At 46.7% G+C, this 288,358-nt stretch overlaps 1 protein-coding gene and 2 pseudogenes across 1 annotated transcript; all 3 read right to left on the bottom strand.

The window, feature by feature from the left end:
• Positions 1 to 68,684: 68,684 nt before the first annotated feature.
• Positions 68,685 to 218,956, bottom strand: LOC144104474 (iris-like). The gene is made up of 6 exons (XM_077637515.1): positions 218,723 to 218,956; positions 181,143 to 181,365; positions 165,351 to 165,624; positions 124,398 to 124,677; positions 81,940 to 82,114; positions 68,685 to 69,247 (listed from the first exon to the last, which is right to left on the bottom strand). Exons 1-6 carry the CDS (start codon positions 218,881 to 218,883, stop codon positions 68,918 to 68,920), a joined length of 1,443 nt encoding a protein of 480 aa, XP_077493641.1. The 5' UTR covers positions 218,884 to 218,956; the 3' UTR covers positions 68,685 to 68,917.
• On the bottom strand, positions 146,451 to 148,445 carry LOC144105057 (uncharacterized; annotated as a pseudogene).
• Positions 218,957 to 223,360: 4,404 nt separating the features above from the next.
• LOC144105187 (uncharacterized) lies at positions 223,361 to 225,352 on the bottom strand (annotated as a pseudogene).
• Between the last annotated feature and the right edge of the window lie 63,006 nt (positions 225,353 to 288,358).

The following is a 288,358-nucleotide window of genomic DNA, read 5'->3' on the forward strand; positions in this document are numbered from 1 at the left end:
TGGATTGCTTGGTACTGTGGCACTACTCCCCCTCTCTGAAGGGCAACGACTCGATGCCGAAACAATGAGAAGGAAGAAGGCAAGGGACGGCGAATGTTCTAGCGGCTGGTGTAGACACGCCTGAAGAGCTAGCGGGCGGGGTAAGGCTTCATCCGTGCGACATGGATGACTTCGGGGGTCGGCCGTCTAGAGGAGCGAACTGTTCCCAGGGGGAGAACTTCATAGTTCACCTCACTGACTTGGCGGAGTACCTCGTAGGGGCCAAAATATCGGCGCAGAAGCTTTTCGGGGCGCCCACGCATGCTGATTGGGCTCCAAACCCAGATTTGTTCGCCGGGCTGGTAGCTAACAGCTCGGTGGCGGAGGTTATAGCGGCGAAAGTCGAGGGCTTGCTGGTGTCGGATGCGTTGTCGGGCGAGTTGGCGGGCGGCCTCGGCGTGACGAACGAATTGGGCAGCGCCCATTATAGATAAGGTACTTCTAGTCGGAAGCAACATGGCGTCCAGCATGGTTGTGGCTTCGCGCCCATGCACTAAACGAAATGGAGTGAATCGTGTTGTTTCTTGTAGAGCAGTGTTGTAGGAAAATGTGACGTAAGGGAGTATGGCGTCCCAGTTGCGGTGGTCTGCGTCAACGTACATGGAAATCATATCGGCGATCGTCTAGTTCCCCCGCCGCGGTGGCTCAGTGGTTAGGGCGCTCGACTACTGATCCGGAGTTCCCGGGTTCGAACCCGACCGCGGCGGCTGCGTATTTATGGAGGAAAAACGCTAAGGCGCCCGTGTGCTGTGCGATGTCAGTGCACGTTAAAGATCCCCAGGTGGTCGAAATTATTCCGGAGCCCTCCACTACGGCACCAATTCTTCCTTTCTTTCACTCCCTCCTTTATCCCTTCCCTTACGGCGCGGTTCAGGTGTCCAAAGATATATGAGACAGATACTGCGCCATTTCCTTTCCCCCAAAACCAATTATTATTATTATTACTCATGTACGAATCATTCCACAAAAAAGTTCATGAAGTCGCCGCCGCGGTGGATAATTGGTTATGGCGCTCGGCTGCTGATCTCAAAAGACAGAGGTTTGGTCCCGGCTGCGGCGGTAGAATTTCAATGCAGGTGAAATTCTAGAGGCCCGTGTACTGTGCGGTGTCAGTGCACGTTAAGTCCGTTAAGTCCGTGTTTGAGTCCGTTCGAAGCTGTTGTTTCGCGGTGACTTTTGCCGCTCAGGCGCATAACTTCCTGCGTAAGGGCCGAGGTGAACGCCGTTCCCTTGTGAGTTATTACAACGAAGATAGGTGCACCGTGACGAAGCACAATATTTTGAACGAATAAGTTCGCAATTTCGTCAGCGGTACCACGAGAGAGAGCTTTAGTTTCAGAGTACCGGGTGAGGTAGTCGGTGGCGACCACAATGTAGCGGATACCCAGCGAGGACTCCGGAAATGGGCCGACTAAGTCCATGCCGACTTGGTGGAAGGGGGCTTGTGGCGGATCAATAGGCTGCGGTAGTCCGGCTGGCTTAGTCGGCGGCGTCGTGCGACGTTGGCACTCGCGGCAAGTTCTGACGTAACGCTGGACAATTGCAGCAATCCTGGGTCAGTAGTACTTTTGGCGTATCCGCGCAAAGTGCGGGAAAAATCCCAGGTGACCTGAAGATGGGTCATCATAGCACGCCTGCAGGACTTCGTAGCGCAAGGCCGCAGGTACGACGAGCAGATAGGCAGCTTCCGTCGGGTTGTAGTTTTTCTTATACAGAACGCCATCGCGCAAACAGAATGATGACAGTCCACGTGAGAAGATCCGCAGGGGTGACGCAGCGCTGCCTTCAAGATATTGAATGAGAGGCTGTAGTTCACTGTCGTCCCTTTGGTGTTGAGTGAGGACGGACGTGGAGATGGCGCAGAGAAAAATAGAATCGTCGTCGGGATCAGCTCGGTTATCCTCGACAGGAGCACGAGACAGACAGACGGCATCACTGTGATTCCTATCGGACTTATAAACGATGTGACATCGAACTCTTGAAGACGAAGGCTCCAGCGTGCAAGCTGTCCCGAGAGATCTTTGAGGTTCGCCAGCCAAAAAAGCGAATGGTGATCACTGATCACTCTAAAAGGGCGTCCGTATAATACGGGCGAAATTTGGTCACTGCCCACAGAATTGCCAGGCATTCTTTTTCAGTAGTGGAATAGTTCTACTCCGAGCGTGACAAGGTGCGACTTGCGTCTGCGATGACACGTTCGATACCATCCTGCCACTGCACAAGGACCGCACCGAGGCCTATGTTGCTGGCGTCGGTGTGCAGTTCAGTGTCGGCTGACTCATCGAAGTGGCCAAGGATGGGCGTACTCTGGAGACCAGTGCGGAGGTCTTCGAAGGCCTGTTGTTGCTCCTGGCCCCAGAGGAACGGTTCGGCATCTTTTGTGAGGCGGGTGAGGGGCTCAGCGATCTGGGAAATGTTCGGCGCAAAACGCCGATAATAGGCGCAGAGACCCAGAAAGCGGCGCACACTGCGCTTATCGGTTGGCACGGGAAAAGCAGCGACGGCGGCTGTCTTATCGGGGTGAGGGCTGACTCCCTTAGCGCTCACGATGTGACCGAGAAACTTCAACTCCTGGAAGGCGAAGTGACACTTTTCGGGCTTGAGGGAAAGACCGGTCGAACGAATTGCTGCGAACACAGCGCGCAGGCGCCTCAGGGGCTCTTCGAACGTGGCGGAGAAGATGACTACGTCATCTAGGTACACTAGGTACACACCCGTGTTTGTTCCCTCACCTACTCTGCCCGCTTCCGATCTCTTAACGTTACACCTATCATTTTTCTTTCCATGGCTCGGTTTTTTTTGGGAGTGGTCGGTGCCTGCACTGATGCCGGGATTTCGGACAGCGAGTGCTGTCCCGCGAATTCGCTAAGTTCTTCGAAATACGCTAAAGCTGTTTTGCCAGGCAAACACTGGGGTTCAGAACCAAAATTGGTCACTAAAAGTTCGGTTCGGCCACTGTTCAATTCAACAATTCCGCGAGCTACACAGACTTGCCGACCCAAGAGCAGTAAGATGTTGGTTTCAGCGATGCCACGAGTGCTGGGGCGGTAATTACACTCGATGGTAACAAACAAGCTGGCTCTGGACGGGATCAGTACGTGGTCGTCACAGACGCATAACTTAGCCCTGCGTGTCTCGGTATTGTCGTCGACAGGGCCTTGGGTAGAAAACGACACTATTAGCTCATGGAGGTTGATAACGGCACCGTACTCCTGAAGGAAATCCAAACCGGGTATGAGGTCTTTGGAGCACTCAAGTAACGCAGCAAAGCAGCCAGGGAAAGTAACACCACGGATCTGGATTCGCGAAGTGCATACACCGATCAAAGTTACCACGTGGCCACCAGCTGTCCGGATCTGCGGCCAAGACCAAAAGGTCAGAACCTTCTTCAAGGCCGTGGCTAACCTTTTTTTATTTATTTATTTCCTCAAGGGTCCAAAAAGGACATTACATGAGGGGTGGGCAAACAAAAGGGTTTTAAATGGATGAATACAGATGGTCTTCGATGGCGGATTTGAAGCGAACGGGATTGATGATGGTTGCCACTTCGGACGGATGGTCATTCCAGTCTTTGGCTGTTCTAAGAAAAAAAGATTGATGATATGTTTCGGTGCGGGCTTGTTCAGGGTAGACGGCATTAGGATGACTGTGACGAGAAATCCGATGGGCGCGTGCGACAGGGGGAGGTTCGTGGTGGAAAGTGTGATAAAATTTATGATATAAAGAAAGACGGGCGATTTTACGGCGACAGGCCAGAGTAGGAAGATGGAGCTGTGATTTTAGTGCTGATACGCTAGTGTGATAAGAATAGTCGGAGCAAATGAATCTGACAGTGCGGTTCTGGACCGCTTCGAGCGTGGTGATAAGGTTAGCATAGTGGGGATCATACGCGGCAGATGCGAACTCTAGTTTAGAACGTACAAATGTTAAGTAAGAAAGAAGTTTTATGGAACAGGGGGCTAAGGAAAGGTTACGACGTAAATACCCTAGAATTTGATTAGCTGAATTAGTGACATTGTGAATGTGTAGAGACCAGGTTAAATCTTTACTTAAATGGATACCAAGGTACTTGTACGAGTCAACTGACGCAACAGGAATATTGTTAATAGTATAAGTGGTACCTTGATGGTTTCGCCGGCGATGAAAAGAATGAAGGGACGTTTTAGTACTATTAAGCGACATCAGCCATGTACTGCACCATTCTTCGACGCGTACAAGATCTTCTTGAAGGGTGGTGGTGTCAGATGAATTATTTATTGGGCGGTAGATAACACAATCATCTGCAAATAGGCGGACGTTAGACATTATGTTAAGGGGTAAATCATTTATGTAAATAAGAAATAGAAGAGGGCCTAAAACAGTACCCTGGGGAACGCCAGACAAGACAGGGGAGAGAGATGATGAGTGAGAGTTAGCATGAACGAATTGACAGCGATCAGTTAGGAAAGCCCGAATCCAGCCCAGAACTAAGGAATGCAGGTTTAGTCGTGATAGCTTAAGAATTAGGCGCGCGTGATGGACTTTGTCAAATGCCTTTTCAAAATCTAGGAATATGGCATCAGTAAGAATGTTACGATCGAGGCATGCATGTATATCATGGAGAAAGAGAGTAAGTTGCGTTTCGCAGGAACGACCTTTACGGAAAGCATGCTGATTAGGATGAAAAAAGTTGTGCGATGACAAAAACTGGGCAGTGTGTGAATATATTATATGTTCCATAATTTTACAACAAACACTGGTTAATGAGATTGGCCTATAGTTACGTGGTGAAGATCGGTTACCTTTCTTGAAGACTGGAATGACCTTCCCAATCCGCCAGTCACGAGGTAATGAGCACGAAGAAAATGACTGCTGAAAGAGGAGAGATAACATGACACTACAATGTTCCTTCGTGTTTTTTTAAATTTTAGCGTTGATGCCGTCAACACCGGCAGATGAAGAATTTTTTAAAGCGTCAATGATCTTGGCAATGCCGCGCGGCTCAAAGATAATGGTATCCTTTGGTGCACGGAGAAAACAGGGGGCTTCAGGGAGGTTATTAAGTGGTTCGTGAGTAAATACAGAGCAAAATGTCTCATTTAAGATATTGGGAACATCTGATTCGGGAACGGGAACTCCAGAATGATCTGCCAGGTGAATTATGCTAGAAGTAGAGGGGCTAATAGTTTTCCAGAAGCGCTTTGGATTATCATGCAGCATGTTAGGTAATGTGCTAGAGAAGAAGTTAATTTTAGTTCTGGCTACCTGAGTGTCATAGTTAGCAGCGGTAGTGTAATATTTATTCCAGGCGAGATCCCTGTCTGTCACTTTAGCTGCACGAAATAGTCGCTTCTTTTTGTTGTTTAGTCTTTTAAGTGTTTTATTATACCATGGGGAACCAGGTCGTTCTTTTATGGTGATAGTCGGAACATGTATGCTTATTAGGCGTTGCATTTCGGACTTAAAAAGTAACCAGTTAGATTCGATGGAGCGAAACGAAAAACCAGATGTAAAGGTGTTAAGAAAAGTAGCGAGGTCGCGGTTAAGACTGATGTAGTCACCTTTATCATAAAGGGTAAGCGTTTTCTTTATCCTTTTGCTGTTTCGAAAATGACAAGAGAATGGCATGAATGGCCAAGTGATCGCTAAGTCCTTCAAGATAAGTTATCGGAGAGAAGCTATCAGGTTGTGACGTCAGTATAAGATCGAGAATATTAGCGGAATGGTGTGTTATTCTGGTTGAACGGTCAATTATTTGATCTAAGCCGAAGGTAAGGCAAGTGTGGACGAACACATTTGGAGGGTTAGTATTTGAAAGCGTAGAAGCAAGATCGGACCAAGTGATAGATAGGAAGTTGAAATCGCCGAATAATAAGATAGGTGTATTGGAATAGAGGGTTGTTAGTCTGTTAAGGGCGTCATGCAGCAAAAAATTAAAAGAGGAATCATGGTTCGGAGGGCGATAGCTGATTGCAATCAAAACGCGTGGGTAACATGTATCACAGCAGAGCCAGATCATTTCTATTGGGCTTGAAATGTTTAGACGTAAACAACGTAAGTTGAGATCAGTGGCAATGAGGACCCCCTCCCCCCCCCCCCCCCTACCCCTCCGGTCGTTACGATCGGTTCGGAATATATCAAAATTGGGAAGAGAGGGTAATATATCAGTGTCGTTAATAGCAGAGGTAAGCCAAGTTTCGGTTAATAAAACTACATTAGCATAACATGATTCGATCAGGTTACACAAGGCATCGCGTTTTGGGATCACACTGCAGATATTCGTAAATAAAAAGATAATTGGGAACGGCGAGACTGTTTTACTGCGTGCTTCTTTTGAGGTAGTTGCTAGGGTTTGAGTTCAATTACGTTATTAGTGGCGTGGTCAAAGACATATGACATATTTCCGGATACCAATCTGTCATAGCGCAATTTGAAAGTTTGTCCTTGGCTTTTTCCATAATCATAAAGGCGTTTACGTGCAAAACGGGTGTTTAGGGAATAATCCTCAGAGACGCTGTAGCCAGTATCCTTAAATTCACTGCATGACAATAGGACTTGTTGTTTGTCTTAAAAGTGGGCCAATTTGACAACAGGTCGGGTTTTTTTTGGTGAAAAAGCGCCAAGACGATGGGCGCGTTCTATGTCCCGAGGCTCGATCGATACGTCCAGATGCTGGCTGCAGTGCTCGATGACTTTTTTTTCAGAATCTTGCCATGATTCATCCTTAGAATCTTTAATTCCATAGAACACTAGATTATTTCTCCGTGCTCGGTTCTCGGCGTCGTCCAGCCGGGCAGTCAGCTTTGCGTCTCAGCCTTGCATTCGGCTGTTGTAGACTTTATACTCTCTACTTCAGATTTAATTGAAGAAAAGGAGGCGACATCTGATTAAATTTTAGAAAGACGGCTGTTCACCTCAGTGAAGGCTTTTAGTGCTCCGAGAGAGATGTTTTTATAGTTTTTAGCTCTACAAGCATGCTTAACTGCCCAGACTGGACTTCTTTGATGGCATTGAGCAGGTCAGATGCAGATGGCTGAGTGTTAGGCCCAGGGTTGGACTCAATATCACCGGCCATCAAGAGCAAGTCAGATATCACACAAGAGCAGTCATATACAATATTACATGCGTAGTGTGGGCTTGGCAGCACGAATAAAAAGCGGTTACTAGAGCGTTTTGCATACAAAGAATGGCGATTGCTCACCTGCACAAGCAAGATGGAAAAGTTTTGCGGGTAAGTGTGGCCCATCATTTCCGCGCCGCCAAGCCCACTGAAGGGCGCATTGCTGTGGGAGGGCTTTATAACGGTGAGCTGAGGTGAAGATAGCTTGGTCACGAGGCTGGTATCCCGATAACGACGCTCTATCCAGATCGACGTATCCAGGGCAAGGTACACCTGCGCAAGCTGTGCTGCGCGGTCGGCAGATGCGTTGGCTACGCGGCAGCGGGGCGCGTCCGAGAAATGCAGTGGTAGATCGCAGGGAAGGCTTTCCAAGGATGAAAAACCACCACGGCTGCAGGAGTCGACGAAGGGTGTCAGGACGAGGGAAGGCTCGCCTGAAGGAGCCTGAAGGCACAGCCCGAGGAACTGCACAAGCAAGATGGGAAAGTTTTGCGGGTAAGTGTGGCCCATCATTTCCGTGCCGCCAAGCCCACCATCTGCTCATTACAGAAAAATCGGCGCCGGTATCCACGAGTGCGGTAACTTCGTGGTTGTCGGCGGATACCGGTATTTTGGCGGAGACCAGTCGGTCGCAGCGCGTCGTCGAGGTCGTCGGTTCAGATCGTCGTCGGTCGGAGCATCGCGGCGAATCGTCGGGTGGAGGCTCTTGACCCGGTCCTGTAGCGGCAGCCCTACCCCCGGAGGACGCCGTCTACAGTTTTCCCGACGTGGGGACGTGTCTCTGAAGTGGCCAGACGATGACGGCCGGCCGGGCGAAGAGAACCGCTTTGGGGATTGCGATCGGGACCGGCGTCGCTGCGAGGTCGAAGATTGCACGTTATCAGCCAAGTACTGTTCGATATCCCGTGGTATTTCACCGTAGCGTGGTCGAGGTGCGTCAGGTGAAAACCCCTTCAAACCCATTCTGCGATAGGGGCAGTGGCGGAGGATGTGGCCGGGCTCCCCGCAGTAGTAACAGAGCGGCCGATTGTTTGGCGTACGCCAAACGTGCGTTTTGCTCACGGGTGGCCTGACGTCCTGCGGCACGGAGGGTACAGTTGAGACTGGCTCCTGCAGGTATGGCACATGAGCGACGGGGGAAAAGGCTCGCATCGCTGGCCCGGGACTTCGTAGCGCCTCGCTGTACGTCATAACGGAGGGCGCCGTGTGTGGAGCTGGGGGTGGCTGCGCAACTCGTAGGATTTCTTCGCGGACCACGTCCGTTACGGCAGCGACGCTGACCTGTGAAGCTTCAAAGCGAAGTTTCGCCAGTTCCTCGCGCACAAGGCTTCTTACAAGCTCCCGAAGATCCTCGGCGGACAGCGACGTAGGCGTGTACTGGGAAGCGGTTGCTACAGTAGCCTGACGTCCGTAGTGGGCGCCCCGTTCCTGCAGAGAGCGCTCGATACCCATTGCCTCCTTGGTGAAGTCGGACACTGTTCGTGGCGGGTCACGGACCAGTCCGGCAAATAGCTGCTCTTTTACGCCGCGCATTAAGTGGCGTACCTTCTGGGCATCGGGCATAGCAGGGTCGGCCGGATTGAACAGTCGCGTCATGTCCTCTATGAACATCGCGACGCTCTCATTCGGCTGCTGTGATCTTGAACGCAGGGCGATTTCAGCCTTCTCTTTTCTTCCGCTGCTGGTAAATGTCGCCAGCAGCTCTCGACGAAAAGCCTCCCACGTGGTAAAGGAAGCTTCGTGGTTCTTAAACCGCGTTTTGGCCGAGTTCTGCAGCGCAAAGTAGACGTTGCGCAGCTTGCGCTGGCCGTCCCACTGATTGAAACCCGCCACTCGGTCAAAGCTGGCCAACCAGTCTTCTACGTCCTCAAACCTCTCACCGTGGAATGATGGGGGCGACCGAGGCGTGTGGAGGACGAACGGCAGGGCATTCCCGGATTGCTGACTTGTCTGGCTAGCCGTAGCAGACGTCATGGCCCTTGCTGGTCTTGCGAGTTGGCCGAACTCTGGCTGTAGGCCTCGCAGGCGGCGGCTCGCCTTGTGGATTGGTGTTGTAGCCCCGCGTTGAGAACTGACGTCAAGAGTGTCCTCGAGGTCAGCGTGCATGGACCGTTACCCAGCACCTCCACCAAATATGTCACCGACAAACGGGCAAAGCACTCAAACCAGATTTAATTAAACGTGCTGGGAGTGCCAGACAGCAGGGAGCTCGAGGGTGGAAGAAGACGAATTCCCTAGCCCCTCGAGTGCTCAAGGCATGGCAAGTCCCATCTAAAACAGTTCAGCCGCGGTATGGCGCCACTGGATTGCTTGTTTACTGTGGCAATATCTAAAACTGTAATTTGTTTTCTTTCGCTAGTTTATATGTAAAATCCTCTATTTCATATGTAAAAGAAGGGTCCGAAGTACAGCCTTGAGCCGAGGATCCCAGAACATGAGCTCCTCTCCCTGAATCGACGGATTTCCAATAAAGCCGATGTGGAGGACAAAGAAACGTGCTTGCTCGACGGTGTTGACAGCCTCATTAGGACGGTGCCTCCGAACGGGCCTTTTCAACGATCTGCAATGAAACATGTCGTAGATTTTTTCAAGGACAATGACCTACGACTCATGCAGGCCGAAAAAGAAGGAGGCTTCGTAGTCTTGCCGTCACCCATGTTCAACAAAAAAGCAGCCCAGGCTATCCAGAAGAACTTAAAGACCATTAAACAGAAATTTGGAAAGGTAAAAAGTCGGGCAATTTTCTTATGTGAACAACTCGGTTTACAGAAGCTCGCAAAAGGTATTCAGGAAAGCAAGCAGAAGAGTTTGGATGTCTTCTTCCCTGCGAAGACACACAAGGAAGGTGCATCTTTCAGGTGCATAGTGAGCGAAAGAGGTGCCTGGCAAAATCAAGTTAGCCGCTACCTTTTTAAACAGCTCAATAACCTGGTTGTGAAATAACCGTTTGGCACCAGGAACAGTCTTGCAGGCATTGAATTTCTGCGGGAGAACAACTCACTAGATTGTACTTTTTTCTGTAGATGTCGTTGATTTCTTTTACTCTATACCGCATGCAGAGTTGATGACATCTGTCTTAGCCTGAATAGAAATAAACGGCATGATATCTTTCCAAACTACTGCTGGTATATCTGTAGATAACTTTCTAGCCCTCTTAGAGTTTTATTTGTCTTCGGCAAGCGTTTCCTTTCACAGTCAGATGTATGCGCAAAAACGTGGTATATGTATAGGTTCGTGCGTCGTTCCCGTACAGTGCAACATCTTTCTTGCGGGCATTGATAGAACCCTATCGGGGGCATTTGACGCAGGCAAAGTTCTGAAGACCTTTAGGTACGTTGACGATATTTTAATTATATTGAATAAACAATCGCCCTTGACTTTCTCGCAAACTGTGCAGGATATATTATCGGATTTTAAACAACATGCTATGGGTTTGGATTTTACATATGAACTAGCGAAAGAAAACAAATTACAGTTTTTGGATACTGACATAACCATTACTGAAGTAGGTGTTTGCTGAATGTATCGTCCTCGTGCCCGCAAAGAATTGTTGCCGTACGACTCGACGCACTCAAAAACAGTGAAACGTGTTATTGCCATCATGTGCCTTGATTCAGCTCTAAAGAAATCGTGTTGTCATAATGTAAAAGAAAGCTTTGACGCACAGATACAAAAGCTTGAAAATGCAGGCTTTCCTTCCCTGGTGATTAGCTCTGTGACGGAATTATTGATGCAGAAGGTAAAAAAAGAAAGAGAAAAAAGAGCGAGGATGGTGAAGGATGTGAAAAGAAAATCAAACCGGTGGTCATTCCATACTCCCGCAAAGAGGCCCATAATCTTAAGCATGTTGCCGTGAAATACAAAGACACGGCGGTCTTCTCTGCACCCAGAAAACTTGCATCGCTGTGTCGGAAGATTCATCGGCCAGACGGGCCGATGTATTAATGAACGCCTAACGGAGCATAAACGCTCGCTAAGAACCGGTACCGGATCACATTTGCCGCGTCACTGCAAGGACTGCGGCAAAGAAGAGCAAAAAATTTGTGAAGTGCAGCGCCAAGAAACTCAGATATTATGTAGGAGTCAAGATAAGACTACCCGCGAACTGCTAGAAGCCCACCGGATTAAAAAAAGCGGGAGTTCCTGTGTCAGCACCCCATCACTGGTCATTCATAAGAATGAAAGTATATTTATAGATAAATTTAGAAAGATTTGAATCACTTTTGTTCCCCTCTTCTGTAGTATCCTTCCCCTCGCACTAGTCATTTACTTGTTCTTTGTTATATTGTTTTTGTCTCCTTTCCCCCACGCCTTCCTCTTGGCTATAAGTAAGCCATTCTTGACTTCAATAAACAGTTGCAAGCAGCGCCTGTCTCGTGTCTTCCTTTCCTCTGCGTTGTGTTTTTGTGCGCTTCATCTACTCAAGGAGATGAATGTAGCAACCAGTATCATTTGCTCTCATCGTGGCTTATCAGTTCACGGCTGAGTTGGCCTAACCTCGTCGGGCATCGGCATCATGAGTGCGCGCTTTCATTCCCCTCCTTGTCTTTCCCCTGCCGTTCCATTTTCTTTCTCTGCTATAAAAAGTACGCCTTGATAACAACAAACGTTTTTGTGATGCCAACACTGCATTCCTGTGGATCTTCGATCAGGGCACACGCTTGCCGTGTGTCTACGATGTAACAGGAAGTTAAGGCGTTCTTGAGCTCGTCAGAAGCGGCTTGCCTCTGTGGTGACCAAGAGACAAGGTTGCATTCAGTTTTTCGTGTCACCTCCATGAGCGGTAGGACTTTGTCGGCATAGCCAGGGATGAAATCACGGTCATCATCAGCCTTACTACACCCACTGCGTGGCAAAGGCCTCTCTCATGTCTCTTCAATTAACCCTGTCCTCTGCCAGCTGCATCCACCTTTTGCCTGCAAACTTCTTAATCTCATCCGCTCACCTAACCTTCTGCCGCCCTCTGCTACGCTTACTTTCTCTTGGAATCCACTCCGTTACCCTTAAGGACCAGCGGTTATCTTGCCTTCGCATTACATGCCCAGCCCAAGCCCATTTCTTCCTCTTGATTTCGACTAGGATATCATTAGCCCGCGTTTGTTCTCTTACCCAATCTGCCCGCTTCCGGTCTCTTAACGTTACACCTACGATTTTTTGTTCCATGGCTCGCTGCGTTCTCCTTAACATAAGCTGAGCTCTTTTCGTTAGCCTCCACAGCACTGATTAGTTACAGCTGTTGTAGACTTCTCTCTTGTGGGAAATTCGTAAACCGCCATTCATGATCTGAGGGAACGTGCCGTATGCGCTCCACCCCATTCTTATCCTTTAGTTATTTCCCTCTCATGATCCGGATCAGCTGTCACTGCCTGCCCTAAGTAGAGGTATTATTTTACCACTTCCAGGCCCTCGCTGTCAATTGTGAACTGCTCTTCTCTTGCTAGACTGTTGAACATTACTTGGGTTTTCTACATTTTAATATTTAGACCCAGCATTCTGCTCTGCCTGTCTAACTCATTGATCATAATTTGCAGTTCCCCTCCTGAATGACTCATTAACGCAATGTCATCAGCGAATCGCAGATTATTTAGGTATTCTCCATTTACTCTTATTCCCAACTGTTCCCAATTCATGCCTCGGAATACCTCCTGTAAAAAGGCGGTCAATAGCATTGGCGATTTCGTTTCTCCTTGCCTGACGCTCTTCCTCATTGGAATTTTATTGGTGACATTATGGATAACTGTGGTAGCTGTGCAGTTGCTACATATATCTTCCAGTATTTTGACATAAGGCTCTTCTACACCCTCATTACGCAATGCCTGTCTTACTGCTGAGGTTCCCACTCGTAATCAATGAAGGCTATATATAGAGGTTGGTCATATTGGGCTAATTTCTCTGTCACCCGAGTGAGAGTGTGAATATCATCTAATGGGGAATATCGTTTACGAAAGCCTGCCTGTTCATTTGGTTGATTAAAGTATAAGGTTGCCCTAACTCTATTAGCGATTACCTTAGTAAATAGCTTGTAGGCAACAGATAGTAAGCTGATCGGCCTGTAATTTTTCAAGTCCTTGGCGTCTCCCTTCTTATGAATTATTATAATGTTTGCATTCTTCCAAGCTTCTGGTACAGTCGAGGTCATAAGGCATTGCGTATACAGGGTGGATAGTTTTTCTTGCGCGATATCTGCTCCATGCTTCAACAGATCTGCTCTGACCTGATCCTCACCAGCGGCTTTTCTCTTTACCATTGCTCCTTATGCTTTCTTTATTTCCCCTTTCGTGTCGCGAGGGCAACGAAGCGGCCGACGCCGCTGCCCGCGCGCTCACTCTCCGGGCATCACCCTCGCCTCCCCCCGATGCGGACTCCTACCCTAATCCGGCTTTTGCCTTCAAGGAAATCATCCAGTATTACCAATTCGGCCAAGCAATCTTTCTTAAGCCCTGCAAGGGCCTCACGAAGGCGGAGGAACACTTACTCCTTCGCCTTTATACTAAAACACTTCTGTGCCCGGCAGTCATCAAACATTTCGACCCTGCGGCTCAGGGGAGTGCCCGCACTGCAGGGAAAAGTCTTCGGACATTTACCACGTGGTGTGGGCATGCCAATCAACTCCGCATCTTCCCCCTATCCCCAACCCTGCCCGAGAGGACTGGGAGGCGGCCCTGCTCGGCTGCTCTGACCTGGCGAGCCAAATGGCCCTGGTCGGGCGCGCCCGTGCACCGGATACCGCCAATGGGCTGCTGTAATGAGCAGCCCACCTAGCATTTGTAAGGAATGGACCCTTAAGGACCGCTCCACTAGCTCCCTGTATATATTTTGAAAATAAAGTTTTCAGTCAGTCAGTCAGTTCCCCTTTCGTTAGTGGCGGGATAACGCAATGCTCTGTGCTACTGTCTCTCTCATTAACGCTATGATTAAATTGGGTACTGCAATGATTTATGTGGAACTCTTCGGCTACTATAACTATCTTATCCATATTGCTAATGATATTGCCCTGCTTGTCTCCTAATACATCCATCTGGTTTTTACCTATGCCCAGTTTCCTCTTCACTGCTTTTAGGTTACCTCCGTTCTTTAAAGCATGCTCGATTCTCTCCATATTAAACTTCCTTATGCCGGCTACCTTGCGCTTGTTTATTAACTTCGATAGATCTCTCAGTTCTATTCTGTCGGTAGGGTTAGACGCCCTCATGCTTTGACGTTTCTTAATGAGATCTTTCGTCATCTGAGATAGCTTTCCGGTATCCTGTCGAACTGTCCTACCGCTACTTCTACTGCGCACTCCGTAATGATGGCTGTCAGATTATCGTTCATTGTATGAACATAAAGATCGTGGCAATAATAATAATAATAATAATAACTTGTTTATTTCCATCAGCGATGGGGGAGACTGCGGATAAAAGCCGCTTGACAACAAGCGACTTGACTGAAGCCCGCAGCCTCCCTACAAAGCAGGCAACGATAGGACAACAACAACAACAAAAAACAAAAAACTCGCAGAAAGCACAATATTCAAAATTAATGCACGCACACTTGATAGTCACAACAGGTAAACATAACAAAAGGCAAGATAACACATTTAGTTGTTATTGTAAGCAAGGATTGTTAATGAAATGTTGGCGTAGGGTTCGTACAAAAATCGTATGCAAATCTATACCTGATTTGTGAAATGAATTTAAAAGGGTTGGCAGTGTGTATGACACTTTTTGCCTGGAATAATTTACCCGCGCAGTGACCACTTTCCACGGTTCTGTGTAACGGGAGGTGTAGGAATGTGTGTTTTTATCGAGATCTGATAATTCATTAAAAAACTTGAGATTTTCTTTCACCTCCCGTTTGAAAGCCAGACTTAACTTATAGTTATAAAGATTAAACGCGCGTATTATGTTTGCTTTCGAAAATAGCTGTGAAGTATGGGAATGATACGGTACACTAAAAAGTGCTCGAACAATTTTTTTTTGAAGTATATGTATTCTTTCAAGATTTGTACGTGTCGTGGTACCCCATACCAATACACAATAATACAAAGAAGAAAAAAAGACAGTATTGTAAATAAGAAGCTTTCAGTGAAAGCTCGTCTCAGTGAAGAATCGTCTCAGTGAAAGCCGAATATCCGTTTTGCAGTGATCCTGTTCTTGTACTTTCCCCATTGCCGCTAACTCTTTAATGGACTTCCTCTTCACTAGCTTTTTCCGTTCCCTCTTCAAGTCTAAGCTAATTCGAGACCTAACCATTCTATTGTCGCTACAGCGCACGTTTCCGAGGACGGACACATCCTGAACGATGCCGGGTTGAGCGCATAGTATGAAGTCGATTTCATTTATAGTGCCACCACTGGGGCTCTTCCAGCGCCACTTCCTGTTCTCTCGTTTGCGGAAGAAAGTACTTATGATCCGTAAAATATTTCTGTCGCGAATTCTAATAACTCTCCCCTGCTATTTCTAGAGTCTGTCCCATAGTCACCTACCGCGTGGTCACCAGCGTGCTTCTTGCCCGCCTTCGCATTGAAATCGCCCATCAGTACAGTGTAGTGTGATCTTACTTTATTCATTCCCGATTCCACGTCGTCATAGAAACTTTCAACGGTCTGGTCATCATGGCTGGATGTGGGCGCGTAGGCCTGCACCACTTTCAGCTTGTACCTCCTATTCAGCCTAATTGCTATAGCTGCTACCCTGTCGTTAATACTGTAGAGCTACTCTACGTTGCCAGCTGTATCCTGATTAATAAGGAATCCCACACCTAGTTCTCGTCTATCCGCTAATCCGCGATAACACAATATGTGCCCGTCCTTTAGAACTGTATACACCTCACCTGTCCTCCTAATTTCACTAAGCCCTATGACATCCCAATTATTCCCGCTTGTTCTTCGAACAGCACTACTAGGCTAGCCTCAGTAGATGAGGTTCTAGCGTTGAATGTTGCCATGTTCAGATTTCAATGGCGGCCTCTCCGGAGCCAGAAATCCTTAGCACCCTCCACTGCGTCACAGGTTTGACCTGTGGCGCAGTGGACCGCCGCCGTGGTCCGCCGCCGAGTAATTGGATCGCCGCCGTGGTCAGTTGCTGCGCAGCCGCTGGGAACTGAGGGCCGAGGGTTAATTGGTTTGATCACAGAAGGTTGTGGCCAAGTACTACACCAGGTTTGCCAAATCCTGGTCTGGTGAGGGGCGTTGTCGGTTCTGGTCACCGAGATCAGGCTGCACCCCAGGCCTGGTTGTGCAATTCCATCGACACGTGAATTTTTTTAACCCGATAGAGAATTGCGCGGCACCAGGATTCGAACTCCAGTCCTCTTGCATGCGAAGCGGATGCTCCATATCTACGCCATCGCTCCATCATCTGAAATTGCGGTAGTATCCGGGAAGGCCTTAGAAGGAACGTGGTTGCTTCTTGGTCTGCAGAAGCGGCACGTTGGCAGACTTTTATAGCGTGAGGTTGAGCAGTTTCGCGTGGCTCCTAGAGAGCCGTGCTCTGCATGCGCGAGGAGCAGTGACGTCACACGGCGCACAGCTGGCCCGCGCCGTGCGCTCGCCTCGCCGGTCATCAAAGAGTGCGGCATAGCTGCGGCAGACGCACTGGCGCCGGCGCTTGCCCAGCTGTGCGCCTCCGTTGCGCAGTAGCCAAGTCTGACGCTGCGCCGGAACCGCTTGACAGCTTCTCTCATTTTGTGCGCATGCGCAGAGGTATCAGCGGGGGCATACATATAACAGGGCGCTTACCAGTGTGGTATAGTCATGGAGAAGGAGAGCGAAACTGCTGCTTAGCGGCTCAGCGTAGCGCACGCTACGTATATCCTGGCATAGCCGAGCTAAACCACTGCTATTTGTCACCACCGTTTCCGGAGGTCGGATTGTCTCTTATCCAAGCTAAGCTAGTGTCCTAGAAAAGAGATGTTAGTGGCTCCGATTTCACTTTCTGAGGTTTGATCGTGATGCCGGCCTCGCGTGCAATGCTAAACAGCCTGTTTAAAGTCCAAACATGTTCTTCTCTTCCCAGGAAGAAGTCGAAACTAGAACACCGTTCATGTAATAGACGACATTGTCTCTGCCCTGTAACAGAATGCGCATCAGGAACGTAAAGATAGCCGATGTTGCAGTAATGCCGAAGGGCATATAGGCGAATGCTGTTTACGGGCTCGACGGGCACTTGCCAGCAGCCTTTAGGAAGGACAAATTTCGAAAATTGCACATCTTGGTTGCAACCTCGGTAAATATTACGTCTGTCCTTGAAGTGGGCCCTGCATCAGGCACAAGAACATCATTGATGCGTCCAAAGTCGACGTACGTCCGATAGGTTTTCTCTATCTTTTTATTCAGAGAGAGAGGGGAATTGTGTGGAGATATTGAACATTCTATGACCCCTAATTTGATCACCTCGTCTATCTTCGTTTACACCACGTCCTTCATGGCAAAAGGCAACGGGTATTGCGGGGTATTCACAACTTAAGAAGTCGAGGACCTGAATTGGCTCTCCACTAGTGTAGTCATTCCGGGACCGTCAGAAAAGATGTCTGCATACGTGTCAAGTAATCTCCGAATCTCCTGCTCTTTGTTGTTATCGAGCTTGGCGGAGATTTGCACAGCTTCAATTCCTTTACCGTGCTCCGTGCTAAGCGTAGGCAGCTGTTCTTCTGAGTCACCTTCTTTGATTACGACGAAAGATGACGCCTGCACGCTCTCTTGGGACGCGCCCCCTTCGTATCGTTTAAGCATATTGATGTGGAAGAGCTTCTTAGAGTGGCCCATGTCGAAGCAACGGCGAATCCATGGAGGTCGACCCTGCTGCTGCTAAACGGCGCCGCGATGACGTCGATGCAATGAGCCCGGAGCAAAGGCAACGTCTGCTACAAAGCCAAAGGGACGCCGGCGAGGAGAAAAAGCAGCGTTTCACCAGCGGGCAACGATCGTAGTCGCGCCCTCGCGACGACAACTCAAATTCCTAATAATGGTGGGACGACACTACACGGCGCGACGTAGTGCATACAATGGTAAGCGCCGTACTGGTGGGCTGGTTTTGCTAAGCGATGGCGGCTTTTGAAAGACACCTCGACGTAGCCCGCTCAATGTCAGAGGTATTTCATCCAGGAGGAGGCAAAATCAGCTGTTACGACTCGTGACTGAGAAGAAATTCGATATTGTGGCGGTAGTGCAAGAAACCAAAAACGAGAGTCAAGACCAGACCGACAGTATGGTGCGTCCGTTCAGCAGCCGATACGATGTTTGCGTGTCTCATGCGGTGGGTACTTCTGCAGAGTGCATGTTTTTGATCCTCCAGTCTCGGTGAGCGATTGTGGAAAGAGTTCAGACTTGCATTTTCGGTCGTTAGATTCTCTGTGAGATGACATTTGCTGGTTTGAAATGGAGCGTCATCTGTATTTACGCGCACACTAACGTGGAACAGGGGCGAAAACTTTTTGAGACAGTTGGAAACTATTGTGATACAGACCGTCTGCTCATCTGTCTTGGCGATTTCAACTGCTTAAACATGGCACGCGACAAGACCAGTTGGACTCCTTATTAGGATGCGAGTACTGCGTGTTTGAGTGTCAAATGATCGCTGTCGTCTCGATGATGATGCCGATTGTCTCGGGTGTGGTTCTGGCGTTCGTTTTACCCATTTCTAGGGTACGAGTCATGCGCGTTTGTATCGGGCGGACGTATCTGCCAAACTGATACCATTCTGCGTCGAATGCCTCGTACTTCAACCTCGTATTGCCTCGTATTTCAACCGAAGAAGTGCGGAAAGCCATACAGGACCTCAACCCTGGAAAGTCTCCAGGACCAAATGGGCTTGTAGCATCGCTCTATAAAGCATTCGAGAATGTTTTCGCACAAATTATGGCTGCGTTGTTTAATGAAGCTTACGACAAGAATATGCTTCCCCCGTCATTTATAACCACGCACACAATTTTAATACTTAAAAACGACGATGAAACTAGACTGTGACAAGTTACCGCTTACCGACAAATATGACTGACGAGTGTAGATTATAAGATCTTCATGAAAATTCTCGGCTAAACGACTCCAAACTGTTATGCAAGAATTAGTAGGGCCACATCAAACCTGGGGTATTAAAGGTCGCACCACATATATCAACATCCACACAGCCTGGTCTGTGCTCGAGTGTTGCGACGCCATGCATGGAAGCATTGCGATGTTTTCTCTCATGATGCATGACATCTTGTTCTCTCTGTTAGAGCACGTGAATGTCGGATCAGTCACTTGCCATGGCGTACAGGGGATGCACGACGTGGTTGATAGTGAATAAGGGGGTGGGTGCGCGCAACCTAGTGCAACGCTCTGTGCGTCAAGGTTGCCCCCTGTCACCATTGCTATTTTGTTTGTACATTGAACACTTTTGTTTGAGCATAATTCAAAGCAGCAGTGTTTATGGTTTTCGTCTACATGCGGTCGAGGTCCGCTTCCTTGCGTACGCAGACGACACTGCCGTATTTTGTGCTGACTACGAAAGCGTTCGTGTTGTGGTTGAAACTGTGAAAAACTTTTGTTCTATGAGTGGGAGCGCTGTGAACTGGGCTAAATGTAAGGGGTTATGGCACGGCGACTGGCCCACAACCCCAACAATTTCCGCGAACATGCTTTGGACAGTAACCCCAGTAAAATATTTAGGAGTTCTGCTGGAGAATTATCGCGACAGTGTGTCATATTGGAAACGCGAAGTTGCTGAATCACGTGAGAAGGCCGACAGGCTAAAATGCTTCAGTTGGTCTATTTTTGCGCGTGCCACCATATGTAACAGATTTTTTGTAAGCATGCTTTGGTATGTTATGCAAGCAATTTATTGTTCTTCAGTCAATGTGCAGAGGTTGCACCGGGTTTTTGCGGTTTCTGTTTGGGGAAGCACTTGGGAGCGGACACGGCGAACCGATCTGTTTCATCGTGTGCACTCTGGAGGAGTAGGTTTGGGGCATTTGTATATGCGCCAGTTGCTGAATAGATTTATGTTCTTTCGGGACGTGAATGAGCCCCTTCTGCGAACTGTGTGTCAGGTTATATAGGTCGGGTAGGGTCTTGCCAAATTTAGTTGTTAGTTCGGCGACTATGCAAGGGGGCACTTTCGGCTTCCTTAGAGAGGTGTGCATGGCATGTCGCGTCTTGCAAGATAGATATTCAATGGAATATCTCGCAGCTGTATCGCGAAAGAAACATTATTAGGACCTGCCTGATGTCTTTCTTCCGGTCCCATTGTACAGGTCGGTGTACTGTGCAGGCTCATGGCAGACAGTTCTAAAACGAGCGAGAAGCATGGCTGTACCAGGTGGAGTTAAAAGTTCCTTTTTTAAGCTCCATTCGTACACTCTTGACGTCAAGGCGTATCTAGAAGACAAGGGCTTTTTTGTACCTTGGGGAAATCATTGTTTCGTATGCCGAAAGCCTGATACTATTGAACACGTCTTCTTAGAATGTTGGGACGTCTTTTTGTTTTGGGACATTCTATAACGCAAGATTGAAAAAGGCTTACCGGTGGATGCTTTCGGAATCATATTTTTGCCTGTTGACAATGAAGACGGGGTTCCTTTCGACATGATCACGATATTGGGCCTGCTCAGTATTGGCTATCTAGGATTGCAGTTAGACATGTGGACATGGACGCAAGGCCGATAGGAGTGTATTTTCGTGAATCTGTTGGAAGAGTTATTGAAGGCCACAAGATACAAGACCTAGTGCCTTAGTGGGTTCCAAGAATGGAGGCTTTGTTATACATGCGCGAATTTTAATGTGTTTACGTAACCCCAAGTGCGGGTGACGTAGTTTTAGCATCTGTGTTGTTTTTCGCGAGGATTGGTTTGTAAATGACGTGCTGAAGTCGATAATAAAGAGAAAAAAAGCCGTCTTGGCGGAGTGGTAGCGTCTCCGCCTCAAACGCCAAAGGGCCTGGCACGATTGCCAGCCTCAATACGGTTTTTTTTTTATTAAGTGAGTGTACGAGGGAGTTGACTGCGTGTTGGCCACGTGGTCGGTCACGTGGTGAGGAGTAGCTGCCGGCGGTGCGGCGCCGTGGCTGGTAACGTGGTTCGTCACGCGGTTGGTCACGTGGTGTGGTTTCCAGAGAATGCGCAGACCGGCGAGGCCAGCTCCGGCGCTCCAGCTGTGCGCCGTGTAACGTCACTGCTCTTCGCGCATGCGCAGCACGGCTCTCCAGGAGCAACGCAAACATGCTCAAACTCGGCCAGAGTAGCTTACGCTACAAAAGCAACTCGCGTCAAGGCGACAGCCAGTACACGCTTGTAGGTAAGCTGGGACGCGCATGCGCTTATTTATGACCTAGATTCAGGTGAATAATCACTAGATAGCGCTTCGACGCAGTTTCCCCTGCTCCGGGCATTGGATCCGCGTCCGGGGCAGTTCTGTCCCCAGTAGTACTTCACCGCTGACATTGCTATGGCGTTAAAAGCGGTCGTCTAACTCAAAGAGCCCATTTAAAAAAAAATGCGTGATGTCTTAGGTGAAACATCGTGTGCATGTGCTTCCTGTGGAAATTAAATTTTGCTGGAAGTGAACGGGGGCTCGCACTGTTTGTCTTCGTTTCTCTTTTATTGTTTTGCTGTTTTGCTGCAGTTGCTTTATCAACTGTAAACCAACAAGCGCAACAAGAAACGCTGCAAGCAAACAGTAGGTGCAAAACAATGTAGGGAACTTTGGCATATGTTCTTGGCGAGAGAGAAATGCTCGGAATATTACCGACTTACCCTAAATATGGCCTTCAGAGATTACAATAAAGTTTTTGACAGGGTTTAATATCAAGTATTGCTGAACCATGGTGTGGAAAAGACATATATCCAGATAATTTAAAATACCTATAGCGGCGGCACATTTACCATAGCATTTAAGAGGGTGAGTAATAAAATTCTGATTGGGAACATTGCCAGGCAGGAAGACATCATCTCTCCAGTACTGTACACCGTGTGTTAAAAGCTGGTATTCAGGGAATCTGATTGTTAAGAGTTCGGCATAAAATGTACTGTTGGATATCTTACTAATATGCAATTCACTCGTAACATTGCCCTGCTAAGAACGCACGGGATGAACTGGAAAGCATGACTAAAGACCTTGAGCGGCGAATCAGAAAAGTAGTCTAAACACTGATAACAAGAGCTATAAAGCAATACTCAACTCTTTCAGAAGTGAACAATACATTACCATAGGGAACGAAAGTAGTAATGACTGCATTTCGTTAGGGCAGGTAGTGACCGCACATCCGGACGACGAGAGTGTAATGAATAGAATATTAAAAATAGAGGAGTGCATTCGCCAGGCACTCTGAGGTGATTAATACAAGTTGTCCTTTATCCGTCAAGAGAAAACAGAATAGCAGCTGTATATTGCTGGTATTCACCTATGGCGGAAAATGTGGAGATTAACGAAAAATGTTGAGCTTGTAGCGAAGAGGTGATAGATGTAACATTAAGTGGCATAAAGAAAGCAGAGTGGATCAGGGAACCAGCTCGAGTTAATGATATCCGAGTCAAAAGTAAGTAGAAGAAATGGGCTTGAGTTGGGCATGTCTAGCCAAGGCCAGATAACTTAAAGTCGTTAAGGATTACGGAGCGGATTCCTAGAGAAGGCAAACCTATAAAGGGACAGCAGAAAGTCAGTTGGGCTGATAAAATCATGAAATTCGCAGGGATAATATGCCGCAGCTGGCACAGGATATGAGTAATTGGAAGGATGAGAGAGGCCTGTGTCCTGCAGTGGAGGCTGTTAGGCTGCTGCTGCCGCTAATGATGATGGTGATACTTTCATGCAGACATAAGTTTTCGCTCGGGCAAAGGAAGGAGCCGAGGCATCTGTTCAGATCTATTGAGCCAGATATGCGTCAATTGCGACCAAATTAAAGGGGTGTGTTTTTCGGTTCTAATAATTGTTGGTTAAACTGGTGTATAGTTGTATACAAGAAATTAGTCTTCGCTAAGAGCACAAGTGGTCAACAGCCGGTGTCAGTTTAATAGCACTTCAAAAGTCAGCGCTGGTGTCGCTTCATCGAGTGCGAAGGGTGCGCCGACAATGCTTTAAAGGGTCGCAGTTTTCAACGGTACTGTGGTAAGGGTCCTCTCGAGCTGAAAGAGCCTGTGTAGTCTTTCGGTATTGTGTCGAGAATCTACAGATTGATGGGGAAGCCAGATACATCGTACGTAGAACGGCGGAATCACAGAACTTAATTACAAAGTTTCAACACGACTTAAACGTGATTAGGACATCTATGTACATGGATATAAAGTTCCCTCAAGTGATGAGTATACAACAGCTGTATCTTACCGACACTCACTTATGGGGCATAAATGTGGAGGCTAACGAAACTGGTCGAGCTGAAGTTAAGGACAACGCAGCGAGCTATGGAAAGAAAACTGATAGGTGCAACGTTAAGAGACCGGAAACGGGCAGAGTGGGTGAGGAAAGAAACGCGGGTTACTGACATCATGGTCGAAGCAAAGAGGAAGAAATTGGCTTGAGACTGCAGGGCATATAATGCTAAAGCAAGATAACCGCTGGTCCTTAAGGGTGACGGAATGGATTCCTAGAGAAGGCAAGCGTAGCAGAGGGCAGCAGAATGTTAGGTGGGCGGATGAGATGAAGTCTTCGGGGACACGGTGGCCGCAGCTGGCAAAGGAGAGGGTTAATTGGAGAATCTTGGGAGAGGCCTTTGCCCTGCAGCTGGCGTAGTCAGGCAGATGATGATGATGATGATGATGATGATTATGTATAAAAAGTAAATGAATTGCGCTGAAAAAAAAATTGGGTATTTCTTTGGGAATCGAGTTCCTGACCTGTGGGTTGCGAGTCAGACGCGCTACCACCAGGCCACGCTGAAGCTTTCTTTTTCTTTATGGCCTGCTTAATGCAGGCACGTACTATTGAGGACAAAACCCTCTAGGCCGTGGAAAAACCGATATAGGTTCATAAGTGTCTGCCAGCCAAGGAACATTTGCTTTCACTGCACGATAGTGGAGCACGTGAGTCTGCCTGTCACTTCCGCTGGTTTCGCTTTTAGAAACTGCCTAATAACGGAGTTGTCGGCTTTTGTTCCCGGATATGCGTTCTGGATGGTTTTGTCCCCAACAGAACGTGCTTAGTGGCTAACACGGGTTAATGCGGGTCATGGGTAATATATGTCCTGCGGTCTTTCCCATAATCATTGCGATTTGAAAAGAGGAAACAGTCCCCGTGTCTGCGCGGAATAGAGGAGCCGCTGCCAGTATCGGTTATAGCTATCGGTCTAATTCGGTTTATGGGGACTTAACGTCCCAAACCTACTCTAGCTAAGTGGAAAGGTGTAGCGGAGGGCGGCGGTTAACTTCGATCACCTGGGATTCTTTAACGTGCAGGGACATCGGAGACTAGACGGGTCTTAGCATTTCGCGTCGACCGAAATGTGACGGCCGCGGCCGGGATCAAACCCACGTTTTTCGAATCAGCAGCTGAGCACCATAACGACTGAGCCACCGCGGCACGGCAGCTTAATTATTGCTATCACGTCGTTAACTTAAAGGTGGAGTTTATGTGTGCTCCACATTTCGTATTTTCAAGCCTCAGACCTGGTGAACTTTTCTTGGAGGTTGTCGGTTCCCCAAAGGCGGCTCGAACTTGTAGGCTCAAATGGTCCATTACGCGAGATCATTTCTCACGAAATTCGCACTAGCGTAGCCGAGTGCAATAAAAATCATTGTTTATTGAATTAGAACCAACAAAACGCAGCTTGCGTTTGAGCGTGTTCGTGGAAAAACGATAAGACATGATCTACTTGATCCCACTTGCAGGAAGTTTGTTTTGTTCTTGTTCCGAAGAACTGAAAGTTTCACCTAGTCAGTTTCACCTAGTTCCTTCTATTTTAAAGCCCAGAAAGAGAAGAACCCCAGGGAGACCATTGCTTATGACTTGACAGTGAGGTGATTGTGAATGTGCGCGCCTTTTTTAGTTCAGTAAATGCGTTTAAACGGATGCTGAAGGATACCTAAAGCGACTTGGATTACTTGCTGGGTGCATCAAGCTCTCGTGCTGATGCTAAGCCCGAAGCACAATTACCGTTGAAGCGCGCCAAATGTGTTGTCCAGAGCATCTATAAATGTTGGTCCAGAGCGCAAGGTACTTTTATGCTTTAGCTTAGTCTTCTAGTGCAAGCAACCTGACTTTTTCCATTGAAATGCTCTAAGCCAATAACTTCGTTAAAGTAGGAACTGCTTGCAAACGTAAAATGAGAAAGAAACTAACGGAATGAAAACAGAAATAATTGTGATTATAAAGCCACTAAAAACTTTAATATTGTTATAAAAAGCATATAACGAAGCTTTAAGGATTGAAACAGAATGACGGAGCATTGGTGAAAACTCATGCGCTTTGCCGTTCCTTCAAATGTCATGCTCACAGACAAGGCAAATGAATTTACCTTAGTGTTCTTTGATTGCCATGCTATGTAATCAATATTCAGGCTGAAAACACGACCAACGAATAAGTTCTATAGCAAGTAGCTAGCGAAACTACTGAAATTTTTTTCAGTGCCGGAGCGCACATACCGGATGTCTAGTTAAGGGTGTTTACATCGTGGACTGTCACGTGACACAAGTGAATCGCTTGAATCCTACAACACGAACTAAGCCAAATGACAATCAAGGACAAGTTTTTATCAAGACTCCGAAAAGGTGCTTTACTAATACTCAGTTAAGAACCGGACAAGAACCTTCAATCCATCTTCGTCTTGACTATCCCACTAAGGCTTGCCAAAGTGCGTCAAAGGAGTTTTGGATTTAGAGTTTTCGGACAAAATAGGAGTTCTGGAGTTTCAAAATACGACAAGTATGTTTGTAGACAGGTATTTAGATCGTTTAGGTGGATATTTCCGCTAGAGTTGTATCACCTGGTGAGGCGAACCCTAGATACTCAAGCGGCGAGGTGTCGAGCAAATTGGTTTTAGCAGACGTTGACAGAATACTGAACGAGTGTCTGATTATTTCCTATGTGACAGCAGTGTTCAGATTTGCCGATGATTTCGTAATAATTGCCAACAGTACCATGAACATTTTTGAAAAAGTATCCTGCCATGCACTTGCGGTTTTAATTGATGTCTTCATCTGCTTCAGGGCGCTTTTTAATGCCGGAAAGCAATAAAATTCGTTTATTTGATATCAGGATAAGTTTAGGAAGGCCACATATTCTGTATCTATGCACCTCGAGATAACAGAACCTTTGTTTGTATATCATTTGAAATGCTCTAAGCCGATAAAAATACGAATTGTAAACAAATATTTTAAGAAGGCTAATGAAAATATGTTTGAACACACGATGAATATTGTCACCGGCGAAAATACAGAGAACCAAACTGTTCACTCGGGCGAGGTTTGCCAACACCGCCGCGCTCGTTCTCGACAAAGAAGACGTTCGGCCACGCGCTCGGGAACACAGTTCGACCTCCAGGTGGCGCCGGCAGAAAGTCAGCAGCGTGGCATTGCCCCTCCCATCTAAGAGGCATCGACTCGATGCCGCACGCGAGGGAAAGAAAAAAAAAATAAGGCGAAAGGTAATGGCGGGTTCGGTCCGGGGCTAACGGGAATAAAACGGCTTCATTCGCGCCACGTGGACGACCTCGGACGTCGGGTGTCGAGAGGACCGGGCAGTTCCTTGAGGGAGCACCTCGTAGGTCACCGCGCTGAGGCGGCGTAACACCTGGTACGGACCAAAGTAACGGCGAAGAAGCTTCTCGGAGCGCCCTCGCAAACGGATTGGGCTCCACACCCAGACTTGGTCACCGGGTGTGTAAATCACCTCCCTGCGGCGGAGGTTGTAACGCTCGGCGTCGCGTTGTTGTTGGCACCGGATTCGCTGTCGAGCAACTTGGCGAGCAACTTCGGCGTCACGGACAAATTGGTCGGCATCCACGACAGAAGAGGGAGTAGGATCCGGAAGAAGCATGGCGTCCAGCATGGTCAAGGCTTCGCGACCGTGCACCAAATGGAAAGGAGTGAAGCGCGTCGTTTCGTGAAGCGCAGTGTTGTACGCGAACGTTATGTAAGGAAGTATCCGGTCCCAGTTCGCGTGGTCATCGTCGACATACATAGAGAGCATATCGGCAATTGTCTTGTTAAGCCGCTCAGTCAGTCCGTTGGTTTGCGGATGGTAAGCCGTTGTCTTTCGATGACTGGTGCCACTGAGTCGAAGTACCTCGTTCGTAAGTGCCGACGTAAACGGGGTTCCCCTGTCAGTTAATACGACCGTTGGAGCTCCGTGACGAAGCACAATGTTATGAATGAAAAAACTTGCGACTTCGGCGGCGGTACCACGGGGAAGAGCCTTGGTCTCACAGTAGCGGCTGAGATAGTCAGTGGCAACATCAATGTACCGGTTACCCATGGAAGACTCCGGAAACGGACCGAGTAAGTCCATGCCGACCTGTTCAAATGGGAGGCGCGGGGGATCGATAGGCTGCAGGAGCCCGGCTGGTTTAGTCGGTGGCGTCTTCCGGCGCTGACATTCTCGGCAGGTTCGGACGTAACGGCGGACAACCGCAGCAAGCTTGGGCCAGTAGTACTTGGTGCGTATGCGCGCCAACGTGCGGGAAAACCCGAGATGGCCCGAAGGTCGTCGTGGCACGCGCGCAGAACTTCGTCGCGAAGCGCAGCTGGCACTGCAAGCAGATAGACAGTGTCCGTTGGGCCGTAGTTCTTTTTGTAGAGTACCCCATCGCGCAAGCAAAACGATGACAGTCCGCGCTTGAAGAGCCGAGGTGGAGATGGGGCGATTCCTTCAAGGTATTCTATGAGGGGCAGCAGGTCAGAATCGGCCCTTTGTTGTTGGGCAAGGGTGGACGTGGTGAGAGCACCAAGAAAAGCGGAATCGTCGTCGGACTCGTCAGTGGGGCACAGGATTGGGGCGCGAGATAGACAGTCAGCATCGCTGTGTTTCTGGCCAGACTTGTGCACGATGGTGACATCAAATTCTTGTAACCGAAGACTCCATCGAGCAAGCCGCCCCGAGGGATCCTTCAGGTTCGCCAACCAACAGAGTGAATGGTGGTCGCTCACGACCCGAAACGGGCGGCCATACAAGTACGGACGAAATTTCGTAACGGCCCACAGCACAGCTAGACATTCCTTTTCCGTTGTGGAATAATTGACTTCTGAACGGGACAAAGTGCGACTGGCGTAAGCAATCACGCGTTCTAGACCATCCTGCCGCTGAACAAGGACCGCGCCGAGGCCAACGTTACTAGCATCAGTGTGCAGTTCAGTGTCGGCCTCTTCGTCGAAGTGGCCAAGCACAGGCGTACACTGCAGACGGGACTTGAGTTCTGTGAAGGCGCTGTCCTGGTCTTGGCCCCAGATGAAGGATTCAGAATCCTTCGTCAGGCGGGTCAAAGGCTCTGCTAGCCGGGAGAAATTGGGAACAAACCGGCGATAGTACGCGCAGAGGCCCAAGAAACGACGCAGGCTCCGTTTGTCTGTTGGCTTAGGGAAGGCAGCTACGGCGGCCGTCTTTTCGGGATCTGGACTAACACCTCGTGCGCTGACAATGTGACCAAGAAACTTCAGCTCTTGAAATGCGAAGTGACATTTCTCTGGCTTGAGAGAGAGACCAGCGGAACGTATGGCCTCGAAAACAGCACGCAAGCGTTTCAGGTGCTCATCAAACGTGTCAGAGAAGATCACGACATCGTCAAGATATACGAGGCATGTCTGCCACTTCAGACCGGACAGCACGGTGTCCATCATTCGTTGGAACGTGGCAGGGGCCGAGCACAAGCCAAATGGGAGTACCTTAAACTCGTATAAACCGTCTGGCGTAATAAAGGCGGTCTTCTCTCGGTCGCGTTCGTCGACCTCTATTTGCCAATACCCACTGCGGAGGTCGAGGGATGAAAAGAAGGTGGCATGGCGCAGGCGGTCTAGGGAATCATCGATTCGGGGCAGAGGGTACACATCTTTTTTCGTGACGGTATTCAGGCGCCTGTAATCGACGCAGAACCTGAGGGTGCCATCTTTCTTCGTGACGAGAACAACAGGCGATGCCCAGGGGCTCGTGGAAGGTTGGATGACGTCGTCCTGGAGCATCTGTGTAACTTGGCGGCGGATGGCATCGCGTTCTTTGGAAGACACGCGATAAGGACGCTGGCAAATTGGTCTTTGGTCGTCAGCAACGACAATTCGATGCTTGGTAAGCGGCGTCTGTCGGACCTTGGAAGTTTCCGCAAAACAGTCGCGGAAGGAATAGATTAGGCTTTGCACGCAGTTTTTCTGACTGGCCGAGAGGTGCGGGTTCACGTCAGTCGGAATGGCTGTAGCCGTCGCGTCGGCGAGGTCTGACGTGGTGGATAAAGAGCACTGCCTCGTACACTCTCCAAGCTCGTCAAAATAAGCGACGACTTCTGACTTCGTCAAATGTTGCGGTTCACGAGTAAAGTTCGTGACTAAGATTTCGGTACGACCATTGGCAAGGTCTACTAGGCCTCGGGCGACACAAACTTGCCGAGCGAGTAGCAGGGACATGTTCGCTTCAGCAATGCCAAGAGCGCCGGTGCTGTCAGTACACTCGACTGTGACGAACTTGCTGGCTCGCGGAGGGATTGTTATGTGGTCGTCACATATGCGCAACATTACTTTACAGGGCTCGGTGGTTGTGTTAACGGCTCGCTGGGCGGAAAAAGATACCATGAGTTCCTGAAGGTTTATGATCGCACCATACTCGTGAAGGAAATCCATGCCCAGTATGAGGTCCTTTGAACAGTCAGCTAACACGGCAAAGGAGCCGGTGAAAGTAAGACCACGGATTTGGATGCGGCAAGTGCAGACGCCGATTGGTGTCACGACATGGCCACCGGCAGTGCGGATCACGGGTCCACACCAAGGCGTCAGAACCTTACGGAGTGTCATGGCTAGTTCCCTGCTCATCACAGAAAAATCAGCGCCGGTATCGACGAGTGCGGTCAGTTCATAACTGTCGACGGTTACTAAAATTTCAGCGGAAACTAATCGTTCGCAGCACGTCGGTGGGGTCGTCGGATCGGGTCGTTGACGCTCGGGCCGTCGCGTCCAATCGTCGGGTGGAGGCTGTTGACTTCGTGCAGCGGCGGCGGCCCTACCCCCGGAGGACGCCGTCTTCAGTTTTCCCGCCGAGGGGACGTGCCTCCGAACTGACCGGAGGTTGAGGGCCGACTGGGCGTAGCAAAGCGCCTCGGGGATGGCGATCGCGACTGTCGCCGCTGTGAGGTCGGGGGCGGCACTTGAGAGTTCAGGTACTCCTCTATGTCCCGCGGTCTTTCACCATAGCGCGGTCGAGGCGCGTCCGGTGGGAATCCTCTCAGACCCATCCGCCGGTACGGGCAATTCCGCAGAACATGGCCGGGCTCCCCGCAGTGGTAGCAGAGCGGACGATCGTTGGACGTTCGCCACACGTACGCTTTGCGGAATGGAGGGCACGGGTCCTGCTGCTGCTCGATGGGACGCACGTAACGATGGGGTGGTGGTGGTTCGGCAACGGGGCGAAACGCTTGCGGCGCCGGGGCAGGTCGGCGCAGGGCATCGCTGTAGGACATTACGTGCGGCTCCGAAAGGGGTGCTGGGGGTGGCTGCACCGCTCGCCGGATTTCGTCACGGAGAACATCGCCTGTCGAAGGTACGCTTTCTGACGGAGCACTCAAGTGGAGGTGCCGCAGTTCTTCGCGGACAATGCTCCGCACAAGCGCTCGCAGCGCCTCATCCCCGGGGCCTGGCAAGGACGTGCAGTACTGAGCGGCCGCTACATTTGCCTGACGGCCGTATTGGGCACTCCGTTCCTGCAAGGAACGTTCTATGGTCGTCGCTTCCTTGGCAAAGGCGGCGACAGTTCTCGGAGGGTCGCGCATGAGGCCAGCGAACAGCTGCTCCTTTACCCCACGCATAAGGTGCCTCACCTTGGTAGCTTCGGGCATGGCTGGGTCGGCCCGATTGAAGAGGCGGGTCATGTCCTCAATAAACATGGCCACGCTCTCGTTGGACTGCTGTGACCTGGAGCGAAGGGCAAGCTCGGCATTCTCCTTTCGCTCGCTCGAACTGAACGTGGCGAGCACCTCGCGGCGAAAAGCTGCCCAGTTAGAGAAGGACGCCTCGTGGTTCTCGAACCACGTTTTCGCCGAGTCTTGCAGTGCGAAGTACACGTTCAGCAGCTTTCGCTCGTCGTCCCATTGGTTGAACGCGGCCACACGGTCAAAACCGGCCAACCAATCTTCTACATCCTCGAACCGGTCGCCGTGGAAGGATGGTGGCGACCGAGGTGCAAGAAAGACGAACGGCGGGGCACTGCCGAAGGACTGACCTGTCTGGCTGCCAGTGGCGGAAGTCATGGTCCGAGCAGGAATCGTGAGTGGCTCAAATTCGGGTTGCAGGCCTCGCAGGCGACGGCTAGCTTTGTGGACAGGTGTGGCGTCTGCTCGTCGGGGAGAAGCGTCAGGGCTATCGTCCCGGTCAGCGTACATGGGATGATACCCAGCACGGCTCCACCAAAAATGTCACCGGCGAAAATACAGAGAACCAAACTGTTCACTCGGGCGAGGTTTGCCAACACCGCCGCGCTCGTTCTCGACAAAGAAGACGTTCGGCCACGCGCTCGGGAACACAGTTCGACCTCCAGGTGGCGCCGGCAGAAAGTCAGCAGCGTGGCAATATGAATTTCATAACGAAGTCAAATGGTTGCATTAAACTGGCTTTCCTAAATCTGGGATTGTAGCTTAAGGTCTCAACCGTAAGAATTCCTCTGTAGATCAAAATGTACCCGAGAAATATAAGAGCTTCATCGTTAAACAGTGTGGGAAGACGGGGCACACGAAAGAAAGACACGCAAAAGCGAAGGCAATAAATCCAAAAAAAAGGACAAGGGGGTTGCCACATCAACCAAAACAATAGCTCTGTACCATGTAATGCCGGCTGGTGTGCAGGATACCGCTCACCTTCTGAACAGTTTACATCGGCCAGACAAGACGATGCATAAGCGTTCGTCTAAGGGGCCACAAAAATTCCCGTTGCGATGACTCTTCATGCAGTCTTGCCCCTCAGTGGAGGTAAAACACATGCACTCCTCTTTTTTCTAACATCGTCATCCTCGGTAAACATTAAGGCCAGATAACACGTGAGATTTTAGAAGGCTTCAAAATTTGCAAAAAGACAGACGTTTGCACTCGTGGACCGTAAATAACACTGAATGAAACGAAATAACGTATATATCTGGAAAAGACATCTAACTATAACGCGCCCTTGCACCACGGCGATGTGGGGTGTTTTTTCACTGTCCTGTATGATGCGTAGTATTGGTTTATTTTGTTCTTGTTTGGTGTTTGTTTTCTTCTTTCTGGAAAGGAAAAATGATAAGGACCGTTTCTTTGAATAAAAGTCAATGTCCAGTCAGCGCTTGTGTTGCGTGTCTTTCTTTCGTGTTTCCCGTCTTGTCGCACTTATTAACGATGAATCATCACCAGCTAGCCCAAATCGCAACTTAATCAAATATAACAAGGTAGCTGTGGCTCCGTCTATCCCCTATATTTTGAACAATCGCAACAAAATAGACCAACGTTCACATGTTCGCCTAGTGTTCTCAGCACCTGATGAACTGGCGAAACTTTATAGATGAAATACCCTTTTCCTGTAAAGACACAGCTGTGCCCGAAGCAGAACCAGATGAAATAAAAATACAGCAAATGTGTAATTCTCTTTGTTCCTTCGTTGTGTTTCAAATGTTACAACCTTCGCATGAGCAACCAATTCTCCCAAACAGCTACTGTGAAAAAAAAGGCGGCCATTTTCGGAGGCTCAGCAGCAGAAATACTGCTCCGATCTGCAGCAAAATTCACCTCCAGGAAACGACACAATGCTTTCCTACGATAACGCGTACAGCGGCAAAAAGCCCCACATAAGAAATAAGGTTCCAATTGTGAAATAAAAGGCGCTTTAATGAAAACGATTGCAATTAGTTTTTGTTTGGAGAAAACACCTGTGCTCGAAGCTATTGGTTTTGAAGACGTGCTCGTGTCAGGACTCAGGTGTGCACATTTCGTAGCGTAGAAGAGTGCTGACGGCGGGCTGACACCGTGAGGACAGGCTGCGCCGTGGTTCACATACGAGGCTCACTTCCGAGGAAAAAGAAAGCTGAGCAGGTTGGAGCGAAATTTTTAACGGAAACAGCGCCACGACCAATGACGAAGGGAGCAGTTAGACAGGCGCCGAAAACAGCAAGGCACTTGCAGCAGTGCACTAGCAGTGGAAGAAGGAGTGAACAATGCTGCGACCACGTGCGTAGCCTTACATCCCAGGAAATGCTAGAATTGACCTTCCTCTTCTCGTTACAACGACACAAAGGTTGCCTAAGGACTGAAGGAAAAATTGTGCAAAATCAGTGAGGACTTACACATTCACTACATATGCAGCATTACTTGACGTCGACATGGGCACAGTGATGCACTTGATTGAAGGGATAACTTTTTGTATGTATTTTTTTTGTTTTAGCCTATGAGTATCCTGGCATCGAATACGCGTATATGTCATGTGTTTTGAAACAAACTCGAAAAAAAAAAAGAAAACTAGGGGCGCCTGTCATGTACACTCCTTTTACACTTCGAAGTCGTGCAGTTCTCTCACCCATAGATCTTGTGAAACGACACTCACCATCGCGTTGCAATTTGGCTGGCATCGTCTTGTACCGCCGCGGTGGTAAAGCTTGTCGTGGTTGAAGAACGCCCAGTGTACGGGCCGGTGGGCGGAGTGAGGCCTCCCGCAGGTGTGAACGTTGGCGTCGGATCGGCGGTGGGACGGCTTTTTTTCTGCCCCATGCTTCTTCGGCGTGTACAGTTCTTCTTCTTCTTCTCCTCAAGTAATATGGCACATACCCACGTGGGGGGATTGGCCAAGGTATAGGGTAGAATGCCAATGAAGCATTTGCGCGGGGAAGGAAACGTCAGAAGACTGAATCAAGATAAAAAAAAATTGGGAAAAATAAAATGAATTCAAGAGGTATGAGTCATCCGGAATAGAATCAATCTAGTTCGTTCCCTACCCTGCTCTTCTTCTTCTTTACATGGAAGGCAGGCAGGCGAGAAACAGGCTTGTTGGCGTTGTTAGTCTATCAAAAGATGGCACATACCCACACTGGGGTTCGGTGAGCAGAAAAGGATGAGTTGTGATTTCAAAATAAATAAATAAATAAATAATAATAATAATAATAATAATAATAATAATAATAATAATAATAATAATAATAATAATAATAATAATAATAATAATAATAATAATAATAATAATAATAATAATAATAATAATAATAATAATAATAAGTAATAATAATAATAATAATAATAATAATAATAATAATAATAATAATAATAATAATAATATTAATAATAATATAATAATTTTATTCGCAAGTCTACAAATACAATCACAGATACCAGGCTCGCCTAAGCCATCACATGTGGCTTGTCAAGTGAAGCCTGTCAGTCGACAGCAAGACTCGGCCGCAAAAATTGACTATTTTTGGGGGGCAGAAAAAAGGCAGAAACCGGAAAGTTTCACAATGGCACAGAAATTAATTTGTACACATAGTCGGTCTAAGTACAATTTCTTGTGTTTTATGCGAATATCACGTACAGACTCACAGGAATTAATTTCAGGGGGAAGAGCATTGAATATATCTGGAACATAATAAGCTCGACTATATGTACCAAATCTGGTCCGTGTGCGAGGAACTGAAAATGCAGGCATATGACGTAAAGGCCGGGGAAGCACAGTAGGGACTTTAAATGTATCGCTCCAGAAATGATTTAGTGCAAAGATATGGACAAAAAGGGATCGAAAATTGGGCATCCTTAGCATCTGAAAAAGGTTCACATTTTGCGGAGTACACACATCGTAAGGAACACTTTTTAACATGCATTTTAACAATATATTTACACGTTGATGCCAGATACCAGAACAATGAACAAAAGTTGTGATTCCATACCTGAGTACACTGTAGGCTAAGGAATGAACCAATAATTTCCTCACCGAAATTGGTAGAAACATCTTAATACGATACAACAAACAGATGGCTTTACGAAGTTTTGCACACACGTAGGATAAGTGAATAGAAACAAGAAGACCGGAATCAAACCAAATCCCGAAATACTTTACAGAATCCGAAAACTGTACTGGAGGGCAAGAGCAGTTCATACATCGGGATGAGTGTAGATAAAGGGGGTAAGGAAGTGACACGCTCTTGAGTGGGCTGCGGAAGAAAACTAACTTTGATTTAGAATGATTAATATCTATTTAATTCATATCAAACCAATCCATTAACTTTCTGACGTCAGTTTGAAGCATTGAAAATGCGTTAGAAAAGTTCACGTGAGTAGCTACAAGTGCAGTATCATCTGCATATTGAAAAAGTTTGCAAGTAGGCAGCACAGTACACATGTCCTTAACATATACATTAAAAAGTAAGGGAGACAGTATGGAACCTTGCGGTACACCAGCCTTGAGAAAAACATGGGGGCTGCAGATATTTGAAATGGAAACAAGCTGGGAACGGTCTGTAAGGAAGTTTTGCAACAACCTAAAAAAAGGACCACGAAAACCTAAATTGTAGAGCTTATCCAATAATATAGCATGACATACCGTGTCAAACGCTTTTGCGACATCCAGAAAAAGTGCACATGATACGAGATTTCTTTCTAGTGAAGAAAACAAGTGGTCACTCATTTCTTCTAACAAGGCCTGAGTGCCTCTTTTTTTGATAAAACTGTACTGACAATCGGAAAACACCCCCGATTTGGAAATAAAGCTGTTCATTACTAAGAAAATGTGATTTTCTAAAACTTTTGCAAAACTAGGTAGGATGGAAATGGGGCGGCAATTATGCACACACTTTGCATCGCCACCTTTAAAAAGAGGCCGCACAACGGCTGTTTTTAAACGTGCAGGAATGCTTCCGCTTACAATTATCCCGTTCAGGAATTCTAACAGGACTTTCTTCAAAATGCCGAAATTCCTGTAACGATCAAACATACGGATTTTATCGACTCCTGGTGATTGATGCCTGCCGAAGCTGCCTAATAAAGAGTAAAGTTCTTCTTCCGTGATAGAGGGAAGGAAAGCGGATTCAACTACCGGATTAGTTGTGATAACAGTGGAACACGAACGCTTGGACGCCCCTGAAAATTTAGCGAAGAATTGGTTAAAGTGTTTAACGACTATAGATAAATCTGAATCAAAATTGTTCTGCACATCATTAGTCGAGTTTGAAGGTAAACCTCTCACCGCATTTATAAGAGACCATATTTTCTTGGAATTATAACGAGATTGATGAAAGCGGATTCTATTGTACGAACGCTTGGCCGCACGAATGAGGGCGTTTACTTTATTTCGAGAAGTTCTAAATTGAGCACGCAGAGCGCTATCACTGGGCGTACGTCTGCAGCGGTGCCATAGTAGATCTTTTTCTTTGATAGCGGACAAAATCGCACTGTTTATCCAGGGTTGATTCGAGCGGCGTTGGCGGACATAAACGTTCTTTTCACTAGATTTGTAATTAGATTCTATCGAGCATGAAAATTTCTCGTATAGTTCAGACCTGTCGGTCGTTTCCAGCATACCTGGCCAGACGAACAAAGCTACAAGTTTATCAAAAGTAACAGTATCAGTAACAGACCGGCAGACGTTCGATCTAGAACATGACAAAAGAGACGGGAAGCGCAACTGACAGGCAATAAACTTATGGTCAGCAACTTTTTGCTGTATTACTGCACCGTGAACTGAAGCAATCTCCGTGCGGATGTTGAAATGATCTATACAAGACTTTACTAAGTAATTAAGAAGTAATTCTTTCCTAGTTGGAATGTCTATGATGCTTTCAAGGCCGTGTTTTGCAATGATATGTAAGTAATTACAAGCCGAGGATACTGTGGGATTAAGAATATCGATATTAAAATCACCTACAAGACATATTTTAGGGTCTAACGAGGACCTCAGTAAATGTGCTTCCAACTCATTAAGGAAGGAGTGCAGGTTACTTGAAGGTGGTCTGTATATTGCCAAAAGCGATAATTGGCTATGCTGTTTTGAAATGTTTAGTGCCAAAGATTCTGCACTAGAAAAATTTTCTGCTATCTGTTCCACGCTCCAAGTATCCCGCACAGAAACTGCTATTACCCCGCCCCTTTGAGAGTCTCGAGTTAACCAAAAGGAAACGAATCCTGGGAGAGTGAATAACTCGCTCTCAGCTGCGGATACATTTATTTCGGTAAGAACATAAACGTTTACTTTGTGTAAAATACTGTTAACGTGAGTACAAAAGGAATCCCAGTGTTTTCGCAAGCTGCGGATATTAACATGGATAGTAGTAACTCCTGAAGGAAAGGAAAAATGACAATCAAATGCTTGAAAGTCGACCAAACTTTCGCACAGAGCCATGATGTGACGGTAAATACATCTTATCAGTGATAGATGCGGCGGTAGCAACTGTTACGTAAAGAGCGCTAGATCGTTCACGTGGTTCACGCGAATCAAAGAAGCACCATCCGCTTTCTTTGTGAAAACATTTCCCTCTTTGGTCCAAACATACTTATAATTCTTTTCCTTTCCTTTTTTCCTGGCAAGCCAAAACAGTTCCTTATTTACTGCTGTGAGGTTCTCATTGTGATAAAGTCTGGGGTCTTCCTCAGATTTGCATAGGTTCTTCAGTTCATGTCGACAAGTCAACCACGTTTCCTTCATGAATACAGAAGCAAACTTGACCAGAACGACTGGAATTTTGTCTTTTTTGCACGGTAAGCGGTGAATAGCTAGAATACCAGAGCTTTCGAAGTCGTTGATGTTCAATATTTCGGCAAGATTCGCCTCTACATCGCGCAAGTCCTCCTTAGGAGTAACTGGATGGCCGTGAGTTTCCAGGTTTGGACGGCGACTGTACTGTTCCTGTTTATTCATCTCACTCTTAAAAGCTTGGATCTCGATCTCCTGCTCCTGCACTTTAAGCGTGAGTGACGAAACCTCCGAGTTGGCACGTTTGATTTTCTTTTCACTAGCCTCTAACCTAACGAGAAAGTCATCGTACTTAGATGACATGAATGTGATAGAATTCTTTATCTCGCTTACTGATGACTGGAGCTTGTCAACTGTAGACGTCGGTCCCAGAAGTTGATCAATCTTACTAGGGAGTGGTAATAGTAAATTAATATCCAGTCGGAGAGATGAGAGATCGTCCAACTTTTGATTTATAGCCCGTAGTTGGCTTTAAAGAGCTTGGAGTTCATCTGTGCTATACGGTTCTGGAACCGCGGATCGATTTTTTCCTTGTCGGCAGTTACGACACTTCCATGCTTTACGTTTGGATAAACCCATTGAAAGAAACGTTGTTTCCGCAATTCCAGAGCAAGATGAGCCCAAATTGAAGGTATTTTTACATTCTTTGCAACACATGAAACGACCATCATCAGAAACAGGATCAGAGCAATCTGCACAGGACGTTGGTGGCATAGCACAGCCACAAAAGACATGAAGAAAAACCTTCAAGAGATACACAAAACGCAAACCCTTCTAGAGAAGTCGGCGGCAGATAGAAAAGAGGTAAAGAAGTTATGAGCCTTAGCTCACCTGAACAGAGACAAACGTCAATCTTTGGAAAAGAATTGCCGCCGACTGCCAAATAATAATAATAATAATAATAATAATAATAATAATAATAATAATAATAATAATAATAATAATAATAATAATAATAATAATAATAATAATAATAATAATAATAATAATAATAATAATAATAATAATAAATCTTTTATTGCACATAACGTGTACAGGGCAATGAAACGGGCCTGTCAAAGCCTCTAGTGGCTTGAGGGACTTGGCCCGGCAAAGTCGGCAGACGGACGTGCAATATGAACATAAAATATGAACATAATATCAACACAATACTATCACGAAATGAATAGCGACCAAGGTGCAAAAGGTTAGGAAAAGTAACATGAACAAGTAATGAAAATAAACTGCAAGGAGCCTAAGTTAAGACAAGAGTAGTTAAACAATTCGTGACTGATCATGAACATTTTCCAGACATATAGGAACCGTGTTACAATGAGTGAACCATAATTTTTAGCACTCTTTTGATGTTGCGGAAAACACTTCCTCTGGCAAGTCATTCAAAATTTGAGGAACATAAACACAGCGTCTGGCTTCTCCATACATTGTTGAGGAGCGCGGCACCTTAAAACGACTGCAACTACGCAGTCGTCGGGAAGCTGTATTTCGTGTTTTGAAATTGTTGTCCCAGAAATGTCGTACCACTACAGTCTGTCGAAAGAGTGTTCGAAAGGATGGAAGACCAAGGGCTGTGAAAATATTGTGAGACGTAGAGAAGGGGGCGTTATAGGCTATGTTTCTTAGTATGTTTCTTAATAACGTGTCAACTCTGTTTTGCCATCTGGCGAAGCAAAAAGCAAAAACAGTAATGCCATATCGGAGAATGCGGTACACCAGAGCATGCGCAATATTTTTTTTTTATGTGAAAAGGAACAATGAATTTTATATGGAAAAACAGCCAGGCCGCGCTCCGAAGCTTATCACAGACATGTGATAGCTGGCTGTGCCAAGACATATCACTGTTGAAGAAGCCTCCCAAGTATTTTACTGAATTCACATAGGCGATCGGCACGCATCGACAGGGAAAACAGCCATGAACATGTAGAAAAACCGGCGCATCCATAGCTGTTAGTTTTAACTGGGATCTGAAGCAAACGTGTTTTGTTTTAATCGGGTTAACCTCCAAGCAGTTATTAGTGAACCAAGTCACTGTTTTTTGTATATTATTCTGGAGATTAGTAATGGCCATGTTGTAAGAAAAGTGCTTGGAAAGCAATACAGTGTCGTCGGCGTATTGAAATATTAGACCTTTGGAAATAACCTGAGATAAGTCATTAACGAACAAATTGAACAGGAGAGGTGATAATATGGAGCCCTGTGGAACCCCGGCCTTCAATGGAAGTTGACTACTTACATTTGTCATTCCGTCTAATACAACAACTCGTGAACGACCGGAAAGATAATTCTTGAGCGCATCGTAAAATGGACTTCTGAATCCTATGGAGTATAGTTTTCAGAATATTATACTGTGATGAACTGTTTCAAAAACTTTAGAAATGTCTAAACATAAAGCAACACTAAACATATTTTGATTGAAAGCTGAAAAAAAATAATATATGAAGAGAGGGATTAAAGGAAATAAATAAAAATGTTACAAATGGTAAAAAAAAAATTTTGTGAAACTTAGCAACGCAGACGGTGAGACTCTAGCAGGAAATTTAGAACAGCGGTACAAACATCTCTGGCTGAACCAAATTGTGGTGGCGCCAAACGATAGCAAGAGCGGGCTGCTCAAACTAAGGCCAAGGTGCTGGAAGGGCTCCTCCAGCAACCTTCTGTTCAAAGATGTGTATCGGCGACAATAGAGCCAAAAATGCTCAGTAGAATCAGGCTCACGGCAAAATGCACAAAGGGGACAGAGCTTCAAGCCCGACCTTTGCAGACAAATTTAGAGGAGGGTTACTGCAGCGCAGCGTCGTCTGAGATACTTCAAGCTGCAGACATCGAGGAACTTTTCTGTTCCAAGAATATCTGAAGTGCTGATAATCCGCCGATGTTACAAGTGTCTTGCATGCTTAAAAATGCATGTCGCCGGAACCTAGATACTGTAATATAGGCTGTAGCCGTGATGATAGGCAACACGGGCCGCTTAGGGAAGCCTTTGCGAGATTTTCAGCAAGCTCATTTACTGTCACAGTGCTGTGACCGGGAACCCATACTAAACGAACAAGGCTCAAATGCGGAGGAAGCAGGGATAAGAATGTGTTTAAAATGGGACCCTCAACATGCGCGGCGAGGGACGAACACTAAGATAAAGAATCGGTAATTGCTGCCACTGCGGTAATAGATGGGTTTAGCTAGCGTAGAGCGAGTATTACTGCCAGAAACTTTACTTGAAAAATAGGGGTGAAATCTAGAAGGCGCAGTGAAAGGACCAGTCTAAATGCGAACAGAATATTCCCATACCTGCCTTTTCGTTGGGTTACGATGCGTGGGTGGCTATTTCTATATCTGTAGATAGGGTACTTAGATTATCTTCTAGTAGACCGTTTCGAATACTCGGTTGCAAAATTTTTGCATTTTTGAGGAAAAATGTCGTCGAAAACAATGTGGATAGCGGGCCCACTGCATAGCGCTGGAAGGATGTTATAAATTTTCACATCTAAAGGCTCAATTAATCTTTGCTCAAACACTACCTGTGGGGTATGGAAACGAGACAAGAGGGCACTAAAAACGGAGGTCGGCTGGCAACAGAAAATGCCTTGCGAACGGTGGAGATGAGATTCATAGATCCTGAGGCAAGTTTGCACAGTTAAAAATTGAAGTCTTGATAAGAGAGGCGGAATGCGGGCTTCAAGGTAGAGCACAGTGGTAGGCAAAAATTTGGGGAGGCCGAGGCACATCCGAAGTGCTTCCCTCTCCAAGAGGATGAGAGGACTAAGTTTTGTATGTAGCCGAGCCTGAAAACAACACAGATCCGAATTGTAAAATTGGCCTGACATACATTGTGTAAATCATTAATAGCGCATCTTGTGCATGCCATACCGGTGACTACATAATCTACGAAACATGCCCACGGCACGAGTCCCTTTCCCCGCGACATGGCGAATGTAGGGTCGCCAGGTGAGTTTGTCGTCATAAATGACACCTAGATTTTTTAGGGATTGAACTTGTGGTATTGGTTGTAAATGGCAAGTGAGAGAGACCACTACAGGATTCTGTAGAGGGAAATCAACTATGGCGCACGTGCTAGCATTTAACATAGGTGTATGGTGCTCAACCAGTGCTCAAGAGTGATCAAATATGACTGCAGCAGCCCATACAGAGAATGTATATCCGGCGCAGGCGCAAAAAACACAATGTCGTCCACATAGGCGTAAGTGCGTACATGGTGATGGAGAGGAATTGAGCTCAACAGAATATTAAAGAGGACAGAAGAAAGAACAGCTCATTAGCAAAAAAATTTCGTTTGTTTGTACCTCTCTGAATGAATACCACTCTGGACGCAAAAGAATTTGCTGTTATAAAGAAATGCAGATATCCAAGCAGCTATATTATATGAAAACTGAAGAAACTGTAGCCTATATATTAGGATGGAGTGTTCTACACAGTCGTTTCTACACAGGCTTTGGCGACGTCTAACGTAACCAAAGCCGCAACCAGGCGTTGACGACGAGCAAGGAGAATTATGCTCTCAAAATCAGCATGTGCATTCCATATCGAACACCGTGGCCGGAAACCAAGTTGACACGGGCTGAGTATAGTTTTTCGGTCCACAAAAGCTGACACCCGAATTAGTAACACCATTATTATTAATTTTACCACGTTTTTGATGCTAAAGAAATTGCCTAATTTTGTCTAATTCATAGCCTCTACCCTGATTTTTAAGTAAAGGTATCACCTTGGCCAGCTTCCACTCATCAGGTATCCAAGCGTGTTTTATAGAGTAGTTTATTAGGTGCAATAAGGTGTCGGGAGACTCTTCAAAGAGAATCTTGAGCATCTTTGTAGTGAAACCATCAGGACCAGGAGCAGCAGCTGGCGACCTGTGTACAATTTGTGAAAGCTCTGATAGATTAGCTTCTGAAGCATTATTATTTGGTACCCTAGCGCAAACAACATTGGTCGCAAAGGTAATGGAGACGAGAACCGCTTTTGGAGGCCCGTGGCAATTAATTAAACCACCTGGATATCTTCATTAGGTGACATGACATAACTAATGATTGTAAATTACGAGAGGACATGATCTGTTTTCTAGACCGTAGAAAGCCGAATAGTGCACCTCGGTTGCCCGACTTCGGAACATAATCAAAATGTTCTGAGTCGTATTTCTAATTCCACCAAATACAGGCGGGTACCGATGTTTGATTTAGATCTCAAACAACTTAGGAAATAATATTCTACCTTGTGAGCGCTGTTTGCTTTCTATTAGGCCAGAATTTTGCGCACAAGAATTTTTTTAATTCCGGCACATAAAAACGGAAGACACTGTAGATTCTATCAGAGAAGGCAGAAACTTCCAAGGCAAGAATTTCAAGCAACGTAGAAACTATGGCTCGGCAGCACACATTACAGCCTATGTCGAAACCGTATCGGTGAAAGCGTTTGCGAAAGCACCTTTCTGGCTCCGGCTACAACCACTAAAGTTGTGTCAGTCCTACAGTCCTTGAAACATATCAAAAGCAACGACACTGACGATCTTCAAATTATTCGGCAAAGTATGCATCCCACATACTTTCGCCTATATCAGATTACATATTAACACTTGAAGTCCCCGTTTTTCCGCGCTGTTATTTTTAAATATGTATCACCAACTCCTTGCTATCGTGTTGGAACAAAGTTGAGAAATATGGTTTTCGCACTGTCTATATACAGTTTATCCGAACAAATTAACATCACCGCCAGCAATTGGTAGGGGTTAGCAATTCGTCGCACATAAAACCCATTCCTTCAGGCGCGACGCAAGGCAGTGTTTTGGGACCCACACTATTTAATCTCCACATAAACAAAATCGTGAACACTTACTGTAATGCTAGTCTTGTTATGCATGCAGATGACGAGACCATAATTTTAACAGGTGAAAAAATAAACGAGTTCACGTTGAAGGCCGTACCGCATCCTTATTGCAAATTAAAAAAATCAAATATAAAATAATTTTTGAACTAAAAAAAATGGCCAGGCTTAGCTTGGTTAAGCCAAGAATGCGTTGCATATCTCGATGGAGTTCCGTGCTGCTCCGTTCACTCGATAGGCTATTGACTCGATCGCCATTGAAACTGCCCGTGTAGCAGCGCTCGATCGCCTTTGAGTCGATAGACTATCGGTTCGAGGGCCCTCGAAATGCCCGTGTGACAGGGGTATAAGACTGTCCCGGCGAAGGCGCGCAGCTCTTTTATACATATGCCGTGACGTCAGTCATAGCGCAGCGCCCCTAGCGGGAGGAGCGGGAGTCAGGTGGTGGCTGCGGCCGCGCGCGACCGCGCCAGTTGGGGCCCAGCTTTTCCTCCGTGACGTGGATGGATGGATGGATGGATGGATGGATACGGCTGAACCCTTTACATCGGGCGGTGGCTCAAGCCACCTAGCCATGTCTTGTGAAATTTTACTCCTGTCTTGCTTTTAGCCACCAATCAGATAACCTTCGCTTGGTTACTTCTAACCTCTTAAAATCCACTTTCCCTTCACTATCCCTAAACCCCAATGCCTTGGGTAAGTCAGCCCCGCTGCCTTCCACTGTAGGGTGAAGCCCTTTACAGAAAAGTATCAAGTGTTCAGCCGTTTCCTCCTCCTCTCCGCATGCAATGCACAAAGTGTCTATCTCCTGGTACCTGACTCTATACTTCTTAGTCCGCAAAACTCCAGTCCTGGCCTCAAACAACAAAGAACTTCCCCAACAATTATCATAGATATTTTCTTTGACAATTTCCTGTTTAAAGGTCCGGTATGTTTCTAGTGCCGATTTCGTCAGCATCCCTGTTTTCCACAAAGCTCTCTCTGTTCCTTTAACCTTTTTCTTAACCGATAATTGCTGATTTGCCCCCTTACTGCTGTCCAGATATTTGCTTGTCAATTTTCTAGTTCGCTTTCTCCATTTCGTGTCAACATTCCTTATATACAGGTATCTGAAAACTTTCCTAGCCCACCGCTTTTCCTCCATCCTTCTCAATCGTTCCTCAAATGCTATCTTACTGCTAGCCTCTCTGCTCTCGAAAGACGCCCATCCCATATCACCCTGTACCCCCTGATTTGGTGTATTGCCATGTGCTCCCAAAGCTAACCTCCCTACTCCCCGTTGCCTAATTTCCAGCCTTGCTTGAACATCTGGCCTCATACACAGGACCGCATTCCCGAAGGTCAGGCTAGGGACCATCACCCCTTTCCAGATCCCTCTTACCACCTCATACCTATTGTAATTCCACAGTGCCCTATTTTTCATGACAGCTGCATTCCTACTAGCTTTATTCATTACATATCTTTCATGCTCTGTCAGATACTCAACACTGTTATTTATCCACACCCCAAGATACTTGTACTCATTCACTACCTTTAGCACGAACTCCTGTATTCTATGCTCGCCGCCCTCTTCATTAAATGTCATGACTGCAGATTTTTCCTTACTATACTTGAAGCCTAATCTATCTCCCTCTGTACTGCATATGTCTAACAACTTCTGCAGGTCTTCCTTGTTGTCAGCCATTATCACTATATCGTCCGCATATATTAGTCCCGGTAATGTCTGTTTAATCAATTCCCCTTGCTTGAAAAAAGATAGGTTGAAACCTAGTCCGCTCCCCTCTAGCTTGGCCTCCAAACCTTGCAGGTACAACATGAACAACAAAGGGGACAGAGGACATCCTTGTCTAAGCCCCCGCTGTATCTCTACAGGCCCTACGTCACGCGCCGGCGCAGCGCCCCTAGCGGGAGGAGCGGGAGTCAGCTGGTGGCTGCGGCCGCGCGCGACCGCGCGAGTTGGGGCGCAGCTTTTCCTCCGTGACGTCACGCTCCGGCGCAGCGCCCCTAGCGGGAGGAGCGGGAGTCAGGTGGTGGCTGCGGCCACGCGCGACCGCGCCAGTTGGGGCCCAGCTTTTCCTCCGTGACGTCACGCGCCGGCGCAGCGCCCCTAGCGGGAGGAGCGGGAGTCAGGTGGTGGCTGCGGTCGCGCGCGACCGCGCGAGTTGGGGCCCAGCTTTTCCTCCGGCTGTCGCGACGTCACGTCACGTGGTTTGGTGGCTGCAATATGACTGCAATATGCAACGCATAAGAATAAACCACTGGACCATCTAGAAGTATTACGCTTGGTTCAACACAGATTGAAGCAACCACCTCAATAAAGTGTCTTGGTGTGACATTCTAATAGAATATGTAATAATAATAATAATAATAATAATAATAATAATAATAATAATAATAATAATAATAATAATAATAATAATTGGTTTTGGGGGAAAGGAAATGCGCAGTATCGGCCTTATATATCGTTGGACGCCTTAATCGCGCCGTAAGGGAAGGGATAAAGGAGGGAGTGAAAGAAGAAAGGAAGAAAGAAGTCGAGCGCCCTAACCACTGAGCCACCTCGGTTTGCCCCGCCGCGGTGGCTCAGTGGTTAGGCGCTCGACTACTGATCCGGAGTTCCCGGGTTCGAACCCGACCGCGGCGGCTGCGTTTTTATGGAGGAAAAACGCTAAGGCGCCCGTGTGCTGTGCGATGTCAGTGCACGTTAAAGATCCCGAGGTGGTCGAAATTATTCCGGAGCCCTCCACTACGGCACCTATTCTTCCTTTCTTCTTTCACTCCCTCCTTTATCCCTTCCCTTACGGAGCGGTTCAGGTGTCCAAAGATATATGAGACAGATACTGCGCCATTTCCTATCCCCAAAAACCAATTATTATTATTATTAGTAAAGGGCTCCGGAATAATTTCGACCACCTGGGGATCTTTACCGTGCACTGACATTGCACAGCATACGGGCGCCTCAGCGTTTTGCTCCATAAAAACGCAGCCGCCGCGGTCGGGTGCGAACCCGGGAACTCGACCGCGGCGGCAGCCTTTTTATGACATAGGATTTTCTTATTGATACACCTATCAAGAAACTTGCCAAATACACGGGTGTGCTATGGAAGGTGCGTTTACTATTTATTGCCACTTATTATCAAACTTTCATTCTAGAAATCTCAATTTCTTTTTAACCTTTTCTATTTACACAATGTTGTGGGGCATGCCAACATCTTCAAACACAGATAGATAACACAAAATGGAGAAAAGCCATACGCATTATTGCGAATGTCCCGCTTTCTCTTCATAGCGAACCTCTTTTTTCATGGTTGAAAATGACACCAGTTAAGGAACTTTACAATGCATTCTTAAGTCAACGTTATGCAAGAAGCCGAAAAATCACGATTATTTTTCATTACGATCATCATCATCATAATTAGCCTGACTACACCCACTGCAGCACAAACACCTCTCACACGTCTTTCCGATTAACCCTCTCCTTTGCCAGCTGCGCCCACCCTATGGCTGCAAACTTCCTAATCCCATCCGCCCGCCTAACCTTCTGCCGCCCCTGCTACGCTTGCCTTCTCTTGGAATCCACTCTGTTACCCTTAAAGACCAGCGGTTATCTTGCCTTCGCATTACATGCCCTGCCCAAGCCCATTTCTTCCTCTTGATTTCGACTAGGATGTCATTAACACGTGCTTGTTCTCTCACCCACGGTGCTCGCTCCCGATCTCTCAACGTTACACCTATCGTTTTTTTCCATGGCTCACTGTGTTGTCCTTAACTTAAGTTGAACCCTTTCGTTAGCCTCCACGTTTCTGCTAAATAGGTGAGTACCGGTAAGATACAGCTGCTGTACACTTTTCTTTTCAGGGATATTGGTAACCTGTTATTCATGATCTTATGCTTCTAGTTATTTCCCTCTCATGATCCGGATCAGCTGTCAGTACCTGCCCTAAGTAGACGTATTCGTTTACAACTTCCAGCACATCGCTGCCAATTGAGAACTGCTTTTCCCTTGCTAGACTATTGAAAATTACTTTGGTTTTCTGCATGTTAAATTTTAGACCAACCGTTCTGCTCTAACTCACTGATCATGATCAGCAGTTCATGTCCGGAGTGACTCAGCAAGGCAATGTTCAGCCTATCGCAGATTATTCAGGCCTCAGAATAACTCCAGTAAACAGGCGGTGAATAGCTTTGTCGAGATCGTGTCTACTTGCCTTACGCCCTTCTTTATTGAAATATTTCTGCTGACTTTATGGAGGAATATTGTAGCTGTACAGTTCCTATATACATATATCTTCCAGTATTTTGACTTTAGACTCATCTACACCCTGAGTTGAGTTTCCCCCTTCAGGTGGCTATGAGAGGAAACAGCTTTCGATGATAAAAGGGGGGTTTCTTGATGACCCGGTGGTTCTAACTCGCAAACATTCAGGTTACTCGAAGAAAAGAGAAGGTTAACTATTTATTTACAACATAGATAAAACAAGAAGAAACAAAGCAAGGAGAAAACAATTTGCATGACTAAACCGTTGATCAGACGAATTCAGCCCTCGTTCAAACCAGAGCGCTTTTTTTTTAATCCTTCCGTCTCTGTCCTTAGCGGGGACAGCAGCCAATAAGATTACAAGCCACTCACCTTCCCAATCAGTGGCTAGGAAAAGGAAAATGAGGTTTCCGCCAACTAATCACAGAGTGGGGAAAGAGTACTGATTAAACATTTGGGAAAAGACAGGTTGGAATCAAATACAGAAACAGCACACTCGCGCCCACCCTCTCCCACGGCACCCACGGCACAGCCGTTACCACTTTCCTATCCCTTTCGGGCACGCGACAAACATATGCCGACGATACGATCACTAAAGTTGTTTACAGAACATCGAAAGAGAAGAAGGCAGCCGTTACGGGAATAATAGGTTTCATGGTGACTCGGCTCCTACCCAGCCGTATCTCCTTCATTCCCGAAACCTCGGAAACCCCTTGACAACGCACACATGTCAACTGCTGTACATGGTTAGGCTTCTTAAGGCGGGCGTGGAGTAAACAAGGACGTCCGCCGCACAAAGGAGAGGCAGGAACGGGACGGGCCTCTTTGTTGGCGACTTCCGACTCCACTGCTGCGGCCTTCTTTGCGAACACGAGACCGACCAGTTCGAGGAAAGGTCAGCGAACTCCACACCGTGGTCCCGCGATGCCCGTATGAGTGCTAAGGTTTCCACTGAGTTTAATGCTTTCTCGTAATCAGTGAAGGCTATATATAGGGGTTGTTTATGTTCTGCGCATTTTTTTATCACCTTATTGATAGTGTGAATATGAACTATTGAGGAATATTCTTTACGAAAGCATGTCTGATCAATCGTTGTTTGAAGTCTAAGGTTGCCCTGACTGTATTAGCGATTACCTTAGTAAATACCTGTTAGGCAACAGACAGTAAGCTTATTGGTCTGTAATTTTTCAGGTCCTTGGCGTCTCCTTTCTTATGAATTAAGATTATGTTTGCGTTCTTCCAAGCTTCTGGTACGGTCGAGGTCATAAGGCATGGCGTATTCAGGGTGGGTAATTTTTCTAGCAAAATCTGCCCTCCGTCTTTCAACTGATCTGCTGTTACCTGATCCTCACTAGCTGCTTTTCCCCTTTGCATTGCTCCTAAGGCTTCTTTTTTTCCCTCTTTTTTTACGGGCGGGATGACCGATTGCTGTGGGCTACTGTCTCTTTCATTAAAGTTCTGATCACTTTGGCTGCCGAATAGATTTGTGTAGAACTCTTGGTCTACTTTAACTATCTTATCTATATTGCTAATGACACGGGCCTCCTTGTCTCTAAACGCATACATCTGGTTTTTACCTATGACTAGTTTTCTCTTTACCGCTTTTAGGCTAGCTCAGTTTTTGAGAGCATGCTCGATTCTCTCCATATAAAACTTCCTTATGTCGGCTACCTTGGTTAATTTATTAACTTCGATAGCTCTGCTATTTCAATTCTGTCTGTAGGGTTGGACGCCCTCATGCTTTGACGTTTCTTAACCAGATCTTTTGTCTCCTAAGATAGCTTTTGTTGGCCGCACTGAAACCCACGAGCTGGAATGCAGTGACTTCTGCAGGGTGCTGGAGCGTGTCATCGAATGGCACCACCACTTCTGATGCGCGAAACGACCTGCCGCCAAATGAGGCAACCAATCCCAGCGTGATGAGCGCGAACTCCACGTTCAACCAAGAAATAAATATTACACAACACGAAGGACCGACATCTGGCATGCGACATCTTTTAGCAACAATTACGATTGTCATATGCTTCGCTTTCAAATCTCAAAATTCCTACAGTGAGTTTTAAAATTTGCATCGAACTTGATTTGATGAGTACCTCATCAGATATATTTATTGTTCCTGCTACTACGATCAAACGTATGTTAATGTTGTCTTATTTTGTGTATTATTCATGTCATTTCAATGCTCTTGGGGCGACACAGTCTGCGCATATTTCCGCGCAGTCCACGCCTTGATATCATAGGTCCCTTTTCCCCATCTTGACCCTATCGCTACTGCCTCACCGCCATCGATAGGTATACTCAATGGCCTTAGGCATGGCTCCTCGAGAGAATCACCGCGGAAGACGTCGCCTCGGTCTTCTTCGCCGGCCGGATTGCTCGTATCGAGCCCCCTGACCGCGTCACCACCGGTCAGGGACGACAGCTCGAATCGCACCTTTTCAGGCTCCTCGGGCCGAGCATCGGGTTCGAGCGCTCGAGGACCACCAGCTACCTCCCCTGCGCGAACGGGATGATGGAGCGTTTCCATCGACACTTCAAAGCAGCCATCATTTGCCACGCGGACTCAACTTGGCTCGAAGCCATCCCAGCCGTCGCCCCCAGGTCTTCGCGCCACCTTCAAACCGGACATTCAGACTAAACCTGCAGAGCTCGTCTACGGGGAACCACTCCATCTCCCAGGCGAATTTCTTACTGCATCGCCATCCACCACCGCGACGTCAGATACCACCCATTTCGTCGCCCGGCTCCGACGCACCATCGCTGCCCTCCGCCTGTAACCTGCAGCTCACCACTCTAAGACTGGCCCTTTCGTCTTCAAGGATCTGGGAACGTGCACGGGCACTTTTCTCCGCGACGACATCGTCTGCAGGCCTTTCCAGCCGCCTTACAGCGGACCCTAATAAGTTCTCCATCGCGACGACAAAACTTCCACCCAGTGCATTAAAGGGAATGACGTCCGCATATCTATCGACCGGCTGAAGCCAGCCAACATTGACTTCATCAAACTAGCAAATACCAGTGCACTCGGTACGATGCAGAGATTTTTACAAGCCCTGAGGGCTCTCCACTGAGCGTGGGAGTGATGTGGCGACACAATCTGCGCACATTTCCGCGCAGCCTCTGCCTTGTTATCATCCGGCCCAGCGTAACACGGCCACACGCTGGACAGCGTTCCTGATAGAACCTAGCGCCACCGCTGCGTCACCCGAGGCATGCGTCACCGACGGTGGCTACAAAAACAGGCTGCCCGGCTGGGAAGAGCGGCTCTTCTGCTACCTGGACGAGCGTAGCGGTGGTATGCTCGTCCGCTGCCGTCGCCAACTGAATAAAGAGTTGTTACGTTTCTATGGTGGGATTCGTCCTTCAGCAGAAACGACATCCCAGACCGATTTTGTTCTTCAATGTAAATTCGGCTCTAATATGTACCTAAGTAAGTTTGGTTTCCTCTTGTTGCTGTCTCTACACTGTTGTTAACGCCGTTTTCGGTAGGAAGGGGCTGCACTCCTTTGTCAAGCCAATCTAAGCCTTTTTGGTGCACCTCCTAACAACACATGAGGTTGAAATAAAGCCATTTTCTATTTGTATTTTATTTGTATTTGTATATATAATAGCAGTTCTTGATCACTATGCATATGCAATTTTTTGACATCCGAAGGTATCCTTAAGATCACTTCTTAACTGGCGTAGAATAAGTGTTGCGTTTTGGGCTTGTTGGTTACCGATGATATTTCAAACAGCGCATGGACTGAACACAGCAAGGAGAGACCACGAACGCTGTCTATCAACTGGTTTTATTCCATCAGGCTTAAAAACATATATATGGTTGACAACTATGAAACAAATATCAATCGAGCCTACATGTTGCATAAAAAGGTCTCAAGCCCGGAATACACATTAAGCTGCAGTGGCTGAAGATAAGCTCAAGTTGTTGGAAAACTCAGCATAGGCCGTATCCGTAATCGATTAGAAGTTATTCACGACATATTTTGCCAGCACAACGCTGCCGTAAGTTGCTCCTGTCATAGTTCAGTATTATTCAGATGACCTATTACGGCGATCGGATTCATTATTGCATCTTTCTGGTTTCAAAAAATAACTACACCAGTATTATTTTGTGGCTCGAGTAGCAACCAAGCTCGTCGGCTTAGACGCCATCCGAGCTCGCAACTTGTCCATCACTAGGGCAACAATGCAATGCCTGCCAACTGTTGTGCTCCCAAATTCAACACAGCTGCCTCCAGCCATACAGCACGATTTTGCGTCAATATTGTGACATTCCTTGTGTGCTACGAGGTACATTCCTTGTGTGTGCTACAAGGTACATTCCTTGTGTGTGCTACGAGGTTCCACGTTCGACGCCGCGGCGTAGACGGAGACCCAGATGACAGGCATCATCAATTACCCAGCCATGCTCGTTGAGAGTGACAACCAGAACGAAGGGGTTTAAGCCCAACCGGACCCGCCGCCGCCGCCGCGGGGAAACAGGCTTTATCCTCCCCAATTGGCGTGGCGGTTCCAGGGGCGGCCCTCCCGAGCACATTCCAGGACAAGGGAACTGTCAGCGATCCAGAGCGCGCCTTACCTTGAGGAGCGAGTGTCAGTTGATGGATGAAGAATGGAGGCCGGTGACCCGCGGGAACTGTCAGCGGGCCAGAGCGCGCCGTACCACAGCCGACGCTATGCGCTACCGCGAAGACAACCTTCTTTCCCTCGGACTCAACACGTGAGGGGAGCGAGACGATAAGTGCGGTGGTATGTTTGTGCGCCCAAGTGAAAGCCCTAGCCCCCCCTCCTTCCCCTCCGGCGTGGGCGTCCTCACCCTAGGGAGTGTGGAGAAGAGGATATAAAAATCGACAAGCAGTACGGAAGAAGGACGCTCAGGACGACATCGTTCGCCAAGAGGGCCTTCAGCGCCGAAGCCCGACGGCGTGCAGCTTCTGCCAGCAACCGCTCGAGCCCAACTCCGGAGCCACTCCATCGCCCCCATGAAGTCGTCGGCACGTAAGCTCGGACGCCCCAGCCTCTGATGTATATTCTTAATCATGAGTAATTATTGAATATACCTGTTTGTTTAAACTGAGCCATACGGTGTCTCTTTGCCTCTCCGTCCCCTGTGGACCTGCGCATTATGGGGGTCATTACAATATTTTAAAAGAGAATTGGTCTCACAAAAGGGTAGGAATATTAGGACAAAGTTCGAGAAGATGTCCGGCCAGTTTCAGTGAAACTACGTCTTCTTCTATTTCTTATTGGAGTGAAACGCGTCTGAACAGCTTCAAAGCCAACAACAAAAACAAAGCCTATGCATGCAACAGTGCGTTACAACAAACGGTGTACGAATGTGAGCTGCGCAGCAAGAGAGTCTAATATCTGAGAGCAGGCTTGGTTAGGATTTGAAAGCTTGTCCTATTTTTAAAGGCGACCGGGTGTCCTGTCGACCCAGGAAGGTTATTATAAGTCATCAAGTTCTTGTCTTGTATAGCCTGGGTGGCGGGAAAATATGGAACGCGTTCAAGTTGTTCAAGATGTTTTCACCTCTTATCGTGAGTGATTCACCTGAATTAGATCTTTTTCAAGTCCTACTTCTTTTCACACTACGCAGGCTGACTGTCAACTACTTCCGCCGCATTTATGTAATGAGCCTACTGCAGCACTACATGTATCTTTAAGAGAGTTGGGAAAAGTAGTCCTATCACGGTGCATCTCGACAGTGAACACGATGGCCCCAATCGCTCCCGCGAGAAGACTCACGAGCATCGGCGGTGCCTCTGCAATCGCTCTTCAGGGTTTTGGGAGCCTCACTACAGGGCAAGCCTCCGGCTTCCCGATTCAGTGTTGTGCAGTGCTCTGTCATGCGTGGTGACGAGGCAGTGCTATCTTTTAATGCACCCAGAAGCTCTCTGCAGACTATTAATTCCACACTGCGACGAGCCCGGTGAGTGCCTTTACAGGCACCGTAACGCCACTCGTCAGCACGAGGCTATCTTACCAAGACTGTACAAATACGCCCGACGTATAGGGCTCTGGGTGTATCAAAAGTTCTTATTCCTCAAAACTCTCGAGCACGGCAATTTCGTTTGGAGCGACGATATGCAGGGCCTTCATAGGCTGAAGATATCAAGTGTGCGATGATTATTTTTAACGATGGCATGATTGCCCGAGCTGATATTTTAAGTTTGTTCTCTGTTTAACCAGAACACAGCAAAGGTATTGTCTGAGGCTGACCGGTGGTTTTACTTTGCGAAATGGGCTACACAGATGACCTGGAAATCGTGCATCAGCGCGCATTTTTTCAGCGTAATTTTAGATTGAAGCTCTTATTTTTACATTGAAGAGGATTATTTCAAAACGTCAATTTTCGCAACATTTAACCAATACATACTGCTTTCACTTAGAAGCCAATTTTATTATTATAATAATTGGTTTTGGGGGAAAGGAAATGGCGCAGTATCTGTCTCATATATCGGCGGACACCTGAACCGCGCCGTGAGGGAAGGAATAAACGAGGGAGTGAAAGAAGAGAGGAAGAAAGAGGTGCCGTAGTGGAAGGCTCCGGAATAATTTCGACCACCTGGGAATCTTTAACGTGCCCGGACATCGGAAAGCACACAGGCGCCTCAGCATTTTCCTATCATAAAAACGCATCTTCCGCGGTCGGGTTCGAACCCGGGAACTCCGGATCAGTAGCTGAGCGCCCTAACCACTGAACCACCGCGGCAGGTCCAATTTAATTAAAAAATCATTTTAGCTGCGGTGCCATAGGAGGCCGGTGATTGTGAAGCAAATAACGGAGCGCTCATATGAACTGATCACGTGGGCGAGAAAAACAAAGCACAAGCTAATTAGAATGAAAAAGAAAGCGCCTGCGTGCTGCGGCACGGTATGCATAACGAGCAGCCAAGGAAACCAAACATAGCCAGTAAATAAGACAAGCTAAACTACCCGGGACATTTGACCGCAGAGCGGATGCCCGGGCCACTTTATCTATCAGTTGCCCAGATTCTTCTTACATAATAGAGGAAGAAACTCGATCATTGAAGCCAAGCAAGCAAGGGCTACATTACTACTAGATCTGCCATATGCACCGTTCAAGCAACGCTCTTCCTCAATGAATGAGCGTGCCTTGTTTCTTAGTGAACCAGCAAAACGAGCACTCCCTAACTACAAAGGCCGCTGCTGCATGTGTTGTGATTTATGGGTTACGGTTATGGCTATGGTAGTTCGTTCCTCCAGCAGCGCTGCACCGTACTGGGATGTGCTGTTTCTTCAGCGTGCCGTTTTTTCCTGCGCTCTTCTGCCGTCATGCTGTTTTTGTCGCTGTGCCTTTTTTTTCCGGCGTGCTGGTTTGACGTGTGCTGTTTTATCCTTGTGCTGTTTTGCGCCATGCTGGTTTTACCCTGTGCTGTTTTGTCGTAGTGCTGTGTTTTGTGCGCTGTTCTGACGCATTCTGTTTTTATGTGTGCTGTACTTTCGTGTCCCCACTTAATCTCTTCTGCGCGCTTGCCTCGTGGACCTTATTTTGTATTGCCGCAGCTTGTGTGTACTTAAATAAAAATTAGCAGACAAGGCAAGGGAAACGAGCGTCTCGTTATGGCATACAATGAAGCAAGTGCGTGCGTGCGTGAGTGCTGATTGTTGAGTAGAGGAAAGCAGGACCGCTGAGACGCCAACCGGACAGCTTTATTCTAGCCAGGCGAATGCCGGCCCGAGCCACAGACGCGTGCCAGCCGCCGCGAGCCTCGCAAGCCCCGCAGCAGCGCAGCGCAGCGCAGCGCAGCAAAGCCAAGCCAAGCAGACGGCCTAGCCACTGTATGTGGCTACTCCCTACAACAATGGTCAATAGGAAATAGTGTAATTATTTTATCGCTGAAAAAAAATGATTACTATGTAGCATAAAACAACCACTTGCCGCCGGTGGGATCCGCACTCCCTCCCCCCCCCCTCCCCCCCCCCCCCCCACGCACACACACGCACGCAGACACAAAGAAAACATTCTCCTATACTGCTCGGTTTCGGTGACTGTTGGCTCGCTTAGTATTCAGGTACAAATGCTGTGTTAAACATGACACTAGTTCATGTGTTGTTCTTTATTTTAATGTATAGTGGAAGGAATGAGTATCGGCAGGTTTTCGTTCGTTTCTGGGATTAACTTGCGTCTTCTCTTGTGGATCATCATCAACATCAATCTCACTAAGCCTATTGTATGGAAAACTTGGGCTAGTTGGAAGGCATCCGAAATCATATCATGGACGGAAGACCACCCTGCTGTTTCTTCTTCTTGAGAATTGTTAGCCTTCCTTGACATATGTTCAACGTTTAACCTCGGTCCACTTGTGAAAGAGCCAACTCGCATTACAGCATCCACTGCCAACATTACGGACCTTGTTCTAACAACCTGCCCTGATTCCGTTTCATCTCTTACACTCCTGCCTGGACTAAGCGACCATTCAATTATCAACTTCACTCTGCCATCACGAGCACCCCGCCCAGTCAAACATTATAAGGTGATTCGGGATTACAAAAATAGAAATTATTCTGCAATTAACAACGAACTAGAAAAATTTGCTGACATTTTTTCTCCAGATTTTGGGAGCGTTCACTGCATGATAACTGGTCTCTTTTCAAAGACAAACTGCAAGCCCTCACTGATAAGTACATCCCACTTCGTAGAATAACGTGCAGTAAACGCTCACCATGGTTCAGTGCTTCTTTGAGGCGACTGCTAAACAAAAAAAAACGCATCTTTCGTCGCTGCACGGCATCTAACTGTGCTGAGAGATTGAATGCTTATCGTACTGTGGCATCGCAATACAAAAATGCCCTTTTCAACGTGAAACGCAACTTCTTTCAACATACCTTGCCTAGAAAGCTGATTACTAATCCACGCAAGTTCTGGACTATCATTAACGTGAAACCAGAAAAAAAGATATGATACTGAAAGATAACAAAAGGTGCTCTGGTCGCACTCAACGAATGTTTCAGATTATTACATCATACATTTTCTCTACGTTTCGTCAAAACTACACATGTTACTCTTCCAGAGATGCCTACATTTGACTCCCAAATGATGGATGCCGTGGCCATTGACTGGGAGGAAATTTACAAACTTATTGACAGTGCTAAAATGTCATCTTCTGCAGGTGCTGATGGTACCAGTAACAAGATGTTGAAAAACACTATTACTTATTCTTCACTTATGTTGTCCGAAATTTTTACTCAATCATTGTAGGCCGGCACGCTCCCTGATGACTAGAAGGTGGACAAGGTGGTTCCAGTACACAAGTCTGGTGATGTTCACAGCCAGATAAACTACAGACCAATATCATTAACTTCTATTCCATGCAAATTACTTGAACATGTAAGCTATTCTACCCTCATGAGTCACCTTGAGTCCAATTCTTTTTTTACAGCCCATCAACCTTGTTTTCGAAGAAATCATTCATGTAAAACACAGTTAATCGCATTTATTAATGACTTTTTTGAAGCCTTGGATCATTGTTCGATTATTGATTAGATATTCATTGACTTTGCTAAAGCCTTCGATACCGTCTCTCATCCTCTTCTACTTTTCAAACTTAGCAAACTTAACATAGATAGTAATGTATTAAAATGAGCTTTTTTACCTGGTCGTACTCAGTATATAACAGTTAATGACCATAATTCTGATCTTTCTTCAGTAACATCGGGTGCCCCCCAAGGATCTGTTCTAGGGCCTCTCCTTTTACTAATCTATATTGATGATCATCCTGATCTCATAACATCAACTAACAGGCTGTTCGCTGACGACTGCGCAATTTACAGAGAAATTTCCAATCCGTCGGATACCTTAGTTCTTCAATCTGACAATAATAATATTTCTGCTCGGTGTGACACTTGGCTAATGAAGCTTAACGCGTCTAAATGTAATGCAATGAAAGTAACACGAAAACCTTTCAAAGCTAACCCGCATCCATATATTCTAAATGGCTCCCCCTTAGCTTTTGTTTCTGCATATAAGTATCTTGGCGTATACATTACCAATGACATCTCGAGGAAAACGCATATCGAGCACATAACTAACAATGCTAATCGCATGCTTGATTTCCTTCGCAGTTACTTTTCACTTACTCCGGTTAGTTTAAAACTACTGTACAAAACGGTCGTCCGATCTAAAATAGAATATGCGCATTCCGTATGGGACCCTTACATCAAATCACTGGTCAATGCCTTAGAGTCTGTTCAGAATCGTTCAGCCCGTTTTATCTTGTCTAACTACTATCGTTCGTCAAGCGCCACACTCATGAAGCGAACTCTAGACCTTCAAGACCTTTCACTGTGGCGTCATCTTTCTAGACTTAACATTCCACAAAATATATTACACAAATGAATCGTTATAATACAAAGTATTTTCACTGCTCTAAGTTATGTGTCATCCCGTATTGACCACCGATTCAAAGTAAGTGTTCCAAGCTGCAGAAATAACCAGCACTTTCATTCTTTCCTGCCCAAGACCAGCATTCAGATCTGCGCTTCTTCATCATTTATGTTAACATCTCCCCTTTTGTATTTGATTTTGATTAATCACTTGCCACTCCTATCTGTGACGCCTCAACGGCCTTGATAGTAACGAAATAAATAAATATTGCTATCGCTTATTTGCACACAACGTACAAGGGAACACATACGCGCTATGCCCATCATCATCATCATCATCACCATCATCATCAGTCTGACTGCGCCAACTGCAGGGCAAAATCCTCTCTCATCTCTCTACAATTAACCATGTCCTGTGTCAGCTGAGAGGAAATTACTACTAGAATAAAAATGGGGTGGAGCGCATATAGGGAAGTTGGCGCCAGGCCTGTCTTGTGTGTTTGCTGTCTCCGTCTTTTTGCGCCTGTACGCTTTTTGCGTAAACCATATATGGCAGGTTCTCTCAGATCATGAACGGAAGGTTGCCAATATCCCTAAAGAGAAAAATAAACAACAGGTGTATCTACCGCTGCTCACCTATGAGGCAGAGACGTGGAGGCTAACGAAAAGAATTCAACATAAATTAAGGACAACGCAGCGAGCTTGGAAAGAAAAATGATAGGTGTGACGTTAAGAGACCGGAAGCGTGCAGAGTAGGTAAGGCAACAAACGCGGGTGAATGACATCCCAGTCGAAATCAAGAGGAGGAAATGGGCTTGAGCAGGGCATGTAATGCGAAGGCAAGATAACCGCTGGTCGTTAAGGGGGACGGAATAGATTCCCAGGAAATGCAAGCGCAGCAGAGGGAGGCAGAAAGTGAGGTGGACACATGAGATTAAGAAATTTTAGGGGATACGGTGGCCGCAGCTGGAAAAAGACCGGGTTAATTAGAGAAACATGGGAGAGGCCGTTGTCTTGCAGTGGGCTAAAAGTTGAAAGTTTATTAATGAATTCAAACAAAGTTACAAACGCATACAGCGATAGGTCGCATGGTACAAGACCGCGGGTGGGACCTCCCATGACAATAACTTTCAATAAGCAAGAAAATAAGAAAGACACAACACATTAATTAGCGTCGCAGAGAATGACCACAGTGAAATGTGAGTTACTGAAATATTTAAATACAAACAATATAATGCAGGGGAATGTACAATAAAACACTCACAGATGCCGCGATACATAGGATCAATAACAAAAAAGAAGAAAATCACACATTATGAAGGAAAAGCTTTAATTTGACCTTGAACATAGAAAGCGTATTAGATTGTTTTATCTCTAAGTTCAAAGAATTCTTAAATGATATGGATGAAAAACTAAGGCATTGTTTCCCATATTTAGTTCTGACCTTAGTTAGTAAAAAGTTATTACGCAGCGCAAAACGTGTGATGATGTTGCTTATGAGCGTGCCAGGAGAAAATATGCTTAGCGGGAATTGATGTTGAAGAATCTTAAAGAAGAGGATACAAATGTTGTAAAAGTAAAGGGCCGAGATAGGTAGAACGTTCAAATTTATGAACAAAATACGTGATGGTGACATTCGAGGGGGGTGTAGGTTGTGATGCGCATGGCTTGCTCTTGCAGTTTTATTACCTGCCAGCACACAGCTTTCCTGCTATCTCTCATTTTCCAACAGTCACTTGATACATGTGTGCCAGAAGATTGGAGGTCCGCTTATGTCATCCCGGTATTTAAATCTGGAGACAGATCCGTTCCTAACAATTACAGGCCAATTTCTCTAGCCTCAATATGTTGCAAGGTACTCGAACACATAATATACACTAACATTATGACTCATCTTAACCAGAACAACTTGCTTCATAGCAACCAACATGGCTTCCGCCAACATTTATCGTGTCTGACACAGTTATTTGAGTTAATAACGGACCTTCATCAAGCAATCGACTCTTCCCTCTAGATTGACTCCATCTTTATTGATTTCTCTAAAGCCTTTGATCGCGTGCCTCATAACCGCCTAATGATAAAGATACGCATCCTGCACCTGGATCAACGTACTACGCAGTGGATAAGCGCATTTCTAACAAACCGCTTTCAGTCAGTTAAGTTAGGGAGCTTCTTATCAAGACGTGCAGGTGTTGCTTCAGGAGTACCCCAGGGTTAGGTGCTGGGTCCACAGCTTTTCTTAATATATATTAATGACATCACGTCGAACATAACATCAACAATACGATTATTTGCAGACGACTGTGTAATTTACCGAGTAATATCGAGCCCTAGCAACATCATTGCTCTCCAGGATGATCTTGATGAGCTAACTTATTGGTGCGGCAGGTTGCAAATGGTAATTAACGCAGATAAAACTAAACATCTCAAGTTTACTTCCACTGTTAACATGAGTCCTAATGCCTACACAGTTAATAATACTATCATTGAAACTGCAGGGTCGGTAAAATACCTCGGTGTTAATTTTAGCTCTAATTTATCCTGGAGCTCTCATTAAACTGATCACTATCAAAGCCTTAAAAAAACTTGGTCTTCTTAAACGCCGACTACACCAAGCCAATAAGGACACAAAACTACACGCATACAACATGCTAATCAGGCCTGCAATAGAATACGCGTCAGTGATCTGGAACCCTTATTATAGCTATCTTATTAACATGTTGGAATCTTTGCAAAACAAGGTTGCTCCGATTCATCCTTTCCCGTTACTCTCGGTATCAAAGTGTAACAGCACTGAAAATATCGCTCCATCTCCCGCCTCTGGTCATGCGCAGAAAATTCAACCGTTTATGTTTTTTCCATAATCTTTACCACAACAACGCACCATTTGTAAGTTCACATCTTCTCCCGGCACCACACACATCGGCTCGTGTAGATCATATGAAGAAGACTACACCCACTTTCGCTCGGACAGAACGACACAAATACTCACCTTTGGTACTAGCTATTGAAGAGTGGAATTCGCTTCCTTCTAGCATTGCGGCTATTGCTGGAACATCATCATTTCGAACAGCTCTTTGGTCATACTTAGAAAATTGGAATGTAGAATGATGTAAGTTTCTATTCTTCGTTTGCTTCAGTGTGTGCATGTCGGTCGTAACGTTTCATGAAATGTTAGACGCCATGTTTTGTAACTTCTCAAGGTGCGAGCTATGTTAGATGCGTGATCAATAATAATGACTATGTGTTCTCGGTCACAAAGAAAGCTCTTCAGGAGCATGAGGGGAGGTTCAGTGACACTGCATGATTGTAGTTTTTGAAAAAAGATGCAGTGATCGATGGAATCAAATGCTTTACTAAAGTATATGTATACTGCTCCCGAGGTCATTCCTTTATCAACAGCCAGACTAACGTAATCTATGAGAGACGCTATCACAGTATATGTAGATAGTCCGCGCCGAAAGCTGTGTTTACTCTTTCAATATGTGAAATTTTTCAATATAACTTGACAACCTTATTTAAATTAATTTTTCTAAAGTTTTGTCCATAAATGGAAAAATTGCAATTGGTCGATAATTATTTGGCAGAGCTGGATCACTTTTTTTGAAGACCGTTATTATTTTCGCTATCTTGAGCTGCTTGGCCTAACGGCCACATTTAAAAACGGCATTGCAGATGTGGGGTGAGGACTGGTGCAAGCAATGATCGGATACTTTTCACATGCTTTCTATGGATATATTCAACGCCGGGGCCGGTCGCGTTTAAATTAGCAATTACGGATAGAACTTCGTCTGAACAAGTGGGGATAAAAAAGAAGGAATGAGGGCAGCGATCAAGAGAAGGTGCGCACAACGAAGAGAAAGGATAATTAGATTAATTGAAAAAAAGTTGATAAATGCATTCGATATTTCCTTGGGATCAGATAAAAAACCACAATGAAAAATAGATTTAATGACATCAAGTGACTTACGAATGTTTAGAAATTCGTCAAGCAGCTGCCATTTTCGTTTAGAATTGTTAGTATGGCTGGATAAATTAGTTTCATAATAACATAGTTTATCTTTCTTTAGAAGCGATGTTAGTATACTGGAATACCTTTTATATCTCAATTTAAGACGAAGATTGAACGGTTGGAGATTAGTTTTCTTATAAATGTTTTCGTGATTCCTCAGAGAGTTTAACATAGTAGTAGTTATCCACGGGGAAATGGGGTATCATATTTCCTCGTTTATGATTGGAGCGATGTGCATTTATTGATTGTTGATGTAATTATTTTCGGCAGCTCATGTACATTCACTTCTGGGTCCAAGAGACTCAAAATGTATGAAAGAACAGTATTAGAACATGGTTGCAATATATTTTTCGCTATCAAGAACTGACTTCTTAGTAGACTTGTAGTTACGGCAACGGGATGATAGTGAGTAAAGAAATACCGGAAAATGATCAGTGACGTCACACTATCACACCAACCCGAGGAGCGGCTGGAAAATTGGAGAGACTACGATCAAGTAATGATTGCGAACCATGGTCAGTACAACGCGTAGGGATGCTAATTATGTTTTCATAACCATAGCTGTAGAAATAGGTCTTGTAGTCGATAAGGGTAGACAGCTGGGCTAGTTGGTTTGCATTAGTATGGAATATGGTACCAGCGCAAGAAACAAGGACGAAGGGAGAAGAAAGACAACAGGAACGCCGGACATCAACTGAAATTTATTGCACACTTTCGGGACTTTTATATGCAAAGAAGCACCACTATCGCCACCAACCGTTCACAGCTATCAACACACGCTGGTGTACAAATGACGAAAGCATCTGAACTAAACCAAGGCAAATGAATCAACTGCGTACAAGAACACATCGCAGACTTTTTTGTTTTCTTTTGTCCTATTTTACCTGCCTGAAGCTACAGTGACATTTGCCTGCAAATAATCAATTTCCTTTTTTTTCGAGCGCGACAGATGGGGCACTGATACACTTATTTTTTTCATTCAATATACATAAGGCTTCGAAAATTTCCCGGCTTTGCTGTGTGCCGAACCTGCGCAGAACACGTGTATCCCTCAGAAACGCTCGGCATGCCGGCTTGTGCAAGCAACGACGAATGTGGGCATAATTTCGGAATAATTTCGACCACCTGGGGATCTCCAACGTGCACTGACATCGCACAGCACACGGGCGCTTTAGCGTTTTTCCTCCATAAAAACGCTGCCGCCGCGGTCGGGTTCGAACCCGGGAACTCAAAATGGAATTTAATGCGGATGAGCGTGCCATTCACAATGGACTTAGTATTCGTTAGATAGGTTCGGATGCGCATCTAGATCAACGTGGCGGGGGGGGGGGGGGGGGGGTGATCCTTAGGATAAGCTTAGTGAGATTAGATTACTTGTAACACTCAAACTCTGGTTTATTTATGGGTGGGTTGCTTTCACATACACACACATACACACACAAGCACGTGTGCGCATGTGCGTGCGCGTGTGTGAAAGCGGCCTTCCCATAAATTAGCGCCTGTTTGATGTTACCAGTATTCTAATCTAACGCACCCACTAATTGGTGTGTGTGTGCGTGCGCGCGTGTACTTATATTTAGGAGCGTGAAGTGACCTTTTTATTGTGTTGTGCTGAATGGAAAGGAAGGAGTGGAAATCATAGCTGTTGTATTGTGCTTTTCAGCAGGAGAGGTCGTCCACGAGCCACTTTTCCTCCGAAGAGCCTTGGAAGGGTAGTTTCGGCTGCTTTTATCTGCCGTTGGTTCCCATTAGTTTCAGATGCTATGAAAAGAAAGTCAGAGAGCGCAGTGATGCAAATCTCCCGGCACAATGGTTTTATGCGGATGGTACTCCTGCCAGTTTAAGTGAGCCTTCTGCCCATGTAGTGGCGAGGTGCAAAGCCACGAAGCAGCGGGAAGTTTTTGGCCAAGAGGTGCCGTAGTGGAGGGCTCCGGAATAATTCCGACCACCTGGTGATCTTTAACGTGCACTGACATCGTGTGCTGTGCAATGTCAGTGCACGTTAAAGATCCCCAGGTGGCCGAAATTATTCCGGAGCCCTTCACTGCGGCACCTCTTCTTCCTTTCTTCTTTCACTCCCTCCTTTATCCCTTTCCTTACGGCGTGGTTCAGGTGTCCAACGATATATGAGACAGATACTGCGGCATTTCCTTTCTCCAAAAACCAATTATTATTATTCAAGAGAAGCATGCTGGGCCACTTGCGAACCGCGCGTGGTGGCTGCCGTATCGGGAACTAAACGGGTTGAGAAAAAGGCGTTTTCGTAATCTCTGGCCAGTTGCTCGAGCCAGTCGCGATGCCTGATGAGGCAACCCGCCTGCTGGTTCTACCGATACATCAAACAGCTGAATACAGCGATTCATCAGTGATGTCGCTACGAGAACTTATAGAAATGACGCATGTCAAGCAAACCTTTACATTTCCACTAGCTTCATCGAGCCGTTCAATAGATGCGCAATGCTGGCGATGACAATGATGTCTACGCAGAGAGGGGCCCCCTTGAGCAGCGGCAAATTGAGATGGGACAGCAACGGCGGTTCAGTGGCGCTGGGGAAGGCGCCCGTGTTCATCGAGGAGGAAGGAGGCTCGTCCACCTGGAAAGCAGGCTTAGAGGTCTATTTTTTAAGCACAAGGAATCACTGATCCGGTGAAAAAAAGCGAGTCCTTCTGGTGGCCGCTCTAGCCAACAGCGCTGTAAAGGTACTCAAAGAGCGCCAAAGAGCGACGAGAGGTATGAACAGAACTGTACAAATGCACCAGAAGTCAATCAGGCAGAGTCAGTTACAGGTTTTTCATGCCCACCTAAGCAGAATGTGAGAGGTTTCAAGATTTATTGGCAGCGGTTCGTCGCTTGGCCAAAGTCTGCAATTTTTGTGGTAAGCTGTACCTGATGTTGCGGGACAGCACAGTTTTTGGCGTTCGGCACGAATACAGCAGCCGTCGTTTGTGGACTTGCAGTCTGCCCTCACTGAAAAAAAAAAAAACAAAAATCGCAATACTTGGAAATTCCTGCTGAGGAAGCCGTGAAAAGTGGTCAGTGCCTGCAGACTAGCGTCCTGTGAGGTAGGCATAATCTTTTTGGTACGGTCGGCTCGCCCAAGTCTCAGGTCGAGCAAAGCAAGCATGCTGCTTCTCGATGAGCACCGCCAGTGCAGCTGATTTGGGGCAAACTCGAAGACGACTGCCATCATTTCAGAGCAATGTGTCACCGGTGCTTAAAACGCAGCCACTTAGCACGCGTATGTAGAGCACTTAACGAAGATACTGAGGGGAGGCGGGAAGCATACGTACTACCTCAAAGCCCGCAAGATAGTTCCGAACATTGCGAGTCCCTGTACACACTGCACTGAGTGTGCAGCAAGCGACGAAGAGAACTCATATAAGCCTATTCTTCGCTGAATAAGTTAGAACAGAGTGCTACTCACGACGTTGGTACGCCCGGGATCCCAGTTCGAAGAAGAGCGCGGCACGTGCCAACAATTGTTGGCAACGGCCATGAAGCTGCCATGTTTTAAAGCTCAAATTTCCATCGCTAGGAAGTTGCAAATCACAGTCACCCTGGGTGGCGGGGCAATAAAGGCAGAACTAGTCGACGACTATTGTCCGGGACGAACGCTTTGCGACCAGGTGCCAGGTTACGCAACTGTGGCAAATTCTGTCAAAAGTTATTGACAGTGACGTCAAAAGGACGAAACGATGAGACGTCACCACGTCACGCAACGAAGAATCAGCCAATTACAGCAGGGCGGTGCCCCGAGAGCATTCGAGAGGCCATCTGCTATTTTTTTTTATAAAAAGAATTAAGAAATAAGCAACGATTAATATAAGCAATATTTATTTTGCCAAAACCTTGTGTTTAAAGTTCGAAAATATTAAGCAAAACAAAAAGCACTCGAGCTTGTGCTAATAAACTGGCTGTTGAGACTTTTGCTGCCGCGGGGATGCGCTGACGGCGTTAAAACGTCAAGCCGCTTTGCACGAAAGCAGCCGATTCTGCGCCGTGTTTATTCTTTGTTACGCGGCGTCTGAAGTCAAGCTACTGCGCGGTTGACCTAAGTGCGCAGAAAATTTTGAACGAATGCAGTGAAGTCTACGTGCCTACCGAGCGAACTTGCAAGAAGCGCTTGGTACGAAATCGACGAAGACAACTTGTTGATGTCTGTGTTCTCGCCTCTTTCGGTCGATGACAAAAATGCCAAAAGGTGAGGTGTTGCAGTATGTGACGAGTGGTTGTCTGTTTCTTTTCCCTTGTGAAACAGAAGACGACGACGAAGTGCGATTTGCTGGGAAAATTATTGCGCTTTGCCAGCATGAGCGTATTTTATTTATATATCTGCGGCACAGAGGTGGCCGCGGGAACCCACACCTTCTGCGCGCTAAGTTATCAGATTGCCTGCAATACCTGCCGCACGCATTTGCTCACCGTCGGTTGTGCGGTGCCGACGTGCGCCTCGCTATTAACGGCAGCCTGAAAGCCGCCAGTAAATTCAAGGATGGTTCTTTGCGTTTCTCAGGAGGGGCCACACGACCTCTCCAAACGTGAATTCGACGGTGTTGAAGGAGCAGACGATGATTGATGCCAGATGATGAAGACAAGAGAAAATATATTTACAGGATGTACAAGGGCAAGCTGCGATACAAGTTGAGTCACACAGACAGTCAAGCTGTAACTGACAAAGACAGTTCTCACACAGAGAAACACTATCTACAAGCCCTTACTCATCGACCCGAGGTTAGAGTCTAGGGTTGTCGAATTACGTGCCACTGCACGGAGCCTCTAGCTCAACTAGACAGGACTGCTCTCCAATGATTTTACATGCGATTTTAAAGCTTTTTCAAACAAAGAAGTTAGGGTGGGCATATTTCGAGGCCCGCCCTAAGCCTTCGATAACCAATGGAGGTAGTAGCCACAGCCCCTGAAGGTTGGACCCAACTTCGAGCCCGGGGCTTGGCTAAAAAGAAAAAGAAACATACAGAAAACATTCTGAAAACCCTCTCCCCGGGGGGAGTTCTCGCCCTTATTGCTTGATGCCTTCCCCTTCCCTGCCGCACCCGCGCATCGCCTCTCGAAGGATGAAAAGTTGTTTTTCAGCTAATTGGCGGGACCACTGGTCCACTGGCTCGCCGCAGGAATGTCAGAAGGCGGAGAACCGCGACGCTTCGGTGCCATCGAGAATGCCAAAAAAAGAAGGAAAAAAAGGGGCCCATCGCGGAAAGTGAGGTGGTCCGCATGCAGCCACAGTGGGAATGCTGCCTAAGACCAAGTGGCACCACGTGCTCGTTGTGTGCGCCTCGCATGCTTTCCTGGTGCGCTTAACAGAGCCAGGCGTCTTCGGCCGTCACAGCGGTGCTGTCAAGCAGCCAGTTCCTTGCCACTGCTTGCGGGGGGGGGCACGCGGGTAGGGGGGAGCGCGGAGCTTCACTGTCAGCTTCACTGACAGCTCTCCACTAAACCGGAGGCCCGCAGTGACCGCAAGATAAGGGAACAAAAAAAAAGATGTACGCGTTGATGAAGCGCAGCCTTACACCGCCCATGGTAAATAACCGCAGTGCACACAGCACCTGCCGCCGCACCGACAGGGCGCTCGTACGCAAACCTCCCAGTTCATCGGCGAGTTCGTCGCGCAGCCACTCCACAGTCTGCTTCTCCAGTCGAAAAAGGCGTCGAAACAGCTCGTCCGGCAAGTCAAACGCGTTTTCGTGCGCCCTCCTTCACCGTTGCTCGCGCCAGCGCAGCCGGCTCAATCGTATCGCCGCGTACACCACCGCCATGTTCTGTCACGAACGCAACGGTCAAATTGACGGGCTCGAAACTGTGTCAAAAAACTGTCAATTAGCGGCTGCATAATTAGGTGTGCAACGTCACCACTTCTGCCACATCCGTGACGTAATCTGCAGCCACCCATGACGAAATAAAGCAAAATGGCCGCCGGCCACGACAGACCAATAGGAGCGAGGCTTATTGACACCTTTGTGACAAGTTTTTGACAATTTTCCTAATTGACAGTTGCGTAATCTGGCTTCAGGACACTTTCTAAAGCTTCAGTGTGGCCGGAGCTTCATGGGCAGAGAATAGACGGCCTCGGCGTTTTGAAGTTAAAACTGTGCCGTTCTCTCTCAGACAAATTATGTCAGAGAAGCAACACAGGCTGGCCAACGAAGGGCTTCTTCAAGAAGGAACAGGGAAGGAACCTCAACTGTGGAGATGTTTTCAGCGCATTTGAATTGCGTAACGCCAATACCTAGCTGCGCCTGGACAAACTAAAAGCAGTTGGTTGTTATTAGTACCCGCAAGGATCTCTATTGCTTTAGAAAATAGCCTTGTGGGTGTCTACAGCGCTACAGCGAAAAGTATTGTTATGAAGATGAAGTTCTTGCGATGGCGAAGCATTTTTGCAGGAAAGGCGAGTTGATGTGGAGAAGAATTGCAAAATATAATACGGGCGAAATCTTTGAATGTGCGCCAAAGTAGTGAGGAAGTCCTAGACCCCAGGAACGAACGCTTCCTCTTCTGAGAGCGAAATAAGGTGCCAAATAGCGGCGCAGTACTGAACGTCCCTTGTCACCAGGCGACCTTGCGCACAGAGCCGAGAAGCATGAGCGTCTCCGGCTTTGAGCAGATTACAAAGAATAGGAATGGCCTGTCCACGACGAAGTCCGGTTGAACGTGTGGCACCTTGACCAGGGAGGCCAGGCTATGGACCAGGGCAGCTCCGGGCTGCCCCTTCGGCCGCGACCGATGGCGGCCGCCCGCCTGTGCCGTCTCGAAGGCGGCGGCGTGGCGAATCGCTGACACCCGCTTCTGTCCCGCGGTGGATCCCCACAGCTCGGCGCGGTCCGTGAAGACGTCGCGCACACCGAGCGCCGACAAGGCCGGGCCTAGCTCGACGACCTGTAAGTGAGAATGGTGACATCCGAGTTGAAGGCAAGCGCACAAATTTGCGAGCGAGTGCCTGATCATCGTGGAAGCAGTGCAAATCACAGGCTTCGTATCCCCGGTTGCTTGACAGTGTGACAAGGGTGGAAACTTGGTCAAGTCTGTATCGGTGACTGATGGCATGACCGGCAGTGCAAATCAAGGTGACGCACATGGAGCAGATGCACCCACCAGAGGCGCTGATGTGTGTTCTTCGTACGTCGTCTTGGTTCGCGTTACCCTTCATACCATGTAAGTGTGAGTGGCGCTGCGTGCACCGAACCACAACTGAGGTCTCGCGGTGTGCCATTCAGCAAAATGTAAAAATGTTAAACTATCGCCGTGTACACATGCAATGCTGTTGTGTGCCCTACCTTGGCTACTAGTAAGCAATCAGCCGTGCGCGTAATTGACTGTAATAAGACACGACACACGGGCGGCTTGAGTACAGAGTGTATGTCTACAAAGATTTAAATCGAATCCTGTGGGCGGTGGGCAGCAGTACCTGCCCCTGTGTGCGATATTTGTGACTTTACTTTGGTTGTCTGAGTCAATTTGTAAATGACTGTACTCCATATCCCTGTCCTCTCCTTTGTCGATTTTTTATCCGCGTTCGGCACTCATCATATTTTTCCATCTTAAGTTTTCAAAACCAAAATGCCCTACAAGCACGATCACACATGCTAACAGTTGTATATTGTAAATGAATTATTTTTTTTTGGTGCTCAATGGTTTGTGCATTCGGGTAAAGCGGATGTTTACCAATATTTCTCGTGAAGAAATTTCGCAAAGCATTCGTGGCAGGCCATCTAGTTGTTCTCTCTTTCTTATAGTAGATTAAAAGCTTTTAGAGGCCTCAAATGCAGATGCTCATGTAACAAGATGCCTGAATCTATAATAATTGGTTTTTTGGGGGGAAAGGAAATGGCGCAGTATCTGTCTCATATATCTTTGGACACGTGAACCGCGCCGTAAGGGAAAGGATAAAGGAGGGAGTGAAAGAAGAAAGGAAGAATAGGTGCCGTAGTGGAGGGCTCCGCAATAATTTCGACCACCTGGGGATCTTTAACGTGCACTGACATCGCACAGCACACGGGCGCCTTGGCGTTTTTCCTCCATAAAAACGCAGCCGCCGCGGTCGGGTTCGAACCCGGGAACTCCGGATCAGTAGTCGAGCGCCCTAACCACTTAGCCACCGCGGCGGGGCTGCCTGAATCTATATAATTGGTTTTTTGGAGAAAGGAAATGGCGCAGTATCTGTCTCATATATCGTTGGATACCTGAACCGCGCCGCAAGAGAAGGGAAAAGGAAGGAAGTGAAAGAAGAAAGGAAGAAAGAGGAGCCGTAGTAGAGGGCTCCGGAATTATTTCGACCACTTGGGGATCTTTTACGTGCGCTGACATCGCACAGCAGACGGGCTCCTTAGCGTTTTTCCTCCATTTAAACGCAGCCGCTGCGGTCGAGTTCGAACCCGGGAACTCGCAGAACCCCTTTCTGCATGAGCTTAGTTGTACATAAATAGAAAACAGTCTGATAATGTGGAGGCTAAATGTGCCATTTTTAAAGAGTAACACATTTCGAGTAACGTGGCCTCCTGCATGGTCCCGTACAGTGTTTTTCTCCGCAAATTGGCCTCGGCCGCGCGGCGAGTACAGAATATTACTCGAAATGCCATGCGAAGCTCTGAGTGTATTTATACTCTCCGACAGACACAATGTGTTGGGCTGTCCGTTTTTTTCTCTGAAAGAGCCCTACTGCCTTAGTAACAGTGAAAACTGGCTTAAAAGAACAGAGCGCAGCCTGAAAAAGTTGGCAGTCACCGTACGCTGCGGCGTGATGCAACCCGACGCCACGCAGCTGGCAATTCTACCTCTGCCATAATATACGTATATCCCCCGCCGCTACGCTGCCGCATACCTTCTGATCTGCGCGCTAACTATAGCTAACTTGAGAAGACAGTCGCCGCTGTGCCGCAGCCCGCGTTCCGTCTTTAGGGATCGACGCGATAGCTATAATGGGTTAATGTCCAAATATGCAGAATTCGTCCTTCTATACTTACCATCTATAGATTGCTAGAAGTCCTCACACCATTCCTAGTGCAGGGGTGCACCATTGCCTTCGAATGGCAGGTGCCGCCAGTGGTGGGATTGTGCAATCCAGGTTGTCCCGAGCAAATTCGCGCGACCAACCATAATTTAACCGCCACCATGAGGACGGATGAGGACGTCTTTTATGGGAGACACATGGGGGAGGCCTTTGCCCTGCAGTGCGCGTAGTCAGGCTACTGCTTCTGATGACACAGAGACGGGTTGTCTCTCAATCGGGCACAAAGACTTAACCTTTAAAAACTAATCGCAAGCGACTTTGTAATGGCAGTTCCGGTCTCGGTCGGTGCCAGCGGTTAAGTGCACTTTGATGTCACGGTCGGCCGGCCAACCTGGACTGCCGCGATACTGACGCGGTCGGCGTCGCCGGCATTTGGTTGGGTGACGCCACGAAAAAAATATCGGTGGCTTTTAAGACTGTTTACGTGCTCTGAATGCGAAAGCATGGTGCACTACTGTTATTTGCGTTGGCGCGTATCTGTGGCATTCTGTCCATTTGTGTAACTTAGTTCGCGCCGGCCGCCAAACCGCACACCATTCTGAACTCCATACATGTCCATACATGCCATTCTCTACCTTCACATTCACAGGTGGCGGCGAGTCCTCATACCCCTGCTGGCGCAGCGGTTAAGCCATGCTCCACTCCACTGGAAGGTGGCTGTTCCCGTCACGGCCACCAGTAGGGATAGTGCGACCCATGTCACTCTTCCCTAGCTTATTTTAGCTACCACCCGAGCTTACCAGAGCTCCGTCCCTTTGGCTGCAGCTTGCGCGGCGCTGCTCCGAAATTACCCCTGCTTACCCGAGTTATTTTGTGGACAGAAAGTTTAAACGCCTTGAGTACACGCCACGCACGACGCAAGTAATGCTTACACATTACTACTTTCGGCAAGCGCATCTTGACATCACTCAGTGTGGGTATAAACGCTCAGCGGCTTCTCGGGCAAGTTTTAAAATCATACTAAATTAAAATCCATTCAGCACCTGCAACTGAAAGTTGCTGGACGGCACCTCCTTACGCCCACGAAAAAATCATTTGGTTTGTTAGCGTTCGAAATTATGTGTCTGCATCCATTTCAGAAGAAAACGTAGAGACAAAAACAGGTGGACAAAAACTCGGTCTACAGGTTCGGACGATTACTGTTAAAGCATTTTTCTCGAGTACCTAGTATCCAGAAGCGAAAACACCTGTTTCTGGAGAGAACGGCACATTTATTTATTGATTTCAAGTTCCTTCATGACCCACGCGACATTAAAAAGAGGAGTGGGCTGTTACTAGCAGTACATAAGAACTATGCACAACAGGGTATTTAAAGTAATCACTAACGCGCGTAGATTAAAATTCTGCAGCAGGATTGCGAAGTAACGGAAATAAGGACTACTCAGTATTATAAGTATGCACTTCGCACACAATAAAACAACTGTACAAAGGAGTATGACTAGGATAATAATATTGCGAAACAGCCACAAATACCTCTATAATACAAGCCGATTACATTATAATTATAGAAAATATTGCGCAAACGACATTAAGAACAACAAGAAGGTGTTTTTCTACTATCCCGACATCGACTGGAAGGATTTGTCAGCATCTTCTCGTCAATGAAAAAATTTCGAATTAGTTCTTACTTTCAATTTGCTTCAGTCTGCTAAAATTCCAACGCATGGCACCAACATTCTTGATCTTGTATTTGTGTCGAAGAAAGAGTTGCGTCAGGCTTTCTCGTGCACTAACGCGCTTAACCTGGCATCATGCAGGATGTCGAGGTCCTGGGAAAGGTGCGTTGTAGCGATTACACAATGGTAAGGTCTTGAATTATCTTAGATTTGAAGAGGGAACGGAATAAACTAGTGATTCAGAACCCCATTAAAGAGCTCGCGGCAAGAAGGAAAGTAGACGAAGTCTTGATTTTGCTGCAGAACAAATATTCTGTTTTAACTAAGGAAGAATATTTAATATACAAGGAATGAACGATAATCTCACTGCTATCATTACGGAATGCACCGTAGAAGTAGTAAGTTGGATGCTTCCATAGGATACCGGCAAGCTATCTCAGAAACACTTGTTGCTGGGCTGGTTGGTGCATAGTTCTATGTACAAACGTTAGCGCAAAATAAGAGACGATCACAAGAAAGGTGGACAAGACAACGCGCGTTGTCTTGTCCACCTTTCTTGTGATTGTCTCTTATTTTGCGCCAACGTTTGTACATAGAAGCTATCTCGGGAAATGAAAGATCTGGTTGCAAAGCATGAAATTATCTAACCCTACGAGCAGAATAGAACTGGCAGAGCTATCAACGTCAATAAATAAGCCCAGGGTAGCCGACAAAAGGAAGCTCAATATGGAGAGAATCGAGCGCGCTCTAAAGAACGGTGGTAGCCCAAAAGCGATGAAGAGGAAACTAGGCATAGGTAAAAATTAGATGCATGCGTTAAGAAACAAAGAGGGCAATGTCATTAGCAATATAGACAAGATAGTTAAAGTAGCCGAAGAGTTCTACACAATTCTATACAGTGGCCAATGCAATCAGAACGTTAATGAGAGAGACAGTAGCGCAGAGCGATGGGATATCTCGCCAGTAAAGAAATAGGAAGTAACGAAAGCTTTAGGAGCAATGCAAAAGGGAAAAGCAGCTGGTGAGTATCAGGTCACAGCAGATCTGCTGAAGGATGGATGTGAGATTATGCTAGAACAAGTAGTCACCCTGTATACACATTGCCTTATGACCTATAGCGTACCAGAAGCTTAGAATAACTATAACATTATCAAAATTTATAAAAAAGGAGACGTCAAGGATTTGAAAAGTTACAGACCGATCAGCTTACTGCCTTTTTCCGCAGAAGAACGGAAGTATGGGAAAGTTAGTACTGCTTCACAATTTTGCAGCATCGTAACACAACGAGGATAAGAGCGAGAAGTGACACAAAGACGGCGCTAAAATGACCATGTTTTATTGAAAAATACGCATTGCTTCCCTACACGCATATCATCCACAATTCGCCTTCTGTCTGACGATCTTGCACTTTATCGTCACATTACCGATATACCTCTGAGCAGTCACTCCTGCAGAAAAACCTGAATATAATGAAACCTGTTGTGCCACATGGGCGATGAATCTTAATGTGCCCCTATTCAAGAGTACGCTAGCCTCCCGAAAACATTCCACTGCAGATTATTCATATTCATTAAAGTACACGACTATTTAACATGTTGAATCATTCCGATATAAAGGTCTTGCTCTCACGGACAAACTGAACTGGTCTGAACATATCACGGGTCTTGTAGCTGACACGTTCAGAACAGTCGGCTTGATTAGACGCCCTCTTTCATCTTCGAGGTAGAAGCTTAAGTCTAAAGTACACCCATGAGGTGTACTTTAGACCTAAGCTCAAATTTAGCTGCGCCGTATGGAGTCATCATCGGCATTCCTAAATTGAATTACTTAAAAGCATCCAGAATCGGACGGCTCGCTTCATTTGCTCCGTATATGGTACACGGGTTAGCGTCAGTGCATTAAAAAGGTCCATTAATCTCAACGCTTTAAATCGTCGAAGAAAGAAGTCGCGTTGGGGCTTATTTGATAACCTATATTACAACCACCCTGACATTCGAGGCTCCCTTCAAATGCCACCCATACAAATATCGCGTCGCCTTTTCTGTTCTCCGAGTGTACAGCATATAACAGGCTCCAGAAATGCATTCAATAAATCATTCTTGCCCTCTGAAATTGATGAATGAAATTCGGTTCCTGTTATCAATTTTTCATGAACGCATCCATAAAATTACGTAGTTTATATCCGCTCGTTTTGATAAATTAAACTGATGAACAGCAAGAAATTTTCAATTTTTCTTTTCCTGATTGACTCATTGGTCATTGCTCGTTGGCTCATTGTTGATTTACTCATTGATTGTCTCAGGCTGAAAGTTTGCTTTGTTACTGCTCTTTAATTTAATTTATACATATATACTTTTTGCTCTATGCCTGCCCACCTTTTTTGTGTACTGTGCCTGTAAAAGTTGTTTTGAGCATTCCGTAAACGTATGCGGGCATGAATCGCGTGGGTGTTGTTGTCGTCCGTTTGGTTTTCGCATTTAACTTTCCTTATGCACGGTTGCATAGAAATGAATAGCATTGCCATGCCTTTTTCTTTGTTTTTCATTGCATAAAAACGTCACCACAGATATGACTGCGAACATTGTTTCTTGCTTCCCCCTGCCTTATGTAATGCCCCCTTCCCTAGGGCCCTTAAGGAATAATAAATGATGTTGATAATTATGATGAATAAGGCTGATACATGCAAACTCTTCGTCATTGCGATCCAGAGTTACACGATCCAGAAAACAAAAAGAATACCTTCTCGTCTATTGCAGAGTGTTTCCGCAACCACTTATGAATTCCCTGACTCTGTTATTGGCAAGTAAAGCTGCCAGCAGGTGGTTCTACTAAGATCACGCCAAGAGAAGAAATAAGTCAAGTGAGCGGGAGTGCAGCAATGTGGGATGCCCACCTTATGCAAATGATAAATGCGCAATGGAATGAAGGTAGGTGGGATGAACGGCACTTTCTCTATACTTTCGTTCGTATGCTAACTTTTAAAGAAAAGGATCAGTCGAGGCGGCTTTCTGCGCATCTCAAGAGACAGAAACGATAATTTATGCTTCATGACTGTTCTAAATTTTATAACAGGTTCTCTTCTTGATCATGCAGCGCCAGCTCTGTAAACTTAAAAAGAGAGAGAGAAGCTCTTTAATGACAAAAACAGAATTTAGCCTACATTTAAGTTAACCCTGGCGTGGTACCCTGCGCGGGGAAGAAAATTGGGAGATAAAGGAAGGGGAGTGGTGCGGAAAAAGTAAAATAAAAGTAAATAAAAGAAATAAAAGGTGAGAAGAAAAAATGCAGCCATTAAATGCTTACTAATGTGCCTCGGTGAATAATGATTTTACATATGAAATGAGGAAGTGCATAGTCTGTTAAATCGGCGAACAAAGTTCTCTGCGAAAAGAGTGCGTCAGGGCAACGAGCAAGGTGAAACTAGAGCTTGTCAACTTCTACAATGTTCTGTAAAGTAAATAAAGAAAACCTTATAGAGCTTTTTGTCTTTCAGTATAAGCTCAAAATTTTGTGAGGACGAGAGTATCTGATCTTGAATAATTTTGTTCGAGCCGTTTTAAGAGTAGGGGAAGAAAAGAAATTGGACGCTGATATCTGAAGTCTACACACACACACACACACACACACACACACACACACACACACACACACACACACACACACACACACACACACACACACACACACACACACACACACACACACACACACACACACACACACACACACACACACACACACACACACACACACACACACACACACACACACACACACACACACACACACACACACACACACACACACACACACACACACACACACACACACACACACACACACACACACACACACACACACACACACACACACACACACACACACACACACACACACACACACACACACACACACACACACACACACACACACACACACACACACACACACACACACACACACACACACACACACACACACACACACACACACACACACACACACACACACACACACACACACACACACACACACACACACACACACACACACACACACACACACACACACACACACACACACACACACACACACACACACACACACACACACACACACACACACACACACACACACACACACACACACACACACACACACACACACACACACACACACACACACACACACACACACACACACACACACACACACACACACACACACACACACACACACACACACACACACACACACACACGCACGCACGCACGCACGCACGCACGCACGCACGCACGCACGCACGCACGCACGCACGCACGCACGCACGCACGCACACGCACACACTGTAATGTAGTATGTCAGTAACAACTCACTGGTACCCATCCAAGTGCAGCCTTACGGCTACATAGGAAAGCTATAGAGCTTCCACAGAAACTTCGCAGTTAAAGAAAAATCCGTCCTTGTCCAGGAATCGAGCCCGGGTCCAACGCTTCACCGGAGCAGCCGCTCTACCTGGTTAGCTAACCAGGACGGCAAGATTATGGTAGCGCGAGCCGAAATTCATCAATAACTGACGCGTTCGTCTAAATGTTGCTGTGATACGGAGTTATTTTTTACCGAGTGTTGTTTCAATTTTCTACTCCTGAATTCTCACACTTCAGTCAATATCTGCCTATTTTTTCGTGCATCATGTGCTGCCAACATTCAGGGGCGGCGAGGCTTGTCAAGCAGTGGTGGAACACTGCTTTTTTTTTTTTTTTGCCGTCCCCAGTATGTTGTATTGCGCTCAAAGCTGGAATAAAGAAATGTAACGAAATCACCATCCAATGGGTCGCTACCAACAGCTATCATCTTTACTTACTCTTCAGTGGAAGTATTTTCCACGTGTTCTAAGGATTGCATTCCCACCAGAATGCGGCCTGAATAGGTAAAAAAAAATTGGCGACGTTTAAGCTTTTCGCGTAAATCGCGAAATTGAGCTCCAACTGTCGCAAGCATTTATCTTTTTAACTTTTAGGCCCTTTCACCCCTTCCTTCGAAAAAATGGCATCGAAACGTTTATTCAGATATTCTCTCCTCAATTCGAGAGAATCCAACCGCGTTACGAGGCCAGGAGGACGAAATGAAAGATGTCAAACTACGGATGGAGCTCATCTGGAACTGAGATGCACCTCGACAGCTCACAAGTGGATTTTAATGCCTTTGAGTGGTCCAGCAGGCGTTTGAACCTCGAACTGGGCGATGTTCCCACGACTGCAGATGAAGAGCTTATTTATAACGTTAAAAATGTGGCAAAGACACACTAAGCCGCTGTTTTCAATAAGCAGCACATTTGGGCACTGCACAGGCTGCCAGGCAAGGCCGGTATGACTCTTGCCATCATCGTAAGGCTTGAGGGCCAAGCAAAGAGAGACGCCTGGTTAGTGAAAAAACAGAATCTCAGAGACAGCCAGAACAAACTTTACATCTGCGAAAACGTAACTATGCTCTCGAGAAAGTTGATCTTTTCTGTTAGTGAGTGGTCGGAAAAGTCTTGTTTGAGTGGCATGTAAATGTAAACATACTGGTGCGCAACGCCCACCACGACAGCAATGTTGTAATCCACTACGAAGACGACCTTCGATCTCTATATTATATTATTTTTCATTCTTTGAGCTGCGGTTGATATGGCTGATTTCGGTTGCCTAACTAAGGAATACTTTTGTTCGGACGAGTTGGATCATCTTTGAGCGGATGTGTACCTGCTAAAAAAAGACGGGAAACAACAAAAGAACGCTAACGGCATGTACAGTGCTCTCTGTACAGTGCTCTCTGTACATGTGGGTGTTCGTTTGTTGTGTCCTGTCTTCGTGCAAGCATGTGCCCGTTTAACAAAGGAGGAGTGATTTATCTCCTTCCAAGTTACTCAGGAGGGATTAAAGGTTCCCATCTATCTTACTGCATATTCTGCCAATACCAATACAGCACAATTTGACAGTTTGTTCTGGTATTAACAAATATGACCTTAGTTTGTAAAGTGAGACTTCGCGTCCAACTTCAAAATTTCGGTTTGTTTAATTTGCAAGAAAAAAGCATATTCTATATGAATAAAAAAAAAACTGAAACATATTGAAGGTGTGTCATCGTAAAGAACTAAAGTACAATGTGAGCTACTTCCTCAAATGTCTTCCATTACAAATGATTATGACGTGCTTTGTATTACAGAGCAGGATATATTTTTTGTTATCGCTCACCTGATGGTGAAGTTCATGGTTTCTTTTTTTTAATGTGTTTTTAGTCTTTAGTTATGAGTGTATCAAAAGATCTGTTATTAGAGGGGATATACACGCATATTTTAATTGTGATGCCGCTAAAAAGGAATTCAGAGAGTGTCCTCATTTTAAATCGATGTGTCAGTGTTATAGAATCAGAAACATGAATTACTCAAAACACCAAACGCAGTTTAGGGTAAATGTCCTACAAGTTATGATCTGCGTTGTGTCAACCGTGGCGTCTTGAGTTTTCTTCTCTGTGACCACATACCTATTTGTATGTTGCCCAAGACCAAAAGTGTTCCGAACACCTCTAAGGTGGACTCCACCTTCTAAATCATAACTGTTTTACTACTGATGTCATTTCAATCAGAAGTGCAACAGATGTGTCGGAAGCACATCCTCTTTGAAAGTGATGCAGTGAAAGTTTATAATAGGCTGATTGATAAATTTCTAGTTTTACATCGCACGCTCTTCATTTACAACGAACAAAACCATCATGAAAATATACGAACCATGGTTCATTACAGACCTGCTACGGCTAATAGAGGAACGTAAACGCATTTATGCAAAGTTCTTAAAAGCTCATAAGCCCAGCGAACTAAAATATTTAGTACTTTCCACAGTAAGTTGAATAAGCAGCTAAAGAAAACAGGAGAAAAATATTTATCGCTTTGCCCGTTATGCACAGGAAACACTGTAACCTCTGGAAAAGAAAAATTAGTCGCGGACAAAAAAGCAAAATTACAATAAAAATATTCTTAAATTTTGTTTATCTAAGGGTTTTACATGCTGCACACATTTAATCTTTATTCTTTTCACATGGGCAGGAATGAACAACCATGGCAGTTTTCCGGAAGGACTAGACATGCTTGATAGATTTATCATTGTTTTGCTCACATGGAACATGAATTAACATTAATTGCAACTTACTGCAAAAGAACACAATATGTTACCTTAACCATCATAATTAGAGTGGAATGTAGTAATCACAGAACTAATTACGCAGTCGAAAAATTGTTTACGCTTCCGACAGTGTTAAATGATTAGAAGAAAAGGATACTGCGTCTAAAAGGTTCAAATATGAAATATGGCACCGTAATTCCTAAACCTCTATCATTATGTATTGGACTTTAGTAATATGATGTGCTTATTTTTTTCCTGCACTGTTTAAATATTTTGTACTTGCCTTGCAGTTCTACCTTTTATTTTTGTGCGTAAATATTACTATGTGAGGCGAAATCTTTAGGGGGAATTTAGAAATTCTCATCACGCTGTTCATCACGCCTCGACAGCTTGTGAGCTGTCGAGGCGCATCTCAGTTCCAGATGAGCTCCACCCGTAGTTTGACATCTTTCATTTCGTCCTCCTGGCCTCGTAACGTGGTTGGATTCTCTCGAATTGAGGAGATAATATCTGAATAAACGTTTCGATGCCGTTTTTTCGAAGGAAGGGGTGAAAGGGCCTAAAAGTTAAAAAGATAAATGCTTGCGACAGTTGTAGTTAAATTTCGCGATTTACGCGAAAAGCCTAAACGTCGCCAATTTTTTTTTTACCTATTCAGGCCGCATTCTGGTGGGAATGCACTCCTTAGAACACGTGGAAAGTACTTCCACTCAAGAGTAAGTAAAGATGATAGCTGTTGGTAGCGACCTGCAAAAAAAAAAGCAGTGTTCCACCACTGCTTGACAAGCCTCGCCGCCCCTGAATGTTGGCAGCACATGATGCACGAAAAAATAGGCAGATATTGACTGAAGTGTGAGAATTCAGGAGTAGAAAATTGAAACAACACTCGGTAAAAAATAACTCCGCATCACAGCAACATTTAGACGAACGCGTCATGTATTGATAATACCAGTTGCTACTGTAGAAATAGAAAAATTAGAGAGTACAATCTTATATTATCACTAACAGCATTGCGAGCATGGTGCTTTCCAGAAAAAAGAATCTTTTAGTGAACAGTGCAGTTGGATATGCAGGTTGCGAATTGAAGACAATGACCTGGTACTACGTTCATTAGGCAAAGATGTGTTTAGAAACGAAGGCAAGATAGACCCGAGCATTATGAAACCTTAGTTGGTTTTGATTTGTGGGGTTGCATACGATCCACAGCTTCTGAAGTCAGAAGAAGATTGGCGAAGTGTAAGTGTAACAAGATTAGAAATGTATTGTCATCTTTGGATATTATTCGCTTATAAAAGCATGCAAACGTCTAATCAAAGAAGTGTGTCACGGGAACAATCGGGTTCTCGCGCAAAATTGGCGTGATTGGCGAATCATAAGGTAAATTGAACAGCACGCAGCATCATAGAAAGTTTGTTAATATTCGTCACAGTCGTATTTCCCCACACAAGAAAACAGTGACTTAAAGATGAATAAAAAGCGCGTAATACAGATTCGTGCTGACCTGCAATGTAATACATTCTGAAGGCGATACACAATTCCAATACATCGAGAAAGGGTAAGAGAGATAGCTTCTACATGGACATCTCCTGTCATTGTCGATGTAAACAGAATAGCAAGAGATTTGAATCTACTTACATATCTTACAGTATCATGAACTAAATAAATTGGTGTGGATTTAGCATGTGCTTTCCCTTGGGGCACTCTACTATTTATACCAGGGAAGCCGCCCCATTCAACTGTCATCTTAAACCGCACTTAAGCATCGGATGAAGCGGGCACACGCACCTGCTTCACCTTGAAAAGAGGCAGGCTGACCCGCACCGTGCCTACGGGCTTGAGTAGGCTGAAGCAGCGCAGCGCACTCAGTGCGTCCAGCTTTCCTTCCATGGCGGCCAGGCCGTCAATTTCCTCGGGAAGCAAGATCACCAGCGAGAATGCAGAGCCGTGGTGCGTCGCTGTGCTGCAAATTCAGACCAAAACGAGAAGAAGGAAAACAATGAAAAGCGTTCAGTGAACATAAGCGTATTCGGCTCCTTCCAGTGAGACTTGTATAAGTATTTTTTGATGTGAAAACCTACCAGGCTCTGCGGTCTCCCAAAGCACAGGTATATGGAAAGGGGCAAGCAAAGAGCGCGGCGAAAGTCTCTCATAGGGGGCTTGTTGTTAACGCTGTGTGCAAGTGTGGCGGCCAAGTGAAGGGGCGCAGACTCCCCTCCCTGACCAGGTCTGGTCGGTGAGATAACCAGTGCTACACCCCCGTGAGATGCACAACGAAACCTGGTAGAGGACAAGAACATCAGCGACTCAATGGACAGAGTTGAAAAGATGAGACCGGCTGTAAGTCATCGCCACCATGTCACGGCTTTGTGTTCGGTCTAGTGCGCTGTGCTTGTCCTGGACGATTTGAACCGACCAGCACTATTGTCTACGCTGACGCGCGTGTTCTAATTTTTAATTTATTATGTGTGGCGCAGCATAACAGCTAGCCCGCAAGGTTACTCTCTAACGCTCTCATCAGGTCTAGACTGATGGTGAAATGAAGCACGAGCTCCCAACAAGGGTGGTTCTGCGCTCACCAAGGTCGCACTAAACGTGATTGAGCCCCTTGGCATGCAGCCTCAGGAGCTCTGTTTGTCTGAAATTACATAGTTGAAGCGAAATTTTTGTTCCTGTTCAGCTGTATGGCTTTATGCCCCTCTCCCATAATGTAATGTCCCCAGAGGGCTCTGAGTGTATTTGAATAAATAAATGAATCAATAAATATACATTGTCATCATCATCATCAGTCTGAATGCACCCACTGCAGGGCAAATGCCTCTCCCATGTCTGTCCAATTAACCCTCTCCTTTGCCAGCTGCGCCCACCCTATGCCTGCAAACTTCGTTATCTCATTCGCCCACCTAACCGTATGCAGCCCCTGCTACGCTTGCCTTATCTTGGAATCCACTCCGTTGCCTTGAAAGACTAGAGGTTATATTGCCTTCGTAATATATGTCCTGCCCAAACCCATTTCTTCCTCCTGGTTTCGACTAGGACGCCATTACCATGCGTTTGTTCCCTCACCAACTCTGTGCGCTTCCGGTGTCTTAACGTTATACCTATCATTTTTATTTCCATGGCTCACTGCGCTGCCATTAATTCAACCTCAACTCTTTTCGTTAGCCTCCACGTTTCTGCACCCTAGGTGTGTACCGGTAAGATACAGCTGTTGTACATTTTTCTCTTGGGGGATATTAGCGATCTGCTATTCATGATCTGAGAGAACCTGTCATATGTGCACCACCCCATTCTTATTCTTCTATTTATTTCCCGCTCATAATCCTGATCAGGTGTCACTACCTGCCCTGAGTAGACGGATTCCTTTACCACTTCCAGCACCTCGTTGCCAATTGTGAACGGTTGTTCTCTTGCTAGACTGTTGAACATTACTTTCAATTTCTGTATGTTAACTTTTAGACCCACCGTTCTGCTCTGTCTAACTCATTGACCATGCTTTGCAGTTCAGCTCTTGAGTGACTTAGCAAGGCAATCTCGGCAGCAAATCGGAGATTATTTAGGTATCCTCCATTAACTCTTAACCCCAACTGTTCGCAATTCAGACCGCGGCCTCCTGCATTGGCGAGATCGTGTCTCCTCGAGCGTGAGCTGCAGAAGTAGGTGGTAGGATGGTTCGACACGATACCGGCAAGCTATGTCAGTAGGCGAAAGATCTGATTAAGAAACGTCAGAGCTGAGGGTGTCTAACCCTACTGACAAAATAGAACTAGCAGAGCTATCGAAGTTAATAAATAAGTGCAAGGTAGCCAACATAATCAAGTTTAATATAGAGAGAATCGAGCATGCTCTAAAGAAGGGAGATAGCCTGAAAGCGGCGAAGATGAAACTAGGCATAGGTAAAAACCAGATGTATGCGTTAAGAGAAAAGGAGGGCAATGTCATTAGCAATATAGATAAGACAGTTGTAGTTTAGCAGCCGAAGAGTTCTACGCAAATCTATACAGTAGCGATTGTAATCAGATCGTTAATGATAGAGACAGCAGCGCACAGTAATGCGTCATCCCGCTAGTAAAATACACATGACAGGAACGTATGTTACTGCTGTCTCAGTGTAAAGATTGCAGGTTTTAGCGCCTGAGCAGAGGTGTCGGCCCTCAGCGGGCACGCACTGCGCAGCTTGTACAGTCGCGCTCAGAAAAAAATGACCACGGCTCCTGTCGGATCGATAGATGGGTGGATGTTAGGAGCGCCACCGGCGTGGTGGCAAGTGTCATCGTGCTCGGTATTTTGTTTTGCATTTCTGTCAACCAATCTGTCAAACTTTACATTATGGTGTCTAGATTCGCTCCTGATACAGATACTGCGCTATTTCCTTTCCCTAAAAAAACAACCAATTTTCAATTCGCCGTTTACTTTAAATCCAAATGCAATCAACTTTTATATGGCCAATTTTCATTCTTGATTTTGTATCGCTACGTCTCCATCGTACTTTTTGAGCCACAAATCTTCCAATGGCTTTTGATTAACGCCTACCCCTGAAAAGTAAACTATCCCTGGGGACTGAGTAACTCTTATTGTACCGACATCTGAATGGATGCTGCCACTTCAAGTAAAATGTTTTAAATTGTTTCTAAGGGTTTACCGCACACTGCACACGCGGCATATTATTGGTTAAATTTCTTTACGTAGCTTACAGTTCTAAGACATTCTCATCTCGCTTCAAACAATGCGGGCCTGTCTCTGGAGTTGCCAAAGGAGCATTCATTCCTTTGCGATGTGGCTTCTACAGCGAAGTTGTATACCTCTACCATGCAAGGAAATTTTCGTCGTGTCCGAGAATGTCGCTCCGCGCAGCCTGCAGCCACCATCAAATTCTGAAATAAGTGTTTAAATACTGCGGGGCACAGCATTGTATTTGAAAAAATTTTGAGAAGCCGTTCGTCTGCTCTCCGGAGACCCTTACAGGATTCCGGAAAGCGACGATGACTGTCCTTATAATATGCAGTGATGTCTTTGAATTTAATTAGAGATTGGGTAGGCTCGAAGCAGGCTTCCTGATTAAGTGTGAGTGCCCGGGGAGTGAGCGCGTGGGCCGCCTGATCGGCTAAGTCATTGCCATGAAGTCCCTGGTGGCCGGGAGCCCAGATGAGGTTACAGTTTGGAGGGTCGCTGCACCGACAGCAATTTTGTAGGATGCGCCAGGCGAGAGGAGGTATCCAACCCAGCTCATAGTTCGGACAGGCCCCCTTCGAGTCGGTAATGATGTGTTTTCCTTGTGGGAGGGAGAGTGCGAGCTCAATCGCGCTTTTATTCGCGTGTGCTGCCCTGGTGGCACCGCCCTGGTGAAGTGCATGGAGACACCATTGTACGATGTGATAATTGGAAATATACCAGAGGCCTGTGAGCCGTGAAATTTAGATATTAATCGAAAGAAATCGGAGGGCGTTGCTAAATTTTCTCCTGTCATAGACAATAACGAGGTTGCCAGCGAAAATGGCGAGGGCGAGGACCCAAAACTGGTGTTGGCTGGAAAGGAAGTTTCTGGACGAAGTACGGAAAATACTGCTTTAAGCGTCGGGCCTATGCGGTTCACCAAGGAACTGTTTCAAAAAGAGGTCAATGAAGTCGTGTTGGGTGAAAGTAGGAAAGGTGTTTCGTGGCAAGCACGGCACTTCGCCCTCTTATTCTGTCGAGAAGGGTTTTGCTGTATTGCCTCTGTCATCTCGCTTCCGGCAGAGAGGTTCGATGGGTAGTACTTTACAATTCTTGCCGATCACAGGTGTTAAGGCTTGCCCACTTTAGCCCATTGCTGGGCGTCAGGGCATTAAGAATATTACAGATCAAGTTCTGGAAGAATTCAACTGGCCAGGAGTGCAGGAGGAGATTAAAAGATATGCCAGGTCATGTGACCCCTGCCAAAGGGCGTGCCCGAATGGCAAAGTACGGAAATCTCCATTTGCCTCTTATCAACACTCCACTCGACCCGGTCGCTGTAAATATTATCGGTGCGCTGTCGCACACATCGGTGAAAGGGAATGGATATATTCTCACTCTCATCGATTTTGCAACGCAGTGTCTCGACACCGTGGATTTGCCAAAGATATATTCAGCAACCGTGGCAGAAGATTTGGGGGAGGTGTTTTCACGAATAAGTTTTCCGAGAGAGATCCTTTGTGACCAGGTCTGCTGTTTTACTTCCGAAATGATAAGAGAGCTTAACGATCTCTTGGCGGTGAAACACCTCAGTACGACCCCTTAGCATCCAATGTGCAATGGAATGGTGGAGAAATTTAACGGCACACTCAAGCATATGCCGCTGAAGCTCAGTCAGGAGCAGCCTAAAACATGGCATCATTATACCGCTCCGCATCTGTTTTCAAACATGGAGGTGCCGCAGGCGAGTCTGGGGTTTTCTCCGTTTGAGTTTATATTTGGGCGACATGAGCGAGAACCGCTCGTAGACCTAAGATAGCTCTGGACAAGGGAAGAGCTGAGAGAAGACACGAAGACGACATATGGTTATGTTCTCGATCTAAGACAACGTCTCGAGAAAACAGAGTGGAAGATCAAGATTCGTTGCGTGCCCAACAGTCTATGAAGAGATGCTATCACAGGAACAGCAAAAATCGGCATTTAATGGTCAGAGATCGTGCCCTCATTCTTTTTGCACAGTAGCCAAAATAAACTCCTGATGCAGTGCAAATGTCCGTTCATGGTTTCTGGCAAAAGAACGACGTGGCTTGTTGGATCGACATGGGCTACGCGTCAATATGCTCAAACGCTACGAAGAGCGTGCGTCCCAAAAGACGGTGCAAGTACCATCTTTTGTCCAAGACCAAAAACAGCGTTCTCTACCCAATCTGGTCACTATCAGTTCGCCTATATGCCATTCGTCATTATGTCAGCATCGGCTATCTTTACGCGCTTGATGCGCATTCTGCTACAAGGCATAGACAATTTAGTTCATTACATCGATGATGTTCTCTTAGCGACCTCTACATGGGAATAACGTGTTCGGACTTTAAACAGGCAATTTAGCAGGGTGCGCGAGGCCGGCCTCACTATCAAACCGCAGAAAAGTGAAATCGGAGCCAACATTTTCTCTCTTAGTCACCAGCTTGGAGAAGGGACAATTCGTGCTGTGTTGTGTTGGGCTTCATGGCGCATAGGCAACCAATGCCATCATGCGCCAAGCTCGAAGTATAGGAGAAATCTCTGGATAATTTTATAGAAATGTGAAAATCGTTGGTGGTGCAGAGTGCTGAAGTATTTAGAATTACCTCATGATGACCAAGAAAAAGATTCTAGGAATGGGTACTATTAAAAACTTTTAAAGGGGGTTGGGTAACCTCAGCGGCCATCCTTACCAGGGCAAGGATCTCGAGGCTCTCAACCAATCAAATAAAGACCTCACCCTTTTTCTCAGGAATAAGAAATGGATGAGGTGTATCAGGCGATGTACTGGGTCATGATTTACATATTTTAAAGAAAACCGGCTTCTGTTAAAAATCTAAAAACCAAGACATGTCCACAATAGCATTATCACTCAAGAGCTGTGATGGATGAAAAGGGACGCATTGGTTGTAAAACAAAGAAAATCACTTTTTCCGCAGCTTTTCCAGTTTAGAGCATGGAATTAAAAGGGGATTGACTTTAAGTTCATCTCCGCATGTACAAACCGGTATGTCTTCTTTATTTAGCAGAAAGTTGCGTGTAATGTGTGTGCGGCCTATCCGGAGATGGCAGATAATGACCTCCTTGAAACGTTTCTGGTGCACACTTGACTTCCATTCGCCTAGGACTGGTTTTATTAACCGTAGTTTGCTATTTAGTTCGCTGTTCCAAGTGGACTGCCACTTTTCTCTTACATTACTATGTAGTAAGTTCATGCAATCTCTACAGGGCATATTTATGTTCTCAATTTGTTTGTCACAAGCTTGAGCAGCGCACAAATATGCTCTTTCATTGCCCTTTATGCCGACATAATACCCAGCAGAGTCTTATGTTTTGTCCTTGAGCTATGCCTGTTGTAATGTTGTGTATGAGGTCGACAAGCAGCGGGGTTATTGCATTTTTAGAATGAAGGGCTGTGAGCACACTTCGTGAGTCTGTGTAAATAATACTGTTGGAGAGGTTCTCATTTACTATTTTTTCTATGGCTACACAGATAGCGTAATATTCCGCAGTGAAGACGGAAGCGCACTGTGGAAGTATTACTATTTTATTCCAATTTCCCTGTACAACTGCGCTTCCAACGTTATGCATCTGTTTTTGAAACGTCGGTATAAAATGCTGCGAAAGTTGTGTACTTTTCCTCAAGTGTGAAGAATTCTTGTATTATATGTTGTTGCGGAATTTGTTTCTTACGGAACTGTGTAAGAGTGAAATCACAGATTTCAGAGAAATTGTGCCATGGCGGCAGTGGACCTCGCCTGCGGGCAATGTTTGGCAATACGTCTATTATGCCAAGGTTCCGGCGCATCTGTTCAAATCGCAAGAGGAGAGTCCAAGTAGCTTGCGGTTTGCTGTTGAGCAGTGTTCCAGAAAGCCACTTTGTGGCGATAGGTTAACATAAATGCTTATGCAGTGAACGGATTTTTAAAACGTATGAGCATGTGAGCAGGGCTCTTCTATCTGTAAGCGATTGTTCATTCGTTTCTACATGGTGACTGTTTACGGGTGATGTCCTATATGCACCAGTGGAGAGACGCAAACCTAAATTATGTACTGGATCTAGCCGTTTGAAGTACGATGGTCTCGCTGACCCATACACTATGCATCCGTAATCCAGGGTAGAGCGTACTACAGAGCGGTATATTTGTAAGAGACATGTCCTATCGGCTCCGCAGTGTTTTCTCGACAGCACTTTGAGTATGGTCAGGGATCGAGAAGCCTTATTTTTCAACGCATTTATGTTAGGCAGGAAGGCGAGCTTTCTTTCGAATGTTATACCTAGAAATTTATGGGTTTTCTTCACGGGTAAGTCTATTTTGTTCAGGTGTAGGGTGGGATCTATCTGCATGCCTCGTCTGAGTGAGAAAAAAAATGGCCACCGATTTCTGTGGAGAAAAACTGAAGCCATTTTGGTCTGCCCATGTTGCCAGTTTATTGTTGGCTGTATCCGTCGTTCGCATGTTGATGTATTCGAGTATGTGTAAGCTATCTGGATATCATCTACATAGACAGAATACATATCGCACCTTGGGATTATTTAACTGATAGAATTAATTTTTACAATAAAGAGTGTTGGGCTCAAAATACATCCTTGAGGTACTCGATTTTCTTGGATAAACTTCCTTGAAAGGGTTGAGCCTAGGAGGACATGAAATGTACGGTTAGACAAAAAGCCTTTAGGGCAGTTCAACATACTGCCGCGGATGCCCAGTTCAGCCAGGTCCTGAATAATCCCAAACCTCCACGTTGTGTCATACGCCTTCTCTAAATCGAAGAAGACTGCGAGTCAATGCTGTCTGTGTATAAAAGCCTCACGAACACTGTTTTTAAGAGGAACCAGGTGGTCAATGGTTGAGCAAGCTTTTTTAAAACCGCATTGATGGACATCCAGAAGCTCCCGGTCTTCTAACACGAATGATTGTCTGATATTCAATACAGCTTCAAAAGATTTCGCTAGACAGCTATTCAGAACTATGGGCCTATAGCTGCTAGGAAGGGTGGAGGGTTTTTCGGGTTTTAATACTGAAACAATAATGGCCATCTTCCAGGCTTCGGCAAGTTTCCCCGACGCCCAAACTTCGTTAAAAAAAATTTAAAGTGCCTCCACAGCCGGTTCAGAGAGATGAACCAGCATCTGATAATGTATTTCATTTGGGCCAGGTGCAGTTTGCTTACCAGCGGACAGTACTTTATTAATTTCTTGGATTGTAAGCAGGTTATTATAGGGTTCATTTCAACTGCCACTTGTCGGCAGTCTTTGTTTTTCAGCTGTGTTTTTATATTTGAGGAATGATTCTCTGTAGTGAGATGAACTGAAAACTGCAGAAAAATATTCACCCAAAGTATCGGCCTGTTCTTCTAAATTTGTCTGTATGCCAGGTGTTGATAGAAACGGAACTGTGAAAGGGGCTGCCATTTATGTTTTTTGCCATCTCGCACATTTGTTATGACGTAATTAAGCTGTTTATTAATGAGACGCAGCTCACGCATTGTTGTTTCATTTTCATAGGCTCTGATAATTTCGAGAAGCAAGCGACCAAGCGACGACACGAAGATTGTGGCGCTCCAAGCTGATAGCTGGTCATCGGACCACCTGCCGAGCTGCCTCGTGGCTACAGCCTGATCGCCTTCCATCGCGCAGGCGATCTGCGCCCCTACCCAGGCAGAAGCGGCTGACATCGCACGCAGCGCCCTCCACTCAGTCGCCTACAAAAGGGATCGTCCACAAGCACCGAACGGGATTTGCAGCCGACTGCTCGCAGCTCACGCATTGTTGTTTCATTTTCATAGGCTCTGATAATTTCGAGAAGCAAGCGACCAAGCGACGACACGAAGATTGTGGCGCTCCAAGCTGATAGCTGGTCATCGGACCACCTGCCGAGCTGCCTCGTGGCTACAGCCTGATCGCCTTCCATCGCGCAGGCGATCTGCGCCCCTACCCAGGCAGAAGCGGCTGACATCGCACGCAGCGCCCTCCACTCAGTCGCCTACAAAAGGGATCGTCCACAAGCACCGAAGGGGATTTGCAGCCGACTGCTCGCAGCTCACGCATTGTTGTTTCATTTTCATAGGCTCTGATAATTTCGAGAAGCAAGCGACCAAGCGACGACACGAAGATTGTGGCGCTCCAAGCTGATAGCTGGTCATCGGACCACCTGCCGAGCTGCCTCGTGGCTACAGCCTGATCGCCTTCCATCGCGCAGGCGATCTGCGCCCCTACCCAGGCAGAAGCGGCTGACATCGCACGCAGCGCCCTCCACTCAGTCGCCTACAAAAGGGATCGTCCACAAGCACCGAACGGGATTTGCAGCCGACTGTTCGCAGCTCACGCATTGTTGTTTCATTTTCATAGGTGAGTGGGTTGTGACAACAGCTTCTTCAACTTCGGTACTGTTTAGGCTGCAAATCCCGAGTGTCGTTTGATTCACCATGGGCATTGATCTGTGTACTTACCGTGCGCGGATAGGCCGCTTTGTAGCGCATGGCCATTTTGCCAGTGGTTGTTCGCCAATATGGCTTAGGCCTGCCTTGGCTACTAGTTGCTGGCGCATGGGTGGACGTTGTTCCTTGGTCTTGTTTTGTATTGCTCGTTTGATACTCTGCGCTGGCGACGTAGAGACCAACCCAGGCCCGGATAAGGTGGACCAAGTTCTCGCGCTTCTTAAAGAGTTAACGTTGTCAAATGAAAAATTTCAGAAAGACGCTTCAAACAAACTAAAGGATATTCAAACGAGCGTCACTGACATCAAAAGGCGACTCAGTGGTGTCGAAGAGCGACTAAAAGCAGTTGATAACCTGTGTCATGACGTCACCACCGTTAACTCAGTCGTTCAGGAATCGCAAGAGCAGCTGAAGACCATAGAAACTAAACAGTTGGAGCAGGCCAATCTTGTTGTTGATGACCTAAATAACCGTACGCGCAGAAATAACCTAATATTTAAGGGAATCCCGGAAGAACCAAAAGAAGCATGGGTTGACACTGAACGCATCATCAACCAGTTCGTGTTAACTAAGCTAGGCTTCAATGCAGGCGAAATAGAGCGAGCCCACAGAATAGGTCGACCTAAAACAGGTCACATCCGACCAATTGTCGTGAAATTTCTGAATTTTAAAGACAAGAGCATCATTTTAAGAAATGCTTCCAAATTGAAGGACCTGCAGAAGCCACGCGTGTGGATTGAAGATTTCTCGGCCCGTATACAGCTCATCAGGAAAAAACTCAGAGCTTTCACTCGCGAAGCACGTAAGCCTAACGAAAAATATACTGTGGTCTACGATAAACTCCTTCTTGGAAGCAAATGTTACACCCTTGATTCATCACAAAACAAAGTAACCTGTCTTTCAACGCGCAATGAAGCCGAAGTATGTCGCCTGAGTGCGCAACCTACTGTTGGCGCACGAGGGGACGAAACAAACCAGAATGATTGACACAGTCATGCTAATCAAGGTGATTCCTTGTCACTCCTGTTGTGCAACTTTCGAAGCATGTTTCACAAACAAGACCAGCTATGTGCATTTATTGAGGCTTGTTCTGTAGATATTGTTCTTGGGACAGAAACTTGGCTTACACCCGATATTGGGGACAACGAGCTGTCGCTCTCTAGAAATTTTACTATATTTAGAAATGATAGGGTGGGCGCACGGGGAGGCGGTGTTGTAGTTGCCGTGCAATCTAATCTATGTGCTCGCGTTGTTGACACACAGTCAAATATTGAAATTTTGTGGATTTCACTTCAGGTCTGTCCCTCTGTGACTTGCGCAGTCGGAGTCTGTTACCGTCCGCCTGATGCTACTTCTGAATTCATCGAGAGTCTTAATCATTCCCTAACTTTAATCCAAGACAAGTATCCAACTTCACCTATAATACTTGCTGGCGATTTTAACTACCCCACAATAAATTGGCAGAGGTGTACGCCCCTAGGTTGCGCAAAGAAGAGCGAATGCAAGGAATTTCTCGATGTTCTTTGTTCATTTGATCTGCATCAAATAGTTTGCAAACCAACACGTGGAAAAGCTATTCTAGATCTAGTCCTCACAACCAATCCGGAAAATATGCTTGTTCACGTCCTTGAATGTATTAGCGACCACAACGTAGTACACTGTGAATACGAATTACAAAGTAGTAAACCAGAAAAGGCAACGAAATCAATTTACGATTACTCCCGTGCAAATATCGACGCGATTCTTACAGAGCTGTCATATTTTTCTGTGTGGTTCTTGGAAACCATGGCTTATCGCAATACAAATGATAACTGGCTCGCTATCCGAAGGAGGCTTATTGAACTGAAACAAAAGCACGTTCCCAAAATTAGAATAACGTCATCAACACAGAGCACATGGTTCACGTCCCAAGTGAAGAGAGCAATAAATAAAAAGAAACGCCTTTACTCTAAAGCTATGTTGTCCCACTCAGATGGTGATTGGCAGCGATACCAAGAACAATCAAATAAATGTAAAGCTGAAATTGAAGCATCTAAAAACAAGTTTTTTAACGGTGACATCGTCAGCATGATAATGAACAATCCGAAAAAGTTTTGGAAAGTAATTAACCCTAAACACTCTTCTCAATCCACTATACCAATCGTTAATAACGGTGTGCTACTCTCACCATCTGAAGCTGCGACTGAATTAAACTCGTTTTTCAGCTCTGTATTCACAAACGAAAATCCAATTCCACCTGACCTTACGTTTCCTTCAATTGACTCATCTATGAATGATCTCATAATTACACCAGAGGGAATAGAATCGGCCATCGATCGACTTTCTAATAACTCAGCGCCAGGTCCAGACGGCATCTGCACAAAGATGCTTAAAATGACTAAACCTATATTATCTCCCGTATTAGCCACCCTTTTCCAGCAATCAATATACAGGAATCGTACCAGATGACTGGAAGGTCGGTCGTATCATTCCCATTTACAAATCAGGTGACCGTTCAGTGCCCTCAAACTATAGACCTATATCCTTAACTAGTATTCCATGTAAATTACTTGAGCATATTATATCTTCCGCAGTTATGAAATATTTATCTGAACATAACTTCTTTTCTAACAATCAACATGGATTTCAGAAAGGACGCTCTTGTGAAACACAGCTTTTTGAACTTATAACTGATCTTCATCAAGCTGTTCACGATTCCATAATAATCGATGCCATATTTATTGACTTCAAGAAAGCATTCGATAAAGTTCCCCATTCTCGCTTAATAACGAAACTTAGCCGGCTTAACATACATGAAAAAATTGTTAATTGGATCTCAAGTTTTTTAACCGATCGCTACCAGTTTGTTTCCGTAAATGATCACTTTTCCGCTTTAGCACAAGTTAAATCTGGCGTTCCCCAGGGATCCGTACTCGGCCCAATCTTATTCTTAATTTACATTAATGACATCAGTAACAACCTGACCTCAACAGTTCGATTGTTTGCAGATGACTGCGTGCTTTACAGACAAATTATTACCTCTGAAGACGCTAATATTTTACAGGCCGACCTAAACAAAATTTCACTTTGGTGCGAGCAATGGCAAATGGAAATTAATGTTTCTAAAACAAAAACTATGACATTTACCAGAGCCAGTAACGTTCACTCAAGTTCATATTTTATGAACAGCATATGCATAGAGAATGTGTATACATTAAAATATTTGGGAGTCCATTTAACTTCTAACCTTACATGGAATGATCACATTGATGAAATAATTTCTAAAGCAAATAAAACACTTGGTTTCATTAGGCGAAATTTATATTTAGCAAATCAGTCAACTAAATTATTAGCTTACACAGCTCTAGTTCGCTCAAAGATTGAATACGCTTCCATAATATGGAATCCAAATCAGACTTACCTAATAAACAAGCTGGAATCTTTACAAAATAAAGCAGCACGCTTCATCACTAAAACATACTCTAGAACATCCAGCATCACGGCTATCAAAAAGTCCCTCCAATTACCGTCTCTAGAAACACGACGACTGTTAGCACTACTTTCCCACTTCCACAGATTGTATCATGCCCCGTCATCCTTTACAGCATCCCATATCAAACCACCACAAAAAATTTTCCCCCGCCTCGACCATCCCTTCAAAGTGCGTCCCATGTTTGCGCGTACGAATCTCCTGCGACAATCACCGCTCTTTCTAGCTATTCATCACTGGAATAAGCTGCCAAAAGAAATTGCTTCTATACGTGATCATGACTCATTTGTAAGTAATTTGAAACGCAGTTTTACGCATGTTGGGTAAAAGCAGAATTTCATGCCTTTGACGCATTGTAAGTGTATCTACATGCTTTGTACGGAGTGTTGTTGTTGTTCTTTTTTTTGTATGCATGTATGCAATTCTCTCTCCTTTTTTTCTTTTTATATTTTCTTGTTGCATTCGGTGATCCTTACCGCGATGTTCTATATTGCCTTGCCCCCCCCCCCCTTAATTGTGTTTGAAATATCCTGTTGTTAACCCCCCCCCCCCCCCCCCCCCCCCCCCTATGTAATGCCCATAAGGGCCTTTAGGGTATCTGAATAAAAAAAAAACTTTTTCTGCATTACGGCGAATATATCGAGCTTTTGCTCTGATCTTTTCGAACTTTACAAAATTCTCCGGCGTTGGGTACCTACGGAATATTCCCTAAACTTGGTTTTGTTTCTTTTTTGCACCTCGGCATTCTTGTGTGTACCAAATTTTGGGATTCTGCTTTACTACTCCAGATGACCGAGGAATTGCTATGCGTGCAGTGATTAAAATAGAGTTTCTGATAACTTCATTCAGTTAATCTATGCTGAGATCGTCTGAAACTATTTTATCGAAGCTGGCCCTTTTTCTAAATAGTGTCCAGTCGGCTGAATGTAACTTCCACCGTCGGGGTTTCGTTGGGGTGACTAGCGGCGCGGATGTTAGGCTTATTATTACAGGGAGGTGATTGCTGCCGCGCTGGTTACCGTTGACATCCCTTTTAAAAATCACAAAAGAGAGAGGGTGAACTAAAAGTGAAACCTATGGAACTCATTTTTCCCGTGTTCGGAGAGCAGTATGTATCTTTGCCGGTGTTTAAAAGACAAGCATTATTACTTAGAATAAATCTAAAATATGACCTCTTTCATCAGTGTGTGCACTACCCAAAAACCGGAGTGGGCATTAAAATCATGAACTAGCAGATATGGCTCTGGTAGCTGTTCTAACAAGGATTCTAAATCATGAAGTGTTGCTGTTAGGTGTGGCTCAAGATGTATGGTACATATGGCGAGTGTTTTAATATGAATGATGGTGACTGCGACGGCTTCGTATTTGGTTTTAAGTTTGATCTCGCAGGTTGGTGCACCATTCAGGATCGCAATTGCAACACCTCCACACAGTTTGCTTGCTTTCTCTCGGTCACACCGAAAGACATTGTACTTGTTTAAAACATATTTTTGTTCTGGACCTAAGTTGGTCTCCTTTAAGCATTCAGCCACCGGGGACATTGTGTTTAAAAGTTCTTTTATGTCACCGTAGTTATTGATTAGTCCTCGGCAGTTCCATTGTATAAGGAACGCCATGTTTGATGAGTGTAGTTCATCATCATCATAATCATTTTTGAACCCTTAAAGATCCCGTCAGGGACATTACATAAGGGGGGGGGGGAAGACAGTGATGTGAAACGGTCACACAAAGGCATGTAAGCATAAAAATGCATAAAAAAAAGAAATAACAAGAATAACAAGTTTGACGTGAAATTAGCGTCAGGTGATTCAAATAGAACAGAATATACATGGCAAAGCAGTAGTATATAAATTACACATTAAAAAGTACGGAAATTAAATAAGTGGGAAAACACTTGTGGGGGGGGGGGGGTGTCACAATAACACAAGCAGTTCAAATTGCACGCAGAGCATCGCGAGGGAAGTAGCTATAGTTGGATCAAGTGTCTGTTATTAGCTGCCTAAATCTGGTGGGATTAGTTTCGATGACAACGGTTTCAGGAAGATTGTTCCATTCCTCTATGGCGATGGGAAGGAAAGATTTGTTGAAAGCGTTGGATGAACCATGCAACCGCTGAATGCCTGAGGGAGTTGAATAATCGGCGAGATGAGCGTAAGGGAGTGGGTTAAAGTATAGTTTGTGGAAAAGACAAAGAATTGATACTTTTCTGCGGAATGCTAATGGTTCAGGCCGAGAGACGATTTTAGGTTGGTAACGCTGTGTCGGGACGAATACTGCGACGTTATGAAGCGCGCTGCCCGATTCTGGATAGCTTCGAGCAGTTGTATTAAGTAGACCTGGTGAGGGTTCCATATTGCTGAGGCATATTCCATTTTAGCGCGAATGAATGTTTCGTATGCTTGTTGTCTGATTGGTGCAGGGGACATTGATAGTGATCTTCGGATAAAGCCAAGAGCTCTGGAAGTGCTTGCGCAAAGTTTGATAATGTGATCTGACCATGTTAATTTGTTCGTTATTTCGACGCCAAGGTACCTGTAAGAATTCGTTACTGACAGCGCCACAGAGTTCAGGGAGTACTGGAAATTAGTAATGGAACGTTTGCGTGATATGTGCATGCATTTACATTTCGAAATATTAAGCTGCATGAGCCAGTCGGAGCACCATTTCTGTATTTTATTTAGGTCGTCCTGTAATAATTCCTGGTCAGTGTTATCAGATATGCGGCGATAAATGACGCAATCATCCGCAAAAAGACGGACAGATGACGAGATTCCAGATGGCAGGTCGTTGATGAAGATTAGGAAGAGCAGCGGAGCAAGGACGGAACCCTGGGGTACACCGGAGATAACTACGGTAGTTGCAGATACGTGATTAGCGATGACGGTGAACTGCGAGCGATTAGTCAAGAAGCAGCGAATCCAGGAAAAGACTAGAGGGTCGAGTGACAGGCATGCGAGTTTACAGATGAGACGTTGGTGAGGAACGCGATCAAATGCTTTAGAGAAATCTAGGTAAATGGGGTCTGTTTGAAATAAAGAATCTAGACTTAGATGAAGATCAGTTGTGAATTCGAAGAGTTGTGTTTCACATGAGAAGCCTGCCCTGAAACCATGCTGTTTGGGAAAGAAAAAAAGAGTTTTTATCGAGGTGATCTGCAATATTGGAGTACAGTATATGCTCAAAGAGTTTACACGAGATGCATGTTAATGAAATAGGACGATAATTCGAGGGGTCAGAGCGGTCACCGGTCTTAAAAACGGGAACAACTTTGCTTGTTTTCCAATCGTCCGGAATTTGGCCGGTCTTTAGAGATTGGACGAAAATGAGCTGTAGGATTTGGCTAGACAATTCTTTGGTTCCTTTGAGGATTTTGGCAGGTATGTTGTCGGGTCCTGGGGAAGTAGACGGCTTGAGATTTTCGATGAGCTTAGAAATTCCCTCAGGTGTGATGGTAACAGGTGGCATTGAATCAAAATTAAGTTGCGGTAAAGTAGTCCTGTTGTCCGGTGGTTCGTGGGTGAAGACTGAGGTGAAGTAGGAATTCATAGTATCAGAGCGTTCTGAAAGCGGAACGTGTGTGCCATCTTGTCTTCTCAAAGAAATGTTGTATGAGCTGTTTTTGTTGGGCGTTATCAGATTCCAGAATTTCTTTGGGTTAGAGGGCATTATGTCTAGGAGATCATGATTGTAGAATTTTCTTTTAGACGACCGTAATAACTGGGTGTATTCGCGAAGACTGGCGAAGTATTTGTTCCATTTGACAGATGATGTAGAATTTTTGGCATTACGGAAGAGGCGTTTTTTCTTCCGCGATAATTTGCGCAAGGCATTCGAAAACCAAGGCTTAGTGGCGTCGCCGCGGATGCATATGAGTGGTACGTAAGCGTCAATGAGCGACAAAAGTTTGTGCTTAAAAAGGCACCAGTTTTCATTAACGGATCTCGTAGACATGGATAGGAGGAAAGCAGCGAAACTTAGGATACCGGTTTTGGGGGTGCCAATGCTGGGGTCTTTTTTCTTTTTCGCTCCAGGGAGCAGTGCCTCTGCTGCAGCAAAGGCGAGTTCTGAGTTGTGTCCATCGCCTCACTAGAGGCTATGGACTTCCGCGGTGAACCCGCGGGTGTACGGTTTGTGGGCTTCTCCCGACAAGGGGAAGCATTGCGGGCGGCCGACTGAGGGGCCGACGGGCCCTTGTTCAGAGGTGGCAGGGCAGCCTTCGCTGCGTCTGCCGGGGGCGGCCCTGCCTCAGGCTTTGACTGGGCAGTGAATAATAATAATAATAATAATAATAATAATAATAATAATAATAATAATAATAATAATTGGTTTTTGGGGAAAGGAAATGGCACAGTATCTGTCTCATATATCGTTGGACACCTGAACCGCGCCGTAAGGGAAGGGATAAAGGAGGGAGTTAAAGAAGAAAGGAAGAAGATGTGCCGTAGTGGAGGGCTCCGGAATAATTTCGACCACCTGGGGATATTTAACGTGCACTGAAATCGCACAGCACACGGGCGCCTTAGCGTTTTTGCTCAATAAAAACGCAGCCACCGTGGTCGGGTTCGAACCCGGCAACTCCGGATCAGAAGTCGAGCACCCTAACCACTAAGCCACCACTGGACAGTGGCCGAAGCCTGCTGTGGTGTGCCGCCCCTGCGCACCACATCGGCGAAATTTGCTTTTGCTGTGAACTGGAAGGCTGAGGGGAGTCTCTTTCGTGCTTCTTGATAAGTTACGTTTTCCTTTGTCTTTATGGTTTTTATATCCTTCTCTCTCTTCCGGGTCGGGCACGAGCTCGAGTACGCGGGGTGATCCCCTTCGCAGTTTGCGCACAGTGGTGAAGCATTGCAGTCCACGGATTCGTGATTGTTTGACGAACACTTTGCACATGTTTGGTGGCCACGACAGCTTTGTGAGTCATGGCCAAATCTTTGACATTTCAAGCAGCGTCTGGGGTTTGGGATATATGGCCTTACATTTATTTTAAGACATCCTACTTCTATGGTTTCGGGAAGTTGGCTGGAGGCAAAGGCCAGGACTATTCGACCCGCAAATCACATCGCTAGTGATTCTAGACGAGCCTCGCGCCACAAGCATACCCTTAGCCTGGAACCTATTTTTGCACGCACAAATACGTACATGTTTTCTTTTTTCCAAGAAAAGTTTTTGAATGGGACGCCCTACCGCAGAACTCTCCTTTGCTTTCTAATCATTCTTGATATCTACACTGCTGCATTCGTAGCTGCACTGTAACTGCATTTTTATGTGTGTTTTTGCATTGTCTATTTTGTGGCATCTATATTGTTCGGTACTTTGAAGTTTGAAGTTTTAAGTTTATTTGACATCAATTTGTCAGAGGTGACGGGACAAAAGGCAATTCATTTTTTTGCCTGACGTGGCCCCGTCACCCGTTACATTGCTCAGGGGGGTGGCAAATTATACAGCGAAATACACAAAGCAAAACAAGAAAAGTAACAACATCGCATACGTACTACATGAATTATATGTAAGGATCAATGAGTTACACATAATTAACACAAATGCAATGAAAAATGAAGGAAACAACAACGCATAGCTAAAATGTCTCTAGGACAAAACAAAAAAATTGACAAAGCAAACAATGAGATACACAGAATTAACATACAGGCAAGGAGAGAAATAGCACGCAAACCAATGAAAACCGCATCGCATGTCTCCTACGTCTTTAGGACAACAAAACCAAAAATAGCGAACCTGGACATACACCCAGCGAGTAAAAAAAAAAAAAAACCTAGAAACTGGACACTTTATGGAGAAGACAGGGACAGAAGGTACATTTTAACATTGTTCTTGAAGTTACGGGGGGAACGAGGCTGCTGCAGAAGTTCCATAATACGTGGGTGTTTATTAAGTAAATCAGGAATTAGGTAATCAATGTGCTGCATACCATAATTCGTTCTCATCAGAGGCATTTGAAAGTGACTATACCTGAAATCATAAGGTTTCTTGTTAGGGAAGTATAATGCATAAAAGGAAACTGGGTCACGGGTGACTTCATGATATATATGATATGCAAGCTTTAGTTGAAACAGTCCGTTTATCTTGAGTAAATTATGTTTTAAGAATAATGGGTATGTATGTTCTAGCGGACCTACATCTTCTATGCAACGCAGAGCTCGTTTTTGCAATATCTCAAGCCTGCGCAAGTTTGTCTTGGTAGTGGTGCCCCAGATTAACAGACAGTAATGTAAATGAGACTGTACTAAAGCAAAATACAACTGACGTTTAATAGAGCTGGGAACCAAATATCTCACTTTATACAAAATGCCTAGAGATCTAGAGATATTTGTGTGAACCTTATTTATATGAGAAGTCCAGCTTAAGTTTTCCTCAAATAGGACACCTAAGAACCTATAAATGGAAACGTGTTCAAGGGCTGAGTCTTGGTACTTGACCTGGATATTAAAATTTTCAGGTTTATTTCGCGGCTTAAACATTACGTACTTTGTTTTCCGAACGTTCAATTGCATTTGGTTTATCCGGAGCCAGCATGAAAGCTCATGTAGCCAGGTGTTCGCGAGGGTTTCTAGTGTAGATAACTGTTTTCCTGAAAAAAACACACTGGTGTCATCTGCATAAAGTATAATATCGGGTGTGTTTGGTATGAGGACAATATCATTAATTTAAATTATAAACAGCAGGGGTCCCAGGATTGAACCTTGTGGAACACCATATGCAATCGGTTCTAGAATAGAAGAATGTCCATTAAGGCTTGTAAATTGGTATCTGTCCGTCAGGTAGCTACGAATCAGATTGAGAGCAACGCCACGGATTCCATAAAAAGGAAGTTTATAAAATAATATTTGATGTTTAATAGAATCAAACGCTTTTCTGAAATCAAGGAACAGACCTAGCGTGAATCGGTTATTTTCAAAATTATTGATAACCTTGTTTTTAATATTCAGAAGGGCTATTTCAGTTGAGCTATTTGGACGGAAACCGTATTGCTGCCTCACAAGAAGCTCTCTTTCAATACAGAACTTACTTAGGCGTGATTTTATCACTTTCTCAAGCACTTTAGAAAATAATGGCAGTACTGAAATAGGTCTGTAATTATTGATATCATCATGCGCACCACCTTTATGCAGAACCGCCACCTTTGCAATTTTCATGCTGTTTGGAAAGATTGCTGTAGCTAACGAGCTATTGCATATATGCTGCAGAGGAAGAGATATGAGGTCAACAACAGATGCTATAGGCAGAGCCTTGATATCATCGTTCCCTGGGGCAGCATTTTTGCTTAAAGAGCTAAGACAGCAAATAATTTCAAGCTCACTGCATGGAGTCAGGAAGAATGAATCAACCACACTAGGAGATAAGTATTTGTCAAGTCCATCCATATCTACCACCTGTTGTGTCGTAGCCCCGGAGTTTAAAAAATGAGTGTTAAATTTATTTGCCAAACAAGTGTCCTTATACTCAACACCATCAATTTTAAGAACGTTAGGTATCTTAGCGTTGAGCGAGCATGACTACGTTGTGAACAACAAAAAAGGGGGGCACATGAGCATTCATTGTTTAAAGTGCAAAAGAAAAAGTAAAGAGGGTTGTCGTCCTCTCTTTCACAAGTGCAAAGTCCTTTACGTGCACAAATGCCAAATTACCCGAGAAATTGTTGAAGCTTTGGAGATAGCGCGAGCTGGCGATGATTGCATAAGTGCTCCATCAATTCTGCTGTCACAAAAAGAGATGGCATATCTGACATCTTTCATATGTGTTACATGATAACTGGTATCAGTCATAACTCTGCGGTAATTGCCCTGTAAGCATGTGCAGACACTTATCAAGAGTATAAATTTCGCTTCTTGCATGAAATAAAATCAGTTGGAAGTAAGCGCTCGTGTTGTCTGCCTTAGTCTGTGTCCTTGTGTTTTTGCGCTTTTACGTTCAGAATGGAAAACCAACTCGCACAAATGCAGCCATTATTGAGTTAGGTATCTTGTTGCTAGTTTTTCCTATAATGTCTTTGAGGCAGTTCCATACCTTTTTAGTATTACTGGAGATGGCTTCAAACTTTTGCGTGTAGTATTGTAACCGGGCCTTCTTAAGATCTGAACTGAGCTTGTTCCTGGTTCGTTTATATTCAGCAAAGAGATCAAGGTTCTTTGACCGAACAAACTTGTCGTACAGTTTATCGCGTGCCTTTATTCTTTTATATAACTGTTTGGTTACCCAGGGTTTTCTGGATTTCTTGCAAACTTTGACCGGCTGCAAAGGAAATGCTTTGTTATAACTTTCCTTTACCTTAAGTAGGAAAATTTCATAGGATAAACTTGGGTTTTCCTCCGAGTAGACATCATCCCAGTTTGTCGCTTCTAACTCAGTACGGAACGTAGCTAGCGCCTCAGCACTATAATTACGATGAAAGATTGGAGCGAACTGGTCACGACCTCCCCTTCTTTTTGCCCATGGAACAAAACAGAACATGGGCAGATGATCGCTAAGTGGCAGTGTTAAAATTCCTGAAATAGTTTTCTCGTTACTATGGCTAGTTATGCACAGGTCAAGCAGTGTTTCTGTGTTAGGTGTTATCCTGGTTGGTGCATTTATAACGTTAAAACAGCCAAACGACTCGAAGGTATCCCAGAAACGTAGGCAAAGAGGGCTTTCAGATGACAGATCATTGTTGAAATCACCAACGCAAACAATAGGTACATTGAGCAGTAAGGCATGTTCGAAAATACTGGAAACAAAATTCAAGAAGTCATTGATATCACCAGAAGGTGGACGATAAACTGAAGCAATTAGGGTCCCATGAACTATTACGGCGACAGACTCATAGTGGTCGCATACAACAAAAAACTCAGGCAAGACTTCATACAAATGTTTATCTTTAATGTAGAGTGAAGTTCCACCCCCTTTTCGTGTTCTTCTGTACACGCCTACTTCTTTATAGCCTGGGACCCCGACAACCTCAGTTTCGTCTAAAAACCACGTTTCAGTGAAGGCCAAAATATCAAATTGGTGGTTCAAAGAACTCAAAGATAACTCAGTATCGTTCCATTTGTTTTTTAAACTTCTGATATTAACATGAAACAATGACATCTTTCCACCTTCAGTCTGTGCAATGCGTGTAAAAGACGAGCAGTCATGATAAGTATTTACTCGGGGCTGTGACATCAGAAATTTGAATGAACAACACAGCAGGAAATAGAACAGATTCAGCGAATCTTATCTAGATCTGCATGACTTTCAATACGAATAGCTGTGTCGCCTTGTGCCTTGCGCACAAACAACTTTCCATTGCTTTGCCAAGCGTACTGATAAGCCATTTCCGCAGCCTTCCTCTTCATTGCCCATAGCAGCTTTTTGTTATATGCCGTCAGATTGTCGAGCATATGCACACCTGAATTCGTGTCACTGAGAACACGCCTCTTCGCCATTTACTGGTCCCGTGTTGTACGTGACACAAAGCGAACAAGTACCGCCGGCGATTTTCCTTTCTTCTCGGGCAGCCTGTGCAGGCCATCGAGCTCATGTTCGGACAGCAGAGGAAGTTTTAGTTCCTTTGCCAGTGCATTTAGTTTACCAAGCAGGTCTTCATTACTATCGTGTTTCAACCCATGAATTTCCATGTTCTGTCGCCTAGTGTATTGTTCTAAGCTGTTCAATTCTTGCCTTAGCTCCTGAACTTCCTGTCCGGTGTTAGTAGCCTCAACCTTTTCCACCCTCTGCTTTTCCCCTGTATGTGTTTCCCTCTCCGGCTTGGACATACAGCATGTCCGCAGTAATCAATAAATAAAATAAATAAATAAATGTGTTTTGTTGGTATTTCCTTGTCGTCTTTCCGAATTTTGATATGATGGACTTCAGTGACGTTCTGGTCTTTCAGACCCTCCAACATCTCTTCTTCAGAAAGGTTCAGGAAATCATGCTCAGATATTACTCCTTTGGCTGTGTTCAGTGACCGGTGGGCCGCTACGGTTACACGGATGTCTCCGAAGGACACTAAGGAGGGAGTTTTGAGCATTGTGCTTTGTCTCGGATTAGGAGGAGGAGGTCGCCGCTGGCTAACTTCATCACCTTGTAGCCAAGGTCCAGGGCGTCAGAAAGAGGTTTGGAAACAATCAATGGAGAGATTTTCCTGGCTGGTTGCTCTGCATCTTCACTATGTACAACAACATACCTTGGAAAATGTTTTTGTTGTTATTTTGGTTATGTCTTCTGTCCACTCTCTTTTTAGAGCGTGATCATTTTGTGAGAGAGGGGGAGCCATAAGGTGTGTTTAATGTTCGGTCATGATGCCAGCCACCGACAATGGAGCCAAACTTGGGGACGGGACAGGAACTTGCAAGCAAGTCTTGCCCACGCCAGCTGTACACCCCAACTACAACCCACTATGACATAACTAAGGGTAGTTGGTCACACAAGGTTAACCCTCGCCGCCAGGAAGAAGGAAAAAGTAATTAAGAGAGGAGAAGACTGGAGAGTTGTGAGAAAGAGGATAGGAAAGTGAAAGATAGAGGGGAGGACAGGAAAAAGCGACTGCCGATTTCCCCCGGTCGGGTCAGGCCGGAGGTGCCGTCTACAGTAACCTAGGGCCAAAGTACTGTGTTGCCTCCGCCGAGGGGCCTTAAAGGTCCAAACGCTCGGCATCGGCCCAACCACCAGAATCCCCTTATTCCCGGACACGGCGGTGCCACGCACGGCTAGGCGTGGGTGCTCGGGTCCGTGGTGATGCGCTGTTCACCATCATCCCCCTGCGGGGATGTCCCTGCGGATGCTCGGGAACCCGTAAGGGACAATCCGTTGGAAACCGTGGTACAAAAGCTTGCCAACGTGCCGCTTCCGAAAACCAAGAAGAAAATACGTTCCTTTTTAGGGCTTGCCAGATACTACCGCGATTCTTCCCTGGCTATGCATCCTACAAAGTTCAACCGCTCTTGAACATGGCGCGCCAAAATGAACGCAACCTTGTCTCTTGGACACCACAACAGGCAAGTTGCTTTGGACGAGCACAAGAACGCACTCATTTCCAGCCCCTATGAAGTGCTCCAGTCCTGAATAAGCATTTCATGCTTCGCACAGATGTTTCCGAGGTCAGAATATTAGCCGTTCTCCTGCAGAAGCATGGTGGAGTCCTCCACACGTAATCATATGCGAGTCGACAGTTGGTACCTTGCGAATGTCGATACTCAGCGATTGAACGCGAGTGTTTGGGGACACTTTTGGCGGTTGAGAAATTCCACAACTTTTTCATCATTCAGACTGTGATCTTCATTATTCAGACTGACCACCAACCCTTGCAATATTTAACTAAGGCAAAGCACCTGAACAACAGGGTACTGCGTTGGAGCTTAACATTACAAGGGTATACATTTCGTGTAGAGTACATCAAGGACTTCAAATATGTAGGCGCCGCTTGCATGAGTTGTTTGTAAATTTCTGGAGGATGATGCATCCCAATGTACAGTGCTACTATCCGGTGTTTGCAATGGTAACCTGTGCAAATGCATTGTGGTAGTGTTTGTAGGTTGTTTTTCTTTCTTCTTCCTTCGTTCTTCGGTTATGGGTTGTTCAGTGTGTACATATTGTTACGTGGTCCAAGGCGGGAACGACGCAAGAACGCCCCGGGCACAGCACACAGGACGAGAGCACAGAACACCCAAGCCCAGAACACGAGCACCTCCGAGGCACTTCGTTCACCTCTTCCCCAAGAATATCTGTTGCTCGGTCCCCGGTCAAAAACACCCTCTCGCTTAAGATTAGAGCGTAGCAAGGGATTGCGAGAGGTAGGGCTTGAGGCGAGACCCGTGGACAACGTCGCGCTGAGGTGCACGGGAGGTAGTCGCCGGGAAGGCCGGGATGATCTCGTAGGTGATAGCGGTGACCTGGCGGAGCACACGGTATGGGCCAACTTACCGGGACAGAAGTTTTTCGCAAAGCCCGACGCGGCGTGATGGCGACCAAAGCAAGACGAGGGCTCCTGGGAGAAAGTGACCATGCAGAGGCGGCGGTCGTAGCAGTCCTGCTGCGAGGCCAACGATGCTCGTAGTCGGGATCGCGCCAGTTGGCGGGCGTGGTTGGCGAGGGCAATTGCGTCGTGTGCGTATTCAGAAGGCTGTCAAGTAGATGTCAGAAGCAGTGCGCCCAAAGGCAATTGGGGCTCCCGGCCATGCAAAAGATAGAACGATGAGTAACCGGCAGTGTAACGACGGGGAGAGTTGTAGGCGAAAGTCACGTATGGGACGGCGATATCCCAGTCCCGATGGTCCGGGAAATGTAAATTGCGAGCATACCAGTGGGAGTGCGGAGGCGCTCTGTAACGCCGTTGGTTTAGGGATGATAGGCGGTGGTCAGCTTATGTTTAGTCGAGCAGAAACGCAGAATGTCGTCGACAACTTTAAACAGAAAGCAGCGGCCGCGGTCGGTGAAAAGTTAGCGGGGTGCACCATGACCGAGTATGAGGTCGTACAACAGAAAGTCGGCAAATTTAGTAGCAGTACTGGTGGGGAGGGCCCTCGTGATTGCGTAGCGAGTGGCATAGTCTGTAGCAACGGCAATCCATTTGTTTGCAGATGTGGGTTCAGGAAGCAGACCCAAAAGATCAAAGCCAACACGATAGAAACGTTCAGGGGGCACATCACAAGTTGGAGCATATCCACTGAGAGAGTAGCAGGACGTTTCCGGCGCTGGCACTGGTCGCAGGCACGAACAAATCTGTGTACGAACTGCTAGAGGCGGGGCCAAAAGAAGCGACAACGCACGCGGGCGTAAGTACGCGATACACATAGATGTTCAGCAGTGGGGAGGTCATGGAGCTCGTGGAGGACATCGGTGCGCAGGTGCTTCGGCGCAACGAGCAGGAGGTCGGGACCGGCGGGGTTGAGGCTTCTGCGGTATAGAGTGTCATGATGCAACCCAAACCGGAGCAGACTAGGTCAGATGGAGAGGAGTTGAGGCGGTCAGTAATAGAGAGGTGCTCGATATCCCGTCGTTGCTCATCGCCAACATGAGCAAAGGCAAACAGCGAGAACAGGTCGGCGGCGTAGTCACTGCCAGGATGGTCAGAAGAGTTAACGGGATATCAGGCGAGGCAATCAGTATCGAAGTGTAGCCGACCAGACTTACAGACCACGGTGTAGTCGTAGTATTGTAGGCGTAAAGCCCAGCGACCTAGCCGGCCAGTAGGATCTTTCAGTGAGGAGAGCCAGCAGAGCGATTGGTGGTCGATAAAAACCGTAAAAAGGCGGCCGTGTAAATACGAGCGAAATTTTCCAACGGCCCACAAGATGGCCAAGCACTCGTGCTCCGTGAAGGAGTAATTGCGCTCTTATGTAGATAGGAGGATGCTGGCGGTAGGCGATGACACGGTCAAACCCAGATTGCCACTGGGAAAGGACAGCGCCGTTTCCATGACCACTGGCGTCAGTGCGGACTTCAGTGGGAGCGGCTGCGTCGATGTGTGCCTAGACGGGTGAGGTGGTAAACTTCGAGATTGGAGCGGCAAAGGCGTTTTCTTGAAGAGGTCCCCAGGTGAAAGTCACGTCCTTTTTTAGCAGATCACTGAGGGGGCGGGTGATGTCTGCAAAGCCGGACACGAATCGGTTGAAGTAGGAGCACCGCCCCAAGAAGCGCCGTACGTCGTTGCCGGAACGCGACACCGGGAAGTCTTTCACGGCTCAGACCTTAGCTGGATCAGGGTGAACACCCGTGGCAACGAAGACATGGCCAAGATTGTGATCTGACGACGCGCGAAACGGCATTTGGAGCAGTTGAGCTGCAGGCCGGAATGACGGAAAAGTGAAAAAAAAATCTTGGAAAGGTCATCGAGGTGAGAGGAAAAGCTGAGGGAGAAGACAATGACGTCTGCGAGATAGCAGAGGCACGTGGACCACTTTAAACCGTGCAGAAGGGCGTCCATCATACACTAGAAGGTTGCCGGCGCGTTGCATAAGCCAAAAGGCATAACTATGAACTGATAGAGCCCATTAGGTGTCACAAACGCGGTCTTCTCGCGGTCCTGGTCATCCACTGCTATCTGCCAATAGCCAGAGCGAAGGTCTATGGAGGATAATTTGGCACCGCAGAGAAAATCAAGGGCGTCGTCAATGCGCGGCAGGGGGTACACGTCCTTTCTGGCTATCTTGTTCAGGTAGTGCTAGTCAACACAATAACGCCATGAGCCATCCTTTTTATTCACAAGGACAATTGGCGAGGCCCAGGGCTGATAATGTCCTCATCAAGCATCTTCGTAAGATCGGCGTTAATGACCTGCCGCTCGGCATGGGAAACTCGGCATGGTCGACGACGGATAGCAGAGGCATCCGCGTTGTTAATACGGTGCTTCACAGAAAGCCTGGCCCAGTGGGATGTAATTCACATCGACATGTCCGAAAAAGATTCGAGAAGGGCTCGAAGCTGTGAAGTTTGGACGGGACGCAGGTCGGAGGGCATCATGGTAGCGAATTCATATTTGAACAGCGCAATAAAACAACAAAACACAACGAAGAATAGACACCACAAGCGCTGACTCGCAACTAGATTTTTATTCGCACCAAAGGCATCTTAAATACTAAGTACACCAAACAAACAAGAGGGAAAACAAAAAGAAAACAACACAAAAGCTAATAATCATGTCCACAATGGTGACAGTCGGCACGAGCGCGAAGCTACATATCTTGGCCGGACAAGAACATCATGTTTACCAGTTAGTGTGACAGAAGGATCAGTGATCCTTCTGTCACATTAAATGAAGGATCACTAACACTTAGTGATCCTTCTTTCACACTAACTGAAGGATCACTAACACTTAGTGATCCTTCTGTCACACTTACTGATAAAGAGATGATGTTGTTATCCGGCCAAGATGTGTAGCATCGCGCTCGTGCCGGGTGTCACCGTTCTGGGCATGGTTATTAGCTTATTTTGTTGTTTTCTTTTGGTTTTCCCTCTTGTTTGTGTTTGGTGTACTTAGTATTTAAGATGCCTTTGGCGTGAATAATATCTAGTTTTGAGTCAGCGCTTGTGGTGTCCATTCTTCATTCTGTTCCGTTGTTTTATCGCGCTGTTAAAATATGAATCAGTACCAACTCGCCCGGTTCGCAGATTTAATAGTAGCGAAGGCGTCTGTAGAAAAAGAGGTAGGTTCCATGGCCAGGAGGCGACGGCGAAGGGCACAACTCATCACAGATACGTGCGCACCCGTTTCAGTGAGGGCGCGCACAGGAAAACCGTCGACTGTGACGTCCAGTAAGTTCGGCCGGGTGGTCAGTAGAGGCTTTCTGGCCGCGGTCTTTGATGCAGCGTCACCTCCGGGAGCTGCATCAGCTAGTTTTCCAGAGTGGAGCGGACGTAGGTGGCAGTGGCCGACGGACAGGGCGACAGCGGTGAGTGTGAGTGACGGCATTGGGGCGACGGAAGGAGGTTTCAGACTGGTCGGGCTTGGAGAGGGGCGAAAAGCGGCGCTGAGGGTAAGGACGGTAGTTGGTGAAGCCACCGCGGGGAGGCGACGACCAAGGTCTGCGGCAAAGTCGAGAGATGTGTCCAACGGGGGAGCAGAGAAAGCAGATGGGTCTGCCGTCAGCCGTGCGCCATTCCGCCGGATTGCGGTAACGGAGTTGAAAGCATCGTATGCAATTCCTTTGAGCACGTTGCCCACCTTGTCTGCCTCACTAGTGGTCACGTCGACCTTGTTGCAAAGAGCCAAGATGTCCTGGATGTAGGCCACATAGCTTTCGGTCGAATATTGGACTCGAGATGCAAGCTGCTTCTTGGCGGCAAGCTGTCGGTCATCAGGCCTACCAAATAGCGTCCAACTTTTCCTTAAAGGTGTCCCAGATTGTTATGTCTTTCCCGTGGGTCTCGTACCACACTCGTGGCGTGCCATTGAGGTAAACTTTGACATTGACCAGTATTAACGTAGGGTCTCGCCTGTTATAGGTGCTGACGCATTCGTTGAGGCTAAGCCAGTCTTCCACATCCGTGCCATCAGTGCCAGAAAAGGTGCCGGGGTCGCGAGGAGGGGCCATGACCACAAAAGGACCGGTAGTGGGGCTCCTTGACTCGCCGGATAGAGCCATGGTGGTTGTATCGGATGTAGCAACCAGGGTCCTTAAGACTGGCAACCATGGTGTGCAAGCCGACCAGCCGGATTGCTGACATAAGAGCGCAAGCGCCCAATAAACGGCACTGTTACTCTGCACCTCGAGCTCAGCGATTGTCTGCGTCACGTGCTATCTTGAACGACACATGGTGTCAGAAGTTCTTATCACGCGCATTCCCCGCTTCAGCTGAGCAAGCGCAATGGAAGTACTACTGCCCCCAGGTCCTCTACTGCTCTCCGAAGCGCCGGCGGAAAACTGGAAGCAATTAAGGCAGAGGATGGATTTGTACTTTCGCAGCATTCGTCCTGTCGTATGTGTGTCTTTTTCGTCCCCGTTTTTTCGTGCTGCTTCGTTTTCTCAAGATGGATCAATACCAACTGGCCAAAACTTCGGTGCTTTTGCTTTTGTACTTTAAGGCAACTTCACCTGCGACAAAGCGCACGAGTGCACAGAAGGCTGCAGTCTTTCTTCATGTGGCAGGTCAGGAAGCAATTTACGTACTTAACACGTTTAGACTGTCATCCGGAGAGCGCGAGGACTACGACGATATGGTAAAAAAGTTTGAATAGTATTGAACGCCAAAGAGTAAGGAGACCTACGAGCGCTATATTTTTAGAACTCGATAGCAACGAGATGATTAACCGTTCGACCAGTTCTTACGTGATGCTTATATGAAAGCTCAGAGCTGTAACTTTGGAGACCTGAAAAAATCAATGGTTCGATACCAGCTGGTGTGTGGAACGGCAGACAAGAAGCTCCGGACGCGGCTTCTACGGGAGAAAGACCTCACTGTGGATAAGTCCGTAGAATACTGCAAATCCGCAGAGCTAACTGTGTGCCAAAGTCAAGAGTGGGAGAAGGACGAAATGAAGCTAAATGCCGTACAGAAAAAGCAAGAGCAACACGGCGCCACAAGGAAATATGTTCGCCAGTGCCCCTAGTGCAACCGAAGTCACGAGCCGCGGAAATACCCAGCGTGGGGCAAAACGTGCGGCATATGTCGGAAAAGAAACCACTTTGCAGTGTGTTGCAGAGGGAAAAGGACATGAGGTTGACTGTCCAGAGCATACTGAAGCGAAGTCCGACGACGATTTTCAAATTTTGGCCGTGAGCATAAGCAATGTATCGAGAAGCCAAGACTTGATAATCACGGCAATGCTGTTGAATCGGGACACGCGCATCAAAGTTTACACGGGGGCACAAGCCAACCTGCTTCCTCACGCCCTTTTTCTGAAAGTGAGCGAGGGAAGGCGCCTTACACCATCGTCCACGCTCTTGACCAGCTGCAACGGCGCAGTGATAAAGCACTTTGGAACTGCGAGGCTACCACTTCGCATCGGCGAAACGGAAGAACCGACCGACTTCTTTGCTGCCATGAAAGGAAAGCAATCACCATTGGGCCTTCATTCTGGCTTGCGAATGTTTCGGTCTAGTTTCAAGAATCCAAACGATTCAAAATCCTACTGATTTGAAGGAGCAAGTCTCAGTGATTTTGCGCAGCTTTTCGAAGGTCTTGGGTGCGTGAAGGAATCCTACAGCCTCGAGCTGAATGAAGGTGCAAGCCCAGTGTCGCTGCCCTCGCGCCAAATTACACATGCGCTTCGTGAGCCACTACGCCAATAACTAGCCCGCATGGTGCGTGAAGGAATTATCCAAAAAAATGCAAGACGCTGCTGAGTGGGTGAGTCCCCTTGTCATTGTCCGAAATAAGATGGCCGTTTGCGCATTTGCATGGACCCTTGGCAAGTAAAGCGGTGCGTAAAGAGAGTATACTACCGGCTCCCATCCAAAGACGAAATCGAGTCCGAGCTTGTAAATGCAAAGGTATTCAGCAAACTAGATGCTAACTGCGGATTTCACCGAATTTCTTTGGATGAAAAAACTTCAAAAATCTGCACCCTTGCAACGCCGCTCGGAAAATATCGCTTTTTAAGACTGCGTTTGGGATATGCACCACGAGCGAAGTGTTCCAAAAAGCGATGGCCAACATTTTTGACGGCCAAGAAGGTACCCGTCTACACTGAGGGCATACTCGTGTGGGGCGCCACGAAAGAGGAACATGATAAACGCCTGCGAACAGTATTGCTGGCAACGAAATCAGCAGGACGGACGCTTAACCGTGAGAAGTGTATTTTCGGAACACATGAAGTGAAGTTCTGAGGCGACGTCATTTCGAAAGACGGAATCAAGCCAGATGAGAGCTTAATTAAGTGTGTAGTCGACTTGCCGCCTCCAACGTCAAAACAAGGTGTTCAGAAACTACTGAGTGCAGTAAACTACTTCGGAAGGTTCAATCCAAACCTTTCTGAGAAGACTAAGGATTTGCGAGCCCTTTTAAAACGCGATTGCATGTTCTATTGGTCAGCTGGCCACGACAGAGTGGAAAAACCTGTGAGAAGCATTGTCGACAGCAACAGTGCTTGCTATATTTGACCCGTCGAAGCAATCCAAGATAACAACAGCATGGGCGGCACTTATGCAGTCGCACTTGGAGCACTGGCGACCGGTTGCTTACACTTCACGTGTGCTAGCTGACGCGGTGACAAGATACGCGCAGATTGAGAGAGAGGCCCTGGCAGTCACGTTCGCATGTGAATGGTTTCGCGATTTTATCACTGGCGTCGACGTAACTGTGGAAACGGACCATAGACCACTGATAGCCATTTCCCAGAATAACCTGTCAGGCATGCCTCTTCGCCTGCAGCGTTTCTTTCTGCGCCTCATGCCGTGCAACATTTCCCTGCAGTACGTCCCAGGAAGAGACCTTCCTCTGGCCGATGCTCTCTCAAGTATTAGATGCGACAGCGATGAGCCACATGAAAGCGAACTACAATATGGACACAGTGTAATAGGTCGGCTAGCTCCTTTCGAAGCTGAGCTATCATGTGTGGAAGGCATGCTGTTGCGTGGGTCTAGAGTTGTTATTCCGAAGTCCCTGCGAAAAGAAATGTTGCAGCGCCTACACGAGGGTCAGTTGGGCGTCGGAAAATGCAAAGCTTTGGCCACAGTATTGATTTGTTAGCCTGGTATTGCGGTAGATATAACTGAGAAAGTTTCCAGGTGCCCAACCTGCCGCCGTTTCGCTTACAAGCAGCCAAGTGAACCTCTAATGCAAAGGCATTGTTCCTCATTACCATGGGCTAGGCTAGGCGTGGACTTGTTCGAGCATGCCGGGAAGAACTACCTTGCTATCCACGATGTCTATTCCAATTATCCTGATGTAGAGCCGCTTCCTCAAACTACTAGCCGCTGTGTAATAGAGAAGCTGGCCTTGATATTTGCACATCACGGCATCCCGCTTGAAGTATGCACGGACAGCGGACCACAGTTTTCATCGCAGGCATTTCATGCTTCTGAAAAACAGTGTGAATTTGCCCATGTTGTTTCTAGTCTCGGTTTTCTACGCTCAAACAGTTTGGCAGAGAAAGGGGCGAACGTGGTGAAACGTCTCCTCAAGAAAGCGCTATATGCAAATGAAGACTTTTGGATCAGGCTTCAAAATTACAGGACAGCACCGCTCGAGGCCGAAAAAGCCCCTGCGAGATACTCATGGGCAGGAGGTTAAGAGGAAGGCTGCCTGACGTAGCAGACCGTAGGCATCAGAGGTCGAAAAGCACACCCAAGCCCACCCTAAGAGGCGTCCACTAGAAACACTCGGCGAGCATGACACCGTTAGGCTGCTCGACAAGAGAGGGTGGACCGCAAAAGCCCTCGTAGAAAAAGCCGTCGCCCCTCGCTCATACAGGCTCCGTACGGAATACGGGAATAAGTTTCGTCGCAACGGTCAACATCTGCTCCAAAAAAACGAAGAGCTCGGCCCGTCACTGCAAACCATTACTGACTATACGGAAGACTGTAGAATAACGGGAGATTGGGCGAGTTGGAAATGCTCCATAATATCAAAGCAGCGCTAAGAAACAAGGAGGAAGAATGAAGGGAACACACACACAGGCGATGATCTTGCAACTAAATTTTATTTGAAGTAAGCAGGTCAATTTATACGTACACAAGAACTACGCACATGCGCATGGTCAAACACAGATGTACTCATTTAAAAATGCAAATAAAAACACAATGCATCAAAGGCTCGTGCAGTTATCGCCGATATGCTATCCCCTGTGCAACAGGCTCATTTCCTTGGAGGTTAGGGATACTGAAGGCGTGCTGACGCAACAGCTTGTCTTTCTTATGATATGGAAGGCCCCTGCTGTCTCTTGTGCGCCGATCATTGTGCACAAACAACATTTCCGTGTCGACAAAATACGGTGTGCATTTACACGTGAAGCAATGCTTGGCTAGGTTAGTCTCTTTTTTCCCAAGGAATTGGCGTGTTCTATGAGGCGTACATTAATACATCGGCAGGACTGACCTATGTACGTAGAACCACATGACAATGGGATCTGGCAGACAATGCCAGTCCTGCATTGGACATATTGAATGACATGATTGATGTTACACACTTTCCTCTTTCTATGTCCTTCGATTTTTCTTTGTACTGCGGCCCCTACTTTACTTAGTTTATTAGGGCTGAAAAAGGACATTAACTCCATACTTAGCCCCCACTTTTTTATACCGGTGCGACAGTTTGTGGACATATGGCATGACGGTTACCCTCTTTCATTTTGACAAGACTGCACATCTGAGGTGCACTCAGAAGACTTCACCGCTTTTAATACTTTATCAGCACTTGACACTGTAACCGAGTCCGGGTATCCTGCTTCCTTGCACTTGCACACTTGGGCTAGGAGACTGCTGCTCGTTTGATGAGGACAAGATTTGTTTACTGCCATGCTTAAACAACTAGTAACAATTCCAGCCTTTTCCAGTTTTGAATGGAACGACTTATAGATCAGTAGGGGCTTCTCGCTTCGGGGGGAATATTGCCAACGCACATGGTCTGGTTCAAAAGTCAGTTTTAAATATAGAAATTGCAAGACATTTTGCTGGGGGACTTCATGCGTGAACTTCAGTCCCGAGCCATTTTGTGCAAAAACATCAAGAACTCGTGACACATATTCAAGATCTGTGGGCCTTCCAAACACCAGGAAATCATCCACGTAACGGAAAATGTGAATAACTGTTCCTGATAATTCATTGGACACTTGTCTATCAACGCGGCTCAGAAAGATATTGCTCATGATAGGGGCTACCCTCGAACCAATGCAGACACCAGACTTTTGCATAAGTGCTTTGCCTTCCCACATAATATACGTGTTATTGAGGTAGAATGACAACAGTTCTAGAAAGGACGCGGTCGGAATACCACAAGAATTCTGGAAGAGGCATTCATCGTTGTCTTCAGTAATACATAGCTGGACGTACTTCATGAGCTGGATATGTGGAAGTGAAGAGTACAAATCAACCACGTCCACGCTGAAGCCAGAGCAAAAAAGGTTAAAAAAGGTTTTCGCATTTAGCGAAAAAGGTTAAAGAAGCTGAGCTTTCAGTGCTTGAAGTGTTTTTTGCGGCAAAACCCCACAAACCCGATATTCCGTTTAGAGCAATAGTTTCTGAGCGCAACTATTGGCAGTTAGTTGTATCTACTTACCTGTGCAGACACCTCCCTGCACTTTATGTAGTGGATCCTTTCATGGTTCCCAACTCGGAAACTGTTGCAAGGTTCCTCACCCGCCGCGGTGGCTCAGTGGTTAGGGCGCTCGACTACTGATCCGGAGTTCCCGGGTTCGAACCCGACCGCGGCGGCTGCGTTTTTATGGAGGAAAAACGAAGGCGCCCGGGTGCTGTGCGATGTCAGTGCACGTTAAAGATCCCCAGGTGGTCGAAATTATTCCGGAGCCCTCAGGGCTCCTTTCTTCTTTCACTCCCTCCTTTATCCCTTCCTTGACGGCACGGTTCAGGTGTCCAACGATATATGAGACAGATACTGCGCCATTTCCTTTCCCCCCAAAATAAATTATTATTATTATTATTGCAAGGTTCCTCAGCGATAAAAATCCCTGCCCTTGCTCTGGCTTCAGCGCAACGGCCCAAAAAACTGTACTGTTACTCTGCTCCTCGAGCTCAGTGGTTGTCTGCGCCGCATGATATCTTGAACGACACAGTGGTAGACCCGTCCTGACGACCACTACGAAGCTGCGTGGTGTGTTGAGCGTACAAACCGCCCCTCCACCAAAGATGTTACGTTGTCCAAGGCGGGAACGACGCAAGAACGCCCCGGGCAAAGCACACAGGGAGAAAGCAAGGGCCCGCACAGAGAACCCAAGTCCAGAGCACGCGCACCTCCGAGACACTTCGTTCACCTCGTCATCTCCAAGAATATGCGTTACAATATTCACCTTCATGGTACAGACGTGTTTAAATTTTGTGTCCGATTTTTTCTATGGTTTTTATTTTCTCTCTGGCCAGACGTATAATGTTTGACGCTATGTTCACTCTTTGCGCGTTTCCATGTGTCTCCGTATATCACTGTGTAAAGTGCCTTCGATAACTGCGGCGGCGTCTAACATGCCCGTTTACCACATAAACATAAGCGTTGTGTGAGCCAACGGCAGTTTTTTCTATGTGAAAAATGTTTTCCGAAAGTGGTGGGGGGGCATCTGTGATGTGCACATGCAATCGTAAGGGGATTTTCGAACGCGGTGCGTCCACAGTGGTGCGTCGGACAGCGGAGCGCTACACGTGCCAGCCCAGCGTTGCGCGTGTGCACATGCGAATAGTGTCCTCGAGGCGACGACGACGAAGAGCGTGGCGAGCACGAGGAGCGGATAGCTGACGTGTCAGGAAACTGAGGTGTGAAGCGATACAGCGCAGCGGAGGTCGTTCCATTCAAGCGTGGAGGTGCCAGCCGTCGGACGTTGCGCCCGTGCTGTCGGGGCCCTCCCTCGGATCACCGACGCAAGCCTCCTGCGTTCCTTTCAAACGTGGAGATGGCAGTCGATGAACTGAAGTTCCGTGCTGCCGAGAGGCTCTCTTTGATAGCCTGCATAAACCTACGGCGTTTCCGGACGACGTCGATGGGTCCCGGCCGCACGCTTTCTGCTGCTGCCAAGTTCCTGGTCAGCTGACTGGAGTCCATCGGCGTCTTCCTGTGACCCTCTCCCCTCCTACTACCAACTGACTCCCTTCCGCCCTTCTTTCGACGCAACGCCAGCGACACGTCGCACTTCTTCCACGCGCGTGTCCTTTCTACAAGTCATCCCCGCTTCACCTGGGACGGCCAATATCTGGCGGACTCTTTCCTTTAAACTGTAGTGTTGTACGCGTGTTGAGTGTGTGTATTTTTTGTTTTCCCGTTTATTATTTGCTCTTTTCCTTTCAATTATAAATACGGCTTCGTTTTGTCTTGTTCGATCTGTCGCTCGGTTTTTGTTGTCTTCTACTAACCTGAACGCGATAGCGTTCCCCTTCGGAAAGTCGGGGAAGCGTTACAAATTCGTGACAGTAACTTTGTGCAAACCATTTGTGCGACTTTAGGCTCTACCGCCGACGTCTAGGAATTGTCTTAGTTTTCTAAAATGCTATGCTTTGCCGCCACCATGGAGCTCGCTGTAGGGCTGCACGCAATTTTGTCCCAGCACTTCGCAGGAGACATTTGTCGTCAAGAGAATGTGTCATGGTGGCGACCATATTAAGCGAGAATACGTGTGCTGCTGCCGGGTTTCGCTTTTCTGGCGGACGATGTTGTAATCTGTTCATGCACTCCGAATAATCTGCGTGACTGTTCACGCGCCATGCTAATGAAATATTTCATTAAAATTCATTCCATAAGAACGCGTTCACTGCTCATTTTATTTTCAGAAGTTCTTGGTTTGCGATATTTTGCGATGTTTTGAGCGCACTCTGTCGAATGACACGGAATTCTCTCTTGGAAGGAATGGTGCTCGTACGCCATGGCCGCCTGCGTCGGGATCATTCTTGTGAGAAACGCGTAGAGGCCCGCAAACTTGTCGCAGCAGGCGCAGTTTAAGCACGCGGCGCTCCGTTTCCGCGAATGAATCGTGCCCCTGCTGTAAACTGAACCATCCTGTGCTCCAGGAGGTGAACCATGCGCCAGACGTCACTGTAGAAAACTTGTGTGCAGCGTCCTGTGGTTCACTCGCCTCATGAACCGTCGTGACATGGCCGGTGCGAACAGCCAGGAACTCGCAATGAAAGCTTTCGTACAGTGCGCCTCGAATTGTTCGCAGAATCACGAGCCAAATGACAAAATGAACGCACTTTATTTTAATAAAATTTGCGTTATTTTAAAGCTTAATTATAAAAGCATCTGATTTATTCAAAGATGTGCATCATTTTTTTCCTGTTTTGATTCACGCTATATGATCCATACTAGCGGGGAAATACTGTTTTTGGGTCACGTTGTTTGCTGCAAATTCACGTTATTTTACTGCAGATTTTTTGTGATTGCATTAATTTTCACAGCAAATGTGAAGCTGCCAATTGGTTGTCATTCCTGTGGCCTAACATCATTATTATTAGGTAATTTTTTGCAGGTGCTTCGAGATTTCTTTACAGAAAGGGTGCTTGATACCCGTATAGTTATCCCTTAACGTCTTGCATGGAGGCGTTCGCGATAAGTCTTGTGGGGACCTGCCCTGCAGCCCCCTGAGTTTGCTTTCCCGCGAGGCACCGTGCAGCGGCGGTCTCACCTCGAGGCTGAGCGCATTCCCTTGTGAGTTACATTAACTGGCAAGAGAGGGCGCCAGCATCGCTGCGCGGAGACTGCCAAAGCCCGCGCGCGGGAGAGGGGGCAGGGGGGCTTGGGCTGGAATCGTCGGCCCGAGCGGACGCGTCGCTCGCGGCTCCGCTCTTCGCCGGAGGGGCGAGGAAGCGACGGGGAGACAGCCTCCCGTACTCGTCCCGTCCGGCCTTCGGAGCATCCCTTGCCCTAGCGTGGGCGAACATTCGCTCGGAACCTTGCTGGTGAGTCGGACGACCTCGATTCATTAGCGTACCTTGTTGCTAGCTGTCATTATTGTTTCTGTAGCAATAAATGCCTGTTTGTGTCAGCGAATGTGTCGTTCCTTTGTTCCCCCAGAGCAAGGCCCGCCGCGGTCGGCGAGCGCTCGGTAGCGTACGCGATCACGGGGTGGGGTCCGGGCGGCTTTGAACCGTGTCAGCCGCGATTGAGTGGGGAGGACGTACTTATCTCCCCATTCAACCCCCACAGTCTCATGTGTGACCAATGGCAGATCGCGACATTGCACCCCAATGGGTTCATTACGAGAGCCACATATGCCGCCTGCCGCCTGAAAATGACACTTCTCCACTAGAGCGCTGTCTAGAACCAGAGGCACAACTGGAGGTCTCTCGGCCTTCACGCAAGTGTGTCATGGTTCAAGCCATTCAGTCGTACTCAGAGCCTACTCATTAAGAGCATGAGTACCCGGCTCGAAAGGGGAGACCACATGACCACTCCCTTCCGAGTTCAAAACCTGCTTTCCGAAATATGTTAATTCGAGAGGGATCTTGGATTGCGCATCTCATTAAGCAGCGCGACCGCTCGCTTCGACCGCGCTGTTTCCTCGAGCTCTTTTCTTTTCTGATTAGGTGACATATTAAAGCTGTGTTAGCAAACCACTGGGCACATCATTCTTTAATTCAGGCTATCCGGCAGTAAAGCTGTTTTGTTCTTTCTGAGCGCTGTTGTACGACAAGTTGTGTTGTCCCGAACACGACATGAACACTAATCTAGATTTACAGAGGTCCAAGCAATTGTATTGGCCTCAGAAGCTTTCACTGGCTAGTGTTTTGCGTCAGGTAAGTTGGCGTCTGCCGACTCGCCCCTGTGGCATCGTTGAAGAGACCTGATGACAATAGACATGCGAAGCGGGGCCCATTGCTGACTTCGGTCAACAGAGGGCCTGGTGTCTCGGGGAACTCAAAGAACTCACCCGCTTGTTTAAAAATTGGACAAGGCTGCTGCTCTCCGTTGCGACATAAAAGTGGAGTGTAGTGGATGCGTCATCCCAGTCTGTGGTCCCCACGGGTTAAAAAGCATGAATATCTTTCTATTTTCGTGAACCGCATTTTGGAGCGACTAGCACAACTCACTCAGAAGGGAATTTTTCTGCGGAACAAAATTTAATTGTACCCCTATAAATACATGCGATGCGTGGCCAAAGGAGAAAGGAAACGCAGATCACGAGCGCTAGCTTCAACTAACCGTCTTATTTGCACGCACAAGGTCCTTAAAGGCAATGAAGTGCGGAAATGAGAAAGGGTGTTACTAATGGCGAATTCCAACAGCAGGCCCGGAGCGGTCTGCACGCTCTGTGACAGAGCGCCTGAGTCCGGCGCAGAGCGCGTGACCTGAAATTGCGATTGGAGTACAGCTACTCTGGCCAGAGCAGATAGGTGGCGCTCGCGAACTGCTGGAGGAAGTACCCGTGATTCCTTGCCCTTGGCCGGGCTTTTCGCGCGATTCACTTTTGAGTTCATAGCGGCGGGCGAAGCTGATCGTCTGCTACGGAGCGCGGAGAGGAGCCGGCGCGACAGACGCTACAAGCCGCCGGAAATGGAGGGCGCCGCTAGCGCCGCTGAAAAAGAACATCATGCAAAATTCCGGTCGACTCCGCCGATTTCGGCGGAGCAGTCCCGACTGCTCCATGGAGCAATCTCGGCTCGGCAACCGCTCCCTGTCTACGATTGGAAGACGCGATCCATGGCTCAGATCGGCGTTTGGAATAAAGTAGCTCCGAAAAGAGAAGAAAACGTTGCTCCCGAAGTTCTCCAACTCTGCGATTGGAAGTCACCATAAGTGTTGCTACAGCAATCGCGAAATCTTTGAACTGAGGAAACTTCGAAAACAGCAACTTAAAACGAAAGCAAAAGACAAAGACGTCCTATATTCTCGCATGCCGCACTGCCGCCAACTACAGGACACGTGGTTTCTTGACAGAGATATGAATGGAACGCTGATACATTCTTCAGCTCGAACCCTTGTACTTTAAGAAACTTTCACATTAGAAAGAATTAGCATATCGGAGACGTACTAACGGTTACTTGCACAGGTTCTATGTACGCCTGTTGCGCACACGAAGTGGTCTTATCCGGCCAAGCACTCGGCACTGCGCATGCGTAGCTCTCTTATGTAAAACCCGTATACGTCTCTGCTAGTACGTCTCCTGTATGCTAATTCTCTCTATTGTCTCTCCTAGTTGACCACCGTTTCAAGACTGGAAACAGGGTTTTGCATTCCTGCGAAACACAATGGTCTGCTAAATTTCATACTACCTTGGCGAGCTGTAGAGTATTTGTCTTTCTATACCCGTCACCTATATTTTTCCAATGTTTATTAGTACCTGTGTTCAGTCTTGTGAATTTACTTAGGTTGTGGGTGAGAGAACCAAGCTTGTTCATTATTTCGTTAAGTGGGAGAAATGATTGCCTTGAGCGGAAAGTGTCTCCCGATACTAATATATGTCTTTCTACTTTCATATTTTCATCGCTGAGTTTATTTGCTGGAGTATCGCAAACATAATCACTGGCTAATATAATAATCTTGTATTCTCCGCACTTAATAACCAGTGTATTCGCCAATTGCTGTATGTCTTTTAATGAACTGCTAACAGATGTTTCTTGCTCGTTTTTTGATTGAAATTTTTTAATCAATAATATATCATCGGCAAAGGCTTGTATATGCGTGTTCTTAGGAGGGGATATTGAGTAGATAAAATAAATTTGTAGGTTCCAATGTAGCATGGTTCAGATTGATCCAACATGTAGGTCTTAATACTTTAGCCAGTAGAAATTTCATATACTATTTTAGTATCCCCTCATACTGTGCGTGTTATTTTCATAAGATTACTAGAGCATTTAGTGTCTATACTACTACGCCTTGTTTTACTGAATGGTGCTTTTCGTGCCAAACTAAATAACTACTGATCCAAGTTTAGCCACTTTTAACTCATTCCTTTAGTTCATTTAGTATGGTTTTTGTGGAGGTGTGTCAAAACCATCAATTGTATTCGCAAAAATGATTATTTTCAAGTGACAAATGATAAAGTGTACATCCCTCAATGGATGTTCTAGCATTTCAGCCAAAATTGAATTCAAGGCTTTCAGCCTGTGCTTTCCAGCTCACATTTTCTTCCGGTTTTCGGCTGTCGGTATAACAGTTGAATTGAACACTCTCCATCGGGTTGAAGAGTAGCCTAGTTTCCGGCATGCATTGAAAAGAGACACAAAAAATGCTTAGTGCCTCATATAAGGCCCGCATAAAGGTTGTTTTAACTCTATCTAGGCGTGGTGGGATGATGATGATGATGATGGTGAATTTTTGTGGTGCAAGGCCTTCTGTGGCCAAAAAGAGCGCCATGGTGCACGGTTGTTTTTTTCTACTCAAGGTGGGGTCAAAGACCATTTCCCAGCATTTCATCCCAAAAGGAGGCGCCAGGCAGGAGAATGCTTTTACTCATTGTATAACTGGTGGGTACCCGGTGGCACTGGGGATCGAACCCCGCACCTCCCGCATGCGTGGAGGGTGCTCAAACGGCTGGGACACCGGTGTGGTAACTGTGTCTGGTGAGACTTCTTTCCTGAAGCACGTTGCTACGACATCTACATCACCGTTGACATGCCGCCCTGTGCGCCTCCCGTGCTTGCCAAAGGCGAGGCGCGCCCAGTAAGAGCCATTTTCTAAATGGCATGATAATAACAGATCGGAGGTGAAATCAATAAACATACATTTCGCATCACGTAGCTAAAACAACGTGCCACTTTACATCGCTAATAATTTCTCAACAGTTATTCTTTTTTCAACATTTTATTCCACAGCAGAAATAAAAGAATTCTTTCGTATTCTAAATTGCTCAGCGACCGCGGTGGCTGAGTGGTTATGGCGCTCGGCTGCTGGCCCGAAAGACGGGGGTTTGATCCCGGCCGCGGCGGTCGAATTTCGATGGAGGCGAAATTCTAGAGGCCCGTTTGCTGTGCGATGTCAGTGCACGTTAAAGAACCCCAGGTGGTCGAAATCTCAGGAGCAATTCACTACGGCGTCTCTGATAGCCTGAGTCGCCTTGGGACGTTAAACCCCCATTAACTAAACTTAATTATCTAAATTGCTGAAACCAAGTACAGGTGGCTATGCTCAGTAACATTACCTGCCGAAAAGTTTCGAAAAAACTAGTGCGGTTAAGTATGGTCTTTATTGGCGGGCTATTTGATACGGACTGAGCTAACTCACAAAACTTATATTTGAGGCCAAGAAATTTAAAAACTCCATACACTTTTTGCGTTGACGAGTTTATTTTTAGAGTTTTGTCTGCACAAACCGTGTTGCCGGTTATTTGCTTATTCGAAACCGACTGTGTTGATTAATATACTGGTGTAAGCGAGTGAGATATTCATTTTGAAGCTTTAGACAGCACGAAGAAGGAATGCGAAGCAACTTCGAGACGCCAGGACAAAAACGCTGGAATACCAGCGCTCTCCTGTTCTCTCGTCTCTAAGTTTCTTGGTGATTCTCGTTTTTCTCGCTCTGCTTGAAATTCCAAGATATGCAACACATTTGCATCTCGTCCTTGGGCTCAGAGAAAGGCGGGTAGTATTGTGAAATCAAATAATCATGTAAATAAAGAGAACCAATTTTGATCATTTAAAGCGACAATTCTTACGCGGGCGTCAAGGTGCCGTCCGAAGGCGTGGGGATCTCCGTGGCCGATCCGCAGCTGTGCGGCTGCTCGTAAGGCAGCTGCAGGGCGGTGGCTTTCAGGTGGCCGCAGCTGGCCATCGGGAAGTGGCCCGTCTGGTGGAGCATGACCACATTCGAAGCACTGCCGTCGAACGCGTGGAAGGCCTCGAGGGTGGCTGTCTGCTCGTCGAATGTGTACCGCCACGAGCCCCGGAAGTCAACCGCGCTCACTAAGCACACCTGGCAGGATGGCGTGATGCAGCCTGCGAAGGAAGCCGGGGTCAATTTGCAGGGCACCTCGACTATTGCCGAGTGGGATGCGTTGCGGCGCTTAACGCTGGGGCCGTGTGCTGCGGACAGAAGTGGGCAACCTCATGAGGTGCCGACCTCGTGAGGTCGATCTCAACCTCAAAATGACCTAAGCCTCACGTCGTGAGGTGAGGGTAAGGTGAGGTAGGCGACGGTTCAAAATTTTGTGAGTGAAGTCAGCAAATCAGACCTCAACCTCACGCGTGAGTTCGAGGTTGAGTGAGGTCGTCATTCAGTGAGGTCGAGGCTTTTTGCAGTTGCCACGTCTTACTCCGACGAGTGTCGCTTCCGAAGCGGAGTTGCAGTGCATCACCGCAGTGTGCATGGAATGACGCTTGGTGTTCGGTTTCCCCTGTCTAGACAACCGGATGGCGCAATCCGCTCTTAGCTTTCGGTGCGGCGCCGTATTGTCCGTTCAGCCCGAGCCTATAGGAAGACGCACCCCTCTGGTCTTCTTGGAAGGAGTGCTGCTGTCACAGCACGCCGCTCTCCCTCCCCCTTGCCCCGCTAGCGTAGCATCCCTAGCTGCCTGCCGGTCGGCTCAAACTCCCGGGAGCGCGCAAAGCACGTAACTCACGTTGACCCGCGGTAGCTTTGTTTGATGCCGCAAACAAATAAGTTCAGTCCAACAAGCACGCAATAAATTTGTCGCAGCGCGGATGGCCCAAAGTATGACTGCTTCGTGTTCATGGTCGTTGCCGGCGCTGACGTCATGGCTCTTGTCTTGCAGTAGAATAAAGGGGATCCTGCTGTACATTACAAGCTGATTCAAGAGAAACTGCAGTAGTCAGCACAGGCGAGAGAATATGATTCAGGCTGTTCCTAACAAGGACACCTGCTGATTTTATTAAAGAAGCACGAAGCCAGAAAAGCCTATAAAACACAGTCGAACCTTTTGATCGGTGACTTCCCCTTTCTAATCCCACACTAATTCTGTATATTCCCGTTCCCTAATGCAAGCAGATGAAAATATAATTTCACTTATTTATCCTTCCGAATAAGCTCTCTTTTGGTCTCCGGTTCCTTGTTCCTTCTCATAAATTCCTTTATTATGCCGAAACACCACAACACAAGGCGAACGCGCCAGCATAGCGGTGTTAAAGCGGCGAGAAAATGCAAAACTAAAATTAATGTACGATGACGTGGCATCTGATTCCCTTTCCTTTTTTTAAAGAAAATGTGTGAATAGAACTGATTAAATGCTCGCGCTGTGTTGCTGAGTCGCTCTTTCGAACCTTCTAATATGGCGTTTAATGGGGCACACTGTTGTTCGCTTCTGTTTTTAGTGTGCGATTTTTGTTTGTATGTTTCTAATCATTCTCTATTTTTTTCTTCTTTCGTCTGGGATCAGTCAGGTTGGCGGCCTGACTTGCAGACGACCAGGCACTACACGTTTTCTTTCCTTTAACTATTTCGCAGAGACCGAATATTCTCTTTCAGCAGCTTAGCAGAATGCTCCTGCAGTGCTCGCGGGTAAAAAAGATCGAGAATGCTGGCGTACCCTTGATTAGTTCGATGTTGAAAGAAAAAAAGCGATTGACTTAAAGCATCTTGTCTCAGACTGGTTAACGAAATGGTAACCAGAATTCTTTTGAGGCTTATGAGTAATTAGGCTTTTTTTTCCCGGTGTGTGGGTGGGTGGGGGTGGGGGGGGGGAAGATTTCGCTGAGGTGAAATTTGAGCGGAGAGCCATGGTGCGGTGCTCTTGACAGAGAGAGTGGTTCACTCTAGGCCAGTTGTTTTTGTCCCGTGTGATTTTAATAGTTGGCACAGTGTTCGAAGACGTAATCTAGCCCTTTCTTTCAAAATGCCGCGGGAGCACCAAGTCATCGGAGAATTTAATAATAATAATAATAATTCCCAGTATTTCGAATCCATTACCATCGCCACCTGGAGGGAAGTGGCGGAAACGGGGGAGGGTCTTGACCTCCTAGGAATATCAGAATCATCATTCCTAATTATAAGCTGCAGGTATACCTATTTTCCCGTTGCTAGCCAATGTACAATATTTAATGAATATTCTCTGGCAACTTATAATTTCGTAGCAGTATATCAGAATGGCCCGGGCTCATAAGGACGCACTGTTAGCATCATGATCATCGCCATCATTTCGAGAGTCAAAGGAATATGTCGTTGCGTGATCTTTGCAGTGTCACACATGAGAACTGGCGCGTTTACCTGCTAGACAATCTGAATGTCATTAATGTGCACCGAGTTGTGGGCACTCTTTGTAATGCGTCATGCGCGAATGGGTAGTAATGTGGGATCCATATGGATCTTGAAATGGGGATGGAAGGGAGGTGGATGGGGACTGGTATGACGAGAAATTACATCGCAGTCACGTGAGTAGGTATGATGTCATATTAGAGCGTCGTCCCGTGACTAGGTTTGATGGCACAATACATCGCTGTCACGTGACCTGGTATGACGGCACACTCATACGACATCACTAATTATGAATGTTTGTCTTAGCACTACTTAATTATGTTAATTAATATTATTTATATGACGTCATCATCTTTGTCGCGTGACTCGTCGGCTCATGACGTCACATGATGCCGTTTCTTGCAGACACTTTTTTGCGGATATGACCTTGAAAGTGAGCCATCTAATGCTTTCGCATTGATAAAAGAAGCCGTTCGCTTCTACACAGATATACATACAACGTGCCTCTGTTTGTGTGCTTTAGTCGCAGCTTGTTAAGTGTTTTCGAAGGCAACATACAGAGGACTGAAAATAGCATTCTCGCTATGCCGGATAGAGCCAGAAAATCGAAATGTACTGATATTCGTCTGCATAACCATCGCATTGGAAAGTACATCGACGAACAGTTTCTTCATATTTGGAAACTATTCTCAAGCCTGGAAAGAGCATCGTGAATACCGCCACCCCTTCCTCCTAATTTCTGGTAGATGGGGTAGAGGTTCCGTGTTGTTGAATTGCCTGTACGGGCGTGAATGATCCAGAGGCTTCCAATACGAAAAAGTATACACGAAGCAGGTTGCCAAATATTGACACATATAAAGTACTTACCGACGTACTGGTGGGAACCGGGTATTGGACACCCCTGCCCGCAGGCCATGTAATCTCTTAGCGTTCATCCCAATAAGCTTATCCTATTGCGTGCACATCAATGGTATCTGTACACACAATAATAAATAATACCATCATCATTTTGGCTTTCGTGTTTCGCAGTATTATCAGAATTGTTTAAAAATTAAGAACTTCTTAATCGCGTTTTGTTTTGTTTCTCGCTTGTTTTCTGAGGTCGAGGAGCCGACCTCAACCTCACAATTTGAGGTTAAGGTGAGGTTGAGTGCGGTGAGTGAGGTCAGCAGGGGCCTTAGGAAAAGTGAGGTGAGGGCATCTAAGGGGACCTCAACTTCAACTGATGAGGTTGAGGTTGAGTGAGGTCGGCAAATTATTTTTGAGGTCGAGGTGAGGTCCAGATTTTTGAGGTCAAATGCTCACTTCTGGCTACGGATGCTTCGCTGAAGGCTGGCTCGAAAAACAACGAGCATATAGCTAGCCTGCAGTGTGTACAGAAGTGGGAAAATAGAACTTCCGATATGATAAACGACATCCATGATATGCGTTACTAAATAATATCTGGTTATTTATGTTGGGCTGCCAGCATGATATATATCTCGGTATTGATTGGTCAGCATTGCCCTGTTATTCAGGTCGGACTGGCAATACCCGATAGGCAACATTGCCATAATGTGGTACGTTAAAAATCAGTACTCTTGTTAAGAAATTCCGCAAAACAGCCGCAATACACTTCACCTGATAATAAGCTGGGCCGGCTCGCATATTATGTTATAGGAGTTTCAGTACAGAATATGGCTCGTGATAACCATAGTATGGGAAAAACCCGGGGGAACATTCCGTGGCATGCGCCTAGAAAGTCAATGAGGCAATTCCTGCAAACTGAGTGCAAAAGCACGTGGCGCCGCGCGCAATAACAAGATATACAATACTTTTGCATCTCCTCCTTGGGACCAGAGAAAGGAGGGTGGTATTGGAAATTAAATAAATAAATAAAACTAAGTTTATAACTTCAAAGCGCCATTTTTTAGGCCGGCGTCAAGTTTACGAGACCTTAAAGACAGTTGACGAGAGTCTTACTATAACTTCTTAAAATCAATCGCAGAGCGTCTGCGCATTCGCTGATGGGAATGGTGCTGTCATCTTTGAAAAGTGAGCTTAATAGACACGTTATTTCCTCATCCTGCTGCATGCTTCATCATACGAGATAACATTGTGGATTCTTTCATATCTTTGAGTGGGCACGGGAACAGTGACATCGGCATGCCTCCAATGCTTCGTTTAATCATCGTGCAGGCCGTGCCGGCGCTCGCCATTTAAACTTCGCAGTCTGCAGGCACCGACTCAACGTTTTTCCCTGGTCCGGTGGTTGCAAGTTCTGGGCTTCGGTTCACCGACAACCTCAGCTTTTTTCCCGGCCAGGCTTTTCTGCTCATGGAATCGCCCGTCCACACCCGTCCAGCGTCATCGACGATGATATCGTCACCCACACCGGGTTTAAACCGACAACACGCTGGCTTTCCCTTCAGTGGGCACGGGAACAGTGACATCGGCATGCCTCCAATGTTTTGTTTCTTCACCGTGCAGGTTTGTACGCACTATTCTTTGCACGCTAGGAAACGCGACGGTCGCTGTTTACTTATGTGCCCTTGCCAACGGGTGTGCTTTAGAAGGATGCGTTGTTGGGCAAGTTGGTTCATTGCAATAGGAAACATTGGTTGCGCTTTCTAGAAAATCACATGTAAGAAGACAGTCTTCTTACATGTGATTGTCTAGAAAGCGCAACCAATGTTTCCTATTGGGTGTGCTTTGATGTTAGTTCTGAATGTTTTTCAATGATATTCCTGCTTTTGTGCTCTGGCGACATTGAATCCAACCCGGGTCCTATGACTCGCTCTTTCGACATAGACAACCTGCCAGACAATCCGTCTGAACAAATGAAATTTATGTTTTAGCTGATTAAGGATGTACAGAGTCGTCCAATATATGTGCAAACACGGCGCAGCGTGGCCGTGCTCCGCGGAGCGTCAGCGCATCCGGCGCGGTCGCGCATCGAAACAATGTGGCGCAGGCTCACAGGAGACAGGAGGCGGTGCTTCGTGTCGTCTGCTACAGTGCGGAAGCGCACCGTGATTGCTTTGCTGGGAAGCGCACCTAACGGTGTGCTGGCAGCGCTCAGACGCGCCGAGATGGCATTGTCGCATTTTACTGACTGCAGCGCGTTGTTGCTGGTCCCGCACACGTCAACTAAGCAGCATGTGTCCCCGTAGAGCGTACTCGGTTAAATGCAGGTATTGTTTCAAATTTCTCAGCTCTAGTCTGGATTGGTTTATGCAGTGAAATGCCCAAAAGCGACTCACGCAATGGGAGACGTCGACGTAGTAGAGAGATCTGGATCATTTCCACCCTCGGCGAATCTTACCATGCACGGATATAACGCATTAAATGAACGTCTTTCCTTTCGCCTCCATCAAAACAGGGCCGCAGCGGCCGAGATCGAACTTGGTTCCTCCGACTCAGAAGTCAGGAGCTCTCCACAGTGCAGGCGCAGCGAGACATTCTCAGCACTTGACGGCACTCTGCAGGCGGCGTGGGGTAACGGAGCACAGCTTTGTTTTCTGTCCGTTCTTCCTGAGTCGAATGAGATGTTTTACAGCAGGAACTGCTAAACCGTGTGCACGCAGTTGGCTTCAGCTTTGCTCTTCTGGGTCCATGATCAGCCTAGGGCGAAATAGCCCGAAGATTGCTTGATAGTACTTCTAAACTTAAAATAGAAATGAAAGAAAGCACCGAACCTTGTACGATTTTTTTAAATTACGAAGGTAAATTTGTACAATCGTGTGACTTTTTCTTTACTCAAGATATCTTTACTTTCACCATTAAGAAGGCTGAACTACAATGCATTTGGTTGGAAGCTCATGCCCTAAGTCAAAGGATCCTGATCGTAGCACTGAAATGCCTTATTAGAATTATTTCTTCTCTGTTGCCGCGCCACTCACGTGTTTTTCTTGTCTCCCCTGACGCTTTCTGCCGACATCGCTTTCTTCGAACGTGGTGTACCGTAGCGTAACATCAAGGAAACAGCCGTATGTAACCGCGAGGAAAGGGCCTAATCCGGAACAAATATTTATGGCAGGAAGCATATTTGCTACAGGCTTCCAGTCGAAAGTCTCAGGTGGTGACGGTGACAATAAAAAGAACGCGGCGCTTGGGCTCTATGCCAGTTAAACGCTCCTTGCAGCAGGATACTTGGGGCCAGAGGCCTCATAATTAACGGCTCTAGGAATGAAACCGATAAAATAAAGCGTTTGCACTTAGGTTGATTGAAGGCTTTAGCTGGAATCACATTCAAGATCGTCACGCAGAATTCAAATCTGAGACGAAATAATTAGCTTAAAAATTTCGATGCCTCTGCGCTCAATGTTGTTGTTGAACATAAGAAGCTTATTTCATTTACTGTTGTTATTGCTCATGGCACACGGCCCACTGCTGTATACTGTTCTCTTTTTGCACCCTTTCACAGTCAAGTTCATCGCGTAGAAAAGAAGTATTTTTTTTTAGTTCCCAACGAAGAAATTGCTTAGTTTTCTGATTAAAATACCAGCTGCTAATATTTTGCGGGCAAGTGAAAACGTACCAAATGCCAGAACACATGTAAAGAGAGCTCCCAAATGCCAAGAATTAATAAGTAAACAGTCGAAAGAGCGTGAAACGAACTGCAATTCCAAACAAGCTCATTACGCATCGTATTACAAAAACGATGCTCTCTCTTACTTGGTAGAATATTGATGCATAAAAATGCAAACGACGAAAAACCCTACTCACAACCCTACTCTGCACAGCGAACTAAGGCTCCTGCTCAATCATTCCACCGGTTACCTTTGAATTTCTGCTGCCATCTTTCTTTTTCACTTAGTTCACCCTGAACCCTACGTAGTGTGTAAAGAAAATTATTTACTACTTTCTTCATGAGACAGAAAAAGCTCCTACGTGCCACACACTCCCAGAAAAATGCGCGCATTCAGTTTGTACACAATTGCATTCATAGCGCGTCAAAAGTTTAGATTTTATCTTGCTGTAGACGCTGAAGGTGTCGGTGCTCCTCTACGGACATTTCGCACATGGTAGGAATACAGTACGCGTTTAAAAATCGCCAACATGAGGAGACAAGTAACCACCTATCAGAATGGACAACTGGCGGTGAAATTACAACCTCGCACGTCAGGTACCCTTTCATGGACACAAAAGTTTGACAATCATTATCATCTGGTACAATTCCTGACGACTGGCGTACAGCGAAAGTAATACCCATTTTCAAATCCGGAGACCGCACCATTCCACTTAACTATCGCCCTATCTCATTAACCAGCAACATCTGTAAACTCCTGGAACACATAATTCATACTCAAGTAATTAATTATCTAGAGGAGCACGATATCATTTTCAAATACCAGCACGGTTTTCGCAGGGGTTATTCATGCGACACACAACTCACTGGATTTACTAACGACATATTTTCCGCAGTAGACGCTGGCTTACAGGTTGACGCAGTATTTTTAGACTATTCTAAAGCTTTTGATCGCGTTCCCCATCACAGGCTCCTAACCAAATTGACAAACTTAAATCTCCATCCCAGCGTTATTTCATGGATAAAACAATTCCTCGATAACAGAAAACAATTCACCTCTGTCAACGGCTTTAACTCGTCTTCTGTCCCCGTAACATCTGGAGTCCCCCAGGGAAGTGTACTTGGCCCTCTGCTCTTTTTAATTTTTATTAACGATCTACCCAAGTGTGTATCGTCTCAAATTAGGTTATTCGCGGATGATTGTGTAATATATCGTAATATTACTAATGAAACCGACCGCCAATCACTTCAAACTGATCTTGACGCTGTAACGGCTTGGTGTTCTTCCTGGCTAATGTCTCTAAATGCATCTAAAACAAAGTTAATGTCGTTTACTAACCGTTCCACTCGAATTGCTACAACATACTTCCTCAATAACGATAAAGTTGAACTTACAACAACTTACAAGTACCTAGGAGTTCACTTTCAGTCTGACCTAACTTGGCATTACCATATTAACACAATCTTAGCATCAGCAAATCGCGCACTCGGCCTTCTTAGGCGTAATCTCAAACACGCGCCTTCACACTTAAAAAAACTTGCTTACATCACGCTAATCCGCCCGAAAGTTGAGTATGCGTCTGCCATATGGGACCCTCATCAAGCTTACATCATAAACAACCTTGAATCCCTGCAAAACCGTGCTGTTCGCTTCATCTTTTCAGATTATTCACGCTTCACCAGTGTCACAGCATTAAAACAACGTGCCGAGTTGGAACCGCTATCATGTCGACGCCATTTCGCTCGCCTAACCTTGCTTCACAAACTGTATCACCATCCCACCCTCCACGACGACTTCTTTTTGCCACACCCTGCAGTCTTTCCTCGCCGCGACCACGTTAACAAAATAAAACGCGTCACATGCCGTTCATTGCTCTACTCGAAATCATTCATTCCTCGCACTATAATAGATTGGAATAACTTGCCATCACACATAGCTACTGAGGTTAACCCACAAACGTTTCAGCATTCGTTAAAACAAACCATGGACTAACAGATTTGGTATTTTTGTTGTATTATGTGCATTTACTGAGTATTTTCTTCTGCGTTGTTTGTTGTTGTTATTTGTGTACATTACTAGTTTTTAATTAATTATTACGTGTATTTTGTTTCTAAAGCCTGTGCCATATTTTTATGCTTGTATCGCCCCCCCCCCCCCCCCCTATGTAATACCCTCGCACGAGGGCCCTTAGGGGTATTGTAAATAAATAAATAAATAAATAAATAAATAAATAAATAAATCAAGATAAAACATCTAATTGAGAACGCAAAACTGATTGTAGGAAATAAAATTCATTATCTACCGAGTCTGTTCAGGGTTCGCTCATGCGCGGAGTTTTATTTTCTCCTGTGTGCTGCTCTTCAACGAGTTCCATGACCAAGGTGAGTAGCGGGTCGGTTCGCCTCCTGCGTTTATGACGGCTTTCATACTGTTCTGGAGGGATCGGTATAGGGACCTACAAAGGCTCGCATTGGACCTCAGCCGCTCCCACTCCTCTTGAACAACAGTCCACAGAGCATCCGTTGAGAGGCCGTGCAGCTGTCGGCCGGTCATTGCGCTCTTCATGATGCCCCAGACATTCTCAATAACATTTAGGTCAGGGGACTGAGCAGGCCATTCCAGCACTGCGATGTCGCGGCACTCAAGGAATGCAGCAACTTTTTTCGATTTGTGTATTGGCGAGTTATCATGCTGCAGAATGAAGTCGCTCTCCGGAAACGGTCCCCCTAGAAGGTACGGTAAGAGCACATCGTCTAGGATTGAGCAGTGGGCCTCTCCATTGAAGCGGCTTTCTAGCCGAACCAGGGGTCCCAGGCCTTCGGCGGTCACAGCGTCCCAAACATTCACAGCGGAGCGGCCGCTGGCAGCGACTTGCAGCATGTACTCAGGCATATACCTGCAGAAAACGAAAAACATTTTCTTAGTATTGGTAAAAAATGCAGGTGCGACCGGCAAGCTAGAAGGAACAGAAATATCAATTACTATCTTTTAGCATTGTTTAGCGGTCATTACCGGGCCACCTAACACAATCATACAAGAAATTGTGAACGAGGCCATTCTTTTATGAATTCAAGTGTTTTGAGAGATCATAAAATACTCCAAGAATATGCCACAATGTAAAAAATTGGCTGTCTATCGGCACCTATCTCTTGATGAATGAATGAATGAACTTCATTCCCCTCATCACGGGGCCTCACGGTCGGCGCGCAGCAATTAGGAGGGGGTGCCGGCCAGCCGGCTCTCAGTATCGGAGACCGCGGAGAGAATCTTGTAGTAAGCTGTCTCCACCTGACGGATGATGAGTCTTTGCTGATATGGGTCGTGACTCCGGACCAGCTCTTCCCTGGTTGCAAGCTCTAAGATGATTTTAGCCCCAGGAGAATCCGTACACTCCCATATTCAGTGATTTTGCGAAGTCTATCTGTGGCAGCTAGCGCATAGCTCAGGCTCTCCAGTGTCTTCATCGTGTAGTATAGAGTACAGGAAGAATCTGTTGACCTGAAGCCTCCTCCAGGCCCTGCACTCCTTTGGAGAGAGTGACCTATCCGGAAGTGAGTCTTCTCCTATCCAGTCTTGGTGTTTCGGTAATTTCTTTATACGTTATGGGAGGGTCTTTATTTCCACTCAGGGGCACTTCCAGACAAGCTCGGATGTATAATTCCCGAGCGAGATTGTGAGCAGCCTCATACCCCAGAATGTTCTCATGAGCAGGAACCCTTATGAGGGAGACCTCTCTGCTTGAGGGGTAATCTGGCGGCTTGACTGGAGACCACCCCCTAACAAAAGTTGTAAACAGCTGCATTACTGTCAGACGAGATGATCTTGGCTATGGTACTGAGGCACGCTAGGGCAATAGCAGCCTCCTTTGCCACTAACGAATTTCTAATATTAACTGATCCTACAGTCACTTTCTCACCATTCCCATACTGATGAACAAGATGTTCTGCGCGATTTAAATGTGCGCACCAGCTCATAACATTCGCTATTAATAGATTTCAGCCGTAACTGACACAAGCTCTGAAACTCGTTATTATCGTTGTGGCGTTCGTCACTGATCGCAGCTGTGCTGTTACTTTAGAGAATTTCTTTATTTCTGTCGAAGTTTAATATGATAATTTGCTTAACGTACGCGTTTGGAGAACTACTGCAAAAATTATTCTTGATACTTGTTAGAACAAGCATATTGACGTTTAAAGCTTAATAACAGTAAATAATAGTGCCTAAAATGATCCTTCATTTTAGGATACAATTGCTTAGATGATTACACTTACCGGCAGCTTTGAGGCCGCCAGACTCGCTGACGCTGGTCCCACCTGGTCGTGAAAGCAGATTCGTCAGTAAATACGACCTTTCCACAGTGCTCCTCTCTCCATTGCTCATGATCTCGAGCAAATGCCAGGCGCTTCTCCTTGTTCTTCTCGCTCACAAGTGGATTCTGTGCAGCTGTTCATGACTTGAGGCCAGCCGCGCGCAGGCGACGCGTCACTGTTGCGTTCGACACACCTGGAAGCCCGACAGTATTCTTAATTTCAGTCGCACTGGCAGTGGGCTTGTCCACAGCGGCCGCAACGATGTTCATGTCGTCGTCTTCATTGTTGACATTGGGACGGCCTGTCCGCGGATGATCCTTGATCCTTCGCTCCTTTCGGTATGCCTGAACAATCCGGTTCACGGTCGGAAGTGGCTGATTTGTTAACATTGATATCCTCCTCTGAGAGTATGCTTGTAGACTTAGCGCTACAATTTGCCATCTTTCGTTCTCCGGAACACGAGTCATCGCTTGCTCTCCCAAGGTTGGGCGAAAATTGACACACCCCTCGACTGTTACACCGCTTTTATTAGTGGGGCAGCATAAGAAATAAGCATGAAAAGAAAAAAGTGACATCACTACTTTTAAAAACTGATAGCTTGACGTTTGTCAGCCGATGAACATAAAAAATGTGCAGTGGATCGTGCTTTCACAAGTCATCCGACAATCATTCACTAGTACAGAGAAGTCGCTTAGCTTGGCTCGTATCTGCAGCATCTTATCAGCCGTGCCAGCGGATAAGAGATTGCCGTGCCCAAGCTAGCTCCCTCTGCTAGTTGGTACCCTTCCATGAACAAGACGCTGCTGTCAGTAAAATGCGACAGTGCCATCTCGGCGCGTCTGGGCGCTGCCAGCACACAGTTAAGTGCGCTTCCCAGCAAAGCAAGCTCTGTGCGCTTCGTCACTGTAGCAGACGACACGAAGCACCGCCTCCTGTCTCCTGTGCGCTTGCGCCACATTGTTTCGATGCGCGACCACGCCGGATGCGCTGACGCTCCGCGGAGCGCGGCCGCGCTGCGCCGTGTTCGCACATATTTTGGACGACCCTGTACATTCTCGTACGTTGCAAAGCTCAAAACATCAGGCCAAACTATCAGCTGATATAAAAGACATTAGGAGTAGTCAGAAGAACATTGAATCAAAGTTAGCTGGCATGCACAAGGGGCTTGATGAACTTGAGGAAAAGGCTAAGAAGTTCGACGACATAGATCAAGAGCTTTCATCTTTAATGAAATCTGTAGAAGGCCAGTACTCGAAATGATTTGCTGCAGTCTCGCCTTGATGAAACAGAAGATAGATCACGACGTGAAAATTTGATATTTAGGGGTGTGCCCGATGAGGAAGAGACTTGGGCGGATAGTGAGTCTAAATTCCTGGAAGCCTTGACTAAGGTTGTCGAAGTACGCCCCTCGAGTTCAGTTCAGCGTGCACATCGCCTGGGCGTTTTTGCAAATGAGTGTCGGCCAATCATGGCTAAATTTTCCGACACTAAAACGGAAGACAAGATATAAACCCTTCGTAGCCAATTTAAAACAGATGACATCACTATCAGCGAAGATTTTTCAACGGCTATGCGCCAGGCTCGAAAAAAACTTTTTGAATTCGAAAATTATCACGCTGGCCCTCGCTCTTATATTATGCGATATAACAAGCCGCACATAAAAAGAAATGCTTCATGTATAACCCTGCCACTGACACTGTTCAAGAAATCGTGGCACGCGGCGAATCGTCTGGACTGGATTCCGTAGCTGGATCTTCCGCTGCACCGTAGGGAGTCGCAAGGGGTAGTGGACAGTTGTCATCGTCGATATCAGTTCTTTATACCAACGTCAGGAGCCTACTTAACAAGTATACTTCTTTATCTTCTGCCATAGACACATGCTCAGCTGACATTATAGCGCTAAAGGAAACATGGCTCCCAACGCATGTGTCAGATTCAGAAATCTTCCATAACGCTCATTGCTATTCGGTATATCATTGCGATAGAACAGCTAAACAAGGCGGCGGTGCTTTACTTGCCCTTTCTAAGACATTCCATCTTCATGTATCCAAGCCTTCAGGGAATTAGAACAAAATTGTGAGGCAACAGTGACAGGTCATCTTTAAATGCTTATTGGCGTCTGTTACCGTTCTCCTTCTTATTCGCTACATTCAATACACTAACGAACTTCACGACGCTATAAATCTTCTTCGCGCACGATTTATTTCAGCACCGCTTTTTCTACTTGTTTGAACTTTAATTTTCCCACTAATTTATAGACTGCTGAGCCCCCTTCTTCAACTCTCCCTTTCTATCAAGCTATATATTTCTTAGAACTATGCACCATGTTTTCGCTAACTCAATTAGTTAAAAAAGCCGCCAGGACACTAAATACCGCTTTGAACACTCTTGATCTAATTCTAGCAACTAATACAGAGTTAGCTACTGACATAAGATATCCTCCAGGCATCAGTGATCACGTTCTGCTCAATATTTGCAATAATATACCACGTACAAAAGTGAACAAAAGAAAAAAAATTATTCTAGATTACAAACGAGCCAACTTTGCCGCTTTTAACAATGAACTGGGCACATTGTTGATTACTTTATTGCAAACTCAGACTACTGCTCTGTCCAGGAAAACTGGATATAATTCAAAACGAAGGCTCACGAACTGATAAGTATATCTCTAAGCCCATCGCCACCTCTAATCCACATTCATCTTGGCGCAACTCTCACATCAGACGATTATCTAACAAAAATAAACGTTTATACCGTCGCGCGAAGCTTTCGCCATCTAATGCGCGATGGGCGAAGAAGACGTCTGCTTCCAACGCTTACGTCAACGCGATTAAACTTGAAAAGAATAAATCTTTGTCTGCCACATTACCAACTATTTTGAAAGTGAGTGCTAAAAAATTTTGGCGCGTTATACACACTGCGAACGACCCATTAATTAGACTAGAAGACGCCTCCGGTAAGCTTATCCCCAATGATATATGGGCTTCCATGCTGAATGACACATTTGTTGATATTTTTTCCTCCATTTCAAAACGTTAATGATTCCTTTCATACCGCACCACAGGTTCCCGACGTGTCATCTGTAACTGTCGGTCCACCTGGTGTAGAAAAATTAATTGAATCTTTAAAAAATGATTCTTCGCCTGGTTTCGATTCAATTAGCGCTTAATTCATAAAAAAATACTTGTGCTTTTAGTTCAGTTCTAATAACCAAACTTTTTCAACAGTAATTCGTCACAGCAAGCCTTCCTAACGAATGAAAAATTGGGAAGGCGGTTCCACTTCACAAGTCTGGTGGTAAGCACTCCCCTCACAACTTTCGTCCCATTTCGCTCACTAGCACATGCTGCAAATTGCTAAAACATATCATTTTCAAGAATTTCGTAACCTTTCTCGATGAGGATTCATATTTGACGCCTGCGCAACATAGTTTTCGTTAAACATACTCATGTGAAACTCTATTCCTTGCCTTTACTGATAAGCTATACCGCATACTTGACAACTCATCTTGCGTTGACTGCATTTTTTAAAAATTTTTCCAAAGCCTTTGATAAAGTATGCCATAAATTGCTGCTACATAAGTTGAGGCATCTTAAACTCGATCCTAACGTCTTCCATGGAATAAATCTTTCCTTCTTAACAGTTCGCAATTTGTGCATGCTAATAACACTAATTCACCGATTGCTAACGTGTTATCTGGTGTTCCACAGGGATCAGTCTTTGGACCACTCCTGTTCTTAATCTATATTAATGACCTTCTTTCTGCCACATCTTCTAACATTCACCTTATTGCTGATGGTTGTGTAATATTACGGGAAATAAATAACATCAACGATACTGATGCTCTCCAGTTAGACCTTAATGTGGTGTCAAACTGGTGCACTACACGGAATATAGAATCAAGCACTAATAAATGGACAGCTTTCCGTGTTTCATGCACATCTAACGCTCTTCCATCATATTATCTCAATGGCACCCCTCTTGATTGAGTGAAAACATACAGTACCTAGTATTTCATATCACTCAAAACTCAACATGGTCTATTCATATTGACTACGTGATTAATAACACTAACCGCATGTTAGGACACTTACGTCGCAATTTCTCTGACGCTCCCTCATCTCTAGAACTTATACTCTATAAAACACTTACACGTCCTAAACTAGAATAGGCAGCATCAATACTGAACCCTGTGCATGAAAACCTGATGTATTACTTTGAATTAGACTAAAAAAAATTCCATTCGCTTCATTCTAACAAATTACAACCGTACGGCAAGCATCACAGCCATGAAATCTATCGTATCACTTCCACCGTGACAAACTCGCAGCAAAATTTGTCGCCTAACACTATTTCACAAGCTATATCATCACGTTGCGCTTCACGACTATTTCATAACACCCCCGTAATACATTTCACGTCGCATCGATCGCCGCCGCAATGTTAGCATCCCAACGTGCGACACCAAATCTTCTTTTCAGTCATACCTTACAGCACATCTGTGGAATGGAAGCGCCTTTCCCTCGATATTGCAACCATTGCAGCCATTGCAGGGCTAAGTTTTCTTTTTCTACTTTTAAATGATGCTTTCAAAATAGATATATATAAGTACTTGTCATTTTCTAAATCATTAAACTCGAGAACAAAGCATACTAAGCACATTACCGAGTTCAGATTTCATTGTCACCCACTCAAATCTTTATTCTTTCCACAAGCCATCCGAGATTGGAATGCGTTGCCGAATGATGTGGTAACCTGTAATTCGTTTGATGCTTTTTTGGAAGGATTGTCAAACCTTGAATCGGAATAAGTGCACTGTTTGGAAAGAAATGTTTGTTTTTATTTTGTTTTCTGTGCACACGATTTATCAGATTGTATTATATTGTCTTCTTGCTTTTTTAAAGTTATTTTGCAAGCAATTATTACTATTTTCATTCCTGCACTAAGCTGACAGTAAACGTTTTTTTATGTGTGTATGTAATTTATCCCTTTCCTGCGAAAGCCTCCCCAATGAGGCTAGCAGTATGGTGTAAATAAAAAAAATATCTTTCACGTGGCTGTTGCTAATATTGGACTTAGAAACAGCGCGAAGAAACACGGACACCACGAAGAAACGACACACACGAGCGCTGACTCACAATTTAAATTTATTTTGAAGGAGAGATGCTTAAATAGAAGACATGAGAGGGTGGTTAACAGGGCTGCTGCAGCGATAACTGGCAACCAGTGAGGTCGCGTCACAAAATTTAAAAAACAGGAACGAACGAAGTAAGCGATAAAAAGATGGTGTAGAGAGCCGCAAAAAGATGGTCAGGTGACAGTAACAAAAACAAGAAAAATGAAAAATTACCCAAAGGGGTGGGGGGGGGAGGGCTTTCCGCCCTCTGTTCCAAATTGAATAACCCGCCGGAAACCCGAGGTTTGTAGGGTGACACACTCTGAACAATATGTCCCCTGTGATTCAGAAACAATTTATTCGGTCCCAGTGTCATGCGGGAAGAGGTACATCGGTCAAACGGGAAGGTGCATCAATATCCGTCTCCAAGAACATCAAAACAACGTTAATTGTATAGCCATTTCTGGGCACTTGGCTATGTAAGCACTGTAAGAAGTGCAAAATCACAGAATACAGCCCTGAAAATATCTGCACCACTGACTTTAATCGCTGCACCACTCTCGGCCGAGGACGAGATAGGTTGACGAGGGAAATCTTCGAAGCCCTCCAAATTCATTATGCTGGTGAACAATGCCTGAGAATTGCATCCCTCTCCTTGTCGGAAAACGAGCTGGATTCTCTGGGTGGCTTGATGAACACTTACGGTTTCTTTTGTGCCACTTACAGCCAAATGATTCAATGATAGTGCCTTTATCTTGTTTTATCCTCCGCAGCGTCTTAAGATTTTAACGCTTTTAACCCCCCCCCCCCCCCCCCCCCCCGCTTTTTGGGCACGTTTTTAAAGCTTTCACGTCTGTTATTTATGTTTCACTTCGACACGAGCTCTGTGAGGGGTGTAGAAAATATCAAATTTTGGCGCCGTTGAAGCCTACTAATGCAGAAGTGCAGTGCGGAGGCACCTTGTGCAAGATGGAGTGTTAAAAAAATTGGTTATGCATATAACCTATTCAACGTAATCCGCGAATATAAGAGAGAGCACAAATTGTGTTTTTCTTATATTGCTTGCCCTTTCATTCCTTCTTTCAGCCGCTCCGTTCAAACTCAGGGAGGGCACTATACTCGATTTTGGAGGGAAAGGGTAATCCCTATTCATCTGCCATTCGGTGCGTTGTCACCTTTGCTCGCTCATGAGAATCAGCCGACACCACTGGCTGGAAGGGCGTCCTTTGACGGGGAAAAGCCGCTTCGTTCTTGTGTTGTATCCAACTATAGGCTCCGTGCGCTGAACTTTGGCGCGCGTGAGTGGCGCTATCTGGTTAACAGTGGTGGCGAAAGGCGGACGCAGCCAACGCAACTCTCCAATTCAGTTTGCAGTGAGAGAGGCGAGCGCTAAGGTGTTTCATCCGAAGGCGAAAACAAACTTTGATACTTATGGGTGCTCGACCTACTGATGTGTTTACCAATGACAAAACAGCTATAAAAACACTGCAGTCAAGGTACCGAATATATTTTAACGCTTTCCATGTAGATGGCGCATGCTTGCGCATGCACAGAGGTGCAACTGGAAATCAGTGCACTGTGGAACAAAATTCAAGAGTGTGAACTGCGGAGGGGTTGACATTGACTGGAGTCTTTTGAACATGTTATCACTGGTAGGAGACAGGAGTTGTTTTATGTCTTTTTGTAGAGGGAAGGAATGCGCTCAGTAAGTCAGATGAAATGGTCTACGGTGAAGTTCTTGAAGCTAGCATCTGAAGTTTCAGTGTTCGTTTGTTATGCTCATCTGTGGTTCAACGCGTCAATTTTCTTTCTTTCTTGTTTTTTTTTTCTTGCGTGTATGCATGCTGTGGGTGCCACGTCGTACTTCTGAGAGTGCTTATGTCGTTTTTCACATAGTTTCACCTATGCTTTTGCGTATGTATTTGTTTCATACACAGTGGTTAAAATTTTTAATATCTATGTGTTGCATCCCCGAGATCTAAAATCCTGTTGTGGATAAATAAAGTGAAAAACAGGGAGTGGTTCTTTATTTCTTCGATTTCACAACATCACTAAACCCTTAATTTCTGGAGTTAATCTTTTGATTTCAATTTGGTTTATCGTCCCAATCAACCTCAGACTATAATGGGCGCCATGTGCAAGGTTGCAGGTAATTTCATCCACCTGGGCTTCTTTAATCGTACAGTACGCGGGTCTCTAGCATTTCACCTCCTTCGAAAAGCGACCACCACAACCGGCATCGAACCAGAGTCATAAGGGTCAGCAGCTGGGCACCCTAAACACTGAGCCATATGGCGGCCTTTCTAGAGTTAAGTATTTATTTATTTATTTATTTAGTTATTTATTTATTTATTTATTTAGTTATTTATTTATTTATTTATTATTTTGCAATCCAGGAGTTGGAATTTTAGCAGGGTGGGGATACAAACTAAGCAGTTTAACAAAATAGGCAAAAGTAAACAAAGATAACAGTGCAAGTTGAAGCTCTTCTGCACCATTGGGAATACAAGTAAACATATACAACAGGGTAGAATTGGTAGCGCAAAAAACACAGGGACACAGAAAGACAACACCACAAAGCGCTAACTTCCAACATAATATTTATTTCGTGAAAGACGGGTGGTTTTTATACTGACTTATCATGCACTACTATCAGACCGCCGCTAGCACCGCATATCAGACAAATATAGGATCTCCTCCGGCAACAGAGCAACTGAAGGACTACTTACACAATCATCATCCAACAAATAAATCCATTCCGCTTCAATTATCTCTCTAGTTAAGTGGTTTTTGTGCATTTTCAAGAGTACACATTTTTTTAGGAGTGGTACGCAATGACACACACGGCAGTGGGCTGACAAACCTTTTCCACGCATATCACTTACATGACGCCCATGTTCCCGAAGCCTGTCATTCAGGCATCTGCCTGCTTGCCCTACATACTGTTTGCCACAGGAAAGGGGTATCTGATACACAACATTTTCAATGCAGTCAACACAATTTTTTTATGTTTCTTAGTACAGCCAACCGTCTTTTTGGATTATGTCAAATTTTTTGTGCACTAATAACTTAACTTTTTAAGGGCTGAAAAAACCACCCTGGCTCCCGAACGCTGCGATATTTTTTTAAGATTATGGAAAAGCCGATGAAAGTAAGGAATAACTGCTACTTTCTCTTTCCTAACCGTAGCCTCTTGAGTGTCTTGCGTTTTTTTCTAGCATAAGTTCTTTAAAACGCCTTCCGCTACTGAAACCAGAACATGGGAAGGGTAACCGGCGTTTTCCAACCGCTTGCACTGCTGTGAAAAACTTTCATGCATGAGGTGCGGACATGACTTCACTAGAGAATTAACAAAAGAAAGGTGAACAATAGAACGTTTTACGTGTTTCGAGTGTGCTGAATGAAAAGGTAATAAAGGTTTTTCACCTCGAGGTTTAAACAACCAGGAAGTCCGATCATGATGTAGTATAATGTTGATGTCAAGGAATTTGATTACCCCCTTTTCAGGTAGTTCAAACGTTAGTTCTAGAGGACGGAAATGGTTACGGACTGAAGTGAGGACATTACGAACATCATCCTTGAAGGAACCGTCGTTTCTGTTAAGTACAATAAGAAAATCATCCACATATCTAAAAATCTTGATGACATTGGTATCATTTACTATATCCGCAAAAGACCTGTCCAACTGAGCTAAAAACAAGTCGCTAAAGATGGGTGCTATGCAAGAACCTATGCAAATGCCTTCTGTTTGAAGATGTGTTTTTTCGTCCCACACTATGAATGTAGATTTAAGCTAAAATTTTAAAGGTTCTAGAAAACCATTTACCGAGATGCCAGAAGCATTTTGAAAGGCAATAGGTCCGTACTGATCAATACAATCTTCAACACACGATAACAAAGCTTCATGCGGAATGGAATAATAAAGATCCTTTATGTCAACCGAAAAAACAGAAATGCCATGTTCCTCATGTGACTTGAAAAAATCTAAAACCTGCTCATAATTTCGGACAAGGAATGGATCTTGAATGGATAACATTTTCAGATTTTCTTGTAACGAAAGGGCAACAGATTTTTGCCATGTACCATTCTCTGATACAATAACTCTAAAAGGAACAGTTTTATGTCACATCAGAATAACTGACACGCAACACACACACAAAAAAAACACAATTTGGTAGCGGCGCATAAGTCCGTTAACAATCGCACAGCCCAGTTACACGCAAGACACCCACGCAAACGAAGCACACCAAAGTCCATTGACGTGCAAGTGTCTCTAAAACAATTCTTGCCGGCGCTGAACAGTTCCGTGCACGTCCCCCGTTGGGTGAGCGGGAACGTTCACGCCGGCCGAGGCTGGCCTGGCTATGCCTCGCGATCTGTCCCAAATACGGATTGCAAGCCTTCCGGTCCTGTGGTATGGCGTGCGCGGCCTACGCGGCAGCTCGCGGGTCGATGCTGTCCGGTAAAGTTGATTGTCATAGTGCATGAGAGGGGTTAGGCTCTGGCTTTCCCGTGCAAAAAGGGGGCCGTACTCCGCTCGCCCTGACCTTGTGCATTCGTCGAATGCAGGGAGGGGTCGCTCTCTACCGTACTAGTGGGATACGCCCTGGGGCCTAGGTCTGGCCGCCGCTGCTCCTTAGTTACGGAAGCAACGTCGGACTGCCCGCCGCCTCCATGCAGTGTCTCGAGTGCTGTCACGGCCTCTATCTGTGCTGCACCCCTTGCCACTAAGTTCTCCGAGTGCGCCTGCGGCCTTGCGCCGCGAGCCGCTGCTCTTCTCTGGGATGAACTGCTAATATTCTGCCGGCGCTCGTTCTGTCCCTCCGTCTGGGAGCGAGACAAGTTGCCGCCTACGGTAGAGCGCACGGCAACGGGGCCTAGGTCTGACCTGCGCTGCACCTTTGAGTCGGGCGCCGCGGAAGCCTGCCTGCCGGCCTCCTGCTGTCGCCCGAGTGCCTTCATTATTCTCTCTTCCTCCCGCAAGATCTCGAGTTTCTTCCGCTCGAATTATAATTCGAACCGCTGCATTTCACTTTCGATTGTATCTAACAGCATACTGGAAACTCGACCTCGCTGCGGCATGCATCTTGAGATCTTAAACGCCTACACCCTCAAATTCCTAACACAAGCCAACCCAACCTCGACCAGACGAGAGAAATCCCACTCACCCAGCACCAGCGTCGCTGTAGGTTGTAGCCCAGAGCCCGGATGTCACGCCTTGGCTGGTCGTCCTCGAAGGTGGCTCGCACAGCCGTCCCTTGGTTGCTGCTGAAGCTCGAGGTCTTCTTCCTTTCTCTTGGAAGGGTGCCGAATCCTGTCGTGACTGCGCCAGTAAATTCAAAGATGGTTCTTTGGGTTCTTCGGAGGGGCACTGGACATCTCCGAACGTGAATTCGACGGTGTAGAAGGAGCAGACGATGATTGATGCCAGATGATGGAGACAAAGAGATAATATATTTACAGGATGTACAAGGGCAACCTGCGTTACAAGTTGAGCCACATAGACGGTCAAGCTGTAACTGACAAAGACAATTCTCACACAGATTGGATTGGATTGGATTGGAGCAAACTTTATTTGTGCCTGCAGTTGGGCGCTCGCGCGCCCCGACGAGGGCTTACGTCGTCTACGAGGTTGCCGTTACTCGGCGCGGGTCTCTGCTCGCCGTTGCCGGCTCGCTGGGTCCCTGCCTTTCGAGCGCCCCGAGGACCTGCTGGACGGCCCATAGCTGTTGGTCTTGGTCGTTGCTCTTCGCGGCTGCCTCCAGCCGCGGCGGGATTGTTCTTGACCTTGCTTCCTTTGGATTTTTGATGCAGTCCCACAAGATGTGCGTGTGATCTGCCGTCTCCCTCCGGCAGACTCTGCACGTATCGGTCGGGTAGGTCTCGGGGTACATGCGATGCATCAGTCCCGGGCTCGGTAGCGATCCGGTCTGGAGCTGTCTCAGTAGTACCGCCTCCGCTCGACTCAGCCTCGTGTGCGGGGGTGGGAGAGTCCTGCGAGCCAGGCGGTAGGCCTTCGTGATTTCGCTGTAGTCCGTCATGCGGTCCTTGGCTCCGAACCACGTCGGACGGTGTGTTGCCGGGGCGCGGTTGGTTAGCGCTCGCGCCGCTGCGTGTGCCGTCTCATTGTGGTTCTCACTGCGTTCCCACGCGTCGCCCGCGTGCGCCGGAAATCACTTGATTCTTACTCTTCTGTCTTGCAGTTTGGTCGCTCGTAGTACGCGCTCGGCCTCCCTGCAGACTTGGTCTTTGGCGAAGTTTCGCACCGCCTGTCTCGAGTCACTCAGCACCGTGTAGCAGTCTGCGTCGGCGATGGCCAGGGCGATGGCCACCTCCTCCGCTTGTTCCGCTCCGGCGCTTCTCACGCTGGCTGCCGTCCTCGTGGCGCCGGTCGACGCCTCTGTGACGACCGCTGCGAAGGCGTTCCGTTGGTATTCGGCCGCGTCCACGTACCGCGCGTGCTCGTCGTTGGCGTGCAGGTCGATGAGAGCCTTGGCCCTCGCCGCTCTTCTTCCCTTGTTAAACTCTGGGTTCATGTTCTTGGGTATGGGGTCGATTCTGGTCTGGCGTCGGACCTCTTCGGGGACGGGGAGCTTCATCTCCGCCTCGTTCGAGTGTCCTCTTCCCAGGTCGTCCAGTATCTTCCTCCCGGCTTTGGTCGTGGACAGCCGCTCCAGTTGAGAGGTCAGTTGCGCTTCGGCTATTTCTTCGAGCGTGTTGTGCATCCCGAGTTGTAGGAGGCGGGTCGTGCTCGTGGACTCGAAAAGGCCCAGCGCCGTCTTGTACGCTCTTCTGATGATTACATTGATTTTGTTGCGTTCGTGTTGCAGCCATCTGTGGTAGGCTGCAACGTACGCGACGTGGCTGATGATGGATTGGACGAGCCTGATTAGGCTCTCCTCTCTCATGTCAGCCTTCCGGGTAGTGACTCTTTTGAGGAGTCGCATAGCGTTGGCCGCTTTTGCCGTGAGACGGGCGATGGTTTCGCCGTTTCTTCCATGCCTTTCGATGACCATGCCGAGGATCCTGATTTTGCTGACCTCGGGGATCACGTTACCGGATTTGCTTACGATTCTGATTTTTTCGCATTCGCGTTGTCTGGTCTTGCCTCTGCCATTGTTGGTAGGTGTGAGTATTAGGAGCTCCGATTTGCTCGGCGAACATCTCAGTCCTGTGCCTTCCAGCTGGTCTTCTATCGCGTCGACGGCGGCTTGCAGCGCGCCCTCGATGTGGGCGTCGCTGCCGCCGGTCACCCACAGTGTGATATCGTCCGCGTAGATGGTGTGCCTGACGTCTTCGATGTCCGCGAGCTTCTCGGCCACTCCGATCATTACCAGGTTGAACAGCATCGGCGAAATGACCGATCCCTGCGGTGTGCCGGTGCTCCCGAGCTTCTTCTCTTGCGTTTGTAGGTCGCCTGCTCGTAGCTCGGCGGTCCTGTCCGTGAGGAAGTCCTTGATGTAGTTGTAGGATCTTTCGCCCGTGTTGAGCTTAGAGACTTGGGACAGAATCGCCGAGCGTTTTACATTATCGAAGGCGCTGTTTAGGTCGAGCCCCAGGATTGCCTTGTCGCGGGCGCTGCCGCCATCGTCTATGATTTGGGATTTGAGCTGCAGCATCGCGTCCTGCGTGCTTAGGTGCTGTCTGAAGCCGATCACCGTGGCCGGGTACGGCCCTTCTCGTTCCAGGTAGTCTTGCCACCTGTTGAGCAGGACGTGCTCCAGCACCTTGACCACGCAGGACGTGAGCGAGATGGGCCGGAGGTTGTCCTTGTCCGATGGCTTTCCCGGCTTGGGTATCAGGATAGTCTTGGCGGTCTTCCACTGCTTTGGTAGCGCGGCCGCTCTCCAGCACTTGTTGAAGTATTTTGCGAGGTTCTCAATCGAGCCGTCGTCGAGGTTCTTGAGCGCCTTGTTCGTGACGAGGTCCGGGCTAGCTGCCGACCGGCTGTTGAGGTCGTGCAGGACCGCGCGAACCTCCTCGACGTCAATTTCACGATCGAGCTTCGCGTTGGGTAGGCCGCCGTACGTCTTTGGTTTTTCAGCAGCGCAGGGGCAAAGGACGTGACAACTGCACAGACACGGCGCTGAACTTACAACTGGTTTATTGAGGTGATTTTCACTACCTAAATACAGTGGCAACCAATCTCAAATGAAAAGAGAGATACATAAAACAGATTGAAGAAAACGATAATTCCTGAGCACAGGTCTACAGAGGCACAAGACCAGCTGCGCACGTTTTTCTATTCTCATCAAGGAAACGTAGTTCTTTATCAGACAGAGCTATTGAGGCAACGCTTACGCATTCATCTTTGAATTTCTGGATTTCATGAGCGCGTGTGTTTCGGTGGGTGTAGTGGGCAGTTATTGTAAGGGCTTGTAGAGAGTGTTTCTCTGTGTGAGAAAGCATATTTCTCACACAGAGAAACACTCTCTACAAGCCCTTACTCATCGACCCGAGGTTAGAGTCTAGGGTTGTCGAATTACGTGCCACTGCACGGAGCCTCTAGCTCAACTAGACAGGACTGCTCTCCAATGATTTTACATGCGATTTTAAAGCTTTTGCAAACGAAGAAGTTACGGCGGTCATATTTCGAGGCCCGCCTTAAGCTTCGATAACCAATGGAGGTAGCCACAGCCCCTGAAAGTTGGGCCCAATGTCGAGCCCGGAGCTTGGCTAAAAAGAAAAAGAAACACATACAGAAAACATTCTGAAAACCCTTTCCCCGGGGGCGGAGTTCTCGCCCTTACTGCTTGATGCTTTCCCCTTCCCTGCCACCCACGCGGGTCGCCTCTCGAAGGATGAAACGTGTTTTTTTTTTCAGCTAATTGGCGGGACCAGTAACCCACTGGCTCGCAGCAGGAATGTCAGGCGACGGAGAACCGCGACGCTTCGGTGCCATTGAGAATGCGAAAAAAATAAAACAAGGGGCCCATCGCGGAATGTGAGGTGGTTCGCATTTTGCCGCCGTGGGAATGCTGCCTAAGACCAAGTGGCACCACGTGCTCGTTGTGTGCGCCTCGCATGCTTTCCTGGTGCGCTTAACAAAGCCAGGTGTCTTCGGCCGTCACAGTGGTGCTTTCAAGCAGCCAGTGCCTCCTGCGCCTTTGCCACTGCTTGCGGGGGTAGGGGGGGGGGGCGTGTAGGGGGGAGCTCGGAGCTTCACTGACAGCTCTCCATGTAAACCGGAGGCCCGCAGTGACCGCAAGCTAAGGGAATAAAAAAAAGTATGCGTTGATGCAGCGCGGCCTTACAGGTATGTTGTCTCATCCAGGTGATTTCTTTATATCAAGGTTAAGTAACATGTTTAAAATGCCATGCTCACTGATTACAAGGTCATCTAGAGGCGGCAGTGAAGCTTCAAATTTTGGAAAGATATCATTGTCATCAGTAAACAGAGACTTAAAATGTTCATTGAATACATTAGATACTGTTTGTGCATCACTGACCAGAATACCTTTGATTTCAAACTCATTATTGATCCTTGAGGTTGGGGAGACCAGTCGCCAAAATTTCTCGGGATACTCTGTTATAATGTTGAGCAAAGCTTCATCAAAGTAAAGCTGTTAGTCAGTGACAGTGTTCTGCTTTAGTTGAGAACTAAGCAAAAAGATTTTTTGTCCCGGATCTGGAGAATGACTATGTGCTTTTTTCTTTGTCATCCGTTTCAGTTTTCTTTTTAACGGCAGTGTCGCCCGAGAAATTTATGGGTTTTTGTTTACTTTTTAACAATAACCGGCACCTGGCTTTCAATACTTTCATGTACCATATCTTTACACCTGTCCCAAAGTTTGTGAACACTGTCAGTGTTATTACAAAATATATCGAAATTGAAGGAAAGAATAATGGCAATAGAAACATTATCAGCTCGCGAGAAGTTTCCAAAATGTATTACAGAGCAATAATTATCAACAGTCAGGTAGGAAAGAGTTAGTAGCACGGCCTTGTGATCAGAGATACCGGGTATCACTACACATTTGGATGTATCTAAAGTTGTGTCAGAAAGAAAGAAAAGGTCTATCATAGATTTTGAATTCCCTTGTATTCGGGTCGGGTGCTCTACAGTTTGTGTCAAGTCATATGAGAACGCTATATCAATCATTGCCTCACTTGATTCATCACCATGATTTTTGATTACGAAAGTTGGCCAGTCAATTTTCGGTAAATTGAAATCGCCTGCTAAGATATAGCAATCATTTGGCTTCGTAAAGGTTCTCATATAACTTCCTAGGTTATTGAAAACACTGACCGGTGATCCAAGTGGTCTATACAAAGCTCCTACAATATACCGGACATTGTTGTGGTATGCTTTACAAAAAATGCATTTAATATTGGGCATGCACTTCAGGCATGCACAATATATTTAAATAATTTTTAAACCTAACCTAACCTAACCTAACCTAACCTAAATATACTCAGCAAGGAACCTATCGTGATTTTCTTTGCTTAGAGCTATGCTTCTATGAGGGGAATAAAGCAGTGTCAATCCTCAGGATGTAGAGCATTATCATCTGTGTGTTGTAAGTTGGCGTTTTTCGCCATTCTAACCGACCATCCACATAGTGGATGCAAGCTACTACATAGCTGATTTCATTATCCGGGTCAATCAGAGACTTGTTTCTCAAACTGTAAAGACACTTAATCTCAACAAGTTGAATTGAGTTGCCGGATATTGCAGTGCCGTCGAGACTGCAATACAATCTTGGCTGCTCGGAATCGGTGGCCACCCCAACCCGAACGCAATTGGAACTAAATGTAGCAGCGGTGGCGTCAAGGCTTTCAATGTGTTGAAATCCGCATCGAAGCAGGCGTTGAATCAGAATAGCAGCGCGGTCAGTGCGCGTCTGCTATTCGGCCGGGCTCACGCGAACGCACCGGGCACGGAGGAAGGCACAGGGCCACCACGGCAAGTCTCGAGGGGAGCGCGCTCCCCCCCCCCCCCCCCCCCCCCCCAATAATGCGGATAAAGCTTCCGTGTATAGTGCTCGCTGTTTATTTTTGAAAATCCGAAAAACCCCATCGTCAGCACCGGCAGCCAATAGTTTGCTATATTTTTAGTGTAAATATATTCTAATATTTGCATATGTAGTTCAGAGAATATCGTTTGCAATAAATGCACATGCATAGATTAAAAACTCAAAGAGTGTTAAGTATAGCATGCCAACTATAATCTCATAATGTGCAATCCTATACGCCCTATATATTTAATTCGTGTCGTATAATCTGCCTGAATGCACAATGGAACGCCGCAGCCACAGCGAGCACCAACCCTATTTGTCTGAATTTTAGACTGCACTGATTTTCTCTGCAATATTTGCAATTATTTTACTGAAATGAGTTTATGCCTAGAATGATCCTTCATTCTAATTAAACTGATATTTGAAATCTCAATGTAACTTTGTTTAATTACTCTTGTCCAGCTAGAATGTTGAAGTGTTATTGAGTTGCCGTTGTGCTGAAATACTCACTCGCACTGCAGTGATATCTAGCTTCAATGTTTTATTTCTAGCAGTCTAAAGAATTAAACATCAAAGCGGGCATGGTGCCTATTGTCTTTCTGACAAACAGCTTGATATCAACAACATTTTCGCGGACAAACATGTCAAGCGATTCTGCCTTCTAGCAACGCTAGTATTATTTAATATTTGCTATGTATTCATTTGGTGGAGACATTTTCTTGCAATCATATTGTTTGTTATAAGGGAACGTATTACTCATGGGCATCCACCCCAGCGCAGCCATACGGCTAAAAAGAAAAGCTATACAGCTTCCAAGGAAACTTCGTAGTTAAGATATATATTCGTCCTGGTTCGGGTCTCTAACCCGAGACCACAGTATATATAGTATAGGATATATATATAGTATATATATATATATATATATATATATATATATATATATATATATATATATATATAGTATATATATATATATATATATATATATATATATATATATATATATATATATATATATATATATATATATATATATATATATATATATATATATATAGTATATAGTATATATAGTATATAGTATATATAGTATATATAGTATAGTATATATAGTATTTAGGAATTTATATCGTTTCAACGGTACGGTACAGTACAAGTAAAAGTGGGCACTGAGCAAAAAGCTGCTAAAGGCAGTTTGAGGTAGCGGCTAGTGCCCCATGTAGACTCAAACAGGAGTGGGTTTGCAATAGAAGGTATACATTTATCGTTTGTATAAGGACATTGAATGTAGAGCACATTCATAAAAAAAAAACAGAATGTCGACATAAACAACTCCGAATACAATAATTCACTCCTCTTTACAATGTTGTGGCAGTGCCTTCCAAAATCCAAAGCATTAATAAATGTATATTTCAGATAGTTCTATACATATATTATTATCTGCAAAAGTGTTTTGATAAAGAACTAATTTATATGATAAAAGCTTTTTTCGGTATAACGTGCAGCAAAGGTAGACCCAAGGGCAAGTGGGGTCGCACATTGAATGTAGGAGTGTAAGGATGGAGATTATAGGCTGTTAGGATAGGTTCCTTATTAGTTACGAGTTTACTTTTGTACAGACACAATAATCTGAACGGATACAAGACGTTAATCTTGAGAAAACGAAGCTGCTTAATGTACGGGTGTGTATGAGAATTCCATTTCAGAATTGCAATAAATTTGTTTGCTGTTTGCAGTGCAACAAATAGCATTTTGTATTTTGCTTGGTTGTACCCCACACAGTTAGGCAGTAACTAATATTCCGGGGTAAACACAGGTTATATATGAGAACCTTTACCTTCCCTGGAAGTGTGTCTATGACACCACAGGACACCGGTAACTCAGTTCACTTTGCTTCGCACATTATCCATATGTACGTCCCAACTTAGGGTTTCAGTGAATACCACGCCGAGGCATTTGACAGTTGGCACGATTTAAATCTTATGGCTGCCAAACATTACGTCGAGATTCGCTTGGATAGTTTTACTCATCGGATGGAAAATTCTAGCAGTGTAAACAACTTTTATGAGACCATTTGCGTATGTATTCAGGAAAATGGTTTTCCTGTGCAAAGAAATCCCGTTCATTTTTACCGGCTAATAGCATCGTGAGATCGCCAGCAGAAGCTATTAGAGTGACATGCAAGGGTGAAAAAATATGTCAATAAGGTAGATATTGAACAAAGGGGCTCAAAATGCTACCTTGTGGAACTCCAGACAAGATGCGCTGTAAGCTAGATGACCTATGATTATTGACTACCGTTTGCTTATGGTGTATCAGATAGGATTCTATTAATGACAGCAATATTCTTCTAAGTAAGTCCATAATTGTTTAGTTTATGCAATGGCATACTACGGTCAAAAACCAGTTGTGAGTGGCACTCTGTCCCTTTCTCTTCTCTCGTGTGCGTGTGGTTTTGGCGCCTTTCAATTACAATGATCAATTACACACTAGCCCAACAAAAAGTTCTCTTATACTTCAAACGCTTTCGAAAAATCAATATAAAGTCCAAGAACAATCTGTCCTTGTTCAAAAGCATTCATGACTACCCCTTTTTGCTTAATTAATGCAATCTCTGTCGACCTCGTTTGCCTGAAGCCGTACTAACTGCCTGAAAGAACTCGGTGTTTTTCTAAGAATATATTTAGTCTAGTATATATAATTTTTTCTAAGTCGTTGGACAGCAGAGGTTGAAAGAGATTGGCATATAATTAGCTAATTATGTTGTAGCGCCAGCTTTGTGAACAGCAACAACTTTGGCTATTTGCATTTGCTTAAGAAAAATGCTGGAAGGAAGAGTGAGGTTATAAATGAACGCCAAATTGCCAATACTGGCGCCAGGATATAAAAGACAAACTTGAATGGTTTGATTGGAAAACCATCTTTCCCCTCTGCTTTACTTGTCTTCAAATTTGTGAAAACATGCTACTATTTCATGCTCTGTTGCAGGTTGCGAAAATAAGGACTCTGAAACAATTGGAGTTTTATATATAAAATGACACACTACTAACTCCTCTAGGGGTGCTGTATCGCGCATAAATTGTATTATCTGGTAGTTGGCAATCCATGAGCCATCTCGGGGCTAGATGCTGTCGTCTTCATTCCTTGTGCTGCCTGTTGCCTTGCGCGTTGATTACGGCTCTGAGTTGATTACAGACGTTTAAACAAAGTCACGAAAGAGTATGTTTATCCTCTGCCGCGCATTGATGACTCACTGGACCTGCTGCGCCACACCAACTACTTCTCATCGCTAGATGTACGCAGTGGCTATTGGCCAATCTAGGTGAAAAAACGCGACTGGGGAAAGACCACCTTTATTACACCGGAGGGTCTGTACGAATTCCGGGTGCTCCCTTTCGGCCTGTGCTCGGCTCCTGCAACCTTCCAGCGGATGATGAACCGTTCTTGCCGAACTGAAATGGCAGTCCTGTCTCGTGTACTTGGATGACGTTGTCATCTTCTCTGACACGTTCGAAGAGCGCCTGAGACGCCTGCGCGCTGTGTTCAAAGCAATTCGGTCGGCCGATCTTTTCCTGAAGCCCGAAAAGTGTAACTTCGCTTTCCAAGAGTTTCTGGGCCACATCGTGAACGCCAAAGAGGTTAGCCCAGACCCCGATAAGAGTGCCACTGCGGCTACTCTTCCTGTGCCCACCGGTAAGCGAAGTGTGCGCCGCTTTCTGGGTCTCTGCGCCTATTATAGGTGTTTTGTGCTGAACTCCCAGATCGCTGAGCCCCTCACCCGACTCACGAATGATTCCGAACCGGTCTTCTGGAGCCTGGAGCAACAGCAGGCCTTTGAAGACCTCCGAGCTCGTCTCCAAAGTACGCCCATCTTTGGACACTTCGCTGAGTCAGCCGACACTGGACTGCCCACAGACGCCCGAAACATCGGCCTCGGTGCGGTTCTTGTGCAGAGGCAGGATGGTCTCGAACGCGTAATCGCATACGCGAGCCGCACCTTGCCACGATCTGAGGCAAACTATTCCACCACCGAAAAAGAATGCCTGGCCATTGTGTGGGCAAGGACCAAATTTCGCCCATACTTATATGGCCGCCCTTTCAGGGTCGTCAGTGACCACCACTCGCTGTGTTGGCTGGCGAACCGCAAAGATCACCCGGGACGGCTTGCACGCTGGAGCCTTCGCCTTCAAGAGTTCGATGTCACCATCGTCTATAAGTCTGGCAGGAAGCACAGTGATGCCGACTGTTTGTCTCGTGCTCCTATTGAGGACCTCCGAGCTGACCCCGACGACGAATCAGTTTTTCTTGGCGCCATTTCCACGTCCGTTTTCATTATACACCAACGAGACGACAGCGAACTGCGGCCCCTCATTGAGTATCTGGAAGGAAGCGCACAGTCTCCCCCTCGATTCTTCTCGCGCTGGCTGTCGTCTTTCTGTTTACGTGACGGCGTCCTGTATGAGAAAAACTAGAGCCCGACGGAAGCTGTCTATCTACTCGTCATGCCCACGGCTTTTTGCGACGAAATGCTGCAGGCGTGCCATGCTGACCCATCTTCAGGTCACCTAGGTATTTGTCGAAGTTTAGCATGAATGCGGCAAAAGTACTACTGGCCCTGGGTTGCTGCAGTTGTGAAGCGTTATGTAGCAACTTGCCGCGAGTGCCAGTGCCGCAAGACGCCGCCGACTAAGGCAGCCGGCCTACAGCAGCCTATTAATCCGCTTCAGGTCCCCTTCCACCAAGTCGGCATGAACTTACTCGGCCCATTTCCGGAGTCCTCGGTCGGTAACCGCTGCATTGTGGTCGCCACCGACTATCTCAGCCGATACTGTGAGACCAAACCTCTTCCCCGTGGTACCACGAGAATAATATGTGCCAGAGCATTTTTCAACAACTGGTAAAGATACTTAATGGTGTAAGCAAGGCAGCAATGTGGGCTAGTTGGTTGTACATTTTGGTTTGAATAACGCGCTACACACAAACAAAACGACACCGGAACGAGGGACACAGGACAAGTGCGCACCGACAACTAAAATTTATTCTGGTACGAGGGTACATAAATATATTCCACGAACATGCTGAAACAATCAATTCATTGCCAACGGCTGTGTCGCACGCTCCTTCGTTTTTTGATTAGATGCACCTCCTCACTTGATAACAACACCGAGGGTGTGCTTACGCACTCTTCTCTGGCCTCCAATATCTCAAAGGCTTCTTTTATTTCCCTTTCTTTCTTTTCCTTTGCTCGACCTAAAATTGCTGTCTGATCAAAGTCCGGTGAACATTTGCGATTTGCGCAATGGGGGCGAGATTTCCAGGATTCGTTATTTTTTCTAAGTTATTACTGTGCTCTTTCAACCTGGTGTTTAGACATCTGCCTGATTGACCTATGCATCTCATGCCACATGACAGGAGAATTTTGTACACTATACCGGTGGCACATTCTACAAACTTTCCTTGGTGTGCGATACAACAAGTGTTAGCCAATTTTTTTTTCGACTTATTCATTTCGTGACAAAGGCTCACTAATTTTCGGGGCGCGGTAAACACCACGGTAACACCATATCTGTCTGCTACTTTCTTTAAGCCGTGCGAAACATTATGTACGTAAGGGATGACAACCACACCAACACCCTGCTCTGCATGCTTTTTCTGCGGTATTTTTCTCTTCAGTAGCTTTTGTAGATTCTTTTCAGCCACTGACGTAATTAGCGCGTCAGGGTACCCACTCATCTTTAGCCTACCAATTTGCCACTTGATGCTACGCTCTACCTGATGGGAACACGATTTCTTAAGACACTGCTCCAAACTGTTACTTGCTACACTTCTTTTCACCAATTTAGAGTGCGCGGAATGATAACTTAAGCTTTCTCCCGTTTTTGTCAGGTATGTCCAACACGTGTGCTTGCCACCTTCTTTTATCTCTATGTCCAACAATCTAATCACAGAGTTCTGTGGCAGCTCGAACGTGAATTCCAGCCCGGCGAAAACCTCTCGGAAAACATCTAATACGCTGCTTACTGACAATCGGTTCGCAATCGCAAAAGAGAAACAAAGCAGAAAATCATCAACAAAACGAAATGCCTTTAGTAATTCAAACTGTGCCAATCTTGATTTCAAGGCCCGGTTTCTTTTTGCCATGTAGATATCCGAAATGACCGGAGCAATGCACGACCCAATGCTAATACCACTTTTTTGAACATACAATTTCGAGCCAAATTCCACCAGCAAAGAACTGAGGTATTTTTCCAGCAACTTTAGGAAACCTGAACCATTAATGCCAAACTCATTTTGGAACCTGACTGCCCCAAAGTGATCAACACATTCTTCAACTGCAGTTAATGCAGCCGCGACTGGAATACTAAAGTACATGTCCTTAACATCCACTGATACACAGGTCACTGGCGTGCTTTTCTTCAAGAAGGCGATGACTTCTTCAGAACTCCGGATTTTAAACGGATCATCCACCTGCAGTCTCGACAGGTTCCCTTGTAGAAACCTCGCGACACACCTCTGCCACGTCTCTCTGTCATCAATGATTGTCCGGAACGGATTTCCTTCCTTGTGTGTTTTCACGGTGAACATTGGCGTGAGGCTCAGCTGTTTGCAGTCCTTGACTTGTTTAGCTAGGTGTCCCAGATCTAGACTTGCACAAAAGTCTGCTGCTTGCTTCTTTACTCGGCCTTGGGTTCGGCCTTGTTTTCATCTTACCTAGTGGCCACATCACTTTTTTTACTAAGTAAACGTTCAGTGTCTTTCACTGTCATTGACTGCATTAAAAAAAAAAAAAACATTTCTGAAATATTGTAGCTTTGCGGTGCGTAGTTCCTCAGTTGATCGCGAAATTTTTTATAATTTGATAGTTTAGCGAGATCCCGGAATTTCAAGAACTGTCGATACAGATTTTGTTTTTATTTATTTTGCGCAGAAATCAATTTGAGATCCAGGCTTTCTTAGCACTGCGTTTACGTGCAAATACTAGCGGCAAGAATTTGTCATAAATTGCCATAATTCTAGCTACTGATGAATCAGTAAGTCAGTCAGTCGGTTTTTATTTCCAGGAATATAGCATCTTCCTGCAGAGACTAAATGAATGGTTGCCTGACGAGGTCTCTGCCCCCGTAACAAAAGGAACACCCTACAGCAGTACATCATAGAGCTATTACAATAAAGAGAAACGGAGTCACAAATAATACACGCATACGTCTTATACAACATGACTGTACTTAAGCAACATGGACGTTTTTTTTTTTTTATTGACATTGAAGATTCGCTCATGTCACAAAAACACGTAAAAAGAAGAAGTCAACATTTGCATAATGAAAAGAAAATTTACGTTTATCATTGTTAACAATCTAAACGGAAACCAAAACTGCCCGCAGTTCACGTTTGAACGTTTTTTAGGATAGGCAGAAATCCAGAATAGAAGGACAGATATTTAACATGTATATTGCCTTGTATTCTAGATCTTGTTTTCCATAGTTTGTTCTGATCTTTTATTTCTTCGTTTGGGGTTATGAATATCATATTGCGCTAAGACAGGTGTGTAAATACTGAGAAGTTTTTCACACATTCGCTGCGCCAGTATACATATACAGACTTTTTTCCTTGCAGAACAACAAATATGTGAAAAAGTGGTTGCGTTGACAACAATCTAATAGGGCCGGTGTGGTTCACGAAAATCCGGAGGACACGTTTTTGCAGCAGTTGTAGCATATCTCAGTTTCCTTTTGTCGTCGTTCTCCAGACCAGAATGCTATACAAAAGTTTAGAGAAGAACAGGAAGTAATATTGTTACGTGGCGGCCAGCCGAAGAAAGAGGCACGATGATCGATGGCAAGGAGATGATTTAATGGCTGCTGGCCTAGCGCGAGCGCTCCTGCCCGCGCCACTGCACAGTTCGTCGTCTTCTTCGTCACAATCTAGTGATTGCTTTAGCCAAATAGGAAGAAGAGAGGCTATTTTTCTAATACATCCAACAGACTTCAGGAGTTCGGAGAGCAGGTGATTGACATGAGGGGTCCAAGACAATTCTTCACTAAACCATACCCCAAGAAACATTTCAACACTTTGCATGGAAACAGCGCAGTAGACGGGACCAAGAAAAGAAGACACACACACGGGCGCTGGTGTGTGTGTCTCCTTTTCTTGGTCCCGTCTACTGCGCTGTTCCCATGCAAAGAATATACCAACTAGCCCGGCTTACTCCTCTGTTAGTTTCCACACTTACTTGTTCTAAGTTTTGCCTCTGTAGTGTAAGCTAATCATTTTTTGAGCTTATTGATTGCCTTAACAATCATGTACTTCGTTTTTACTGCATTCAACTGAAGTTTGTTTTGTTGCAACGATGTGCATAAATCGTTTAAATACAGATTGGCCGATTGTTCAATGTCATGCAGTGTTCTACCTGTAAAGAATAAAGTAGTGTCGTCTGAAAACATGGTTATTGTGCGTGTTCTTTGTAGTTCCCTTAATGTTATTCACATATAAAATGAAAAAATAACGGGCCTAATACCGATTCTTGGGGGACGCCTATTTTAATATCAAGTTGTTTTGAAGAATTAAAGCCTATTTTAACAAACTGACTCCGAAACGATAAGTAGCTCTTGATAAGGTCCAATGTGATGCCTTGAATTCCATAGCAATCAAATTATATAGCTAAGAAATCGTGGTCAACGGAATCAAAAGCTTTGCGCAGATCGAGAAATATTCCTTAGGTGAACAACTGATCTTCCAAATTTCTGCTTTTTTTCTGCGTGACGGTAAGAGGAGCGTCCTGATTTTCTTATTTTTCTGAAGACCATACTGTGAAATTGACATTATAGGATACTTGGTTAGACATGTTTACGGCGGTTAATGATTGACAATTCGTAAATCTTAGAAAACACCGGTAGCACTGAGATTGGCCGGTAATTCCTAATAGCGCCAGTTCTACCTTCTTTGTGTGTTAGCCCGTGGTGCCTAAAGGGCGGTGCGGGCTGGGCACTATTAAGTTGAATTGTTTTTATGGCCCACTCTACTTTATGTACTTTGTGTGTTGGAATTACATGGTAATTCGTAATATCGCCAGTTCTACCTCCTTTGTGTGTTGGAATTTCTTTGGCCAGCTTTAGCTTATTCAGGAAGACTCCAGTAGAAAAGGTGAGATTAATCAGATAGGTTAGCACAGGGCTGATTGTTAATCACACTCGCTTTAAAGGTTCTACTTTAAGTTCATCATACCCACTTGCGACATTATTTTTAAGTCTATTATAAGGCCATTGATTTCTCTTTCTGTAACGGCTTCCAATACGAATGAATTTGCTCAACTAGAAGGTCAGTAGTTTCCACTTTGTTGAATCGACGGCTGGGGTACGGCTGCATTACTGAAATACTCGTTGATTTCATCCGCTAGCGTCTTGCCTCCTATGGACTCCTTGATTACTATTTGGTCACCCTTAAGCGGTGATGAGTTTCGGCCAGTAAGGTAACTTTCCTGCCTCCAGATCTTTGCGGGATCCGTTCTTATCCTGGTAAACATTGTTTCATACTATGCAAGTTTGGCTTCCTTGATATCACCGTTTAATTTCTTCCGATATTTTTTAAATTCTTTGAACAAATCGCCGTCTTTGCATTTTATGAATTCTTGAAGTCTGACGGAATCCCGCCTAATAGGGATGGTACATGACGAAAGTAGAAGGTGCCGACCAAAAGAAAGGATGGGATGACGTTTCGGCTCCCCCACGGGAGCATTGTTCACAATGAGGCATAACGTAGCTTCGTCGTTTATTTATACACGGCGCATGAGCGAACCGAGGCCCCTGGCGTAGATTGGCGGCAAGTTTCTGTCATTTCGATTAGGCGTGTGCGCTGTCGTCTGAATAATCAACGATTCCAGATAGAGCCGTGATTTCCTGTTCATTTCTTTTGCGATAACACGTGCCTCTGTCCAGTTTATGTTGTGTGCTGCGGACACCGAGTGCTCGGCAAGCTCATTTTGATCTGCGCGCCGGTTTCTGATGTTTCTGAAATCGACGGCCCTCTCCCGTTTTTAGATATACTCTTTTCGAGACAGTCCTCACGCCCAAATTTCACCGTTTACTGAAAACCCACGCACACTGGCCGGTACCTCTATATTAAGTCCGTTCACCCTTATCGCCAGAAACGTTCTGTGGTGTCATCGCTCCTCCGACGAAAAGAAATCCGTTCCAGAGGAAAAAAACGGATTCCTGAAGATGTGCGCGTGCGGCGTGGATTGTCTACCTGTGGCAATCCTGTACACGTCATGGACTCTGTACAGCGCCAAAATGGAACGTCCCAGGCTGCAAGCCAATTCCGCTACCCAGAAACGAGCCGCGATTCCTGATGTTCCTGGCATCAGCGACCTTTGGCGCGCATATTACGGTCCTACGAAGTTAAGACCGCGCATGTGCCAGATCGGAAACTGAGGAGTCAGCTTGTGCACGTGAAAGACAAGATGAAGAAGGAAACGTTCCCAGGTGTCGTGTATTCGATACTATGTGCGGACTTCCCGTCTGTGTATATCGGGGAGTCGGGTGACTTTTAGCAAAGAATACGCGATCACCAAAGTGACGTTAGAAACCTGCGCGCAGATCAAAATGCGCTTGCCGAGCACTCGGTGTCCGCCGCGCACACCATAAACTGGGCAGAGGCACGTGTTATCGCAAAACAAAGGGACAGGAATTCACGGCTCTATCTGGAATCGTTGATTATTCAGACGACAGCGCACACGCTTAATCGAAATGACGAAAACTTGCCCCCAATCTACGCCAGCGGCCTGGGTTCGCTCATGCGCCGTGTATAAATAAACGACGAAGCTAGGTTATGCCTCACTGTGAACAAGGCTCCCGTGGGGTAGCCGAAACATCATCCTTTATTTTGGTGGGCGCCTTCTACTTTCGTTATTTTTCTTCTTGGTACGTTTTAGTACGGCGGTGCCACTTGAGGGCTTTTCAATTTTCCGATTGCATTTTTTATACTCTCTGCGCGGAAATGCATCATTGTAGCAACCATGAAAGACCAGAAGAAAAAATTGGCGGTGGTTTAGCTTTGGTTAAACCTTGAGTGACGCGATAGCTACGGCTGGTTGAGTGGAACTTGGTCACGTGACCAAACCCGTGTTCAGCCACGGCGCCGCGCCGCCGGCAGCTGCTCCGCACTACGTGACCAACCACGTGACAGCGTGGCGGGGCCGCCACCGCCACGCTGAACGCTCCAAATACTACCGTAATGTAGCTGTCGCTACAAAACTTCATACGCAGAATTTGCGACCTGCTGTAGGTACACATTTGACCAGTTAGCCCGCTCAATTAAAGAATGAAAATAGCTTAAGGAGTAGTCATTCACCACCCTATATTCCAGCCTGCTGCATTTATAGTTCGTTGTCAGCGTGTGTTGCGTGGCAAAGAATGTGGGCAGATGGTGTCTCATGTCGCATGATAATGCTCCTGCTTTGACATATGATGCATTCAGGTTAGAAACACATAAATCTATAGAAGTAGAACTTTGTGTAGTAATCCGCGTTGGCCTAGTAATAGCATTTTCGCACACATAAGAGGATGCATCGTTAAGATTCTTTAAAGAAAGAACACCGTCCGAGGTCATTTCACTTATCACAAATTACCCATCGCAGCCACCAAAACGCTGCCATACGGTTACAAAGGAAAGCTATACAGCTTCCACAGACACGTTCTTTAACTACCATGTTTCTAATTGTAGTTCTAAGAAGTTTCTACGAAGTGGGCTAATTTTCGGAAGATCTGAAAGAGGCCACTGTGCTTCCAAAATAAAATTACAACATAATTTCAAGACAATGTCTCGACCTTCATCAACAATATTTCAATGAATGATAAACAATTTTTTGTATCAGTTTTAAAAAGCCAAATCTCAACTCAACAAAAATCAACCCAGTTTCAATGACAAGCACACGGGCTAATTTTCAGAAACTCTTAATGCGGCCTCCCCTACTGTTTCCACAATACCATCACAACCAAACTTCAACACAATGTCTCATCATCGACCAACAATATTTAAATAAACGATAAACAAATTTTATTGCAAAAGTTAACACTATACTAACAAATAGCGCACGTGCATTTGTGTCGTGCTTTCTTTGCTTCTTCTTCCTCGTTGATTACGTCTGTACAAAAGTTCAATTCATTGTATTGTTAATATGGCTATAAGCCTTATACTGTTCGCATGCATTGCGCTGAGTACATGTTTACCCCTCTTCTCCATGGTCTCACTGTTTGGTATTTATAAAAATCGCAACTTTGCTTCCGATGGATTCAACCAGCAGCCTTAATTTCTTATCGCTTTAACCATAGCGAAAATGTCACAGTGCCCCATTGCAACACAGAAACTTGTTCGCAATCTTATTTTCTGCGCAGCTCCGATTAACGGAACTCACTGCCCGTATCATTAGCAATCATGAATGATACCATTCCATTTAAAAAGTCCTGTCTACTTAACTAGTTATTACTTCTGCATTTTCTTCGTTAACTTATTTATTGCGCTGTTTTGGTACACAACCAGTTTCTATTATAATTAACACATATATTATATTACTGTTCAGTAGAACTTTTGTTCTGCTGATTTTAGAATATAGTTAGCGTTCTTGTTCCTCACCTCGGTTGTTTATTATTCTGATATCCAAAAATGCTTTGTTCTTTTATTCTTGTAAACGTCCCTCCCCACTGAAATGTAGCCCTTACCCTCGGTATGATAAATCGGTCGCCGCAGTGGCTGAGTGGTTACGGCGCTCGGCTGCTGGCCCGAAAGACGCGGGTTCGATCCCGGTCGCAGCGGTCGAATTTCGATGGAGGCGAAATTCTAGAGGCCCGTGTACTGTGCGATGTCAGTGCACGTTAAAGAACCCCAGGTGGTCGAAATTCCAGGAGCCGTTCACTACGGCGTCTCTGATAGCCTGAGTCGCATTGCGGCGTTAAACCTCCGTAAACGTAACGAAACAAAACGGTATGATATATAAACAAACAAATAGGCTGGTCATTTCGCTTTTGCATTCACTGCCATCCCGTGGCGTATTTGAATTAGATTTCAGCGCTTGGTTCTTGGTCCCGCTTTCACGTGTGCGTCTGTTGGGTGGAGGCAAATGGATGGGTGGGTGGAAACTCGGAGGTAGGAGATGTATGTGTAGCTGTGAATGCACAGTGAGTGCTTTCCGGGTCCGGAGGGTGTCCAGGAGGTGCCCCAATTCACTGCAATCCACTGTAGATCACTGTGTGGTGCAGGGAGGTGGAGTTTTCGCACAGACACACAACCCAACGTTTTTTCGCACAGAGAGTCAAAAATATTACACTCACGCAAGGCCACGTAAACGACACCGTCTCTTTCCGTCCATCCTACGCAAGCGGTGGGAAGGAACGAACGGAAACCGGGGGGAGTACAGAGGACGAATAGTGCAGCGCTCGTCCTGTTCACCTTAGTTCCTATGCTTGTCCCTATGGGGCGCTCCTTTTCAATCCACTTGCAGAAATGCGTACAGCTAATACTTCACGCCAGCTTTGGTCTTAACTGCACTTTCGCCATGGGCTCGTCCGTGCTTACCTTTAGGCATGATCTCGCCGGGCTCGAAAGCGTGGGTGTAGAGGCATGCGTATTGGTCGATCTCCTCGCAGCTCTTGTCGGCGGCGTTGGTAAAGTCCCAGCTGAAGCGCTCCAACCGCAGGGTCTCCTCCACGCCATGGTAGCGGGCGTCCATGGCGGCCAGTCTGTGGTCGTGGTGCACGTTGTTCACGTAGCCCATGTCGAAGCGCTGCTGCGGCATGCTGCGCCGCCGGTTGGGGATGTCGCGATCTCGGTCAGCGAAGTAGACCGTCACCTGCAGCGCATTGTTGTGCGAAGTCACAGTGTTGCTTTCCTCTGGCCAACGCTGACTTCGCAGATCTACAAAACCTTGGTATCTGCAACGACAGGCTTTCGAGGCCTCAGCACATCATCGAATAAGCGGGTTGTCTGCTGATATGCTTATTTAATAAGCTGGCGAAGCTGTGTCTCCGCATCTGCGGCGAACATGAGGGAGGTTGCAAAACTCAACATGAAGTAGCCTATGTCAGATGCGCGCTAGGAGTGGTGTATAAGATCCCCTTTCCTGCGGAAGGTGCTATATCAGGCAGACGGTGCGTTGCCTTAACGATCGTTTAAGGGAGCACGCAAAAAACTTCAGGGTGAAATACAAGCTTGCGACCTTAGTTTCGCATGTTTTAGAGTGCAAATGTGTGCCACGGTTGAACGAAGCTAAGGCTCAAGGCAGAAGCGCAAGTAGAGTCTCCAGAATCTTGCTGGAGGCCTTCCACATAAGTAAAGAACGAGAGCAGTGCGTACGCGATGCTTCATTAACGTTATATTCCGCGGAGCGGACATCTCGTGAGACGCGTTTAAGAAACAACTGATGACGTTTTGTTTATCTTCCGTTTATTTTTTTTTTTTTTCATTGCGTCGGTTACTGGTGTTCCTTTTTATTGTTTTTGACTTGCTGTTACGTGATGCTCAAGATATGTATCGTAACTTTTGATATGATAAATGTTGACGCCCCCTGGTTGTGCGCATGATGCGATGTGACAAGGCTTTAAATATGTACCCTGGAGCGAAAAAAAAAAACAGTTGTTAGTAGCACTCATCTCTGTCGTGTCGTTGTTCTCTCGCCCTGTGTTTGTCTTTTTTTAGCAATGACCTGTTTCAAAGAAAATCTGCTGATTTCGCAGCGACAAGCAGGTAGAGCTGCGGTGCTTTTAAAATTACAGAGACAGGGCGAATGCCACGTTTCCCGGTTGCGGCTTCGTCGTCGCAGTAACACGAAGGAGTGCGAGGAAGAAAGGGGAGGCAAAGCTGATCTGTGTGGGATCAAACACACCAATTGTAACGTCGAAGAGAGAGAGAGAGAGGGAAAGAGAAGCAACAGGTGTAGCGGACCACGCTCTCCTCGCCCGTTTCCTCACTGCGCTTCTCACGTCCGTCACTCGCTTCACCTGGATGGATGGGCAACCGAAGGTGGCAGTGCGTGACGCACGCCTACACTACAATTCGCCACACACCGCATCCAACTCATAGTTGCAAAACACTAGGATGGGCATCAACAGCATCACAGCTGCCATTCCAATATTCATTACCACGGGTCTGATTACCGGATGAATCCTTAACTCCAGACATCTGTGCGAAATCACAAAGACGGCCGCAAGTTTCACCCACGAGCTACTCAACACCTAGTACTGAGTATGCGACAGCGGTCGCAACCGATGAAGTCAACGCAGAATGTGCCCGCGCTAACTCAGAAAACTTGGGCCCAGGTCGAAGGGACACAATTCGCACAAGTCATGACGAAGCAGTGACTCGCCTCTTTCCCTCGTGGTGAAGGCGCTGAAGAACAATACAGTTGAAATTTTGAAGCGGAGATGAAAAATTTGATTCGTCGTCTTTTCCGCTAGAAAATCTTCCCTTTTACTGGCTGAATAGATAAATACGGTCGGTACAACTATCTTTATGCCACCCACCACGGTAATGTGGTTTCCTTGATGCTGTCACTACATGCAGCTGCAGCGCGAACACTGGGTGCGGCTGGCTGTTTTTGGGACAAAATTGTTGTGTGTCTCGGCCGCGCACACTTCAATCATGACAGCGAGGTTTGGAGATAATGCAGCGAGTACACAAAAAAAAGAATATCGTAGAAAATTGTCCAGAGAGGTTAGAAATGGTAGAAAACGATCCTTCCAGAGCCCCGTTGTAGCCAGTGAAATGCAGTAAAATGGAAAACCGAACTACTTAATACATCACATTTATAGAAGCAGCTCAAACGACACCAACAAGCCAGAAAACGAACGCGAGCTAGTCTCGTCTACTTGATTGTCGTTCTCTTAGCGCTGTTTCAAGAAGCTTCTGGCGTAGCAGGAAAAAAATAAGACCACGTGGAACATGTATTAGTCATAACAAAATAAAACACGAATAACCTCAATATTTATCCTTGCCGAAACAATGACTACATGCTTAGAGCTTAAACTTCACGTGGCCAAAGAATGAAAGCCAGTGATTGTCGAACACCATAATCAGAAAGATTCCTTGACAACAAAATGAAATCTATGGGAGCGAAGTTTCTGTAGCTACGTCACTCCGGCAAACAGTTCGGCCTGCGCATCGTAAAGTTTAAGTAACATGTCTATTTCTGCTACGTTTTGCAAATATCTGTGACTGATTTCGTGAACAAGGCCTGTTTCCAACACGCTCATAGGGGTTTTATTGTCGACTGCGCTGTGTTCAAAAAAAGTGGCTGTGGTGTTTAGCATTGATTAAACCTGGAGTGACGAGGTAGCTACAGCTGGCGGAGGGGAACGCGCTCAGTCGAATTGCAGTCTTTCGCCGCTGCGTTTCGCTGAGGGTTCCTTTTTCATCTTCGCCCTGGACGTGGATTCACTCTCGCCCCCTCTCCACTCCTGCCCCCTTCCGTTTCGCCGGCGCACCGCGAAGTCGGCAGCTGCCACGGTGGCCACGGCGCCGCCACGCTGAAGGCTCGAAATGCTAGTGCGCGCGGCGCGTACACCAACGGCGTGCTCTGACGTCACTCCGCGCATGCGCACAACTTTCGAGGCGGGTGGCATCTGCTCCGCCATCGACGTAGCGGCAAGGCGCGCGGCGCGCACACCGGCTGCGGGCTATGACGTCACTCCGCGCATGCGCACAGCTGGCGGAGCTGTGGTGCCATGGCTCAGCGCGCAGCCACGCTTACCTCGCGAAGTGGCTGCAGTAGTATAGCTATCGCTACAAAAATTGTGAGGGCTGGAGTAATAAAACACCAATTAAACCACCCAGTCACCACCATAAACATTCATGGGGAAGTGCGGTGTTGCTGCTTGTGAAGGCGATGTGCGGTGAAGATGTTGATTAAAGACTACACAATTGTTAGCTTCACGACACTTTCGCTTCGGTCCATTAGCGCGCGCACGCTTGGTTGCTGGAGGCACAGGAGAGTGTTTAGGCGGAATCATTCCAGATCGGCGTTCACGAGGCATCTGGCAACATTGCCTAGGGAGCGCACCTCTTGAACGATGGTGGCGTCACTCAGTGACAACACACACATGCGCAGTAGGCTGAAGAGCAGGTGCAATGTCGACTGGCGCCTTGTGCATGCGCAGTGCTTTATCGTATACTCAGTTCCAGGTTACGGCATACCACACGAACCACTAGTATTACTAATTAAATGATTAACAATTCACTAATTAACAAAAATATCAATTAAATAATTGCAACGTAAGTAATCACCTGTTACTATTTCTTAATACTAATAATAAATAAATAATTAGAAATTAACTAATTTTTAATTCCTATATAACAGTGAGGACACTTGTCTGCTTACATTGAGAAATGCGAAAACGGGTTTTGAGGAAAGGACGCAGTAGACCTCAGATCTCGAAATCTCCGTGGACACTTCAACAATGTTTGACAGCTATAGTGTGACACTTTTCTGCTAACGTCCCCGTTGGCGGGTCATGAGTCTATAAAGGCTTCGCCTTAACAGGAAACCACCAAAGAGACAAAGGACGTGGAAAAAGAAGGTACATATACAACGATTCGAGTGTCACTAGTGCTTCATTGAACCATAGATGTCCCCCAAGCAAATTAACTATGGCAGACAAAGCGCAACGAATATCATTCAAACGACAATGACAGGGCGATGATATAGAAAAAAATTATTTGATCAGAGCTGGCTTTGTGCGTTAATCAACGAAAACAGGTTGGCAACAGCGGCCGTGAGGTCTGCAGTGGAAGGCCCATTTTGACGTTTCACAGGCCCGTTTTAGCGTCTATACGCTCACGTGCCTACTCTGCTTTCTTCTACTTGTGGTCTTCGGTTTCATAGCATTGAGGCACGTTTAACGGAGTGAAAGACCCGCTTAAATCATCATCATCGTTAGCCTGACTAAGCCCATTGCGGGGCAAAATCATCTTCCTTGCCTCTCCAATTAACCCTGTCCTTTGCCAGCTGCGCCCGCCGTATGCCCGCGAACTTCTTAATCTCATCCGCCAACCTAACTTTCTGCCGCCCTCTGCTAGCTTGCCTTCTCTTGGAATCCACTTCGTTACATTTAAGGACCAGCGGTTATCTTACCTTCGCTTACATGCCCTGCTGAAGCCAATTTCTTCCTCTCGATTTCGACTAGGATGTCCTAACCCGCGTTTTTTCCTCACCCACTCCAACCGCTTCCGGTCTCTTAACGTTACACCATTTTTCTTCCCATGTCACGCTGCGTTGTCTTCAACTTCAGCTGAACCCTTTTCTTTAGCCCCATGTTTCTGCCCCGTAGGTGATTAGCCGTAAGATACAGCTGTTGTATACTTTTCTCTTGAGGGATATTGGTAAACTGCCATTTATGAGCAGGGAGAACCTTCCATATGCGCTCCACCACATTCTTATCATTCTAGTTTTTGCCTCCCATCATGCAGATCCGCGGTCACTACGTGCCCTAAGTCGACATATTTCTTTACCACTTCCAGCACCTCGCTGTAAATTGTGAACTGTTCCCTTGCTAGACTATTGAACATTCCTTTGGTTTCCTGCACGTTAATTTTTAGACCCACCGTTCTGCTCTAACTCTCTAACTCACTGATCATGCTTTGTAGGTAATTTCCTGAGTGAATTATCAAGGCAATGCCATCAGCAAATAACGGATAATTTAGGTATTCTCAATTAACTCTTATCCCTTGTGTTTACAAATCATGCCTTGAAATACCTTCTCTAAACAGAACGTGAATAGCATTTTCGAGATGGTGTCTCCCTGCCTGACGCCCTTTATTATTGGAATTTTATTGCTCACTTTATGGAGAACTATGTTTTCTGTGCAGCTGCTAAAGACATCTTCAAGTACTTTCACATAAGGCTGTTCTACCGCAATGATTCCGCAATGTCTGCACGACTTCTGAGGTTTCTGCTGAGTCAAACGCTTTCTCGTAATCATTAAAGGCTATCGTTAAAAGGTTTGTCATATTTTGCGCATTTCTCTATCACCTGTTTGATAGTGTGAATATGATCTGTTGTGGAGCGCCTTTACAAAAGCGTGCTTGATCATTTGGTTGATTGAAGTCTAAGGTCGTTCAGATCCAATTTGCAATTAAAACGTAATATTTATGGTGCACTTCTGACTCTCGAAAACTGGCTTACCAAACATTTGTTCGTCCGCAGCTTGAATTTGCATCGCCCATCTGGTCACCTCACGAAGTCTATCTAACACGTAGCCACGAATCCATACAGAACCGTGCCGCACGCTTCATTGCTCGCGATTATAACGGTCATTCCAGCGTCACTAACATCAAGCTATTCCCATCACTTGAGTATATGCAATCACGTCGTACCGTTGCACTTCGCTTATTTCATAAAATGGTTTTCAGTCTTCACAGTCACACTCTGTCTTTGTCACGGCCATGTCGTACATCACATCGTCTCCTCGATCAAAACAACTTTACGCGTATTTTTGGTCGTACTAAAGCGTCTAACTTGTCTGCCTTACCAGGTGCCATAAGCCTTTGGAATAGCCTTCCTTACGAAGTTACAAACATCAGAAATCCTGCCACGTTTCGAAATATGATAAGCATCATAATTGCCTAATATATTGGTTTTATGTGGCTTTACCAGAAAACAGTTTTACTGCTGTATAATATGACAGCGTGCCCTTGATAACTTTAGTGAAAATCATGTTTCATTTCTACCATGCCGCATTTTGAAACTTTTATAACATCTTTTAAAGTTTACTTGTATTCTGCTAAATCTATCTTGGTAACAATTGTATAAGGTTTCGCTTCAATCCTTATTTTGCTCTAATGCTTTCTGAATTCGTGTGTATACTGCCCCACTCACATAATTCTGTTATGTAAAATGAGCCTGTGAGTAACGCGAATAAATATATACCTTAGTAAATACCGTGCAGGCAACGTAAAGTAAGCTTATCGGCCTGTAAATTTTCAAGTCCTTGGCTTGTCTTTTCTTAGGAATTAGTGTAATATTGGTGTTCTTCCAAGCTTCTGCTACGGTCGAGGTCATAAGGCATTGCGTATACAGGGCGGCTAGTTTTTCTAGCACGATGTCGCCTCCATCCTTCAACAGATCTGCTGTTAACTCATCCTCACCAGCTGCTTTTCTTTTTTGCATTGCTCCTAAGGCTTTCTTTACTCCCTCTGCCTTAAGTGACAGGATGACAAATTGCTGTTCGCTACTCTCTGTCTCTTTAAAGTTCTGATTACATACACGAAACATATTATGGAGTTCCCACTGCAGTCTTTTGAATGAGCTGGCTTTAGAGTGGACATTAGGAGGAAGACGTGCGAGATGACCCACTAATTCAGGATTGTTTGGCAAAGGTTGAGAAGTCAATGCACAATAAAACAATGGGAGGGAGACGCCTCTCAATAGATGTCAAGGCGGATGACGTATGAAGGGTTGCGTGGCGCCAGCGACGCAGCAATCAGAGGTAAGCTGTTGAGCGAGTTGGTTGCGATATTCCATGACTACAGCGCCACGAACGGGACGTAAAATAAAAACACAGGCAGGGACACGACACAGCGTTGTGTTGTGTCCCTGCCTGTGTCCTTCTAGGTACCGTTCGTTGCGCTGTAGTCATGGAGCAATCATAGCGTGTGGAAAATTTCCACTGCTGTGTCGTTCACGCTCCAAATCAAATAACAGGGTGTGCGACACAGGTCTGGGACTACAGGAGGAGTTAAACCAAGTACACATGCGAAAGCGGGGGACACTTCAGCTGAGCCTTAGGACTTGAGTGGCTTAATGCCCATATATGCAAATTGGTCATTCTCTACTTAACAATAATAGGTTACGGCGAGTTCTCGTGCCACTACCAGCGCAGTGACGCAGCAGTTAAGCGATGTGCCACTGCACTGGCAGTTGGCTGTTTCCATGACACACACCGGTAGGGACTGTGCGAAATGTGTTGCTTACCAGAGCAACCTCTCGCGACCAATCGTTAATTTAACTGTCACCTGCCATAGCGTAGGAAGAAAGCCAACAGTCACTGAAACCAAGGAGCACAGGAGAATATTTCTGTATTCTTTTCATTTCTAGCGTAAATCTGTGCTAAATGAATGACGCAAATTGATGAGATAGCAGAAGATAATTAATGAGAAAGCAATAAGAATAAAACGACATGCCGTGAATGGGACATGAACCCAAGACGTACGAATTTCGCGTCCGGTGAGCTACCACCAGAGCTATCGTGATTAAAGAGAAAGGAATGCGGTCACTGACCATGTCATGAATTTCATGACATGGTCAGTGACCGCACTACATTTTCTTTAATACAATGCCTGACCAGACGAACATTCGTCGAACCATTTACTAAGCTATCGTGATGGCTGTCCAATATTCTGCTTTCATGGGCATTTGGGTCTTTGTGTGCAGCCTGACCTTGGAAGTGTTCACCAGCGCCGGTGGCACTGATTTCCTTTCTCTTGTCTACGTGTCATAAGGAGCCCCTTATTTCCCTTCCCTTGTCTGCGTATCATAATGAGCCCCTTATTTTCCTTCCCTTGCCTGCGTGTTATAACGAGCCCCTTATTTCCATTCCCTTGTCTGCGTGTCATAACGAGCCCCTTATTTCCCTTCCGTTGTCTGCGTGTCATAACGAGCCCCTTATTTCCCTTCTCTTGTCTGCGTGTCATAACGCGCCCCTCATTTCCCTTCCCTTGTCTGCGTGTCATAACAAGCCCCTTATTACCCTTCCGTTGTCTGCGAGTCATAACGAGCCCCTGATTTCTATTCTCTTGTATTCTTGCCACAACGAGCCCCTTATTTCCCTTCTCTTGACTGCTTGAGCCCCTTATTGTCCTCACAAGACAAGAAGCAAAAAAATTAACAGTGGCTTAGCTCGGATATGCCAGGATATACATAGCTTAAGCTACGCAGAACCGCTGAGCATCAATTGGCGCTCAGCAGCAATCTCGCTCCCCTTCTCCTTGGTTATATAACACTGGAAAACGGCCCGCAATATCTCTGCGCATGCACACAAAATGATAGGAGATATCAAGCGGCTCCGGCGCAGCGTCAGACTTGGCTACTGCGCAACGAAGGCGCACAACTGGGCACGCGCCGGCGCCAGTGCGGCTGCCGCGGCTATGACGCGGCTATATGACCGGCTATATGACCAGCGAGGCACGCGGCGGCTCCAGCGCGCTAACTGTACGCCGTGTGACGTCACTGCTCCTCGCGCATGCGCAGCACGGCCCTCCAGGAGCCACACGAGAATGCTTAACCTCGGCCAGTGTAGCTCACGCTACAAAACACAAGACAAGGTTTTTTCTCGGAGTTGGTAAGTCTGCAGTAGTGCAATAAAAAAATGGCTGGCTTTTGAGCATTGTAAAGCACGAACTTTTGTGCGAACCATGGTGTAAACCACCGCCGTGGTGGCTCAGTTGTCATGGTGTTCGGCTGCTGACCCGAAAGACGCGGTTTGAATCCCGGTCGCGGTAGTCAAATATCGATGGAGGCGAAATTGCCCGTCGCGGTGGATCAGAGGTTAGGGCGCTCGGCCACTAAGCCAGAGTGTTCGAGTTCGAACCATGCCGCGCGGCCGCATTTCGATGTAGGCGACACGCAAAGGCACCTGTGTGCTGTGCGATGTCAGTGCACGTTAAAGATCTCCACATGGTCGAAGCCATTCCGGAGCCATCCACTACACCTTCCGGACTGTGTTTATGATCTCGTCGGGTTGAGCAGATGCTGCGCGCCTTGGGGAGATTCACGCCTCTCTCTATTTCGTCGCATCTGTTGCAGGAATCCTGCTCGCATTATTGAAATGCATAACGTTCAATTTCCTTGTTGTGTTTCGCGACTTTCTTTCCGAGGTTGCAATTCCACCTTTACTTATGTTGCGATAGCTACATTATGGTAGCATTTAGAGCCTTCAGCGTGGCGGCGCGCCATCCTTTGGCTGCGCCGCCACGCTGTCAGTTGCTTGGTCACGTGGCGCGGCGCTGTGGCTGATCACGTGGTTCGTCACGTGTTTGGTCACGTGGCCAAGTTCCACTCGGCCAGCTGAAGCTATCGCGTCCCTCCAGGTTTAACGAGAGCTAAACCACCGCCATTTTTTTAGCCGCCTTTCCACACGTGGAGCAAACAACTGTCCGCTATAGCCGGGGCATTATCCCCTTCTAGCGTCCTGGTCGCCTCTCCAACGTGCCTTTTGAGGGCCTCCATCCAGTCATCTAGGTTCTCGATTCGCCCCAATTCCGCGGCTCCTCTCAGTGGCCTGAAGTGATCCCATTCCTTCACGACCGGTTGTAGCGTTCTGCGCGTTTTGATGCCTCCTTTGAGGGCCGAATCAATAGTTAAATGATCGCTTTCAAAATTTTGCTCCCATTTGTACCACTCTAGACCTCTTAGGTTCTTTGAGAATGTCAGATCTGGAGAGGTGTTTGCGCAGGTGCTATTTCCCACCATCGTGGGCTGTCAATGGTCCGTATGTAGGGTGAACCCTAGCTCGTGCGCTTCCTGCCACAGTTGTCTGCCCTTTGGGCTTTGTTACGCGTAGCCCCATTCCTGGTGGTGTGCGTTAAAATCCCCTGCAATTATAAGGGGCTAATCCCCGCAACCTTCATGGCTTTGCATACCAAGGTCCTAAATCTAACTTTCTACTTCCTTGGTGAGCTGTACAAATTTAGTGGAAATAAGCTAAGGTCCTTCCTTTTGCCCGTCAATAATTCTAGAAATACTTTTTTAATATGTCGCAAGTTTAGGTCGTGCTCTATGGCTGCAATGTTGCGTTTAACAAAGGTGGTTACGGTTGATTTCACTCCTCTATCTCTGTGGAATGCCTGATAACCCGTTAATTTTGCTCACTGTCCAGTTTCATGGAGGGCAATCACCAGTGGCGTCTAATCTATTAGTGGGAGACGCTGTTGCAGGGGCGCCCTCTTGCGCTGGAACCCGCGACAGTTCTACTGCCAAATTTGGGCTTCATTTCTGCGCCTGGCCATTTTGAAGATGCGTAAATTCCCGTGGCCGCAAAATACTGCACAGGCATTTGCGCAGATTCACGTCTTCATACAGATTTTGGGAGGTAGGCCGCTAATAATCCTCTCGCACTAAAACAGGCTGAAATACGTATTAGTGGATTCTGAGAAAAATAAATAGCGAAGTAACTGCTTCACTACTCGGTGGACAGGTTAACAGCACCGTATGGGAATGGACGAAGGTGGGAGTGAAAGAAGAAGCAGAGAAGGGGGTGCCGTCATGCAGGGCTCCGAAATAATTTCGACCATGTAGGCGCGCGAAGGGCATAGCGAACTTCAATAGCCGCTAGGCACCTTAAGACATACCGAAACTCAATACGCTGCCTGTCGCGCAGCCAGTTACAGTTTTTCTTTAACTTCCAACGTAGAAGTTGTCTTTTTTTTCCGCCTGTTAAGAGTCGTGTAGCAGCATCCCACCACTGCCACCAGTTGTTACGGCTCGGGTAGCATGGCCAGTTGATGTGATGCAGGGTAGCGTGGTTGGGCCGTAGAAGGGATGAAGAATTGTGGAAGCTAACATTTGGGAACGATAACACACAGGTTTACTTGCACTTAGGGAAACTTATTTACATATTTTATGAAAGAAAGAACAAACAGATAAAAATTGAAAGTTCATAGCGCGGAGCGACTGGATGAGCCTTGTCGCCAAGGCCCAGAGCGATCGTCCGTACTCAGGACGCTCGTTAAATGCACTGAGGCTCCGCCCCTTTCAGCGAGACACAGGTTGGAAGAGTCGCCGCACTTAGCACGCGGAGCACCGTGGGAATGGGCGAGGAGGATACGGAGGCCCGCTGCTACTTCGTCCGAAGCTATCAGTAACGGTTAATTTCGGGAAGCGCCGCTGCCCTCTTCCCCTGTCGCCTGACCACCGTCGGTCGCGTCTTGCGAGGAAACAGACAAAGGGAAGGTCATCTCCCCCCTTTCCAGAAGAGCGTGGGAGATTCCGCTGGTAGGTTCCCAGCACATCTCTCTTTTTTTTTTTAGTGGCGTCCTCGTGGGGTCAAACGACCTGTCAAAATTGCCGCTACCGCGTGATCATCTCGATCGATTGAATCCTCGCTTTAATTCTTCTTCGGCTGGTGTGCATGTCGTTCATAACGCGCCTTAACCGCGTGATAAAAGTGCACTAGTTTCAAAACAAAATTTATACAGGGTGTCCAAGTGCAGTGCACATTAAAAATGTGCAGCGGCACTCTAAGACAACGCCACAGAATGCATTTTGCTGGCTATTGTATGGAGCAACTCAAATTATTTTTTCTGTCAGGCTTAACAGCATAATTAGTCGCAAATAGTTAACCAACTTTCGAAGCTCTGAAGATAGGCGAAAAAGTCCAAAGAGAAAGTTGTATAACGGTCCGCTACACGTCCCACTGGACAGTTTCTATCTTTCCATCTATTACGCATCGGCTTTTTTTCGCTCTCTGGAGATGCCCGCGAAATGCATAAAGATACCACGTGAGATGTCCGCTTGCGCGCCACGATTGCAGTGCTATCAAACGTTCTGCACAACAAACAGCTCATTTAGCCCGGTGTGCTGCTGCTTAAAAGGTGACAGGATTGCGACGCAGATGCTGGCTGTTCGATTACGGGAGCACAAGCGGTAAGAACTGCGTCTGCTTGTCACTATCATCAAGCGCCGCAAGGGAAGCATACCGCAGGCGTAAAAAGCACAGGCAGCTGCTGCGACACTGCCTTGTCGCGTTTTTTTATTTTTATTTTATTTACGAATACTGCAAGCCCTTCTCGGGCCCATGCAGGAGTCGATACAAGGTAGAAAAAAAATGACAATGGCGGATTGAACAAGAGAGACAGGTATATGCACGAATGAACACAAAAAATCTATTTCATCATTGCAAAAGCATCACGGTGGGAATGACTTTAGGTCAAGGTGATTAAGATGCTCTAAGAAGGATTCGACTGTCTTGCAGCTCGCAACAGTAGAGTGTAGTTTATTCCGGTAATGGATAGCTGAAGGGAACAAGGAATATTTGTGAGCATTAATGTGCCTTATTGGTTGCCGAAGTGCTTTCACAATGTTAGTCCTTGAGGAGTGGCGGAATGGTTCTTGAAGGTATGCTTCTTTTGTTACGTTGAAGTGTCCGTGATAAAGTAGGTACATGAACTTAAGTCTTGATACTACTCTACGCTGAGCTAGGCTGTGTAGATGTGCTTTTTTTCTCCGTCGGTAGGACCCAAGGAAGCACGGTGTTTGCGCGACCGGTAAATGATACGTCTGGACGATATAAGCCTTTCTGCATGAAATTGCATTGTTATACGCCACACGTGTGGCAGGTGCCTTGGAAAAGATTATTCTGGCCCTTACTTTTACCAGAGGCGTCAAACACGCCAGCACTCTCGTGCAAGCTGGCAGAGATTAGAAAATACAACGTCTGTGCCTTGTGTTATAGCCATGCCCCTAATGTCTCAGGCCAACTGGTGCACACAAGGCATAAGATCTAATTTCCTCCGTTCATCTACTACAGCGCTAATTAGCTTCGCATTGTGCTTCTAGCTTTATCCTCTAAAGCAGCAATTAAGCCACTTTGAAAGGGGATCTAGAAAACTGCGGTTTCGACAGGTTCCAATTGATATCAGAGCAGTTTTTCGTGCCGAAATTTTCGCACCGCAGTGCAAAACCGTTTATTATAATTCCTCTTCGCACTTTCTGTGCGCACCCGTAAGGTATCAGTGTACATTTTACTAGCTAAATACTCCAGGAAAATGGCAATCGTCACATAATTCGAGAGAGCCTCCACTATCCTTTGATGACGGCGGCCGTTTCTGCTGGACCTTTCTACCTAAATTAAAACGCAGTGTTGCCTGGGTCTATAATTCATGTCTGCCTTTAGACGCGCCTGTTTTACAAGCTCTGACATTGTCATGCAGGCGAGCCCCTCAATGCATTACACTGAAGAGGTGTTAGATTTACGGACTGGATTCCATGAGAAGGCTTACGCTGCTGCGGCAGCTAACAGACGGGGTGGGGAGGTAGCATTAAGAATTTTGCCTATTATACGAAGCGAATATAGCCCTTTGCCCCACAGGGTGAAGTAGTGGATTCCAAAGGCCGGCATAGCAGTGTCTGACTGGCAGTCAGGAATGGAAGATTACCGGTAGCCCCTCAGGGCAGCCGAGTGGATTCCAAAGGAAGGCTGGTGTAGCAGCGGGCGGCTGCGAGTCATGAAAGCAAGATAAGTGGCGATCTCTCAGTGTAGCGGAGTGTATTGTAAAGGGAGGCCGGCGTAGCAGTGCAGTGTCCGGCTGGGAGTCCGGAATGGAAAATAACCGGTGGTCCCTCAGGGCAATGGAGTGGATTCCTAAGGAAGGCGGGTGTAGCAGCTGCCGGCTGGGACTCAGAAAAGCAAGATAACCGGCGGTGCTTTAGAGTAACGCAGTGGATTCTAAAGGAAGGCCGGCGTAGCAGTGTCTGGCTGGGAGTCAGAAATGGAAGATAACCTGTGGTCCTCAGGGTAACATAGTGTACTCCAAAGGAAGGTCGGCATAGCAACAGGCAGCTAGCAGTCAGGAAAGAAAGATGACTGGAGGTCCCTTAGTTCGACGGAGTGGATTCTAAAGGAAGTTCCACGTAGCAGCGGCCGGCTGAGAGTCAGGAAAGCAAGTTAACCGGTGGGCTGTCGGGGCAACGGAGTAGACTCCATAGGAAGGTCAGCGTACAGTGGCCAGCTGGGAGTCAGAAAGGGGAGATAACCGGTGGTCCAGCAGGGAAACGGAGTTGACTCGACAGGAAGGTCGGCGTAGCAGTGCACGGCAGGGGATCAGGAATGGAAATAGCCGGGGGTCCGCAAAGGGTGACGGAGTGGATACCAAAGAAATGCCGACGCAGCATTGGCCTGTTGGAAGTCAGGAAGGTAAGAAGGTGGACTCTTAGGGCAACGAATTTGATTTCAAAGGATGGCCGGCGCAAAAGCCGCAAAAAACAGTTGGTAGTGTGCGCATGTGGTGTCTCTTTCTTTCTTGTTAGTGTCCTTGTTTGCGCCGCCGTTCATTTCATCATGCACCAACTCGCCCCTCAAGCCATTATTCTAGATTCGCAGCCTAGAAATCAGCTGGGGAGATGATATTGAACACACCTAATACGTAACGTCTGATCATTGGTTTGTGCATAATCTAGGCCACAACGCTGTAAGACACGGATGATATATATATATATATATATATATATATATATATATATATATATATATATATATATATATATATATATATATATATATATATATATATATATATATATATATATATATATATTATATATATATATATATATATATATATATATATATATATATATATATATATATATATATATGACGCAAGCACATGCGCTGCTCAGATTAAGAAGTCTGCGAAGATAAGGAGGCGGTAGCGGCCACAGGACATGATTCATTGGGGGCTCAGTAGAAGATTTTTTGCGGAGTATTTAATCTATTGATGACGATTGAGAGGGAACATGGAACTTGTGGTTGAGACATAATAAAACATCAATAGACCAACACTGATCTGTTACGTAATCAAGATGCGGTGGGGCTGCTGTCTCCAACTGAGTCGACTGGGAGTGTGAAGTATGGTTGGTGCCAATAAATATTCATGTAAACATTGTTCTCAGAGTACTTGTCTAACTTAGCAGTCACATTTCGATGTCATTCCTGCAAGAACGATAACCAAGTGCGTTCAAGAAAAGACTGAAAATACGAATCCCGATTTCAAAGCCGGTGTCTCTTTAAAACACCGCGATGGCTGCCCATGGGAGTCCGTCCGTGGGTCGATAGGCTCGTGAGTGTCCATGGAGTAGAATATTCGTTTAAAGCTGGCAAGTGCTTTGAATAGGAGTATGACACATCATGCTACATCATTTCGAAGCTATTGTTTTAAAATGTCACGGTGTATGTGTGTCCACCGAACAAGCGGTCGTATCCGTTAGGTATATCCGCGAATCGCGCAAGCCTCTCATGTAGTCCGACATGCTGTCGCCTGTGCTACGTAGACAGCCTAGCCAGCAAAAGATGGGAAAGCAGCTATCAGACGCCATGGCAAGGCCAGATCTAAATCCACTTTATTTACAACCTACAAGTTGGGGGTCCCCCAGGGAAAAAGCTGTCACAGACAGCTTGACTGGGCCCTGGGGGCCTACAGGCAGCACAAAGGTGGCCCACATAGGTTGCGTCTCCGAAGATATTTCTCTCACAAAGCCGACGACACCAATGGCACCAATGATGCCGACGATGACGCCGGATTTTCTTCAGAACGGGAGCCTTAACGGAGTCAGCCGAAGCACTATCACCGAGCTATGAACCTGTGAGGCAAGCACCCCCTTACCCTTTGGCCAGGCGGCAGACGCAGGGCGGCGCCGATTTGGGAGGCTGTGTCCCCCCGGGCGCCCTCCAGAAGTTCTTCAAGGTCGCTTGCCACGGCGTACGGGGAGAGCACCACGTTGGCATCCAAAGCTGAGCGGCGCAGCTCGCGCATCAGGTCGATGCCCAGCTGGAGCAGGCCGCGAGATATGGCCATGTATAATTCGGAACCGGATTCCGGAGAAGCCCTGAAACGGCATTTGACCTTCATTGCGATGGCAGCGATTCTGCATGCTTATGCACAGCCAAGAAGAAAGGAAAATACTTGTTTCTTTCATGTTCGGAACGTGTTCATAATCTCCACAAAATTACACAAATTTAATTATTTGGCGTTTGCAGTAGAAGGGTACTTCAATATTGTTGTAATTTCTTGGCTAGGCAAAATTGGAGAATTTTTGTGCCTTGTCTAAAAACCTAATTACGCCTGCAGACTTCACGAGTTTTGATGTAAGCTAAATAATGACAAAATTATGGCCAAAAGGAGTTCGGATTTCAAAGACATTGATCCTTCTCACAATTCTCAATTCTCCTAACATGTCATGCTCTGGCATGTAAACATGTTTGTTGCGAACAACAAAATTAGTTCGAAGTTAGCGCACGAGCTGTTCGTATCCGTTTGTGTGTCCTCGCTTTTTACTACACTGCAGTTTGTTCATTGAGAAATTGAGGATGCTCCGCCTAGGCCAGTTCTGAGATGAATTGGTGTTACCATTTTTTCTCGTAGCCTTTACAGAAACTCTGACTTCTAATAATTATGACGCTGGAAATTTTCCAGGGTACAGGTGGACCTTATTGTATGAAAAGAATACAACTGAAGCTGCGCCCGTGCAACTAGAGGACCACCTAAGTTTTTTTTACTTCTTGATCTCGATGTTCTGCACTAAACGCATCTGAAAGCGCGATTCGAATCGTTGAAATAATACGAAGAAGGTTGTGCTGCTGTCAACAGCTCAGCACTTGTGTCATCTAGGATCTCGAAGCATGAAACTGACAGTAGAAAGATGAAGACGACGACTTGTTAGGACACGTAGCACGAGACGCTGTGGTAGATGGCGGAACTGGTTAAGGATCGCACGGGATATTCGAACGAACATTACTATTTCAAAGCGGTCACTGAGTCCACTGCACACAGTATTTGCAGTCGTTAAATCTGCACTAATATTTGCAATGAATATATCTACTAATGAGGAACTATTTGTAGGGGCACGAGTGTGTTCTGAAATGACATTCCGAAAGCCACCTCGATCCATAGCATCACAGAGCTTCTTTTGTGTGTTCGTCGAAATAAGGATCTAACTGATTGTCTGTCACAAAGCCAGATATATCACCAAGAAATTTAAAGAATCAGTCGAAATAACCGAAAGTCGGCCAGTATACGAAGCTTGGGTTGTGTTGGGTTTAATGGCGGAGAAGCATCTAAGGCTATATTGCGCGAAACTCAAGATGTAGGAAAATTGCTTTCTGCTGAATTTTACAACCATGAAAACCTATCAGTGGCGTAAATGGCCTAAAGCTATAGTTCGTGTTTGTTATTAATGTGAAATCAAAGAAAGCTTAAGGACGGCTATTAGTGAAAGGTTTAAAGAGGTTCCGGTAACCTCAGCAACCATCCTTGCCCTGGCAAGGATCTCGAGGCTCCCAACCCATCAACATAAAAAAAACCTCAGCCCTCTTCTCAGGAATCAGCGAGTAGTTAAAGTGTACCACCATATCTAGGAAGGTGCAGGGTCGGAATTTAGAGTTTTTCAATGAGACCTGGTTCCTTTAAAAAGCTAAAAACAATTGGGATATCAATAAATGTATCTAGACCTAAAATCAGTGTTGGGTGAAGGGGAGTGTGTTCTTTGTAGAATCGAGTAAAATATATTTTCCTTTGTGGCTCAATATCTGTGCATGAGACTAGGATGTGGTGTACTGTAATCTGATCTCCGCATTTTCCGCAAATAGGTTTGTCTTCTTTTGTGAGTAAGAAGTTGTGGGTAAGGTGTGTGTGTCCAATACGGAGACGGCATAAAATTACTTCCACGAAACGTTCCTGGTGACTACAGGTTTTCCATTCGCCCAATACGGGCTTTACAAAATGCAGTATGTTATTTGTTTCTCTGTCCCAGGTTTTTTGCCATTTAGCCTTGAAAAACTGTATTAATTTCATGCAGTCTCTATGGGGCACGCTGACTTTCTCGATTGAACGACTACCAGCCTGTACGGCGCATTTGTCGGCTTTTTCATTACCATATATTCCAACATGGCTCGGTACCCAGCAGACATTTATTATATGTCCCTGCGTTCTGACTTTTTCTATGTTGTGTAATAGGTTTACTATGAATGGTTCGACTGCATTTATGCAGTATAATGCCGTGAGCACGCTAAGTGAATCTGTGTAGATTATGCTCTCTTGAATGTTATTCTTTATTATTCTACCTAGAGCGACAGAAACTGCATAACATTGCGCAGTAAAAATGGATGCACAGCTTGGCAACCTAACTATTTTTGCCAGTTTCCTTGCACGACTGCGCTTCCAACATATTTTGTTGTTTTTGAGCCATCAGTGTAACAATCCCTGTAGTTCACGTATTTTTCTTGCAGGGCGCGGTATTCCTGGAATATGTGCTCGTGTGGTGTTTATTTTTTCTTTCGGAGGTGTGTTAACGTGAAGTCACATACAGTACGAAGGCTGTAGCATGGGGGCAGTGGGTCGTGCCTTGAGGCGACATCAGGAAGGGTGTCTAGTATTTCCAAGTTTCGGCAAATCTCCTCGAGGCGGAGAAGCAAAGGTCTGACTGAGTGGGGTTTGTCGTTGAGCAGTGTGCTGGGTGGGGCACTTGGTAACTATGGGATAAGAGAGATGTTTTTGGAGTGAACGGAACTTTAAGACATATGTGCATGCGAGCATAGCTCTTCTGTCTGTAAGGGAGGGTTCATTGATTTCGACATAGAGACTATTTATGAGAGATGTTCTGTATGCGCCAGTCGCAAGACGTAAACCAAGGTTATGCACTGGGTCAAGTCGCTTTAGATATGACGGCCTCGCGGACCCATACACAACGCATCCATAGTCTAGGTTAGAACGTACTACAGACCTATAGGTTTGAAGAATACATGTTCTATCAGATCCCCTGCGTTTTCTTGACAAGACTCTCAATATATTCAGGAATTGGCAGGCTTTTTATTTTTGGTAATATTTATGTGTGGCGTGAATGTGAGTTTCTTGTCAAATGTTACGCCCAAAAATTTATGTTCTTGTTTTAATGGAAGTATTATTTCATTTAAGTTCAGTGTGGGATCAATCTGTAAACCTCTTTTGAGCGAGAACAGAACCACAACTGTTTTTTGTGGGGAGAACTTAAATCCATTTCTGTCTGCCCATACCGGAAGCCTATTTAATGATGGTTTTATCGGTCGCTCACAAGTTGATCGGCTGGAGGATGTGCATGCTATTTGAAGGTCAGCAACATATAGAGAGTACATAATGGAGTTTGGAATTATCCTACCAATGGAGTAAGAATGTATGTAGTAAGAATGCATGTTGTAAATATTTCATTTATTTCGTTTATGCTGAGATTTTGTAAAGCAATATTCTCTAAACTGGCCTTTTCTGTAAACAATTCCCATTGTACATTTTAGGCGCCAAAACCACACACACACACGAGAAGGAAACGAGACAGAGCGCCTCTTGTGTGTGTGTGTGTGTGTGTGTGTGTGTGTGTGTGTGTGTGTGTGTGTGTGTGTGTGTGTGTGTGTGTGTGTGTGTGTGTGTGTGTGTGTGTGTGTGTGTGTGTGTGTGTGTGTGTGTGTGTGTGTGTGTGTGTGTGTGTGTGTGTGTGTGTGTGTGTGTGTGTGTGTGTGTGTGTGTGTGTGTGTGTGTGTGTGTGTGTGTGTGTGTGTGTGTGTGTGTGTGTGTGTGTGTGTGTGTGTGTGTGTGTGTGTGTGTGTGTGTGTGTGTGTGTGTGTGTGTGTGTGTGTGTGTGTGTGTGTGTGTGTGTGTGTGTGTGTGTGTGTGTGTGTGTGTGTGTGTGTGTGTGTGTGTGTGTGTGTGTGTGTGTGTGTGTGTGTGTGTGTGTGTGTGTGTGTGTGTGTGTGTGTGTGTGTGTGTGTGTGTGTGTGTGTGTGTGTGTGTGTGTGTGTGTGTGTGTGTGTGTGTGTGTGTGTGTGTGTGTGTGTGTGTGTGTGTGTGTGTGTGTGTGTGTGTGTGTGTGTGTGTGTGTGTGTGTGTGTGTGTGTGTGTGTGTGTGTGTGTGTGTGTGTGTGTGTGTGTGTGTGTGTGTGTGTGTGTGTGTGTGTGTGTGTGTGTGTGTGTGTGTGTGTGTGTGTGTGTGTGTGTGTGTGTGTGTGTGTGTGTGTGTGTGTGTGTGTGTGTGTGTGTGTGTGTGTGTGTGTGTGTGTGGTTTTGGCGCCTAAAAAGTACAATGTTCAAGTACCAACTTGCCCAACAAGAAGTCATCTTAAACAATTCCCAGTCAGCTAAGTGTAACTTCCAACTCCGTGGTTTCGTCGGTATGGCAGCTAGGCTTATTATGACAGGAAAATGATCGCTCTAATACAGGTTGTCAAGAACATCCCATTTAAAGTCGGTAAGAACAATTGTTGAACAAAAAGGTAAATCTAGGCAGCTCGTTTTCCCGCTGCTGGGAGAACAGTAAGTGTGTTTGCCTGTGTTCAAGAGGCAGACATTGTTCCAGAGGATGAAATCCTTTAAAATACGGCCTCTGACGTCCGTTTGCTCACTTCACCAAAACTAAGAGTGAGCATTAAAATCCCCAACTAAAAGATAGGGTTCCAGCAGTTGTATTAAAACGCTTTTTAAATCGTGAAGTGTCATGGCTAGGTGAGGTTCAATGTTAACAAGAATAAAAGCGCAACAACACGACACAAAGAACGAGGAAACCGACAGGACAGGCGCTACCTGTCGGTTTCCTCCTTCTTTGTGTCGTGTTGTTGCGCTTTTATTCTTGTTAGCTATGAACCAACATGCCCCGGAGAGTGTTTTACTGAGGTTCAATGTAGATGGAACATACTGTTATCGTTTTAAAATCGAGGACCGTGACAGCAATGGCTTTATATGAGGTTTTAAGGTCGATTCTATGAGCTGCCTCACCTCCCTAAACCACAATAGCGGCACCTCTAGAGAGCCTACTTAAGTTCGCTCGGTCGCAGCGAAAGACTTGGTACTTTTTAAGAATATTTTTTTCCTATGGTCCTAGGTTAGTCTCCTGGAGACAGAGTGCTACAGGAGAGATTGAAGTAAAGATAGTTACGTTGGTGTAGTTATTTAAATGTTCACGACAGTTACATTGAACTAGAAATGCCATGATTGCAGACTAGTTGGGTATTAGCTTTAGAAAGTAGGTTTGTGGGTCTTTTGGACCTGTTATAGGGACTTCATCCCTTTTTTTGCGCTCAAGAGAGCTTTACCGCCGCTGCAGTGAGGGCTAGGGAGGAGTTATGTCCATCACGTCACGAGAGGTGCTCGAGGACCACGGCCTAGCCGCGGGTGTGTGCGTTTCAGACCTCACCGGACGGGGGAAAGTCGTGCGGTATGCCGACCCATGGGCCGGCGCTCCCTGCTTTGAGGGTGGCAGAGCAGCCTTCATTGTCCCTGCCTGGGGCGTGGATGGCCCTGCCATCAGCTCGGTAGAAGCGGCCTCGGCAGGTGCCGGAGTGCTGTGTGGTGCCACGCCCCTGCGCACCACCTCAGCAAAGTTGGGTTTTGCTGTGAAGGAGAATGTGTTGTTAAGCGCTAAACGCTTCCTCGCTTCTTTGAATTAAATGTTTCCTTCGCCTTTATGGTTATTACCTCTTTTTTCATTTTTCCAGGACGGACACGCCTTGGAGTATACAGCATGGTCTCCTTCACAGTTTGCGCAGCGCGGGGCTGCGTCAGATTCATCAAAATGGTGATCCCGCGAAGCCAATTATCCGCAAGTTTTGCACCCGCGACAAGTTTGTGAGCCGTGGCCGAGCCTCTCGCAATTGAAACATTTGAGTGGGTTGGGTATATATGGTCTTACATTTATTTTCAAGTAGACTACTTCAATGCTTTCAGGCCCTGTGCTGGTGTTGAAAGTGAGAATCAGGTGTTTCATGTCTATTCCTTGTTATCCTTCCGGATCTTTATCTGCTGAACACTTATGAAATCTTGGTCGGCAAGGCCTTCAAGGATTTCTTTTTCAGAAAGGTGGATGAAATCGATTTCAGATATGACGCCTCTGACTGTGTTTAGAGATCGGTGTGACGTGACGGAGACAGGAATCTCACCTATAGATACAGTGTTTGCAAGCTTCGAATGCTGGACGGTGTCACCTAGTTCGAGAAGCAAGTCGCCGCTGGCCAATTTTGATACCTTGTACAGAAGGCCCAAGTTATCTGTCAGGCACTTTGCCACCAAAACGGGAATATAAGCTTTGCTGGTTTTTCTTCTGCTTAGCTATGAATCTCATGAAACTTCGGAAATGATATCCTTCTCTTCTGAAAAACCTTGTCTGCCTCTTTTCGCCCTATTTTTAGAGAGCCATCAGGTTTGGAATGAAGTGGAGCCATAAAAAAAATTTATTTTTTCGGTCATGGTGCCAGCCACGCACAACAGAGCCCAATAAGGGGACGGGACAAGAACTTGCAGGCAAGTCCTGGCCACGCCAGCTGTACACCTTAAGTATAACCAAATATGACGAAGCCAGGGAAGTTCGGCACACAAGGTTAACCCTAGCCGCCTGGAAAAAGGAAAACCGAAGAAGTGGGCAGGAGGTAAGAGAATTGTGAGAAAGAATCAGAAAAGAAAGTGAAAGATGGAGGGGAGGATAGGAAAAGGTGACTGCCAATTTCCCCCGGTCAGGACAGGCCGGAGGTGCCGTGTACAGAAAGCTGAGGCCAAAGTGGTGTGTTGCAGAGTGGCTTGTTGGGCGAGTTGGTTTACCATATTGAAATTATACCTGCGCTCAAAAGACACGGACTGAAAGATAAAGACACACACACACAGCGCTGGACTTACAACTGAATTTTTTATTCGGGAAACACTGCTCTTTATGTATAAATGATGTGTATAAAGAGCAGTGTTTCCCGAATAAAAAATTCAGTTGTAAGTCCAGCGCTGTGTGTGTGTGTCTTTATCTTTCAGTCCGTGTCTTTTGAGCGCAGGTATATTTTCAATATGGTGTGTTGCGTTCGCCGAGGGGCCTTAAAGGTCCAAACGCTCGGCATCGGTTCAACCACGAGGATCCTCTTTTCCCCGGACACGGCGATGCCACGCACAGCTACGCGCGGGTGCTCGGGTCCGTGGTGATGCACCGTTCACCATCATCCCCCTGCGGGGATGTCCCTGCGGATGCTCGCGAACCCTTGGTGTCGCCACTCACCAAAGTTTGCACGCGGCAGACACCCTGCTGCGGGGATGTATACGAAGCACAAGAGATTCATTTCAGAGCGCAAAGTAAGTCCCTCGTAATCTGGAGTCTCCCCACAAAATTCAGCCACTTCATCAGAGGTTGTGTTTTCTTTGATTAAAATAGAGAAAAGCGTGGCTTTTTGCGCTTGTTGGTGCTTGATCAAGCAAGAGACTATAGCGCAGAGTAGACAGGACCCAGATGAAACGAAAAGCACGAGCGCAAACTTCCAACAAATTTTATTTCACACATGCAACATATATATACATCAAAGGCACGTCATCACTTGTTCTAACAGTACCGTTGCCTCAGTGTTCTTTATGTGGTAAAAATCTCTTGTTTATGAGGCAACAGTACCGTTGCCTCAGAGTTCTTTATGTAATAAAGAGCTCTTGTTTCTGAGGCAACAGTACTGTTAGAACAAGAGATGAGGTGTCTGATGTATATATGTTGCATGTATGAAATAAATTTGTTGGAAGTTAGCGCTAGTGTTGTTCGTTTCTTCTGTGTCCTCTCTACTCTGCGCTGTAGCCTCTTGCTTAAAATAGAGATACCACCTCCTTACTTATCCGAACGATATCAAAGAAATGACTGATAAACAGGTGGATTGAAGACGTTTGATTCCTTGTTTGTGCCATGTATATGTGAGGAAGATAATAGAAAAAGCTATGCGGAACATTTCTAGTACAAGCGTCAATTTGTATTCAATATTTGCAACAGACCGTGGATTTTGGTGGAAGAAAGGTAATGCCGGGCATTTTGCTTTCCCTGTTGTTTTAAAATCACATGGCTGAAGAACCCTTAAACGAAAGGAGCCTAAAAAGTACGACTGAAACTACCGGTAAACAATCATGGACAGGGCACCAATGTGCCCGACACACACGACTGATGCAGCATCCGCTTTTAGAGCATAAATTTTTTCATGCCGCTTCCACAAATATTTCGACTCAAATGCATTTCACTTTTGTTTGCTGCGCCAAACAGCCGTTTGGTTTCCGGAGAAAGGTGCTCATTCACGAAGAGGGGGACCTTTGGCTTAAGGTTTAAATCCTGTGACGTAAGGTTTTGTTTCTTAGCCTTTTTTAAGAAAGGCGTCGAGCTTTACCCTGCGCGCAAACTACGAGGCTATGTTTAGCGCAGAAGAGTTGCCTGCGATTCGGACTGGATGGCATGCCTCAATATCAGTATATTCGAGAGGAACGCAAATAACGACGCCAAATTCCGCAGTTATTTCAATAATGCTTTCATCCTCATTTCGCGGGATTGCCGACACCTCGATGTTGGCACATCGGGTACATTTTGACAAAGCAGGATTTCATGAACTTGTGAATGCGAGCGCAGTGCATAACGTTCCTGTTGCAAACTATTCACACATTTCCTCAGCTCTTCATTTTCTTTCTTAATGGTCTTAACTGATGTCTTAATTTCTTCATAGCTTTGATTTATACAAGTCACACTGCTCTTAATTTCTCGGATATATTTTCTGAGTTCTCGCTCTAAAACTATTAAATCCTTGCTTTAGTTCATGCTTGAAATCTTAAAACAGTTTCACAAGTTTTTTCGAAATTTGAGACAATCGTACTGAGCGGGCGTTCCGAGGCCGCACTTTTTATGCGGCAGGAACCAGAATAAACAAAAAAGAAGTAGTATTTCTGCTCAGACGATAGAATACACCAAAATAAATTTGCATGTGGCAGCAGCAATCTTGCGGATGTGCTTAAAGTTAAAAAAAGAAAGAAAAGTCAAGTAAATCACATGTAAGCCACAAGGAATGGCGCTTAACGATGTGTTCGCTCCGCCACTGCTGCTACCAATGTGGTGTCCGGTTGCTGTTGAAGAAATATGTAGCCTTTGTTGCCGTGATATCACCGATAGCCGTTAACTTTGAAGATAATTCAGATGCAGCCAGGTACAGGTACACTCCACTGCGGTGGGCAGGCTTTCAGCAAAACAAGAATGGGTAAAAGCGGCGCCAAGGCGTCGGACAGCCGGCGATGTTCCCGGGGACTGTGCTCTTGTAAGACACAGGAAATATCGCCTAACCATGCGCTCGCTCCGCCACTCCTGCAGCTGCTGCCAATGCTGTGTCTTTTTTCCCTTGAAAAAATATATAGTGTCAAGGCGTTTATTTGAAACACAGGTCGGTTGGTCTTGGTTGACCGGCGACACGACGGGCACACTCACAGGCGTCGTTCGAAAAACCCAGCTGCACTTCGTCTGCTTCTTCGTTGTCCCGCTTGAACTCGTCCGCTTCTTCGCTGCGCTGCGCTTGTCGGTCCCATTACAATAGCTTTTGTTGCCGTGACGTCATTTTTGAAGATAATTTAGGTGCAGCCAGGTAAAGGTGCACTCAACTGCGGTGGGCAGGCTTTGAGCGAAAACGAGTACAAGCGGCGGACAGGCATCGGGCAGCCGGCGAAATTTCTCGGGATGGTGCTTAACCATGTACTTGCCCCGCCGCTGCTGCTGCTGCCAATGCGGGGTATTTTTGCCGTTGAAGAAATGTATATACTTCGTTGCCGCACGTCACCGATAGCCGTTAACTATGAAGATATTTTAGGTGCAACCGGGTAAAGGTGCGCTCCAGTGCGGTGGGCAGGCTTTGAGCGAAAACGAGTACAAGCGGCGGACAGGCATCGGGCAGCCGGCGAAATTTCTCGGGATGGTGCTTAACCATGTGCTTGCCCCGCCGCTGCTGCTGCTGCCAATGCGGGGTATTTTTCCCGTTGAAGAAATGTATATACTTCGTTGCCGCACGTCACCGATAGCCGTTAACTATGAAGATATTTTAGGTGCAACCGGGTAAAGGTGCGCTCCAGTGCGGTGGGCAGGCTTTGAGCGAAAACGAGTACAAGCGGCGGACAGGCATCGGGCAGCCGGCGAAATTTCTCGGGATGGTGCTTAACCATGTACTTGCCCCGCCGCTGCTGCTGCTGCCAATGCGGGGTATTTTTCCCGTTGAAGAAATGTATATACTTCGTTGCCGCACGTCACCGATAGCCGTTAACTATGAAGATATTTTAGGTGCAACCGGGTAAAGGTGCGCTCCAGTGCGGTGGGCAGGCTTTGAGCGAAAACGAGTACAAGCGGCGGACAGGCATCGGGCAGCCGGCGAAATTTCTCGGGATGGTGCTTAACCATGTACTTGCCCCGCCGCTGCTGCTGCTGCCAATGCGGGGTATTTTTCCCGTTGAAGAAATGTATATACTTCGTTGCCGCACGTCACCGATAGCCGTTAACTATGAAGATATTTTAGGTGCAACCGGGTAAAGGTGCGCTCCAGTGCGGTGGGCAGGCTTTGAGCGAAAACGAGTACAAGCGGCGGACAGGCATCGGGCAGCCGGCGAAATTTCTCGGGATGGTGCTTAACCATGTGCTTGCCCCGCCGCTGCTGCTGCTGCCAATGCGGGGTATTTTTCCCGTTGAAGAAATGTATATACTTCGTTGCCGCACGTCACCGATAGCCGTTAACTATGAAGATATTTTAGGTGCAACCGGGTAAAGGTGCGCTCCAGTGCGGTGGGCAGGCTTTGAGCGAAAACGAGTACAAGCGGCGGACAGGCATCGGGCAGCCGGCGAAATTTCTCGGGATGGTGCTTAACCATGTACTTGCCCCGCCGCTGCTGCTGCTGCCAATGCGGGGTATTTTTCCCGTTGAAGAAATGTATATACTTCGTTGCCGCACGTCACCGATAGCCGTTAACTATGAAGATATTTTAGGTGCAACCGGGTAAAGGTGCGCTCCACTGCGGTGGGCAGGCTTTGAGCGAAAACGAGTACAAGCGGCGGACAGGCATCGGGCAGCCGGCGAAATTTCTCGGGATGGTGCTTAACCATGTACTTGCCCCGCCGCTGCTGCTGCTGCCAATGCGGGGTATTTTTGCCGTTGAAGAAATGTATATACTTCGTTGCCGCACGTCACCGATAGCCGTTAACTCTGAAGATATTTTAGGTGCAACCGGGTAAAGGTGCGCTCCAGTGCGGTGGGTAGGCTTTGAGCGAAAACGAGTACAAGCGGCGGACAGGCATCGGGCAGCCGGCGAAATTTCTCGGGATGGTGCTTAACCATGTACTTGCCCCGCCGCTGCTGCTGCTGCCAATGCGGGGTATTTTTCCCGTTGAAGAAATGTATATACTTCGTTGCCGCACGTCACCGATAGCCGTTAACTATGAAGATATTTTAGGTGCAACCGGGTAAAGGTGCGCTCCACTGCGGTGGGCAGGCTTTGAGCGAAAACGAGTACAAGCGGCGGACAGGCATCGGGCAGCCGGCGAAATTTCTCGGGATGGTGCTTAACCATGTACTTGCCCCGCCGCTGCTGCTGCTGCCAATGCGGGGTATTTTTCCCGTTGAAGAAATGTATATACTTCGTTGCCGCACGTCACCGATAGCCGTTAACTATGAAGATATTTTAGGTGCAACCGGGTAAAGGTGCGCTCCAGTGCGGTGGGCAGGCTTTGAGCGAAAACGAGTACAAGCGGCGGACAGGCATCGGGCAGCCGGCGAAATTTCTCGGGATGGTGCTTAACCATGTGCTTGCCCCGCCGCTGCTGCTGCTGCCAATGCGGGGTATTTTTCCCGTTGAAGAAATGTATATACTTCGTTGCCGCACGTCACCGATAGCCGTTAACTCTGAAGATATTTTAGGTGCAACCGGGTAAAGGTGCGCTCCAGTGCGGTGGGCAGGCTTTGAGCGAAAACGAGTACAAGCGGCGGACAGGCATCGGGCAGCCGGCGAAATTTCTCGGGATGGTGCTTAACCATGTGCTTGCCCCGACGCTGCGGCTGCTGCCAATACGGGGTGTTTTTCCCGTTGAAGAAATGTATATACTTCGTTGCCGCACGTCACCGATAGCCGTTAACTCTGAAGATATTTTAGGTGCAACCGGGTAAAGGTGCGCTCCAGTGCGGTGGGCAGGCTTTGAGCAAAAACATGTACAAGCGGTGGAGAGGCGTCGGGTGGACGGTGAAATTTCTCGGGATGGTGCTTAACCATTTGCTTGCCTCGGCGCTGCTGCTGCTGCCAATGAGGGGTATATTTAATAATAATAATAATAATAATAATAATAATAATAATAATAATAATAATAATAATAATAATAATAATAATAATAATAATAATAATAATAATAATAATAATAATAATAATAATAATAATAATTGGTTTTATGTGGAAAGGAAATGGCGCAGTATCTGTCTCATATATCGTTGGACACCTGAACCGCGCCGGATGGGAAGGGATAAAGGAGGGAGCGAAAGAAGAAAGACAGAAAGAGGTGCCCGTAGTGGAGGGCTCCGGAATAATTTCGACCACCTGGGGATCCTTAACGTGCACTGACATCGCACAGCACACGGGCTCCTTAGAGTTTTTCCTCCATAAAAACTCAGCCGCCGCGGTCTTTTTGCCGTTGAAGAAATGTATATACATCGTTGCCGCACTTCATCGATAGCAGTTACCTCTGAAGATATTTTAGGTGCAGCCAGGTAACGGTGCGCTCTACTGGGGTGGGCAGGCTTTGAGCAAAAACGTGTACAAGCGGCGGACAGGCGTCGGGCAGCTGGCGAAATTTCTCGGGACGGTGCTCCTGTAAGACACAGGAAATATCGCTTAACCATGTGCTCGCTCCGCCACTGCTACTGCTGCTGCCAATGCTGTGTCTTTTTGCCGTTGAAAAAATATATAGCCTTTGTTTCCGTGACGTCAACTGTGAAGATAATTTAGGTGCAGCTATGTAAAGGTGCACTCCACTGCGGTGGGTCAACTTTAAGCGAAAACGAGTACAAGCGGCGGACAGGCATCGGGCAGCCGGCGAAATTTCTCGGGATGGTGCTTAACCATGTGCTTGCCCAGCCGCTGCTGCTGCTGCCAATGCGGGGTATTTTTGCCGTTGAAGAAATGTATATACTTCGTTGCCACACGTCACCGATAGCCGTTAACTCTGAAAATATTTTAGGTGCAGCCAGGTAAAAGGTGCGCTCCAGTGCGGTGGGCAAGCTTTCAGCGAAAACGTGCACAAGCGGCGGACAGGCGTCGGGCCACCGGTGAAATCTCTGGGAGGGTGCTCCTGTAAGACACGAGAAATATCGCTTAATGATGTGCTCACTCCGCCACTGCTGCCTCTAATGCGGTCTCTTGTCGCGGTTGAAGAAATATTTAACCTTTGTTGCAATGAAGTCACCGATAGCCGTTAACTGAGAAGATATTTTTGGTGTAGCCAGTTACAGGTGACTCCACTGCGGTGGGCAGGCTTTCAGAGAAAACGGGTACAAGCGGCAGACAGGCGTCGGGCGGCCGGCAAAATTTCTGTGGACGGTGCTCCTCAAGACACAGGAAATATCGCTTAACGGTGTGCTCGCTCCGCGACTGCTGCTGCCAATGCTCTGTCCTCGTTTATAATAACTACTTTGTCTGCTTTCAAGCAATCAGGAATATTGCCGCTAATTAAAGACGCGTTACAAATATGTAGCTACCGAGCAGAAAGTATATCGCTGAAAGATATGATGCGCTCTTGTTTGACGTTATCATCCCCAGCCCCTGTGCTTTTTTTTAAAGATGTGAGGAAGGAGAAAATATACTTCCGAACAAGGTTCCTGGAAAATAAATTTTCGGCTCTGGACACGCATTTTTCTACTCCTTGACCAGCACCTACATGATTTGATGTTGGATCGGGAGTCAAGAAATGGTCTTTGAATTTTTTGGCTAGAGAATCATCGCAGTACTCGTTATCATTAAATCTTAGTGAGTTAGGCATCGTAATGTTAGAATTTCCCTTAAGGCTTCTGACTTTGCTCAGGATTTTCCGCAGAGCATTAGACACTGAGTTGAACTTTCGTTTTTAAGACTCAGTCTTGGGTTTTTAAAGATGACAGTTCACCTTGATTCGAACTTCCTTATACCATAATAGTTTGCCAACATCTCTCGAGCGAATAAATGTGTTGTATAAGTTACCGCTTTCCTTGATTCTTCTGTATAACTCATGAGTGACCCATGGTCTCCTGGATTTCTTATGCGTTTTATATGCGAAACCAAAGGGAACTCTTTAATGGTGTGCAAAAGGATGTTGTAACACAAACTAGGACTTACTCTTTATAAACGGGGTTCTATTGCACTGGTTCTATCAAGGGCCGAAAAACAGCTGTGATGCGTGAATTAGTTTTCTTTTAAAAGATAGAAAAATCATGGCAGCTCTTGTTTACCTGCTGTACGCCTGGGAACAAAATCGGGAAATGATCCTTCAAGTCAAATGTCAGAATGTCTGACCCGCCGCGGTGGCTGAGTGGTTAGGGCGCTTGGCTACTGACCCGGGGTTCCCGGTTTAGAACCCGACAGCGGCGGCTGCGCTTTTATGGAGGCAAAGCGCTAAGGCGCCCGTGTGCTGTGCGAAGTCAGTGCAGGTTAAAGATCCCCAGATGGTCTAAATTATTCCGGAGCTCTCCACTACGGCACCTCTTTCTTTCTTTCTTTCTTTCTTCTTTCACTCCCTCCTTTAGCTTTCTCTTACGGTGCGGTTCAGGTGTCCAACGATATATGAGACAGATACTGTGCTATTTCCTTTCCCCAAAAACCGATTGTTATTATTATCATAATGCTTGAAGAACAATGTTTTGAAGATGACTGGTGACACATAATCAATTAGTGATTCACTCCGTAATGCTATTTGTGTTGGCAAATAGATAACGTTGGCACAGTGGAAAGGAACAGCAGTGTTTAAAAACTTCGTACTGCCACATGTATATTGAAGTCCCCAATCAGGACAATCAGCATACATAACACATCTCACATCTCGGCGGACACCTGAACCGCGCCGCAAAGGAAACAATAAAGGTGGAACTGAAAGAAAAATGGAAGAGCTGCCGTAGTGGGGGCTTCGGAATAACTGTGGCTGCCGGGGGATCATTAACGTTCACTGAAATCGCACAGCACACGGGCACCTTTGTGTTCCGCATGCATGGATACACGGCCACTGCGGTCGAATGGAGCAGATTCGAAGTTTTGACAGCACACTGCCTACAATGAGATTCTTCACTGACTTGTGTTCCAACAGCAACGTCTCACTTTCGATTTCCGATTAAGATGCTCAATCGCATGAGGCGACAATGGTCGATCAGGGATCTACCTGGCACTTATGTTAGCGAAAAACAAGAAGCAAGAACTTCACAAATATCTCTTCGGTTTATTTGTTACTCATTTTAAGTACTAGGCGCGAATACACACAGACACAAGGAAGGATACGGGACAAAGCATCACTTACAACTGCTTTATTCGTAGGCACACCACACACACACGTATATAGCTGTCTTAGACGCAAGGAACACAATCAGATCAAAATCAATATGCAAGTGCACCGGTTAAAAATTTCTTTTCAGCCTTATACAAAGATACGGATCGATCGCTGACGCAAATGCTTCTTTTCTCTCCGTTAAAAAGAGCCTCAATTGATTCCCGAGGTTTTGTGTCTTTACTGGTAGCTAGAATCCGCGCGCCTGAAAATCGTGGCTCACAAGAGCGTGACAAGCAGGACCTAATATGTTTGGGTATGTTTGGCCCTTCTTTATCTTGCTCTACATTTCTTTCATGTTGCCGAATTCGGTCATTGACGCAGCGCCCAGTTAGCCCTACGTAGGAGTGACCGCATGAGAGGGGTATTTCATCCCCACCCCTTTGGCGCACTTCATAAACGGTCGCCCATGCTTAGTGCCGCATCCTTTTTTCTCTTCACGTATTCTTTCGATACGAGAGCATAGACTTCCGAGCTTTTGGGGCGCTGAAAAAACAAGCGGCACCCCATGCCTGCTTGCGACTTTCTTTAAATTGTGGGCCATATTGTGTACATAGGGCACCACCACAGGTCTCACCACCTCTTCTCGAGCGGATCTTCTTCAGCTCTAACCGCCATGGTCTTCATTTTTTTAGTAGGCTTTCGGCGACTGCCATTACAACTGAATCAGGGAATCCGGCTGAAGATATCCTGGCCAATTGGTAAGTAAAGATACGAAAGCTCGGGAATCAATTGAGGCTTTTTTATCGGAGAGAAAGGAAGCATGTGCGTCAGCGATCCATCCGTATCTTGGTATAAGGCTGAAAAGAAATTTATAACCATTGCACTTGCATATCGATCTTGATCTGATTGTGTTCCTTGCGTCTAAGACAGCTTTATAATTGTTTGTGGTGTGCCTCCGAATAAGGCATTTGCAAGTGGGTGGCGCTTTGTCCCGCATCCTTCCTTCTGTCTGTGTGTGTTCGCGCCTAGTACCTAAGATGAATTGTGACCAACTCGCCCAAGAAGTCGTTCTTTTAATTCATCACTTACACTGACGCGGCCGGAACCGACAAAAAATAGCCTTTCGCATGACACGGCACTGCACACGCGAACGACTATTTTCTGGCGGGAACACCTTCAACACACTAAACGATGTTCAGACGAATTATTTATGCTGTTGTACACATTGCACTACAGAAAACGAGAATGGGGACGTACGAATTTTTACGGAATGCCAAAACGCGGTCCGATCCTACGGCTTACGGTGCGGCCGTAGTGCGATGGCTGAGCGATTCATGTCTCTCTACAAAACCATTCAACCAAACCAGTTTACTTTACTTGTTCGATGAACACGCGGACAACCACCGAACGAGATTGCACATATAGCTGCGCGGGTGCTCCTTTATCTGCTCTTACGGTCACTCGAACCAAAAGCTGTAAGTTATGCATACAACGACGATGTCGCCGACAATACTGACTTCGATGAGCCACGGACCATCGCACGGGCCCACGGGTAGCAGTCTCCCGGAAGAGGCGTACCCTATTCTGTAGTGTAGAGCCGTACGGCGGCTTTGCAAAGGGACGGCCATAATGCCAGGAAGACTCGCGTGCTTCGGCGCTATGAGATAAAGAGCGAGCTTCAAAATATTCACGTCCTAATCTGTGTCCATGGCTCACAAGAATGTCCGAGGCGAAAGGACGGGCCTGATATTCGACTGAGAGCTTTCAGTCATGGAGCAAAGAATTTCTTTTCCAAGAAGACGTTGAGGAGCTAGTTGGTGTTGCATTATTACTAGGAATGTAATTGAACGCTGTTGATTTTCAGACAAGCCCACAGAGAGACAGCACAGGACGGGTGCTGGCTCCAGGAAATTTAGGAAATTTAGGAAATTTAGTTGATTCTAACTGGTACCTTTTATCGTAAAAATCGCCTAAAATGAAATGCGTCTTAGACGCGAATACGAAAATAAAACTACACCGCCAACACCCTATTGCCATAAGCGTCGCGGCAGAGCATTTGTTGGGCGCAGATATTATTGATATCGCCTACCTAGCTGTACTGCAGTGGTAGATACTGATGGGCCGCGCAAGCATCTGCAGTTTCCGCCGCGTCGAAGAAGGGGACCAGCAGGCAACGGAGATAGCAATGATTAACTCGATTTATTATACACAGGTCCGAATCATGAGATAAACTGAGCAAACTAAGAACAAATTGCTCATTAAATCGAAAAAAAAACAGTCAGTCATGCCTAGGTGCGTGCAGCATATTCGGAGCAGAGGTTGCCGTTCATCTTTCGAGACCTCTAGGCGCCAGAAAACTCTCTTAAATCTTCTCTCAGCTTAGTGGGGACTAATTGATTAGCGACTACATATTTTGTTCGTCGAGCCATAGAGAAGAATTTCGTTCAAACTGAAAAAGCCAGTGACACGAAGGCGCGCGCGTGATCGATACTCGCGAGCAATGTGTTTCCTGCGAAGTCGTCACGCAGTTACCCTTGTTCTCGCAGAAGGTCACAAATATACAGAACGGAAGCCGAAAAAAATCGTTGGAGGTACTTAGTTATCTCCTAACAGCGGGCAGGCGAAATTCGTTTCCGACTCATTGACTCATTGCAGGGATTTGAATTTGAGCGGTGACGTCACGCTGCGCCTGCCAGTTGTTGCTTGGTGGCAGATCACACCACCCGCCACAGTAGCCAGTTTGCACACAGTGCAGTTGGTAGATTCAGATCGCGTGAAGGGGTCACCCAGGATGACCTAGGATGTATCAGACGGACGCGGACACGTGATCTATGATGTGACGGACGGACACCGCGAGGTCACGTGACCAGACGGACGGTCGCCGCGAGTATGAGCCATTAAAGGCCTTCGCCTTAAAACAAGGAAGGCGAAAACACAGTCCGTACCACGCGCACCGCTTTTTCCACGCTCCCACCCTTAGGTGTCCGTTCCTCGGGGAGGCGGACGGGGCCCCACTCTAGCCCCACAGTCCGGTTCTTTCTCGCCTGTTCCTGTGCTTTGTCCAAACAAAACTGGACGGGACGCTTAAGCTCCGCTGGATATAAAGGAAGTGGGCGCAAAACTTGGACAAGGACACCGAAGAAACACAAATGACGACTGACAAGCGCTGTAACGTGATAGCGTAATGGGTTCATAATGGCCGTATATGCGGCATTCGTCATTCTCGACTATACATTCATAGATCCCTGGTAGTCATTATACCACTCCTGGCGCAGTAGTGCTGCGGTTAAGCGATGCGTTACTGCCCTGAGATGGCAGGTGCGGCCACCGTAGGCTCTTGTGCGACATGGTTGCTCTTCGCGAGTGATCAATTATTAATTTAACTGCAAAATGCCACTGAGGTTAATTTGCTCAAAACTAGGTGGGCAAGTTACGATGACGCCTCAAGTTCACGTGACCCAGGTGGCCCACCGATTGGTTTTCCGGAGAATTTTCGCTCACAACGACGACGACAACGTCACCGGATTTTCTTCAGAACTTGAGTTATGACGCTATCGCGTTGAAACTGTAGCGACCCACGTGGCCGGCACTACCGAAATGCCGAAGAGGCCGGTTTCCCAGCACGCTCTGGGGAAAACGCTGGGGACCTTGGCCAGGGCAGGACGCTGCCGCCACCGCTCCGCTGTTGTCTCTTCTTTGGCAGCCCTCCAATAAGTGTGGCTGCGGTCGCCTTCCTGGGCAACATCCACATTGTGGTGACCCGTTGAGCCTCACCTTCTCCCTCAGCTGCGTTCCTGGATGGCGGGCTGGCAGGACCCAGCCTTCGACCCGCCGCTTCCGGCGATCCGGCCTCAAGGCTTCGTCGGGTGGTTCACTAAGTTCGAGGCTGCGCTGTACCTGAACGGCATCACCATCCATGCGTTCAAACACGCAGTCCTCTGCGATATCCTCCAGCCCGACCTGCTGCGACGCCTCGCCTGCCCTGCTTTGGGCAGCCGGCTATACGACGAGGTGCGGGCTCCCATTTTGGCGGACGTCGGAGTCTCCTACAGTCCTCTTCCACTCTACGATGCCGCAGACCCGCTTTCGCCGCCGCCAGCAGCTGGCCCAGACCAGCCTCGCACTCGCCTACGCAGCCTTCGTCGGAAACCGGCTCGCCTCGGCAGCCCCTGGCTTCCTCCCCGCCGCTCCTGCCCGGGCGACCCTCTTCAGAACACACGAGGTAGGCTAAACATCAGCTTTCCCGAAAGGCCTGCTCCCACAGCTGCCTTATTCGTTTCGTTGGACGCACCTCAATGCAGCAGTTCCCACCCAGGGACAGATTCGGCCCAGGCCCCACCTTCTCGCCCCCGACTGCCGTTATCGCCACAGCCTCCTGACGACAAGGAACGCTTTGTGACCGCATGCGTGTCGCGTTTTTCGACATCTCCGTCTGCTTCGCCACACCAGCCAACAGCTCCACAGGCCTCTACAGCGATGTCGAAGCCGCAGCCAGCAGATGCTAAAGGGGTCTCGGCCAAATACACGCCTGCTAGCCGCAGTTCCAGCTCAAGCAAAGGTCCCCAGAGCACTTACAGTCACACGAAGCAGGATGAGAAGGCTAAACCTGTGACAGCAGTGCGAAGCAAGGCGATTGTCGCCCGCACAAATTTGCCTCACAATGACCCTGAACCGGTGCCAGCGCCCGTCCTCCAGCTAAACCAGACAACTGATGTGGGCCTTCTTGCTCCCCGCTGATGTTAGCATCTTCAAAAAACCATGACACCACTGGCTCGTCCGCCACCAACCGCACGTGCCACAGGCGACCACCGCATAAAACATCTCGTCTACAGCATATTCCGGTTGCACCCACAGTGCAGTTTCATCCGCCGCTGTCTAGCGACATGCATTGGCTGACCAAGACCGCGGACGGTGCCGTGGCTTTCTTCTATTGCCGCTACATCGCCGGCGTCGTCCTCCATGAACGGCTCGGCGCCACTCGTCCGGGCGCCCGCTGCGTTCAAGACAGTCAGTCCACAGCTGGCGGTCCGCATGTCCCAGCAGCCTCATGCAGTCCTCAAAAGCCATTCACCCGCCCTGCACATCACTGCGTCTTCCGTAGCCGCCATTGTGGTCACCAGACAGTTCAGACCGGCAACAGCTGCACGACTCTCGGGACCTCCGACACACCTGGCAAACTCTGTTGCGCCGCACCTCATGGGTGAGTCGGCGGCTTCTGCACTAGAACCTCTGGTCCTGGGTCCACTTAGCAGGTTCTCTCACATTCTTCACCTGCCCCTAAACGTCCCTGCACGCCCCCCGAAAACTAGGCCGCAACGCCACACCAGAGTCGCACGCCTGAGCCTGGTCTTCTGACCCAGGAGGCCCTGCACGGACCTCTTAACACATGCCGACTACACGTCTAGGGGTGGGAACCCTGTAGCGACCCACGCGGCCGGCACTGCCGAAATACCGAAGCGGTCGAAGTTTCCCAAGCACGCACTGGGTAGAACGCTCGGGACCTTGGTCAGGGCCTGACGCTGACGCCGCTGCTCCGCTGCTCTCTCTTCTCTGCAGCTCTCCAATAAATGTGGCCGCGGTCGCCTTCCTGTGCGACCTCCACAAAACATTTGGGCGACGCCGTGGCTGGCATGGGCTGCACAATATGATGTCCTTGCAAATAGCCAAAGAAAAAGGGCTTTGCTAACCGTGTCGGGGTGTGAGGCTTTTAATATGAGCCCCTGCACAACGGCGTGCCAATTGAACTGTAGAGAACAGCGACTGTTATGCGGCAGAGAGAAGAAAACACTGCGTTTCATGGCTATTGGTTTCAAAAACTGGTGTGCGAAATCTGCAGTGTTTGCTATGGGACAAAATATCTCCCACTCAGTACGCGATCCTGCTACCAACTTCTACATGCAAGTAGTAACCCCATTCCTAGTGTATTTTTACATCTTTAAAGAATAAAAATTGATTTAGGTACCCAGATTTACTCTACCATACTGTTTTCTTTTCCTTTCATTTTATCTTTGCTTCATCTCCCCACAACCAGGCTTCAGGCTAGGAAACATGCCAAGGTCGAAGGAGAATCCTTTGCCAATGAGGATGTACGCAGTTACCTGCTACCGTGACTTGCCTGGCCAGAAGCGGAACTCAGCGATAAGGTGCTTATTTTACCCTTGCCGCCCGGCTACGGCTATTGTGCACGTAACTTTTCAAGCTGTCTTTGAAACGTTTACGGTTTGTTCCTCAATGTCTATGATGCCGGCTACATTAGAAATCTTTTTTTGACTGAACTCCAAGGTCATTTGTAACCCAGCAAAAAGGAACGTTTTCTTGAAAGTAAGAAATAAATATGGACGTTACTAAATTCTGCGGTGCGCTTAGGAGGTGCTGTCCTGTGCCGTAACTTTTTCTTTTATCGCGTAGTGGTGACTTTTACAAACGAACACGGTGACTTCACTTGCGTGCCCGAGATAGCTTCGGATGTTAAGGAAAATAATTAATGGTGCATGAATATGTTTTCTACAAGTATAGCGGTGCACTGCCGCCAGTGTGGAAGCATGCAGCGTCTCTGAAATGCTATTTTTTTTTTCAGCCATTCACATTGTGTTTGCGAAATTGGGATTTTTAAATATATACGCGCAATGTTTCAAATTTTTGGTTACAGTAGAACATAACGCGTGTATCAAATGGTAAAGAGCCCGAATATCTGGGCGCTACAGTTTGTGGTCAAAGGGGAGTTTCTTGACACCTGCGGGGCTCTCTTTTAACACGAAAAATGGGATTTGGAGAGGCAGCTTCGTATGAGGAAACAGTAAGTTTCATCCTAAATTCAAATATATTTTTTAAAAATCTGAAGTTTTGGTATTTATTCATACGTACGATTAAGAATGTCGCGATATAGGTCAATGAACAGCCAAAAATAACCCTTTAGTTCTCTTCTGCGATTGTGGACCGGTATAATTTTAAACCCCAAATCAACTTGTATGTGTCCCATGTTTACAGGTTTTGTCACCGGCCTCGAGCCTCTGTTGCGAGCTAATTCAGTTGCCTGCCTTGGCAGTGGCTGCAGGCAGTCTTGGTGGGCAATGAAATACGGACAGTAAAGCAGAAGGGATCTAAATGTAAAGGAAAAGCTAGGTTATGTTGTCACGCTACAGTACTGAAAAGATAACAAGATCTCAGTAAGACGATCAGAGGAAAGAGCAGAGGAATGAGGACAGGAAGCGGGTGAAAAGAAAATGAAGACTGGAGAAAGGAGCCACCCGCCGCGGTGGCGCAGTCGTTAAGGCGCTCGGCTACTGATCCAGAATTCCCGTGTTCGGGCCCGACCGCGGCGGCTGCGATTGGTAGCTTAAGCTACACTGGCCGAGGTTGAGCAGTTTCGCATGCATCCTGGAGAGCCGTGCTGCGCATGCGTGAGGAGCAATGACGTCAAAAAGGCGAATAAAAAAAGCCCTGTATTGAGGCTTGGACTCGAACCAGGACCTTTTGCGTTTGAGGCGGAGACGCTACCACTCCGCCACGACAGCTCGATGTGTAATCGTGAATAAAGACGCAAAATAAATAAGCACAAGGTGGCTGACATAAGGAAGTTTAATTTGGAGAGAATCGAGCATGCTCTCAAGAATGGAGGTAGCCTAAAAGCGGTAATGAGGAATCTGGGCATAGGGAAAAATCAGATGTATGCGTTAAGAGACAAGGAGGGCAATGCCATTAGCAATATGGATAACATAGTTAAAGTAGCCGAAGGAGCCGAATGGGGTATAGCGCATATGGCAGGTTCTCTCAGATCATGATTAGCAGGTTACCATTATCCCTCAAGAGAAAACTGTACGACAGCTATATCCTCCCGTACTCACCTACGGGGCAGAAACGTGGAGGCTCACGACAAGGGTTCAGCTTATGTTAACGACAGCACAGCGAGCCACGGAAAGGAAAATGATAGGTGCAACATTAATAGATCGGAAGCGAGCAGAGTGGGTGAGGGAACAGGCGCGTGTTTATGACATCCTAGTCGAAATCAAGAGGAAGAAATGGGCTTGGGCACGGCATGTAATGCGAAGGCAAGATAACCGCTGGTCCTTAAGGGTAACGGAGTGTATTTCAAGAGAAAGGCAAGCGTAGCAGGGTGTGGCAGAAGGTTTGGTGGGCGGGTGAGATTAGGAAGTTTGCAGGCACAGGGTGGGCGCAACTGCCAAAGGACAGGGTTAATTCGAGAGACATGAGAGAGGCCTTTGCCCTACAGTGGGTATAGTCAGGCTGATGACGTTGATGATGATGATAATGATGAGTGAATGCGCGCCTTTCATATATGAACTCTTCCGAACCAAATGTCGCCCCGCTTACGCTACGTATATCCTGGTCTAGCCGGGCTACCATCAAAAATTGTTTATGGAGGCAAAACGTTAAGGTGCCCGCGTGCTGTGCGATGGCAGTACACGTTAAAGGTTCCCAGATGGTCGAAATTATTCCAGAGCCCCCCACTACGGCACCTCTTTCTTCCTTTCTTCTTTCGCTCCCTCTTTTATCCCTTCCCTTACGGCGCGGTTCAGGTGTCCAACAATATATGAGACAGATACTGCGCCATTTCCTTCCCCACAAACAGTTAATATTAGAAAGGGTAAACGAAATCACCAAGAATAGTATGACTGTCTATGAAAAACGAATGTTTCCGTGTATTGAAACTGGCTCTTTTAATCCTGTTTCTGGCATAAGCACCTTGCGCGTTACCTAAGAGTTCTCAACGATTTCGCCTTCAACTCAAGGACAACCATGGCTCTATTTCTTTTCTAAATGACTTTTACCTTTAAACCACCTCTTGGGTTTTTTGCCTGTATAGAGTTATCCAAATCTTTAATTAAATTGTTTTCACGATCTCATGCCCCTCGTGGCGTCGAACTCTGCGCTTCGTCCACAGTGTATCATGCCGCTTAGGTGCCGTCATGCCTAGTCCATCCGTCAGCTTATTTTCGCCGTTAGTGTCTCGCGCACCATATGGTGCGCCGGCGTGCAGTAATGTCAAGAAGCGTATAAGTAGAATCGCTAGAGTTCTTATACCATGAGGCGCTTCTTGTAGTGGCTTGATTTCCGAGCACACCCACTTGGACGATTTGCACAGCTGCGCGCAACTCCCCGCTTTTCAGAACAGACATGTACACGTATTCTCTTTTTGCAAGGTCTATAAAAGATTCGAACCAGCTCCCTGTATAGAGCGTCAATTATATCAAATAATTTATTTGCATCATAATAAATTCCTTGTTCATGGCATATATTGATCATCTGTCGTTATACATTTTCTCTACATAACCTTGTCGCCTGTTTTCTTATGTATAATGTGCCATGCCCCACTACCCCCACTGTAATGCCACTTGGGGCGCTGTTGGTATTTGAATAAATAAAAAACTATTAAATAAACAATCATCACTGCGAAGTGATGATTGGACGCCAGGGCGCGTTGAAAAAGGAAAGAGTTAGAAACCACAGTTAGAGCCCTCACCACTGACGCAGAAGTGGTAAATGTCCGCTCAGTTGGCCGACTCTCTACCTATGCCGAAACACAGAGACCAGCGCTGCCACCCAAACCGCATTCATGCTACGCGAGTCCGCATGTGGAGACCCTGATACGTTTAACAATACCAAAGTTCAATGCAGGCGCTCCCTTCGACACCACAATCGACGTTGCGCGCACAGCTGTATAGGCCTGTGCCAGTTGGGCACTCCGAAAAAAGGCTCCCAGGAGTATTCGCAACTAAACTCAACTTCAGGGGGAGCTACGATGTCTGGCAACATGGCAACAGTGGAGGTTCACGCATAAATCTCGTCGCTTATGAATGTTCGTTGCTTGTGGACGTTGCTTGCTTGCGCTTGTGGAGAATCAAATCAAATCAAATCATATTTTATTCTCCAGAAAGTATCTGGATGGTCACCTGGGCTAAAAGCTGTACGAACAGCTTGACGAAGGCCCAGGAAACCATTACATGGCAGCAGCAGACAAAACGAAATAACAATTAATGAACAATACAGTAGTGGTCGTCAATAAATAAATAGAAAAGAAATTATACAGCGTATGCATGAGAGCAACACAGCAGAAATAAGATAACAGAATGTTTATCAATAATGAGTGAATGCAAAAAAAAAAGAGTACAGTGATGACAGACATTTTCTCAGATGACATAAGAATAAATACAGATTACATTTTCACAAAGTATATTCGCAGTTGTTTTGGACTAAATCCAGCAGTATCTTTATATTTATATAGAAAAAATGGCAGATTGTGAGCCAAGGATTGCAGCTTGTAATCAGTTCGAAACTGTGGTAAGGACCAAGTGTCAGTACAACGAGTGTTAACTTTTGGTGTACGATATTCAAGGGAAGCAAGTTGTGTCAAGAAATTACTCATACCTGTGGAAGAAAAGTATGTTATTTGTAACAAACGAAATTCATATATATTATTTACACGGATCATATTGAAAGATGCTATTGTGGAATTAACACTTGATGTTGGTTCGGTGTTTGCGATAAGACGAACAATTTTCCTCTGCAAAACGAGAAGCTTGTTAATATTTCTTTTAGTTGTTGTTGCTCATACCAGTGTACAGTAGTTAATATGAGAAAGAAATAGAGCGTAATATATTTGTAGTTTAGCGCTTGTGGGAAGAAATGTGCGGCAGCGTGAGATTACGCCAGTAACAGCAGACAGTTTTCTAGAGATATAAATAATTTGAGCGTCCCATTTAAGATGGGCAGAAAAATACACACCGAGAACCTTATGCTCGCTGACTATTTCTATATGCTGGTCTTGAAAAACGAATGAATTCACCGGAGGAACTGGACGTTGCTTGCTTGTGCCGGTATATTTGGTTGTTTTGTGCGAGATTAATCGCGTCTTTGACGCTAAGCACTTAATTTTGACATTCTCTGAGGGCACCGAGAGACTATCAGACCTAATTTGGGGCGACGCCGTGGCTGTCGTTATTTGAAAAATCGCGCTAACAGACGAACGCCTTTGCGGAATCAGCTGTGGAGAAGGCGAAGTTTTCCTGTCTCGCCGGTGTCTGTGAAAACGGAAACATGTTGGCACCGTGTTTATTTATTACTACAGGTAACGGCATTGGCGTCTTTGCCATTATTTTAAGAGGACGGGAACATCGCGCTCACCGGAGGTGACACCGGTCGTTGCGCTTTTTATTTGCCGCATTTCTTGCCGCTAACTGCTTGGTAGCAATCAATAATGAACACGTCGAGTCGAGGGCATTTTTTGTACTCAGTTGAGAATATGCAGCTATCTGTGTCGAGAAGGGGCACCAAAATAAGTCGGGATGTGAGTGTGCAACTCGATCGCAAAAATAATATATGCATTCGAAGAGATTCGGTCTTGTGCATGGATAGAGAGTTCACAATGCAATTTCGCCAAAGTAGTCCTACAAAATTTTTGCATGATCGATCGTGTCGCTTGCCTCTCTCAGTGGCGTGAGTTTGCCTGTGCTAAAGCTAAATACGAAATGGTAACCCTTCACAGAAAGTCAAGAAAGCGGAGGTAGCGGAAGTCAAAGCCTAGATCGTGTAAGGGGGGCGGGGGGGGGGGGGGGTGGAGATAAGTAATACTCGCGAAAAGTCCGCGTGCTGCATAACCTTTCTTTTTCGCTTGTGTATCAATCACAACTATCAGATGCCATAAACTCGTTCCCGAGCGAGGGCCTCGGGAGCGGTCGCTTACGCAGGTATTCTGCTCAGATATTTCAACCAGTAAACAGGTGTTTACATCGTACTCGAACGACATATACGTCAAAATAATGCCGAGCGATGCTCACAGAAGCTGGAGTCGATTGTCTTTATTATGGGCCAGCGGGGGCATGGGCTGTTGTTTTTTGCTTTTCTGAATCTTCATATATTGTGATAACGAAATTAAACATATTTTTCACCGATTTCATTTGCCAACCCTTTTGTGCAACTGTCAGATTAGTATGCACTTACAATTTTTATTGACCGTGAAAACACACATCTTACACCTCCTGATGCTTTGTCGAGGCTATATTCACCCATAATTTAATTTTTATGCCATTTCTGCCAACTTGAGTGCTCCTTCGTTTGCAGCTATCAATTTTCACTGTTCTGATGTTTATTTTTCAACAGCGCAGCTCAAATTGCCCGTCAGCCATCCTCAACTACTTCGATGCAGGTGCCTAGGCACCAAGCTAAAGAGTTCATGCAGAAGGCTGGAAGACATCCTGAAACATGCATGTGAAATGAAGCACACAAACAGTGGTTAAAGACAAATAGAGTATGTGACACGGAACGTTCTCTAGACTGGCTCAGATATTGAAATGACCCCTTCACGGCAAGTATTGCGTATAAATGTGCAGTATAAGCAAATACTCCGCATGCAAAATTCACAAGACACATTTACTGTAGTGCCCTGATAATACGACCCCCGCTAATATGAACAACTCGAATTATGGACAGTTGACCAAACTTTTTCAGTGTATTTACGACTCGTTAGTATGGGCACTCGCTGTCTGGACAATGCACATAATGAAAATACGCGGAGTTCGTTGAGATCCGTGTACTTTTGTCCCGTTAATATGGGCAGCGATGAGAACAAAATCCCGAGTGCCTCAACCAGATGTTCCGCCCCTCACAGTTTGAGTGCAGAACACCAGCGAAAGGCAGGCGGATGTGCAAATGCCTGAGTAGTCACCTTTCTGTGTGTGCATGGCTCCATGTTTTACAATGGTAAGGTGCCAGGTCGGCGTACCTGACCATTTGCCACATTAGGTGACTGCGTAAAGCAATTATCCGCAAGCTTCGTTGAAAACCACATTTACCTGTTCTCAGCCGAGTGATGAGTACAAAGTTTTTGCTATGTGAACAATCGCAGTAGGTGATACATCTCATCAACAAGCACTATAGTTCATCTCATTGACCACTACAGGCACTTCAAACGAGCTTCACCCTAAACCGTTTGAGTTCCAAAATAATGGCAACCAGAATAATGCACCTGAGCTGCTAAGAGTGCCCAATTTCCACTTCACTGCCCACCGCTGTGCTTAGGAGTCTGTAATCATAAAACTGCTTTCAAAATATCTGTTTTTGTTTTTATTCGTGATTCGTTATTACGGACGACTTGCTTTATAGATACTTTTGCTCGGGAACCAAAGTGTTTACATCAATGAGGCTCGACTGCATTCATTCCTTACTCAAATTCGGAAAAGCAAACCTATCTGCACCCTAGCCATTGTTACTTGAACCACGAAAGATGACATTGTGTATCAGTCATGGTGACGGACAGAGTGATGGACGCCATTTAGTGTCGAAAGAACGAAAGCCTGTCGTCGTTTATTGCATCATATATATATAGCCACCCTGGGCGAGAGGGTAGTGTTATCAGGAAAGGGAACGTCGGCACATGTGTGCACGGAAACAAAGATAAACGCGCAGAGAAGCAGATATGGCACATCCCCCTCCTCAATGAACAGTTCACTTGAAAAACTCTTTCGCCGTTACTTGCTGACTTGTTCAAAGTTTCCCGTGTAGCCCAAGCGTTCCGGTGGTCTAACTTGCCTCTTCGATTTTCTGAGGATTGGCGGCGGTGGCCTTGATGCTATCGCAGGCAGTGGCACATTTGTAGACGACAGATAAGGATCAGCCGATGTGCTTGCCTCATCATCAGAGTTGTCACTCGATTCATCCTCCGATGCTTTGCGGTGGTCTTTCGTTCCCTACAAGAGTTGGCGGTTTCGCCGTAGCATATTATCGTCTGCCGTCTGTACATAATAGGGCCTCGGCCCTGCTGGTGCTAGCACTCTGGGCTTGCGTGACGATGAGCCCTTCTTTATGCGCACTATGTCATCCTTGTTCAGGAGCGGGAGGGATGAGCGATTGATGTTTGTTTGTGCTTCCTCACCTCCACGATTGACTCCTCGCGAAGGTCAGGCAGTGGGGTCCGCAGGTGGCGTCCTTGAAGAAGCTCTCCCGGAGAACGACCGTCCTCCAGGTGGCTTGCCCTGCAAGCCAGTACACCAAGCCATAAGTCTTTGTTAGCCTCAGAAGGTTTCTTGAAGATTCGTTTGAAATTTGCACTCCTTTTTCGGCCAGACCATTTTGCCTTGGAAACTGCGGACTCGACGTGACGTGATTGAAGTCGTACGCTTTCGCGAACTGTAAGAATTCGCGACTAGAAAACTGAGGCCTGTTATTCGTGCATACCGCGACGGGATCGCCGTATCTTGCAAATATTGCATCTAGCTTTTCGATTACCGAAGCACCCGTGGTCCCGTGTAGCAACCCGGCTTCTGGAGAGTTTGACATTGCGTCGTATGCACACAAGTAGCATCTCCCGGCGTACTGGAATATATCGACTCCGTAAGGCATGTTGCTAGCCTAGTTTGTTTAGCAATTTTTGAAGCTTGGAAAAAATCCACCTAGCGTGTGTCCTGTCTCTTACCCTTACTTTGGTCCCTATCCGGGTAAGCGCTAGTCAATATGTTTCACTGCTTGATAAGAGATCGCAAAGCAGCTGTTTTCTGGACTAGCGATGGCAAATATTTGCTGAAGTAATTAACCATGCCCAGCAACCTCTGAACTGCAAGCTTGTTATCGGGCCTTCGCATCTGCACTTGACCGGCGAATAAGGCCGGATTTGGGCTGATTCCTTTGTCGCTGATGATATCGCCCAGAAATTCTATCTCTTGCACGCCGAGCTGCCAATTTTGTGCATTGAACGTCAAGCCTCCCGACTGCGCTGCTTTCAGCGCGCTACGAAGTCGCTGGCTATGCTCTGCTTTATCAGTTCCCCAAATTAGCACATCGTCCACGCACACGTGAACGCCTGGCAGGCCATTAGAGATCTTGTTTACCGCCTGAAATACTTCGCTAGCCGATGAAATGCCGAACGGCGAACGGAAGAAACAGTAGCGACTGAAGGGTGTTGCGAACGTGCATACTTTTGATGAAGGCTGATTTAACGGAACCAAATGGATGCCGGCGTTGGCGTCGTGACGAGAGAAAAACTTCGCGCCTGTAAGTTCAGCCTCGATGTCTTCTCGGCGGGGCATTTGATATTGCACCCTCTTTAGGGACGCATTTATCCTTCTTGGGTCCATGCAAACCTGTAGCTTGCCATCTTTCTTCCGAACAATAACGAGAGACTTACCCAATAAGTTGGCTCGCTGACTTTTTTGAATGATGTTCTCTCGCTCCATGCGCGTCAGCTCTTCCCGAAGTGGTTGTTGCAGTGCGAACGGAACCCTTCGCGCCGGCTGTACAGCTGGGACAGCGTCTTCTTGCAGCACTATCTTGTACTCGCGGTTGATGCGTCCCATTCCTTGGAAGAGCTGAGGGAATTCTTGAAATACGTCCCCGCTTGCCGCCACGGTGCCGACCTCTCGATGAAGTAGCCCGAGGCGTTCGCTCGCATCCAGCCCCATGCAGGATAGCCTGGTAACCCTTCTTTACTACGAAGAAGTCAGTGCAGATCTTTTGGTCGCCGATGAGGAGAGGTACCGAGACGAAGCCGAAGTGCTTATTGATATCACGGTTGTATGAGCGCAGAGTCGCCATGCTGGATATCAGGGGACCGACGTTCAGCTTTCAATTCATTGAGAGGGGAATTAGGTTCGCCTGTGATCCTGTGTCTACCTTCATCGACGACTCTTTTTTGCCGATCGTTTCTTTGACGAGCCAATCGCGGTCCGTGCCGACGGCGCTGATCGAGAGGTCTAGAACGTCGAAGTTCTCCTCGTGCTGTATTTCCGCGACTCAAGTCATTGATCTGCAACATATGGCGAAGTGGAATGGTCCGTTGCAAATACGACACTCTTTGCCGAACGCTGGGCACCGTCGAGGTGCATGTGACTTTCCACACCTGGGAAACAAATCCTTGCTGAGGTGGGCGTACTCTTGCTCCGCTTGAAATGACAACCTCAACTTGGGCTTCATTTCTTTTTGACCACAACACACTCTGGCGCGCAGAAGTATCGGCTGCCTTGCACGGTGAAATTGCTTTTCGAGAGTCAACTTCTCCCTCAGTTTTGTCGAGTTCGTGCCAAACACTATCTGGTCTCGAGCCATGTCTTCTGTGAGACTGCCAAAGTTACAGTACCGAGCTTGCTTTTTTAGATCCCGCAAGAAACTCTCGAAGGGCTCTGCTTCTGACTGTACTCGGGTGCGGAACACGTACCTCTCATGCACCTCATTCTGTTGCTCGACGCAGTATGCTTCAAACTTGGCGACGATGGTGCGAAAGTCCTCCCTGTTCTCTCCTGCGGAGAATGCCAAGTTATTGAAAACTTCAATGGCGTACTAGCCTGCCACGCTCAGGAACAACGTTGTCTTTGCCGCCTCTGTTTGTGGTTTTTCAGTGCATTCCGTTGCTTTCAAGAACAGTTCAAATCACTGCCTGAAAAGCTTCCAGTTCCTTCCATCATCTCTGGTTATGCGTAGCGATTCCGGTGAGTAGACGCCTATCCGTAGTGCTCACTGCGCTGCGATGCTTTAAGGCGAATCCCACTTCTGACACCATGTATCAATCATGGTGACTGGCAGGGTTATGGAAGCCAGTCCGTATCGAAGGAACGAATGCCAGTAGTTTATTGCATCGCATATATTGACACGTCGGGAGAGAGGGTAGTGTTATCAGGAAAGGAAACGTCGGCACATCTATGCTCGGAAGCAAACACACATGCCCGCACAAGCAGATATGATACACAATGTAACTGTTTCGTACATAAATTCTAAGAAAAAGAGCCAAGGACTTGAGACGTGCAAGAAAGGTATCGCTTCACACCAGTTTCCTTTAATAGGGTGACATTGTCCCTTTTTCATGTAAGCGCTGTAGGAGGAGAGAGATGGCTTAGAGACCATGTGCCCAATCACGGTGTAAGAGTAGAAAGGTGTCTCAACGAGCGCTCGGCATGTGGCTTAAAACTCCTCGCAGTTCTCGACGCTCGGCCAGACGGCGCCACACGACTGCGGCCCCCGTTTGAAGTTAGAAACAGCAAAGTAAATTGGGCAGAAATATACGTTAGCAAGGGAATGTTGGAATATTGTGGAAATGTACATTGAGAGGGAATGAGAACAACGCTTAGCTAAAATGAGTAGATAACCAGAAAATAAGACGCAAATTTTCCGATAATTATCAGTATTTACCAGTCGTTCTCGTGGCCATCAGGTCATTTAGCGTGTGCGAAACATTTGGAATTCCGATCATTCGCTTGCCACCAGGCCAATAAAAAGTGGACGCCTGTATTGATATGTCATCCGTAAATCATCAAACCGTCCAACCTAAAAACATTCAACGTATTTAGACCAACACAGCGTGCAGGTTTTCTGAACAGTGATGCTGACCACGGTTTCTATCTGAGCAGAATGAGATACAGCTATTTTCTGTACTACAGATATTGGCATTAAACAAATGGAACTTGAAATTCCTGGCATAATGTGAAAATATCTACCGCAAGCCTAAAGAGCGCAGGCATGACTGTGACCCAATAAACTCGCATGCTAATGAAACTGCGAAATATTGCACTCATTCGGCCCATATATGACTAGCTTTATTGTCAAAGAAAGCAAGACACTCTAAAATCAGTGTCACTTTTGAGCGAAAGAGCACATGTACGGCCTACAGGACAACACCACGGAAATAAGCTAGACCTCGTTTTTTGCGCTTAATTTTAGAAACTAATACCCCGGCCAATCTACGTACGCTGCAATCAAGAATATACTTCTTTGACAGTTTCCTCAGTGTTTTCGTTCCGTTTCCCATTAATTTTTTCTTTACTTTGGAGTACTGACGAATCCCCATTGACGTAGTTCGTGTGCCTAGTTCAAGTGCGTAGTTCGCCCTTTTCAGTGTCGCCATTTCTTCAGCATTTTCTGGAGACTTCAAACGAAATCTACGTGTTCCAGCTGCCTGACCTCTCTTCGCAAACCACTTTTCTTGGAATTTCAAAGTGTCCGAGAAACTGAGACATCTTGTACAAGTGCTTAGACCTGTGGCTGCAGAATGAACTTGCAATGCTTGCGCCGCGCCACTCTTAATTCAAGAAATCCGCTTCCCAGCTGAACTGGAGGATACGCTTTCGGATTTAATCCACCATGACAGACAACAGCGTCATCTACTTCTTTGAGCAAATTGCGACCACATTTTCAGAGCTTCGTGTCGTATATCACTTGGCAGCTGAAATATCATCTAGTGAGATTTGCCTTCCCAGTATAACAATTACCGTCATAGTCACGTCCTCATTGATATTTACTGTCCTTGTCGACACGACTGAGGAGACGGGATTGGCCTTGCTGTCAAGTGGTTAACTTTGATGCGCTCAGCTTTCGAAAAGTACACGCTTCTGACTCCAGATCTAGTTCGAGACACGATGGCAGCCCCAAGAGCTAGAAGTTAAAATGTTCGCCGGCACTTCAAACAAGCAGCTGAAGCCGCGCGATGTGGTGTCCGCGTTAATTATGATTCCTCCCTATCTTCCTCCGTAGACGGGTCTTGATTCGCCGCATCCTCGAGGACCGTCGAGCGGCGTGAAGCTTAACACGGCGTTTTTTTTTTTTGGCACCGGAATATTGGGCCTCTCAGCAGGCCTTTTCCGTTTTCCCTTCCTTAGTGACTTTCGACATGTGCTCAGAACAGTCAGGGAGCCTTGTTGGCACAGCATCTTTCGCAAGACAATGTTACCGCGGTGCACGCACGAGTACAGGGGCCTTGTACATGGCTTCCCAGGTTTCGACACGAGATGAGGCTCGAAACGCTTCTCACAATAATATTCTGAGGGTTGCAGCGCTCTGTCCTTACGTGGGAAGGCATTTCTCTACACCTTCAAACGTTCTTCGTCCATGGCGCCCAAAACCGCGACAACTTTTCTTTGCACGACTTGTAGCCTGTCGTGCATCGCGGAGCAAACACTTTCGTCCCATTGTCGAAGTACCGAAGCACCGGCGACAGCACCATACACCACCATAATGAAAATAGTCATATTTCAGTCAAAGAATAACAATACAGACCGAATTAGAAGTTTGTGCCTAGAAAACTTAAGCTCAACGGCGCGTTCACTGCAAGCAGATGACCAAGACGCAAATGGAGAGAGGGCCCGCTAGGGTCCGCTTTTCTGCGTCGTCATCTGTCGGCAGAAAGCGAAACTGCGAGACTCTTCGCGCAACGTTCGGAGCACAGGACAGTTGGCGCCGTTGGTAGACCTCTCTTTTCTTACACTGTGTGCCCAATGAAGCCACAAAATATCTTTAAAGTTATGAAGCATGACTTGAGCGCAGGCAGGTGACGCAGCTCGCCTTAACACCATGTAAAAGAGGCCACTTTGCCTTTTGCCGTTATGATTACTTTTGGTGTATTCGTGCGCATTATGAGTCTACTGCTTTTCAGACACTGGAAGACTTTGATGAAATATACATGGGAAAAGTAATGTCGCAGTTCTTACAGAAAGCAAGGTATTGGGCATTTCTAGTTGACACTGGCTTTCACACAGGTAGTTCAAAAGTATTAAATCATCACTCAACATCCTGCAGCTTAGTAGAGCATGCATCCTCAGTGGTAAGTGCTGCATTAATTTGCCCTGATGTACAAAAATTCTAAATTCGGGTCACAGTTCTCCGAAGAGTTAAATTTGTACAGTATATAGTGAAATATTACCAGAATGAATGCCTGTTTATCAGTTAAACATTTTCTGGAACCTCATGTCCACCACGCTATGTATCTGGTGGGCTTTGTTTTGGTTTCATAACTTAAGAATGACTTATGCTGTCAAGAAGGCTTCATGCGGCTTTATGAAAGCCCATATCACTTTATTGCCGCCCACATTTTATATCTCATTGCATATTCAGCTTATTGCTTTAAGACGAGTTGCTGTGTGTATTCTGTAGCTGCTGTGTGTATTCTTGAACAATTCAAGCTGCCTTCAACAACGCGGTAACCATGTCCTGTGAGCACTCTCTAGAGATAAATTTCCAGAATGAAGCCCAGAGAATGCTTCATTCCGGGTACCCGGCATTGCTCCTCTCCTCAATAGCCAAAAAACTGCTCAGCTGCATGCAAAACAACAAGCCCTGTTTTATTTGTAGCCTCATTTAATTTTTGGCTGTGTTTATTGTTTTAGCCTGCATCCTTGTTATAAGTTTTTATCTTTTTCATGAATTTTTCGTGTTAACTGTTGCCCCATCGATGCCATTTTTCTAGTTGATTTTATACCGATTCTTCGCCTGTTTTTAACGCCTCGTTTTTTTCCACTTATGTTTATGCCTGGCTTTTTCCTTGTTACGTTTATTGGTGCGTTCGCGTTTGGCAATTCTTGACCCAGCCTTGACCACTTTGCGTTTTTTCGTGCCGGTGTTTCTTGTTGGGATCAAACCCTCCCTGAATGCACAATCAAAACGTGACTGGGAGTATCTCGTCGTATCTGTGCAGTAGATGCGCTTGCGTGTTAATGCCCTTCTGCTACAATAAGGCACGGATCAGATAAGTTCAAAATAAAGTTCACAGTTCAGCGCAAGTGTTTGTTTGTGTCATCCCTGTGTCTGTCTGCTATCGATGCGATTCCATGACGTTCTCTGAGGTTACCATGGTGTCGGCGCATGCGCACAGCTGCTCATCCGCGTGACGTCAACTCGGCTTTGACGGTGGAGCGGGCGCGCGGCCGCGGCGACGGCGAAGCGCACGCCGCACTTTGCTCCTCTCCGGTTGCCATGGTAACGGCGCATGCGCATAACTGGTCTCCTCATGTACCGCGAAATGCTCGACTGGTATCCCAGTGTAGCTCTCGCTACAAAAGGCGGATTACCAAGGAGGCAGCTGTAGCCAGTAGACAAATGCGTGCATCCCGCAGCATCAACACAGCAGTATCGTGGGTACCAGGGTAATACGGCATATCACGGAAAGAAGTGGGAGACCCAACTCAGATATATTTTAGCTTCCAAGCGCCACAGCGAGGCATCTACGCTGGTTCCCTACGAAAGCGTTGGCAAAGCAACGACTTCGTGTGTGGAGGTCTAGTCTCTCTCAATACTACCCAGGGGAACATATGGCGCCGTGGTCCATGGGAGGTAGTTAAAAAAAGCTTCATCCAAGAAGCGTATTACAGCAGGATCAAATTTCTTATTTGGCTTGAATTAAGTGGGAACGGAAACGTGGATTCTGCCTATAAATGCGTAGCCGCGCCGGGATGGTGTCCTGTCTGCGCAAGTTAAATTATTTTATTGGTGCCTTTTTCACTTTATTATTCACTTTATGCAAGCCAGAGTTCGGTGTTATAAGCAAGTATGGAAACTTCCACAAATTTTTTTCAACGTTTTCGGGGAGAAGACTCGTATCGTTACGGTTATCCTACGTCTCACTCTCAAGCCGAGAAGTAGCCAGGCGAAATATGAAACCTCATCTACCCGGTACCCCTCCCCCTCTCCCTCGTGGCTGAAGTATTGCAGCAGCGCTTTTCTTTCTAGGTAATGTTGAGAAACTTTGCTGTTGCCCCAAGCATAGTGACGGAGAGGTTAGCGCGAACTCTTGAAAGACCACATCCCCGAGGAAGAAGTACTGTCCGCCAGCCTTCCGTGTCCATTCCAAATGGTAAAGCATCATCACCAGCACAAAAAAAAAAGCAGAGCTGGAGCATTGCCTCCGCCTTGCGCGTTTAGCCCGGAGTCTTCACAACGACGTATGATGTCATATTTTGTCTCTAGTCGTTGCTTTGCAGCGCTAGATCCAACTTTTATCGAACCCCTATAGCTTTGTACAGAGTTAATAAAAAGTCTGTTAAAGAAGGTAGCACGGTGAAAGATTTTCGGTGGCAATATTCAACATCAACCAGCTAATGACGTTCACGCCTTTTTGGTTACGCGGGAGCAACACTGTTGCATCCTGGCCTGACAGCTCGTGCGTTTCTTTCCATGTTACTGTGACGCTGAAAGATTTTCTGCGCGTTGGTACGATATTCGTGTCCCCGCGGGTGCTCACCGTTCGCTGCCGGATTGGCTGGCATCGGCCTTGGCAGTTTCGGTCGAGGACTTCGGGTCGGAGGAAGCATCATTTGACTCTGCCCCGGATGGTGTGTGACTCGCCGAAGGTGTGGCAGCCGGTTTGCGCTCGCTGCTGTGCCGGCTTTTGTTCTGACCCATTTTTCTTTCACCGCAGGTGCTGCTTCCTGGTAGCCTTGCACTGTCCTCGATGGCAGCGGTCTTCGTCTCTCTCTTCTTCCTTGCCCGTCTTTAGAGGCGGGCGACTATGTTCCTTTGAATAGAAATTTAACATTCAGCAATACCTTCGCGAACCGGCGAACACCGACAGGAAGGCAGCCATGCAGACAGGGGGAGATTTCGGAAACATGATTTTTGCGCGAACCTGGGCGCTGAAGAAGGTTTGTCGCAATTCTCCGGAGCTTAAATGCAGAGCGGACGCTGATCTTCTGAAATTCTTTACACATTTATTTCTGCAAATTCTTACACATTTCTTCCGGAATTCTTTACTTTTATTTATATAATTTTTATGGTTTCTACTTTGTGTTTATTTCTAATTTTAGCGCGTTTATTTTTGGTACATTTATTTTTATTGTTGTTTTCTGCTGTTATTTTTGTAAATTTTTATCTTCTGGTTTCGTTTTAATTTTTGGTGTTATTTCTGTTTTTATTTATATATTCGTTTATTTAATTTTATTATTTCCTTTTATTGTTGTTTTCTTTTTACTTTATTATTTCTACTTCGTGCTCCGCTGGCTCCCAAGGTCGTTTTGAATACCGCCAAGATCTTGAAGAACGGCAGGAGTAGAAATTTGCTCTAAAAAGTGCGACAAGGATGCGGCGACACCGCTACGCTCATGTGGCAGACCTTCCTTGAAGCTTCCTAGAAAAGAAGTGCTCATGGTCGAGAATTCTATAGTCTGCTGGAAACATGCGCAATACACGCTCTTAACTGGTTCATTCGTCCACAAACTTGTCCTGTCGCGAAAGTACGGCAGCCAATTGCTGACGTCGCATATTTAAGTATAATAGTCATGCCTAGTAAGAATCATAAGGCTGCAAATCGTACAGCGTTAAGAAGAAAAAAACACCGAAATGGGAGTAAATGGCGTGTCCTATAGCGCAAACCAAAAAAACCAAAAAAAAAACAGGCAATGGCTTAGCCTGGATATACATGCGAAAAGCTTCAGTTATGCTTGGTTTGACATCATTGTTATGCTTCGTGGCTTAGGTGGTATTGTGTACGTAGGGAGACGTCGAGAGTGGAACACCCTAGTCGCACTCGCACTTTCACTAAGTCGTACCATGTGGTCGTTGTAACGGTGACTCTTGGGATTTTCCTCTTCTGACTCTCTTGTTTCCTCTTCCTCACTCGTTTGGCTGCTGCTGGCTGAAGATGCGGCCAAAACACGCTTTTCGGCTTCTTTCCGATGTCGTTTATTAAGGCGTGTTTCCCGTTGTTCAGGCGTTTTGGCTTCACGTTAAGCTTTGGCTTTATTATTTTTTCACTGTTGTGCAGCCAACTCCCAAGCGAGTACTTCTGGATCGGATGAATTTAGTTTCTCAGCTTTTCTGCGTAGTCTAGCAGCAGCCTCACCCTCCTTCCCTTCCATGCCGAGTGCGGACGCCTATTTTCTGGCAAGCGCATTATATAGCCTCGTTGCACATGCCCATGACGCACATGTGCAGTAGCGCGGGGCTGCACCGAAAGGTCAGGCGATGGAGTCGGCGGCGGCGACGACTGCGGCAGCGGCGAGGAGCGACAACCTGCGTGGCGCGTGACATCACTCGTTTTCGCGCATGCGCATAACTCACCAGTTCGGCTTACGCGAAACTCGGCTCTGACCCGCGTAGTGAAGCTTTTCGCGTCAGAAGAAGGTTTTATTTACTCTGTATAAATTGAGTATTTTATTTACTCCCTTATACAAGGAAGGTATATGGGAGTACAAAGGAGTAATTTTTTTACAACCCACAGAAATAGACGCCAAAAATGGCGTCACGTTGATATATCCTCATTCAGGCTCATTCTTACAGCAGTGCCAGCGGCGGAAACGGGCAATAGCTGCGGGGGCCGCCGGCAACCAAGCTTGGGAAACTGCGCTGCTCTAATGCGACCCCGCTTCAGGCGTTGTTTTCGCCGTCTGCAAGCCCAGGGGCGGCGCACGCGGAGACGGCAGCAGTCGTCTGCTCTTGCTGCACGAGTTCGTTTGGTTGGCTATGTTCTTAGATAAAAAGGTGTAACATTAAAATCAATAGTTCAAAACTGAAAGAGTCGTGGAGTAGTTCTCACGGTCATGCACCACGCCATATTTGACTAAAACCAGTGCAGTATAAGGTAAAACATTAATGCACCGCTGAAGGTAATTTGGCATGGTAGTGTTTGCTTACATATTCACTTCGTTAAATCTTGCATTTAAATATGGCCCAGAAAAAATGTACACACATGAGCTCGTTGAAGAGCTCAGCATTGGAACTATGTTCTATCTCAGTTCTATGCAACGCTCTATGATCTGCTGAAACTTACCCCGAGAACCACACTGAAAAAAACAACTGAGAATTAGGCCTAAGCGGGGGCTCTAACGGCGTGGCGACACTAGCAAAGGAAAGGCAGATATGGTTAGAGCACTGGAGGCTTCACAAGAGGAGTTCAATTATGTAGCTTACTGTAGCGGAAAACGTCGACAAGCCGATATCTAATTGTACCGCGGCAGGCGCACGTGAAGGAGCAAAAGTGAGCAGATACCGCGACGATGGTAACAAAGAGGTTGACACTCACCGCCATTATCGTAGGACTGACCACAAGCAGAGGAGATGCTAGGTGCCTGGGTGGATAGCGCGAAGGGGTGTTTTTTTACTCTACTGGAGACTTAGGGCGCATTGAGGCCAAGAAACTTCAATAAAAATGTGAGTTATAAGGAGGAGAATCGCTCTTTATGCCCAATTAATGAGAGCTGGAAGTAAACTAGGTCATTTAGCGCATTTTCACTCCATATTGATGGACTGAAAGTTTCCGCATATGAAGTTTAAAGGGTGACATTTAGCACATTTTCACTCATATTGATGGACTGAAAGTTTCCGCATATGAAGTTTAAGGGGTGAGGCAAGCCATTTAAACTCCGATTCTGGTTTATTCATGTTTAAAGTGTACGGATGAAAGGAAACGGTGCCGATTGAAAAACCCATCAATAACTCACAATATTACTTACCCTCACGCCTTTCTTCTCTAATTCGGGAAAAAAATATCGACCTGATCCTCTGAACTCAAAAAGAATACGATCAGTTAACAAAACTGACGGGGCACAGTTAAACTGTGAGGCCAATGCGATAGCGGCTCTTTCTGGTGTTATTGCTCATGGATGGAAGCTGATGAAGACGAGAGCATCTAAAGCACCATGCGAGATGAAACATTTGCTGCAGATGTTTTAAATGGGCTTATAGAGGAGTACCTGGACAAATTTCGAACTTATATCAATATTTTCATTGCCCCTCAGCAAAGAGAAAATGCAGCTATTGGCATTTATTCCAGTGCTCTTGACGGGAGTCATTCCTTTCGGGCCCCCTGATTATACACCTATATTTACTGCTGAATTTCCAGTGAGTTGGGTGGGTTACATAAGGTGTCTTGCAACGTTAGAGAGTTGATTATACTTGCTTACAGTCTTTCTGTTCTGACTGAACTCGTAGGCTCGAGGGACGCTCTTCTGGGCCGTTCACCAATGTTTTTCATTCATTCCATCACATCGTAAAGAAGTGCGCTTTCACTGGATAACTGGACATTGTGGTATTGATGAAATGTGACGGCTGATAATGTATAGGAAGCGAGTATTGACTCACACGGGTCAGTTGCGGTACCGTCGTTCATATACAGGCTTCCAATGCTGCAGTGAAAACTAAGCTGCAAATATAAGCAGCAAAAAAATCCCGGAAGAACCGCAAATTGCCTTTAAGCAGGGCACTCGTTTAGAGGAAAATCTGTGTATACTAACGCCATGCATTTAAATGGCTCTGAGAAACTCAAGATACGGTTGGCTCTTCTAGAAAAAAAATGGCGCATATGACAATGTTAGCTGGGAATTAGTCTGCTTTCCTGCTTTTATTAGAAAGCAGGACTGGATAGCGACGTAATAGAGGTTATTAGGGAGACATACGAGAATATTAGAATGAAAATAAACTGGCAAGGGCCACACGGTAAAGGGCTAAAATACTCAACATAGAACTCTTCTCGCTACTGCTGCTTTTAATTTACACAGCAAGGTTGGAACGCATGCTAATAAAGAGTAGAGCACGGTTTAATTTACCCTATAGTCGACAAGGACGCACAATAGCCCGATGTCTTCCGGGTTTAGTGTACGCATATGTACTTTTTGCAGACACCAAAAACGACCTACAACGCCTCTCAGAGAAGGTTGTAGGAAACACTGAATTCGAATTCAGTGGTAAAAAATCGAACGGGTCGGTATTTAGCGATACCAAGGCTGGAACATTATCAAAATGGGAACGTGAAATACGGCGCTTATAGATAGAATTGAAGGGGGAGAGGAAGGGGGGGAGGGTGCATTAATGACGAGCTTGGATTGGTGCAAACTTTATTTGTACCTGCAGTTGGGCGCTCGCGCGCCCCGACGAGGGCCTACGTCGTCTACGAGGTTACCGTTACTCGGCGCGGGTCTCCGCGCGCCGTTGCCGACTCGCTGGGTCCCTGCCTTTAGAGCGCCCCGAGGACCTGCTGGACGGCCCATAGCTGTTGGTCTTGGTCGTTGCTCTTCGCGGCTGCCTCCAGCCGCGGCGGGATTGTTCTTGATCTTGCTTCCTTTGGATTTTTGATGCAGTCCCACAAGATGTGCGTGTGATCTGCCGTCTCCCTCCGGCAGACTCTGCACGTATCGGTCGGGTAGGTCTCGGGGTACATGCGATGCATCAGTCCCGGGCTCGGTAGCGATCCGGTCTGGAGCTGTCTCAGTAGTACCGCCTCCGCTCGACTCAGCCTCGTGTGCGGGGGTGGGAGAGTCCTGCGAGCCAGGCGGTAGGCCTTCGTGATTTCGCTGTAGTCCGTCATGCGGTCCTTGGCTCCGAACCACGTCGGACGGTGTGTTGCCGGGGCGCGGTTGGTTAGCGCTCGCGCCGCTGCGTGTGCCGTCTCATTGTGGTTCTCACTGCGTTCCCACGCGTCGCCCGCGTGCGCCGGAAACCACTTGATTCTTACTCTTCTGTCTTGCAGTTTGGTCGCTCGTAGTACGCGCCCGGCCTCCCTGCAGACTTGGTCTTTGGCGAAGTTTCGCACCGCCTGTCTCGAGTCACTCAGCACCGTGTAGCAGTCTGCGTCGGCGATGGCCAGGGCGATGGCCACCTCCTCCGCTTGTTCCGCTCCGGCGCTTCTCACGCTGGCTGCCGTCCTCGTGGCGCCGGTCGACGCCTCTGTGACGACCGCTGCGAAGGCGTTCCGTTGGTATTCGGCCGCGTCCACGTACCGCGCGTGCTCGTCGTTGGCGTGCAGGTCGATGAGAGCCTTGGCCCTCGCCGCTCTTCTTCCCTTGTTGAACTCTGGGTTCATGTTCTTGGGTATGGGGTCGATTCTGGTCGGGCGTTGGACCTCTTCGGGGACGGGGAGCTTCATCTCCGCCTCGTTCGAGTGTCCTCCTCCTAGGTCGTCCAGTATCTTCCTCCCGGCTTTGGTCGTGGACAGCAGCTCCAGTTGAGAGGTCCGTTGCGCTTCGGCTATTTCTTCGAGCGTGTTGTGGATCCCGAGTTGTAGGAGGCGGGTCGTGTTCGTGGACTCGAACAGGTCCAGCGCCGTCTTGTACGCTGTTCTGATGAGTACATTGATTTTGTTGCGTTCGTGTTGCAGCCATCTGTGGTAGGCTGCAACGTACGCGACGTGGCTGATGAAGGATTGGACGAGCCTGATTAGGCTCTCCTCTCTCATGTCAGCCTTCCGGGTAGTGAATCTTTTGAGGAGTCGCATAGCGTTGGCCGCTTTTGCCGTGAGACGGGCGATGGTTTCGCTGTTTCTTCCATGCTTTTCGATGACCATGCCTAGGATGCTGATGTTGCTGACCTCGGGATTCACGGTGCCGGATTTGGTTATGATTCTGATTTTTTCGCATTCGCGTTGTCTAGTCTTGCCTCTGCCAATGTTCGTAGGTGGGAGTATGAGGAGCTCTGATTTGCTCGGCGAACATCTCAGTCCGGTGCCTTCCAGCTGGTCTTCTATCGCGTCCACGGCGGCTTGCAGAGCGCCCTCGATGTGGGCGTCGCTGCCGCCGGTCACCCACAGTGTGATATCGTCCGCGTAGATGGTGTGGCTGACGTCTTCGATGTCTGCGAGCTTCTCGGCCACTCCGATCATTACCAGGTTGAACAGCATCGGCGAAATGACCGATCCCTGCGGTGTGCCGGTGCTCCCGAGCTTCTCTTGGATTTGTAGGTCGCCTGCTCGTAGCTCGGCGGTCCTGTCCGTGAGGAAGTCCTTGATTTAGTTGTAGGATCTTTCGCCCACATTGAGCTTAGGGACTTGGGACAGAATCGCCGAGTGTTTCACATTATCGAAGGCGCTCTATAGGTCGAGCCCCAGGATTGCCTTGTCGCGGGCGCTGCCGCCATCGTCTATGATTTGGCATTTGAGCTGCAGCATCGCGTCCTTCGTGCTTAGGTGCTGTTTGAAGCCGAGAGAGAATATTTAAAGAGCTATGAAATACATCTCGGGGCGAAAGGAAATAGGAACGCGGCCATAATGAAGCCTATAGCAATATAAGGGTGCACTCATATGAAGTGAAACGAGGACGCGAGAGGCGGCTCTGGTCACGCAGGTCTACCGGTAGTAACACCTGCCATCCCGGTACAGTGGCGCATCGCTTAACCGCTGCCCTACAGCGCAAAGAGGGCTATGAATACTCTCATTGATCTTTGAACGTAAACTCGAGAATGACCATTTCTACATATTTAGGAAATAACCGATGGATTTTGTCGCGTCTTTCCATTTAAGCGAGCTGAAGTTGCCCATCCAATTTTTCATCATGCCCTGCTCCTTGACGTCACCGAAAATCCTAAATGGTCAAAACAGATAAATGTCTGCCCGTTGGGCTAGGTGCCCTGAGTCTTGCAAGTTCATTGTTTCTTGGAGAGAAAATAAATGGCTTGTGGTTTAGCATTGGTGAGCATAATATATTTGGAAACAGAAAATATTTTGCAGCGGACACCCTCCTAAACTTCGGCAAAAAATCTCCACAACAACTCTCTAGGCAGAATGCTACAGCTCAAGCATCAAATTATTCAGATGAAAACGTGAGAATCCAGAACAATTCTCGGACTTGACCTGCGGAAAGCCTTTGATGATCTAAGCCATGGAGTGATCTTGGAGAACTTTCATCAACTGGGAGTGGGAGCCCGCACCTTCAACTACATTCGCGACTATCTCGAGTACAAAGGCCTCTTTTCAGGTAGGAGCTCTCCACTCGGATGACTTGCCCTTCGGCAACAAGGGCACCCCGCAGGGATCGATCCTCTCAACCCTTCTCTTCAACGTTGCATGCTGAAACTGCCACACAAATTAGCGCAGATCCCGCAACTCCACCACAGCCTCTATGCGTACGATATCACCTTGTGTACCGCCGAGGACCGTGATGCCCAATTGAGGACAGACACCATGCAGCGTGCGATCGATATCCACACTAGATATAACATACGAACGACAAGGCGGACAACGCCGCCGCGGTGCCAAAGTGGTTACAAAGCTCGGCTGCTGGCCCGAAAGACGTTGGCTTGATCCCGGCCATGGCGGTTTAATTTCGATGGAGGCAAAATTCTAGAGGCCTGTGTGCTGTGCGATGTCAGTGCACTTAAAGAACCCCAGGTGGCCGAAATCTCCGAAGCCCTTCACTAAGGCGTCTCTCATAGCCTGAGTCGCTTTGGGACGTTAAACCCTCATAAACTAAACCAACCAACAAGTGAACTTCCCTAACATATACAACAACTTCTGGCCATCACGTGGATACCTCGGAACATGCACCCAGATTTCCACGCTGAACGTCGTGCAGAGAGAGCCAAATTTTTGGGCAAACGTCTTCTTAATGATACTTCTGTAATATATGCAGATGCAGCAGATCATTGACAAGGTGCCAAGGTGGTAGTAATGTTCACCACAGAACATGGTACACTCCTAACGGGGGACACTATAAGCACTCAGCACACACATGTTGGAGAAGAAACAGCCATTGTTCTAGCCATTTTGGGATCCTAGACGGAAACCATTCGCAGCGAATCAAATTTGGCGATACGTAACTACACGCAGGGAAGAATCTTGCCGCAAGGAGCACCGATTCTGCAGAATTCTCAGCCCACACGGCACATTCGCCTAATCTTCTTATACCTTTGTAAACTAAGCTTCGTCTGCTACGCTGCCAATTTCTGGTACCGATATTTAGTAAGGTTCTAACTTAGGGCAGTTGCTTATTTTACGTTTATGACAAAACTACATGTGCGTGTACGGCCATCTGTAAGCCGGGTAAGAACGGCTAGCTCATAAAGTTGAATGGCGCAATTGAACGAACACAGGAAGACACAGAGACAGAAAGAGCGGCTACTACAAACTGAGTTTATTGCGGAAAACACCACCTTTATACGCCAGTAGATTATCACCACCAGTGCGCTGTCATAGCCAGGACAAACTGACAAGAAAAAATATATGTACAGAAAAGATTACATTTATGCATAAAAGCCAGACAATTGCTACTCACAGAACAAGGCATGAAAAATTTACGAACATGCTAGCAAGATTAAATGACAAAATCTACACATCACCATCTAAAAAATTCAGTTCCTGCCCACTCAGTTTGACCGACGAAGTGCTTATGCAAGTGGGCTCAACTTTCTGTATGTGACATGCTTCTCTAACTTACCTTTCAACTCGCTCACTGTCTTTTCTGATAAACTTTGCCTCTTCCAGCACCGGTCCGCAATCTTGGCAATCTCTGCAGTGATTAGTAAGGTTTCCCCTTTCATTGTTTTTTTTATTGTCCGTTTATGCTCAATCGCTCTCTCATGAAACAACGTCCGGTCTGCCCCATGTAGACCCGCCCACACTTGAGCGGTACCTCATAAGCCCTGTCTACATGAACACGACAGGACCGGGTAGAGTCAGCGTCGGGCTAGGTGACTCGCCTCTGACTCGCCCCGATTTGTGTCTACATGAACTCTGTTCAAGCGCGTAAGTATCGCAGCGGCGCCTAGCGTCGGGGATCGCAGTTATCGTGCAAGTTTCCGGTTCCTGTTTTTGGCCCGCGGGTTCCCGCAGCCCGCTCATGTGGTCATACCACTTCCAAGTCGACGGTGAAGCTCCACTTCTCTCTTGCTCCAACCGTTCCTGTCACGCAAGACAGAATTGTGCTGCAACATCGTATCATTCCGTATGGATGGCGAAATTCGGGTGAGGGAATGTTTATACTCACGGCCGTGAATCGCTTCTTCAAATTCTTCCAGCAGTTCCGCAACTGCTGCCACGTCCAGTGGCAGCCGAGATTCGCCATTTCGGCCTGCAGATCTTTGAACACATCTTGGTTGCGCTGCCGTCTGCTGTCCAGCGCCTCGCTCACTTTTTTTGTTTCATTTATTAGCCCCAGAAAACATTCCACTTCCCGGTCGGTCCAAGAAGCTCGGGTGGAAACAGCGCGGGGACCGACGGTGGCTGCCATTTTGGTCGACTGATCACATGACCGAAATCTTTCCCAGAGTTTCTTGTTACCCGACTCCCTGACCCGACTGCGTATACATGGTTTTTGGAAAGTGTTACGTCTCGCCTACGACGCGCGGTATAGCCGGCGCGGATGCAACGGACGCCGCGGCTTCGTTCATCGCGGCCGCAACGCCTCCCGCCAAGCGCGTCCAGGCAGGTTTCAGTGCCACGTGTCGTCGTGCGTGCGTGTGTGTGTGTGTGCATGTTGGTGCTCACGCTTGTCAAAGCGCGGCAGCCGGGGAGAGGAGCTCCCCAACTGGGAGGCGAGGAGGTCTGACCGGCGCCGGCCTGGCGGACGCGCCCGTCACGTCTGGACATGTTCAAGCGTCGCCGTATCGGACGCCTCTCCCCAAGCCGTTCCCTCTTGCCCTCGACTCCGAGGGTATAAAAAACGCCGCTGCCCCGGACGCCGAGAGAGAGACTTCGATTTCGCCCTTCGAGTAACGTGGTCGCCCTGACCGGCTGCTCTTTTGAGATGCCAGAATAAATAAGTTGTTCTGTTGCCAGTCGACTCATCTTTTGCCGGGACCTTCGGATGTTTCCAGCTTTGCCCCAGGCCGCCAGGCCAACGCTACCCTTGGGGCTTGCAACCCAAATGCAACAACTGGTTGCCAGCGGTAGGATCCCGACAACGGAGGCCAGCAGCGAAGATATGCGGTCAACTGTATGCTGAGCAGCACAACGACCATCCGGGAGCAGTGCAACGAGCCCTGTGTGATGACTGGTTGCCTGCAGCGGAACGACTGCGCTGAATTCGTGGCTGCGAGGTTTGGTGAGTGCGGGACTTTCTTCTTCTGAGTTTTGCCAGGCTTTTGTTAGTGTCAGAAACAGAGCTGGTAATTGTGTTGTCGTTGCTGCCGGGTTAGTTTGCGGCAAGACAATAGTAGGCAGTAGAGAAAGCAGCATTCGGAGCAGCCATGGATTTGAAGTCGTTGCGCAAACCGAAATTGCTGGAGCTTGCAAGAGAGTTGGGTCTGGATGTCTCAGACAAACTCAGAAAACCAGAACTGCTAAGGGCTATTCTTGAGTTGGAGGCTGAGGATGACGAGCTGTCGGAATGCCTTGAGACCATTGAGGAGAGGGAGCAAAAAGAGAAAGACGAGCGCGAACGTAAAGAACAAAAAGAGAAAGACGAGCGCGAACGTAAAGAACAAAAAGAGAAAGACGAGCGCGAACGTAAAGAACAAAAAGAGAAAGAGGAGCGCGAACGTAAAGAGCAAAAAGAGAAAGAAGAGCGCGACCGTCAACACGCTTTGGAAATGAAGCGTCTCGAGGTAGAGATGGAACGCGCTCGTAATGGAAGTCAGGCACACGGTGCAGGAGAACGGGTATCGTTCAAAATGACTGACCTGATGCGGCCGTTTAAGCTTGGAGAGGACATTGGTTTGTTCCTGGTTAAGTTTGAGCGAACGTGCGAGAAGCAGGGGTTCTCTCGGGAAACGTGGCCACAGCGCTTGCTCACTTTGTTACCCGGCGAGGCGGCCGACGTAGTCGCTCGCTTGAAGAGAGAGGAGGCAGAGGATTTCGACCAAGTGAAATCGAGTCTGCTAAAAAAGTACAGGCTGTCAGCGGAGGCGTTCCGTCGGAAGTTTCGGGAAAATGAAAAAGGCAGAAATGAGTCATATACAGAGTTTGCCTACAGGCTTATGTCAAACATGCAGGAGTGGCTCAAAGAAGAGAAAGCGTTTGGTGACCACGAGAAAATTCTGCAGTGTTTCGGGCTGGAACAGTTTTATAGTCGGTTACCTGAGAACGTGCGGTACTGGGTCTTGGATAGGCCAGACGTTAGTACAGTGGCTAAAGCCGCCGAGCTAGCCGAGGAGTTTGTGACGCGTCGGGCTCGCGGAGCTAAGGACGGTCAAAAGGGTGAATTTGGCTCCAAGTCTGAGAGGCCGAAGTTCACACCCATGAGAGCAAGGGGGGACACGCGTAGTGCGGATGCGAGTGAAAGCAGTCCGACCGAACGTAAGGAGACGGCGGCAGCCGAAGCCGAACGCAGAAAGCGGTTCGAGGCGAGGCAAGCGCGCGTGTGTTATACGTGCCAGAAGCCGGGTCACTTTTCGGCGCAGTGTCCAGAAACAAAAACAAAAGTCGTGTTTTTGTCATTATGCAGCACTGACGAGAACATGAAGCTTCTCGAGCCTTACATGCGAGACTTCCTCGTGAACGGGAAAGAGTGCCGAGTGCTTCGTGATTCCGCAGCTACAATGGATGTAGTTCACCCCTCTTACGTAGAACCCAATATGTTCACGGGCGAGTGCGCATGGATCAAGCAAGCCGTGGAAGCTCACAGCGTGTGTCTGCCCGTAGCAAAAGTGGTTATTGAAGGACCTTTCGGAGCAATTGAGACGGAGGCCGCAGTGTCATCTATGCTGCCCCCCCAGTACCCGTACCTATTTTCGAACCGGTCCGATCACCTCCTGCGCGAGAAGGGTCTTTTGTTTGGTGAGGCTAGCGTTCAGGCCTTAACCAGATCGAGAGTTCGGGAGCTCGCTGCAAAGGCGGTAGTTGCGGGGCCGACGTTGTCGAACAATGAGAAAGGGTCGGAGGCGCAGCAAGCTGATATTCAGAGCACGTCCGAACTGAATAAAATTGAGCCTGTAGCGCTTAAGGCACCAGGTACTGGAGAGGAAACGCCCGACACGGGAAAGTTAGAAGAGCTATCTGCAGATTTGCTCATCGCGCCTACGTCCGATGGACTTAATAGGTTGCTAAAAGTCAGCCGGTCGGCTTTGATAGCCGAGCAAAAAAAGGATGGCAGCCTAGAACACATGCGCTGCAATGTCAAGGAAGGTATCGCCAAGAAAAATGTTCGCTTTGTGGAAAGAGGTGGGGTCTTGTACCGGAAGTATCTAGACCGCAGGGGAGTCGAGTTCGATCAGCTGATCGTGCCTCAGTGCTACCGTCAGGATCTGTTGCGCTTGTCGCATGGCGGTTCGTGGTCCGGACACCTAGGAGTTAAGAAGACTAAGGACCGTCTCTTGCAAGAGTACTATTGGCCAGGGTGTTTTCGTGACGTAGAACACTTTGTGAGGACATGTGACACCTGTCAGCGGGTTGGCAAACCAGGGGACAAATCGAGGGCGCCGTTGAAGTTGGTACCTATCATTACGGAGCCTTTTAGACGGCTCGTTATTGATACAGTGGGACCTCTGCCGGTAACAGCCACGGGGTACAGACACATTTTGACTGTGATCTGCCCAGCGACAAAGTTCCCTGAAGCAGTGCCGCTTAAAGACCTCAGCTCAGTTGAGATAGTCAATGCACTACTGTCCATATTTGCGCGAGTTGGTTTTCCTGCGGAAATCCAGTCAGATCAGGGCACAGTGTTTACGAGCGCTTTGACGACAGCCTTTCTCGAAAGGTGTGGGGTAAAGCTGTTACACAGCTCAGTGTACCACCCACAGTCGAATTCCGTTGAGAAGCTCCACTCCGTCATGAAGCGCGTGTTGAGAGCATTGTGTTTTGAGCAACAAAGTGATTGGGAGCTGTGTCTGCCTGGGGTGATGTTTGCATTAAGGACCGCGCCGCATGCGGCTACGGGGTTTTCGCCAGCTGAGCTGGTGTACGGTCGCTCGCTGCGGTCTCCGCTTCGCATGCTTCGAGACTCGTGGGAAGGCAGGGGCGACGACCCAGTCGTGATCGAGTACGTGCTTAGTCTCCTCGAACGCTTAAGAAGGGCACAGGAGTTGTCAGGTGAAGCAATGGCAAAGGCCCAGCAGAGGGCCAAGGTTTATTATGATCGGACAGCCAGGGCCCGTCGTTTTGAGGTGGGCGATGAGGTAATGGTATTGCGCACATCGCTAAAAAACAAACTCGACGTGCAGTGGGAGGGCCCAGCACGGATTGTTCAAAAACTGTCGGATGTTAACTACGTGGTGAGTCTGCCAGGAAAGCGGAAAGCACAGCAAGTTTACCACTGTAATCTGCTCAAACCCTATAGACAACGGGAAGCAGTAGTGTGTATGATGGTAAACGTTCCCGAAGAGCTTCCGGTCGAGCTTCCGGGACTAGGCTCAGTGACGAACAGGGAAGACACTGATCAGGTCATTAGTGACTTACTCAGTAAAGCACCGCTGTCGCCTGAGCAGAAAACCAAACTACACCAACTCTTACAAGAGTTTCAAGGTCAGTTCTCTGAGAGGCCTGGTAGGACTTCTGTCCTTACTCATGATATAGAACTTACCTCCCCAGAGCCAGTACGATCCAAGGCGTACCGGGTGTCACCCCGCCAGCGCGATATTATGGAGGCTGAGGTAAAGAAAATGCTACAGCTCGGTGTTATTGAGGCGGGTGAGAGTGATTATACCTCCCCTTTGATTTTAGTTGAGGTACCGGGCAAGGAACCTCGTCCTTGCGTCGACTACCGCAGGCTTAATTCTATCACTAAGGATCAAATTTATCCGATCCCTAACTTCGAGGAGCGCCTTGAGAAAGTTTGTAGCGCTCAGTTTATTTCCACCCTAGATCTTGTCAGGGGTTATTGGCAGGTTCCACTTACAGAAGAGGCTAGTAGGTATGCGGCGTTCATTTCACCAATGGGAACATTCCGTCCTAAAGTTTTGAGTTTTGGTTTGAAGAACGCGCCATACTGCTTTTCAAGCCTCATGGACAAAGTGTTGCGGGGACAGGAAGAATTCGCTTTACCGTATTTAGACGACGTAGCGATATTCTCCGCATGCTGGTCTGAGCATATGGCACATTTGCGGGCAGTGCTAACCCGCCTGCGCGAAGCGGGCTTGACAGTCAAGGCTCCCAAGTGCCAATTAGCACAGGCCGAGGTTGTCTACCTCGGTCACGTGATTGGACAGGGTCGTCGCCGCCCCTCTGAAATAAAGGTGGCCGCTGTGCGAGACTTCCCGCAACCGCGCACGAAGACCGATATTCGGTCGTTCTTAGGTGTCGCCGGCTACTATCAGAGGTACATCCCCAGGTACTCCGATATCGCGGCTCCCCTGACGGATGCTCTAAGAAAAACAGAGCCCCAAACAGTCGTCTGGAGCGAGACAAAGGAAAGAGCTTTTAGCGCCCTAAAGAGCGCCTTAACAAGCCAGCCTGTGCTACGATCGCCAGACTACACAAAAGGGTTCGTTGTTCAGTGCGATGCTAGTGAGCGAGGCATGGGCGTTGTACTGTGCCAAAGGGACAATGGAGAAGTGGAACACCCCGTCCTGTATGCTAGTCGTAAGCTGACCTGTCGTGAGCAGGCGTACAGCGCCACCGAGAAAGAGTGTGCGTGTCTCGTGTCTCGTGTGGGCCGTTCAGAAATTGTCGTGCTACCTAGCCGGCTCGAGGTTTATCATTGAGACGGATCACTGCCCTCTCCAATGGCTGCAGACCATATCTCCCAAAAATGGCCGCCTCCTGCGCTGGAGCCTCGCTTTGCAACAATATTCCTTTGAGGTGCGCTACAAAAAGGGGAGTCTCAACGGTAACGCCGATGGCTTAAGTCGAAGCCCCTAACGTAGGAATCCGCCTCAAAGTTGTTTGTTAGTGATGTTTTCTTCCTGAGGCAGGATTTTTAACATATTGCTTTTGTTTAGTGTTTCAAAGTGATTATGTGCTTTCTAGTGCAATTTTCCAATTTGTGGACGCGTTCTGAGTGCTGCTTGACTACTGTAAGGAACTAGGCAGTAGTATAAAAGGGGAAAGAGCCTGGCAGAGCTTAGTGAGGGTTGTCTCGTGCTTGCTGACTGAGCGGTTGCGTTTCGGCGTAGTTCTAACGCTTGCTGGGAACGAGCACAAAAATGGCAACTCTCCCGAAGTGACTTTGCAGTGTCCTATGTAATCCTGAACCCGAGAACGAGGCCTTTTCTGTGCGCTGCGCTCAAGCAACGTCGAGGGACGATCGGTTTCGATTACGAGCATCATCGAGCGACATCCCTCTGGACAGCGGATGCAGTCCCCTGACCATCGGGATCTCCTTCTCCCGGCGGGGCGGTCTGTTACGTCTCGCCTACGACGCGCGGTATAGCCGGCGCGGATGCAACGGACGCCGCGGCTTCGTTCATCGCGGCCGCAACGCCTCCCGCCAAGCGCGTCCAGGCAGGTTTCAGTGCCACGTGTCGTCGTGCGTGCGTGTGTGTGTGTGTGCATGTTGGTGCTCACGCTTGTCAAAGCGCGGCAGCCGGGGAGAGGAGCTCCCCAACTGGGAGGCGAGGAGGTCTGACCGGCGCCGGCCTGGCGGACGCGCCCGTCACGTCTGGACATGTTCAAGCGTCGCCGTATCGGACGCCTCTCCCCAAGCCGTTCCCTCTTGCCCTCGACTCCGAGGGTATAAAAAACGCCGCTGCCCCGGACGCCGAGAGAGAGACTTCGATTTCGCCCTTCGAGTAACGTGGTCGCCCTGACCGGCTGCTCTTTTGAGATGCCAGAATAAATAAGTTGTTCTGTTGCCAGTCGACTCATCTTTTGCCGGGACCTTCGGATGTTTCCAGCTTTGCCCCAGGCCGCCAGGCCAACGCTACCCTTGGGGCTTGCAACCCAAATGCAACAAAAGGCAGGTCAGGCGAGTTAACCTACCCCCTGCAGGCGAGTTAACTCGACTCGCTCTGCCGCTTATTTTACTCGACCCGACAGCGTCTACATGAACCCGGCAACTGGTTTTTTACCCGACAAGCAAAATCTACTCGACTCTATCGGGTTCATATAGACAGGGCTATAGATGACTTTAGACCTGCAATCCGTATAACGCTGCCTATGCTTGATAGCGCACCTTGGGGGTCGTTTGTCCATCATGGAGCATATCTTGCCACGCTTATATGGTGCTGAAAACACCACATTCACACCATAACGACCCCCTATTTTCTTGATGTTGTGCGCTATTTTGTGGAAATACGGAATCACCGCCACAGGCCTCTTATCTCGCAGCTTGCTTGATAAAGCACCGCTTAAAGAGAGCTTAGTCTTCTACAGCAAGGCTTCACAAACAGCGGCTATGACAAGGCAGGGATAACCACCGTTGTTTAATCTCTGAAGTTGCTTGTCAAAGCCAGCCTGCACACAGTGAGAACATAATTTTGAGAGAGTGGCGTGTAAGCAGGTCATGGCAATACTTCGTTTCACCAGTTTAGAATGGGCACTGCTGAACGGCATGAGGTTTTTCTTGGAGCGGGGGTTACACCCAGCATACATAATCTACGCCAGTGAAATCAAACTGAGCGTCCAGAAACTGGATCGCGCCCCCTTGCGGCAGTTCCCGCTCACCAGGAAATCCGGTGTCGGCGTTGTAAGTCAAAAAGCACGAAGACTGGCAGATTGTACCCAAAGAGCAACCTAGGAGGCATGTGAGCCACCTAGGTCACGTGAGACTGCGGCGTCGTGACATCCTGCCCCCCGTGGCCAGTGACAGTTAAATTTATGATTGGTTGCTCCGGAAGAGCAATCTAGGCCAGATAAGGATCCCCGCTGGGAGCACTTGACATCGCAGAGATGTGGCGCATCGCTTAGCTGCTGCAACACTGCGCCAGGAGGGGCATGAGGACTCCCAGGAATCTATTAATGTAGAGAAGGACCTTTTGCAAATATGGGAATTATCCGATTAGATTATTGCAACCCCAAATTGACCACAGGCGTCCGCTCTATGTACGAAGGATGTCCGCTGCCGAATTTTCGTATATCCGACGGACATCGTGATTGAGCCGAAATACAAACTGGACCGTCCCGTTAAAAAAAAAGGCAGCCGAACGGACGTCCTGCGTACGTCCACACCAGATATTCTGGCGCCCTACGCACGGTGAAATACGGGTGAAAATTGCCCCAACGTCCGAAAGACATACATGAAACACAGTTTCTCGATTATCAGACATCCAGCGGACAGCCGTTTGGGTCTGAATTAGGTCGTGTAAAGCTGGGTAGCCCAACGAACATCAAACGTACATCTATAGCGACACGGCAACGTTTCACGGACATCGAAGTGCGAATGCCAAATAACCCATTTTGCGCGGGACATACATGGAACGCAGTACCTTGGACACGAGACATCTAGCGGTCGTTCGTTCTGGTGGGTTTATCGGTCTTAGGTAGCCCAACGAACGTCCTACATTGGCCAAAATGGCTAAGTCTGATAACCTCACGAATAAAGGGCTAAATGCTCCTCAAAGGAGGACCTCCAACTAATGCTGTCGGTCTATTGTAATGACCTCTAAGTCCCCTGCTTTGCACCCGCTAGTGTAGCATAGCACAGGGAACGTCCGCAACTTGACTGTCGCTGCAGGATCACGCCACTGGCTGCAGAGCTTCCTTTAACAAGCATTTGCCGCGTTAGTCGTGGTGTATATCTGACTACAGGATGAGTCTCTTGAAGGTGCTCCCCACTGTGCTCTTCAGCATGAAATAATTGTTCAAAACAATGCACAGGCCATTCATTTATTTTTAAAGAGCATTTTAAAGGCTAAAACGGTGAATAGAACGCTTTCAAATTCAGGCACACCTTATATTGTGAATGCTAGAACTTGAGTAATGGCTACATACAACGAAAGGCAGATTTCATTTGAACATATAGAGGATGTGCACTACTTTCAAATGTGTTTGACAGCTGTTAGAAAACACTGGATGCGCAGAATTCTCGGTAGAACAGCTGACTAGCTGAAAACAAAAGGCGAAAACATTTTCCGAATGAACGGGAAAAAAATAATTGTTAAACAATGAAAAATATACAATATTTGTGCTACAATAACCTTTTAAAAATAAACTAGAAATGTGAGTTCTAGTGCGAGAACTAGAACAAGCTAAGAAAAATTTCCTGGGTCCAGAAGCAAACGAAATGCGCCCGGATACTGATGCAACGGTCACTTAAAACGAAACTAGATTTGTTGAAATAATTTTGTAGCTGAAAAATCGCCACTCACGTGGGAACTAAAAGCTAAAGGTACTTTTCAGGAATCTAGGAAAAACATAAAATACACATACTTACTGATTCAACAATGACTGGAACAGATGAATAGATTTGTTGCAATAATTTTGCAATGTAAAATCACAACTCGAATGGAAAAAGTCAAGGACACTTCACCGACTGCCGCCTCACCCTTCGTCAACCTTCCCTTGACCCGCCGAGATCCAAGCCGACGTTCTCTGAGCCGCTTATCTTAGCGGACCACTTGACTTTGCTGCCTGAATCGAGCCTCGAGCGTGTTTCTGCTGGTTGAGTCCGCACCGGTTGCCTCTGGCAAAGTTCTTCTAGAAGGCAGTGTGCAGCTGCTTCTTGACAGGGGTGTTGATGTTGCTTGAAGTGTCACGCGGCTTCACTCTGGCTGCGCCCAAGTCCTCGTCACCAATTTTTGCAGCACGCCGCAGCACCACACCAAAGGCACAGTAATCTGCCTTTCGAGTGCCTCAGCGCCACTGTCGATGCTGAGACCCTGTCTGCGGCTCCTTCCTGTCCGCCCCCTCCCCAGCCCTCGGTGCCTCCTTTAGGTGTCAGCATTGTAACGCAACTCTTTGCTCAGGAGAGAGACGAGCTCCTCGCTCGGCTGGGTGAGTTCCACGACTGCTTTTGTACGTCAGTAGGGGTTCGCCAGACGCCAATAGCAAAACACAGAATAATTACTGACGAAGTTATCGATCCTGTTCGTCAGTCACCTTCTCGGGTTTCGTTAAAAGAACGTGAAACCATACATCAAGTGCGCGAAATGTTGGCCGATGACATTATCCAACCATTTCACAGCCCTTGGGCTGCTCCGGTGGTGTTGGTGAAGAAAAATGACGGCACCCTTCGCTTTTGTGCTGACTACCGGCGCCTCAGCAGAGTCACGAAGAGGGACGTATATCCAATTCCGCGCAATGATGACGCGCTTGATCGCCTGCGCCATGCCCGTTACTTTTCATCCATCGACCTTAAAAGTGGGTATTGGCAGATAGAATTCGATGAGTGCGACAGGGAAAAGACGGCTTTCATCACCCCGCATAGACTGCTTGAGTTCAAGGTGATGCCCGTCGAGCTTTGTACTGCTTTAGCGACCTTCCAGCGCATTTTGGACACCGTGCTCAACGGCCTGAAATGGGAAACATGCCTTGTCTACCTTGAGGATGTCGTTTTTCAAGCACGTTTCATGAACATCTTGCTCGCCTAAAAGCGGTCGTGCAGGCTATCAGAAACGCAGGCCTCACCCTCAAGCCTACGAAGTGCCAGTTTGGTTATGACGAACTGAAATTTCTGGGTTATGTTGTCAGTCCTGAGGGCGTCCGTCCTGAACCCGATAAAACAGCGTCGGACAAGAACGCCGCGCGGAGGTTCCTGGGCCTCTGCGCTTACCACAGACGCTTTGTTTCTAACTCTTCGGATATCGCCGCGCCGCTTACGCGCCTCACGAAGGAGTCCGTCCCATTCCAGTGGTCTGATGAAGAACAGCTTGCATTTGACCATCTAAAACGGCGCCTGCAGGCTTCCCCTGTACTAGGCCATTTCTACCAGGATGCCGCGAACACGGGCCTCGGGGCCGTCCTGATCCAGCACCAAAACGGCGCCGAACGTTTCATCGCATACGCCAGTCGTGTTTTGTCGAAGGCGGAAACCAATTACTGGACCTCCGAAAAAGAATGCCTTGCCGTAATTTGGGAAATCACAAAGTTCAGACCCTATCTGTATGGACGCCCATTCCAGGTGGTCACAGACCACCACTCTCTGTGCTGGCTGACCAATCTAAGAGACACTGCAGGCCGACCTTCGCGGTGGGCCCTTCGGCTGCAAGAATTCGACGCTATGATCGTCTTTTAAGTCTGGTCGCAGACACTGTGATGCTGACTGCATCTCCCGCGCTCCCCTCGAATATGCGCGTACTGATACGGTAATCTTCCTAGGAGCTCTAAATACCGAAGATATGGCGGTGCGACAGCGACTCGACCCCAAACTTTGCGACGTGATCTCACATTTGGAGGGTCAAGGAGGCATAGGTCCACGTCCTTTTGTACGCGTAGTACCTAATTTATGCCTTCGAGACAACTTTATTTATAAGAAGAACTTTGCCCTGAGCCCGAGGTCATGGCTTTTAATTATACCCACTGATCTCCGCTAGGAAATTATAGAAGCGTCTCATGATGACCCCTTCTCGGGACATTTGGGGTTCAGTCGAACGCCGCGCGAATAAGTTCGAATCGTTATCGACCACAACTCGACAGGACCGTTTGCCATTACACCAGGACCTGCCACGAGCGTCAACGACGCAAGACTCCACCCGTGAAGCTTGCGGGACTCCTTCGCCCCATCATGCCACCGTTCAGTCCGTTCCAGCAGATCGGTATGGACCTACTCGGACCTTTTCGCATGTCGGAATCGGGAAACCGATAGATTGCTGTTGCGACGGGCTACCTAACGCGGTATGCCGAATCACGCGCTGTGCCGTTATCAACGGCTTGGGATGTGGCAAAGTTTTTCGTCGAGTCAGTCGTTCTTCGACACGGTGCCCCAGACCCCAGAGATCCTTATCACTGATCGTGGTGCCATATTTATGTCCCAACTTCTGTCACTGATAATGAGCTTAAACCACACCGCCCAGCGCAAAGCTGCTGCATACAGCCCTCAAACAAACGGTATCACCGAGGGCCTTAACAAGACCTTGGCTGACATGCTCTCAGTGTATGTTGACATCGAGCACCGCACCTGGGACGGAGTGTTACCTTAGGGAACTCTTGCGTGCAACACAGCAGTTCAAGAAACTACTGGATTTTCACCATTTCGCCTGGTGCGTGACCGGGGAGTCGTTAACATGCTCGACGCTATGCTGCCCCACCAGCCAGACGTCTACGCTCACGCCAATGCTCAACTCGTCGCCCAACTCGCGGAAGAAGCCCGCAAGTTGACACGCCTTCACATCCAAGCTCGCCAGCAAGTCGATGCTAGCCGATACTGCCAAGACCATCAATCCTGGTGACCGAGTGTGGGGGTGGACTCCAATTCGACGCCATGGTCTTAGCGAGAAGCTGCTGAAACGATACTTTGGCTCATACGAAGTGATTCGCCGGATAGGCGAGTTAAGTTACGAAGTGCTGCCGATCGTAACGCAGGCGTCCCGCCGCCCGCCTGCCTCCGAAGTTGTTCACGTATCACGCCCCAAAGCGTATTGTGACCGCTCGGAGCTCGTGTCCTAACTCTTCGCGCTCTACACGTTTTTCAGCCTTAATTTTGCCTTGCTGCACATTGGGAAGATGCGCGTTTCGGGAAAGTAGCTGTGTCATGTGTGTTATCCACTTAACGTCACCATCAACCAGCGGGGTGCCGATTGACGGAAAATAAGAAGAGGCTCGGAGGAAATCGTTCGTGAGCCCGACCGTGACCGCTTGCCCTGTCTCTGGCGCCTGCTCCTGTGGTCCTGGTCCTCCAGTGTCTCTCCGACCCGCGTCGCCTGAATGACCCGTGACAGTATAATGCTACTTTTTACAATTTAATCAAACCCTCCAAATGCGGAAATTGTTGAAGCTATTCTGAAGAAGGCCTACTTATTCCAACATTTCAATTCTTGAAAAGGTGTGATATCATTAAAGGCGGGAAAATATGAAATGTTAACTAGCAATAGTTTGTACAAGTACTTACAAGTGCACCAAATGCAATGGAATATAACCGAAGTGATATATAATTGGAATAAAATTGCAATTATTTCACATTACTCGCATGCAAGTTCCTTAAGTGCCCCCAGTAATTATTTCAGTGGCTCCAAACCACATAGAAAATGTCTAAGGGATCAAAATCGCAGAAATATTTAAGAGCACAGATTGGAAATGCATACTTGACAAGCATGAAGTAGTTTCGACCTTATGCTACGAGCAGAAAATAGTCACTTCCTCACAGTTATATACAGCTTTGAGGGTGAGACACCTCTGCCAGTAAAGTGGTTGTTTAATAAGACGACATCTGCAGAAGTCAGCAAGTGCTACCATCCCTAATCGTTCACATAAAAATCCTTTCCTGCTGACACGTGCGCCTGTTTTTTTTCTTTTCTGGATCATGGCTTGCAGCTGTAATGTTGACTTCAGAACGCGTTTCACGCTGCCTTCGTTCTCAAAGTTTAGACAGCCCTCTGGGAGTTAACTGTGCGCATCGCATCACACTGTCTCGTAAATGTGTGCCATAAGGTAAGGAACAGAGCTTAAAAGTTAGTATTTTTACCCGTCACCAGAACATTTCCCACCTGACTAGATCAAAAGTGCCACCAGTGAAAGTAGAACTAAAGAACAATGAGTAGACAGAGGCAGGAGGGTGGTGGCAGTTGTGGCTAAGCTCTGTCCTGGCGTTTTAAGAGCGTTCGTTCTTACTCATCACGTTTGGAGACTTTGTGAGGTCTGCTACCACCTTGAGATCATAATGCCCTCAGTGGCAGCAACTGCTCATCACATTTCGAGATTTCATGGGGTCTCCTACCACCCTGATATCACAGTGCCATCTGTGGCAGCAACTAGAAAACAGCACATCTCGCACAGATACATGTAGCGCCGTTTACAGTGCATACATTCGTTTTGCGATATATACTCCGACTACGAGTGCATCTGGGGACAGCTGTGTACAAAATTTGGTAGGCAAATAAAGCCCTACGGGTTGTGGTATAGAAATAAAACCACAATTAAATAATACGTAAAACATTGTATACATGCAATAACTAATTGCAGCGTTACCACATCGCACCACAAGCCGAATTCTAGGTCACCTTGGCCCCCCAAGCGAAGCAAATTCTGTTTGGGGCATATCCAGAGGGGGCACAACTCGACAACGTGTAGACATGCATCGTAATTTCTGTGATAGATGGCGCTAGGTGTCGACCGCTCTGCTAGGTGGAAAAGTTGGTTTACTTTTCCGAATCGCTCAGGGGTTTCTTCACTGGCACCGCTGGACGCGAGAATTTCGTTTTACGCACGGCCAATAAAGCTAACGTTCATTACTTCAACGTCTTGCAGACGGTGGCGGTCTTTTTTGAGTAGGAATCGACTACGTTTTCAGCCCCCCTCCCCCTGTCCACAAATTTCGGTCTTTCCATCCATACCGCTCAAAAACACGCGAAAATAAATCACCAAAAGAAAACTAGGTTTCAGTGGGATTCTAACCGATGTCTGTTGACTAGACGGATGTCATAACCACTCGGCCACGGCTGTAAGGTTGCCGTCAAAGATTTTGTCTGGAATTTCTGTCTGCCTAATAAGGAACTGGTGGCCCATATTTTTTACAGTTGTCATTTGTCATAATTCAAGAAAGCAAGAAAAAAATTTCATGTCAAAAGCAGAATGGGTGAAATCAACGAGGGTAAAAGGTTGATACATAAAAATGCAAATTAGATGAGAGAAGATGAATACGAAGAAGTGGGTATAAAAGGGCCCCAATTCCGCAGAAGGAGTCGGTTAGATACTTAGGCGTTACTTATGATCAAAGTTTGGACTGGCGACACCACATTAAGAATTGTTATTAAAGGGGAACGTGCTCTGGGTCGATTGACACAAGTTGGCAATAAAAAGTTTGGCACGTGTCGCGACACGTTACTGTTGCTCTATAAAGCTTATATGAGAGCGATTTTGGAAGTTGGTTGCGTCTTGTTCTTTGGTAGCGCAAAGTACAAGCTACAGCCATTAGCCTTACTGGAGAGGCGTGCCCTACGGCGTCGGGCTCCCAAAATCAGCTTCAAACGCTGTACTTTATCTGGAAGCCCATATCCCCGTCCTCTATACCAGGCTTCCAACTTCTAAGAGTACGTACTTTCCTCAGGTCCTTTGGCCCGGCCCCCGGCGTTAATATTCCCATTTTTCTATCCCAACCGCACCTGTTTTTCTCTAATCATTGGCCACGCTATCAGGTTCCGCAAGTAAGGTTCAGACAGAATCTGTTAGCCCCGCTTTAGGTGGATCTGATCTCCTTGCACTGAGTTGCTGATACGCAGGCTGACCTCGTCTTGTATTACGACCATATTTTTTCGACCCATGCGAAACATCGGCCCGCAAATATCCTGAATGGCCTTCTTTCTCAACACCTACAAAATTTTCCTCATTTTCTGTTCTCTCCACTGATGCCTCTGGCAGCTGTGAGAAGGCGGCGATTGGGATATATTCACAGAATCTGGTTTGGAGCTATTCTGTTCTTATCCCTGATTATACTCCTGTATTCTTCGCAGAGTTTTTGGCTATTGGCTTGGCTCTTCTCAGAATTCCCAGGCATGTAGCACGGGTTCTTATTCTTGAAGACTACCTCAAATTTCCAGTCTCTCTCCAAAATTCAGGAAAATATTTTTTGAACCGTTCGCATGGGTTTTTTTGTTCCATGCACAGTGCGCGAGATCCGCTTTGTATGGGTACCTGGGTATTCGGGTGTCGATATTAACGAGGCGGCTGAATTATTGGCAAGGTCAGCTCTCAGCACTCCTGTAATCTAACCCGTTTCTCACCTCATTTTGTTGTAAACTTCATGTTTCCAGCAGTTCCAACATATTTCAGCCAGGTTGAGTGATCCATTGCTCAATACCGTGGATTTTGATCACTTAAAGCACCTATGGAATGTCCGGTGATGTAAATCAAGGCTTTGTGAGGAGTCAATGACGCTTCTGCGATGCAGAATCCCTCACTTAAATTTGTACTTGTGCAGATGCGGGTTCGCTGTAACAAACCTTTCTGTCTCATGTGGGCAAGTTGAAAGAATATATCATTTTCTCCTCTCTTGCCGGCGATTCACAGCTCAGAGAAAGCAGCATTTGAAGGTCCCTCTTTTAAGGTTAGGGCTTCCTCTTTCTCTTCCAGTTCTATTCTTGTTCGGTGCGAGCGCTAAGCGATTCCTGTTAAGCAGTGTTTGCGGCTTCCTTCAATACTACATAAGTGCAACTGATCGATTACCTTGTTAACTGTATACAAAATACTGTCGCATGTCCAAAAATGCTTGATTCTATTCTTGGTAATTCATAATTATTTACTTCTTTTGAATTTTCAATTTTTATCTTGATTCAGTCTTCTACGTCGCCGCCTCACGCCTTTTTTCCCCCGCGCAATTACTTCATTAGAATTCTCCACTGTACCTTGGCCAATCCCCCCGCGTGGGTATGTGCCATATTTACTGAGGTGAAGAAGAAAAGGGCCCGGGCTGATATGGAGTGAATGAGCTAGAATGGCAAGAGGAGGACGACAGTTGTGCACGTCCTCTATAGGATGCTCTTGCGCAGGGCTTGGAAAAGACTTAGCCAACTTTGCATTAGTCCTGTGGTCTTTTGCCGCACCTGCAGCACCAGACCACAAGCCCAGCTGTGATAGTGGCATTTACTTGCGTAGATCTTCTGCCACCAGTGTTTACACCGCTGATTTGTACTTCTATGATGCACTAAATTGCTTTGACCGTAGACTGCACCCGCCGACCAGGCAAACCGGACTTGTAAGCAAAGTGGCAATGGAACTCGCTTTGTTTGTACTGTCTTGGAGGCTAGATATCAGGAAATTAACATTGTGTTTAAATTTATTGAAGTGGCTGCTCATCTTTTTTGGAATGGGCGAAGTAGCTTTTTTTGTTATGAACTCTTTTTAGCATTTGATTCCATGTTTGTGGCCCTCTTCACACGTGCTAGTGGTATGCAACTTTGTTCTCTTGTGTCTGATAGTTTTTTTCTGTTGCGCGGTCTCATTCTGTGCATTAAATATCTGTACAAGGGGCTCATGCTGCCATGCTCATTCTTTTAATCTATCTGGCGATCCTCTCCTGGAACACGTAATACCACTGGAAAGATTTCTTGACAGTAAAAAACAAAGGTCCCTCTAAAATTCCAAGAACAGCAAAGGACTGTAAGTGGACGTGCACAAGACGTAAGCACTACATCACCATTCTTGCAGCATAAATGCTGAATTTATTCAAGCAACAAATTGAATTCATAAAGACTTAATTGTTTGGTGGCAATGCAAGCTAGACAAACTTGACAAAAAAGAACACACAGCAAACTAGCATTCCGGCAGTGCGTTAATCCAGGGGTAGCACAGATTTACCGTACCTTTTACACGCAACTTATCTTTGTGGTGAGGAGGAGAAGGTTACAAAGGAAGGAAGGGCACCATACCTCTCTCACACAAAGCAGACACCTGAACTATCCTACAAAAGAAAAGAAGACAAAAACAGGGAGAGAAAGCGTAAGTGCATACCAAATGCGGCTTGGAGTGTGCGCAAGTAGATCCAATCCACTTAGGCTTGGAGCCACAATGTTACCACATGCCATGAACCAGCACCTCTCAAGCATCTTAGTGTGAGACTGGTTCAGAAGTTTTTGGTGTCGGACTGGTTGATATCCCATGATCTGAAAAGAGGAAGGCAGAGCATAAAACCGGGCTGAAAGGTTAAAGAAACTGGATAGAGGTAAAAGTTCACCCATTTTCCCAGCTGCCAAGCATGCATACTCATTAATATTAAAAAATACAAAATAATAAAATAAAAATACACTAGAAACATAGAGTACAGTGGGAAGTGCCAAATTGGAGCTTTAATGAAATGAAGCCAGCAGCAGAAAGGTTAGAACTGAATTTAAATAGTAATAACTGCGCACAAAAAAGTGCATGGAAACAAAACACTTTGGACTGCAAAAGATACCCACTCATTTCCTCCCAACTAAATGTTGGAGGTACACTTGGACTAAGCCTTTAAGAGCATGACGCACTGCAGTTCCTCTTACCCATGCAGATACGGATACTGTCTCCTCTTTCATAGTCACGATCATTATGTGAAAGACCACAGTAAATACATATAAAGCACCACTTTAACCAAGGCGTACGAACGTAGTGGTAGCGTGTCTGAATCTAAACCCCTGTGCCGCTGGTGTGGCAGGCGCCATCTATCGGAGCCTCTTGTAACAGCCACTTTTCTGAGCAATCCGGATTTTTCCGTCACGCCAACGTCCACACTGGCTTTTCTGCAACAGAAGGCTCTTACGCTTTCGCGTAATAACATATTTCAGAGAACAATCTTGAATAAATCGCACAGCTTCAGAGCCACTAAGGGCATAAAAGATTGGTTTTGTCTAAGATGGGAGTTCAAAGAAAGTAGGTAAGTTTTGATTCGTTTGTAGCATTCAAGCACATTTCACTCAACGTTTACTGCACTTCTGTTGCAGAGCATATTCAATGTGTTGAAGTCATTGACCCACAACACGGTGCACAGAAAATCACAAGAATACCATTTTACGAGGGTCGTTTGATAAGTGTGGTCCCCACACTTCTTCCAGTGCTGCTCGAATTTTTTAGTTCCCTCAGAAAAAAAGGATGGTGCGAGGCCCTTGAAGAGTCATTCATCACTGAGACAATTTTTTCATGTGAAGAAAATTTCTTTCCACCCAGCAAATTCTTTAGGCTTGGAAAAAGAAAATGTTGCATGGGGCCAAATCCGGAGAATAGGGTGGATCAGGCACAACCTCGAAGCGCAACTCATGCAATTTGGCTATTGCAACAAAAGATCTGTGGGGTGGAGCATTGTCTTGATGAAAGGAGACTTTTTTCCGCGCTAATCCAGGTCGTTTAGTGCACAATTCTTTTTTCAGTTGCTCTAGGAGTGTCACAGAGTATGGCCCATTTATCGTTTTGCAGTTTTGTAAGGAGTCTACAAAGATTATTCCACGTGAACCCCAAAAGGCGGTCGCCATCACCTTTGCGACTGAACAGTCTGTGCCTTTTTTGAAGCACCTTCATAAGGCCCAGTACATTGCTTTGACTGCTGTTTAGACTCTGGAGTGTAATGATGCACCTACGTCTTGTCAGCTAGCTGTCACAAATCGACGCTAAAAGTCCTGAGGATTACAATCAAGCATCTCTAAACACTACTCCTTCGAGAGGTCTGTCCTCATGTGCCACTGGTCAATCATCAGCAGTTGCTACATTGAACGTGCACAGACCTTGATCTCCAATTTTTATCAAGAACAGTGTGAACTCTCTCTGCTGAGATATCTACAATTTTAGCTATCTCACGTACCTTAACTCGGTGGTCTTCCATGATGATTTCATGAATTTTCCATACCATTTCTGGCGTGGTGACCTCCACTGAACGCCCAAGGCGTGCTTTATCTTGCGTCGAAGTTTGGCCACGTTTGAATTTTTTTATCCAGTAGTAAACGATTTTAAGTGATGGTGCAGAGTTGAGTGTCCATGAACTTCGCTCAGCACGGCTTTAATTTGGGCAGCCGTACGCTGCTTCAAATAAAAATGTTTGATCACTGCTCGAAATTCTAAACTTTCTATTTTGGCAGGAATCACCACACAGCTCGGCGCCAATGGCTGTCGGAACCTTAGAAACTTTTGGCACAAGTCTAAACACGTTTTCACAATATGTGAAGTGTGCTTCTCGCGCGCCACTTAGAAGAAAACACAATTGTAGTGCCATCTCTTTTATTTTTACCTCACATATCAAACGACCCTCGTTTATTAATTCCTAAAGGTGTGAGCCCTAATTGAAATCAAAGACTGTCAAGAAGTAATGACAGCTGCTAGCACAAGCGTTCTTAGTACTTCAACAATGAGGCATAATGTGGTAATTTCAGTTTTATCCACACGTGCTTGAAAACGCAGAACAAAGACACAATTGATAGACATGCATAGTGGAAATGCACAGAGGGAAATGTGCCTGTTTCCCTTTGTTTCTTCCTACTCATGGTTTATAGCGACAGTAGGAATATAATTCAGAATGCGTCCAATATTCACGGCTTGATAGTGGTTTAACGTCCCAAAGGAGCTCAGGCTATGAGGGACGCCGCAGTTAAGGGCTCCGAAAGCTTCGACCACCTGGGTTTTTTTAATGTGCACTGGCGTGTCACAGCACACAGTCCAGGGGACTCCTTTAAGGTGAAGTAGCTCAAATAAAACAAGGGAGAAATTATTCACTACCATTCACCTGAGCATTAATTTGCAAAGGCAACCTGCACAACCTTCCAAGAATCCTCACTGTCCTGTCCTGGGCTGTAACTTTGAATTATTCCTCAGTGCGACGAACTGGTAAGGCTGCCTGGCCCCTAATCACATCTGTCACCTAGCAAGGCTTCTGCATCAAACTTTAACCACTATCCGCATCGCAGCGTGACACCTCGATGTAAACGATCCTTAGGCTGTCTTCGTTGTAGAGAGTCTATGGTTTGCAAGAAAGTATGGAAACACCTTGTTGCCAGGACAGAAAGCGGGGCTAGTTCTTGCCAGCACTCACCACTGAGACCAAATCCAAGAGGCCATTAGAATGACTTTAAGGTATATTGGAGAAAGCACCTATGGAAAGGAAAGTAATAAAATTAAATTACAGGAAAACCACATGGCATGTTGGGGAACAAATATGAATTGATATCAGGGTTGAATCAAGAGAGGGAAAGGAATATGGGTAGGTGATGCAACGAGGTGAGGAGACAATTGATGATTGCTTTTTCCTTGTGTGCTCGTCTTTTTTGGCTGGTCATTTCTTACTTAACATGCCATACCAACAGGCCCACCGTTCTGCCCTGCTGCTTCTCTGCATCCATATAAAACGTTGTGATACAGCCGCCCATTATATCTCCGCTTTTTACACGCGATGCTGCACATGCGATGCACGGTTCGGGTGATAGAGCGGCGAGGCGGCGACGAAGCTTGCGGGGCATCTGTGTGGTCTCTGATTACCAAGGTATCAACGCACGCGCGCACCTGCTCATCTGCATGACGCCACCCGCAGGTACAACGATGGAGCGGGCGCGCGGCCGCAGTGAGGGCGAAGCGCACGCCACACCTGCTGCTCCTCTCCGGTTGCCATGGTAACGGCACATGCGCACAGCTGTCCAGCCTGGATCACGGCGAAATGCTCGACTGGTAGCGCAGTGTAGCTCTCGCTACAAAAAATGATGGTCAGTTCGCGTCGTTATGCCAAATGCGAATTAGGTGCACTAGCGGTTCGGTCTTCCCTTTTATAGGTTTCAGTGTTAAAGGGGCTCTGAAACAAACACCTTCCAGGGAAAACACATCAACTCATTTAATCACTGCATTGTGTTATCATGAAAACATGAGCCAAATAATACACTTCTACACGCCGCAGAGGACCCACAATCACGCGCGAAAGTTGACGAGCCCTTCCCGGCGACTTTTTCATGCTTGCACTCTCCTCCATCGCTCGCACTTATGTATACATGCTGAGAGGTGGCTACTAGTTAGATTCTTTCAGACGTCAAGCAGCTACCAAGGCCGCGGTCAATTAGCTAGACGCGTAGCTCCGGCGGGCCAGGAAGCTTTCTCCCGGAGGTGGGGCCGGCGGAGGAGCGCCGACCTTCCAGCGTGTAAGGGTGCAAAAAGTGATGAGAGGAGAGGGTAAAGCGCGAAGACGCAGAAATTCAAATTTTGACTGCAGATAATTCAGATTCTGCAGAGAGCATTAGAAAATTTCTTGCTGGACAATATTCGTGAAGAGGCGCGCTTTAACACCCCAGCCATACTGCAACTTTATTAGAGCCCCTTTCAGAGTCCCTTTTAGATCCAGTGTTCACGGATGACAGCTGTTCGGATAGCGATAATGGGTTAATGTCCGTATATGATAACTTGGTCATTTCTACATTCATAGATCTCTGGGAGTCTTCCTGTCACTCCCATAGCAGGAACGGGCTATGTTCTACTGTAATTGAATGTGCACGTAGATGGTGTCTTCTTCAGTGGACTATGTTCTGCTGTGAGTGAATGTATGCATAGATGGTGACTGCGGGAGTGGCATATGCACTATTATAAGTAACTGTGCGCATAGCGGGGCAGATCCGACAGGTTTTAGGTCGTTATTAACATATAAGTGACGCTACGGTGGAGCAATTGCCGGCAGATTAAGCAAGGCTAATCCCACCTGTAGCATACAACAACTCAACTCAAGCAATGCCCCACTGCCTTTCTATGGCAGGTGCTGCTGTCGGTGGGACTTGGGTTGCGATCCTGGTTGCTTAACCAGCAGACAGAAATACTCACAATGGCTAAATGCGGCAAATGGTCACTATAAGTGCAAGCGCACTAGAAGATGAGAAAGCAATGAAAAGGCAAATGGGGACAGAACTGTTCAGCATGAAACATGAAGTAGTAAGGCAAAGGCAAGAAGAAGGTGCATGGTGGCTGCTGCAGCATGAAAGGACGCAGCGTAAATGTGCGGAAAGCACCCTGCAGAGCATTGCACATTATTTATTCTCAATTGGCGAAATTAAAGTTTTCCCCCAGAGAAAGTTAAGGGCCTTGTGTCAGACTTCTAAACGAAATGTGATTCATGCTAGCAATAAACTGAAGCATATTTGGATGTTCACAGCAGCCAAGTTGAAGAAGTTTTCAAGACAGTTTAAACACAGGTGAGATGTGAAAAGTCAAGTCAAAATCTCGGCAGAGTGCTTCTCATAGCAGAAGAACAGCCTTCACGGACGCATGCCAGCCACAGAATGCACAATGCTGTCAAAGCTCTAGCTTTCGATTGGTGCGACTGCCTCTTCCAGGAGCTCCACATGAACAGAGCTGATGGCTGGCAGCTAAGTACATCTGTGCAGTTGTGTTTCTGCCAGTGAGACAGTCAAACAGCTGGCCAATTTCATCAATGAACCCTGCTGTATATTTGGATGTCACAGGCAGTTTCCTTCAGAACGCTCCTTTCTGTCAGTACTTCACTGCCCTGCATTTCTCCATAAAGAAATATTGTGGACGATTCGAACATATCTTTGCTCTTGGTAAAAACAACTGTTTGGTACTTTTTTGCAATGCTGGATGTTTGTAGAAAATTGTAGTGTTTAAAACTTCAGTGTCTTTTTTCCTATTGAGCTTATTCTATCTACGACGTTACCATTACAAAATGACTCCGTGGTCACCATTTGGAAGTAACTGGCAGAATGGCAGTGTGGCCTAGCGCCAGAGATCCACATTGAAATGCACGAATATGTCACCGCAGTCTGCTTGTGAAAACAGCTGCTGGAAGCAATGCCTGTATTCCACTGTTAGGCCTTTTCTATCCTGTAACAGCCCCATTGGCAGGAAAAGTGGCCTTTCTATCATTCGAATACTGCAATTTATCAATATAAATCAGCATCATGCAATTTACCCTCAGTATCCCGTAATAAGGATTTCGGTTTCACATCCTTGACAGCCCTTTTCGGTACTTGCGTGCATTAATCCTCCACTGGGATATCCTACACTAGTAGCCTCCCGAGTGCGAATCGCATTTTTAACCGGGCTGGAAAAGAACAGAATCTGGAAAAACAAAACGTTTCACAGTGAGCTTGTGCTGCTTGGTTGCAATACAGAAAACCAAAGGGGAGTCTGCGCACTAATGAGCATGCCATTCTGCTCTCATTCATTTGAATTTTACTCAAGGCAATTCAAGCCCTTGAAAAAACACCTGTGTTTACATAGCGCACTGTCTCAGCTAATCAAGGTATGTGTAAATATCGCCCTTCACTTTCATGTAAGACCCATTTTTACCTGATTCCAGGACCCCCTTTAGCCGCATGAGCAGATATTTCGAAATCAGACTGAACCCATATGCTACCTAAAAAATGCCCATTCAAGAAAGTGCAGTGCGCCAGTGCACAAAGCTGAAGGCACCACATGTCAACTAGCAAAGTCAGGTCATCTACTTCCTTTAGATCTGTGCCTGAAATTGTGTTCATGCTTTTGAAACTTTAATGACCCAGTTATAAAGAAATGAAACAGAAAAACTATAACTGCTGTACTGTACGGACATTAAAAAAATGACGGGGGATTTAGCTTGGTTAAGCCAAATGCAATAGGTGTGCTAGAACTTCAGTTTTCACTGTGGCCTCAGTTCGAGGTTCGATTTTCAAGGTCAAGCAGGGACGCTTAAGCTCCACTTGATAGGCACGACGCGATAGCCCTAATGGGTCAGTGTACATATATTTTCCAATGATTTTGATGAATTTAAGAAGAAATTATCAGCACTTTATTGCTTACCCGAGCTTTGGTTTCATTTTTTTCCCTCGTAATCATGCGCATTCTTATATATTTTTCCCACAGATTTGCTGTGTTAATATTATTACTAATGGTGGCGTTTTTCAATTGGCATCACTTTTCTTTGTGTGATTTAGCGTTTCTTGGTATTTTTATCATTTTTTTAACTTCATGTTCCGGGTTTTGAATTATGTATTTGTTCCGGTATTTAAAAAAAACATTTACTGTACGCGTTGTCTCTTTTTGTAACAAATTTATTTAAATATTTGTACCACTCCCCTCCATAATGACCTGTGGGCCATGAGGGTATCTGAAATAATTAAAAAAATAAATAAATAAAGTGGAATTGGTCATTGTCTACTTTACGTTCACAGATGCCTAGGAGTCCTCATACCCCTCCTGGCGCATTGGCGCAGCGCTTAAGCAATGCACAACTGCCTTATAATGACAGCTGCTGCCGCTGGTAAGGACGTCTTTGGTTACAGGCGCGAAAAAATACACAACACAAGGCAGAAAGACGGGACGGAGATGTAAAGTTACCAACTTGCCCAGCAAGACGTTCTTTTATGGTAAGGACGTACTTGGCATTAGTGTGTGCAAGGGCAAGCGCCACTGTTGCCTCTTCCAAAAATTTCGGGGTGAATGCGGTTGGAAGGTAGAGAACGGCGATGGGTTGGGGTGTGTGGTTAACGACTGCAAAGGCTGCGTCTTCTTCCGTGCAGGCCGCATCAACCCTTAGGCTGCGTCAACCCTTACGACTTTGGCTTCCGAACCACAGTATTTGTGTAGAGCTTTTGCAAGGGCTATTCGATGGACGGAGTAATAGGTGGCGTGGGTGTTCCGAGGGGGGTTTTACTAGGAGCTGTGTGCGCATGGGGCGGCATACCGGTATGCGAACTTGGAGGGTGTCAAGTATGTGGCGACCTGTGAAAGACTGAGCTAGGCGAGTGTATTGTGTTTGTCTGTGGGCCCCTATAAGTTTGCGTGTGGTGTTGTGAGCTCGTACATGCTACACGACACCTGTGAGAAATTAGGAAATTAACCAGTAGACTGAAGAAACATTTCTCCAAGTTCACAATAAGTGACACCTATTGCCAGTGCCACAAATTCGCGACAAACCAGTAATATGCAAACCTTAATAAAAAACATGCATTTAATGACATGCATTCCTCAAGAGCCCAACCTGTGCCGATGACTTTTCCTGTCACAAATGTTTGGCTCTGCTTTCGGCAACAGTTCTCACAAAATGAGCCACAAGGAGCCACTGAAAACTGGCCAGCTGTCATGCAATGCCACCCTTTTTTTTCGCATTGCTCCCTCAAAGTTTTTTCACTACAAAGCACTGACTAGTGGGAACACATTGAGATCAATATCTGCATTTAGTGTGTGAAGAATTTGAGATACTGGCCTTAAAAGGTTAATTATCTTTTGAATGCTTACTGCCCATGGCAGGGCCGAATCTGTGGATAAGTTGAAAATGTTAATTTTTGAAGCAAGAGGCCAGAACACACGGACCTGCCGGGCGTTGTATTGGCATCAGTAGGTCAAGTATTAGCAACGTTAATGAGGACCTGTTTCGGGCTGTTGAATGTTTCCAACGCCCACTCTTAATTTCTACTTAATTATCGGGTGGCGACTCTCAAGGCATTTAACTGTGACAATGGTAGTAGCGCCATAGCACAGAATGACGGCATTGTTTAGTGAGAGTAAAGGACAGATGCCTCTTCCCGTCTCCAGAATAAACCGGAAGCGTGAATTAAGTCAGTCCAAATTAATGAGAATGCGCTGTACCAGCTTCCGAATCAAAAAGGTCCACTTAGTGCCTTGGTCAGTCACTGCAGAAGTGGTTGGAGCTGCTGTCAGACATGCCTGCAAGAAAACAGCTCAGTTCAAGCAGCTACACAAAAAGTGTGGAGCAGAAGGAAGATTTATAAGCTAAGACACAAATCATTCCCCCTGAGTAGAACATGGTCACTACTAAAGAAAAAGTGCAGTTTTCGCGAACAAATCAAATCAAAGGAATCGTTTATGACACAGTGTAGCAGAGGCACTTCATCAGACCTCATTTTAAAATAAAAACTGCGCAAGTAATGAGACACAAAAAGGTGCAGACTGAAAAAATGCAAGATTTCTTCTGTGACTAGTACTTTAGTCATTGCTTGCCCTCTCTGCACCTTTTTTACGCTCCAGAGTCTATACCTAGTGAAGTTTCTATTTTTCCAAACCATGTTGTATGAACTATACCCACATAGTACGCTCCTTGAATTAATCACACTTGTTACTTAAACTCTCTTCTCATTAAGGGGCTCGACGGACTACTACCTCCTCGTGGCGAGCACTGGGTAACGCTAAGAGTACTCCAAGATAGATGGAGATTGTGTTGCATAAGTTCTCCGTCTCAATAGCCGGGCTCGGTTGGCGTGAGCCTGTAAAGCAAGCCGAAGGCTAGCTGAGGTTGGGTTCTCAGTAACATGGGTGAGCTCTCACCCGAGGCGGCCCTACTGAAAATAGGGCTAATTCGTGCTCCCTAAAGAGGGAACGGCGCCTCGGGGCCGACGGTTTTTGGAAGGTGGTGATCCGCGGCCCCAACCAGAACATTGGCAGTTTCGCTGGTGATGGGCTGGATTGACTGGGCCGTCTGTTCTCGGTGGTCGAACCGGAGGGTTTGGCTTCCTGGACGCAGTCTAAGTCTGCGACCGGGGCTGTGGAGTACGTGAGATGCTCCCAGGCCGGGTAACCGTGGGAGGGGTAGCGTCCTCCTGTAACCCAGCGGGCGGCGGGCCTCGGCGATGAAGGCCCTAGGCGTAACTGTAGTGTAGGCGTGACCCGCCCTTGAAGACCGTGAACCATGACAGCAAACGCATGGAACGAAACCCAGTTTATTCAGTGACGCACGCACATATATATGCACACAACTGTAGCCCTCTGGCGGTGTTCACATTGAAAAGGAAACAAGAACTAACTATACAACATTGTGTTAAGGTTAGTGAATTAGTGGATTAGTACGTATTGCCACATCTCAAAGGATTTACTAATAACAAATGCACATGTACATGTAAACCATTGCAGTTTGACAAAAATGATCACAACACAGTCCATTCATGCACTCTTCACCTTGAGTTCACACTAGCCTACATGTAGCCATATCGGTCAGGCGGTCGTCTCTTGCGAGGTGGCAGCACACGGCTCGGAGGGTCCGGCGTTGGAAGCAACGCCTCTGTTGTGTATTGAGGTGGGTCCGGAGTGTAAAGGACTGGTCCGAGCAGTCGTGGGGCGTCAGAAGGCGACCCATGCTGGATGCGGACACACTCACCACTCTCGCTGGGGTTCCACGATTGAAGCGCCGCTGGAATCCTCGATAGCATGGCCGCATTCTATATCTTGCCGTCGTCGAGGCGGAAAGACGATCGCCCATATTTCTTCGTTACCTTGCGGGGACCCGTGAAAGCGAAGTCTCCCTTGAACGAAGTAGCTGGCTTCTTCACCCGCACATAGTCCCCAACTTTCACAGTACTCTTTCGCAGACCTGCGGCTATCCGTATACTTTATCCGTATACTTTATCCGGCTATCCATATACTTTTCTTTATTCTCAGAAACAGTACACAAACTGTTGGTTGGACCCATAGCCTTTACGGCTAGTGAGGGGTCCAAATACAACACAAGCACAATACTACCGCAGACCGTGTAAAATAAAAAACTTCAAGATTAACACACACAATTGATTCCTACATTTCCATGGAAATTAAGTAGTGTTTTAAAGATGCTGAAAAGTTATTGTTTTTTTTAACTTCATTCGGGATTTCATTCCACACATGGGCTCCACTGTATTCTAGGAGTCTCCGGCCGTACATATTGTAACAAGGTGGTAAATTAAATAGATTGTTAGTTGCAGCTCTTGTTTGTTTCATTGGTAATCTAAATAAACTAAGGGGCAGGGGGTTGTTAGATTTTATTACATTGTTTACTATTTCAGCTATCTTCAGTTTATATGCCATTGATAGGGGTAAGATACGAAGCTGCTGAAAGAGTGGCCTGCTGGGGTGTGTATTATTTGAATAAGTTATCATACGAATAGCTCGTTTTTGAAGGCGAGAAACAGGATCTAGGTATGTTTTATATGTACCACCCCACGCTTCCAGGCAATAAGATAATTGACTGTGCACAAAGGCGAAATACAGAACGCGTAGAATTGGAAGATCAAAGCAGTCCCTGGCCTTTAGTAAAACATGACAACCATAGGCTAATTTGGAGCAAACATTATTAATTTGTTCTTTCCAGTGCATATCAGACGCGAACAGGACACCAAGATACTTGTATTGAGGCACCCTCAGCAGAGTCGTGTTGTCGATAGTTACAGATATACGTTCGTAGTTCATGTTCTTCCTGCACGAGTGAAACACGGTGTACTTTATTTTCTCAGTATTAAGGGTTAACCGATTACTTTTAAACCACTGCGAAACTTCACCAAGCTCTTCATTAATTATACATTTAGGTGCCACTAAATTTTCCCCTGTAAAAAGCAGTGCAGTGTCATCAGCATATATTACAGCTTTCGAATATTTCAGCGTTGATGGAAGGTCATTAATATACAGGGAAAAGAATAGCGGCCCAAGCACGGAGCCCTGAGGCACACCTAGATTAATGCTTTGCGGTAGTGAGGCTAAATTGTTCACGACAACATATTGTTTCCGTCCTGTAAAATAGCTTTTAATTAGATCACGAATTTTCCCTCTTAAACCGTAGGTTTCCAATTTCTGTTGTAGTATTGTGTGATCAACCGTATCGAAAGCTTTTGATATGTCTAAATATACTACTATGGCCAGCTTGTTATTATGCAGTGCAGAATTTATAAGTTGTGAAAGAACAAGAACTGCGGATGACGTTGACCTTTGGGGCCTGAAGCCATGCTGATTATGACATATAATGTTATATTTATTTAGAAAATTTTGTATACGTTTACAAAGAACCTTTTCAAAAACTGTATTAATTGCATTTAATACCGATATTGGTCTCTAGTTTCGCGGATCAGATCGCTCACCGCCTTTATAAATAGGTACAACCCTTGCAACCTTCAGCTCGTCAGGATATATTCCGTTTGCCTATGAATGGTTAAATATGTGTAGTAGATGGATCGCTAGTATATCAATGTTGTTTTTGATCAGTCTAACGGGTATTGCATCAGGTCCTGCCGCCTTGCCGGCTGAAAGGCTGCCGACTGCAGTGATTACTTCTTCTATGTCTATGTCAGGCAAAGCAAAACTGTTGTTAACACGTTCCGGCATCTTCGCCGTAGGTGCGTCAGCATGAACTTGCGCGGCAACCGTAGGCCCAATAGAGGTAAAATAGGTATTGAATGATTCTACTGTGTCTTCGTCAACTGTCTCAGGGAGTGTTGCCGTACTGGATCGCAGGCCGATTGCGTTGTTCACTATATCCCAAATTTTTTTTGTATTTCCATGCGCCTGTTTCACCAGTGATGAATAATATTCTTTTTTTCTTTTTCTCATAAGAGATACAGACAAGTTCCTGCAGCACTTATACTGGGTTAGGTAGTATTCATTTGATCTCAACTGCTTCCATTTGCGATACCATTTGTCCTTATCTTTTAACACGGCTAATATTTCAGTATTCATCCAAGGACACGTTGGCTGGCTGTATTTATTAGTGTTCGGCAGAGAGCTCTGTTCAATGGCATTTTTAAGGATGTCTAAAAAGTTCTTACACTCAGTATTGACGTTTTCATCATATGCCGTAGTGAAGTCGGCTTGTTCTAATGTTTCACGCAGTGCTACATAGTTTATCTTACTACGAATTTTACACTGCGTCAACTGCGCTTGTGGAGGCAGGTCTTTTTCTATTACAAGAAAAATGGGTGAATGGTCGGCTACCACCTCAGCGCAGGTACCGGCCAGCACACCTGGGACAATATTACAGAGGGCGTGATCTATTAGAGTACTTGAAGTACTTGTTACGTGGGTAGGTTCTGTAATAAGGTTACGTAAGGCAAATGATTCGAGAAGGAAAGTGTAGCTGTTCTGTACTCCATGTGATAGATCTAAATTGAAATGGCCCATTATGACAATATTAGAGCGACGCCCATGAAAACATTCTGTTAGAATCATTTCAAACTTCTCAAGGAACTCCGTTATCGATGTGTTTGGTGTCCGATAAACCACACCAACCATCAAACCATCCTGAAGTTTTATGAACAGGGTTTCAATGCAGTCAAAACTAACAGACGCCACTCCCATTAGCTGGTAGGAGACACTATCTCTTTCAAACATCCCTACCCCACCTCCCCTTGCTCGTGTATCCCGTGGCTGGGATAAAAATTTATAACCCGGGAAAGAGACTACTTCATCACGCTTAAGCCACGTTTCACTCACGGCTATTACATCAAAACAGGATTCATACCTTGCCATGTGTACAATCAAGTTATTTAGGTTACTTCGTATGCTGCGCACGTTACAATGCAAAATTGAAAAGCTTTTATCACGCATCAAATCTTCAACTTGTTGAAACGTAAAAGCCATGTCAAAAGAAACAGGAAAAATGTCATGCTAAGATCTGAACGACAGAAAAAAAGAAAAGTCACAAAACGTTGGCCAAGTCACCTTCACTTGTGATGTGCAGAACAGTAGAGTTGTCTGCCCTACGCATCAAAATTTTTCCTTGTGACAACCAAACAAACTTCCAGTTGTCGTCCTTAGCTGCTTTCTTTGCTTTAGATAGTAGTACTTTGTTTTCAACGTACAGGTGCTCATTAACAAACAAGGGTTCTTGTTCTTCAAAACCAAGCAGTCTCGTGTTCAGTTTGGTCTTTTTAGCTGCATTGAGCACTTTATCTCGGATAGACCTTGTGACAAACTTGACCACCACGTTTGGCTCATCCTTATCTTTAGAGCGCACTCGGTGCACTACATCAATGTCAGACTCGGCAAGTGCGACACCCAGGCAAGAAGCCACCTTCTGAACAGAGTTTACAAGGTCCTCATTCGGAGCAAGCGGAAGTCCCTTGATTTCAAGATTTATATTCCTGGTGAACTGTTTTAGCTCTAACATATCTTTTTTGTCTCTTGCAGTTCATTTCTCAAAAGCTCATTTGTTTTCTGATAATGTTCATTTTGTTTTTTGACTTCCGCAAGCTCCCGACGAAAACCCTCCACATCTGCCTTGAAGTTTTCAAACCCCTCATTCATGAAGTCAATTGACTCTTTAATGCCAGAGAGCTCAGCGCGAATTTCAGTGCTTGAGCCGCCCATTTTTTCGACGGTGCTTTTCATGTCGGATGCAAATACATCAAGTTTAGTTAGAAGTTCGGTAAGAATCTTCGCTACTTCCTTAATGCTCCCTGAAGGCTTATCCCCGAGAGCCCTGAAATCTTGTAGGGCATTCTTTGCACTGTCCATTTTCGCGCTGAGGAGCTCGGCGAAAGCACTGTACTGCTGTTGCTTCTTCACCCGTTCGCGCAGGCGCTCCAGCTCAGAGTCTGGGGAGCTGAAAAAGGCAGGCGACGGGTATCCGACAATATCAAGTCTTGTTCTTGGTACGCGTCCATGGAGCAGTAATGCAGGGGTAAGCCCCGTAGTAGCGTGCGGAGTGCGGCGGTAAATTCCAAGGTACTCGATTACTGCTTGACGAAGCGGACGCTGCTCTAACGCTGCCACTTGAACATACGACTTGAAAACTGTTGAAGCGTTCAACTTCCCCGTTCGCTTGAGGATGATACAAGGTTAAGTGCAGAAGGCGGATGCCACGATCTTTTAGAAATTGCTCAAACTCTCTAGACGTGAACTGTGGCCCATTACACAAACGACTTCATCCGGGTAACCTTCACGGGAAAATACAGAAAGCAAGAACTTTGTGACTGTAGTGGTGGAGACGTCGGAGCTGAAGTGTACCTCGGGCCACTTCGAAAAATAGTCCACCAGAGTAATTGCAAACCGACAGTCATGCGGAGCTCGCTCCAGGGGTCCCACGATGTCGAGTGCTATCTTTTGCCATGGACCGTCTGGGAATGGCACTGGCTGCAGTGGTGTAGCAGATACTTTGGCGCTCTTGTCTGCTCCCTGGCAGATGCTGCAGGTCCGGATCGCGAGCTCGACTTGCCGATCCATGCCCGGCCACCAAAACCGCTCTCGTAGACGCGCCTTCGTCCTGACAATTCCGGGATGGGCCTCATGTGCTGTGGCGATCACTTGCGGAGTCAGTGCTTCTGGAACAATAAGACGCTCTCCGCGGAGCAACAAGTTATCAACAACGGACAATTCTTGCTGTACCTTGCCATATGGCTTAAGTTCAACCGGAAGCAATTTGTGCGAAGGCCACGACGACTGGACGTAAGAAATGACTTGTTGTAACGTGTTGTCTTCAGCTAGACTTTGCTGGAATTGCTCTTTGGTGATGCACGATGGCGCTTGAATGAATGCTACCACTTCGTCTATAGACGTGCCGTCCTGCTGTAACGCGACTGGAAGACGGGACAGAACATCTGCAACTTGGTTTTCCAATCCCTTCCGGTATTGCACCGTATAGTTATACCGAAGAAGTCGCTCTGCCCAGCGTGCTATGCGCAGCGGCCGTCTACCAGTACCTTGACTTGACAAGAGAGATACCAAAGCCTGGTGATCTGTGTACAGTGTGAAGTGGCGCCACCAAAGATGCGTGTGCCAATGCTCGATAGCCCAGACACACGCGAGCGCTTCGCGTTCTCCCACGGCGTACCTTCTTTCTGCAGGCGTCAGAGTCCTTGACGCAAACGCCACTGTGAATAACTTGTGCCCATGCATCTGTTGAAGAACTGCTCCGAGGCCGCAGTCGGATGCATCTGTGGCGACAACGACTGGAAGAGATGCGTCGAACATCCGGAGCACTGTCCCGGAATCGAGCATGGACTTATCCTTTTGAAAGCTGGCATCAACATTCTCAGACCAAATAAAAGGCACATTCTTGCGAAGAAGGGCCCGCATAGGCTCGACAACATGTGCTAAATTTGGAACGAACTTTGCGTAATATTCCACTAAGTCAAGGAAGGATCGAAGACCAGCAGCATCCGTGGGAGCAGGGATGTTTTTGATGGATTCTACCTTCTCAGGTTGTGGAATGATGCCATCGGGCGTGACTTTGTGGCCCAAGAATGAAAGTTCATTTGTGCAAAATACACACTTGTCATTTAGCTTGAGCCCTGCTTCTTTTATACGCCTGAGAACGGTCGCAAGGTTTGCCCAGTGGTCTTTTTCACTCTTTCCAAAAACGATGATGTCGTCGATGTTAAACAAGACACCAGAACACCCTTGAAGAATTTGCGACATCATGCGTTGGAAGGCCGAGGGGCGGAAGCTAATCCAAAGCACACACGCTTTAAGCGATAAAGTCCGTCGTGTGTTACGAAGGCTGTTAAATCACGGCTCTCTGGATGTAGCAAAACTTGGTGATAAGCAGATGCCAGATCTAACTTGGAAAAGTGTGTTGCACCCACAAGGCTGTGCAGAAGTTCTTCAGTGTGGGGAAGCGGAAAATTGTCCGGCACGACGGCCTTGTTGGCTTCTCGAAGGTCGACACAGAGGCGAATCCCTCCATCTTTTTTTTTTTTTTACCACGACGATAGGGGAGACCCATTCTGATGCGTTGACGCGCTCAATCACATCCGTCTCTTCTAGCCGACGAAGTTCTTCTGAGACCAAAGGTCGTAATGACAGTGGTAGGCGGCGAAGCTTAGACGCAGTGGGTTGGACGGATGGACGCGTTTTGACCTGGTGAACAAAAGTCTTAGCCAGACCAATGCCCTCTCCAAACAGACAATGGAACTCTTTTCTTAAGTAGCTGGGGAGCCCAGCATAACACGGATGCGTTTCTTTTACAGAACATCGTTCTTGACTACCAGCTGCAGTGGCAGTGGTTTCAAGGCAACAAAGGGATGAGCCCTCAATTCGTAGATTAAGAGCTCTAATCGCATCGATACCGAGAAGCGAAGTGCCCCGATACACGACATAAAACAAAATGGATGCTGTACGAGCCATGTACGTAACCTCAGAGAGAAAACATCCATGCACCGGTATGGGCTGTCTTGAATAGTCCAATAATTTAACTAGCGGGGCAGTACAGTGTGCTTTACTGGAGAAATGCTGGTTGAAGAGGCTGTACGACATAATGGAAACTGCTGATCCCGAATCCACTAAGAATGCTACGCTGGTGTTTCCTACTAAGACATCAATATGAATACCAGGGTGAGTGGATGCGGCCACTACCAGAATGTTTGCAACGTCACTGCGTTCTTTGCTGCTTAGTTCCCGAACAGAAGCAACGCGTCGATCCTTATTGCACACTGACTTGAAATGACCGACCCGACCGCAGCAATGGCAGCGTTTCCCTTTAGCCGGGCAGTGGAACGACGCAGCCGAGTGCTGATTAGAACCGCAACGAAAGCAGTGGAAGGGGGCGTTGTTCTTAGTTGCAACATGCTGTACACTTGTAGACGCAAAAGCTTGGACGTCTTGAGTTGTCTGTTCCATCTGAGTGGCCACAAGCACAGCACGCGAAAAAGAAAGACTCGAGCCATCAAGCAACTGACGCTCACGGACATGTTGCGAAGAAATGCCTGTCAGGAACTGATCACGGAGCGCATCCTCAAGCACGGCGAACGAACAAGCAGCTGCATGCTCACGTAATGCAACAACATACTCGTTGATAGATTCACCTGGCTGCTGGACGCGTTTGCGAAAACGGTGACGTTCTACGACGATATTAGTTCGGGTGGTAAAATGGTTCCCAAAGGCTGTAACCGCATCGTCATATGGCGAAGGTGCCGTCTCTGTCTGTTTTGGCAACAGTCCGGTGCTTGCGCCCTCACTATCTGCTGGCAGATCCTTAGCGGTAGCGCTCTCACCTTCTTTGGCGTCTTTGGCTGACCCAGGAAGCGTGAAGAATATTCGCTGGCCTTCGACGCCCAGACTGTGGATAAGAAGGGCTTTGCGACGCTCTGCCGAAAAATCAGACGCTCCCGAAGCCAGCATGTAGTTCTCGAATAGTCGCACCCTTTGTGACCAAGGAACAGCCGGGCGACCTGGAACAGGCAGAAATGGGGGCGGTGGTGCGAGTCCGGAAAAGCTCATGACTGGAAGCGAAAAGGTTGATACGCCCGCTCTTCCGTTCATCCTCGTCGCCAATGTAGTGTAGGCGTGAACCGCCCTTGAAGACCGTGAACCATGACAGCAAACGCATGGAACGAAACCCAGTTTATTCAGTGACGCACGCACATATATATGCACACAACTGTAGACCTCTGGCGGTGTTCACATTGAAAAGGAAACAAGAACTAACTATACAACAGTAACGCCGGGAGCAGTTGCGTGCTCCTGTAACCCAGTCTATTTGGGGCGACTGTCATTGGTGAACCTGGGAAGGGCTGTGGTGACCCTCTCCCTCTCACCGAAAGCGAGAGAGTTCATACGCCACGGCAGCTTTGGGATAGGCTGCTGTGGCTAAGTCTCAAGCGAATACGCTGCAGGGAAATCCCCGCTGACTAAAGTCATCAGGGGTAAAGGCGTCCCTGTGTAACCTGAGCCCTACCATCACTCGGGAGCGCTGCTTGGGTCTGTCATCGGTCCCCCTCCGGGCAACCAGGGCCATCGCTGGGAAACGCTGAGGCCTGCGGGCGTCTCAGTAGGCGAAGAGACCGAGGGCGAAGCGAAAGCAGGACTGGCTCTTACGTCCCTTGAGAGCCTGTGAGTAGTACTGCTGTGAGACCATAGGGGTGTGGGATGAAGCCCACTCTCGCACTTCCCGGTACGTAGGCGGTAGGTCCGGACTTAGTACACCACGGCCGGCGTAAAAGCCAAGACGCTTAATAAAATTTGGTAGAATCGGGCTCTCGCTTGGAGTGCGGCACGAAGAGATTACCCGAAGTCGAGGGCGCTTCGGCGTCTGGCAGGGGTGCGCAGCACGGAAGCGCACCACGGGGAATAGTGACCCCGCCTATCCGAAGCTCCTGGGTTGTACCCAGACACGACCAACGAGGTGGCAGTAGTGGACCAGCCCGCCACGCTCGATGGGAGGGCTTTCGGGCCCGAGGATGACCAAACCTAAATTGGTACAAGAGCAGTCCTGGTGGGGGGGTCCACCAGTTGTCGAGCTTTGCTCCAACTTATGGGACTCGCTTCTTGAGAAGCGGTCTGGCCCCGGCCTACTCCGTGTAGAGCATCCACCTCGCATTCGGGAGGTGCTGGGTTCGATCTCCAGTGCCGCCGGGCACCCACCGTTTTTTAATGGGTACAAGATTTCCCCCCGGCCTGGTGGTCGGCTCTTCTGGTTGAGATGTTTGGGAAAAGGGTCTTGACCACAGTTGCTCTGACGGATCAGCGATAAGTTCCGCCGTCAACAACGTTAAATTCGCCTCGTGCGGTAGAAGCCCATTTGTGGCCCTTTTTTTTCACAAAGTCGGACAGCCGAAAAGCCGGACTAGCCCATGACCGTAGTGATACTCTGAATCGCTTCTGACGAAGGACCATAGTGTTTGAACCTGACGCTGGTTAGAGCGTATGAGCCTTCAGTCGAACTCTTCACTGAGGAGTGAAACACGAATCACCTTTGCAGGCTGAGTTGTTCGAAACTGGGTTTGCCCCCGAAAGGGTGCAGCGGGGTTTGCGGAGCCTCCTCCAAGCACACACCTCTGAAGAAGCCAGGCGCCGGGCTCGGCGGTGGCTTGTATCCATTTTTACCGGTGGCTGTCCGGCGGTGGGTTTCGAACCAACCACCTCCCGCAGCCGAGGCGGACGCCCAGACCACTAGGCCACGACTGAGGTTAGCTTACAGTAAGCGCTTACCGTAACATTTACCTTGGTACATCACTTCCGGGGAGAAAACTGAAAGTTCAATATAAACTTTTTCAACTATACCTGCACAAATCTGCGCAGCCCAAAACTATTTGTTTTGTTGTGTTAGGTTTTATGGCACACAGGCAACTACGGCCTTCATGCGCCAAGCTCAAGGCATAGGAGAAATTACCTGGATAATTATATATTTTATTTCCTGGATAATTTGTAATACCATCTTAAGCCACAAACATCGGCCTCGCATTCATTACTATTTAGTTCAATTTGAACATGCAAACTCGCTTTTCTGCAGGATACCAAGAATATCCATTTTGAAGTGAGAGCTACACTATTCCAAATTGTGTTAGTCCTGCCTGATCACAACTGTTTTTTTAGCAAGTAAGCAAGTATTAAAGTCATTAAATTTTCTCAACAGCATTTACCAAATGCTATCACTGCTTCTGCTTTGTTGGGCAAGACTATCAAAAGTACTTCGGTTTTATTTTCCAGTGATAATGTGTTCTCCTAAATTCTTTACTTTCTGCCCAGTTTCAGTCAGCCTGAACATAATAACCGCGATCTTCACGTTTTTAAAACGAGTTATTGGTAATTCTTTCCAGCAACCCACGATGCGCTGTGCCCTCACAGATGGAATGACGGAAGCGAATGAGCTAAAGTAAGAGTGAAGTTTGCAGGAAGGTACGCATAGCAGAGGACGGCAAAACTGGTTTAGGCGGTCACAGAATATTAAGAAGGCCTTTGCTGGCACAAAACTATGCCAACCAGTGTTCAGCGGGAAAGGCCTTTGCCCTGCTGTGAATGTGGTTGGGTTGCTGCCGTTGATGATAACTGCAGAAACATGCATCTCTCCAAAAAGAGTTAGTTAAATGGTGCAAGAGCAACTGAGGCTATGATGTGCCGAACACAAGGTTACAGCTTTGATAAAGGTGATGGTTTTTACACCTAGAGTTTGTTTAAGAGATTGGCTTCTCTGCGAAACTTAAAAATATTTGAAAAATCAACCAGTGCTCGATCACCTAAAAGCAACATGGAGTATAATGGGTTATGTATTCATTGCATAATTGTTTTAAAATATTTTTTCTTTAGTTGTTCCAGTTCTGTACATAGAATTAAAATTTGGTTTACTGTGAGTTCATCGCCACACATTTCGCGGAGAGATTTCTCATGTTTTGTCAGCAAGAAGCTGGGTGTAAGGTGCGTCTGTCCAATATGTAGCCGACATAAAACAACTTCAGTAGTACGCTCTTGGTGTCTACATGATTGCTATTCTCCTAGAAGGGGCTTTAGAGAATGCAGTTTGTTTTTTGTCTTTTCTTTCTATGCAACCTGCTATTTATTTCGTAGTTTCCTGCGCAGTATTTTCAAAAAGTCCCTGTGTGGTGCGTTCACTTCTTTTATTTGACCAAATCGAGCTTGTGTTCTCCGATTACCCACAATTCCAACATAGCTACGGACCCAACAGGGTATAATTTTATGTTTTTGTTTCGTTATTTTAACTAAGTTATGGATGATGTTTCTTTCCTATTATGGGTTCAGCAGCATTTCTAGAGAGCAGTGCTTTGAGCATACTTACGGAATCGGTTTAAATGATGCTATTTTTTATGTTTTCTTTTACTATTTGTTCTCCGGCGACAAAGACGGCATGACACTCGGCAGTAAACACCTATGCGCACTGTGACAGTCGTATCATTTCTCTATTTTTTCCTTGAATTACTGCACTTCCAACATGACTTCCTGTATCGGAGCCGTCATTGTAAAATTCGGTGTAGGTTTCATATTTTTCTTGTAGCGTAAAAAATTCTTGTAGTATGTGTTCATGCTGTTCATGCGGCATTTACTTTTTGTTTGAGTGTGTCAGTGTGAAGTCACATACTGAAGGAGAGATGGTGGCAAATATTTATATCTTTGTGCAATATTTGGTAGGGCATATTAGTACTGCTAACTCTTTGGTTTGGTTTATGGGGGTTTAACGTCACAAAGCGACTCAGGCTATGAGAGACGCCGTAGTGAATGGCTCCGGAAATTTCGACCACCTGAGGTTCTTTAACGTGCACTGACACCGCACAGTACACGGGCCTCTAGAATTTCGCCTCCATCGAAATTCGACCGCTGCGGCCGGGATCGAGCCCGCGTCTTTCGGGCCGGCAGCCGAGCGCCGTAACCACTCAGCCACCGCGGCGGCAGCTAACTCCTTGCATTTGTCTTCAAAGAACATTATTAGTGGCCTCATAAAATGTGGTTTATTGTTGAATAATCTTTTAGATGGGGACTTGGTAACAATGGGATGGCAGAGATGTTTAGGAAGAGAATGGGTTTTTAGGACGCATGTGCATCTAAGTGTGACTCTTCTATCCTCTAGTGCGGGCTCATTAGCTTCGACGTAAAGACTGTTTACAGGTGATGTTCTATATGCTTAAGGTTGTAGGCGCAGACCAAGATTATGAACCGGATCCAGTCATTTCAAGTAGAATGCTCTTGCTGAACCACATACTATGCGCCCGTAGTCCAGCTTGGAGCGCACCAAAGAGCGATAGATTTGTACTAGGCATGCTCTATCAGACCCCCACCGCTTTCGCGAGAGCCCCATAATACATTGAGGGCTTGGAATGCATTCTTTTTAAGGTTAATGTGTGGTAGAAATGTGAGTTTCTTGTCAAAAGTGACACCTAAAAATTTACGGTCTTGATTAATTGGTAGTGTGGTTTGATTAAAGTGCAGGTTGGGATCGACCTGTAGGCCTCGTCGCAATGAGAACAGAACAGCTGCTGTTTTTTGAGGAGAAAACTAGAATCCATTTTTCCTGCCCAGGCAGCCAGTTTACTTCTCGTGCTTTGCATTGGTCTCTTGCAGGACGATATGCTGGAGGAAGTGCATGCTATCTATAGGTCGTCTGCATAAACCTTATCATGCATTATGGACTTGGGTACTATTTTGGCTAAGGAATTCACTTTTACTACGAAAAGTTTTGTGCCTAGAATGCGACCCTGGGGTACGCCATTCTCTTGGGTGAAAGTCATAGAGAGAGTGGCTCCTAGGCGCTCTGAATGTGCAGTTAGCCAGGAAGTCGTTTAAACAGTTCAGCATCCTGCCGCGGACACTTAGCGCTGGTAGGTCACGGAGGACGCCGAACTTCCACGTGGTATTGTATGCCTTCTCAAAGTCAAAGAAGACCCCGATACAGTGCTGCTTCTGGATGAACGCCTCCCGGACGGTGCTTCCTAGGCGGACAAGGTGATCTGTGGTCGAGCATGCTTTTTTAAATCCACATTGATGTACATCTAAGAGTTGTCGAGATTCAATAAGTGTGAAGGTCAGTCTAACATTTATTACACTTTCAAAAGATATGGCAATGCAGCTGGTGAGCGCTATCAGTCTGTAATTGTTAGGACTTGTTGGTGGTTTTCCAGGCTTCAGAAAAGGTAATATGACTTCTTTTTTACACTCCTCAGGTATTTTCCCTGTTGTGAATATTTTATTAAAAAATTTCAAAAATGCAGTACGGCAGCCTCAAAGAGATGGGCAAGCGCAGTGTAGTGCACGTTGTCTGGGCCTGGTGCTGCCTTTTTACCACATGATAATATCCTATTTAATTCCTGGAGTGTGATAAGCTGGCTGTAGCCTTCATGCACGCCTTCCGCAAAACGGATTTTTTTGTTTTTCAGCTATAGCTCTGTGTTTCTCGAATGTCAAAGTAGAAGACTGGGCGAGTTAGGCAGCGCTCGTGTTGTCGTTTCTTTTCTTCGTCCCTGTATTGTGTGCGTGGAATGTCTTTGTGTAGTTGGATGACCTTGAGACTTCAGCAAAATGTATGCCCAATATATTAGCCTGTTCTTCTAACAACGTTTGTGAACCGGGTGTAGTCAATATGGGAAGTGTGAAAGGGCTATGATCACCAGTGAATTTAGGAAAATTTTCCCACATTTTGTTTGAGGTTATTGAGTTGTTTATTGAGCACATATATTTTTGGCACGAAGATTTCTCTGCATTTCTTCAAATGAACCGCGCTTTGGCCTTGGCCCTCTTAAAGGCAAGCAAGTTATCCGCAGTAGGATACCGACGCAGAGCACCCGAAGCCTTATTTTGCTGTTTTTTGCCAATGTGCATTCGTGTGTCCACCATATTTTGTTTCTTGTGTACGAGTTCTGTTGTTTGTGGTGTAGCTAGTGTAGCGGCCGATAGTTTTGTAGTTAACTTTTTATTTGAACAGAAAGGTTATAAACTGCGCGAACAAGACGGGACGAGAGGCACACAAATCGACAGACAAAGCGCCGACTTCCAACTGAGTTTATTTGTGAAAAACAGATCGTTAATAAGGCCGGAGAACATAAGAAAAAATAAGAAAAACACTATCACCATAGGGTTCAACGGTAGAAACATCAGCAGAAATTTACAGGTTAATCAGATCTGATGTGAACACGAACGTGCCCTTCTAAAAACTCTAGCTCTGGTGTCGATAGCGACAGCGAGGGCGAGCTAACGCAGTCGTCACCCCTTTTGGCTATCAGGAAAGCTTCGATAACCTCCCTTTCAGTTTTGCTGCGTGCACAGGAGAGGAAAGCAGTTTTGTCTAGGAAGGAAACGCAGTTGCGGCTGTCACAGTTTTTGCAGTGTAATGGCAGATTGCTGCCTGTGCCGGTGTGCATCGATCGTCTATGTTCAAGGGCTCGCTCATTGAAGCACCGGCCAGTTTGGCCGATGTAAACCCACCCGCAAGATGGAGGTATCTGGTAGATAACCTCGGAGGCACACCTGGTGAACTTGGTCGGATGATTCTTCTTGCAAGACCTGCGTTCCGATCTTGTTTCTTTTTTCTCTTCTGAGAGCATGGGACAAACTTTTTTCAACTTACAAGGCGCTGAAAACACTACTTTTATTCCATATTTGCCTGCCACCTTCTTGGTGCTGTGGGAAAGGCAGTGAAAATATGGCATGATGAAGGGAGAGGTCCTGTCTGCACTTGGATCTTTCCTTATTGCTTTTTTCATCCTCTGAAGAAGGCACTCACATGAGCTGCGACTTACTTCCTGAGGGTAGCCCGCGGATTCAAGTCGCTTGACTTGATTATGGAAACTAGATGAAAGGGAGTGAACACCTGACTTATGAAGGGCAGACAAACAATACGACATAATAATGCTATGCTTCACTAACTTCCAATGAGCACTTTTATAAGGTAGGAGGCTTTTGTTGGACCTGGGACTGTAAGCCCAGCAGACATGAACATCATAAAAATTCAATTTTAAATCTAGATACTGAATGCGATTGTCCCTTGTTACTTCATGAGTAAAACGGAGTCCTTGCCCCTCAGAGGAGAAGGTGGAGAGAATGCTAGCAACCGTGTTGTCAAGGTCAAGATTAGTACTGTAATCTAATATCACAAGATAGTCGTCCACATAACGAAACACATGTAACACCGGATGCTTTGAAAGCTGTAGTTTCGGGCGCCTGTCAAAGGAAGCCAAAATATGTCGCACAAAACAGGAGCTACATAAGAACCGACACAAATGCCAGACTTTTGAACATAAAATTGCCTGTCATGAAAGCTAGCGGTAGAGTTAAGATAAAACTGCAAAAGTTCTAGGAACTGCTCTGTGCTAATGCCAGCAGTATTCTGAAAGTCAACTTCACCATGTTCGTCAATACTGTCTCTGATTGCTTTGAATAAACCATCATGAGGCACGGAGTAAAACAAATCTTCTACGTCGATGGAAAAGGCCGTAGAAGACAACGGAATTCCGTCTTCCAGGACTTTTACCAGGTCCTTCGAGCTGCGGATGAGGTAAGGATCACCACCTGCAAGTTTCTCCAGGTGTGGTTTTAGAAAGGATCCCACAATGTGGTGCCAGCTGCCTCTCTCCGAAATAATAGCGCGAAGTGGGCAATCCATCTTGTGTGTGTTGCCGGTGAAAAACATCTCCAAAGAGTCCCTCTAAGCTTTTGAGACCGAAAGCGCGACAGAACTATGGTTCATTTTCTTAAGGAGCCTGGTAGCTTGCTTTCGCTGTATTTTACTTGGAATTCCATCGGATGAAAGTTCTTCAAGACAGCTTCCCGGACTTTTTCAGCAAACATTCCCTGTGGCAGGACAACGAAGCCGCCCTCCTTGTCCGCTTCTATTATTGAAAGGTCGTTGGTGCTCAGGAAGTTCACAAGTCTCTTCACTGGGGCCTTCCGTGAAGTGAAACGACTTACGTTTCGCAGTAAGCAGCCCACAGAGTCGTTGACAGCCCGTTCCTTGTCCTGTAGAGAGGCAAACGCCCCCACACGGCGTACCATGGCTAGTAGTTCAGAACGTCCTGCTGAAGGTTCGAAGCAAAACTTCGGTCCCTTTTGCAGCGTCTCCTTGATGTTACTAGGAAGGTCGATATTGCCCAGTATCGAGACGGAACCCTCTGTAAGTGTTGTCCGGAGTTTTGCCGGAAGCGAGAGACGCATTCTCTGCCAGAGAAACTCGGTCGTCTGCGCTGAAAGTCGCTTGTATTCTTGAAACCTTCTTGCGGCTACCCAATCGTTAGAATCTTGGAAGACGATGAACTTCAGCCAGTCTGAGTAGAGCCTCACTCGCCTCCAAGTTTCTGATTTCATTATCTTGCACATCCTGCGAGCGTGCCCCCAGGAAGGACCCGGGATGCCAAAGAGCCCCAGAAGTTGAGGTGGGATCATCTTCCTCCTGAGGTAGTAGGCCAGCACTCGCGACTGGCACGTAGACAGAGCGATCAGGTTCACAAAGAAGAGTGCTTGATCGTTGGTCTTGAGAGGTTTTTATTGATTTCATCTGTGCTGAGGTCTTGACAAAATTCTTTTTCTAGAGTGTCACTTGCTGTAAAAAGTGACCAGTCGGCAAGGTGAAGTTTTCAGCGCCGTGGTCTTGTGGGGATGAATGGAGTAGACGATAAGAGGCTGATGACAGCAGGTAGGTGATCACTTCCTAGAGGGTCATTTAAAACATCTCATTTAAAATCATTAAAAAGAGATGAGATGCGAAAGCTAAATCGAGGAAGCTCCTTTTTGCCGAGCTTGGGCCACAATATGAGGGTTTTCCTGTATTTAAAAGACACACATTATTTAAGAGGATAAAATCATCGATTATTTGTCCCCTCGAGTAACATCGATTGCTTCCGAAAATGGGAAGCGAGCGTTAAAGTCGCCAACTACCAGATATGGCTCCGGTAGTTCACCAATCAGGCCTTTTAAATATTGGATTATTAATGTTATGTGTGGGGAACGCATACAGAACATTAAAACTAACGCTTGGGCGAGTTAATAAGTTATTTTAAACAGAACAGCGCGCAGTTTGACAGGAGCAACGAGGGACAACTGTGTTGTGTCTCCCTCGTTGTCCCTCTCAAACTGCGCGCTGTTCTATTTAAAATATACAGAACATATTGTTACTGTTTTGTAGCTAACGACGCTAACCGCAACTGCCTCATGTATTGTGTTAAGCTTGCTTTCTTGACCAGGGACGCCGATTTGAATGACAATTGCGACGCCTTCCGAGAATCTATTTGCCAGCTCATGATCGCGACAATAAGTTTTATAGCCTTTTAAGATAATCTCATGTTGCAGACCAAGATTGGTCTCCTGAAGGCAAAAATCAAAAGCAACAATCACCTTGAGATATGTGTTATGTCACTGTAATTCATCAACAATTGTTGACAGTTCCATTGAACCACAAAAGTCTTGAATGTGTTTTTGGGTGGAAATGGAATGGAAGGAATTGATTTTCTGGGCCCGTTATCAGGGCTCTCCCTTTTTTTTTCACTGGAGAGGTGTTCCGCCACTTCAAAGTGGGCGGACTGGGAGTTAAGTCCATCACCTCATCAGAGGGGCTGGAGGACTGCGAAGCCACGGATATCTGAGATTCAGGCCTCCCCCAAAGGGGGGGGGGGGGGGGGGGGGGGAGTCCTGCGAGACGCCGACCCATCAGCCGGAATTCTTGCTTTAGAGATGTCGGAGAGGGTCTCGCTGTCCCTGCCTGGGGCGTGGATGGCCCTACCATAGGTTCGGTGAACGTGGCCTTGGCAGATACCAGAGTGCTGTGTGGTGCACTGCCCCGGCACACCACCTCAGCAAAGTTTGTTTTTGCAAGAAGGTGAAAGTTTTTTTCGCGTGGAACCTTATACCCTTGTCACACGGGCAGCCTTAACCGCAGTTACACCTAACCGCAGTTACCCGACGTAACCGCAGTTGCCTTAAACCGAACTGTGGCGCTGCTACACGTTTTCACACACATCAGCGAAGACGATGACGTGGTATTGAGTAAACGTACTTGTTGAACAATTTTAACAACTTATCACTTATAAAATATAATTATTTATGGCTGGGAAATAACTAATATTTTCTTAATAATTATATTCATTTTATTTGGAGTACACTTCACTTGTTTGTTTCCTAGCTTTAGCGAAAATTGGAGGCAGCTTTTCAACAGTGGTCGTTGTTGGCTACGTAGCCATGTTTGTAGCCGCAGTTGACCGGAGTAGGCTAGCCGGCGTTTGTTGATGGTTTGTTCGCAGGCGGGGTTATAAGTACGGCGGTCTAGTTTAGAACTAGTGAACTAGAAATATTCGCTGTCTTTGGGACCACTACTCGTGTGTGTGCCGTTTCGAGGAGTGAGGAGCGCACTGGTAACCAGGTTGGTGAACTGCGCTACCGCACCTTTCAGCGGGCAGTTGCTTGACAGCATGGAGCAGCGTGATTGCATTGCGGAAAATCGAGACGACGACGATGACGACAAATTCTGGGCAATGTTTGCCGTGCATCAGGTAGCTCTTCATCAACGTTGTATTGAGCAGCTGCGTATTCTTGCAGACATCGACGCTGCAGAAGAGGAGCGACAACGTGCTGAGAGAATGTGTCGCCTGATCGTGGCAATAACTGCGCGGCTCTGCTCCAGCGAGCGGCGATTATGGGCATATCCGCGAGGACAGTCGTGGTACGAAATGAAGGTGCCACACCTGCCGGACAGTGAATTTAGGGCGCACTTCAGAGTGACCCGCAGCACATTTAGGTATATCCTGAGTGTGTGCGAATGTGTGCAGCGGCAAGATACGGTCATGCGGCGGGCAGTTCCCCTGGATAAGCGTGTGGCTGTAGGCTTGTATCGCCTGGCGTCATCTGCAGAAGAACGAACGATAGCCAATGCTTTTGGCTTAGGCCGGTCGACGGTCAACACTATTTTCTGGAAATTTTGCGCCGTCGTTGTGCTGAACTGGATCAGATTCCCCAGGCAAAATGAGTTGGCGGAGCACCTTCGCCAGTTTACTGCCGTCACTGGATTTCCGCAAGGCGTGGGAGCACTCGACGGCTGTCACATTGAGGTGTGTCCGCCAGAAGAGCATGCCACGGACTACATAAACTATAAGGGGTGGTACAGCACGATTCTTTTGGCTATCTCCGATCATCGCTACAGGTTTTTATACACAAACGTCGGGTCTCCTGGGCGAAATCACGACGCTGGCGTATTTGAACGCTCAAGTCTGCCAAGTATACTGGCCGGTCCTCTGTTCCAAGTTGAAGAAAAAATTATGGCAGGAGTGACGGTGGAACCCGTTCTGCTTGCTGATCAAGCATTTGCCCTGCGGATCTATGTCATGAAGCCATTCCCGAATGCAGGACCACCGGGCTCACCTACTGCATTGTTTAATTGCCACCTGTGCAGAGCTAGACGCATTGTTGAGAATGCATTTGGGCGACTAAAGGCACGTTTTCGTATTTTGTTGAAAGGACTCGAGTGTGAGGTAACCAATGCCAACTGTGCAATCCGCGCATGTTGTGTGGTACACAATATCTGTGAGGAAATGTCTGACTGCTGCGATGCAAGTTGGTTTGATGAGGCGCGAGTTCGAGACCAGGGGCGGCCTCAGCCGTCCAGCACAAGCAACCGGGCTTAGCCATCAGGTGTTGCAGTTCGAAATGCCTTGACAAGTTACATTGCCTCAAGCTGAACATTGGTTGAAACATATCGTTATACCTGTATTTTGATCTCATATGTAAGAAATGTGCTGGCTGTGTTTTGTATTGCTGGCACAGAAAAGTTAACAATGGCAACATTTCCTGTCCATATGAAATATTTTGCAGCTTGTCTTTTTGCGCTTTCTGTACTGTCTTACAATGATCATTGAGGAGTTGCAATTTATTAAGTGTACAGAATACTGAAAGAAAACTAATTCTCCTAGTAGACGTTGAATAGCAGGCATATATTGCAGTCATTTTCTCGCCTCTTGAGAGAGATGAAGGTCTGCAAACTGTTTGGTGGTGCCTTGATGTAAACATGTCTATTCCAGCACTAGCATGGCTTTTGTCTTTCTTTGATAGGCAGTGATGGCAGGCTTTGCAGCATGCAGGAAGCATCAGGGCTACCTCGGTTGCCAGTACGTTTCCAGAGCCCAGCACGAGACATTCACAGCGCATTGTTGGTACAGCTAGCTAAATGGCAGTTCAATTAGGTTCACAAGTGAAGTGTCTCGTGCCTTTCTGTTTTGAGAGAGATGTTGCATGTATGTATTCACCTCATGATCACTTTAAAAAAAACTTACAAGGATTAGCATGGCTTTTTTGTGTGTGACAGGTAGTGGCGGCTGGCACTGCAGTATGCAGGAAGCATCAGGGCTGCCTCGGTTGCCAGTACGTTTTCACAGCCCAGCACGAGACATTCACAGCGCATTGTTGGTACAGCTAGCTAAATGGCAGTTCAATTAGGTTCAAAATTGAAGTGTCTCGTGCCTTTCTGTTTTGAGAGAGATGTTGCATGTATGTATTCACCTCATGATCACTTTAAAAAAACTTACAAGAAGGATTAGCATGGCTTTTTTTGTGTGTGACAGGTAGCGGCGGCTGGCACTGCAGCATGCAGGAAGCATCAGGGCTGCCTCGGTTGCCAGTACGTTTTCACAGCCCAGCACGAGACATTCACAGCGCATTCAATTAGGTTAAAAAATTGGTGTCTCGTGCCTTTATGTTTTAATAAGAAACATTACGTATATGTATTTACCGCATGGTATCTTTGATGCATGCTTTACAAAAACAACACTGTTACATTTCCTGTACACAGAGGGTGACACATAATACACTGACGCTTTAAGCAAAATAACATCTCAGTGCCTTGCTGTGAAATAGAGGTTCCTAGATCAAGAGTGCATGTTGCTGGGCGAGTCGGTCGTACATTGTAGAATAAGGTACTGCGCAAAATAATACAAGCATGGACGAGAAGGGCACAAGGACGGGCCCGTCCTTGTGCCCTTCTCGTTCGTGTTTGTGTTATTTTGCGCAGTGCCTTATTCTACAAAGTTCCTAGATCGCCATTCTAAGGGCCGTAGCTGCTAGTGTGTCATTTACCACAACAGGTGATCTCAAAAACAAAATTTATTTGCCTTTCTGTTCAAACTGAAAATATGCCTGCATAATTTGCATCCAAACATAAAGACAAATAAATTCTTTTGTGAGACCAGCTTTTGTGGTAAATCATTTACCACAGAGGGTGGTCTCACAAACAATTTATTTGTCTTTCTGTTTGGATGCAGAATATGCCTGCATAATGTCTAGAAAACTTTTCTGCATCGCATTGGATTCTTTTTGTAGCTGTACAAGCTCATTTCTTAGTCCAAGGCTGTCACAGGCAGCTTTGGCCGCACGCTCTTCGGCTTGCTGATGTAGCGCCATTAGGTCGCTCAGTGACGAATTGGAAGGGCGCTTCCTGCTGCTTCTTTTAGCGCTGTTGCTAGCACTTTGGCAGTTGCAAGTGTTGGCCACCGATGAAGCTTCATCTGCATTGGACGCTTGGCCCTCCTGTGCAGCATCACTTGCAGTTGGAGAGTTCATGTCGCTTGCATAAGTGGCAACAATTTCAGCTTCCTCTGGTGGGAAGTCTACTACTGGCAGCTGTGGAGGACATTTGGAGGCCGCGATGTGTTACACACAACAAATCCCGAAAGAAGAAAAATAGAAGGGTTTGAAAGCACAGTAGTGTTTAAACTTTCAGCGTAGTGCTCTAACGACATTACAAGAGATCTGATAAAGCATGCAGGCTTATCATGCACAAAAAGCTATAGCTTGCAGCAGTAACTGCGCCGTGAACAGTTCTAGTGTCGTGGTGAAAACAGCCAATTACCACCACACTTTCCTCAACAAGGCTTCTGTCATTGATTGGCAGTGATCCGAGGAAAGAATGAAGCTGCCAGTAGAAAGGCCATTCAATGCCTTTAGAGCCTGTTGTGGTGCCACCACGCCTCAGTTTCCTGCAAAGAAAATTTTGTTGAATGCATGAAATTCTGCACCATGAAAATATGAATATGTGCAGTGTTGCCCTCTTTATGTTAGGCACAAACAAAAATAAAAAACCCGGCTACCAGTTGCACTCGAAAGCAGTGGGGCACACACCTGCCACTTAAGGAAGAAAATGGCACAATTTTTAAATGGACTCTATGATACTTGATATACACACAGTTTTCGCCTGGAACACTGGTGTAGAAACTTGTACGCAAGGCGCACCCGCGGCTTTTAACAGTGAGCTAAGTGTAGGCTGTCGATAAAGCAATGATTCAGACGCAGAGTGAATGCTGACATATGATCGCGCAAGGACAAGAACAATATTAGCTCATGAAAACACATTCCAGAAACGCTGCGTATCTTCTGTCGTTTACAACACGGCGCGGTGTCGCGACTGCGGACGGCCTAAGTGCACCAGTGCTAACAGCGCGGCGTGCCTCTCTTGCGCGCCAGTGCTGTAACATCACACAAGCTTCAGCGAGAATTCATCGTTTCATTACTAGGAATGAAGAGTTCCACTCACCGGTAGTGCTTGTTGAGATTTTCAATTTTTTTGCCGAACTTGCTTTGCGGTGTACGGGCCTTCCCCCGCCGGCAGGCCCAAGTTCAGCGCTTCGACCATCGCGCGATATAGGCGCGCGTTACGTGTGTTTAAGCGCAGAGCAGTCAGGTTATCCTGCCAGAGGCGTATCAACGCCTCCGTCGTCACTACACTCCAGATAACGCGCTTCTGGGAGGCTGTTTCGCTGGGAACCGAGCTGCGTCGTCGGACATGGAGGCGGCCATTTTACCAGTTACTGGGCTTGACTGAGGTGGCCAACCTCAGTTTGAGGTAACCATGGTTAGCAGAATAACAGTGGTTAAAATCCAGGGTTCAACGGAAACCCGTCTGGTCGGGTATGTTCATGGCGGAAAATGGTCGGCGCTTGAAGATTTTCCGCCAATAACAGTGGTTAGGTTTATCGTGTGAATGTTCGTAACTACGGTCAGCCTAACTGCCGTCAAACTTAAGCGCGGTTAGGCTGCCCGTGTGACAAGTCGTCTCGATTCCTTGAAAGTGGTGATTTGTCTTCATTGTAATTATTTCTTTCTCATTATTCCATGAGAGAAATGACCTTGAATACGCAGTGTGAAAATCTTTGCAGTTTGCACAGCGAACTGCTGCTCCTTCAGAGTTATCGGAAGGATGCTCCTTTGAGGCGCATTTAGCGCTTGTTTTGCGACCACGACAGCCCTGTGACCCATGTCTATATATTTGACAATTTAAGCACCTTCGTGGATTTGGGATGTAAAGGCGTACAGTTATTTTCAAGTAGCCGGCTTCTAGGGAGTCTGGAAGTGTGCTGCAGAACTTGAATGACAGGACTATAGGCTTTGTTCAGATTTCTTTGTCATCTCTACTGATTTTGACATGGTGTACGTTTATGACATTTTAATCCTTCACGCCTTCCAGCATCTCTTCCTCAGTGAGGCGGGAAAAAATCTTTCAGAAATCGCACCATGGACTGTGTTCAGGGATCGATGTGCAGTGATAGACACAATGTTGTCCCCAATGGACACTTGGTTAGAAAGTTTGAAGTATTGAACGATGTCTTTTAGCTTGAGCAACAGGTCCCCATTGGGCATATTTGACAGTTTGTAGCCTGGACCGACGGCATCAGTCAGACATTTTGAGACTGGGAACGGGGGCATAGTTCTTGCAGCTTTTTCCGCTTCCTTACTAAGAAGGACATGATATTTTGGAAATGATTCTTTCGTTTTCCTTAAGCACTGGGCAGTGATGTCATCGGTCGGCACCCTTTCAGAGTGCGATCATTATTTTTAGGAGGTGGAGCCATAGAATATGATTTTATGTTCGGCCACGGTGCCAGCCACCCACCATAGAGCCCAACGAGGGGACGGGACAGGAACTTGCACGCAAGGCCTGCCCACACCAGCTGTACACACCAACTATAACCCAATATGATGAAGCTCATGATAGTTCGTCACACAAGGTTAACCCTCGCCGCCAGGATAATAGAAAAACCAAGAAGTGAGTAGATGAGGGTTGTGAAAAAGAAGATAGGAAAGTGAAAGATGGAGGAGAGGATAGGAAAAGGCGACTGCCGATTTCCCCCGTTCGGGTCAGGCCAGAGGTTCCGTCCATAGGAAGCTGGAGCCAAAGTGGCTTGTTGGCTCCGCCGAGGGGCCTTAAAAGTCCAAACACTCGACATCGGCTCAACCAACAGCATCCCCTTTTTCCGCACACGGCGATGCCACGCACAGCTCAGCGCGGGTGCTCGGGTCCATGGTGATACAGTGCTCACCATCATCTCCCTGCGGGGATGTCCCTGTGGATCCCCAGGAACCCGTGGTGTCGCAACTCACCAACGTCTGCACGCTGCAGACGTACCCCTGCGAGGAATACTGTTAATAGTAATAATTATACCACTGAATAATATATAACAGGTAAATAGAAAAGTGAGCTTGGCAGCATCTCCTTTGATATAATCATGTAGATGGAATCTGTCACCTGTAACAATGTCATTTCATTCTGCGTTTCTAGCACCATGCACACCTTTGCGAAAATGAAAATAAAAAATGGCGGTGGTTTTGCTTTGGTTAAACCTAGAGTGATGCGATAGCTACAGCCAGCCGAGTGGAACTTGGTCGCGTGACCAACCACGTGATTAGCCACAGCGCCACGCCGCCGGCAGCTGCACCGTACCGCGTGACAGCGTGGCGGGAATTGCTGCCGTAATGTAGCTATCGACCAACTGCCTTCCCACTACCCTCAAGTGCTTATCTGACGAATCGTGGTGCTTTGATATTAAACCTTCCGGTAATAATCTTACCTAGTAAAAATATGTGTCCATGCTTGCAGAAAATGCACAGTTATGTTACAAAATAGTTTTTGAGGCCTGCATAGACTCTCTGGGTGGAAGATTATTTTTAGTTTTTTTTAATAAATAGGCAGGCTGCATCTTAAAGCTGTAAAGGCCAAGCTGTAGCAAGTGCACAAAGAGCTCGAAAATCAATCATAGCTGAAACAGGATGCAAGGGTGAAGCCCAATGAGTTCATAACCTGCCTTGATCCGCCTAGTGTAGAGAGTCTTGAGAGGCGCCTGCCACCAGTGCTGGACAGCACCGCGCCTGATGTTTAGCAGGCAAGGACAATCTCCAAACTTCTTCTGACGAATGGATACATAATAGCACCGTGTTCTGGATCAAGAGATAAAAATGCTGACTGCATTTCCAACCACTCCTACAGAGATGACTATGTTTGCCACTTGGTTTGACCATGGCCAGGGAAATATTTCAGAAACCACTTCAAAAACCATTTGAAGGTCTGGAAGGCAGCACGCATGTCACGCACAGAACAGCAGAAGCTGAAGAAACTATTCAAGACGAGCAGAGACAAGGAATTTCAAACAAATGGCAGAACCCACAGCTGAAAGCCAAAGAAGCCATCTTCTTTTAGGCACTAATATAATCTGCAAAGCTCACAACTTAGCTTGTTTCAGCTGCCTGTAGAACACTATGGTGCTTCGGACTGGTTCATAAGATAGCAGGAATCGCAATGGAAATATAGAGATAAAAAATAAAAAGTAAACAGAGTAAGGGAGTAGTGGAGTCCCATTAGCTCAGTGCAGACATTGTTAGTGAACTACAGTCATCTTTGTTGTGAGAAGGAAGCTATGGAGAGTGCAAAGACAACGTAAACTGCATCACACTGGCTGGATGCCTGAACTACCCTAGGAGGAGGAAGGGGTGAAGGAAGTGAAGAGCAAAGAGAGAGTGAGAGAGAAATGCACATACTACATACCATGCATAATTTAGAGCATGCGTGGGTAGATCCGAATCCACATTAGAATTTGCCGAATCTCCACGTCCGACAAATGAGATGGCGCCACCGGTGCAAGCGCCAGGGAGAGCGGCCCATTTCGTTTCGTCGTCAACGCAGAAGACTATAAGAATATCTAACTTTTTCTTCTTGAGTCAGGCAAGCACCCCGAACAGATGTGGTATAAAATAATACTGCTCACTAAATGGCATGTCTGTGCGATATTTGAGCTTGAATAATTAACCGGTTTAGTTGTGAGGTACGTTCTATGGCACGCGGAACGCGCTTTAGATCAGAAGAAGGAGTGAAACAGTCAGCACAAAGAATAAGAGTCACAATAAGATTAGCAAAGTGTTATCAGTCACATGAGCCGTGTGTGTTTCGTTACTCTTTGATCTGCTTTTGAAAGATTTAAATTCAGAATTATGCCTTAATGCAACCAAGCACATTAACGGCCACACTGTAAGTAATATTGCAGTTTTTCTTCTGCCCATTTCCTGCGTCGTGCAGGTAGCACAAACATAATTCAAAATCATGCCTCGCTGTGACACTCAGCTCCTTATCACACCTATTGCCAAGCTAGACTTCGGCATGAGACTTCGATAGCCGTCCTAATCATTGTGTGGCGCTTCTTCAAACACAGCTATCCTTACACCATCTTCGTTGTTCAAAACCTGCACTTTGAAAGCAATTATGATGGCATCAGCGCTTACGTAACCGCAGAAGGTGAATAAGGACTGGATTCTGTTTAAAGGAGTATAGACACCTAACTTTTGGGTGCCTGTTTCCTTGCTTGTAATGATGCGTAAGGCATTTTTATACATGAATTAGCACCTGGTATTCTCCTGCGACCACTAAATAATTTGTAATGAAATTTCTTTCTGGTGCTGTTTCTGATTCGATGTCAACAGCCGAATGAGGACTGTGACATTATTGAGTGGTGTTATGTCACGTGAAGCATGAAAAAACTGCATTACAATCGCTGCTTCCACGACAGTTGTCATTCCGGCTCTTGAGGAATGCTGGCTTCAGCACTGCAGTAAATTAAAACTATGAAGCAGCGATTATATGGACGTTTTTCCATGTCTCATGTGACACAAAAGCACTGTTTGATGACCCAACCATCGTTCGGCCGTTCAAAGCCAAACTGAAACAACATCATAAAAAAAAACGATTATAAATTATTTACCGGTCGTAGGCGAATGTCACACGGCGATTCAAGCGTAGTAGCGTCTTTCGCATTATTTCAAAGAAAAAACATGTCACCAAAATTAGGTGTCTATACTCCTTTAACTTGCGATATCTGTCCCAAAATTTGCGAGTGAGTTCCTTATGCTCACATCACACTAGCTTCCTTTTTTAGCACAGCAAGCGTTTAGAGTATGGGGTCATATTTAGAAAGGGGTGGTTTTTCTGCACTGCATTGCTGTTAGGAGTCTAATCTTCTGGCCTGATTTACTTCTTATGCACCCACCAGCTCTTTAAAAATCGGCAGTAATGTCAAGTCAAGTTTATTTTTCTTTTCGTCGAAAAGAAAAGGGGCCAGGACTAAAAGCTGTGAAAGACAGCTTGACAAGGCCATGGCCCCCTACAATAATTGTCAGAGCAACAGCTAGGAGAAAGATCAGTTTGCATCATTTTATACATCGAAGAGTTTTATATTATTACTTTTGTCCGTATGAAAATAAGACAAACAGTAAAGCACAAAAACAGAAAATTAGACACATCCTAAAAACACAGTCTTAAAAATAGAATACATCAAGATAACATTCTAAATACAAAGCAACACTAGGTTCACAACAGTTGTTCACGGCAAAAAAGACAAATTCGGCGATTAGACTCATATACTGGATCGAATCCAGTTGCATGCAACTTATTCAGTAGCTTTGGTACAGTGTAGCATAATGATTGAGTGCATGAATACGTGCGAGGCACTGACACAAGATATTTTTCTTTGTGTCGGGTTTGTCGGTCTCGGATATTTTCTTTTAATTCTGCAAGGTTTACGACAAATACTTACATTAGATTTTATGAAATATTTATAAGCTACGATTATCTTGTAATCAAAAAAAGAGAACACAGAGAGGACATTATACTTCAAGAAACATGGTAAAAGAATGCAGCGCGAAAAAACAAGGACGAACAGAAGTGGACAGGACAGGGCGCTGACTACCAACACATTTATTCAGAAAGATGAGCAGCTTATATAACGCAGTCCAACACCCACGTGACCAGGAAATTAGCAAACGCGTTCAACTATCTAATACAAAAAAACAAAACGAAGTACACAATATCAAAGTGATACATATCTAGGTAACGCAAAGTCTGCCAAGAACCGATAAAACCGAGAGGACCACGACGAACCGTAAGGTGCACGCATGGAAAATGATCAGTCAGCGACCTTTGCCGCCAATGCAGCACGAGGCAAAACGAAAACGAAAATAACAATATAGCCACCGAACACTAAGTAAAAGTCGAAGCTAAAAGCAGGGTCGGGGCCAAACGCATAACAAAACAATACAAAACGCAACGCTGAAGCTGAGTCAACCGTTCACAGTCAAACTGAGTCAAAAAAGTTGAAAGTTCTCTAGAACAAGAATTAAAAGCAGACGTGATTAAAAAAGACGTGTTTACAGTGGGCCTAGAAAACTGGACCCTCATGACTACCCGAGTAGTCATGAGGCAATTCCCATGCCCATTGTTCTATTGTCTGCGATTGATTGCAGGGAACCCGAACTAGTTTAGACGCGTTCCAGCAACGGCCGTCGCTCATCATAAAGCTATTTTTGCCTTTTCTGCCGACAATTTTGAAAGGTTCCATGTAGTTTGCCGACGCTTTCCCACCACCTGCTGGCTTGCGTACACGAACGAGGTCCCCTACACTAAAGGCTCGTCTTTTCGCACCACGCCTCCTGTCCGTATACTGTTCTGCATACGTCTGCATCGCCTTAACCCTAGCAGGAACATTTTTATTCGAACCGGCATGGACACCCTCTCTTGTCGGAAAACCCTCTGTATTGAGTCTTGTCCTTGGCTGGCACCCGTGGAGCAACTTAGCTGGCGACACACCAGTTATCGCAAGCGGCGTCGACCTATATACGCCGAGATAGTCAACCAAAGCAGCCTGGAAGGGCCGTTGTTCCAATCGGGCGACCTGCAATAAAGCTTTCAGTACACGATTAAAACGCTCAATCGCGCCGTTTCCCTGTGGATAGTACAGAGAAGAACAACGATGCGCAGTACCCCTCTCTCTAAAGAATGTTTCAAACATTTGCGATCTAAACTGAGGCCCATTATCTGTGACAATTTCTTCCGAATAGACTTCTCGGCTGAACACAGTCTGCAAAAAATCGACCACACTCTTTGACGTCACTGTAGATGAAAAGGCAACCTCAGGCCACTTGGAATGATAATCGATCAGCGATATCATGTACCTACAGTTTTAAGGGGCCAGCCAATCGGTCCCACCATATCCATTGCTAACTTCTGGCATAGTAGCGCTGTAAACGTCACCGGCTGCAGCAGCGCAAACAGCAGTTTAGCGGACTTGTCCGCGGCCTGGCAGATATGAGAAAAATAGATTGCTTCTTCTACCTGTTTATTCAAACGCGGCCACCAGTAAAGATCACGTAGTCTCTGCTTCGTCCTCACAATTCCTGGGTGACCTTCGTGCGCAAAACCAACAAGGAACGAGGTTAATTCACTCGGAACAACTACCTGCTTGCCGCGCATCAAAACGCTATCAACGAAAGAAAGCTCTTCCCGCACGTTAAAGTACGGCATTACTTCTGCTGGCAAAGCTTTTCTAGGCGCCCAACCATGTACCACGTGCACAACAACCTGTTGCAGTGTGCTGTCTGCAGCAGTGACCACCTGCAGCCGTTCCTTTGTTAGGCACTCTGATACAACGGACACAATTTCTTCCTGCATCGTCTGCTGCGAATCACAGTCAAGAGGTAGGCGTGAAAGCGCATCGGCCACGACATTTTGCGATTCCTTTTGGTACTCTATGTCGAAGTTATAATACAAAAGTCGAGCTGACCATCTCGATATACGCAAAGGTCGGCGTCCTGTACCGGCAGCTGAAAGTAACGTCACCAGTGCCTGGTGGTCCGTATGTAACAAAAATTTTCTACCCCACAAGTAGACGTGCCAGCGCTCGCACGCGAAGAGACAGGCAAGGGCCTCACGTTCCCCAGCGGAGTACTTCCGCTCAGCAGGAGTCGGGGCACGCGATGCGAAGGCCACCGTGCGTACGCTGTCACCATCGCGTTGCTGAAGAATGGCTCCCTGTCCCTTATCAAAAGCATCTGTCGTAACAATTACATCAAGGTCTGGGTTAAACATTTGTATGACTGGGCTTCAAGACAAAGCTGTCTTAACAAGCTGGAAGCTACGCTCAGCCTCATCATCCCACGTGAACTGTTGACCAGACCGCAGGAGCCTTCTAAGCGGCTCGACGAGATCAGCAAATCGCGGCACAAACCGAGCATAGTAACCAGCGAGACCCAAAAATGACCTCAAAGTTGCAACATCGTGAGGAGCAGGCACATTGACAATAGCGTCAAGCTTAGACTGCAATGGTGTGTGTCGTGTTTGTCGGGGACAGCAACCGAAGGCCAGGTGGGCGGAAAACCGAACGCCATCACAGCCTGTAGTGGAATCCCCCCCGGTGGCTGAACAGCGCGGCTTATCTTATAGCCAGCTCTCGCGATCGTCGCGCCGCCGCTATCGCTCTAGCCGCGACGATTACACAACACTCCTTTGTGCGTTACGTCGACGATTGTTTCTGTATTATCAGAAAGAATGCGTTAGGTCCTTTCACCGATCACATCAATTGCATGGAAGATTCCATTCAATTCACTGTAGAGGAGGACGTTGCACGCCGTCTTCCTTTTCTGGACGTTTTGGTAAAACGCCGTGGAAACCGCCTTTCTTTCAAAGTTTATAGAAAAACCCACACAGGCCGGTATCTTCATTTTAATTCTGTCCACCCGGTTTTCCACAAACGCTCCGTCGTGACTTCCCTCGTCCGACGTGCCAAAAACATCTGCCCAAGGCCAGAAGATCGGGCTGCTGACCTACGCCAAGTGCGCCGAGAATTGAGTGAATGCGGCTACCCCAAGCACTTCGTGGATTCTGTTCTTCAACGGTCTTCACGCCCATCAGAACCAGTTGTTCCTCCTTGCCGAGCCCGAGCCGCTATCCCATATGTGCCGGGCGTGAGCGAGTCTTTGGCTCGCGTTCTGCGCACTTACGGTGTGCACGTCGCTCACGTTCCTGCGTGCAACCTGAGGCATGAGCTGGTGGCCGCCAAAGAGAAGATAAAGAAAGAGAAGTTTCCTGGCGTCATCTATAAGATTCCCTGCGCAGACTGTGACTACTGCTATATCGGCGAGAGCGGGAATTTCGAAAGGCGATTGAGGGACCACAAGAACGATGTCAGGAACAAAAAGATTGCATCTAATGCACTTGCGGAAAACGTGGAAGCCGCGACGCACAATATAGCTTGGGAAGAAGCATCAGTCATCGCAAGAGAAAAGAATTGGCTGTCACGTCGATATCTGGAATCCCTGATAATCCAAACTACAGACAAAACCCTTAACCACAACGCAGGCAATCTCCCGCCTACGTACGCAAGATGCTTGGGGCGATTACTGCGACGTACTTAAGCTTTGTGCTTTCCGCCCAGTGATCAAGGCTTCCGTATGGGAGCCGAAACGTCTTCGTTTTAAACAACAACCTTTTGGTCGGCGTTCCTTTTTTCTTCGGTCATGAATCTTCTACCCGACCAGACGAGTTTTCTTCAGACTTTAGATTTCACTCCTCCCCTTTTATTTAGAGGGTGCAATTGTATCCTCATACAATAGTTAAAAACCAGCTTCGTATCGCTCGGGTGGACGGCGATTTCTTGACGGGTTGCGCCTTCCAAGAGCCGACGTCTCGGATGTAGGAGCAGGCGCCGGAGGGACCTCGGGAGGCTTCAAGGGCACCGGCTCTTCTAATGCTGGCTGGTCACCTGTTTGGTTTGGAGGGAAAAGCAGGAACCCCTCCACGTTGTCTACGTTGGATGACCCTGGTGTCACCTTAGGGCTTGTGTTACCCAGCAGTTGGTCGAGGTGCCGACGCCAGATGAACTTGCCTCGGGGCGTGCTCACCAGGACTTTGTAGGAGACTGGTCCAGTTTTCTTGAGGACAGTTCCACGAACCCACTTCGGCGAGCCTCTGTAATTTCGAACTAAAACACTTTCATTAATGCAAAAACAGTCTTTGTTGCTTTTCCTTTGCTGCATTTGGGTGACCTGACTGCGCATCACCTTCCCTTTCACCGTCGGCTTGATTGCATCCAGCTTAGTACGCAATCTTCTACCCATCAAGAGGTTAGCTGGTGCCTCTCCTGTCGTAGGATGAGGCGTATTTCGGTATGCCAACAAAAATTTATGAAGTGTCACATCGACAGATTCACCTGGAGGTGATTTGCGCAGAGCCGACTTCAATGTTTGCACAAAACGTTCTACCAAACCATTTGTGCTTGGGTGATAAGGGGCGGTCACGACATGTCTGGCCCCGATGTCCCGCATGAATGCCTTGAACTCTTCGGACACCAGTTTTGGCCCATTGTCGGACACTACCGTCTCTGGCAATCCGAATCTGCAGAAAAGTTCACGCAAGCAAGCAACAGTACGTTCGGACGTTGTGCTGCGCATGACGAACACCTCTGGCCACTTCGAGTGGGCATCTACTACCACTAGAAATGTGGTTCCTCGAAAAAGGCCCCGGCCCCGCGAAGTCCAGGTGAATTCGCCTCCATGTTGCGGTCGGCCATGGCCAAGGATGCAGAGGTGCCTTACATGGATCCTTACGTTGTTGCTGGCTTGCTTGACAACTTCGTACTCTTGTCTCCAAATCTGCATCAATTGACGGCCACCAGACGTAGCTGCGAGCCAATTCCTTGCTCCGCACGATTCCAGGATGACCTTGGTGCAGTTCGTCGAGAACAGACTCTCGAAAAGTAGACGGGATAACAACTCTCATGCCATACATGAGGCACCCTTGACACACGCTGATCTGCAAACGTCTGTCGAAAAATTGCTTTAGACTTGCATCTCGCAGGTACGGTGGCCAACCTGTGCTAGTAAACTGGAGCACCT

This window comes from Amblyomma americanum, chromosome 9, assembly GCF_052857255.1.
Source record: "Amblyomma americanum isolate KBUSLIRL-KWMA chromosome 9, ASM5285725v1, whole genome shotgun sequence".
Classification (NCBI taxonomy): Eukaryota; Metazoa; Arthropoda; class Arachnida; order Ixodida; family Ixodidae; genus Amblyomma; species Amblyomma americanum.

Bases quoted from the DNA above. Each gene is read 5' to 3' on its own strand.
- LOC144104474 (XM_077637515.1), bottom strand. From the start codon at position 218,883: ATGGGTCAGAACAAAAGCCGGCACAGCAGCGAGCGCAAACCGGCTGCC. The intron at 181,366-218,722 runs GTGAGCACCCGC...ATGCCGTTTCAG, and splicing joins AGCCAATCCGGCAGCGAACG to GGCTTCTCCGGAATCCGGTT. The intron at 82,115-124,397 runs GTAAGAATTGTC...CTGAATTTGCAG, and splicing joins GACGGCACCTTGACGCCCGC to CACAGCGACGCACCACGGCT.